Below are 246,781 nucleotides of genomic sequence, written 5' to 3' on the forward strand. Positions count from 1 at the left end.
AGCGAGAAATATCAGCAGAGCCCGAGTATCAGTTTCACAAGTTTCCATTGAGCTGGAGCACAACAACAAATCATCCACATACTGAATCAGAGTGCTGCCCTCAGGGGGTATAAAACCATCCAGATTTTGTGCTAAAGCTGCTGAAAAAATAGCGGCGGATTCCACGTATCCCATTGGAGCCACAGTCCAAGTAAATCGCTTTCCTAGAAACGTGAAAGCAAACCAGAACTGAGATTCTGGTGCCACTGGAATACTGAAAAATGTGTCAAATCAATCACAGAGAACCACTCTGCTGTGGGTGGTACCGCCCCCAACAGTGTAGTAACATTAGGAACCACCGGGCCACGGGCAAAAACTGCATCGTTCACAGGCCTTAAGTCCTGGACAAATCTCCAATCACCTGAAGGTTTTCTAACAGGCAAGATAGGGGTGTTACAGGGTGAAATTCAGTGTCAGGACGGCTCTAAGTCCTATCCAACTCAACTTCAAATGTGGTTTGCTCACCTCACCTCTTTTTTAATCTTTTTTTTTACTATGTTCGGGATGTGGTATCCACTCGGCTCGCTGCCTCTCCGATCTTACGTTGGTCCATCTGCTCCGTTCCCGAAGTGTGGTCTCCCTGAGATCCCGAGTTTGAGGGATCCCTTGTGCACGATTACCTAGGTCGTCAGGAGCGGTCACCGAGTGAAGATTCAATTCCAATCCTCGTCGCCAAATGTCGTGGAAATGTCCTTAATTACCAAATGATGAGAGAGCAAATCACACACCAGTCAGAGTTATGCTTAATGGGTGGGGGGGGTGCCAACCCAGAGTGGAAGATCACATCAGTGACTCAACCCACTCAAGTGACCCACTCCTCCTAGGGACGGTATAAAAGAGCCCTAGTAAGCCAGTGACTCAGCCCCTGTAATAGGGTTAGAGGCAAAGAATCCCAGTGGAAAGAGGGGAACCAGCCAGGCAGAGACAGCAAGGGCGGTTCGTTGCTCCAGAGCCTTTCCATTCACCTTCTCACTCCTGGGCCAGACTACACTCAATCGTATGACCCTCTGAAGAGATGAGTCTTTAGTAAAGACTTAAAGGTTGAGACCGAGTTTGCGTCTCTCACATGGGTAGGCAGACCATTCCATAAAAATGGAGCTCTATAGCAGAAAGCCCTGTCTCTGGCTATTTGCTTAGAAATTCTAGGGACAATTAGGAGGCCTGCGTCTTGTGACCGTAGCGTACGTGTAGGTATGTACGGCAGGACCAAATCAGAGAGATAGGTAGGATCAAGCCCATGTAATGCTTTGTAGGTTAGCAGTAAAACCTTGAAATCAGCCCTTGCCTTGACAGGAAGCCAGTGTAGGGAGGCTAGCACTGGAGTAATATGATCACATGTTTTGGTTCTAGTCAGGATTCTAGCAGCCGTATTTAGCACTAACTGAAGTTTATTTAGTGCTTTATCCGGGTAGCCGGAAAGTAGATTATTGCAGTAGTCTAACCTAGAAGTGACAAAAGCATGGATTCATTTTTCTGCATCATTTTTGGACAGAAAGTTTCTGATTTTTGCAATGTTACGTAGATGGAAAAAAGCTGTCCTTGAAACAGTCTTGATATGTTCTTCAAAAGAGAGATCAGGGTCCAGTGTAACGCCGAGGTCCTTCACAGTTTTATTTGAGACGACTGTACAACCATTAAGATTAATTGTCAGATTCAAGAGAAAATATATTTGTTTCTTGGGACCTAGGACAAGCATCTCTGTTTTGTCCGAGTTTAAAAGTAGAAAGTTTGCAGCCATCCACCTCCTTATGTCTGAAACACATGCCTCTACCGAGGGCAATTTTGGGGCTTCACCATGTTTCATTGAAATGTACAGCTGTGTGTCATCCGCATAGCAGTGAAAGTTAACATTATGTTTTCGAATGACATCCCCAAGAGGTAAAATATATAGTGAAAACAATAGTGGTCCTAAAACGGAACCAGGAGGAACACCGGAATGTACAGTTGATTTGTCAGGGGACAAACCATTCATAGAGACAAATATGATATCTGATATCTTTCCGACAGATAAGATCTAAACCAGGCCAGAACTTGTCTGTGTAGACCAATTTGGGTTTCCAATCTCTCCAAAAGAATGTGGTGATCGATGGTATCAAAACCAGCACTAAGGTCTAGGAGCACGAGGACAGACGCAGGGCCTCGGTCTGATGCCATTAAAAAGTCATTTACCACCTTCCACTGACCTTGAATAAAGCCTGTGTGTCTATGTATGATTACGACTCAACAGTATACACCTCGGCTGCAACAGTAAAATAAATAACTGAGACACTTAACATTGAGCTCCAGTCAGTTTTATAATGGGTAACTAGCAAAAGGCTGGTTCCAAATTTCAAATAAACTAAAAGGATCATTTTTGGGACAAAACACTCGCTCAACACTAAACGTTGTTTAGATCTATTACTGAATAATGTGGCTTTTGATCAAGTTGAGGAGACTTAACTTCTGGATGTAACTCTAATTACCAAGTTGTCATGGTCCAAACATATAGACTCAATAGTTTCTAAAAATGGGACGAGATCTGTCCATGCTAGGGCGTTGCTCTGCCTCTTTGACATCTCAGTCGACCAGACAGGTCCTAAAGGCCCTAGTTTTGTTGCACCTGGAATACTTACCAGCTGTGTGTTATTTTTTTTTTACATTCATATTTTAATCATTTAGCAGATGCTCCTATCCAGAGTGACTTACAGTAGTGAGTGCATACATTTTCATACTGAATTTGTCCCAGTACTTTTAATCCCCTAAAATGGGAGGACTATGTACAAAATGTGCTGTAATTTCTAAACATTCACCCGATGTGGATGAAAATACCCTCAACTTAAAGCTGACAGTCTACACTTTAACTTCATAGTCATTGTTTGATTTCAAAAGCAAACTTTTGGGGTAAAGAGCCAAAAGAAAAAAATATGCTTCACTGTCCCAATAATTACAGAGGACACTGTAATTCAAGCCTATATGTTCTTACTCAACCTAGCTGAACCTTTTGGTTGAACATTTTGGGGGTCATAAAATACTTGTGTTTCAGATTAAACCTTTAAAAACACCCCTCTGAGTAAATTCAGTGCAAGAATGTAATAATTCACAGCCCGAAAATCATATAAATTAATTTCCTGAATTTGCTGGTGTAAATTTAGTAGACCCAGACTCTGTATTATACTGTTTACTTACAGGAGCAGATTGTCTCTATGGCAACATAGAAGATATGACTGGGTATCGTCCCTGGCCGGTAATGAAGTACTGTTGGCTTTACATCTCCCTACAGCCTGTTTGGTGAGTGGTTCTCTGCTTTTTCTAAATCTTTCTTCAATTAAAATATCTGTGGTGTAAAATACTTAAGTAAAAAATACTTTAAAGTGCTACTTAATTGGGCTATCTGTACCAATTCACCCGACCTAGAATACCTCACAATCAAATGCCAACCGTATTACCTCCCAAGATAATTATTTTCGGTTATAGTCACAGCCGTGTATTTACCCCTCAAGCCGATACCACGACAGCCCTCAAAGAACTGCACTGGACTTTATGCGAACTGGAAACCACATATCCAGAGGCAACATTTATTGTAGCTGGGGATTTTAACAAAGCAAATTTTAAGAAAACGCTACCAAAATGATAACAACACATTGACTGTAGTACTCACTACTCTGGAAAAACTTTGAACCAGTACTACTCAACTTTTTCGAAATGCCTACAAATGCCCACCCTTCAGCAAATCTAATCACAACTCCATTTTGCTACTCCCTTCCTAAAGGCAGAAACTCAAAAAGGAAGTACACGTTATAAGGTCTACTCAACGCTGGTCTGACCAATCAGAATCCATGCTTCAAGATTATTTTGATCACTCGGACTGAGATATGTTCCAGGTAGCCTCTGAGAATAACATCGACGAAGACACGGATACAGTGACGGAGTTCATCAGGAAGTGTTTCGGAGATGTTATACCCACTGTGACTATTAAAATCTACCCAAACCAGAAACCAGAAGCATTCACACAAAACTGAAAGCGCGAACCACCACATTTTACCATGGCAAGGTGACAAGGAATATGGAGGAATACAAAGAGTGTAGTTATTCTGTACTTTATTCTGTGTCTGTAGTGACGCCTCAAGCACTGAGATGCAGTGCCTTAGACCACTGCGCCACTCGGGAGCCCCATGTGCCAGGGTCTACAGATAATCACGGACTACAAAGGGAAAACCAGTCACGTCACGGACACCGACATCTTGCTTCCGAACAAGCTAAACACCTTCTTCGCCCGCTTTGAGGATAATACAGTGAGGATAACACAGTGCCACCGACGCAGCCCGCTGCCAAGGACTGTGGGCTCTCCTTTTCCGTTGCCGACGTGAGTAAGACATTTAAACGTGTTAACCCTCGCAGGGCTGCTGGCCCAGATGGCATCCCTAGGCGCGTCCTCAGAGCATGCGCAGACCAGCTGGCTGGAGTATTTACAGACATATTCAATCTCTCCCTATCTCAGTCTGCTGTCACTACTTGCTTCAAGATGTCCACCATTGTTCTTGTACCCAAGAAAGCAAAGCTAACTGAACTGAATTACTATCACGCTGTAGCACTCACTTCTGTCATTATTAAGTGCTTTGAGAGGCTAGTTAAGGATCATATCACCTCTACCTTACCTGACACCCTAGACCCACTTCAATATGCTTACCACCCCAATAGATCCACAGACGATGCAATCACCATCGCACTGCACACTGCCCTATCCCATCTGGACAAGAGGAATACCTATGTTAGAATGCTGTTCATTGATTATAGCTCAGCATTCAACACCATAGTACCCTCCAAGCTCATCATCAAGCACATCATTAAGCTTGGGCCCTGGGTCTGACCCAGGTGGTGAAGGTAGGAAACATCTCCAATTCGCTGATCCTCAACACAGGGGTCCCACAAGGATGCGTGCTCAGCCCCCTCCTGTACTCCCTGTTCACCCATGACTGCGTAGCCATGCACACCTTCAACTCAATCCTCACGTTTGCAGACAACACAACAGTACTTGACCTGATGACCAATAATTACGCAACAGCCTACAGGGAGGAGGTGAGGGCCTTGGGAGAGTGGTGCCAGGAAAATAACCTCTCACTCAATGTCAACAAAACAAAGGAGCTGATCGTGGACTTCAGGAAACAGCAGAGGGAGCACGCCCCTATCCACATCGACAGGACCGCAGCGGAGAAGGTGGAAAGCTTCAAGTTCCTCTGCATACACATCACTGATGATCTGAAATGGTCCACCCACACAGACAGTGTGGTGAAGAAGGCTCAACAGTGCCTCTTCAAACATAGGAGGCTGAAGAAATGTTGCTTGTCCACCCAAATCCTCACAAACTTTTACAGATGCACAATTGAGAGCATCCTGTCGGGCTGTAACACTGCATTGTACGAAAACTGCACCGCCCGCAACCACAGGAATCTCCAGAGGATGGTGCGGTCTGCCCAATGCATCACCGGAGGCACACAACCTGCCCTCCACGACACCTACAGTAAGGCCAAAAAGATCATCAAGGATGTCAACCATCTGAACCAAGGTCTGTTCACTCCGCTATCATCCAGAAGGCGGGGTCAGTACATGTGCATCAAAGCTGGGGCCGAGAGACTGAAAAACTGCTTCTATCTCAAGACTGTTAAATAGCCATCACTAGCTGGCTTCCACCCGGTTACGCAACCCTGCACCTTAGAGGCTGCTGCCCTATATAGTACATAGACTTGGACTCACAGGTGACTTTGATAATGGAAGACTAGTTATTTTAATAATGTTTACATACTGCGTTACTCATCTCATATCTATATACTGTATTCTATTCTACTGTTTTAGTCAATGCTACTCTGACATTGCTCTATCTAATATTTATATATTTCTTAATTCCATTCTTTTACTTTTAGATTTATTTGCACTGTTGTGAATTGTCAGACACTACTGCACTGTTGGAGCAAGGAACATAAGCATCTCGCTACACCCACAATAACATCTGCTAAATATGTGTATGTGACCAATAACATTTGATTTGATTTGTACTTTACTATACTATTTATATTTTTGACTACTTTTACTTTTAATTCACTACATTCCTAAAGAAAATAATGTACTTTCTACTCCATACATTTTCAATGCTTAGTGGGACATTAAAATGGTCCAATTCACACACTTTTTAAGAGAATATCCCAAGTCATCCCTACTGCCTCTGATTTGGTGGACTCACTAAACACAAATGCTTCGCTTGCAAATGATGTGGAGCGTGCCCCTGGCTATCCATAAATAAATAAAAAACAAGAAAATGGGTCTGTCTGGTTTGCTTAATATAAGGAATTTGAAAGGATTTATACTTAAAATTTTATTTTGATACTTAAGTATATTTGATCAATTACATTTACTTTGATACTTAAGTATATTTAAAACCAAATACTTTTAGACTTTTACTCAAGTAGTATGTTACTGGGTGACTCACTTTTACTTGGGTCATTTACTATTAAGATATCTTTACTTATACTCAAGTACGACAATTAGGTACTTTTTCCAGCACAGGAAAATATACATAAAAAACATCAATTGTAATATTATTACGTTTTTAATATGAATGATATCTCATGCAACATGCCTGCAAAAAAGTCTGACTACTATTTATGATGACATGGTATATCTATAACCATAATATTTTGATATTAATATTGAATAATATTATCTCATGCATCATGCCTACAAAAACAATAAAAATCCTCAACAATTTATGATATAATGACATGCCTATGTTATTGTGTGTTTCTCTTCAGGGTGGGTACCTTGGTACAGTACAAGACCCTAAAGTTATAAAAATATGTGTACCCTGACTGGGTGTATGACTGGCGCCTCTGTGGATTATCTGGAAGGTTTATCGGTTCAAATTGACAGTCTGGCAGGTAAGACTACTGTTGTTGATTGTGCCAAAGGCCCATAAAACGCTTTCCATTTCTCTGCCCCATCCGCTTAGTACAAGCTTCAAAAGGATCCTGAAATTACAGGAGTTCATCGCTTTAAATAAGTTTAAAGCTATGTTAAACACTATGATGGAAAATGAAGTGGGGGCTGTAAATGTTTTGATCCCTAGTTACCATCTTGCTTTGATCCCCAAACCATCTTGCTGTTCAATATGTAAATTGTATTGATTTGTGTTTTGTTGTAGATGTGTCTGCAACTTTGTGTGATGCTATTTTGGCCTGGTCTCTCTTGTAAGAGAGTGTTAATGTCAATGAGACTAACCTGGTAAAATAAAGGTAAATGTATTTATTTTTATAATTCAATGACGAGATGACATTTTCAAGAGAATACAAAAGTGGCGAGGAGATGCCCATCTTCCTGGGCTCATGGCATACATTGCTTGGTAAATTACACTGTACAAAAATCTAAACTCAACATGGTCCCATGTTTCATTAAATGAAATAAAAGATCCCAGAAATGTTCCATATGCAGAGCAAGCTTATTTCTCTCAAATGTTTGTGCACAAATGTGTTTATATCCCTGTTTGTGAGCATTTCTCCTTTGCCAAGATTAACCATCCACCTTACAGGCATATCACGAAGCTGATTAAACAGCAATGTCATTAGACAGATGCACCTTGTGCTGGGGACAATAAAAGGCCCCTCTAAAATGTGCAGTTTTGTCACATAACACAATGCCACAGATGTCTCAAGTATTGAGAGAGCGTGCAATTGGCATGCTGACTGCAGGAATGTAAACCAGAGTTGTTGCCAGATACTTAAATGTTAATTTCTCTACAATAAGCCACCTCCAAAGTTGTTTTAGAGAATTTAGCCTAACAACCACATGTAACCAGACCACGTGTAACCACACCAACCCAGGACCTACACATCCATCACCTGCAGGATTGTCTGAGACCAGCCACCCAGACAGCTGATGAAGCTGAAGAATTTTGCCTTTAAACCAACAACTCCTTTAACCAGGAGCAGCACACTCCTGAACAGTGTCCTCAGAACCCAGATTCCACTCTTAATCCAACCGCAAATCAAGAGTACAAGGGAAGTGGCATAGTTGAGATAGAGATGCACACATGACATCTTGCTAATTTCAAAACATGATGCATAGTATTTTGATACGATATTTTCAGTGCCTAATGAAACAGTCCGTACATATGTAATATTTTAGGAATATATGCAAATATTAAAATGTATTCATGATTTATTTTCTTTCATCACATCTCATATTTTGTGTTGTGGTAGTTTATTTCTTACCTCAGAGATACTCCCTATAATGTATATAGGACCCACTTTAGGAGTGGATGGCAGACATTTTTGTGATGGGGCTTTTATAAAGGTTACTGGGAGTTTTCTGCTACTTCTATCTTTTCAGATAATTTTAAGATGTTAATTTACTACTATGTACTGTAGATGGAGACGCTATAATGAAGGGGTTTCAATAGACTTGGTGGAACACTAACTCTTTCCAAATCAAAATCAAAGTTTATTTGTTGAGTACAGTTTAGCAGATGTTGTTGCGGGTGCAGTTGTTATGTATCTAGCCCCTAAAATGTCAAACAAGTACACAAATAAAATAAACATATCTAAAAAAATATAAATGAAAAACACTACATCTTGAAATGTCGGAACGAATCCATTTAACAAACCAAATAGCACTGTAACAGTAATCCAAATGCAATATGTACATATTTAAACCGGGTGAATTTACACAACATATATTAAGAATGATATGTACAGCAGTAGATATATTAGAGTGAGCTATGCCAAGAATCCAGTATATAAATAAATATGATGTGTGTATAAACAGTGTAACTAAAATGCAATGTACAGTAGTAGAAATAATAGAATGAAATATGTCAAGAATACAGTATTTAAATACACAGTACAAAACCCCATGGAAAAATGGATAGAATTGCAGGAATATAGCATATAAATATATATGTATGTGAATGGTGTGTATAGACAATATGGACAGTATGTAAATAGAAAAGGTGGGTACAGCAGTAGTTATTTAGGGTGAGCCATTACTAGAATATAGTATACACAGTGCATTCAGAAAGTTTTCAGACCCCTTGACTCATTCCACATTTCGATAAGTTACAGCTTTATTAATTGTTAAGGCCAGGATATTTTCACGTCAGGATGAAAAGTGTGCCCAAAGTAAACTGCCTGCTTCTCAGGCCCACAAGCTAGGATGTGCATATCATTGATAGATTTGGATGGAAAACACTCTAAAGTTTCTAAAACTGTTAACATTATGTCTGTGAGTATAACATAACTTATTTGGCAGACAAACCATCCAGGAATTTAGTTTTTGAGGTCACTCTCTTTTCAATGTGTTTTCTACGTGGATCTAGAGTTCTAAGGCACTTGCTTGCATTTCCTATCGCTTCCACTAGATGTCAACAGTCTTTAGAAATTGGTTGATGTTTTTCCTTTGAGCAAGGGTCGTGTCTAGTGTACTGTTGTGGTTGGGGCGCACGACCTGAAAGCTCGCTCCACTTTGTTTTTGTCCTGTATTGAACACAGTTTAATCCGTCTTAAATGTTATCGATTATTTACGTTTAAAAATACCTAAAGTTGGATTAGGAAAGTTGTTTGAAATGTTTGGATAAAGCTTACAGGTATATTAGATACTTTGTAGTCATGTTGAGCGAGTTGGAACCGGTGTATTTTCTGAATCAAACGTGCCAAATAAATTGACATTTTGGAGATATAACGATGGAATTTATTGAACAAAAGGACCATTTGTGATGTTTAATGGACATACTGGAGTGCCAACAGAAGAAAATCTTCAAAGGTAAGGCATGAATGATATAGTTATTTCTGACTTTTGTGTCGCGCCTGGCGGGTTGAAATGTGATTTTCATGTGTTTGTTTGATGGGGTGCTGTCCTCAGATAATAGCATGGTTTGCTTTCGCCGTAAAGCCTTTTTGAAATCTGACACTGTGGCAGGATTAACAAGAAGTTCATCTTTAAACCGATGTATAACACTTGTATAATTCATTAACTATTATTATAAGTATTTCTGTTTTTTAATTTGGCTCGTTGCTATTTCAAATGAATCCCGTTAACGGGATTGGCGCGCGAAGGGATCACTAAGAAGTTTTTTTATTTTTTTATTTCCTCATCAATCTACACACAATAAATACCCTATAATGACAAAGCAAAAACTGTTTTTCAGAAATGTTTGCAAATGTATTAAAATAAAATTAAATGGGACTATCAAATGTACATAAGTGTTCAGACCCTTTACTCAGTACTTTGTTGAAGCCACTTTTGCAGCAATTACAGCTTTGAGTCTGACGCTATAAGCTTGGCACACCCATATTTGTAGAGTTTCTCCCATTGTTCTCTGCATATCCTCTCAAGCTCTGTCATGTTAGATGGGCGTCGCTGCACAGCTATTTTCAGGTCTCTCCAGAGACGTTAGATCGGGTTGAAGTCTGGGCTTTGGCTGGGCCGTAGGGATGGTGCCAGGTTTCTTCCAGATGTAACACTTGGCATTCAGGCTAAAGAGTTCAATCTTGGTTTCATCAGACCAGATAATCTTGTTTCTCATGTTCTGAGACTCTTTAGGTGCCTTTTGGCAAACTCCAAGTGGGCATTCATGTGCTTTTTACTGAGGAGTGGCTTCCGTCTGGCCACTCTATTAAAAAGGCCTGATTGGTGGAGTGCTGCAGAGATGGTTCTCCTCCTGTAAGATTCTCCTATCTCCACAGAGGAACTCTGGAGCTCTGTCATCAGGTTCTTGGTCACCTCCCTGACTAAGGCCCTTCTCCCCCGATTGCTCAGTTTGGCAGGGTGGCCAGCTTGAGGAATAATCTTGGTGGTTCCAACTTCTTCCAATTAAGAATGATAGAGGCCACTGTGTTCTTGGGGACATTCAATGCTGCAGACATTTTTTGGTACCCTTCCCCAGATCTGTGCATTGACACAATCTTGTCTCGTAGCTCTACGGACAACTCTTTCGACCTCATGGCTTGGTTTTTGCTCTGACGTGCACTGTCAACTGTGGGACCTTATATAGACAGGTGTGTGCCTTTCCAAATAATTTCCAATCAATTGAATTTACCACAGGTGGACTCCAATCAAGTTGTAGAAACATCTCAAGCATGATCAAGGGAAACAGATTCACCTGTGCTCAATTTTGAGTCTAATTGCAAAGGGTCTGAATACTTATGTAAATAAGGTATTTCTGTTTTTTTATTTATAATACATTTGTAAAATTGTCTAAAAACCTGTTTTCACTTCCTCATTTTGGGGTATTGTGTGTAAATTGAAGTGGATGTTTTATTTACTTAATCCATTAGAGAATAAGTCTGTAATGTAACAGAATGTGGAAAAATGGAAGGGGTCTGAATACTTTCCGAATGCACTGTACACTACCGGTCAAATGTTTTACAACACCTACTCATTCAAAGGTTTTTCTTTATTTGTACTATTTTCTACATTGTAGAATAATAGTGAAGACATCAAAACTATGAAATAACACATATGGAAACATGTAGGTAACAAAAAAGTGTAAACAAAATCCTTCAAATAGCCACCCTTTGCCTTGATGACAGCTTTGCACACTCTTGGCATTCTCTCAACAAGCTTCACCTGGAATGCTTTTCCAACAGTCTTGAAGGAGTTCCCACGTATGCTGAGCACTTGTGGGCTGCTTTTCTTTCACTCTGTGGTCGAACTCACCCCAAACCATCTCAATTGTGTAGAGGTTGGGTGATTGTGGAGGCCAGGTCATCTGATGAATCACTCCATTATTCTCCTTTTTGGTAAAATAACCCTTACACAGCCTGGAGGTTTGTTGGGTCATTGTCCTGTTGAAAAACAAATGATTGTCCCACTAAGCCCAAACCAGATGGGATGGTGTATCGCTGTGATAGCCATGCTGGTTAAGTGCGCCTTGAATTCTAAATAAATAACTGACAGTGTCACCAGCAAAACACCCCCACACCATCACACCTCCTCCTCCATGCTTTATGGTGGGAAATACACATGCAGACATCATCCGTTCACCCACACGGCATCTCACAAAGACACATCGCAAATTTGGACTCCAGACCAAATGACAGATTTCCACTGGTCTAATGTCCATTGCCGTGTTTCTTTGCCCAAACAAGTCTCTTCTTAATATTGGTGTCCTTTAGTAGTGGTTTATTTGCAGCAATTCCACCATGAAGGCCTGAAACACACAGTCTCCTCTGAACAGTTTATGTTGAGATGTGTTTGTTACTTGAACTCTGTGAAGCATTTATTTGGGCTGCAATTCCGGAGTCTGGTAACTAATCCTCTGCAGCAGAGGTAACTCTGGGTCTTCCATTCCTCTGGCGGTCCTCATGAGAGCCAGTTTCATCATAGCTTGATGGTTTTTGCAACTGCACTTGAAGAAACTTTGAAAGTTCTTGAAATGTTCCTCAATGACTGACCTTCACGTCTTAAAGTAATGATGGACTGTCGTTCCTCTTTGCTTATTTGAGCTATTCTTGCCATAATATGAACTTGGTATTTTACCAAATAGCGCTATCTTCAGTATACCTTGTCGCAACACAACTAATTTGCTCAAACGCATTAAGGAAAGAAATTCCTCAAATTAACTTTGAACCTTTTCACACGTACCAACAGATGGATGTGATCATTCTACAGTGGTCCCTGTAGCGTACGATCATACCGGTGTGATTAGAATGTTTATTTAGAACGGCCAGTTTCGAATAAAGCTACAACAAGCATTTTAGCTGGCCACACTGTTTTGTCAGAAACATTTTGCACAAACACAGTCCTTACAAAGTTATGTCCAGAATGTGAGCAGTTTATTTTTGGATGCAATGTTCAGACATTCACAGAAGTATCTACAGCATAACATAATCATCCAAACCAGAAAAATGTAGGCTACATTTGTCCTAGCGCTAACTGAGGAAAGATTGACTTAACGCAAGTGGTCATATTTTTATAACTCTCGGCTGGCATAAACTACAATATGAATTAGCTAATAGCAATTACTATTATAATTACTCACATCACGGGTGAGCTCAACAATGATCAAAATAATTGAGTAAAACACTCTCTAGAAATCGGAAGTAATCTGACGATGGGTAGTTTCTGTGCACTGTCATTATTTTTTCTCTTCACAGAAACCAAAGATAATAAGAGAAGACAGGATGAGTGTGGTCTGTTTATAGTATACATGTTGAAGGGGGTGTGTTGTCTACCATTGTTCACATCCCACAATTCACTTCCGGAAGTTCTCAAAAAATTAGTGAACCCTTACTCATCTCATTTTGTTGTAACATGTTTGGTCCGACAGACAATTACGTGAAACCCAGAATGCATTGTATGTCAACAAACATGGCTCCACATACAGATGGAATTAGCTTAGCTCATTATAATCAGTGCAACCTTCAAAAAAGTATTTTACATTCAAAAAAGTATTTTACACACATAATATGTGCCCATTACAATCTATGCAAGAATCGGAATGCATGATTTGTCATCAGAACTTGAAAACATATAAATAAAACAGTAAATATATCAATAATTACCACACAAAACATTTTCTGATCATGATTTATTGATACAAGTGGCGTGTGCTGGCAGTCAATCACGTAACCTCTCACTCATGTTAACATTAGAAGCCTCCTCCCAAAGTTTGTTTCATTCACTGCTTTAGCACACTCTGCCAACCCAGATGTTCTAGCCGTCTCTGAATCCTGCCTTAGGAAGACCACCAAAAATTCTGAAATCTCCATACCTAACTACAACATCTTCAGACAAGATAGAAAGGCCAAAGGGGGCGGTGTTGCAATCTACTGCAGAGATAGCCTGCAGAGTTCTGTCCTACTATCTAGGTCTGTACCCAAACAATTTGAACTTCTACTTTTAAAAATCCACCTCTCTAAAAACAAGTCTCTCACCGTTGCCGCCTGCGATAGACCACCATCTGCCCCCAGCTGTGCTCTAGACACCATATGTGAACTGATTGCCCCCCATCTATCTTCAGAGTTCATGCTGCTAGGCGACCTAAACTGGAACATGTATAACACCCCAGCCATCCTACAATCAAAGCTTGATGCCCTCAATCTCACACAAATTATCAATGAACCTACCAGGTACCACTCCAAAGCCGTAAACACGGGCACCCACATAGATGTCATCCTAACCAACCTCTAAATATACCTCTGCTGTTTTCAACCAAGATCTCAGCGATCACTGCCTCATTGCCTGCATCCGTAATGGGTCAGCGGTCAAACAACCTCCACTTATCACTGTCACACGCTCCCTGAAACACTTCAGTGAGCAGGCCTTTCTAATCGACCTGGCCGGGGTATCCTGGAAGGATATTGACCTCATCCCGTCAGTAGAGGATACCTGGTTATTTTTTTAAATGCATGCCCCATTCAAGAAATGTAGAACCAGTAACAGATATAGCCCTTGGTTCTCTCTAGACCTGACTGCCCTTAACCAACACAAAAACATCATATGGCGTTCTACATTAGCATCGAACAGCCCCCGTGATATTCAACTTTTTTTACGGCTGGCCATGCTTTCCACCTGGCTACCCCTACCCCGGTCAACAGCACTGCTCCCCCCACAGCAACTCGCCCAAGCCTTCCCCATTTCTCCTTCTCCCACATCCAGTCAGCTGATGTTCTGAAAGAGCTGCAAAATCTGGACCACTACAAATCAGCCGGGCTAGACAATCTGGACACTTTCTTTCTAAAATAATCTGCCGAAATTGTTGCAACCCCTATTACTAGCCTGTTCAACCTCTCTTTTGTGTCGTCTAAGATTCCCAAAGATTGGAAAGCAGCTGCGGTCATCCCCCTCTTCAAAGGGGGGGACACTCTTGACCCAAACTGCTACAGACCTATATCTATCCTACCCTGCCTTTCTAAGGTCTTCGAAAGCCAAGTCAATGAACAGATTATCGACCATTTTGAATCCCACCGCACCTTCTCCGCTATGCAATCTGGTTTCAGAACTGGTCATGGGTTCACCTCAGCCACGCTCAAGGTCCTAAATTATATCTTTACCGCCATCCCTAAGAAACAATACTGTGCAGCCGTATCAATTGACCTGGCCAAGGCTTTCCACTCTGTCAATCACCACATCCTCATCGTCAGACTCGATAGCCTTGGTTTTTCAAATGATTGCCTCCCTGGTTCACCAACTACTGCTCTGATAGAGTTCAGTGTGTCAAATCGGAGGGCCTGTTGTCCGGGCCTCTGGCAGTCTCTATGGGGGTGCCACAGGGTTCAATTCTTGGACTGACTCGCTTCTCTGTACACATCAATGATGTCGCTCTTGCTGCTGGTGAGTCTCTGATCCACCTCTACGCAGACGACACCATTCTGTATACTTCTGGCCCTTCTTTGTACACTGTGTTAACAATCCTCCAGACGAGCTTCAATTCCATACAACTCTCCTTCCGTGGCCTCCAATTGCTCTTAAATACGAATAAAACTAAATGCATGATCAACCGATCTCTGCCTGCACCTGCCTGCCCGTCCAACATCACTATTCTGAACGGTTCTGACGTAGAATATGTGGATAACTACAAATACCTAGGTGTCTGGTTAGACTGTAAACTCTCCTTCCAGCCTCACATCAAACATCTCCAATCCAAAGTTAAATCTAGAATTGGCTTCCTATTTCGCAACAAAGCATCCTTCACTCATGCTGCCAAACATACCCTTGTAAAACTGACCATCCTACCGATCCTCGACTTCGGCGATGTCATTTACAAAATAGCCTCCAATAGCCTACTTAATAAACTGGATGCAGTCTATCACAGTGCCATCTGTTTTGTCACCAAAACCCCATATTCTGCCCACCACTGCGACCTGTACGCTCTTGTTGGCTGGCCCTAGCGTCATACTCGTCCCCAAACCCACTGGCTCCAGGTCATCTACAAGACCCTGCTAGGTAAAGTCCCCCCTTAACTCAGCTCGCAGGTCACTGTAGCAGCACCCACCTGTAGCACGCGCTCCAGCAGGTATATCTCTCTGGTCACCCCCAAAACCAATTCTTCCTTTGGTTGCCTCTCCTTCCAGTTCTCTGCTGCCAATGACTGGAATGAACTACAAAAATCTCTGAAACTGGAAACACTTATCGCCCTCACTAGCTTTAAGCACCAGCTGTCCGAGCACCCACAGATTACTGCACCTATACATAGCCCATCCATAATTTATCCCAAAAAGCTACCTCTTCCCCTACTGTATTTATTTATTTTGCTCCTATGCACCCCATTATTTATATCTCTACTTCTCTACATTCTTCCACTGTAAATCTACCATTCCAGTGTTTTACTTGCTATATTGTATTTACTTCACCACCATGGCCTTTCATTTACCTTTACCTCCCTTATCTCACCTCATTTGCTCACATTGTATATAGACTTATTTTTGTACTGTATGTTTGTTTTACTCCATGTGTAATTCTGTGTTGTTGTATGTGTCGAACTGCTTTGCTTTATCTTGGCCAGGTCGCAATTGCAAATGAGAACTTGTTCTCAACTTGCCTACCTGGTTAAATAAAGGTGAAATAAAAATAAATAAAACTCCCACTCTGAGCCATTCAGTGTTGTTGTTTACAGTTGAAGTTGGAAGTTTACATACACCTTAGCCAAATACATTTAAACTCAGTTTGAAGTGAGCTCCACCGGGGCAGTCCTGTTAGTTCTCGTATATACTGCTTACAAATTATATTTGCAAGATTTATATTATTCATTAATCATAATAAATTCATCATTAACATTTGTTTCATGTAAGTTATTGATCAATACCGCACGAGGCTTCTTCTCTCCAAGCTAAGACCTTGAAACTGAGATATTGTCACGGATTCTCCCGGTACTGCTGCCGTTCCATGCATCAATGTTGGATGGGATTGAGGTCAGGGCTTTGTGACGGCCACTCCAATACCTTGACTTTGTTGTCCTTAAGCCATATTTCCAAACTTTGGAAGTATGCTTGGGGTCATTGTCCATTTGAAAGAACCATTTGCGACCAAGCTTTAACTTCCTGACTGATGTCTTGAGATGTTGCTTCAATATATCCACATCATTTTCCTCCCCATGATGCCATCTATTTTGTGAAGTGCACCAGTCCCTCCTGCAGCAAAGCAGCACCACAGCATGATGCTGCCACACCGGTGCTTCAAGGTTGGGATGGTGTTCTCCGGCATGCAAGCCTCCTCCTTTTTTCCTCCAAACATAATGATGGTCATTATGGCCAAACAGTTCTATTTTTGTTTCATCAGAGCAGAGGCCATTTTCTCGCAAAAGTACGATCTTTGTCCCTATGTGCAGTTGCAAAACATAGTCTGGCTTTTTTACGGCAGTTTTGGAGCAGTGGCTTCTTCCTTGCTGAGCGGCCTTTCAGGTTATGTCGATATAGGATTTGTTTTACTGTGAATATAGATACTTTTGTAATTGTTTCTTTCAGAATCTTCACAAGGTCCTTTGCTGTTGTTCTGGGATTGATATGCACTTTTCGCATCAAAGTACATTCATCTCTAGGAGACAGAACACGTCTCCTTCCTGACTGGCATGACGGCAGCGTGGTCCCATGGTGTTTATACTTGCATACTATTGTTTGTACAGATGAACGTGGTACCTTCAGGCGTTTGGAATTTGCTCCTAAGGATGAACCAGACTTGTGGAGGTCTACAATGTTTTTTCTGAGTTCTTGGCTGATTTCTTTTGGTTTTCCCGTGATATCAAGCAAAGAGGCACTGAGTTTGAAGGTAGGCCTTGAAATACATCCACAGTTACACCTCCAATTGACTCAAATTATGTAAATTAGTCTATCAATTAGCCTATCAAATGATGTCAATTGTCTGTACACAATTGTTGGAAAAATTACTTGTGTCATGCACAAAGTAGATGTCCTTACTGACTTGCCAAAACCATAGTTTGTTAACAAGAAATTTGTGGAGTGGTTGGAAATGAGTTTTAATGACTCCAATCTAAGTGTATGTAAACTTTCGACTTCAACTGGATGTATGTAGCTAGTGAGCTAAGTTGTAGCATTAGCAATGTCTTTCAAAAGGAAATAACTCACAAATGCGGAAATTCTGGAGATTTTTTTTAAAATTCTGACAATGAGTCTAAAAGTCAGGATTCATATTCTGACAGTGACAGTGAGGAACTGCCCCCAACCTTTCAGCCATTGAGAACCCTGAATCTGAGGACCACTTGTCCACTGACAAAGTCCCAGGTCCCTTTAAAGATGCTGGTGGTGATGGAGGCAGACCGATAGTGGATGAAGTACAGGAGTTCTATGGTAGCTGGAAGGCCGCCAGCCATTTCACCCCTCCTGGCCCTGCTGTTTGCTTTGATGAGTCCCAGTCTGGAGTGCAACGCCCCTTGCCATTTCCATCTGAGGCAGAGTGATTCAAGTTGTTTCTGACATAGGAGCTGGTGGGAGACATAGTAGAGGAGACCAATCGCTATACCTTGGAGCTACAGGAGAAGAGAGAGCCAGGAGTGAGGGGGAAACTCGCTAAATGGGTGACAACCACAATTAGTGAAATGTATACCTTCCTGGTGACAGTCCTTCTCATGGGGATAGTAAAGAAGAACTCCCTAAGAGAATAGTGGAGCACAGATCCTATGTTTGCAACTCCCTTCTTTGCCACCCTCTATTCCCAAGACTGCTTCCCAGTTCTGCTGTGATGCCTGCATTTCGTCAACAATGCTACTGCCATCCTAAATGGCCCATTATACAAAATAAGAAATGTTCCTACCAGCCTGACGTCAGCATTCGGTCATGCCATACAAGGACCTATGCATTGATGAGTCCCCAAAAGGCACAGGTTTGGGGTCATGTTCTTTATCATGTGCGACGTGAAGACAGGATTTGTCCAGGACATTATAGTTTACACAGGATCCACCACTGACATCCTACATTATGAGGGGCTTGGGGTGTCCAGTCTGTGGTGATGACCATGCTGGCTCCTCATCTCGGCAAGGGACACACTTTGTATGTGGACAATTGGTACAGCAGTCCCACACTCTTCCAGCATCTGCTCTCAAACATCACAGGGGCCTGTGGCAGAGTCAGGTCAAACAGGAAGGGGATGCCAGCTTTCGGATGCAGGAAGATGCAGAGAGGAGGTGGAGTTCAAGGAGAACGGTCAACAGCTGGCAGTAAACTGGCATGACAAACAATACGTACATGTCCTCTCCACTGTCCATATATAAGGAATATATATATATACATAAATATATTATGCTCCATACATACAGTGAGCTACAGTAGAAACAACATACAGAAACTATTATAACGTAATAAGGCACTTACTTTGATAGAAATGCAAGAAATGCACACATTTCCAAAGTTATTAGTAATGAAAACAACAATGACCGCGATGCGGGCAACAGACGGCAAATGTGAACACGTGTGTGCAGATCCTGCTCTAACGTGAGATACGCAAACATCTACAGACTTAAAGTGCACAAACAATTGGGAAGTGCTTGGGGAATTTTGCTGGTCAGAAATGTCAAAAAAATGAATCGTCCACAAAAGTAGAAAGGAATATTGTTATGTGAATGAATGAAGAGGCAGAACACACCTCAATTCAAACTGTTCTTAGAAAATAAAAACGTATTAGAAAATCATTTGGAATTGACAAGTTGAAACAACCGGGTGGCAGGTAGCCTAGTGAGCGTTGGGCCAGCAACCGAAAGGTTGCAAACAAGGTAAAAATCTGATGTTATGCCTCTCAACAGGGCAGTTAAGCCTTAGGCTGTCATTGTAAAGAAGAATTTGTTCTTAATAGCCTAGATAAATAAATAAAAATGTACTGTTGTGTAACAATCACATTCTGGAATGGAGAGGACATTCTAACATCACGTGCATGAAAAACTTATGCTGGGGCAACCATTAGAGATATTTGGAAGGTTAAAAAGGCCCACCTGTTAATTTAAATGAGGTGACTACCTCATGAAGCTGGTTGAGAGAATGAGGCAAAGGATGGCTGTTTGAAGAATCTCAAATATACTTAGATTTGTTGAACACTTTTTTGATTACTACATACATATGTGTTATTTCACAGTTTTGATGTCTTCACTATTATTCTACAATGTATAAAATAGTAAAAAAAAAAAAAAAAAAAACTGAATTAGAAGGTGTTTTAAAACTTTTGACGGGTAGTGTACATATAAAGTGGTCAGAACAGTATCTAACATTATTAAAGTGACCCGTGTTCAATGACTCTATGTGCATAGGTCTTCAATCTCTAAGATGCAGCGTAGTGGTAGCTGGCTAGTTCATTCTAAATTGTTTTCAAGGTACTTAGAGCAAGAGTAATTACTTGTCAGCTGACTCTTCTTATCTTCCTTCCTCAGCTCAAATTGATGAGCAATTTACATAAGCTAAGCAGGAAAGAAAATAGCAGGAATTCAGCAAATGAGCTGAAATTGATGAGCGAACGTATACTCGCAAGAAAAATAGACAAGCAGCAGGAATTGAGCAACCAATGCAGTAGACTGTTTCTGGGAATCTGAAGGAAACAGTGGCAGGGTTTTTCTCAGAGGTGTCAAGCCAGTAATTAACAGGACAGTCATTCTGGGGGTAATTCTTCAGGAATTCACCAAAAGCGCAAAAGCAGTATATCATCCCATAAAAGACAAGGTAAGAGTGATTACTTATCGGCTGACTCTTCTTATCTTCCTCAGCTCAAATTGATATGCAATTTATATAAGCTAAGCAGAAAGAAAATAGCAGGAATTGAGCAACCGAGCTGAAATTGGTGGGAGAACGTCGACACGCAAGAAAAACAAGCAGCCGGAATGGAGCAGACTGTTTCTGGACATCTGAAGGAAATATTGGCAGGATTGGCAGGTGTCAAGACCGTACTTAACAGGACAGTCATTCTGGAGCTAATTCTTCAGGAATTCACCAAAGGCGCAAAAGATGTTCCACTTCTTATGGAACTTCATGTATGGAACTCCACGTCTCTTATTGAACTCCAGAAGCACATCAAGTTCATTTCAATTCCCAGTAGGACACATAAATTATCCAACCATTAACACCTTGGATTCAACTGATAAAGATAATTATCCAAATAACGCCCTATTCATTCACTTACTGTATTAAATGACAGACTTGATATGATAAGTGGAAAGGTGTGAAATTATCTTGTTAAACTGTCATTTACAGTTATCTTGAAACTGATCTGTTCAAGCTCTTTAGTAATACTCTTTTGTAACGCTGCTATGATACATAACAACATGGTTTTTTTTAAACAGTTTTATAACACCAGCCTATGAATCAGTTCTTTCCATTCTAAATGTCGTTGATGATATTAAAATCACCAAAAGTTGTTCATCATTGGCCAATTTTAAAACGTTTACAATTGTATAGTTCAGTAATAATAGCCTTCTCCATGCTTTTTGGCTGCACTCATCCTGACAATGTGTCACAACTTATATGTCCACACGAGTCCACATTCCTTACAGAAAGCCTTTGTTGAACTGAACTGAACTGAACTGAAAGGGGAACTTAATGCAGGTAAAATAAAGTATATGTTATTTTCAAAGTCACGTAAAAATGTATCTGATAGTGCCTTCATTGATTGTGTCCCTACTCATAAATATCAAGGCATCTAGATTGATGAAAGCTTGACTTCAAAAAGCATGTTGATGAGTTAGTTAAGAAGTTAAGAATTAAAATGTGCTAATTTTATAGGAATAGGCAGAGGCCTCATGCCCATAGGGGTCCCAAGGGAACGTTTTTTAAATACCTTTAAATAAAATGTTCAGATGTTAAATTAATTACTCAACTTAATTTTTAAGCCTACGTATTTTATGAAGGGGGCACACTGACTGGACCAGGCAAATAGTGCCCCTCCTATTCTCCCTAGTAAGTGGTTCCTTCCAAGGTGCACCACATAGCAAAGATATGCTTGTCAGGATGTTAGAAACTTTAGTGTACATGCAGATCGTATCGTCAATAGAGGAGGAGAGAGAGTGTCAAGTGACGCACACAGCATTTGATTTGATTTTAACTGCCAGTGATGGGCAGGAGTCGCAGGAAGTATGTTTGTTCATGAATTTGATCAAGCTATGTGGCATATTGATTCCATCTTGACAGATAAATACAACTAACATGTTTTGTTGTTTCTCTGTAACCTAGCAATGTTATGAAGTTGGCTTTAGCTAGCCAGCTAGATATGTTCCCAATTTCCATTCAGGTGTTTCAAAATGCAAAATTCTCTATATTCCAGCCACCCCTACTCATCCTTGTGTTCTTTGTGCCCCCTTTAAAATAATGGGTGCATGACGCCCCCTGACTCTCAAACACATGTCTTCCTTAATTGTTTTTTAATTATTTAGTGTTTTTATTATTTTATTTTAAATTGAATGTACATTTGAAATGTATGTAGAATTAAAATGTATGTTTATTATGACATGAACAATTATGGTTCAAGTAGGATTAGGGTAAGAGTTAAGGTTAGGGAGAGGGTTCGGGTCAGTGGATAGTTAGTTGAAATGTTGTTGACAGTTAGTTGAACATCTACAAACCATCTATTTGGGACTATCCAAATAAAGTGCTAGCATTTAATCTATACAGTCTCTATGGTATAACCATATTGTAGTTCAAGGACGAATTAGACAAGGCAAGCCACTCTCTTCAATCACACTGGTAACATGACATGATGCCTTCAGCTATTGAGGAAGACAGACAAGATGCAAGAAAAACATTCTATGAATAAGGCCACCCAGGAACATTCAATGTCGTCTTGGTAAGCAACTCCAGTGTATATTTGGCCTTGTGTTTTAGGTTATTGTCTTGCTGAAAGGTGAATTTGTCTCCTAGTGTCTGTTGGAAAGCAGACTGAACAAGGATTTTTGTCTGTGCTTAGCTCTATTCCGTTTCTAATTATCAAAAAAATTCCCTAGTCCTTGCCGATGACAAGCATAGCCACCACCATGCTTGAAAATATGAAGAGTGGCACTCAGTAATGTGCTGTGTTGGATTTGCCCTAAACATAACGCTTGGTATTCAGGACATGAAGTTAATTTCTTAGCTAATTTTTTTCTTTTTTTTCTTTTTTACCTTACCTCTTTTCCCTGTACAGTCTTCCTTCTTTTCACTCTGTCATTTTGGTTAGTATTGTGGAGTAACTACAATATTGTTGATCCAACCTCAGTTTTCTCCTATCACAGTCATTAAACTCTGTAACTGTTTTAAAGTCACCTTTGGCCTCATGGTGAAATCCCTGAGCTGCTTCCTTCCTGTCCGGTAACTGAGTTAGGAAGGACGCCTGTATCTTTGTAGTAACTGGGTGTATTGACACATCATCCAAAGTGTAATTAATAACGTCACCATGCTCAAAAGAGATATTCAATGTCTGCAATAGGTGCTCCGGGTCTTTGTGGTCGAATCTGTGTTGGAAACCCACTGCTCGACTGAGGAACCTTACAGATTCGTATGTGTGGGGTACAGAGATGAGGTAGTCATTAAAAAATCATGCTAAACACTGTAATTACACACAAAGCGAGTCCATGGAACGTATTATGTGACTTAAGCAAATTTTTACTCCTGAACTTATTTAGGCTTGCCATAACAAAGGGATGGAATGCTTATTGACAGTTCAGCCTTTCATTTTTGTATTAATATGTAATAATACAAAGTTTATTCCACTTTGACATTATGGGGTATTGTTTGTAGGCCAGTGACACAAAATCTCGAAAAATCTATTCTAAATTCAGGTTGTAACACAACAAAATGTGGAAAAAGTCAAAGAGTGTGACTACTTTCTGAAGGCACTGTACGTATCATCTCCATCTTTTCATTCAGATTTCATGTCTCATAATAATAATAATCATTATCATCATCGTCACATTGAAGCTTACTCAACCGCTGAATCATTTTAAACAAATTCAAAACCTTCTGTAGTCTAGCCTGTCAAGTTCCTTTTGCCGCTGTTCACCTGTTCACCTGTTTGAAAGAACTCATGTAGGCCTACACTAAAATGAAAAGGAGACATCCCTCATAGCATGAAAGGACAAATACTTTTGACTGTGTGCTCATTCGCTCTCCTCAGCTGTCTTCAGGCTCATTATTTACTAATGGGACACTAGCTTAGGTGTGCCTAGTTTAAAGGTGATCGGTCAGTGATCAGGGCCCACACTTGACCCGTCAGCGCACTTACAGTACCATCACTAATACTATACACACCCAAAGCACATGAGACAGACACAGAACACGAGATAGACACGGAACACGAGACACACGATAAAAACCCTTTTTCATCTATTGTAAAAGAGTATCACTGTATTTCCAAGAATACTGTAATGTATGTAATACAGTAAATCCAAAGGCTCCTGGTTAACCTTAAGCCTCGTGCCCTAACCCCTATCCTCTCTGTCTGCACTTCTACGCCATATGCTGCCTGTCACTCACAGAGCTACGAAGTCAGCAGCCCTATATACATAAATACCAACCGTATTTCAGGTTGGCCTCCCCATTGCGCTGGTATCTGGGACCTCAAGATGTATGCCCTTGATGAACTCAAACCAAGAAGTATAATGATGGACTTAAGGCCCAACCATGGTCAAGGCTTCAGGAATGATGTGTTTTCAGTTTGATGTTCCATGTTTTTCCATAGTAGGACTGACATACAGAGGCAGACTTAGTTCTATGTTTCTCCAGTTTCTAATGTAATGGGCCCCCACCGACTGATTCTGAATGCAAATCTGATGATTAAACAGTTTTATAGGGTGTATACACTGTGTAATTGCCTAAAATGACACACTTATATGAAAAAGGTATTTTTTAATTGTGGGATAATAATAATCATAGCAGTTCATGTACAAGGGGAAAATACCATTTTGAGGGTCCTCACCTGTTGAAAGGTGTTAAATGGATCTGTGAGATCCATGTAAAGGTTGGGCCCCCCAGATAGAATATGAAGACTTCAGAGAAATATGAAGACTTCAAGAAATTAGCTTTAAAAAAGCAACATTTTCTCTCAGCCTCATGGCAAAATGTGTAGAATAGCATGAGATTAGCTTTAAAACTGCAAATTCTTCTCCTTTGCCCAATGGCAAAAATAAATCCCCCCCCCCACCACAAAAAAAAAGTACTTGTCATTCTGTGTAGCTCTGCTGAAACATCAATCTCTTCCATTCCTGCTAAAAGAATCACAGTCCTGCAGGCATTATTTTGGACCGTGTCAAATGACAAGTTAGTCACACTAAAGGTGCAGCTCTCATTCAACTATCTAGTCCACATGTCTTTGGGTCCCCCCTCGGGCAGAAGCAGCTGGCATCTTGACAGTGCTGTTATCCATAAAAGCTCCAGCAGCAGCAGACAATTGCACCAACCATTGACTCCACCAGCAGAACTTGCCTCCCGAACCCTTTCTCTCTCACTCGCAGGATGGCTGCTTCTCTCTCTGCAGGCAAGCATGAGACTCTCCCAGGGCCGGTGCAGGACACCCAACAAAGTGTGAAGGAGCGCGGCCAGTGGGATAGCAAAATGGAGTTTATTCTAACTGTGGCTGGCGCTATTATTGGACTTGGAAATATATGGAGATTTCCCTATCTTTGTTACAAGAACGGTGGGGGTGAGTCAACAAAGTCTTATTGGTTAACATACAAATCATTCAAACCCAGACAGAAAATATTTACACAAGAAGCAATCTAATATCACACAGTCACACAGTCAATAGTGGCTTGTTGGTTAAACATGTTTATACATTTCTACGTACTTTTAGTGGGGTCGGTGGGGGGTAAGGAGGTCAGTCCCTTGAAAAATGTTCTTTAGAACTTCCAAAATCTTCTTTAGAACTTCCAAAATACGTACCATATTTATGGGTCAGTTTAGTGAAAATAAGAAATAGGTGTGTGAGGTATGTTGCAGCTGATCTAGTCTTTCATAACAGCTATTCTTACATTGAACCAGTCTGCTAGCTCAAGAGTTGGTTATGGCTCATAAACATACTGTAAATATAGTCATCAGTTCTGTCCTTATTTTTTTATTTAACAGTTACAGTTGTATACTTTGTGACTCACAGGCAAGTCCTGTGTCACATCAGAGAACATGAAAATTAACCCAAAATATATTTGATCTTATTTTATATTTCTTCCTGTGGGGGTGTGGTATATGGTCAATATACCACAGCTAAGGGCTGTTCTTAGACACAACCCAAACCACAAACCACCAAGGTGCCTTATTGCTATTAGAAACTGGTTACCAACGTAATTAGAACAGTAAAAATAAATGTTTTTTTAAAACCCGTGGTATACGGTCTGATATACCACGGCTGTTAGCCAATCAGCATTCAGGGCTCAAAACACACAGTTTATAATAGAGTTTATAATACAGTGTATTCTACAGGCTTAACTTGTGTGTCATTATACAAAATATAATGTTGTATAACACATATACCATTCCTAATAACATTACATCCAAGTTTTTTATAAAAAGTGTGGTTGTGAGAGCATAATTATAATAATATGATGATGCAATTATCACATCCTATTCCACATTCTCTCATTCTTGTTTACAAATGTGTTGTTGATTTGTTCCCTGGTCAGATTTTATATCAGGCAAAAAGAGGAAAGAGGAGGATTGTTTTTTTGTTTAGCTGATATAAAGCTCATTGAAATGACACAAAAAAAAACATATCTGCATCCAAATACTTTAGTGAAACCCCCTGAGAACTGCGTGAACCCAGATGACCCCATGGTCATAGTGCTGGTTTCTCATTCCCATCACTATGTGACAACTGAGTACACATTCATTCACCTTGCATGGTCACAATTTAAAATAATATTGATGATTGTTGAACGATACAGAGGATTTATTTATTTATTTATAGTTGACACTAGACTTAGATATCAGTGGCGTGGCCTGTTCAGTATTGACGGAGGTTGAACCCGTCTGAGAGGACATCTGTCGCAGGCAACGGGAATGTGATTACTGAAACCGCGTATATTCCGAGAGCCACATTGAGGGTGTGATCCACGAGAGCCAGATCAAAATGGGATTGTTCAGATGTGTAATGGTGAAAGATACAGAGAACTATGTATGCTGTCAGTGTCAACTAATCTCAGCACCCAGAACCAAGTCAGCTATATTAAGGCTGTCACAAAAGATTTGTGTCAACTAAAGTTTAACGTTTGAAAGTAGATTAACATTAGGCATTGTATGGAGGCCTAATATATATGACTCCTTCCTGTACTATAGGGGCGTTCTTCATCCCGTACATCCTGTACCTGGTGACCTGTGGCATCCCTCTGTTCATCCTGGAAACGGCTCTGGGCCAGTACACTAGCCAGGGTGGCATCACCTGCTGGAGAAAGATCTGCCCGGTGTTTGAAGGTGAGTTTCTCGGTCCAGTTCTGTACACTTCAGTTAAAAGTTACTTTTTCAAATGCCTTTGCCGCAGCACAGGTAAGTTACATTGTTATCAGTGTGACAATCACTGGTAGGATGAGCCTTTATTATCTGCTTCACAGATAACATCATAATGTAGATGTGCGTAGCATGGTCTTGTTACATCACAGTGAAGTTAAAAGATGATGCTACATCTATGTAGAGTTGAAATGTTATTTAAGTTAAATAAGGCACACCGCAATGAAGAGTAGAGTGAGACTTACAGTAGAGTGAGTAGGCTCTCTGATAGGGTGTGCGTTCGTTATTTGCGGTGAGACACAAAGCAAAAAATTGGTTTGTGATCTTCATTCATGTCTGTGCAGTTATATAGGGCCTCTCCCATTCTGAGAATATGTTTAATACACTAACTCATATATTTAACTCATATTACAACAGTGTCCCTTTCTGAAGACCCAGTCTGCATTACATTTTCATTAAAAATGTTGAATTAAAAAAAATATATGCCATTTAGCAGACACTTGGAATTGAACCCATGACCCTGGCGTTGCTAGAGCCACACTATTACCAACTGAGTCTGAGTCACAGCTGAAGCAAGCACACTAACTTTCAAGGAATAAAAAAAGTTATTTCCAAAAATGCAAATCAAACAGCATTCAGAAACGGTACTTGTAACACAAATTGATTTGGATTTCAGACATTTTTTCAGAATGAATGGGGCCCTGTGGTAAATCTGACTCATGGGGAATCAAATACAACCAAGGTAAATGGGAAAATCATGTTAGGTTGTTGATTTTTATCAGCATGTTGATATGTTTCTCTTCTTTTCTTCATCAGGAATGGGCTATGCCGCCCAAGTGATTACTATATATGGATGTATGACCTACATTGTGATTCTGGCGTGGGCTTTCCTCTACCTATTCTCATCCTTCAGTGTTGACCTGCCATGGGCAAACTGCAACAATGCCTGGAACACAGGTATTTACAGTACCGGTGACTCTACTGAAACTTGGTGCAGAGGCGGACTGCTATGTTTCATAGGTTTCGATTGAAACGGGCCCCAGCTGCCCACTGACTGACTGATAAAATCATTTAAAAAACATTACATGGTCTACGTATCAAAAAATATATTGAAATTCAAAACATATATGAAATAAATATTTTCAGTTGTGGGATAATAATAATCGTTGCAGGTAATGTCTGTGAGAAAATGTCCCTTTTGGGGGAAATCAAACAGTGCATTCGATAATCATTGCAAAAGCAACTACCTTCGTAGCTTAGTTGTAAAACACAGAGTGCTGCAAACAAGTAACATCCATCACAAAAGTTCAACCAGTCCTAACCACCCACAATTCTAAACTGCTTGCAGGCACAATAGTTCAGTGGAGATCATGAACAGTCAGTGTGTTCAGGTGAACACCTTCTGACAGTTTAAGAGAAGACAGTGAAGACAGACAAAACAGTGAGAATAGTGGGGGAGGGGTGCTTTCTGCTGCAGGCTGTCTTCTACCTCTCACTACCACTCTCCCCTCCCACATCAACGTTTGTACCTTGTCATCGGACCTCTTTGCTCAGATTGAATGAAGTACATTCAAATGTACTCTGGGCGTTCCACCCATTCGGTGCTTTTTGAGAAGTGTAACTTGGTCAAAACAATGTTTGATTTCCCCAAATTTTGGCCTTCTGTCATAAAGAGCACATGTTTAACTTCATAAACCTCGCATCTCAAGAGGTTACATACAAAAACAAATGATTATAGTACGTTATTATTAAGTGCCAAATAAATGAACAGGGTTAATGATTTAATCTTAAATCAGTCATAAATCCCCTTGTGACAGGGAGAATGGAAGCTTGTGTGCAACAGGGAGTGGCATTTTATTGATGTTTTTTTTTTTTTTCATTTCTAGCCTGTCTATCTATGGGTAACCTAACATAGCAGCTGTAAAAGAAATGCCTGAAACTAAATCCCCTACATACTGGTCTTGACAAGAAGAAAAACAACTGTTGGGGGAGGTTCACTTCTGCACTGTTCAACTAAACCAGCAAATTTGATGGAGGAGTTAAGATGGAGTGTTGCCTTGTTATTCTCCAAAAGCTCTTGTTAATGTACACAGGCACTCTTTCAATTTCCCCTGAAAACCGGAACATCCAGTTGTTGTGGACTCAGCAGAGGCTAATCTATGGGCAACAGGGTTGACACGTTGTGCTCAGTTTTCCACCACTAAACACTAGAAAATTGCCAAAAAGAGTAGAACCAGCTCACCTGCTTTTACGCTATGATCTGACTATTAGATTTTGAATGTTACTTTTGAAAAAAATATTTTAAAAGGAGTAGTTTCATGGTATTAAATTGAGAAATCAGTTCACGTAATGGGGTTGACCTTAAAATGAGGGACAGATGCAAATGAATCACTAATCACATTAAATAAATAATAATCTTCATAAATTACGTTGTAAACACAACAAAGTAACTAGAGCATTGCAATGATGGTGAAAACTTGGAGAAATGTTGGGGTTAAAACTTCTTATGGCTGCAAGGGCAATATTGAGTAGCTTGGATGAAAGGTGCCCAGAGGTGCCCAGAGTAAACGGCCTGCTCCTCAGTCTCAGTTGCTAATATATGCATATTATTATTAGTATTGGATAGAAAACACTCTGAAGTTTCTAAAACTGTTTGAATGATGTCTGTGAGTATAACAGAACTCATATGGCAGGCAAAAACCTGAGAAGAAATCCAAACAGGAAGTGAGAAATCTGAGGTTGGTATATTTTCAACCCATGCCCAATTGAAATCACATTGGGATATGAATGAAGTTGCACTTCCTAGGGCTTCCACTACATGTCAACCGTCTTAGAAACTTGAATGAGGCTTCTGCTGTGTTGTGGGACTGAATAAGAGCTGAATGAGTCAGCTTACTGGCAAAGAGCCATTTCCTGGTCACGCGCATTCCACATGATATCGACTTGCGTTCCGTTGCTTCTGTAGACACAAAGGAATTCTCCGGTTGAAACTTTATTGAAGATTTTTAAGATAAAAACATCCTAACGATTGATTTTATACTTAGTTTGAAATGTTTCTTTGACCTGTAATATAACTTTTTGAAGTTTTTGTCCAAAGTTTTTGTCCAAACGCACAAGTGTTTGGATATGTGTACCTAATGCTAACAAAAGAAGCTACTTGGACATAAATAACGGACATTATCGAACAAATCAAGCATTTATTGTGGAACTGCGATTACTGGGAGTGCATTCTGATGAAGATCATCAAAGGTAAGGGAATATTTATCATGTAATTTCTGGTTTCTGTTGATTCCAACATGGCGGCTAATTTTATTAATTTTCTGAGCGCCGTCTCAGATTATTGCATGGTTTGCTTTTTCCGTAAAGTTATTTTGAAATCTGACACAGCGGTTGCATTAAGGAGAGGTATATCTATAATTCCATGTGTATAACTTGTATTATCATCTACATTTATCATGAGTATTTTTGTTGAATCGATGTGGCTATGCAAAATCACTGGATGTTTTTGGAACTAGTGAATGTAACGCTCCAATGTAAACTCAGATTAGATTTTTTGATATAAATATGAACTTTATCAAACAAAACATACATGTATTGTGTAACATGAAGTCCTATGAGTGTCATCTGATGAAGATCATCAAAGGTTAATGATGAATTTTATCTCTATTTGTGCTTTTTGTGACTCCTCTCTTTGGCTGGAAAAATGGCTGTGTTTTTCTGTGGCTTGGTGGTGACCTAACATAATCGTTTGTGGTGCTTTCACCGTAAAGCCTATTTGAAATCAGACACTGTGGTGGGATTAACTTCTTATGGCTGGGGGGCAGTATTGAGTAGCTTGGATGAATAACTTGCCCAAACTAAAAGGCTTGCTCCTCAGTCTCAGTTGCGAATATATGCATATTATTATTAGTATTGGATAGAAAACACTCTAAAGTTTCCAAAATTGTCAAAATATTGTCTGTGAGTATAACAGAACTGATATTGCAGGCAAAACCCAGAGGAAAATCAAACCAGGAAGTGGCTTCTATTTTGAAAACTCCATGTTCCATAGCCTGCCTTTGCTCCATTTAAAAGGATATCAACCAGATGCCCTTTCCTATCACTTCCTCAAGGTGTCAACAGTCTTTAGACATAGTTTCAAGCTATTATTTTGAAAAATTAGCGAGAAAGATAGCATCGTGTCATTGTATGGCCGGGTGCCAGCAGCGTTTTGTATGCGTAACAGAGTTTGGGCAGCCATTGCCTTTCCCTCTCCGACTGAAAAAGACAGTTGCGGTTTATATATTATTGATTATATATTTTAAAAACAACCTGAGGATTGATTATAAAAACGTTTGACATGTTTCTATGGACATTATGGATACTATTTGGAATTTGTCTGCGTTTTCATGACCGCTCTTCCTGTGGATTTCTGAACATTACGCGCCAAACAAACGGAGGTATTTTGGATATAAAAATAATCTTTATGGAACAAAAGGAACATTTATTGTGTAACTGGGAGTCTCGTGAGTGAAACATCCGAAGATCATCAAAGGTAAACAATTAATTTTATTGCTTTTCTGATTTTCGTGACCAAGCTACTTGATGCTAGGTGTACATAATGTGATAAACTTACACAAACGCTTGGATTGCTTTCGCTGTAAAGCATATTTTCAAAATCTGACACAACAGGTGGATTAGCAAAAGGCTAAACTGTGTTTTGCTATATTGCACTTGTGATTTCATGAATATAAATATTTTGAGTAATATTATTTTAATGTGGTGCTATGCAATTCAGCGGTTGTTGATGACAATTATCCCAATAATGGGATGGCAGCCATAAGAAGTTAACAAAAAGATTATCTTTAAAACGGTATAAGATACTTGTATGTTTGAGGAATTTTAATTATGAGATTTCTGTTGTTTTGAATTTGGCGCCCTGCACTTTCACTGGCTGTTGTCATATCATCCCGTTAACGGGATTGCAGCCCTAAGAAGTGGGTTAAAATCTTCCTAGAAGTCATAGAGGGTGAGATGTGACACTTTTAATTCTCCATGTGGTCTATATTAAAATGCAATATTGGTGCACTCTTCTCGTGGAAAGACCCACTCTCTTTTTTAAAAAGTAAACAGACTCTAAAACTGTCCTATTCAAACCAGGTTTGATACTTCTGCCCCATAGCGTTTAGCATACACAAGTCGCTTTTGAGTCAATCACGTTAAGAGGATCTGGATATTAGCTAGCATGTCCACTTAAAGCTGTCAAGTTTATAACATGTTACAACTAGACTTCAATGTATTTCAGATGCTTGTGTGACATTTGGCAACAAGAATGCCAGCAGCAATTGGACTGGTTCTCTCCTGAATTCGTCATCTTCCGTTGTGGAGTTTTGGCAGTAAGTCTATAATTAATGCTGTGTTTTTTCACCACTGCATCTTTCATGATTAGATGCTTGACTACTTACATGAGAAATGAATAAGGTACCATAGTTAAACAATTTTTAAAGAGAGTTGTATCATAATGTTTAAATTATTGTTATAAGAATACAATAAACTACAATAGGCTGCAACACATTTACATACAATACATTTTCTTTGGGGAACAAATGTATTGCAGTGTCAACCATTTCTCCTTGCAGGCGGCGAGTGCTGCGGATATCAGATGGGATTGAGTCCTTGGGAGGTATTAGATGGGAGCTGGCTCTTTGTCTTCTACTGTCATGGATTGTCTGTTACTTCTGTATCTGGAAAGGAGTGAAGTCTACTGGGAAGGTGAGAGTTATAAGATATTGTAGTCAGATAGTAGTTTCATAATTATGCATCATTCCAATCTCAATCAAATTTAAAATCAGAGGTAAAAAGTAACAAAGAAAAACAGAAAAAAAACAGTTATTTTCTGTAGCTGTAAAGTTACTTGGTGAGACAATGGGTCCGTCGTTAGTGTGGTAATACCGGTATGTGTGGCTATGTTGTGTTTTCTGTATTGTACTAACCCCGTACTACTAATTCATAGGCAGCGTACGTCACGGCTACCTTCCCCTATGTCATGCTAGTGGTGTTATTCGTCAGAGGAGTGACCCTTCCAGGAGCTAAAGATGGCATCTTCTACTACTTGTATCCCAATACAACACGGCTAGCTGATCCACAGGTATTATCTGTAGTATAATCTGTAGTATAAATCTATGGACAGATTAAATCCCAGACAGATTAAGCCTAGTCTTGGACTAAAAAGATCATAGGAACAGGAGCCTACTGTATCTCCTGTCACATGAGGCAGCTTGATGTACGAGTAGACCCCCTAAACAGGATGTTAGTCTTTCACAGGGCCTTAGCCCCAATCTATCTCCTCAAAGCTGAGTAGCAAGCAGAAAAACATCAAGTCCCATTTTTACACAGCCAGGGATGGAACTCCCAACCTTCCAATCTTAGGGAGGACTGTCTAACCACAAGGCCATTGAGTCTTATCGCAGGAGTATGCTTGATCAGTGTCCAAGAAACCAGCCCTCTAAGTCTTCCTCTATTCTCACCACATCTTACTGGTATACAATTCTGTGGTGACATGTTCAGTTTATAACTTTAGTTTAAGTCTTCTTTGTCTGTTTGTTCATCAATAAGGTTTGGATGGATGCAGGAACGCAGATATTCTATTCTTACGCCATAGGCCTGGGCTACCTGACTTCTCTTGGAAGCTACAACAAATACAACAACAACTGTTACAAGTGAGTTTTCAACTAGGCTGTGGGTTTAATAAAACATGTGGCGCGTTGAAGATCTCGCACAGTTGGCTTAGTGTGCCATGAGGATCCATAGCCACAAGATTTCTCCAGCCAGTCTGGAGACAGTAAAAAGGCACATCTGGGTAGGTGAGGTTCTGGCTGGAGGAGTAGAACACTTAGATAAGAAAAGCTGCACAATCTCATGGCTCTGATGCATTCATTCTAGTCACTGAATAATGTTTCGACAGCAAGCGGCGTACATCAGGGTTTCATCTGGTAAACACTGCAGGTCAAGATCTCTTCAGAGCATATAAGAAAAGTTGTCTCCATCAAATACAGTACGCCAGGAGGATTCATGGCACAACATGTCATGTCACAACACTACCTCAATTGCCATGAACGTTAATCACCTGTATTTACATCTTATTAGACCCTTGCCAATGACAACACTGCATGTTAAAGAGAGTGACTATATCATGTGTTGAAAACGGTTTCGTGCCTTGCAGAGACTCCTTCTACCTGTGCTTGTTGAACAGTGGGACCAGCTTTGTGTCTGGTTTTGCCATCTTCTCCATACTGGGTCATATGGCTCGAGAACAGGGTGTGGACATCTCTGTGGTTGCTGAGTCAGGTGAGGCTCTAAAGGACATTCATCTACAAGGGTGTGACTCCTTATTGTTCTCCTGATCAACCTAAATACTGTCTGACAACATAACTGCACACTTTCCTCATCTGAACTTAATTTTTGTCTACCTCTTCTGGTAAAAGCACTGGCTGTGTCCGAAGTACTGTACATCTTGCCTACTACTTACTAAAACAACATACTGTGTACTAATCATACTACATACTATTTAGAACATACTGTTTAGTAAAAACGAATGCAGTAAGCAACAAATATCAACATACTAGACTCATCCTACTGAGAATGTTGCCTTTAATGCTCAATTACGTTGATTCCTGACATTCCTTTCATTTTGGTACAGCGCGTCCACTCAGCTTATTGTCAGCTCTTGTCAAACACACGTAGGTCTCGAAAGACGATTCTCTTCCTCAATAGTGTGCAGCAAATTCTACAAGATGAAAAGCCAAAATGAGTATGACATCCTGGCATTTAAAGCATACTTTTTTGAAAAACGTCACATATATGAAAAGTGATATTTTTGCATTCCCAAAATGCCTACTATTTAGAATGAAAGTGCGGGTATTTGGACACAGCCCCTGTCTCACCTCATGGAATCTTAATATTTTTTTATTTTTTTATTTTTTACATACTACTACACATAACTGAATGTTTCATTCAATTAATTCAATCAAATTATGTTTGGGTACATATTTTCTATAACATTTTCCTTGTTGCCCTGCTGCAGGTCCTGGCCTGGTGTTCATAGTGTACCCCCAGGCAGTGTCCCTGCTCCCCTGCCCTCAGTTCTGGGCTGTCTGTTTCTTCACCATGATCATCCTATTGGGAGTGGACGGCCAGGTTAGAGCTCACTACGCCCTCCACCAACACCTCCACCTGGGTGTCTTGTCTCTGCTGTTCTTTCCTCTACTTTCCTTTCCCATGTACAGTACATTGCCCTCTCTCATGTTCCCCAGTTTGTCGGCCTTGAGAGCCTAATGACCTCAGTAACGGACGTCTACCCAAACCTCATCAGAAAAGGCTACCGGAGGGAGATGCTGCTGCTGCTCATCTGCTGCTGCTGCTACCTGGTCGGACTCATCATGGTCACAGAGGTGAGAGGTCACAGACGCAGGTCTCCAATGCACACCAGCTCGAAGACTGTTGTTGTTGTTGTTGTGTGACTACAGGGGTGGTTCTCTGATATCTGAACATACAATATCAGGAACATAAATTGAAGCACCTTAGTGAGGTAAGTTAAATACCTTCAAAATAATGGCAATAAAAGGGTGGATCTGGGTAGCACTTTTTGATCCGTCCTTTATGGTTGTGTATTACAATAACTATAGTGAACAAAAATATAAATGCAAAATGCAACAATTTCAAGGATTTTACTGAGTTACAGTTTATATAAGGAAATCAATACATTGAAATAAATTCATTAGGCCCTTTTTATTTTATTTTATTTTATTTATCCGTTATTTTACCAGGTAAGTTGACTGAGAACACGTTCTCATTTGCAGCAACGACCTGGGGAATAGTTACAGGGGAGAGGAGGGGGATGAATGAGCCAATTGTAAACTGGGGATTATTAGGTGACCGTGATGGTTTGAGGGCCAGATTGGGAATTTGGCCAGGACACCGGGGTTAACACCCCTACTCTTAAGATAAGTGCCATGGGATCTTTAATGACCTCAGAGAGTCAGGACACCCGTTTTAACGTCCCATCCGAGAGACGGCACCCTACACAGGGCAGTGTCCCCAATCACTGCCCTGGGGCATTGGGATATTTTTTAGACCAGTGGAAAGAGTGCCTCCTACTGGCCCTCCAACACCACTTCCAGCAGCATCTGGTCTCCCATCCAAGGACTGACCAGGACCAGGCCCTAAAGTATGGATTTCACAAGACTGGGCAGGGGTGCAGCCATGGGTTGGTCAGGGAGGGCATGGGCCCACCCAATGGGGAGCCAGGCCCAACCAATCACAATGAGTTTCTCCCCACAAAAGGGCTTTATTACAAACATAAATACTCCTCAGTTTCATCAGCTGTCCAGGTGGCTGGTCTCAGACGATAACGCAGGTGAAGAAGTCGTATGTGAACGTTACACGTGGTCTGCGGTTGTGACGCTGGTTGGACGTACTGTCAAATATTCTAAAACGACATTGGATGCGGCTGATGGTAGAGAAATGAACATTGCAACAGCTCTGGTGGACATTCCTGCAGACAGTATGCCAATTGCACGCTCCGTCAAAACTTGAGAGCTGTGGCATTGTGTTGTGTGACAAAACTTCACATTTTAGAGTGTCCTTTTATTGTCCCCAGCACAAGGTGCTGTTATATGTATAATGATCATACTGTTTAATTAGCTTCTTGATTTTCCACACCTGTCACGTGGATGGACTACCTTGGCAAAAGAGAAGTGCTCACTATCAGCGATGTAAGCAAATTTGTGCACAAAATTGGAGAGAAATAAGCTTTTTGCGCAAATGGAAAATGTCTGGGATCTTTTATTTCAGCTCATGAAACATGGGACCAACACTTTAAATGTTGCTTTTATATTTTTGTTCAGTGCATTCGGAACGTATTCAGACCCCTTGACTTTTTCCACATTTTCTTACTTTACAGCCTTTTTCTAAAATGTACTAAATTGTTTTTTGCCTCGTCAATCTACACACAATACCCCATAATGACAAACATTGTTCTTGGGTATGACACTACAAGCTTGTCACACCTGTATTTGGGGAGTTTCACCCATTCTTCTCTGCAGATCCTCTCAAGCTCTGTCACGTTGGATGGGGAGTGTTGCTCCACAGCTATTTTCAGGTCTCTCCAGAGATGTTCGATCGGGTTCAAGTCCGGGCTCTGGCTGGACCACTCAAGGACATTCAGAGACTGGTCCCGAAGCCACTCCTGTATTGTCTTGGCTATGTGCTTAGGGTCGTTGTCCTGTTAGGAGGTGAACCTTCGCCACAGCTTGAGGTCCTGAGCACTCTGGAGCAGGTTTTCATCTAGGAACTCTCTCAACTTTGCTCCGTTCATCATTGCCTTGATCCTGACTAGTTTCCCAGTCCCTGCCGCTGAAAAACATCCCCACTGCATGATGCTGCCACCACCATTCTTCGCCTTAGGGATGGTGCCAGGTTTACTCCAGACGTGACACTTGGCATTCAGGCCAAAGAGTTCAGTCTTGGTTTCATCAGACCACAGAATCTTGTTTCTCATGGTCCGAGAGTCCTTCAGGTGCCTTTTGGCAAACTCCAAGCGGGCTGTCATGTGCCTTTTACTGAGGAGTGCATTCCGTCTGGCCACTCTACCATAAAGGCCTGATTGGTGGAGTGCTGCAGAGATGGTTGTCCTTTTCGAAGGTTCTCCAATCTCCATAGAGGAACTAAGGGAGCTCTGTCAGAATGACAGACCTCTTCCATTTAAGAATGATGGAGGTCACTGTGTTCTTAGGGACCTTCAATGCTGCAGAAATGTTTTGGTACCCTTCCCCAGATGTGTGCCTCAACACAATCCTGTCTCGGAGCTCTATGGAAATTCCTTCAACCTTATGGCTGTCAACTGTGGGACCTTATATAGACAGGTGTGTGAATTTACCACAGGCGGACTCCAATCAAGTTATAGAAACATCTCAAGGATGATCAAATTAAACAGGATGCACCTGAGCTCAATTTAGATTAATTTCATACATTTTAGAATAAGGCTGTAACATAAAAAATGTCAATGGGTCTGAATACTTTCCGCACGCACTGTGATCTGTAAAAATTGATTGTACTGTATATTGAAGCTTCATTTTTTTTTGCAGGGTGGCCTCTACATCATCCAGCTGTTTGACCATTATGTGTGCAGTGGTGCCACTCTGCTGCTCCTCTCCATATGCCAGTCACTCAGTATTGGATGGATATATGGTAAGAATAGAGAAATGACACTATGTAATCATGGGAAAAACACATACATATGCAAATCTAGTTTCCTCGCCAGGTTTTCTCTCACTATAAAAAATAATAATAATTGAAAGTCCTGAAAGGGACATGAGTACGCACTGGGCACACACTGATTGAATCAACGTTGTTTCAACGTCATTTGTTAACATATTGTGACATGGAATCAACGTGGAAAATACATCAGATTTTTTTAAAGTCATCAACCAGTACTGTTTTCATCTCATTTCAACCAGTGTTGTAAACATTTAAAGTATGGTAAAACGTCAACTTAAATACATAGAAATAACCTAACTAACAGGTTCTTACATCAATCTAATTTCAACATAATCAACAGAACTATCTATATGTTGAAATTGCATAAAAAATTCCACAAAGAAAACAAAGTATTTTTCATCCTACATTCAATATACTGTATATTGGGTGCAATGTTCCCTCTAATTGAATATAGTGAGAATTCTGTGCAACTTCCGGCTTGTGTTGCCGTGGAAAACTGAGGCTGTACCCACTTTAAGTTACAGTTTTAGACTGTAACCAATAGGCTATTGTAGCTATTTGAGCATAATATAGGTCTATCAGAGTGGCAAATCCTATAGCATTTTCACATGGAAATAGCTTTTGATTTCTATGATATAGCCTACAGCAGCCTATGTGGTGCTCAAAACAGCCTACATTCCATCATGAGACCGTTAAAAACTGTTTTAGATTATGCAGGGCTTGACATCGATTCATGTTTTTTTTACTTGATCTGTAACACCATGGGCCAAATAGGTGACTGTAAATAGGTGACTGTAAATAGGTGACTGTAATTATGTGACTGTAATTGTATTGTCTTGCTTGATGCAAGAAACCATACAGAGAACAAGACAATGTAGGCTACCCTCTGCCTATTGGCTTATTTGCATAATCAAGCCTATCTCAAAATACAACATTTTCCCTTTAATACAAATAAACAAGCTTTTTTCTCCTGACTCGCTTTTAAAAGACAGTTTGAAATGTACATGTGTTGTGATCTTGTAGGAAGAAGTAATTCCTGGGCTAATAACTCGCTAACTAGCAAAGAACATCAACAAATGTGCACACGCGTGGCTCTGTGCCCTGATCTAAAAAGGGGCATCCACTGGCAGGTGATTGAAAGGCTGCTCGTGGGCTAGGGTCAATAGATGCACTCTGGCTCTGACTACAACAAAATCACAGGCTCAGTCTGACAAAGTTCAATTTGGTTTGGTTTGTTGCACAAGAAAATAAGCTGATATTATGTCGATTAGATCACATCAGAGAAAACATTGATCTATAGTGCAAACTAATGGGGCGAACTGTGAAGTTCAATCTCCTGCATCTTTGCAAGGACTGGCATTTCTTCTGCGCGGCAGTCCCGGAGGAGGTGTGTGGCCGCTTAGAGGGAACATTGACTGCGGCTGAAATACCACTGTTGTTGGTTACCCAAAGAATGTGGACACCTGCATGCTGAACATCTCATTCCAAAATCATGGGCATTCGTATGGAGTTGATCCACCCTCTGCTGCTATAACAGCCCCCACTCTTCTGGGAAGGCTTTCCACTAGATGTTGGAAAATTGCTGCGGGGACTTGCTTCCATTCAGCCACAAGAGTATTAGTGAGGTTTGGCACTGATGTTGGGCGATTAGGCCTGGCTCGACGTCGGTGTTCCAATTCATCGCAAAGGTGTTCGATGGGGTTGAGGTCAGGGCTCTGTGAAGGCCAGTCAAGTTCTTCCACACCAAACTCGCCAAACCATTTCTCTATGGATCTTGCTTTGTACATGGGGGCATTGTCATGCTGAAACAGGAAAGGACCTTCCCCAAACTGTTGCCACAAAGTTGGAAGCAAAGCATTGTCTAGAATGTCACTGTGTGCTGTAGTGTTAAGATTTCTCTTCACTGGAACTAAGGGGCCTATACCGAACCATGAAAAACAGCCCCAGATCATTATTTCTCAACAAACTTTGCAGTTGTCACTATGCATTTGGGCAGGTAGCGTTCTCCTGGCTTTGCCAAAACCAGATTTGTCATTTCGACTGCCAGATGGTGAAGTGTGATTCGTCACTCCAGAGAATCTGTTTCCACTGCACCAGAGTCCATTGACGGTGAGCTTTAAACCCCTCCAGGGGACACTTGGCATTGCACATGGTGTGCGCGGCTGCTCGGCCATGGAAACCCATTTCATGAAGCTCCCAGCCAACAGTTCTCGTACTGACGTTGCTTCCAGAGGCAGTTTGGAACTCAGTAGTGAATGTTGCAACCGAGGACAGACTGTTTTTTACGTGCTACACGCTTCAGCACTCAGCGTTCCCATTCTGTGAGCTTGTGTGTTCTACCACTTCGCGGCTGAGCCACTGTTGCTCCAAAACGTTTCCACTTCACAATAACATCACTTACAGTTGACCGTGGCAGCTCTAGCAGGGCAGAAATTTTATGAACTGACTTGTTGACCACCATTTTCGACATGCAGCACGACACGTCTCCTTCGCATAGAGTTGATCAGGCTGTTGATTGTGGCTTGTGGAATGTTGTCCCACTCCTCTTCAATGGCTGTGCGAAGTTGCTGGATATTGGAGAGAGTGTGCAGGCCATGGAAGAACTGGGAAATGTTCAGCTTCCAGGAATTGTGTACCAATCCTTGCATGATGGGGCCATGCATTGTCATGCTGAAAAATGAGATGAAGGCGACGGAGAAATGGAACAATAATGGGCCTCAGGATCTCGTCACGGTATCTCTGCTTTTTATAAAATTAAATTGTCTTTGTTGTCTGTAGCATATGCCTGCCCATACCATAACCCCACTGCTACCATGGGGAACGTCAGTACGAGAACTCGTTGACATCAGAAAATTGCTCGCCCACACAATGCAATACACGCTGTCTACCATCTGCCTGGTACAGTTGAAACTGGGATTCATACGTGAAGAGCACACTTCTCCAGTGTGCCAGGGGTCATCGAAGGTGAGTATTTGCCCACTGTAGTCGGTCACGACGCCAAACTGCAGTCAGGTCAAGGCCCTGGTGAGGACGACGAGCATGCAGACGAGCTTCCCTGAGACGGTTTCCGACAGTTTGTGCAGAAACTCTTTGGTTGTGCAAACCCACAATTTCATCAGCTGTCCGTGTGGCTGGTAACAGCTCTGGTGGAAATCTGGCAACAGCTCTGGTGGAAATTCCTGTACTCAGCATGCCAAATGCACACTCCCCCAAAACTTGAGACAGCTGTGGCATTGTGTTGTTTAACAAAACTGCACATTTTAGAGTGGCCTTTTATTGTCCCCAGCACCTGTGTAATGATCATGCTGTTTCTTGATATGCTACACATGTCAGGTGGATGGATTATCTTGGCAAAGGAGAAATTCTCACGAACAGGAATGTAAAAAAAAAAAAAGAATTCAGCTCATGAAACATGGGACCAACACTTTACATGTTGAATTTGAGATTTAACTAGACATATTTTATTTGACCTCATTTCAATGTTGATAGTAAAATGGTTTGTTTGAACCAACGTCATTGTTTCAACGCCATGCAACACGGGGCCACCCAGGAGTGTGTGCTTAGCCCCTCCTGTACTCCCCGTTCACCCACGACTGTGTGGCCATGCACAACTCCAACTCCATCATCACCAATGACGATGAGACAGCCTACAGGTAGGAGGTCAAAGACCTGGCAGTGTGGTGCCAGGACAACAACCTCTCCCTCAACGTCAGCAAGAACAAGGAGCTGTCGTGTATTACAGGAAACAGGGGCAGGTGCACACCCCCATCCATATCAACAGGGCCGCAGTGGAGAGGGTCAAGAGCTTCAAGTTCCTCAGTGTACACATCAATGTCCTCTAACTCCAGCACAGTTGTGAAGAAGGCACGGTAGTCCCTCTTTTCCCTCAGGAGGCTGAAACGATTTGGCATGGCCCCTCAGATCCTTAGGATCTTTATAGCTGCACCATTGAGAACACCCTGACTGGTTGTGTCACCGTCTGGTATGGCAACTGAACATTAAAACTGAAAGTGGATCTACCTAAACCAGTACGGACTATTGGAACTTTGAGAGTTAACATCCCTGTGAACAGGTTTGGTGTCTCATATAATACATTTTTTACAGAAACTGCAACGTGTACGCTAAGAATTGGGAAGCAACTACAGGGAGTGCACATTTAATAATAAATTGAACATAGTACAAAATAAGAAACGTGAAAAGTGTACAGACATGAAACAGAAACAGTCAATAACAGTCAATAACACCTGGGGAAAGAACCAAAGGGAGTGACAGATATAGGGGAGGTAATCAGGAAGGTGATGGAGTCCAGGTGAATCTCATGAAGCGCAGGTGTGCGCAACGATGGTGGCAGGTGTGCGTAATGATGAGTAAACTGGCGACAACGAGCGCCAGAGAGGAGGAGCTGGAGTAGACGTGACAGTACCCCTTCCCTGACGCTTGGCTTCAGCCTCGGGATGCAGACCAGAGGGACGGTCTCAAGGACCAGGAGTGGGCCGATTGCTTCTGCTGAGGGGCAGGAACCTGTAGAGCTGGGCTGAGGCGCGGGAACCTGTAGAGCTGGGCTGAGGCGCGGGAACCTGTAGAGCTGGGCTGAGGCGCGGGAACCTGTAGAGCTGGGCTGAGGCGCGGGAACCTGTAGAGCTGGGCTGAGGCGCGGGAACCTGTAGAGCTGGGCTGAGGCGCGGGAACCTGTAGAGCTGGGCTGAGGCCCGGGAACCTGTAGAGCTGGGCTGAGGCGCGGGAACCTGTAGAGCTGGGCTGAGGCGCGGGAACCTATAGAGCTGGGCTGAGGCACGGGAACCTGTAGAGCCGGCTGAGGCGCGGGAACCACGAATCAAGTCAAATCAAATTGTATTAGTCACATGCACCGAATACAACAACCTTACAGTGAAATGCTTACTTATGAGCCCCTAAACGACAGAGCAGTTAAAAAAAATATGGATAAGAATAAGAGATAAAAGTAACAAGTAATTAAAGAGGAGCAGTAAAAATAACAATATATACAGGGGGGTGCCGGTACAGGGTCAATGTGTGGGGGCACCGGTTAGTTGAGGTAGTATGTCCTGTACATGTAGGTTAATTAATTGAAGTGACTATGCATTGATGACAACAGAGTGGCAGTGGTGTGGAGAGGGAGGGGCAATGTGAATAGTCTGGGTAGCCATTTGACTAGATGTTCAGGAGTCTTATGGCTTGGGGGTAGAAGCTGTTTAGAAGCCTCATGGACCTAGACTTGGCGCTCCGGTACCGCTTGCCGTGTGATAGCAGAGACAACAGTCCATGACTAGGCTGGCTGGAGTCTTTGACAATTTTCAGGACCTTCCTCTGACAATGCCTGGTATAGAGGTCCTGGATGACAGGAAGCTTGGCCCCAGTGATGTACTGTGCCATTCACACTACCCTCTGTAGTGCCTTGCGGTTGGAGGTCGAGCAGTTGCCATACCAGGCAGCGATGGTGCAGCTGTAGAACATTTTGAGGATCTAAGGACCAAATCTTTTCAGTCTCCTGGGGCAGAATAGGCTTTGTCGTGCCCACTTCACGACTGTCGTGGTGTGCTCGGACCATGTTAGTTTGTTGGTGATGTGGACACCAAGGAACTTGAAGCTCTCAACCTGCTCCACTGCAGCCCCGTCGATGAGAATGGGGGCGTGCTCGGTCCTCTTTTTCGTAGTCCACAATCATCTCCTTTGTCTTGATCACGTTGAAGGAGAGGTTGTTGTCCTGGCACCACCCGGCCAGGTCTCTGACCTCCTCCCTATAGGCTGTCTCGTTGTTGTCAGTGATCAGGCCTACCACTGTTGTGTCATCTGCAAATTTAATGATGGTGTTGGAGTCGTGCCTGGCCGTGCAGTCATGAGTGAACAGGGAGTACAGGAGGGGGCTGAGCACGCACCCCTGAGGGGCCCCTGTGTTGAGGATCAGTGTGGCGGATGTGTTGTTTTCAACCCTTACCACTTGGGGGGCAGCCCGTCAGGAAGTCCAGGATCTAGTTGCAGAGGGAGGTGTTTAGTCCCAGGGTCCTTAGCTTATTGATGAGCTTTGAGGGCACTATGGTGTTGAACGCTGAGCTGTAGTCAATGAATAGCATTCTCACATAGGTGTTCCTTTTGTCCAGGTGGGAAAGGGCAGTGTGGAGTGCAATAGAGACTGCATCACCTGTGGATATGTTGGGGTGGTATGCAAATTGGAGTGGGTCTAGGGTTTCTGGGATGATGGTGTTGATGTGAGCCCAAACCAGCCTTTCAAAGCACTTCATGGCTACAGACGCGAGTGCTACGGGTTGGTAGTCATTTAGGCAGGTTACCTTAGTGTTCTTGGGCACAGGCACTATGGTGGTCTGCTTAAAACATGTTGGTATTACAGACTCGGACAAGGAGAGGTTGAAAATGTCAGTGAAGACACTTGCTAGTTGGTCAGCACATGCCCGCAGTACACGTCCTGGTAATCCATCTGGCCCAGCGGCCATGTGAATGTTTGACCTCTCTAAAGATCTTACTCACATCAGCTGTGGAGAGCGTGATCTCAGCGCACAGTCTTCCGGTACAGCGGGTGCTCTACACATATTTCATTGTTATTTGCCTCGAAGTGAGCATAGAAGTAGTTTAGCTCGTCCGATAGGCTTGTGTCACTGGCCAGCTCTCGGCTGTGCTTCCCTTTGTAGTCTGTGATGCTTTGCAGGCCCCGCCACATCAGACGAGCGTCATAGCCAGTTTAGTACGACTCGATCTTAGTCCTGTATTGATGCTTTGCCTGTTTGATGGTTCGTCGGAGGGCATAGCGGGATTCTTTTAAGCTTCCGGGTTAGAGTCCAGGTCCTTGAAAGCGGCAGCGCTAGCCTTTAGCTCAGTTCGGATGCTGCCTGTAATCCATGTTTTCTGGTTGGGGTATGTACGTACGGTCACTGTGGGGACGACGTCATCAATGCACTTATTGATGAAGCCAATGACAGCTGTGGTGTACTCCTCAATGCCATTGGCGGAATCCCGGAACATATTCCAGTCTGTGCTAGCAAAATAGTCCTGTAGCTTAGCATATGCTTCATCTGACCACTTTTGATCTAGTGATTGGTGCGTCCTGCTTTAATTTTTGCCTGTAAGCAGGAATCAGGAGGAAAGAATGATGGTCGGCTGAGGCGTGGGAGCCTGTAGAGCCTGCTGAGGTGCGGAAACTTGTAGAGACGGGTGAGGCACGGGAACCTGTCGAGCCGGCTGAGGCACGGGAGCCTGATGAGCCGGCTCAGGCATAGGATCCCGTCGAGCCGGCTGAGGCATGGAAGCCTGACGAGCCAAACGAGACTTGAAAACCTGTCGAGCCAGCTGAGGCATGAAAGCCTGATGAGCTAGCTGAGGCTTCCCTGGTAGCTTTGGCAATGGAAGCCTGACACGCCAACCAAGGCTTGTGAACCTGTCAAGCCAGCTGAGGCATGGAAGCCTGACGAGCCAGCTGGGGCATCCGCAGTTGATTTGGCAGCTGCCCTTGGACCTGTAAAAAACACCAGTAAAAAACAGCAAAAGAAAATCACTGTTACTCTGTAAAGCGTTATATTGTAATGTGTACGCTAAGAATCGGGAAGCAAGTACAGGGAGTGTATTTAATAAATAACGGTATATGGAACAAACAAAGAACCACGACTAGCATACAGACATGAAACATATAAACAGAAACAATAACGCCTGAAAAACCAAAGGGAGTGACAGATATAGGGAAGGTAATCAGGAAAGTGATGGAGTCTAATGAGGCGCAGGTGCACGTAACGATGGTGACAGGTGGGCGTAATAATTAGTAAACTGGCGGCAACGAACGCCAGAGAGGAGGAGCTGGAGTAGACGTGACACAGGATACCCACTGAACAGACACTGGTTGAATCAACGTTGTTTCAAAGTAATTGGTCAACGTATTATGATGTGGAATCAACGTGGAAAATACATCAGATTTTAGTCATCAGTTTAGTCACCAGTACTGTTTTCATCTCATTTCAACCAGCATTGTAAACATTTAAATAAGGGTAAAAATGTAACTTGAATACATTGACTTAACCTGACTAACAGGTTGTTACATCAATTTAATTTCAACATAATCATCAGAACTATATACAGTGCCTTGCGATTTAATCTTCATAGGGAAGTCGTTAAGAGCAAATTGTCTTTTGCCGTAACATCATGGTTTAATTAAATCATAATGACAAACAAACACACACACTGCACTGTGCTGTCAGTCACTATGGACAGACAAGTGTAGGGTGCGAGATGCGACTGAAATTTTGCGAGTAGGGAGAGAGGGTGGAGGAGGAGGCTTGGCTTGAAGTGCTGGGCATCTTGTTATGACATGATTTACTGGAATTAGGCTTCTATGAAGGAATTTTGAATGTCTTTGAACTTGAGAGATTTGGCTTAACGTTGGATCAGAGCTAACAATCTTGTGTGTGCAGAGCAGCACTAGAACATAAACACAACTTACCTTACCTTTCTTACCAACTTACAACTTACCTTTCTGTAAATCTGTAAATCCAATGTGGAACATGATAATTATAGTATCCTTAACTAGCATTGAAAATGTTAATCCATTCTTCTCTATTTAAAAATGTATCTTCCTAATTTTTGAATCACACTTGTAATGTCGTCAGTGGCTATAGTAAGCGATGCTTCGGAGAGGGAGGGCCAGGTAGTTTACACACACACACACTGGCAAAGATTTCCAGCTGGCAGGCAGACACTAGAAGACGTTTGAGTGACAGAGTGAGGGCTTGCATAGGCGTTTGTTGCAATTTTTGTGGGACTGGAAAAAAAGGCTTGTAACGTAAAAGAACGTTGTTAACCGGTTCCCATGCTTTTAAAATAACGGTTCTGTTCCAGAAATATATAGATCACTTTCGTTCCCGGTTCTAACTCTGTTCCTCAAATATTATTTTCTGTTTTTAAATTCTGTTCCCTGAACTGGTTCCAACACCTGATTACAAGGGATTGGAGCAAGTAGGTTGGCTGCTAGGCATTTGTATATTACAGCATATTAATACTAGGTGTTTTATATAACATGCGCTTCTAGAGGCCTAAACAAAGGCTTCCAAACTGTCCGTGATTACGGGGTAAAACAGATTAAATGGACGTGGTTGAATATTCAACCATTATAGGTTTAATAAATCCTCTTAAGGATCGAACCCTTTTTTAAAATTTTCCCCTAAAATGACATACCCAAATCTAACTGCCTGTAGCTCAGGACCTGAAGCAAGGATATGAATATTTTTGATATCATTTGAAAGGAAACACTTAGAAGTTTGTGGAAATGTTAAATTAATGTAGGAGAATATAACACATTAGATCTGGTAAATGATAATACAAAAAAATAATGTATTTTTTGTATATTTTTTATTACCATCATCTTTGAAATGCAAGAGAAAGACCAAAATGTATTATTCCAGCCAAGGCACCATTTAGATTTTTGGCCACTAGATGGCAGCAGTGTATGTGCAAAGTTTTAGACTGATCACATTATCCTACGTTAACTCAACCGTCCCGCGGGGGACCCACCGATCCTGTAGAGGTTTTAAGACCCACTGCCAGTCTGATCTGGCCCGTATATACATTTTTAATTGTTAGGGAACTACTAACACATATCACTTAAATTGATACAGGACGCTCACTAACCGGGTGGAACAAATATAGCCACTTTCAAGGCACGCCTTAAAATATGTTAATGAGCCAGCGATTCTTTCCCCTCCCACAATACTTTTCTACAATGCACCATCATTTATAGTATGCAGCATTAAATATACAGCAAAACAATAATACAGTACGTTCTTGTTGAATTGTATTGAAAAAGTATTAAGGAATTGCTAATAGTGTGTATGTAACTATATATTACAGCATACCAACTGATATTTGGTGTTTTATATCATTTGCAGGCCTTAACAAAGGCTTCTAAACTGACAGTGACTACAGGGACAAACAGATCAAAAGGACAAGGCCAGCCACTCAACCATTACAGGTTTGCGACTTGCTGCCACTCTGATCTGTCCCCTATATCAGGTATTCCCAAACTGGGGTACGGGGTACGCACAAGGCCATCGGGGTACGCCAAATAAAAATATGAATCACATTTTCAAACAGTACATTTATATTTTTCAGTGGAGCTATCCAGTATTTTTTTTTCTTGCCTGAGTAGCCTCTTTTCACCGACAGAAATAAAATTAAACCATCTAGTGTTCAGCGAAATAACAACACAATGTCAAATACAGGTAGCCTAGTCAAATAATTAACATCCAATCACATTAACTGTTACTCTCTCACAGGAAACCTTCACTCTTGCACAGACATTTAGAAACGAAACATGAGAATGTAAAAAACAAGCCACGGGAGTTTTTTGAGCGAGAATAAATATGACTTTCAAGTAGTAAGACATGTATAAAAGCAACAGATACCATTAATAAGAAGGGGCTAGAAGCGTCTTATATGAGTACCCCATACTATTGTGGAGGACTTAATTCTTCCTGCTGCTGCGGATATGGTTGGGACAATGCTGGGGGAAAAGGCCCAAAAAACTATACAGACAATGCCTTCATCAAACAACATTGTTTCAAGACGCATCAGTGATATGGCAGGAGATGTTTTGAAACAATTACTGCTTCACATACAAGCTAGTGAATTATATGCATTACAGCTGAGTCAAAAGACCATGGTGGGCCTGGCACAGCTCTTGGTATATGTCCTTTACGTTTATGGGGGATCAATTAAGGATGACATCCTCTTCTGCAAACCATTGGAAACCAGGAAAACGTGAGAGGATATGTTTAAAGTACTGGACAGCTTTGTGACATCAAATGGACTTTGGTGGTCAAGATGTGTTGGTATCTGTACTGATGGCCCAAAAGCCATGACAGGGAGACACAGTGGAATGGTAACGCGCGTGCAAGCATTTGCTCCCGACGCCACTTGGGTACACTGCAGCATCCACCGAGAGGCTCTTGCTGCCAAGGGAATGCCTGACAGCTTGAAAGACATTTTGGGCACTACAGTGAAAATGGTTAACTTTGTTAAAACAAGGTCCTTGAACTCCCTTGCATTTTCTGCATCATGCAATGATCAAATCCAAGTTTATTTGTCACGTGCGCCGAATACTACACGTGTAGACCTTACAGTGAAGTGCTTACTTACAGGCTCTAACCAATAGTGCAAAAAATATATTAGATGAACAATAGGTAAGTAAAGAAATAAAAATAACAGTAAAAAGACGGTGAAAAATAACAGTAGCGAGGCTATACACAGTCAGGTTTATTGTGGTAGTATGTACATGTAGATATTGTTAAAGGGACTATGCATATACGATGAACAGAGAGTAGTAGTAGCGTAAAAGAGGGGCTGGGGGGGGGGGGGGGGGGGTACACAATGCAAATAGTCCGGGTAGCCATCTGATTACCTGTTCAGGAGTCTTATGGCTTGGGGGTAGAAGCTGTTAAGAAGCCTTTTGGACCTAGACTTGGCGTTCCGGTACCGCTTCCCGTGTGGTAGCAGAGAGAACAGTCTATGACTAGGGTGGCTGGGGTCTTTGACAATTTTCGGGCATTCCTCTGACACTGCCTGGTATAGAGGTCCTTGATGGCGGGAAGCTTGGCCCCAGTGATGTACTGGGCATTACGCACAACCCTTCTGTAGTGCCTTGTGGACGGAGGCCGAGCAGTTGCCATACCAGGCAGTGATGGAACCACTCTCGATGGTGCAGCTGTAGAACATTTTGAGGATCTGAGGACCCATGCCAAATCTTTTCAGTCTCCTGAGGGGGAATAGGCTTTGTCGTGCCCTCTTCACGACTGTCTTAGTGTGTTTGGACCATGATAGTTTGTTGGTGATGTGGACACCAAGGAACTTGAAGTTCTCAACCTGCCTAGTCAAGCTATTAGAATCCCTGACCAGCTCACAGCTAACTTTTTACTTTATTCTGAATGCTAACCAGTCTGGTTTAGATTTGGACATAGCACTCTTTCAAGTCTATGCTTGTTTTACATGTTGTGTTAAATTGCCTAGATCATAAAATCATTGTGCTGCCTTATTTACAGACCTTTCCAAAGCCTTCAACACTGTTGGCCATTCCCTACTCATTAAAAGACTGTCTGAAATGGGACTGGATCAGGAGTCTAGCAAATTCTTTAAGACTTATAATACAGACAGGACACAATGTGTGCTTAACTGATGGTGTCAAGTCTAGTTTCCTCAATATTATCAAAGGTGTACCTGTCACGGTCGTCCTCCTCTTCATCTGAAGAGGAGAGGCGAGAAGGATCAGAGGACCAAAATGCGGCGTGGTATGTGTTCATGATGAGTATTTAATAAAAGAAAGCACTGAACACTGAATACAAAAACAATAAACAAATAACGACCGTGAAGCTACAACTTAGACCTGTGCAGACACAAGCCACTAACATAGACAATCACCCACAAACAAACAGTGCAACCCAGGCTACCTAAGTATGATTCTCAATCAGAGACAACTAATGACATCTGCCTCTGATTGAGAACCATACTAGGCCGAAACATACAACTCCCCAAATCATAGAAAAACAAACATAGACTGCCCACCCAACTCACGCCCTGACCATACTAAATAAATAAAAAACAAAGGAAATAAAGGTCAGAACGTGACAGTACCACAAGGATTGGTTTTGGGACTATCTATTGAATCCTGTAATATTGTATGCAGACGATGTGGTTATGTATGCCATTGCGCCAACTGTTGATCAAGCTATGTTACAGCTGCAATCTTATTTTGTTACATTACAGAAAGGCCTTGTTGATTTACAACGTGTACTTAATGCAGGCAAAATGAAATATACACTACCAGTCAAAAGTTTTAGATCACATAGGGTTTTTCTTTATTTGTACTATTTTATGCATTGTAGAATAGTAGTGAAGACATCAAAACTACGAAATAACACATGGAATCATGTAGTAAACTAAAAAGTGTTAAACAAATCAAAATGTATTTTTTATTTGAGATTCTTCAAATAGCCACTCTTTGCCTCGATGACAGCTTTGCACACTCTTGACATTCTCTCAACCTGTTTCACCTGGAATGCTTTTCCAGCAGTCTTGAAGGAGTTCCCATGTATGCTGAGCACTTGTTGGCTGCTTTTCCTTCACTCTGCTGTCCGAATCATCCCAAAACATTTCAATTTGGTTGAGGTCAGGGATTGTGGGGGCCAGGTCAACTAATGCAGCACTCCATCACTCTCCTTCTTGGTAAAATAGCACTTACACAGTCTGGAGGTTTGTTTGGTCATTGTCAAGTTGAAAAACAAATGATAGTCCCACTAAGCCCAAAACAGATGGTATGGCATATTGCTGCAGAATGCTGTGGTAGCCATGCTTGTTAAGTGTGCCTTGAATTCTAAATAAATCACAGACAGCGTTACCAGCAATGCACCTCCACACCTCCTCCATGCTTTACGGTGGCAAATACACGAATAAAATACAATCTATGTAATCCGTTCACCCACACCGCGTCTCACAAAGATACAGCGGTTGGAAGCAAAAATCTCCAATTTGGACTCATTAGACCAAAGTACAAATATCCACTGGTCTAATGTCCATCATTCAAATGTATTTATAAAGCCCTTCTTACATCAGCTGATGTCTCAAAGTGCTGTACAGAAACTCAGCCTAAAACCCCAAACAGCAAGCAATGCAGGTGTAGAAGCACGTGTTTCTTAGCCCAAGCAAGTCTCTTATTATTGGTGTCCTTTAGTAGTGTCTTCTTTGCAGCAATTCACACAGTCCCCTCTGAACAGTTGATGTTGATGTATCTGTTACCTGAACTCTGTGAAGCATTTATTTGGGCTGCAATTTCTGAGATTGGTAACTCTAATAAATGTATCCTTTGCAGCAGAGTTAACTCTGGGTCTTCCATTCCTGTGGCGGTCCTCATGAGAGCCAGTTTCATCATCATAGCGCTTGATGGTTTCAAAGTTCTTAAAATGGTTCCGTATTGACTGACCTTCATGTCTTAACCTTTTGTGACTAGGGGGCAGTATTTTCATTTTTGGAATATGCTAGAATATGCATATAATTGACAGCTTAGGATAGAAAACACTCTAAAGTTTCCAAAACTTAAAAAAATATTGTCTGTGAGTATAACAGAACTGATATTGCAGGCGAAAGCCTGAGAAAAATCCAATCCGGAAAATGCCTCATGTTTTGAAAGCGCTGCGTTCCAATGCGTCCCTATTGAGCAGTGAATGGGCTATCAACCAGATTACTTTTTCTCCGTATTCCCCAAGGTGTCTACAGCATTGTGACGCAGTTTTACGCATTTATGTTGAAGAATACCCGTAAGCGGCTACATTGCGCAAGTGGTCACCTGATGCTCTCAGAGTGATTCTCGCGTAAAATACAGAGGTAGCCATTATTCCAATCGGTCCTACTGAAAAACCAATTGTCCCGGTGGATATATTATCGAATGGATATTTGAAAAACACCTTGAGGATTGATTATAAACAACGTTTGCCATGTTTCTGTCGATATTATGGAGCTAATTTTGAATATTATTCAGAGTTTTCGTGACTGCAATTTCCGGGCGATTTCTCAGCCAAACGTGAAGAACAAACAAGCTATTTCGCCTACAAAAATAATATTTTTGGAAAAAAGGAACATTGGCTATCTAACTGGGAGTCTCGTGAGTGAAAACATCCGAAGCTCATCAAAGGTAAACGATTTAATTTGATTGCTTTTCTGATTTCCGTGACCAAGTTACCTGCTGCTAGCTGGACAAAATGCTATGCTAGGCTATCGATAAACTTACACAAATGCTTGTTTGATTTGACCTGCCACCATTGTTACGCGCACCTGCGCTTCATGAGACTCACCTGGACTCCATCACCTTCCTGATTACCTCCCCTATATCAGTCACTCCCTTTGGTTCATTACCTAGGCATTGCTGACTCGGTTTCATGTCTGTACACATTTTGTGTTTCTTGTTTTGTACTAGTTTCCATTTATTATAAAATTTGCACTCCCTGTAGTTGCTTCCCGATTCTTAGCATACACGTTACAGAATAATGCCTCACCAAAGGAAAGCCTCAGCAGGCTCTGCGGGTTCACGCACCTCGTGCCGGCTCTGCGGGTTCACGCGCCTCGTGCCGGCTCTGCGGTTCACGCACCTCGTGCCGGCTGAGGCGGCGCCGGCTCTGCGGGTTCTTGCGCATCATCCGGCGCTGCGGGTACACTCGTCTCATGCCTGCTCGTCGGGTTCCTCAGGGAGGAGGTACTGTCACGTCTACTCCCGCTCCTCTCTGGCGCTCATTGTCACCAGTTTACTCATAATTACACACACCTGTCACCATCGTTACGGAGCACCTGTGCCTCATGAGACTCATCTGGACTCCATCACCTTCCTGATTACCTTGTCTATATCTGTCACTCCCTTTGGTTCTTTCCTCAGGCGTTATTGTTTCTGTTTATATGTTTCATGTATGTACGCTACTCATGTTTCTTGTTTTGTTCCATGTAACCTTTATTAAATACACTCCCTGTACTTGCTTCCCAATTCTTAGCGTACACGTTACATCCTGTAACATGTCTGTCTCTTTCGAAGGTGCTGAACGCTTCTGTGACAACATTGAGGATATGATTGGCTATAGGCCCTCCTCCCTGGTCAAGTATTGTTGGCTCTACATTACCCCTACTATCTGCACAGTGAGTTTAAACCCAGTCCATTTTTATCATTATTCCATTCTTTGTTTTAATGGATACAACTGAAATTATGCTTACAAAACATTCTGCTGTCTATCAATGGCAAGGCATAATCAAAACAACAATGAAACAACATATTTCTGCCATCTTCCTTTCTCTCTTCAAGGGAACCTTTGTATTTTCCCTGCTGAAGTACAGCCCTTTGAAGTTCAACAACACATATTTGTACCCATGGTGGGCCTACTGGCTAGGCTGGTTCTTGGCTATGTCCTCCTTATCTCTCATCCCCATCACCATGGTCTACAAATTGTACTGGGGCAAAGGGACTTTCTGGCAGGTCAGTATGATGGGAAGTTTTCCCTGGAACATTTAAAAGTGTGAATGATTGCATCAAATTTATATTCTTGTTGTTGCTCTTTGTCACATTTACAAAGTTGACAATCTAGAAAATTTAAAATAGAAAAGCTAAATAAAATTAATCTAATCGGAAAGGCTGGGACCTTTCATCTGGTTCTTTCATCTCTAGCATAGAGTTTATGCACTATTCTGAGATTTGTAAGAATACTTTTGTAGCACATTGATTATACTTACTTTGAGACCACTTTGCTCCCAAGCGCCTCCAGACAATCTGTCGGCCAGCAGATGACCTTCCTATGATGATGAAGGAGGAGATGGTAGGTCTCTATGCTCTGGACCATGTTACTGACGATGAGAAGACATACAGCAATAATCTATAGACTGACTATTCTACTACTAGTTTTGGGGCTGGTTTCCCAGACACAGATTAAGCCTAGTGGGACTGAGACCATGATTTTTCGTCCAGGACAAGGCTTAATATGTGTCCGGGAAACCAGCCTTTTTTTGTTGTCTATTTTTGTAACTTAAAAAAAAAATATATATATATATAGATACACACACACAGTGTCAAGAAAACGTATGTGATCCCTTTGGAAATACCTGGATTTCTGCATAAATTGGTCATCAAATTTGATCTGATCTTCATCTAAGTTACAATAATAGACAAACATAGTGTGCTTAAACTAATAACACTCAAATTATTGTATTTTTTTGTCTATATTGAATGCATCATTTAAACATTCACAGTGTTGGTTGGAAAAAGCATGTGAACCCCTAGGCTAATGACTTCTCCAAAAGCTAATTGGAGTCAGGAGTCAGCTAACCTGGTGGCAGGGTAGCCTAGTAGTTTGAGTGTTTTATTAGTAACCGAAAGGTTGCAAGTTCAAATCCCTGAGCTGACAAGGTACAAATCTCTCGTTCTGCACCAGAACAAAGCAGTTAACCCACTGTTCCTAGGCCGTCATTGAAAATAAGAATTTGTTCTTAACTGTCTTGCCTAGTTAAATAAAGGTAAAATGAAAAAAACCTGGAGTCCAATCAAAGAGAGGAAATGAGATGTTGGTTAGAGCTGCCTTGCCCTATAAAAAAACACGTAATTTGAGTTTGCTATTCACAAGAATCATTGCCTGATGTGAACCATGCCTCGAACAAAAGAGATCTCAGTAGACCTAAGAATTGTTGACTTGCATAAAGCCTTGATGTGCAAGATAAATGGTATATAAATGGAGAAAGTTTGGCACTGTTGCTACTCTCCCTAGGAGTGGCTGTCCTACAAAAATGACTGCAAGAGCACAGTGTAGAATGCTCAATGAGGTTAAGAAGAATCCTAGTGTCAGCTAAAGACTTACAGAAATCTCTGGAACATGCTAACATCTCTGTTGATGAGTCTTTGATACGTAAAACACTAAACAAGAATGCTGTTCAGGGGAGGACACCACGGAAGAAGCCACTGCTGTCCAAAAAAAACATTGCTGTACATCTGAAGTTTGCAAAAGTGCACCTGGATGTTCCACAGTGCTACTTGCAAAATATTCTGTGGACAGATGAAACTACAGTTGCCTTGTTTGAAAGGAACACACAACACTATGTGTGGAGAAAAAAGCCACAGCACACCAACATTAAAACCTCATCCCAACTGTAAAGTATGGTGGAAGGAGCATCATGTTTTGGGGCTGCTTTGCTGCCTCAGGGCCTGGACAGCTTGCTATCATCGACCAAAAAATAAATTCCCAAGTTTATCAAGACTTTTTGCAGGAGAAAGTTAGGTTACCTGTCCGCCAATTTAAGCTCAACAGAAGTTGGGTGATGCAACAGGACAACAACCCAAAACACAGAAGTAAATCAACAACAGAATGGTTTCAACAGAAGAAAATATGCATTCTGGACTGGCCCAGTCTCAATTGGGTTGAGGTCAGGACTCAACCCGATTGAGATATTGTGGCATGACCTCAAGAGAGCAGTTCACACCAGACATCCCAAGAATATTGCTGAACTGAAACAGTTTTGTAAAGAGGAATGGTCCAAAATTCCTCCTGACTTTTGTGCAGATCTGATCCGCAACTACAGAAAACGTTTGGTTGAGGTTATTGCTGCCAAAGGAGGGTCAACCAGTTATTAAATCCAAGGGTTCACATACTTTTTCCACGCCACACTGTGAATGTTTACACGGTGTGTTCAATAAAGACATGAAAACGTATAATTGTTTGTGTGTTATTAGTTTAAGCAGACTGTGTTTGTCTATTGTTGTTACCTAGATGAAGATCAGATGACATTTTATGACCAATTTATGCAGAAATCCAGGTATTTCCAAATGGTTCACATACTTTGTCTCGCCACTGTATATATATTAAGAGTTTTTGGGGGCTTTGTGTTTTATATAGTTCATGTAGCTGCTCAGAGTTGTGCTTGAGTAATGTGGGGTATTAGGTTTCAACTGCAGTATGATGTATAGTGAGTGTAATATCATAGTTTTATTTAGCTTAATCAACTTAATATCTATAGCATAATGTGTGAAATCATAGAAACATATTTTTCTTAAGATTGAAATGATTAGTGGGTTGAAGACCAATCATAAAATAGCTACACCTAGATCACCTTAACATTTTGGGCCGGTTTCCCACACACAGAGAATCTCCATTGAACATGTTTTTTAGTCCAGGATTAGGCTTAATCTGTGCATACACTCAGTATACAGTAGTTCATCAATCCAAGTCGTTGACGTGTACCTTTTATTTTACCGGGTAAATTGACATAAATTGACAATCACCCCATTTGTAATGAACTATTCTTATTTGAACAAACAAAATGAACAACCTCAGGATCTAATTCTAAAGAATAATGTTATAAACCCCTGTGTGTAATTTGGTCACAAAAAAGATAATGCATTGTAGTCTACTGTTTAACTTCAAATCCATTTCTGATGTCTGTATCATGTTGTATCTTGCTGAAGTGTTGGTCGTGCAATACAAATCTACCACAGCAGGGGTTTTGATGTATTTGTTGAAAGTCAACAAGTACACCTGGAACATTGTATATACAGGTAACTGCCAAAAGAAAGGAAACACTTGAGGGATAAATGGGGGATACAAGGTCCATTGAAAGCAGTTGCTTTCACACAGGTGTGGATCCTGAATTAATTAAGCAATTAAAAACATCCCGTCATTCTACCCTGGCTAGAAGGAGAGATCTCTGACTTGAGGGGTCTCAAAGGAGCAAAGAGGGGTTTAAAGTGGGTTTGTGTGTCTCAGTCACCAGATCTCAACCCAATCGAACACTTATGGGAGACTCTGGACTGGTACCTGAGACAGCGTTTTCCACAACCATCAACAAAATATCAAATTATAGAATATCTTGTGGAAGAATGGTGTTGCATCCCTCTAATAGATTTCAAGACACTTGTAGAATCTATGCTGATGCGAATTGATGCTGTGATGGTGGCTCATGGTGGCCCAACGCCCTATTAAGACACTTTATGTTGGTGTCCTTTATTTTAGCAGTTACCTATACCTCTCATTATATCAACTTATGTAGAAATGTTCTATTTTATCTAATACTGTTTTACAAGATATTTTTGTTAACGTTTCTGTAATAAAATACTTTTAAACAGAACACTGATCCTTCTTACTCCTTATTTGTATTTATTTTACCTTTATTTAACTAGTCAAGTCAGTTAAGAACAAATTCTTATAAACAATGATGGCCTACGAAAAGGCGTCCTGCGGGGACTAGGATTAAAAATACAAATACGTTTCATTAAAATATAGGACAAAACACACATCACGACAAGAGAGACAACACAGCACTACATAAAAAGAGACCTAAGACAACAACATAGTATCCAGGACAAGGCTTGTTCTGTGTCCATGAAACCAGCCCTTTTTTTGTCTATTCTTGTTTATTTTTGTAACTTAAAGAGAAACCTAAGACAACAACATAGCATGGCACAACACATGACAACACAGCATGGTAGCAACACAATAGGACAACAACATGGTAGCGGCACAACATGGCAGCAGCACAAAACAGGGTACAAACATTATTGGGCACAGACAACAGCACAAAGGACAAGAAGGTAGAGGCAACACGTCACGCAAAGCAGCCCCAACTGTCAGTAAGAGTGTCTGGTGGGATGTAGGCCTATGTATCATTTAGCCTACAATATGTGATACAGACCAGGGTTGGGGTCAATTTGAATTTAAGTATTTCAATTGAGGAAGGGATTTGAATTGAAAATGCCGAAATTGAAAAGAGTTTGACATAAATACACTACATGACCAAAAGTCTGTGGACACCTGCTCGTCAAACATCTCATTCCAAAATCATGGGCATTAAATTGGAGTTGGTCTCCCCTTTGCTGCTATAACAGCCTCCTCCATTATTCTGGGAAGGCTTTCCACTAGATGTTGGAACATTGCTGTGGGGACTTGCTTCCATTCAGTCACAAGAGTATTAGTGAGGACGGCCACTGATGTTGGGCGATTAGGCCTGGCTGGCAGTCGGCATTCCAATTCAAACCCATTAACCCCAACAGTAGTTCATCAATCCAAGTCGTTGACGTGTACCTTTTATTTTACCGGGTAAATTGACATAAATTGACAATCACCCCATTTGTAATGAACTATTCTTATTTGAACAAACAAAATTAACAACCTCAGGATCTAATTCTAAAGAATAATGTTATAAACCCCTGTGTGTAATTTGGTCACAAAAAGATAATGCATTGTAGTCTACTGTTTAACTTCAAATCCATTTCTGATGTCTGTATCATGTTGTATCTTGCAGAAGTGTTGGTCGTGCAATACAAATCTACCACAGCAGGGGTTTTAATGTATTTGTTGAAAGTCAACAAGTACACCTGGAACATTGTACATACAGGTAACTGCCAAAAGAAAGGAAACACTTGAGGGATAAATGGGGGATACAAGGTCCATTGAAAGCAGTTGCTTTCACACAGGTGTGGATCCTGAATTAATTAAGCAATTAAAAACATCCCGTCATTCTACCCTGGCTAGAAGGAGAGATCTCTGACTTGAGGGGTCTCAAAGGAGCAAAGAGGGGTTTAAAGTGGGTTTGTGTGTCTCAGTCACCAGATCTCAACCCAATCGAACACTTATGGGAGACTCTGGACTGGTACCTGAGACAGCGTTTTCCACAACCATCAACAAAATATCAAATTATAGAATATCTTGTGGAAGAATGGTGTTGCATCCCTCTAATAGATTTCAAGACACTTGTAGAATCTATGCTGATGCGAATTGATGCTGTGATGGTGGCTCATGGTGGCCCAACGCCCTATTAAGACACTTTATGTTGGTGTCCTTTATTTTAGCAGTTACCTATACCTCTCATTATATCAACTTATGTAGAAATGTTCTATTTTATCTAATACTGTTTTACAAGATATTTTTGTTAACGTTTCTGTAATAAAATACTTTTAAACAGAACACTGATCCTTCTTACTCCTTATTTGTATTTATTTGACCTTTATTTAACTAGGCAAGTCAGTTAAGAACAAATTCTTATAAACAATGATGGCCTACGAAAAGGCCTCCTGCGGGGACTAGGATTAAAAATACAAATACGTTTCATTAAAATATAGGACAAAACAAACATCACGACAAGAGAGACAACACAGCACTACATAAAAAGAGACCTAAGACAACAACATAGTATCCAGGACAAGGCTTGTTCTGTGTCCATGAAACCAGCCCTTTTTTTTGTCTATTCTTGTTTATTTTTGTAACTTAAAGAGAAACCTAAGACAACAACATAGCATGGCACAACACATGACAACACAGCATGGTAGCAACACAATAGGACAACAACATGGTAGCGGCACAACATGGCAGCAGGACAAAACAGGGTACAAACATTATTGGGCACAGACAACAGCACAAAGGACAAGAAGGTAGAGGCAACACGTCACGCAAAGCAGCCCCAACTGTCAGTAAGAGTGTCTGGTGGGATGTAGGCCTATGTATCATTTAGCCTACAATATGTGATACAGACCAGGGTTGGGGTCAATTTGAATTTAAGTATTTCAATTGAGGAAGGGATTTGAATTGAAAATGCCGAAATTGAAAAGAGTTTGACATAAATACACTACATGACCAAAAGTCTGTGGACACCTGCTCGTCAAACATCTCATTCCAAAATCATGGGCATTAAATTGGAGTTGGTCTCCCCTTTGCTGCTATAACAGCCTCCTCCATTATTCTGGGAAGGCTTTCCACTAGATGTTGGAACATTGCTGTGGGGACTTGCTTCCATTCAGTCACAAGAGTATTAGTGAGGACGGCCACTGATGTTGGGCGATTAGGCCTGGCTCGCAGTCGGCATTCCAATTCAAACCCATTTACCCCAACTCTGATCCAGACCTCTGCTTGAAGAGGACAAAGGGGAACGTTTCATAACACATCTGTTTGGTCTGGTGGACTTAACAAAAATGTGTTCGCTCAACTGATTAGAAGAAGATAGCACTTTTCTGAGTTGAGTGAGTTTGGTGTAACAGTGATGCACCGCTTTATCTCCCAGAGAACAGCTAAGGTCAGCGAAAAAAGTGAGGGGCGGCCACAAATCAATTTAGTTAAAATATGGATTTTTTTTTTTTATGGAGACATTTGTGTTAATGGAGGATTTGTGTTTAATGTTGTAGGTGTGTACAGCCCCATGATACATTTCAGTCTTGCTTCATCTCCTGGCATGATTAAGTCATTTAAAGTTGACGGCAGGCTGTGAAAACCAACTTCTCCTCTCTACTTTGTCAAAAAACCTGTTAACAATTAATTCAGTTATATAAGATTTGCTTGCTCATGGAGAAACTCTACTTCAGATTCATTATGATGAGTTACAGATATGGCAGTGGTCTCCTACTAATGTTGGAATCTTGTCTTCGGTATTACTTCCTTATACCTTCCTGTAACAGATCCAAATTTGCTTACACATTGAATGCTAAAAATGATAATTGAAAATGTCATGATTGAAGAAATGTTATCTCTTAGGACATGTTCTGTCTTTGACCCAGTTGTGTACTCGAGACTCAGAACTTATAATATAGCCTACGGACAAAATCAGGATCCATAAAATCCTCCTAAATTGGCAGATTTCCAAGGTTGTATAAGGGACCTTTTAGATGTTACAAAACGTTTCAGTGAATTTGGTCCTTTGTCAAATTGGCACGCAAGTTTGGCATCTTATGCAATGAACCGTGGGAGCCAGTAAATGAGTAGTCAAACCCCTGCTAAGGGCAGGTGCCAGGTGAACTTGGATAACCCTTAAACCAGGGATCATCAACTAGATTTAGCCGCAGGACGATATTTTTCTTGAGCGTATGGTCGGGGGGGTGGAACATAATTACAAATAATTTGGAGACTGCAAATTGACCGCAAGAACCCCAAACAGATATAATATATAATGATATAATATTTGCTCAGAAAACTTGTGGGGCTAAAAAAAAATGTAAATGCCACTTGGGGAAACGTGCCTTAAGCTATAGGGAGATTACCAAACATTATAACCAAAACATCCTATCTGTGTCCACAAGATTTGGCTATTTCTTATGTCACATAACCATCCAATGAAATAGAAGGCCTACAGTATGCTTTGTTGTTTGTCTCCCTCCAGAGGTAGTCTGTTCAAGTTATAGGATGAGAGTATTCTGCAAGCATCAGTAAAAAACAGCAGGCATATTTAGGGGTTCTCAGCTAAGCTGACATGGTCAAATAACTCAAGCCTAGATAATAACCTAGATTGATAACTTTGTTTTCTAGATTTGCACACAAAAACTAGAGGCCATGAGAAAATTGTTCTAAAAGAATGCCACCGATTGGCCTATAGTTCGCACTGTTAAAAGCAGTCTCACATCCTCATATCCGCCGCCCCGTTCGACCTAGACTTAAAACTTTGTATGTAGGTGTCTTTCCTCATGTCAAACAAATTTGCCTCAATTTGATTGGTTAAGACATGGCTGAGAAACTGATAAATCAGGAAATACGATTTGACGTGTCCATTTAAATCCGTTGTAAATTAACTTCACAGTGGCCTATCAACTTGAAACATTTAAGTGTCATCAAAGACATTACCATGATTACCATGTTAAGTTTGACATTGAAATCGTTAAAAAAATTGTAAAATGAACTATTCCCCTTTTTAAAAACTGTAATGCTAATGCTTAAAACAATCATAAAAAAAAACATCTTCTTCTGATAGACTAAAAGTCAGATTCACTCCAAATTTGGTATTTGGACTCATCACAATCGTCCCTAAAGAGTTTGTGAAAATAACTTTGATGCATTCAAAGATGGCCACATAGATGCATATTAGCACATACGCAAAATATATAGAATTCTTCCTCATGAACTATAGGACCAAACGACACCAAATTTGGAATATAGGCTCATTAGTTTGAGAAAATATGGCTGAGTAACAGTGCCTTGCAAAAGTATTCATCCCCCTTGGCATTTTTCCTATTTTTTTGCATTACAACCTGTAATTAAAATAGATTTTTATTTGCATTGGACATCCAAATTTGACAAGTGAAATCAAAAAAATAACTTGTTACAAAAAAATTCCTAAAAAAATTACAATGGAAAAATGGTGCGTGCATATGTATTCACCTCCATTGCTATGAAGCCCCTAAATAAGATTTGGTGCAACCAATTACCTTCAGAAGTCACATAATTAGACATGATCTGTCACATGATCTCAGTATATATACACCTGTTCTGAAAGGCCCCAGAGTCTGCAACGTCACTAAGCAAGGGGCACCACCAAGCAAGCGGCACCACGAAGACCAAGGAGCTCTCCAAACAGGTCAGAGACAAAGTTGTGGAGAAGTACAGATCAGGGTTGGGTTATAAAAAATAAAAAAATATCAGAAACTTTGAACATCCCATGTAGCACCATTAAATCCATGATTAAAAAATGTAAAGAATATGGCACCACAACAAACCTGCCAAGAGAGGGCCGCCCACCAAAACTCACAGACAAGGCAAGGAGGGCATTAATCAGAGAGGCAACAAATCTCCACAGCAGAGATTGGAGTATCTGTCCATAGGACCACTTGAAGCCGTACACTCCACAGAGCTGGGCTTTACGGAAGAGTGACCAGGAAAAAGCCATTGCTTAAAGAAAAAAATAAGCAAACACGTTTGGTGTTCGCCAAAAGGCATGTGGGAGACTCCCCAAACATATGAAAGAAGGTAATCTGGTCAGACGAGACTAAAATTGAGCTTTTAAGCCATCAAGGAAAACGCTATGTCTGGCACAAACCCAACACCTCTCATCACCCCGAGAACATCCCCACAGTGAAGCACGGTGGTGGCAGCATCGTGCTGAGGTGATGTTTTTCCATCGGCAGGGACTGGGAAACAGGTTATTCAGGTTTTTATATCTCAAAAAATAAGGAAACGATTCATGCAAAATAATCTGCAATAACCTTCTCCTCATGAACCAAACTTCAGATTCACTACATTTTGTTTTTAGACTCATGATTGCACATAAACGAAGATAGTTCCTACATGATAGAGTTCTTACTTTGTTATCCAACTGATCTTGTGTCCTTTCAGTCATACTGTGAACCCCGTTCATTGCTGCTCACAATTTTATTTCAAGTTTGTCACTCCGACCATGTCACCCACAGTGGCGTGTATTCAAAATTGACCAATAAAACAATTCGGGAAAATAAAATAATGTATCTTTCGTCTCTGTGCTTCATAATTTTCTTTCAGTTTGCAAGAGGCTGAATGTACTATATCACCAGAGAAAGTATCCGAGGGAGCGAAACAGCACCCCTCTATATCTGTATGTGTAGGCCATCTATCTGATGCTGTCTGGTCAAAAGGAATATGACATTGTTGCCGCCCGTAGCATTGTACGCAAGGGAAGCCAGCGAGCATTTGGCCTCCCTTGATAAAAAAGTATAAAATAATAGCCAATCAACCGTTGAGCTAAACTGAGGGAACTCAGCTATGAATGGTCCAGGCGCATCACAAAAAAAGTGTCAAGGGAAGCCAGTTTGGATTTGGATTCACTAAAGTCACATCGAGAGCAAAACGCATGACAGAAAATAAAACCTGAATTGTAGCCTTGTGTTGTTGTCCTCTGGTTGCTAGTTCCCTAAATTAGACATGGATGGAAATAGGGATTTGGACTTGTGGTTTTACTTAATTCTCCCTACTGGCCAATAACGTCAAATCTGATCCAACCATTAATTCATACATTGTGCCCCTGGCTTGAGAGGATGGAAGTTCGATATGTAGCCAGATGTAGTAGGCTAATGTTAAATAGCTGGCCTGGCGCATTGTTGCCAATGAAAAAGTTAGGCTAGCGAGAAAGCATTTTAGCCAGGTAGCCTACGAAATAAAATAAAAGCGTGTACTGTACGAGTCAGACTGCTTCGTCAACATGAGAGGAAGATGGCATTGGCATTTCTCTATAAATAGGGTGTCAGCATGTTTTTTCTACTTGCACAAACACGTGCACGCACATACGCACAGAGAAGTCAGAATCATGGCCAGCTACATCATATTTAGTTTACTTTGATTGCCCTAAATTGTTTTTGGAATCATTTAGTTGTAGACTAAGCATAGGTGATTTGATGATGTTGAAGTGGTTGCTGGAATAGTGGAGGCAGCTCCTGTTTTCTTTGCGACTTGCAGTAACTCTGGTTCTAAATCAAATTGTTTAGTAGTCCGAAAATGTTGGAAGCATTCACTTGCTTGACCATGCTGTAAGTCATGTAACAGAGGTTGCTCTCCGGATTTATGATGAAACATAGGTGTGGATGAATTTATTCTGCCACTGCGTCTTATTGTCTCGGCCTTAGGCCAATACGTTTGCAAGGCATATGAACCAACAGCTTATAGAGCAAACAAATGCAATTATCACAACATATAGGTTGTAATATGGTAATACAAATTTTAAAAAGATGGGGGTGGGCCTTGCCCAGTGATTTTACCCACACACCCACAACAATTTAAGCGATTATGACAATGGTTACATTATTGATTTGAGAATACCAAAATTAATTCAAAGGCATTTATTACAAAAAAATCATGACAAAATGAATGTACAAATAAAAAATGCTGCCCTTGGTTGTATGAATGCATCTCAGTTGGGTACAGTCGTCCTGAGGATTTTTATGTCATCGGCAGGTCGGTCTTGTGTGTTTGTTTCCACCATGCCGACGCGGTTGACCACTGCCATACCTTGGCATACCCTCCCAAAGATACTGTGCTTCCCATCCAACCACTGAGTAGGCCCCAGGGTCAGGAAGAACTGGCTTCCGTTTGTATCTGGTCCTGCATTGGCCATCGCTAGGATCCCTGCACCTAGGGAGAGAGCACCATAAGAGAGCAGTAGAAAGCACCATAAAAATACTACATTTTGGTACTATGATATGTTTTTTTCCATTTCATTACTGTGAGACTATTGTTACCTGTGAATTTCAGGTCAGGGTGAAGTTCATCTTCAAACTCTTTGCCAAATATGGAGGCACCGCCACGACCTATAAGCAACACACATTACAGGGAGTAAGAATCTGATGTTGACATCAACAGACTTAGTCATCTGAGTTAGTGACTCTTCTTTTCTGTCTCCCTGGAACATTCTGAATGCATCTAAAAAGAAAGTGAACAGGTGATTCATGCTCAGGAAGACAAAAGCCTGGCAGTGGAACAAGTGGCATTCTGAAGAATTTCTCCAGGCCTCATCTATGTTAGTGTGTGTATATCTGTGTGTGTGTCTGTCTCACCTGTTCCTGTGGGGTCTCCTCCCTGCACCATGAAGTCCTTGATGATACGATGAAACTTTGTGTTGTTATAGTAACCTCTCCTGGCCAACTCAGAAAAGTTTTTGCAGGTTTTGGGAGCATGTCTCCAGTATAGTTCCACTGCAATTGTACCCATTCTGGAAAACAAGAGAGGGCATGACATGTTGCTAAGATGGAGCATTCATTTTCCATCGGATATTAAATTAACCAATGGACAGCATTTGGTATTCGAAAAACATGATTTGCGTAACTCCGAACGAGTTAGCTAACTAGCTAATGTTAGCTATTCATTCACTCAAAACATTTAGCTAAGGTTAGTTAGGCTAGCAAGCTATGAGAACTTACGTTGTCTCCAGGCTTACTGTGGGTGGCTGCCAGGTATCTGGTGGTATTCCCGACATGGTGACTTAACAAACCTAGAGTAATTGTATAAATAAATATACTAAAACGGCAAAGTAGCGAATGTTGTGCGCTGTATCAATGAAAAACTGTCTAACGGCTACTGTGGTAGAAACCGGAAGTAACCCCCGTATGTGCACTGTGCCGGAAATACATTTTTTTTATTGCTTGAATTCAGAATGGAACTTTACCGCCACCTAGTGCACAAAAAGCATTGTACAACGACTGAAGATATAAGCTTTTTTTTAGTGGTAGATATATATATATAAAAAATTGAGACTCCCATCTATGCTTCATGTGTGGCAGCATCAGTCTGTTCTAGTTGGTGTAATCATGCTTCATCAGCAATAATAAACTGGGTGGTTAGAGCCCTGAATGATGATTGGCTGACAGCCGTGGTATATCAGACCTTATACCACAAGGGTATAACAAAACATTTATTTTTACTGCTCTAATTACGTTAGTATCCAGTTTATAATAGCAACAAGGCACCTCAGTGGTTTGTGATATATGGCCAATATACCAAGGCTAAGGGCTATGTCCAGGCACTCTGCGTTGCGTTGTGCATAAGAACAGCCCTTAGCTGTGGTATATTGGCCATATACCACACCCCTTCTAGCATTATTGCTTAATAATATATGTGTGTGTGAGTTGCTCAGTGTGTGCGTGTGTGTATGTGTTTGTGGGTGGGTGGGTGTGAATTCGTGGGTGCTCGCTCATGCTGTTTATAATGATTCATATGATACTGAAAAGCACAAAAGAACGTTGATGACCTTTATTAATATAATCAACAAAATACTGTTAGCAAATATTTTACATACAAATACATAATTCCACCAAAAAAATGGACCTGCAATTAAACATCCTAAGCCAGTAATTGGAGAAATCATTGAGGGGCGAAAAAACATCACATGACTCGATACCAGTTCATTTGTACAAGATTGTCCAAGAGACTGACAGAGAAAGAGCGATGAGACACCTTGTAATGGACGGCATTACCAGACAGTATTAGACAGAGTAGCTAGATCTAAACTTGTCTGGTAAGACGACAATTACAAGGTTTAGGTAGGAGCATCAGAGGAAAGTAGCCAGGGTCTTTGGAGCTACAGCAGCTTGATGACAGACAAGCTGTGAAGACAGAAGACAGAAATGTTGGAGAATTGGAATAGTTTATAGAAATACATCATCAAAGTACCAGTGGTGAAAAATGTACAAATCTATCAGAGTTAATAGTTTATCAGTGGAGCAAAACATGTCAAAAGGCAAGATGACACAATCTTTCAATAATTTGAACTTTAAAAAAGGACATGCAAATGAATTATGTAATTGGCCTACAATTTCAGAGGACAGAATGAGTGCGCGAAGTGGTGATTCGATATTTGTGTGTTAAACCAGAACTCAGAAGTACAGCCCTTGACAAACATCACCTTTGAAACACCTCAATCACCTTCTGCTTTTATCTCTGTTGTCCATTGACTTGTACAGTCAACCTATTGTTTGAGAACACACAGTCTGATAAAATGATTCTAATTATAATATCATAAAATATGCCATTAAGCAGACTCTTTTATCCAAAGTGAATTACAGTCATCCGTGCATACATTTTCAAATCAAAGTTTATTGGCCCCATACACAGATTTGCAGAAATTATTGTAGATGCAGCAGAATGCAAAATAACAAAACAATATACACATTATCCAGAAAAAAAAAAGAAATTAAAAAATATCAGAAGTTTCTATGTCAAAGACTGGAATATAAATATATACAGTACCAGTCAAAAGTTTGGACACACCTACTCATTCAAAGGTTTTTCTTTATTTTTGTATATCTTCTACATTGTAGAATAATAGTGAAGACATCACAACTAGGAAATAACAGACATGGAATAATGTAGTAACCAAAAAAGTATTTTAGATTTTAGATTATTCAAAGTAGCCACCCTTTGCATTGATGACAGCTTTGCACACTCTTGGCATTCTCTCAGCCATTCTCTCAAGGCACACTGGTTAAGTGTGCCTTGAGTTCTAAATAAATCACTGACAGTGTCACCAGCAAAGACCCCCACACCTCCTGCTCCATGCTTCACGGCGGGAACCACACATGCAGAGATCATCTGTTCACCTACTCTGCGTCTCACAAAGACACTGTGGTTGGAAACAAAAATCTCATATTTGCACTCATCAGACCAAAGGACAGATTTACACCAGTCTAATGTCCATTGCTCATGTTCCTTGGCTCAAGCAAGTCTCTTCTTATTATTGGTGTCCATTAGTATTGGTGTCCATTAGTAGTGGTTTCTTTGCAGCAATTCCAGACCTGATTCATGCAGTCTCCTCTGAACAGGTGATGTTGAGATGTGTCTGTTACTTGAACTCTGTGAAGCATTTATTTGGGCTGCAATCTGAGGTTGGTAACTCTAATGAACTTATCCTCTGCATCAGAGGAAACTCTGGGTCTTCCTTTCCTGTGGCGGTCCTCATGAGAGCCAGTACCATCATAGCACTTGATGGTTTTTGCGACTGTGCCTGAAGAAACTTTCCAAGTTCTTGAAATGTTCTGCATGGACAGACCTTCATGTCTTAAAGTAACAATGGACTGTCGTTTTACTTTGCTTATTTGAGCTGTTCTTGCCATAATATGGACTTGGTCTTTCACCAAATAGGGCTAACTTCTGTATACCACCCCTACCTTGTCACAACACAACATTGTCTCAAACACATTAAGAAGTGAAGAAATTCCACAAATTAACTTTTAACAAGGAACACCTGTTAACTGAAATGCATTCCAGGTGACTACGTCATGAAGCTGGTTGAGAGTATGCCAAGAGTGTGCAAACCTGTCAGTGGCTACATTGAAGAATCTCAAATCTCAAATAACACTAACATTTTTTGGGTTACTAAATGATTCTGTATGTGTTATTTCATAGTTTGGATGTCTTCATTATTATTTTACAATGTAGAAAATAGTAAATATAAAGAAAAATCCTTGAATGAGTAGGTGTGTCTAAACTTTTGACTGGTACTGTATACAGTATGCATATAATGTAGTGTGTTAGACAGCATATGAATAGAAAAGATGCGTACAACAGTAGTTATATAGGATGATCCATGACTAAAATACAGTATATACATATAGAGTGGGTAAAACAGTATGTAAACATTAATGTTACCAGTTTTCAATGACTCTATGTACAGCTGTCTCTAAGGTGCAGGGTAGAGTACCAGGTGGGAGCCGCCTAGTTCCTCGTCTCCCTTCACTTTTCCTTGAAAAATAGTGTGTTGAATAGAAAAGCAGGCCAATTGGTTGAGAGTTATAAATAGGTAGAGAGTTATAAAAGAGAATAGAGAGAGAGAGAGAGAGAGAGAGAGAGAGAGAGTATGAGAGTAGGAGAGCAATAGAGATCGTTGTGTTTATTTTTCTCACACAGATCTCAGGTGTCAGCTACACAATATGCCACGCAGGTACAGTAGCGCTGGACCAATCACAAGCCAACTAAAGCACAGGCTCAGCTCCGACTGGGGGAGGGGTAGAGGAAGTGGCTCCCACTGCAACAGTAATTTCACTGGTATTCTTTAACTACTGGGTGGGGTGGAATATCTACACAAAAGGCAGGAGGTAGGAAGGAACTACCTATCACAAAAGGGGGGTTAGGCAGAAGGTGTTCACCACAGACAGCGTCAATCTCGTTTCCTATTGGACTATCTCTGTCAGCCTTCACTGTCTAGTGTGTGCCACCTGTTCTGGTTGCTTCCTCCAGCCAGTTGTTCCATCATCTTATTATTCACCTACGTAGTCCTTTAAAAATAACTACCCTACTACAGCATCCATATTTTCAATTGCTGTACTGTAAACTGGAGATCACCTGATTTGGAGTCTACAGCTGAACTATGACAATGCCATACAAGGGCCTCACTATTAAACATATAGCATTGACCAGAAAATGTACCAAAAACTATTTACAAACAGCAAATGCTTCCTGCTTCAGGTATGCTACAGTGTTGATGTGGTTGTTTGAAGGTCTTTCAGGGAACATCATTACCAGACAGTGTTAGAACATCTGTGTACAGCCGAGCACTGTCAGGTAAGATGTGTCCTGGAAGCCAGAGAAAGTGAATATCAAAAGCACATAACTATATCTATCTATATCCAACTCAGAGCATATCTAAGTCTACACAACCCTTAGAATAGTACTCAAAGCTACCAGCAACTCATAAGATATTACTACACACTGGCTCAAGGACTAAGAAAATGCAGTGCTAAACGGGATTGTGTTTGTGTGTTATGTGTTGACTCTATGATGCTTGCAGGGGGTCATCATCATCATTACCAGGCAGTATTAGAGAGAGTTATGACATCCAAAACTGCCTTGTAAGATGGAGATGGCCATCCAAATTTCAACATTTCATTTACAAGAGCAACACAGCTGCGGACAGTGTCAATAGGGGAGGCTCCTGGTCCAGAAAAGCACTTACTGACTGCTGTGTTTACCAACCCTGACGGATTTTTTTTGATGGTTTCATTCAATCATTGTGCAACAACATCAGTATACTAAGTCACTGTTAATAATTATCCAAACGCTACTAAACCGTTTCTTTTTATGATCCAAGAACCTAAACTATAATTTAAGAGGCTGCGGTTTTACAAAAGTTCCTTGACGTTATACGATCTGCGCTGTTAGTTTTAAAAAGTATGGCACTGGGCCATCGCAAAGTCAAGCTTCAGCTGCATCAAAAGTATGATGTCAATAATTTAGTATTCTAGAGTACCACAGTGACAGGAATATCAGAAAAACTGGACTGACTTCAGAAATCAGATTACTGTCATGTCTAGATTTATCAGAGTATGTCATAGTTAGGGTTGCAAAGCCACCGGTAATTTACTGAAGTTACTGGAATCTTAAGGAATTTTGGTAATGAACAGAAAATCTATGGCAATCTATCGTAACTTTGGTAATTTATGCTTGAATAACTTTCAAAAAAATGTATTCATATATAGTATTCATTTTTTTATATATCTGTGGCCACGCTGTCCATGAGTTTCTAGTAAATAGGCCATATGGTTCAAAAATCGCCCAATTAATAATAAGCATCTGATCAACAATGCATTATTTGTAATGCAATTCTTCTAAATATTGACTGTCTTCCATATACTAACAACTGCCACCAATTTCAAGCTCAAACATTGACAACAAATACATACTGACATAGTCAAATAAATAAAAGTGTGTCAAAAAAAATCTTAGGATATTTCATGCTGAAACCCTCATATTAAACACCAATGGCGTTCACTAAGTTGATGGTTTATATTTAGGATAATGTTTTACAGCTTTGTCATTGAATTATTTATTTTTTAAATCTCTTATTTCATTATTTCATATATTTTACATGTGATAAAGCCACACAGAGGGTCAAAGATTATTACAGACATCTGAAGTACCCAAATGGTCCACTACATGTCTTGCAATAGATTACATAACATCCTTGAAAGAACCCAAAATTCTGGCAGTTTACTGGTAAATGTGAAAGTTTCCAGTAATATACCCTCCCTTTGCAATCCTAGTCATACTAGATTATGACTGTTGAACCATAATACAGTTAACTATATTATTTCTTTATCATTGCCTCGTTGGCAAACTGCCACCAACGTTGTAGAATGCCCTCATTGACATTTCATGGCAAACATTATACATTACACAACAGCTACAGTGCCTTCAGAAAGTATTCAAACCCCTTTGCTTTTTACACATTTTGTTGTGTTGTTGTAGCCTGAATTTGATTAAATTGAGGTTTGGTGTCACTGATCTAAACACAATATTGTATCATGTCAAAGTGGAATTAAAAGCCGAAATGTCTTGAGTCAATAACTATTCAACCACTTTGTTATGGCAAGCCTAAATACCTATATTTACAAACTGTGTGCACTGTGCACAAATCACACTGTTCCTGCACTGGTAAATACACTATCATAGCATTTAAAAATTGGTACCGTGTTATTTTACCATATACATATTGTCCGATTACATTAGCCCTTTCATGTGAAGTAACATTACTTTCAGTAGTAGATGTTTGACAGACTACAAGTAAAATATTGTTTGATTTCTTTCGTTTGGGGCGGCAGGTAGCCTAGTGGATAGAGCGTTGAGCCAGTAACCAAAAGGTTGCTGGATCAAATCCCCTGAGCTGACAAGGTACAAATCTGCCCCTGAACAAGGCAGTTAACCCACTGTTCCCCGGCAGGCCGTCATTGTAAATAAGAATTTGTTCTTGACTGACTTGCCTAGTTAAATAAAGGTGAAAAAATATATATTTAAAAATGAATTAATGTTCAAAATATATAGCCTCCATTGCTGTCAGAACAAGCATAAAGAAAAGGTTTTGCTCTGAAACAAGCAAAGCAAACATTACTGGATGCAAATGTTGTGAGAGCAGGAAAGGTTGTATGGCAGTGGGAGCAGGTGAAAATGTCGGACAATACTCTGGGAGAGGGGGACTGAGAAGGAAATCAAACAGAAACACCTGTAATCTTACCGTTGTGAATAGAGAAGTATTTTTTTTTTTTTTAAGTCAGGAGTTGTAAAAGGAGAAAGTAGAGGGGGACATATCTCAAATTTCCCCTTGGAGCCCAAGAGAGAGCCACATCCAGTCTCTCTCGGGTCATTCAAGGCCCCATGAAAGGCAAACCCCACAGACATGCCCTGATCCCTCCCAGTCATCAGCCAGGCACCATTTCAGTAGACAGACCAGCACTAGAGGCCCTCAATGGGAGAAAAGGAGAGAGGGAAAGAAAATAGAGAACAAATATTTTAGGAGGCTGAAAGTACAATTAAATAAGGAAGCAATTTGAAACACAAACAATTTACATATTTGGACTCTATCAAATAATAATCTGATCCTTATCCCTAGTCTTGTCCCTAATCTATCCCCGGGGCTAAGGAGGATGTGATATTATATTCTCCTTGGATGAAACTTGTTTTCAATACTCCTGAGTAAAACCTTACTATAGGGTAAACATGACGTTTTAACAATAATAGTTTTGCTCTTGAATAATTTAATAAACCTCTCAATTGTTTGAACAGTATATTGATACATTTCAACTGATACAAATATAGATATGACTTTACGCAATATGCAAAAATCTATTTTGCTTCAAAGCCATACTGGTAAATCAGCATCTGCATGGTCACCACCTACCCTGAGTGTTTTGCATGCGCGAACAAACAGAAATGAAACAAAGGACCCAACCGGGTGCTTAGTCATTCTGACAAAATGGCTGCATGGTCTTAACCACACAAAACCAAGCTATGCACTACTTGACCTCTCACCTGTGAACAACATTATATCTTTATACATTTTTACCACACGTAGTGTATATGAGGCCATGCACATCGACACATGATGTATCTTATTCTTGCAGGAGGAAATCATAAAAAGCCATATGCAATGATATCTTGAGAAAATGACATTATCATTACCTGTAGATGACAGGTGTTGGTTGTGTATACAGTAGCATCAACTACTGCCTAAAACAGACTGTTTTAATGCATTTTCCTATCGTATCTTCCAGTTGAACGAGAAGGGGGAAAGCTTCTCTAATCATACCAGTAAAAAACAAGTAAGAACAAGCCTGACCAGAGCCTTTTGAAGTTATTCTGAGAGAAGACAAGCATGTCAGTTACATCTACTGTACTGAAAAGAACTCTCCGCCTTTTCTCTTTTAAATCTGGAGCCGAACAATTGTCTGAGTAGAATTTGTTTTTAAATCACTGAATAGAGAAACTGTCTTTTTTACAGCATATCAACCACAGCATCAAGTAAATTCATCCATAAGAGGCCATCATGATTTGCTTATCCTGTACATAGTGGTATTGAGAAACTGTTGACACAACTCATTCTGTTGAGAGTTTTTAGACATATGTGCCGTAACTGGTTTGTCTAGTCAAAGAATAGAGGTTTTCCATTCTCCTCTGTTTAGAGCATAAACTAGGGAGAGAGGCTTCCTCCGTGAAATGACAGGTGTCTCTAATCTGATGCCATCACAGTCAAACACCCTTCAACTTGACTTGTTTTCCCATGAGAAAAATCTTACTGCAGATAAGTCAAACAGGGAAATATACAAATACGGTCCTTAAAATAATATTATTCTGTGGTAGTGATATGATTATTTTCAAAAAGTCCCTTGCATAGAAGTTAAAAGTAAAAAATATGACAACAATTAAGAAAAAAAGTATAAAGATATGACTGTTGAAAAACTTTGGTTTTATAATTACGAGTTACTCTATCCTTCCTTGGAGCAGCCAGAGAGCCAGAAGACATAACAAGAGATACCATTGTGTTGCCGGGTCTTGTTGTGTTTTTTCTTCCTCTTCCCTCTTTCCTCCTCTTGCTGAACGATGAATGATTTCTTCCATGACTGGGTCAGATTCAAAAGGCAGAGGCCTCCGAGATTCAGGAGATCAGTTGATCAGTTGATGTAGAAGGAAGACATCAGAGGTAGAGGTTTCGGGTGATGTCCATCGACAAGGGGCCCCGAAGTGGTAATGATGTTACCTGGTTAAGCTCCTAATGCAAAGAGTCTGAGTTTGTAAAGGGCTTGGTTTACATGTACACCTACCAGCCCTACCTCAGTGTCTCTCCACGATGTAACCAATCACCTTGCACCAAGCACCAAGCAGGTGTGTCTCCTTCACTGTGATTGGTCGGGTCAACCTACTGAGAGTCCACTGGGGTATGTGTGTTCGTGCATGTATGACATCAGCTTTACAGTTGAGAACCATGCCTTATCCGGCATGGCTTCTCTTCCTCGTCTCAAACACGCCTTTTCCCTATGACCTGAGCTCACGTTGAAGATTCAAATGAATTAACAAAGTGCATGGGTATACAGAACAACCTCATAATTGAACTACCATTGGAGTGTAACACAGTAAAAGGTAGAAGGTATAAGTAATAGTAAAACCTTGAGGTAAAAGTACATTATTGGTCAGAATACATAATTACATCAATCTAATCATATTCTCTAAAGCAGTATCTAAACATATTCTCTAAGGCAGTACTAACATACAGTACCTCACTCAACTGATCAAGGGCTTGATGATTAGTTGATTTGTTAAACTCAGGTGTGCTGGACTAGTACTAAACTGAAATAAAATAAACCGGCGCACTGTTTGGGTCCCTGCAGGTAAAGCTGGTGAAAGGCCATGGAGTCATAGACATGGTGGTACTGAAATGAACTCAGAGAAAAGACCACCAGACCAGCTTTACAAACCTGTAACACTGACTGGAGGTCTATACAGCTGAGCTATTTAGGGCTGTGTCAATTTAGCTGATAGCCTAGCAACAGTTTTCTTTTTTTGACTGGTTTAACTATACCCTCCCCTACTTATTTATTTGGTTTAACTATACACTCCCCTACTTATTTATTTGGACAGTGAAGCTAAAACTTTTTATTTGCTCTATGCTCTGGAATTTTGGATTTGAGATCAAATGTTTCATATAAGTTGACAGGTCAGAACATAACCTTTTATTTGTTTCACCATTTAGAAATGAAAGCACTTTATGTGCTTGTCCCATATCCATAGCACACAATGATTACAGCTTGTGGCTATACAAACTTGCTGGGTACATTTGCTGTTTGTTTTGGTTGTGTTTCAGAGTATGTTGTGCCCAATAGAAATGAAGGGTACATCATGTATTGTGTCATTTTGGAGTCACTTATTGTTAATAAGAATATAATCTGTTTATGAACACTTCTACAACCCATTTAATCCCATCGGTCACAATGGAGAGATACATTTTTTTATTTTTTTTACTTCACAGGCTCTAGAGATTAAAGTTGTATTTATCAACAAAATCATGTATTATGCATTACTAAGTTGTGTAGTATGATTCAGAGTAGTTTCATAGGATTTCTCTAAATTGTCACAAGAACAAGCATACTGTAATGATATGGCTGAGAGTCGGGAAGCAAGTTCAGGGAGTGAGTGTTTTAATAAAATAAACATAATCCAAAACGAGAACCACTAACAGCCCACAGACATGAAACAAACTGAAACAATGACACCTGGGGAAGGAACCAAAGGGAGTGGCATATATAGGGAAGGTAATCGGGGAAGTGATGGAGTCCAGGTGAGTCTGACGACGCGCAGGTGCGCATAACAATGATGGCGGGTGTGCGCCATAACGAGCAGCCTGGTGACCTAGAGGCCGGAGAGGGAGCACACGAGACACATATATTTCCAAGGCCTACTTCTACGGACAAATTTGGCACCAGAAGTCTGTATTCAACAGCTTGAAAAAAAAATACCTCGATATTTTTTTTTGTAATATATAAAATATTTTGTAAATATAATTTTTAAAGTGTCTAGCTACTGTAGATAACATATGTGCCTTCATTTTCAATACATTGAATCCAGGATGCTCGTGGTATATGAAAATATCTCAGCAGTTACATTTATGACCAATGGGAAAATACAGTGTCTTATTATATATATTTAATCATATAAGATTTTTTTTTTTCTTCAGTAGATTGAAGGTGAGTTGGTTGTAGATATACTTGATCAAGATAATCTTACAGATTATTTTACCATTATCCATTAGCCTTTACATACAATATATATATATATATATATATACAAAAGTATGTGGACACCCCTTCAAATCAGCATATTCAGCTATTTCAGCCACACCCGTTGCTGACAGGTGTATAAAATCGAGCACACAGCCATGCAATCTCCATAGACAAACCTTGGCAGGAGAATGGCCTTACTGAAGAGCTCAGTGACTTTCAACGTGGCACTGCCATAGGAAGTCAACTTTCCAACAAGTCCGTTCGTAAAATGTCTGCCCTGCTAGAGCTGCCCCGGTCAACTGTAAGTGCTGTTGTTGTGAAGTGGAAACGTCTAGGAGCAACAACGGCTCATCCAAGAAGCGATAGATCACACAAGCTCACAGAACGGGACCTCCAAATGCTGAAACGCGTAGCAACACTCACTACTGCGTTCCAAACTGCCTCTAGAAGCAACTTCAGCACAAGAACAGTTTGTCGGGATTTTCATGAAATGGGTATCCATGGCCAAGCAGCCACACACACAAGCCTAAGATCAACATGCGCAATGCCAAGCGTCGGCTGGGGTGGTGTAAAGCTCGCCGCCATTGGACTTTGGAGCAGTGGAAACGTGTTCTCTGGAGTGATGAATCACGCTTCACCATCTGGCTGTCCGATGGACTAATCTGGGTTTGGTGAATGCAAGGAGAACGCTATCTGCCCAACTGCATAGTGCCAACTGTAAAGTTTGGTGGAGGAGGAATAATTGTCTAGGGCTGTTTTTCATGCTTTGAGCTAGGCCCCTTAGTTCCAGTGAAGGTAAATCTTAACGCTACATCATACAATGACATTCTAGACAATTCTGTGCTTCCAATTTTCTGGCAGCAGTTTGGGGAAGGTTGGTGTGTAAGAACTTGACTGTCCTGCACAGAGCCCTGACTTAAACCCCATTGAACACCTTTGGGATGAATTGGAAAACCAATGGCGAGCCAGGCCTAATCGCCCGACCTCAACTCTTGTGACTGAATGGAAGAAAATCCATGCTGCAATGTTCCAACATCTAGTGGAAAGCTTTCCCAGAAGAGTGGAGGCTGTTATAGCATTAAGGGGGGGACCAACTCCATATTAATGCCCATGATTTTGGACTGAGATGTTCGACAAGCCGGTGTCCACATACTTTTGGTCATGTATAGTATGTTTAAATCTCTGATTTTGACTGTAAAACTTCATATTTTGTTATTTCAGAGGGAATATGTTAGTGTCTCTTGCACAAGGGTAGACCTGGTTTATCAGAGGACATAGCCACAGGTGTAAACCTGGTTTGTATGTGTATTTGGGCTGAGACATGCAAATGTAGATCTTCTTTATATTAGTATTGGGACTCAGTCAAAGGTGTACAAGTACTGGAGCTGAGTTGCAGGGGTAGACCTAGTTTACAATTTGTGTCACACCCTGACCTTAGTGATCCTTTTTATGTCTCTATTTGGTTTGGTCAGGTGTGATTTGGGGTGAGTATTCTATCTTCTATTATTTGTATTGCTATGTTTTGGCTGGGTAGGGTTCTCAATCAGCTGTCTATTGTTGTCTCTGATTGAGAACCATACTTAGGTAGCCATTTCCCCACCTGTCTTTGTGGGAAGTTGACTTTGTTTATGGCACAGCCTTTAGCGCCACGGTTTGTTTTGTAGTGTTTATTGTTGTGTCCGGCGTCTTTTCTAAATAAAATAATATGTACGCTCACCACGCTGCACCTTGGTCCAGTTCTTTTAACGGCCGTGACATTATGACTATTCAGGCGTTGGCACATTTAGACCTGGCTCAGTTGACTAATTGGGTTCAAGCACAGGTGCAGACATTGTATATCTGTAAATTGGAGTTGAAGTACAGGTGTATAGCTGGTTTGTATGAATATTGGGACTGAAATGCATAAGCACACCTACTTTTATGACAAGTGGGGTTGACATAGCAGTAGACCTGTATTTTTTTAAATCAATATTGGGCTAGACATACAGGTGAACATCTGGCCTGTAAGAATATTGGGGCTGATATACTAGTGTAGGCCTGGTTTGTAGGAAAGTTGAGGCTTGGGCACTGGGGTAGAACTGTTTTATGAGTATGCCCATGAATTGACCTAGTTTATATGTGTAATGTGGTGTATGGATAGTCAAGGCTCATACAGGTAATGGGTCTGGATGGATGTGTATTTCCTAGTCAAATCCTTTCTTGCAACACGTTTGTGGTAAGAAAAAAGTGAATTGGGCTGCGACACACTCAGTACAGTGGTATAACACGTATCTATGAAATTAATAGCGTATACAGGTCAGAAATCACAGGAATAAGATATAAACAGGGTTGGTGTGCACAGCGAATAGCTGGATATAGGTTACTGTTGGTGACTTGGGCAATATAGGCCTAAGGAAAGTGGAAAACAGGGCCGAGATAGGCAAGCAACACGGATGAGGTGTATTGGCAAAGGAACTGGGGTCTGTGAGTAACAAATAGGTAATTTAAGGGTAGGATATGGGGGTTAGGGCATGGGGTAACAGGGCTGGGGTGTGTGGGTAATTGGGCTGAGGTATATAGATATTGGGGCTGAGGAATAGTGGTAAATTGTATTATAGGCAGAGCACTGTACGTTCACATCGGTTACAATTGTGACCAAGAATAAAACATACCTTTTTTACTTGTAAAAAAATAAATAAATATGGATTACATTTTAGTGTCACTAATGGCATACACATTTGGGAATAAGTGGGTTAATGTGGATGCTACCATGTTAACAGATCATCATATGTGGATTGTGAATAATGATGAGAAAGTTAGAGGCACAAAGATCATACCCCCAAGATATGCTAACCTCTCATCATGACCAATAAGAGGGGAGGGCAGCATTTTTGGGGGGGTTATGATCTTTGTGAATTTGTGCAAATACTTATGAAAAAAATAACACATTTCAAATGGGGAGACTAGATACATAAAGTGCTTTCATTTCTAAACAGTAAAACAGTATGTTAGAATATACCCTAATATAAAAGATGTCATTCTGTGCTATCGCCTCATATGAAACATCTTATCTCAAATCCAAAATGATAGGGCACAAAAAAATGTTTGCTTCACTTCCAAATAAATACAGAGGGGAGTATATCTCCTCAACAATTCCTTTTTCATTTGTGTTTTTAGATTTCATACATTTTTATGGTTTAATTTTGTTTATGTGTCATTGATCAGGTTGCATGACACACAACCAATCTTACCTCACATAAAACCACGAATAAGCAATACAGAACCAGCCACTAATAACTAGTATCTAATATTTTTGATAAATTATTCAAGCAATAAACTCTACATTTAAATATTTCATTAGCTCTAATATTTAACTCTAGTCCACTGTATAATAGCAGACAAAGGCTTTGAGATCTTCCATTTGGTGTGGCTGTGAGTTCATCTTTGGGCATGGGGTAATCATCAGAGAACACATGCACCCAAGCAACAAGGCTGTGCTCTGACTTGCACTCCCAGGTAATTGGGCCCAGCAGGATGTTTGCGCACCAGGTGGGGCAGTGCAGGGGATTCAAATGACTACCCCCAGAGCCCCATGGGACCAGGTGAATCTGGGAAGCAAAGCAGCAACCAAACAAGCCAATTAACTGGCTGATTCCACTTCCAACTTAAGACATCTGCCTTCCATTGATTATACAGTGGTTAAACCACAAACAAATTGTCAAACATTGTCAATCCCATGACTTCACTCAGACACTCCAGTACCTCCCTGCCTTTATACATAATACATAAAGAAGATCACCCAGAGACAGATGTCATGTCCCAGCTACAGATGGAATGGGGGTTGTGGGAATGATGTAGCCACTGGTACACAGACAGACAGAGACAGACCCTGTGGAGATGGTGAGTTCAGCTCAGGGAGTCCTGTTACAACAGTGTAACCATGGGTACCAAGCCACACAAACACACCGCCCTGAAGGTACTGTACCTTTATCCCTGATGTTGTTTCATCATTCTCATAAAGACGAAGAAAGAATATGTCAGTGCATTTGACATTTGACCAACAACACATTTTATCTTTGTTATTCTATATGATTTAACCAAATATTGTATACAAGTGGAAGTAGTAGAAAGCCATGTTGACTGCCAAGACCATATAAGACTTCCTGTGCTGTATAGCTCATAAAAGTCACCGATTACATACAGTATAGTGTACACAGTATGCTGTGCCTGCCAGCTGGGAGAAATTGGGGCACAGCCAGCGAGACTGCGTGAAAAAGCAAAAATGTATTCCCACGTATAGTATACTGTACCAGTCCATAGAGCAAGTTATAGTAGGCCTACATATCACCAAGGGTTACACATAGAGATCCTAGTATACTAATTCCTAATTCTATGGGGTTACATTGGGGAGGAAAAGCAAAGTGATCTCATTAAGCTTCTGGAGTTGGGTGGGGAATAATATTTCTTTGCGGCATTTTCATTCAAAATTGTATCTATTCTTTTCAACATAGTTTGCCTATAATTGTCATATTACTGTATAGGAATGTCTTGAGAATGGAGAGAAGAAGATAGAGGGTATGTGAGTAAAAGCACAAAGACTGACATAGTGACAACAACAAAAAAGAAAAGGGGAGAGGTGGGTTTCAGGAAGATGGACTGAGTAAGAGAGGCAGGGGTTGGGGGAAGATAGAGATGAATAGATGTTGTCCAGGTGGCCATCTTTGACTTTGACTTTGTGCTCAACTTTATGTAGGAAAAAGCTCAAAGTAAACTGGGGTATAGGCTAAATAGCAATCTATCCTGAAGACGACCGTTATGTCAGTCCAGATACAGTATTCATTTACTAGTCTATGATTTATGATTTACTCTCAGTGCATCAAAGGCACACTTAAAGGTACACTCATCCATGACATGCCATTTCCATTGCTATTCACACAGAAGTAACTGGAAACGAGGAACACCTATGTGAGAATGCGGTTCATTGACTACAGTTCAGCATTCAACACTATTGTTCCCTCCAAGCTCGACACCAAGCTCAGAGCCCTGGGTCTGAAAACCACCCTCTGCAACTGGATTCTGGACTTTCTGATAGGCAGTCCACAGGCTGTGAGGATTGGCAACAACACCTCCTCCACACTGACTCTTAAAAGGCTCTGCATAGTCAATCCGGGGTCTGAAGTGGCCGTACAGCATTTACTGCGATGCAGCCTCCGCAGACGTCAGGGCTTTCATACTTCTTGCGCTTAGCGGAGCAGAACAGAGCTGTTGTGAAGGAAGTTGTCAAGGAAGTGAGTTTGTATTTATACAGGACCTACCGCCCCCACCTACCATCAACCAATCATGTCAACGCGGAGCTATACGAAGCGCTCCGCATTGTCACAAAAATTGAGAGGCGCACGGTGATGCGGTACGGAGCTTGATTTGGCCTCTGCATGCCTCCAGAGGCTCAGCAATAACATCACACCCTCCATACAAAGCCTCCGACCACATTTCGGATAAAGCATAAATTGTCTTTAACACAGGTTGTAGGCCTGATAATCAACAACGACGAATCAGCCTATAGGGAGGAGGTAAGTGAACTGGCATTGTGGTGTCATGACAACAACCTCTCCCTCAACACCAGCAGAACAAAGGAGTTGATTGTTGATTTCAGGAAGCAGAGGATGGAACATGCCACAATCCACATCAACAGGACTGCAGTAGAGAGAGTCCTCGGCATCCACATCACAGAGGACTCTCCAAATACTATCGCTGAACCATCGAGAGCATCCTGACCGGTTGAATCACGGCCTGGTATGTGAAATGCTTTGTCCAAGACCACAAGGCCTTCCATCGGGTGGTGAAGATGGCCTAGTACATCACTGGGACCGTGCTCCCACCCATCCAAGACATCTACTCAAAAAAGTGCCTGAGGAAGGCATGCAGCATCGTCAAGGAACCCACACCCCAGCCACAAGTTGTTCGCTCCCTTACAGTCAGGCAGATAGTATCGGAGCATGAGATCTGATACCAACAGACTCAGAGACAGTTTCTATCCACAAGCCATTAGACTGCTGAACACTTGAATTGGATTGACCACCTGCTCTAATTCTCTGCACCATAGCACACAAGCACTCACTCATGCACACACACACAGACATTCATGCTACACACACATCACAACTGCTGCTACAAGACTCTTATTATACTGCTCAATTTATACACTTGACCCCCATCCCCAATACACATGTAACACAGGAGGTTGGTGCCACCTTAATCAGGGAGGAAGGGCTCGTAATAATGGGTGGAGCGGAATTAGTGGGAATGGTATCAATAGATTAAACACATGGATTCCATATGTTTGATACCATTCCATTAGCTCCGTTCCAGCCATTATTATGATCCGTCCTCCCCTCAACAGCATCCACTGACTTGTACAGTGCCTTGCGAAAGTATTCGGCCCCCTTGAACTTTGCGACCTTTTGCCACATTTCAGGCTTCGAACATAAAGATATAAAACTGTATTTTTTTGTGAAGAATCAACAACAAGTGGGACACAATCATGAAGTGGAACGACATTTATTGGATATTTAAAACTTTTTTAACAAATCAAAAACTGAAAAATTGGGCGTGCAAAATTATTCAGCCCCCTTAAATTAATACTTTGTAGCGCCACCTTTTGCTGCGATTACAGCTGTAAGTCGCTTGGGGTATGTCTCTATCAGTTTTGCACATCGAGAGACTGAAATGTTTTCCCATTCCTCCTTGCAAAACAGCTCGAGCTCAGTGAGGTTGGATGGAGAGCATTTGTGAACAGCAGTTTTCAGTTCTTTCCACAGATTCTCGATTGGATTCAGGTCTGGACTTTGACTTGGCCATTCTAACACCTGGATATGTTTATTTTTGAACCATTCCATTGTAGATTTTGCTTTATGTTTTGGATCATTGTCTTGTTGGAAGACCAATCTCCGTCCCAGTCTCAGGTCTTTTGCAGACTCCATCAGGTTTTCTTCCAGAATGGTCCTGTATTTGGCTCCATCCATCTTCCCATCAATTTTAACCATCTTCCCTGTCCCTGCTGAAGAAAAGCAGGCCCAAACCATGATGCTGCCACCACCATGTTTGACAGTGGGGATGTTGTGTTCAGCTGTGTTGTTTTTACGCCAAACATAACATTTTGCATTGTTGCCAAAAAGTTCAATTTTGGTTTCATCTGACCAGAGCACCTTCTTCCACATGTTTGGTGTGTCTCCCAGGTGGCTTGTGGCAAACTTTAAACAACACTTTTTATGGATATCTTTAAGAAATGTCTTTCTTCTTGCCACTCTTCCCTAAAGGCCAGATTTGTGCAATATACGACTGATTGTTGTCCTATGGACAGAGTCTCCCACCTCAGCTGTAGATCTCTGCAGTTCATCCAGAGTGATCATGGGCCTCTTGGCTGGATCTCTGATCAGTCTTCTCCTTGTATGAGCTGAAAGTTTAGAGGGACGGCCAGGTCTTGGTAGATTGGCAGTGGTCTGATACTCCTTCCATTTCAATATTATCGCTTGCACAGTGCTCCTTGGGATGTTTAAAGCTTGGGAAATATTTTTGTATCCAAATCCGGCTTTAAACTTCTTCACAACAGTATCTCGGACCTGCCTGGTGTGTTCCTTGTTCTTCATGATGCTCTCTGCGCTTTTAACGGACCTCTGAGACTATCACAGTGCAGGTGCATTTATACGGAGACTTGATTACACACAGGTGGATTGTATTTATCATCATTAGTCATTTAGGTCAACATTGGATCATTCAGAGATCCTCACTGAACTTCTGGAGAGAGTTTGCTGCACTGAAAGTAAAGGGGCTGAATAATTCTGCATGCCCAATTTTTCAGTTTTTGATTCGTTAAAAAAGTTTGAAATATCCAATAAATGTCGTTCCACTTCATGATTGTGTCCCACTTGTTGTTGATTCTTCACAAAAAAATACAGTTTTATATCTTTATGTTTGAAGCCTGAAATGTGGCAAAAGGTCGCAAAGTTCAAGGGGGCCGAATACTTTCGCAAGTCACTGTAAATATCGGACTATAAATATAAACATATATATAAACATTGTTAAAAATCTGTTGTTCTGCCCCTGAACAAGGCAGTTAACCCACTGTTCCTAGGCTGTCATTGAAAATAAGAATTTGTTCTTATTAACTGACATGCCTAGTTAAATAAAGGTCAAATAAAAATCATGTTTAAAAATGGATCCTTCCTTTATTATATGTATGCTAAAATGTTTACTCTATTCTAAGCCATTTACTTTATGTTCGTATCCTTATCTTTTCTTATTTCTTATTGTTGTTGCATTCTCGAGAAGGAACCTTCAAGTAAGCATTTCGTTGGACGATGTATGCCATGCTCATCCCATACACACGACTTCAATAAAACTTTACATTTGAAACTGTAGGCCCTACTCCTAAGCCATAGTGGCGGTGTGGAGCTTTCTTGTTGATGATTCCAGAGAAGAAGAGCAAAACAAGGAAAAGTTTACAGCCACAAAGTGACTATATCACTCAAATGTGCTATTTGGTCTTCATTTAAGGTTATGGTTAGTCATAAGGTTAGCAGTGCAGTTAAGGTTAGGGTTAAGGTTATCTTTAAAATCACATTTTACGAAGCGAAGTTGTAGAAATGGGCGGGGTTTATGACTTTGTGGCTGTGGTAACTAGTGACGATCCCAAAGAAAAGGAACAAGCGGAAATCTCTTTGCGACGCCTCTCAGAACTTCGCACTGAACTCGCCGGCATCTCGAGAAAGACTGCTCTTCCTGTCACCTTGACCTCTATTATAATTACAAAGGTAAGTGACTACCCACAGTCATATGTTTGGTGAGGAAACTTAGTGTATTCACAATATTCAAACCGTTTTGAAGACAGAGCTCTGAGTTGTTCCTATTGTTGGTATAAAATAAGGTTATTCGTTTCCGCTAGCCAGCCCATCCACTATCATGTTGATTCATCCTCTTTTTTTCAAACAGTGCAATCCGCTCTTTCGCACTATTACTTTTGAGTAACTTTAGTTAGATTCCTAGCTCATTTGGCTACGCAATATTTAGTCCAGTGACTGTGTTAAAAATGATGTAGCCATCTGTAGTACATTTTCCTGTAATGTGATGATACAATTCATCTTCATCGCTGTGATGTGGCCAGAGCTGTGTGTATCCTTTTCATTCATAACGTGCATTCTCAACCCACGTACGAGACTTTTTGCACACCAACTCCACGTTCAAGGGACGTCCCATTGGGAGGATTTATAGGGGATCTCATGTCAATCGGATAATTTGAGATCCTTGTAGGTATCATTCTAAGAAAAAACGTACACAATGTCATCCACAACGCCGAGAATAGATGGCTTGCAACGTTCAGAATGATAAATTATTGGTTTGACATTCAAGACGTGGTCTATTGACATCCAGTAGTCCTTCTAGCCTTGACCTAAAGATACCTTACCAATACTGCAGTCCAGTGTCATGTGATTTATCAGATGGACAGTAGCTAATCGAATTAGGTGGCCAACCTACTGCTAGCACGACTAAGCTTTAAAACCGCCAGGAAGGACACTTTTTTGTTTTTTTTGGAGGGGGGGAGACTTGAGTGAAAGATTAAAAAATTTTAACCACCACTGACTGACAAGTTGTACTGGACTTGATAAGTTATTTGTATTCAGCAGTCAAAAAATGACCTGTGATATGGAATGGCCATTTGGGGCAGTGTTCACATTCATTGCCTTGGCCTAAGGTCAGGTGGTTTCTGAAACTTCAGTACCAAAAAATGACTGATAAACTGAAAGAAACATGCTGATTCACATTTTCAGGCTCAGTAGATAGTTTGCACAATGGACATAGAGGTATCATGTTTTATAGGGCTAAGAACTCATATCATAGTGAGACTATCTGGTAGTCTTCAAAAAAATATGTTTTATTACTTTTCTCCTCCAAAGGTCGAGCACCATGTCCATCCTGAAGATTCATGCCCGGGAGATCTTTGATTCCCGTGGCAACCCCACTGTGGAGGTGGACCTCTACACTGACAAAGGTAAACGTTGCTATCGGCCTAACATATTGTTAAGTGGTCCTCTGTGCTCAGTTGGTAGAGCATGGCTCTTGCAATGCCAGAATAAAACATTCAGTGCGTGCATACATTTTAAGTCGCTTTGGATAAGTGTCTACTAAATGGCATATAAAATCTGAAAATAGCCTAAGCCTAGCTTACCTAGGTAAACACTGGCTTACAAAGAACTCGCAAGTAAAAGCATTTACTTCATGATATTAAATCCAGGTTAGGGACTTTTGTTACCTTTTTATTGGACAGGACAAACCCGTTTTCACAACTCCTGGTATATCATCAAAATAACTTCATCACAGCATGTTTTTGGACTCATTCAGTAGTACTATTCAGATTCCAAGAACACAGGATGAGATGTTACTATCCTTTGTGCAAGCACTTCCAAGAGTTAATGAACAGTGAGCCTGGTGAAATTTGGGGAGCGCATCGTCAGTAGTATACCTTTGGTTCCTAGGGTGTTTCGGCCTTTCACACTATACACCCTCCCCAAAGGCGGCCAGCGACAGGGTGATCAATCCTAGGCTTGCGTCCCATTCCCAATTAGTCATAGGAGTTTCCTTGTTGTTGATAGCCAACATCCATGGGACTATGCATGGCAGGGGCGTCCTCCTCCCTGAGTCAAGCATTGTTGACCGCATACCTCCAGGCCCTCTCACTTCGGGGCCCAGCTGGGGTCTTTCCTCTTCATCCAGAGCCACTGACTGAGAGTGGGAGCCTGAGACTGGGAGCTCCATGAAATGGGTTTCCATGGCTGAGCAGCCGCACAAAAGCCTAAGCTCACCATGCGCAATGCCAAGCGTCGACTGGAGTGGTGTAAAGCTCGCTGTCATTGGACTCTGGAGCAGTGGAAACACGTTCTCTGGAGTGATGAATCACGCTGAACCATCTACTTGTCCGACAGACATCTGATTTTGGCGATGCCAGGAGAACGCTACCTGCCCGACTACGTAGTGCCAGCTACGGTTTGGTGGAGGAGGAATAATCTTCTGGGGCTGTTTTTCATGATTTGGGCTAGGCCCCATAGTTCCAGTGAAGGGAAATCTTAACGCTACACCATGCAATGACATTCTAGACGATCCGTGCTTTCAACTTTGTGACAACAGTGCAGAATGTGAGGTCCATACAGAAATGGTTTGTCAATCGGTGTGGAAGAACTTGACTGGCCTGCACAGAGCCCTGACCTCAACCCCATCAAACACCTTTAGGATGAATTGGAACGCCGACTGCGAGCCAGGCCTAATTGCCCAACATCAGTGCCCGACCTCACTAATGCTATTGTGGCTGAATGGAAGCAAGTCCCCACAGCAATGTTCCAACCTCTAGTAGAACGTCTTCCCAGAAGAGTGGAGGCTGTTATAGCAGCAAATCCATATTAATGCCCATGATTTTGGAAGGAGATGTTTGACGAGCAGGTGTCCACATACTGTTGGTCATGTAGTGTATATTAAAAACATTAAAATGTACTACATATATGTGCCACAATAGTAATCATATTACTAGTATATAATAATAATAATAATATTATTATTATTATTATTATTATTATTATTATTATTATTATTATTATTAATAATGAGCACCTTAAACTGCATATGCACCCAAAACCCTTTTTTGACAAGTGGTAAATGAATCACTTGTATCGATTAGGGGGGACAACAGGTTGTATGCGCTGGTGAAACTAACCCTATTGAAAAACCGCAGGAATCTGGGAATAATATGTATATCACTGGTTAGAGGACTACTTGGAGAAGACAACCAGCTACATTTTGGATTGTCTTTTTTTAAATACATTTTTTACGTGGGTCGCCAACGCAGAAAGGTAAACACAACACTATTTTGTTAATCACTCGTTGATATCACATTGAAATTGTCGGGGGAAATGTTTTGGTTGTGTACACTGTTTAAACTAACATTATTCAAAGGCCACACTAATTCTGAGTATTTTTATATCGCTGGTTACAAGAGAATTTGCTTAAGACGGTGGTCACTTTTGGAATGTCGGGTGGAGATTCTGGGAGGCTGCCGAAACGGGGATGAAATGAATCAGTTGCTTTGTTATCTAACGGATCACGACCCGACATAGGATATCAACACTGACAAGGGTTGGCTGTTTAAGTGATAGTTTGACTTTCAAATCTGTGTCGTGAGGCCAGTGACTTTTTTTAGAAAGAGACCGTCCTGAAATCTCTCAATCCTATTTTGTCTTGCCCATTCATCCTCTGAATGGCACACGTTCACATGTCTCACAGGTTAAAGAAGGGTTTTTAAGCTGTCTCCTCCCCTTTGTCTCCACTGATTTTGAAATGGATTTAATAGTTGACATCAATAAGGGATCATAGCTTTCACCTGGATTCACCTTGTCAGTCTGTCATGGAACGAGCATGACACTCACAATATTTTGTACAGTCAGTATGTTTCTCACTAGATTATACATTTAGAGTTTTAAAAATGTTCTTATGCACAATTTAACCAGGCGCTCTAGAAATGGCTCCCATAGTAGTGACTGCAGCAGCCTGTTCATTCACCCTCCTTACCTTTTTATACAAATTTGACACTGAGTTCAATATTTCCTCCTATAGGCGATTGCCCTACTTTTCATGAGTCAGTATTTTTATCTCTGTCACTGTTCTCCATCTCCCAGGTCTGTTCAGAGCAGCTGTACCCAGTGGTGCCTCCACTGGTATTTATGAAGCCCTGGAGCTCAGAGACAACGACAAGTCACGCTACCTTGGGAAAGGTGTGTATCTGGGGTTAATATAGTGTAACTTCATTATACTGTATGATTATGATGGCAGTCTCTTCCAGGGAGGTCTCTATAACTTGCCATCTGCCATCTTCACACAGTCTTCCTTCCTTTTATACTCTTCCTCTCTGTCAGGTCTAAAATGGCCTGTTAAATTGGTGAGTTTGCTCCAAATATGTGTGTAAACCCTGGATTATCGATGCTATGTATTGGCCAATGAGTCTTTAAAGCCACAGGCTGCCATATTGGTTCTCCTCAGGAGAATGAGTAATTCTACAGTATTTCAATAAAATGTTTTAATTTATAATGAAAAAAATCACTTGTTTCGTTCACATAATATAATTTTTACGTATACGTTAATTAAGCCTGCAGTGGTATTCAATGTTTTTCAGCCGGGACCCCTTTTTTAATTTTTTAAAATGTATAATTCCATCAAAATTTCTGATGGGCCAATCCCAAATATGTCACAATCTTAAAATTGATACATTTAGATTTTTTTCAAAAAACAAGGAACCTTAAATTAATTACATTTTAATCTCTTTATCACAAAGAAAAGAAGCCTATACATGTAATTTAAAATGATATTTCTCATAAACATTTGTATATGGTCCCATAATTGTATATGGTCCCATAATTGTACAATCTGTACTCTTCATTTTTTTTGGCCCCCCTTTTTTTTTTTTTTTTTTTTTTAAAGGTTGGGGGCAGTCTAGAAAACGACTGATCACTGCCTTAAGGTGTCTATCATAGAATATCCTTGGCAAAAACAAATGTTGACATTTTTATTGCTTTTTTACAATTGAGAAAGACTACCAAAACAGCACCCTCTGTCAGTCATACAAGGTTTATACACATTGAACATTTGCTAGACAAATCAACATTCATATGTATCGACATACTGGAGAACTACGGAGTAGTAGTGCTCATTTATGCATTTCTTTTTACAAATTAGCTTCATTGTTTATCCAAGGCATCTTTCCTGTCTTGCTGTGTGATGTATGTGCTTGATGACTTTGGAAATGAAAGCAGACTGATTTGTTGTCTCTCTTAACTACTGTACTCATCCTTGTGCATAAAGTCAACACTGTCACAGTAATGGTTGTATGATTCACCAAGCTTGATAACAAGGAAGCTAAAACACGTATTGGATTATTAGTGCTCTGACAGTTTTGAGGACCATTTGTTTGCGTCTGAAAAAGCATACTGAATTGTTGATGTTGCTTGAATAGTTTGTTTCCAAATCCCCCATCTGTCTCCATGTTTCTTAGTCAGTAATGTTTCCTTGGTCTTTCAGGTGTTTCACAAGCAGTGGACCACATTAACTCTACACTTGCACCTGCACTCGTTGGGCAGGTAGGAACATAATACTTTTAAAAAGTTGATGTCATTGCCGGAATAACATGGAATATTGTCTTGATATTTCCCACCCTGGTAAAGATAAGCAGGTCTAGTGTTCACTCCACTTCCACATACTCCTAGTTAATGCAAGCCTAGTTCCTGTGTGCAATGTGCCAAACACTCATTTTATTTCTTCATCTCAGGAGGTGTCTGTGGTTGAGCAGGAGAAAATCGATCAGATCATGCTTGACATGGATGGCACCGAGAACAAGTGTAAGTTGTTTCAGATTAGAATGCATCAGAGGACTATTGTTTATATTGTCTTATGTTTGACCTAGTTTAGTTGAATGCACTGACTGTAAGCCACTCTGAATGAGGGCGTCTGCTGAATGACTAAATATTTCCCCCATATGAAAGTATATCTTATCTATTTCACTTATTAATTTTTCATGTTTTTGACACATCAGCCAAGTTTGGTGCCAATGCCATCCTGGGTATTTCCCTTGCGGTGTGTAAGGCTGGTGCAGCTGAGAAAGGCGTCCCCCTGTACCGTCACATCGCTGACCTCGCTGGGAACCCAGAGGTCATACTTCCCGTACCGGTGAGCACAGGGCATATTTTACTCTTATTTAATATCAAAGTGCGCGCTCACATGCCGCCTTGTCTTCAGTGGTGTAACGTACTTAAGTAAAAATACTTTAAAGTACTACTTAAGTAGTTTTGGGGGGAATCCGTGGGGCGGCAGGTAGCCTGGTGGTTAGTGTTGGGCCAGTAACCGAAAGGTTGCTGGATCAAATCCCAAGCTGACAAGGTAAAATAAACATGTTGCTCTGCCCCTGAACAAGGCAGTTAACCCACTGTTCCCCGGTAGGATGTCATTGTAAATAAGAATTTGGTCTGAACTCACTTGCCTAGTTAAATAAAGCTTCAAATTAAAACATATGTACTTTATGTTTTTGACAACTTTTACTCCAATTCCCAAAGAAAATAATGTACTTTTTACTCCTTACATTTTCCCTGACACCCAAAGTACTCGTTACATTTTGAATGCTTAGCAGGACAGGAAAATTGTCTAATTCATGCACTTATCAAGAGAACATCCCTGGTCATCCCTACTGCCTCTGATCTAGCAGACTCACTAAACACATGCTTCGTTTGTAAATTATGTTGAACTGTTGAACTGTGCCCCTGGCTAGCCGTTTAAAATAATAATAATTGAAATCAAGTCGTCTGGTTTGCTTAATATAAGAAATGTTTAATGATTTATAATTCTACTTTTGTTACTTAAGTACATTTCAAACCAAATACTTTTAGACTATTACTCAAGTAGTATTTACTGGGTGACTTACCTTAAAAGAAAATGACTCAAGTATCTTTACTTTTACTCAAGTATGAAAATTGGGTACTTTTTCCACCAATGCTTGTCTTACAGCTTGTTGTGTAGTTACATTTCTCCACCTACGTCTCTTTGTTAAAAGATCTTAAGGGACTGATAATAAAATTATTTTATTTAATGAAATGTCATTTTAATAAATTGTGGATTTCTGATTTCCCAGGCCTTCAACGTGATCAACGGTGGATCTCACGCGGGCAACAAGCTGGCCATGCAGGAATTCATGATCCTGCCGGTGGGTGCCAGCACCTTCAAGGAGGCCATGCGTATCGGGGCCGAGGTCTACCACAACCTGAAGAACGTCATCAAGAAGAAGTACGGCCAGGACGCCACCAATGTGGGAGACGAGGGGGGCTTCGCTCCCAACATCCTGGAGAACAAGGAAGGTACAAGAGCGACAGGATCAGAGGGTTTTATTTTCAGCCCCAAAAACTATATTGTGATACTTGATTGGATTCAGCTCTTTACATTAAGGGAAAAACGCACCTCATCCACCCCTGTGTAGTACCCACATGATCACAAGGTGCTGCCAATATCTAATTAACCATATTTTAACAAATGTATATCTCTGCTTAATTTTCCATAGCTCTGGAGCTGATCAAAGAGGCTATCAGCAAAGCAGGATACACAGAAGAGGTGGTGATCGGCATGGATGTGGCAGCCTCTGAGTTCTACAGGGATGGGAAATACGACTTAGACTTCAAGTCCCCTGATGACCCAGAGCGTTACATCACTCCTGATGAGCTGGCTGACCTCTACAAGAGCTTCTGCAAGGATTACCCAGGTGTGTGTTCTGTCCTCTCTTGTTGACCTATTAGTCATTCCTTGATAATTGTTTAAAACCTATGTAATGTTGTCTCTGGATGGATCAGCATTATATGTATTTTAATTCTCACAATTCAATCATTGTACACTAATGGAGATGGGCACTGTGTTTTAAATAGTATGGTTCAAATACCTATTGTAGGACTGCTCTGAGTTGGCAATTGAAATTAAAGTTACGCACATAAAATTATCAATTGTCCTTTTCTCTGGTTGTCTACTCTGTAAGGTACAGGACCATGACTTTCTTCTCTGTATGTGTTCACTTATGATCAATCTCCCCTCTTTGACAGTGGTATCCATTGAGGATCCCTTTGACCAGGATGACTGGGAGGCGTGGTCCAACTTCACCGGCAGCACAGAGATCCAAGTGGTGGGTGATGACCTCACAGTGACCAACCCCAAACGCATCACCAAGGCCGTGGAGGACAAGGCCTGCAACTGCCTGCTGCTGAAGGTCAATCAGATCGGCTCTGTGACCGAGTCTCTGGCCGCGTAAGTTTCAACCTCCCTTTACTCCATAATGACTTCTACAAGAGGAACTCCAGTTTCTTTTATTTTCTGCCCTTTTCTGAGATTTGAGTTGATGTAATGCATATTTATAGTGCAATTACAATCATGATCTATTCATGAAACTGTCAACAAACCGAGATGCGTCTCATATGAGTCAAGGCAAGTCAAATAGCCTGACAGTTGCAAGTCTAACGTGAGCCTTACATTTATAGATGTTTTCACACAGTTGGAAAATTATATCTAATGACTCCTCTCTTCCCACTGTCCAGGTGCAAGATGGCTCAGTCAAGTGGCTGGGGAGTGATGGTCAGCCATCGCTCTGGGGAGACAGAGGACACCTTCATTGCTGATCTGGTAGTGGGCCTATGCACTGGACAGGTAAGGGGCTTCCCAAAGGAAATACTGTTGGTATTCAACTGTATATGACAGTTGAAAAACCAATTTGTATTATATAGTCATGTTACTGTCTTCATTATTGCTGTTTAAGTAATGTTGCCTCTGTCTGTTCATCTCCAGATTAAGACCGGGGCTCCTTGCCGCTCTGAGCGTCTGGCCAAGTACAACCAGATTCTCAGGTGAGGGTTCATGTCCTTTACAGCCTAATCAATGTTGTGACGCTTGTAATTTTTGTTCTGCTACAAAGGCTTTCTTGTTGAGCATGCTTTTCAGATATGGCATCATAAAAATTGTATTATTGCTTTGTGGTGCTAAACTTTATCACCCTGTTCATTCTCAGAATTGAAGAGGAATTGGGAGACAAGGCTGTCTTTGCTGGGAAGAACTTCAGGAACCCCCTGGCTTAACTGAGTGCAATGGGAACATACTCAACGGTTTAGCAAGCATTCTAATGATTACTTACAAATGCTAAAGAAGCTTACTGATAACCCAAATCTGAAAGGGTTACATACACATAACGAGGTAGCTAGAAAGACTTGTTCAAAGTCCGTCCAATACCATAGGTTATTACATACATTCCCTAGTCTACCTACATTCCGCTGCCCTAGATTAACAATTTACCTGTGAGCTGCAATGAGTGTCTTCCACTGAATCTATTTCAATATAGAGCAAAATAATTATATCCATGAGTAATCAATATAATGGATTGTGAAATTGCAAAAGCTGCTGCCTACCTGTGGCTGCAGATGCTGTGAATAAACCCCTTTTTTGAAACTGAGCCATTTGCAATTCTTTGGTCATTTATTCTCAGCGGGATGTGTAAATAAATGTTTGATTGTCAAGCAAATTATAATAACAGTGTGATGGGTGAATGTTAATCTTGAATTTAGTTATAGCTAATTGTTTTTGGTAAGGACAGTTGTCATTTAACCTAATCAGTTTTCTCGCTTTCTACAATCTTCCTGGAATTCTGAATTATATTTTATACGTTTGATGGTCTTCTGTATTTTTTTTTTTGTTGCGTCGTTGCTCTAAAAGGGGCACGGCTCTGTGGACATCAAGTGGATGATCGTATTAGGGACCGCGGCACATGCTCAGTTATGTCTACAGAGAAAGGAACTTTGAAGGCTGCGTGTGGGAGCTGAGGTCATTGCACAGCTTAGTGGTAGGAATAAAATCGACTCATCGTAGCCTCCATTTTGAGTAGTAGCTATGAAATAGAGGAATTGCATAGTTTGTATCGACCACTACGCTGGCAGTGTCAACATAAAAACGACACAAGCCTCCGACATGGACGACTTGTTCAGTCCGAGAAGGTATTCGAGTTGCCTCGTTAAATGTATATGTTTTTGGACGCGAACATCTTGTATTGTAATGTTTACATTGCCATTTTTATGACATACTTGGGAATTGCAATTGTCGCGATGGAGTTGTTAGCCTAATCTATGTAAAGCTAACAAGCTAGCTACCGTACGGACAAAATATATTATTACGTTAGTGAATTTTGGACTTTAGTGTCATACCGGTATGTGTCAAATCAACTGTGACAGAGTTGCTGTGGTTTCTGTCGATTTTCTGCTCCCTGTAAAGATGGGTGGCTAGCTACACATTGGAAAAGAGTATGTAGCTAGGTTATATCAATACTCCATTTTGCGAGACTTGTCGTGCCACGTAAATAGACGCGTTGACGACATGAGGTTGATTTATTTAAAATCTCAAATATGCGTTATACGCTCGAAAGCAATAAATGCTTGTTGACAATTTGTAAAAAGATGTCAATGTGTGATTGATATGTTTGCAAGGGCCTCGAGACGAGTCTCGTTTATGTAATGCTTGGAGGCGGGAACGTAATACCCGCACTCAGATTGGCTCTTACTGATGGATGGGCGGGATTAAAGGAAAGCACTGCCCAATTGAAATGCAATTTTAAAACGGTAATATTCTGATATTTAGAATAGGGATTAAAATATTGCCACTACTCACTCATATAGCATATTTGCCCTGTGATTTGTGTTAAATATGCATAATCACTGTTGCATATAAACAACACATGCATTAGTATGTCATAAAAAGGGAGGTATCTAGCAGTAGACCTAGTTCTCTTTCCGTTTTAGAACAGAACATGAATTGAATAGCAATAAACATTAAAATCCAATACAACATTATTATCCATATGTTACACCAGACAACAGAAATTTGATTGCACACAGTTGAGAAGAGCACAGGATCAAGCTGCAGTGTAGCACCCCTGGATGAAGAGCATGTTGTGGGGTTAAGGGCCCAACCATAGGGGATTGTTGTTAAACTGAACCCAGCAGCTCTCCAGTTGCCAGATCAAATCCGCCCTTTATTTCCAGTGCCCGGCCCGGGCTTCAAACCAGCAACCAGCTAATGCGCCAACTCCTTAGCCGCTGGGCTACCTACTGGCCTTACAGTGTTTACTTGATTAATAATACAGTTGATGAAATTGTGTCAAGTTGACTTGATGCAACAACAAATAAGACTTGTGTTTCTTGCATTGCATTGTCCAAAAAATATTTATCTTGGTTCCTTTCTGTTCATATTATCAGTTGCAAATATTATACAATAAAGGCTAGTTAATGTAATGAAATCTACAATAACGTAATAATATAACAATGTAATGCTATATGTAACTTGTGTTATAACTGAATTATCCCTATTTCCAGGAGCCTGAACAGCACACAGGGGGAGATCAGAGTGGGATCAAGTCATCAGGTAATAGTCCAACAAACCCCTGTAGGCAGGATGTCACTCTGTCTAGTCTGTATTGCCCATACGAGACCTTAGCAGTACCGCTATGTCTTTGACCATCTCTGTTGCAAAATCTGTGAGCTACTTGATTCATACAGTGTGTCATCATAAACTATCTCACGGTCATAACCTGTCATATATTTGCCCGTATTTGTGAATTACATGGTGCAAAAGTCATATCATTGTAATAAACTGTCTGTGACGGTGAGAATAACATGGTACCTGTCTGTATTATTTGTGTGTATGCAGGCCAAGCTCCCTGAGCTGCAATCACGCCCTGTGCTTGGTGTGCAGACCCAGACAGAGAATGAAGAGTTGGTGTGGATGCCAGGGGTCAATGATTGTGACCTCCTCATGTACCTCAGAGCTGCCAGGTTAGTGTCAACTCAGCAGCACTCAATTTAGCCTGGTCCCAGATCTGTTTTTGCTATATATCCAACTCTTGTTGTTGTTGGCTATACAGCACAAATGGGTCTGGGACCAGGCTACACTCATACTGTATCTCTTGTGTGATGAATGGTGCATACGATTCCTGCCGGATTTAAAGACTGGTGGGATGCATTCAAAACCTTGGTGTCTGTCAGCGTTGCATAACACTGGTGGTGAGAGGGATGTGCATTACTATGGTCATGAAGTTGTGTGCAGAAAGAACATAATTGTTTCACATTGGTGAGCATATCAAGAAAGTGTGACTGCTGCTGGTTTTTAGTTGTCATTTAGTCCAAAGACTTGTCCTATCAGAGTTCTTCGAGCTAGCCTGTCAGGTCATTATTGTTAAAGATAATGTCATTTAAAAACACTTCTGTAGGGGTCTGTAGTGTACAATGCTTTTCATTCTTGTCATCCTGACTGACTGCACAGCCCTCCTAATTTATTTATATTTCCTACCTCTTCCTGATTGAAGGAGCATGGCAGCGTTTGCAGGAATGTGTGATGGAGGATCCACAGAGGATGGTTGTTTGGCGGCCTCTCGTGACGATACCACACTCAACGCTTTAAACATGGTCAGCAGGATAACTTTGCTGCATTTAAATGGGAATATGAAATGGAACAATAAGATCATTTAATTTTCACCTGTTTTACTTCATTTTTTCTCCTTTTTCTTTTTAAATGTAATTTGTGTTTTTTCCGAAAAATATGGTAAATAAAAAAAAAATGGAAAAAAAATATCCCGTGTACAATTGTGTGAACAATATATTGCTACGAATAAGATCTGTAACCCTTCTCAGGAGCTCTGTGTTCCTTTGTCTCCCTTTACAGTTACACGCCAGCCGCTATGACGCGGCTAAAGCTCTGCAGCGCCTAGTGAAGAAACCCGTGCCCAAACTCATTGAGAAATGTTGGTCAGAAGATGACGTGGTAAGGCAGCTTGCACCATGCTTACTTCTGGTGCAAAGACAATGTTTAACTTTAGACACTATGGACCCGATTTAGAGTTGAGATGAGCGTTGCAGCTCATGCTTTTGCATAAATAAGTCCTTGATGTCAGCGCAGATATTTGATTTAAGCGCTAAAATTTCAAGACAGTATATGGCCCAATGTGCTGTTAGGGCTGCTCTGTGGTTGCATCGGGTTACTCCAAGCAACAATGCTATGCATGTTCAATATGAATTATGGCCATTGTATAACATAGACAACAGTGCAACATTACGAAACACGTTTACACTGCATGGTATATTGCACAAGACAAATGTTTGGGAACTATGTTGACTTTGTTTTGCTTCCACGACAATCTTTTTACAATCAACAGAAGCGGTTTATCAAAGGTTTGAGACAGTACGGTAAACATTTCTTCAGGATTCGCAAAGAGCTGTTGCCCAACAAAAAGACGGTAAATGAAAACACCGGGTGTAATATGTTTTACTATCATACTGCCTCTCATGTCTGTCTAGACATAACGGATATAATTGGACATAACTATACACACAATCAACAGACCTAACTGTTTGAGATGCAGTCAGTCTCTTCATTGGAATCTGCAATCTGTGCCCCTCCTCAAAATCATGCGTGTTGTGTTGTTGGCAGGGTGAGTTGATCACATTCTACTACCACTGGAAAAAAACGCCCGAGGCTGCAGGCACCCGGCCCTACCGTCAGCACCGTAGACAGCCATCCTCACGCAAGGCCAAGACTCGCGCCGCCCTTGCCACTGTGAATACCCCCTCCCGCGCCCAATCATGTGAGTGCCGGGGAGGATCAATTCCCTTAAGATTTAGCTGATTTTATGGCAGGCCGTTAGTCTATCTTCTAGTCCAGTAACTGTAGACAACACAATAAGATCGAAATGAATAGGAGTGGGTATAGTCTTTAATCTGATCTCTTCTCTCTCCTGCAGTGGACGTGAGTTCGGCCAGTGAGGATGATCTGGACAGTGAAGACAGCGAGCAGGGCACCTGTGGACACTGTGCTACTACCAGTGAGTACAGCTGAACTCTCTCCATTTCTCTTCAGAGAACACAACAATGTTATTCCCCCATTGATTCTATTAGCTTGCATTGATGTCATGTATCGTACTTGCTCCACCAGCCACCAGTGCTCAGGTCAATGGGTTCTTATGCATTGTGTGTCTGTGTACTATGTAGCTGCCAAATCCAATTTCTCCTTTCGGGATCAATACCGTTGATTAAATTAAATTACATTTTTTAAAGGTCCAATGCAGCTGTTTTGATCTCAGTATGAAATCGTATCACCAGGCAGGCTAAAACTCCATCCCACCAAAACAGGCGAAAATGTATACGAAAAGGCATTATCATAATTTCCACAATTTCACAGTATTATTCCAACCTCATATTGTGGAAATATATATACACTGCTCAAAAAAAATAAAGGGAACACTAAAATAACACATCCTAGATCTGAATGAATGAAATATTCTTATTAAATACTTTTTCTTTCCATAGTTGAATGTGCTGACAACAAAATCACACAAAAATTATCAATGGAAATCAAATTTATCAACCCATGGAGGTCTGGATTTGGAGTCACACTCAAAATTAAAGTGGAAAACCACACTACAGGCTGATCCAACTTTGATGTAATTTCCTTAAAACAAGTCAAAATGAGGCTCAGTAGTGTGTGTGGCCTCCACGTGCCTGTATGACCTCCCTACAATGCCTGGGCATGCTCCTGATGAGGTGACGGATGGTCTCCTGAGGGATCTCCTCCCAGACCTGGACTAAAGCATCCGCCAACTCCTGGACAGTCTGTGGTGGATGGAGCGAGACATGATGTCCCAGATGTGCTCAATTGGATTCAGGTCTGGGGGCCAGTCCATAGCATCAATGCCTTCCTCTTGCAGGAACTGCTGACACACTCCAGCCACATGAGGTCAAGCATTGTCTTGCATTAGGAGGAACCCAGGGCCAACCGCACCAGCATATGGTCTCACAAGGGGTCTGAGGAGCTCTTCTCGGTACCTAATGGCAGTCAGGCTACCTCTGGCAAGCACATGGAGGGCTGTGCGGCCCCCCAAAGAAATGCCACCCCACACCATGACTGACTCACCGCCAAACCGGTCATGCTGGAGGATGTTGCAGGCAGCAGAAAGTTCTCCACGGCGTCTCCAGACTCTGTCACGTCTGTCACATGTGCTCAGTGTGAACCTGCTTTTATCTGTGAAAAGCACAGGGCGCCAGTGGCAAATTTGCCAATCTTGGTGTTCTCTGGCAAATGCCAAACGTCCTGCACGGTGTTGGGCTGTAAGCACAACCCCCACCTGTGGACGTCGGGCCCTCATACCACCCTCATGGAGTCTGTTTCTGACCGTTTGAGCAGACACATGCACATTTGTGGCCTGCTGGAGGTCATTTTGCAGGGCTCTGTCAGTGCTCCTCCTTGCACAAAGGCGGACAAAGGCGGAGATAGCGGTCCTGCTGCTGGGTTGTTGCCCTCCTACGGCCTCTTCCACGTCTCCTGATGTACTGGTCTGTCTCCTGGTAGCGCATCCATGCTCTGGACACTACGCTGACAGACACAGCAAACCTTCTTGCCACAGCTCGCATTGATGTGCCATCCTGGATGAGCTGCACTACCTGAGCCACTTGTGTGGGTTGTAGACTCCGTCTCATGCTACCACTAGAGTGAAAGCACCGCCAGCATTCAAAAGTGACCAAAACATCAGCCAGGAAGCATAGGAACTGAGAAGTGGTCTGTGGTCACGACCTGCAGAACCACTCCTTTGTCTTGCTAATTGCCTATAATTTCCACCTGTTGTCTATTCCATTTGCACAACAGCATGTGAAATGTATTGTCAATCAGTGTTGCTTCCTAAGTGGACAGTTTGATTTCACAGAAGTGTGAATGACTTGGAGTTACATTGTGTTGTTTAAGTGTTCCCTTTATTTTTTTGAGCAGTGTACATACATACATACATACATACAGACACACACACACACACACAGGAAATTCCCCTTTTTTGACTGCACTGGGCCTTAATTTCAGCCTCTAAGGACTGGCAGCACGGCGGCAGAGATAACATCCTCTTGTGTACCACCTGTCGGACCTTCTACAACAAACATGGCCGCCTGCCGCCCGGCCCCAAGCCTGCTGACCCTCCCTTCATGTTCAAACCTGTCAAAGAGGAAGAGGAGGGCAACGGGAAGCACGGCATGAGGACGCGACGCAGCAGAGCACCGGTAAGGCTGAGAGCCTCCCATCTTAGCCCCGTCTAGTGGATACCTCCCCTGCCACCCTCACTAATTTGTCTCAGTCAGTACCATTACAATCATTCTCTCTTTCAGTACTTACTCCGTTGTATCTCTTTCCAGTTGTCTTCACTAAGAAGTGGCCACAAGAGGCGGACAGGCTCCCCTACCAGTGAAGACCAGCAGTCCAGTAGCCATCCGTCTCCTGCACCCAGTGGAGCTAGCTCCACCTCCAACACATCCAGAAGCTCCGGCTCAGACAAGACTGACTCCACAAAGAAGCCTGGCAAGGTACATGTTATTTTTTTAATCTTTTCTTTTTTAAGTCAGGGATATACAGTGCCTTGCGAAAGTATTCGGCCCCCTTGAACTTTGCGACCTTTTGCCACATTTCAGGCTTCAAACATAAAGATATAAAACTGTATTTTTTTGTGAAGAATCAACAACAAGTGGGACACAATCATGAAGTGGAACGACATTTATTGGATATTTCAAACTTTTTTAACAATTCAAAAACTGAAAAATTGGGCGTGCAAAATTATTCAGCCCCCTTAAGTTAATACTTTGTAGCGCCACCTTTTGCTGCGATTACAGTTGTAAGTCGCTTGGGGTATGTCTCTATCAGTTTTGCACATCGAGAAACTGACATTTTTTCCCATTCCTCCTTGAAAAACAGCTCGAGCTCAGTGAGGTTGGATGGAGAGCATTTGTGAACAGCAGTTTTCAGTTCTTTCCACAGATTCTCGATTGGATTCAGGTCTGGACTTTGACTTGGCCATTCTAACACCTGGATATGTTTATTTTTGAACCATTCCATTGTAAATTTTGCTTTATGTTTTGGATCATTGTCTTGTTGGAAGACAAATCTCCGTCCCAGTCTCAGGTCTTTTGCAGACTCCATCAGGTTTTCTTCCAGAATGGTCCTGTATTTGGCTCCATCCATCTTCCCATCAATTTTAACCATCTTCCCTGTCCCTGCTGAAGAAAAGCAGGCCCAAACCATGATGCTGCCACCACCATGTTTGACAGTGGGGATGGTGTGTTCATTGTGATGAGCTGTGTTGCTTTTATGCCAAACATAACGTTTTGCATTGTTGCCAAAAAGTTCAGTTTTGGTTTCATCTGACCAGAGCACCTTCTTCCACATGTTTGGTGTGTCTCCCAGGTGGCTTGTGGCAAGCTTTAAACGACACTTTTTATGGATATCTTTAAGAAATGGCTTTCTTCTTGCCACTCTTCCATAAAGGCCAGATTTGTGCAATATACGACTGATTGTTGTACTATGGACAGAGTCTCCCACCTCAGCTGTAGATCTCTACAGTTCATCCAGAGTGATCATGGGCCTCTTGGCTGCATCTCTGATCAGTCTTCTCCTTGTATGAGCTGAAAGTTTAGAGGGACGGCCAGGTCTTGGTAGATTTGCAGTGGTCTGATACTCCTTCCATTTCAATATTATCGCTTGCACAGTGCTCCTTGGGATGTTTAAAGCTTGGGAAATCTTTTTGTATCCAAATCCGGCTTTAAACTTCTTCACAACAGTATCTCGGACCTGCCTGGTGTGTTCCTTGTTCTTCATGAGGAGGAGGAGAGCTGCTCTCTGCGCTTTTAACAGACCTCTGAGACTATCACAGTGCAGGTGCATTTATACGGAGACTTGATTACACACAGGTGGATTGTATTTATCATCATTAGTCATTTAGGTCAACATTGGATCATTCAGAGATCCTCACATACATCCAAAACATAAAGCAAAATTTACAATGGAATGGTTCAAAAATAAACATATCCAGGTGTTAGAATGGCCAAGTCAAAGTCCAGACCTGAATCCAGTTGAGAATCTGTGGAAAGAACTGAAAACTGCTGTTCACAAATGCTCTCCATCCAACCTCACTGAGCTCGAGCTGTTTTTCAAGGAGGAATGGGAAAAAATGTCAGTTTCTCGATGTGCAAAACTGATAGAGACATACCCCAAGCGACTTACAGCTGTAATCGCAGCAAAAGGTGGCGCTACAAAGTATTAACTTAAGGGGGCTGAATAATTTTGCACGCCCAATTTTTCAGTTTTTGAATTGTTAAAAAAGTTTGAAATATCCAATAAATGTCGTTCCACTTCATGATTGTGTCCCACTTGTTGTTGATTCTTCACAAAAAAATACAGTTTTATATCTTTATGTTTGAAGCCTGAAATGTGGCAAAAGGTCGCAAAGTTCAAGGGGGCCGAATACTTTCGCAAGGCACTGTATGTATTCACTGTAATGGCGCATTTGTGAATTGAAAGTACACTTCAAATGTCTAGTTGTATATCTGCTATTCAGACCAGAGCTTCCTCTTTGTCTGAAGACTTTTGACTGTGTTGTACGTACACCGTAGAACTGAATTGAATAACCAAATTCTATTCCTTCCATCCAACAGAAGATCAAGGAAGAGGTGCCCCTACCAAAGAGTACTAAACGTTCCAGGGAGAGTGCAGCCCAGGACCCAGAGGAGCCTGAGAGAACAGCAACTAAAAGGACGAAAACACAGCAGGTGAGACGGAGACTAAGACGGTAGCGAGGCGATTACCGCGAACGGGTTCAAGATCAGTGAGAAGCAAAAATGTACAAAACCAGCTCTCAGAAATGCTTTTGTTTCCTCATTATTCTTCAGTTAATGTCTTATCTTCCTGCGCTGAGCTACATTGTTGGGTGTGCCTGGAACTATCCACTGCCTCTTTTCATGTAACATTAACATTAACTCCCCTCATCGACAATTCTAACCGTGTGTCATTCCTCTCAGGGTGAACAGGTGGAGTGCCGGTCAGAGGGCGATGGAGAGGCTGAGCCAGAGGGGGGGGAGGGGGAGGAGGAGAGCTGCTCAGACAGCCGCAGTGCCCAAGACGACGGCAGCAGCGACACCAAAGACATCGACCAGGACAACCGCTCCTCCTCCCCCAGCATCCCCAGCCCTCACCAGGGCAACGAGGGCAATGAGAGTGACTCCGACTCCTCTGTCCAGCAGCCCCAGGGTGCCCACCAGGCGGCAGCAGAGACCACCCCTGCTGCTGCTGCCCTTGCTGTAACACAGACCGCACCGACTGTTCCTCCAGTGCAGGCTGCAGTCTCGACCACATTCCTGCCCCCCCGGGGCACCTCTCCCTCTGCAGAGCCTGGCCAGGTACAGGCCCAGGTACCCCACTCCCCAGAGCCCCCCCAGCCTGCTCAGGCTGGTCAGTCAGCTGGCTATGAGTCAGGCCCAACACACAGCCAACCCCCACCCCCCTCCTCACACCCCATCTCTGGCCCATCACCCCTCCCTCCACCACTGGGACAGGCCCTTCATCCTCCATCTCCTGTGTTCCAGGGTCCTCTTCCTCCACCTGGCTCTCTTCCTCCCACCCTGCCCCTCCATGGTGCTCCCACCCAGGGCCCCCGCTCCCAGCGACCCCCTCCTCACATACCCAGGGAACCTCCTTTCTCCCAGGCGATCCCCCTTACTTCTGGGCCCCAAATCAAACCACCCCCAACCACACCCATCCCACCATCGCACAAGCAGCAGCCACCGCACCTCTCCTCTGCTCCCCCTTTCCCCCAGATGCCGTCCAACCTGCCCCCACCGCCAGCACTGAAGCCCCTCAACTCTCTGCCCAACCAGCACCCTCCCGGTGCCCCTCCACCCCCCCTCCAGCTCATGCCCCAGTCCCTACCCATGCAGCAGGGACTCCCACCCCAACCTCCCGTGCTCACTCAGCTGCAGAACCTCCATGGCAGAGGCAGTCACTCCCACTCCACCCTACCCTCCTCTGGCCCCTCGGCCTTGCACCCTGTCCCCTCTGCTCCCTCTACCATGGGTCCAGTTCCTTGTCTCCAGCCCTCCTTCACCTCCATGCCCCTGCGACCCTCGCCCGGAAACCCCATTGGCATGGGAGGGTCACATGTCCAGATTAAAGAAGAGCCATTGGATGAGTGTGAGCCTGAGAGCCCGCCCCCTCCACCTAGAAGTCCCTCGCCAGAACCTTCGGTTGTCGACATCGCCAGCCACGCCAGCCAATCAGCACGGTACTTACTGCATGACATCGCTCATGATGGTCTTATAGAATAGGTCTCCTTTACAGATTTAATTGTGGCCATATTGTTGACCATCTTATGGTGTTGTGTTTCTCGATGTATAACAGATGTTGTTCATCTGAGTTTGCTACATTCTCAAACGTAATGTTGTGTGATTTCTAAATATGCTGTTTTGATACACGTCCATTGTTTTTCTTTTCAGGTTTATCAAACACCTGGACCGTGGCTACAACTCGTGTTCCAGAACAGACCTGTTCTTCACCCCTCTGGCCTCATCCAAGCTGGCCAAGAAGAGAGAGGAGGCTGTGGAGAGATCCAAGAGAGAGGCTGAACACAACGCCCGAGAGAGGGAGAGGGAGAAGGACAGGGAGAGAGAGCGGGAGAGGGAACGAGAGAGGCAGGAAGAGAAAAATGCTGTGAGTAATATGCTGTGGTCTTCCCTCTATTCCTTGTTTGTTTTCTTTCACATTAATAAATTGTGGCCCGTTCAAAAGGGAAACCCGAGTGTGGTGGCATCAGTGGATATTGCACCAGTTGGATTCTAACTCTTATTTACATGCGGCCTATTTAAGTCGACCAATTCTACGCATGCTTCCTCGATGTCAGGCGCATGCGCTGGTGTCTCTTGCTGCCGCGCTGCTGTTACTCGCTATGCTTGCTGTTTTCTGATCCTCCCCCCAGCCTCTGCCTGTCTGATTTCTGTGTTTCTTCTTCCAAGGGATTTGATAGAGCATATTGTGCTCACTGCTCTGGCACTGAGCTACATGAAGGAGCAGAGCCCATCTTTTCCTTTTTGAAACTGACATGTCTTACCATCTCCTATCTCAGCAATGATATTATTACATAGTAAAACAATGTAATCAGTTAATGATGTCTGTAGGGCCTTATACATTGTTTTCTCGCAAATTTTAACCACCTTAATGTTCCCTCTTCCAGAGAGCGTCCAGCTCGTCCCACGACAGCCGTATGAGTGATGTCCAGATGATCGGCCAGGTCCACATGCGTTCCTCCTTCGAGCAGCCCCCCACCAGCGTGGCGGCCGTCCCCCCTTACATCGGCCCCGACACCCCGGCCCTGCGCACCCTTAGTGAGTACGCCCGACCCCACGTCATGTCCCCCACCAACCGCAACCACCCCTTCTTCGTGTCCCTGTCCCCCGGGGACCCACTGCTGGCCTACCACATGCCCGGCCTGTACGCCGCCGACCCCAGCATGCGAGAGAGGGAGCTCCGTAACCTCCGAGAGAGGGAGCTCCGCGAGAGGATGAAGCCCGGTTTTGAGGTCAAACCCCCGGAAATGGAGACCATGCATCCATCAGCCAACCCCATGGAGCACTTTGCCCGACATGGAGCCCTGGCCCTGCCTCACATCGCTGGGCCGCCCCACCACCCCTTTGGCCATTTCCACCCGGCCATGCAGAACCACCTGGAGAGGGAGAGACAGGCGCTGGCCCTGGCCGGGCCCCAGATGCGTCCGGAGCTGAGCTACGCTGAGCGGCTGACTGCCGAGAGGCTCCACGCAGAGAGGATGGCGTCTGTGGCGAATGACCCGGCCGCCAGGCTGCAGATGCTGAACGTGACGCCGCATCACCACCAGCACTCCCACATCCACTCACACCTGCACCTGCACCAGCAGGACCCGCTCAACCAAGGTGAGGGTAAGGGCACTTGTATGTTTTTTTTGTTTTTGTTTCATCTTCAGGATATGTGTGTACATATGTGTTCTGCATATTCACAAATTGATTATTGTTTTTGTTCTGTCTTCTAAAACAATAAAATCCGATAAAAAAATAAAAAAATGTAAAACAGAATTAAGTGGTAATAGTTGTTCCACATCTATGGTGAGTGAAGCTTAAGGACCAATCTCTGCTACATGGTAGCTATCTTCATTGAAATAAAATAAATTATTTAATGTTGTTTGGTAGTCTTATTTATTGTTGAGAGAGGAGTTATCAGTGTAGTTATCAGTTGGTATGCGTGTATTGTTCACCCCCCTGCCCTATGTTAACTGATGTGTGTGATATGTGTTAATTGATATACTGTTTGTTCTCCTGCTTCATTAGATGATGTGTGTTACTGTCACCCAGGTAATGGCCCCCACCCTCTGGATCCCCTGGCTCCAGGGCCCCGCCTGGCCCGCTTCCCCTTCCCCGGAGGCCCCATCCCCAACCCTCTGCTCAACGACCTGCCCCATGACCATGACATGCTGCGACACCCACTGTTTGGTGAGGAACCTCAACCTTCACTGTTTTATATGGGAACGCACACATTCAGTTCACTGTATTTAGTCTATATTTCTGTGTTATTGTGAATTGGCTGAGACTCACTCTGAGGTTTTGTGTCCCTTGATCAACATCCAAACAGCCTATGCCGCTGTTGCAGGAGCAGGGTACCCCCGTGAGCTTCAGGGCCCCATCCCACAGATGTCTGCAGCCCACCAGCTCCAGGCCATGCACGCCCAGTCAGCAGAGCTGCAGAGGCTGGCCATGGAGCAGCAGTGGCTGCATGGACACCACCACCTACAACATGGGGGGCCTCTGCCCGGGCAGGAGGATTACTACAGGTGAGGTGATTACCACCTCGAAAAACAACCAACAACAACAGTTTAGCTGAACCACAGTGCTTTCATTTATGCATTTATTGAGAAGTCTTCAATCCCTCGTCGAAATTAGGATCTTGGTTTATTGATGAGCTATTGCACTGACATTAATATTGTGTTGTTGTTGTTTTCCTCCGCAGCCGCCTGAAGAAAGAAGGTGACAAGCCATCGTGAGACACCTGACGGTGTGAGTCACCATGGAAATACATAGAGATAGCAATGCTGTGTACTTTTGACATTATGCGACAACTAATCTTAGTGTATCCTTTTCTAAAAGTCTAAATGTAATTGAGAATGAACTATCTTTGGATCTGTATGCTTGTTTCTTGCTCAGCACTTAAAGGGATAGTTTACCCCCAAATCATCCAAGTTTTTGTGAGACTTTTTCATATTTCAATAATGGTCTGGTTATAGAAATTGAAGATTAGTGTAGTCTCTATTCCATACCATTTGTTGTCTACCACTCCATATGGATTTTGTTGTTTCTAGAGTTCTCCTAATGCAGTATATATAGCGAGTGCGGAATATGGCTCACCTTTTTTGGAGTTATGAAAACATCTGACAAACTTTGATTTGGGGGGGTGAACTATAATTTTAATTTCTAAACAATCTGAATGATCTCCTTGTACAGAATGACATTTAATATTAGATGTTTGGATGATTGACTGTAATAACCTTGCATGACTGTTTCCCTTTCGATTTTCATCAGAACTTAGAGTAGCGTTGTTCGTTTGTGTTTAGACAACTAAAAAGCATAGTAGATTAATTTTATTCTATATCTGCTAAATATTTGTCTAAACCCTAAAGTTTTATATATTTCAAGATAAGTTTTCACAATTTAACCTAAGCTCTGACACACACAGTACATTTTTGAGATTGTAAATAATATATGTTCAATATTCTATATTAATAACTATGATTATTATTAATATGAGGTGTGAATTCTTGACTTGCAAGCTGGCACAATAAAATTAAATTATTTAGATATACACACAGTATATATAGCGTTATAAAGTAAAGTGGGTTAGCACAGAAAATTATAAATTGGAGTATCACTATTGTCACCCCTGACAGAAAACAGTGTTTAGAACAGTGGATCAGGAAAGTAATATTGTGTTGGTTAGACGAAACAGAAAAAGCATTATAACCTTGGCATCCCTACCATGGACAAATCCTGTTTTAATATTTATGTGAAATAATAATAATATGGAAAAACAAAAATGTATGCATTGCATATTTATTTGAATAAATAATTCTGCAATAACATGATAACATTTGTTCAAAGTATATCTTCTGTATGTATTGGTTGCTTAGGATAGACCTTTTGGGGGGGAATTGTTCTGGTAACAGCATTTGGCCAATAGGGGGCAATCCTCACCCTTCCTCATTGAAGCTGTGCTGTTTCAGTAGGATCACTGTACACTGTGGCCATTTCAAATCCCAACACACTGAGTGTATGGTAATGTAGACCCTACATCCAGACTTGTGCAATTATATGGAAATGAAGTGGAGACTGAGAGGAAGAGATGCATAGTGGTACATTTAATTGCTAAACAATGACAAATAGCTTCTTGAAGTTATTCCATCAACTTACACACACACAGTACCCTATTATCATAGAGGTTCATTCAACTTTTCTAAGGTGAAAAGTGCTAGTGTTTGATATTCATTTCAAATATCTCAAATATTGCAGATACCATTTGGCCTTTCCACTGCCGAGAAAACAAATCGGAGCCTTGCATAGACCATGTTAATATTGGCATTTTATAAACATGCAGAATCATGCTGAAGTACATTCAGTTACTTTAATTGATGCACAATGTGATATAATATGTTGTGTACTCAACAGAGCCCTTGGTGGAAATGTAATTGATATCTGAGATGGTAATTTGCAACAACTGAATGATTTGTTTGGACTGACCATCATTGAGATCATTTATTACACAGCAACCAACCACGCGTTATCAAATTGTATCAATTCTTTCATTTAGACATACTTAAAACTCCCTCCAATTATTTTTCTTCCCTCAACGTAACGCTTTGGAAGGACATTCTGTCATGACATGTATAATACACTATACGTACGTTGACCATGTACAATAAACTATATGTACGTTGACCATGTACAATAAACTATACGTACGTTGACCATGTACATTAAACTATACGTACGTTGACCATGTACATTCACATGAAATGTTGCACATCTCCCTTTTTGCAAGCACAGAATATTTAGCACGTTTCTCCCGTTTGCATGCATGACAAAGCAAAGACATATTCTGTAGGCTGTAGCCTCTCTCCGAGCATTAACACAAACCTACCAGGCTGACTGACATCTTTGACTTACACGTAACTCTTGACAAATCCATTTTCTCCACATAGACTTTCTACATACAAATTGCATTTTGCTTTGCACATATGTCAAAAATAGGCACTAATGGTTAGCTTTCAAATTCTCTTGATAAAATGTAGGAACTGACCATGCTGACTGACTTAATCACAACAAATGCTTTTTACAAGACCCGAATACTCTGTTTTATTACATGAAGGCACCACATAGTCATGCTTACCATGTTATTGTAAAGTTACATTGACATACTGCACAGTCTCTATTAGTCTCTATGGTCCACATCAACCTCCGTTCACCCAGAACATTTTTATCCCTGCTATTTAGGTGTGTTTAATCCTGTCTGAGAAATATTTGCATACTGAACATCGCAATTTAGGTAATGTCTCACTGTCAAAATCGAATATCATTTACCAGCTCAAGCTTCCTGTTGAGTAAAACATTAGTGGCCTGTGTCCCAGACACAGATTAAACCCAGTACCAGACTAAAAAGCACTTTCGATGGAGATTCTCCATTTAGCCTGCTTTTTGTTGTTGTCCCGGAATAGATTTAATCTGTATCCGGAAAACTGCCTCTATCTGGATTAGAATGCTTATTAACTTTACTTCTACTGTCCTGCCAGTAAAAATGATGTAATGCTATGGCAATTACTACTGTGATTGAGATATACAGTTGAAGTCCGAAGTTAACATACACTTGGGTTGGAGTCATTAAAACTCATTTTTCAACCACTCTACACATTTCTTGTTAACAAACTATAGTTTTGACAAGTCGGTTAGGATATCTACTTTGTGCATGACGCAAGTTATTTTTCCAACAATTGTTTACACACAGATTATTTCACTTATAATTAATTCACTGTATCACAATTCCAGTTGGTCAGAAGTTTACATACAGTAAGTTGACTGTGCCTTTAAACAGGTTGGAAAATTCCAGAAAATTATGTCATGGCTTTAGAAGATTCTGATAGGCTAATTGACATCATTTGAGTCAATTGGAGGTGTACCTGTGGATGTATTTAAATGCCTACCTTCAAACTCAGTGCCTTTTTGCTTGACATCATGGGAAAATCAATAGAAATCAGCCAAGACCTCGGAAAACTAATTGTAGATCTCCACAAGTCTGGTTCATCCTTGGGAGCAATTCCCAAACGCCTAAAGGTACCACGTTCATCTGTACAATAGTACGCAAGGATAAACACCATGGGACCACGCAGCTGTCATAAGGCTCAGGAAGGAGATGCGTTCTGTCTCCCAGAGTTGAACGTACTGTGGTGCAAATCAATCCCAGAACAACAACAAAGGACCTTGTGAAGATACTGGAGGAAACAGGACAAAGTATCTATATCCACAGTAAAACTAGTCTTATATCGAAAGGCCGCTCAGCAAGGAAGAAGCCACTACTCCAAACCACCATAAAAAAGCCAGACTACGGTTTGCAATTGCACATGGGGACAAAGCTTGTACTTTTTGGAGAAATGTCCTCTGGTCTGATGAAACAAAAATAGAACTGTTTGGGCATAATGACCATTGTCATGTTTGGAGGGAAAAGGGGGAGGCTTGCAAGCCAAAGAATACCATCCCAACCGTGAAGCACAGGGGTGGCAGCATCATGTTGTGGTGTGCTTTGCTGCAGGAGGGACTGGTGCACTTCACAAAATAGATGGCATCATGAGGAAGGAATATTATATGGATATATTGAGGCAACATCTCAAGACATCAGTCAGGAAGTTAAAGCTTGGTCGCAAATGGTTCTTTCAAATGGACAATGACCCCAAGCATTCTTCCAAAGTTGTGGCAAAATGGCTTAAGGACAACCAAGTCAAGATATTGGAGTGGCCATCACAAAGCCCTGACCTCAATCCTATAGAAAATGTGTTGGCAGAACTGAAAAAGCGTGTGTGAGCAAGGAGGCCTACATACTTGACTCAGTTACACCAGCTCTGTAAGGTGGAATGGGCCAAAATTCACCCAACTTATTGTGGGAAGCGTGTGGAAGGCTACCTGAAAAGTTTGACCCAAGTTAAGCAATTTAAAGGCAATGCTATCAAATACTAATTGAGTGTATGTAAACTTCTGACCAACTGGGAATGTGATGAAAGAAATAAAAGCTGAATTAAATAATTCTCTACTATTATTCTGACATTTCACATTCTTATAATAAAGTGGTGATCCTAACTAACCTAAAACAGGTAATTTTTACTAGGATTAAATGTCAGAAATAGTGAAAAACTGAGTTTAAATGTATTTGGATAAGATGTATGTAAACTTCCGACTTCAACTGTAAATGGTTATTCGTGTTTCTACGTTGTATGAAACTCTTATGACACTCCTATGGATCCAAGTTAAAATGTCTGGAAAGGGTTCTCTAGAAGCAATAGCTATATATCATGCCTTATCTTCAGTTGAATCATTCAGATCTCCAGCTTCCCTTCTCTTCACCACGTAGCGCCGAAGGTACTGGATGGCAGATATGGCACTCACATTTGCCAGCAGAGCTGAACAATTGTTCAGAGAGATTTGTTTACATAATTTGAAACCTGTCTCGCAATTATACCAGTCCGGTCCAAGCTCTGTTTGTGCTACCTTGGTAACTCATTGTCCGGCCAATGTTTGGCATGGCAATTCCACAAAGAGTTGGCAAGTGCAGAAACAGACTGGCATCCTGGCTACAATTAGACATGAGTAATTGACTTATTTATATTCCGTTTTAATACCCATGAAATGTATAGAATAAATACAATAAAACATTGATATAAAAACCAATGATAATTGATGACAGTGCTTTTTGGCAATACTAAGCGGTTCTATGGATTTACCTGCTTTCCATGTATCTGCAGCCATTGGATCTGCTGACCTCAGTACCCAGGAGGCAAATGCAATACAGACCAGACACATGTCAGACTGCTTCAGTGAGAAAAGGATGCCATCTTTCTCTACAGGAGGGAAAACACATGTAACTGAGATGGGTCAATGAAAATACATGACCTTAATACATAAAATGTATTAAGTATTATGTATAATGTACATGTAACTGCCATAATAAAAGAAACATCAACATAGTGTCTTAATAGGACGTTGGGCCACCACGAACCAGAACAGCATAGATGGTATAGATCCTACAAGTGTCTGGGACTCTATTGGAGGGATGTGACACCATTTTTTCACGGGAAATGTGTTGTGTGGTTAATGGTGGTAGAAAACGAGGTCTCGGGCACCGCTCCAGAATCTCCCATAAGTGTTCAATTTGGTTGAAATCTGGTGACTGAGAAGGCCATGGCATGTGGTTTACATCGTTTCATGCTCATCAAACCATTCAGTGACCACTCGTGCCTAATAAATGGGGGCATTGTTAGCTATGGTAGGCAAAATAACGACCTATCCAGGATTTTTATACATGACCTAAGCATGATGGGATGTTACTTGCTTAATTAACTCATAACCGCACCTGTGTGGAAGCCCCTGCTTTCAATATATTTTGAATCCCTCAATTACTCAAGTGTTTCCATTATTTTGGCAGTTACCTGTATGTGTAAAAGTATAAGAGTATGTATGTACACAATGTGTGATTGTATAGGTAAAGGATCAACCATCTCACATCACTAGATAATACTTACTTGACACTGAGACGGTTGTCTGTAGGCTTTTGAATCGTCTCTGCTTCTCTGAAAGCTGTCTGAAGATCTGGTGTCCGAGTTGAATGACCTCAGGTGGAGGAGGGGAGATCCTGGTTGCCTCATTGACAATTGTATCAGCTTGGCTGCGTGGTGTAATGGGAGGGGGCAAAGCCCTCTGAGCCTGACCCACAGCTGGAGACATCCAGGCACCAGACCTCCAGCACCAGCTACTGCTAGTGCTGCCCATTCCTGGGAAGCGGATCCTCCTCAGGGAGAGCAGGCTCTTCCAGTTCCCTGTCCAGCCTCTCTGGCTGTAGAAGTGGGTGTTTTGTGGGTAACCATCTGGGGCGGCAGAAGCGGGCGAGGAGAAGGACACAGCCTCTTTGGCCTGGATGTCGGAGCGAGTCACCACTCTGATAGGGGAGCAGTCGTCCTCCTCGGATTCGAGATATGTGTCTTGTTGTGGGAAGAGAAAATCTTCCAGTTCGGGGGACCTGAGGTCTCGTGCAGCCGAGCGAGAGCAGGAGAAGATGGGGACTGGTTCTCCTTCACCATGCAGGGACTGCTGGACCAGGGGAGGGAATAACACTCCAGCTCCGTACTTAGAGAGAGAGTAGTCATAACAGCACTCAGCCACTGACGTAGACATAAGGGACTCGTAGACAGAGAGGACATCCTCTGTGAACAGGTACTCGTATAGTTCTGGAAAGGTGATTCTGTAGCGCTCGTCCAGTATGTCTGTATTGGGTAGAATTGGGGAGGGCATTCGGCTGATTCTATCAATCACTGCAAGAACAGGATTCTCCGCAAAGTCTAAGTCCTGACAGCTGTTGAGAAATAAGCTCTTTTCTGCTTCCTCGAGCATGTCCTTTAGCTCCATCTCGACCTCCAGAGCTTGGGCATTGCGCATGTCTTTTGGCCTCATCTCTATATCCAGACCTTGTACAATGGGCACGTCCTTTAGCTGCATCTCTGCCTCCAGAGCTTGTACATTGTGCACGTCTTTCAGCTGCATGTGGACCTCCAGAGCTGCTTGTACATTGCACATGTCTTTCAGTTGCTTCTTGACATCCAGAGCTTGGGCATTGTGCATGTCTTTCAGCTGCGTCTCTACTTGAGCTACCTCCAGATCTTGCACAATGTTGAGCATGCTTCTGCTCTTCCTGATCCTTTTCAGGCATGTAGCTTCTGGGAGGAGGCTGGTGTTGGAGATGCTGTCTTTGTTGGGGATGCTGTCTTCAGAAGAGGAGGATAGTGCTGCAAGCTCCTCACAGTCAACAGGAGTGGCCAGGCCAGTACTGGAGTCTGTTTCTTCCTGTGAGATGGCCCCTGAGCAGGGAGACTCTGATCTTCTCCGTTCGAAGTTCCCAAGCTCAGGGCTGGGGATTGAGCTAGTGCCGAAAAATGGCATGTACTCTTCGTCAAAATCGGAGAAGGTAGAGAACTCGCAACTCGAGCGGTCTGGCTTGGGGGAGTCATCGTTGTGTGTGAAATAGTCAGAGTCTGCGGTATCGGAAGTGTCCATTAGTGAGCTGTCTTGTGAATAGTATTCCTCAATATCAGTCAGGGAACTGTTCAGCATGTCTGCGTCTGTGACTGTGACATCAACACGTGCACTGTCAGATTCCTGAGGATGGAGGGTCTCCTTCGGGGGAGATGGGCTTCTGCATACCCTGAGGTGCAAGATGTCTTTAATCGTCAATTTTTCCATTTCATCCCAAAAAGCAGAGATGGCATACACTGGGCGAGTAGGGTCTGATGCATTATACGATGTTTCAGGGTTTTCTGTTGGTGTCACTGTTACTTCGGGATGAGGAAGAGGAGGTTGATCTTCTGAAGTGTTTGTCTGTGGTAAATGTTCCCAGACTGTAAGTGGCTCACCAGCTCTGTGTGCTGGTGTCTCATTAGTCATGTGGGAGTCAGGGCTGTGCTTTGAATCAGCCGGCACTGAGCTTTGCTCTGACATTATAGGGTTACTGTTACTGTGACCAGTGGAGGGACATGTTCTGACAGACTCGATGTAAGCCTGGTCAGCTGTGTTTTCATAACCTTCACGTTGTGACAACAAGGGGCAATTTAGACAGTCTTCCTGAATTAGTGGCTGTGAATTAGCAGTAGGGGTTTGTAGAGGAAGAGAGGCAGAGAGAGTGGAATCTATCTCACTGGAAGGTATGTTAGTATCCTCCATTTCTGTGGCTGAGACATACTCCTCTTCAGAATCATAGCTGGTGCTGGTGGTGTAAAATAATTCCCCTTCCTCATTCGAGTACACAGACTCAGAGCGGTGAAGTGCAAGTAATAGGTGTTGTAGTTTGGATAATGGATGGTCTACTGACCTTTTTAAGCCAACGGCTGAGCTGTAATTTTCCTGTTTGTTTTCTTCTACAGACGACTCTGGGTCGAGCGCCTCGGTGGAGTCATCCCTCTGAAGGGGCGACTCTGTAGAAATATTCACGTCTTCACTGAATGATGATGAAGAGCTTAACTCTGAAAAGAGAGGGGGTAACTCCGAATAGCTTACATTTATTTTGGGAAACTCTATATAGACTTCTCTATGATAATTATTTGGCAATGTGTGTGTGTCTGGCAGTGGTTTTGACTTATTGCATGACTGGGTACTAAACTCATTCATGGTCTCCTGCCTGTTAGATTCCTCCATTCCGTCTATATCTATCTCTGACTCACTCTCAGGGGGAGGGTCTGGCCCCTCTGAGGTGTGGTGGCCCCGTGGGACTGAATTCCTACAAGTTTTTTTTTTTCTTCTTTTTTTTTTCACCGCGGTGGCAGCATGTACTCTGTGAGGCGCTTGACTTTCGTTCACGGTCACAAACCAGCGCTCTTTTTCTTCCCTTGGCGCCACAATGGCATGTCTCTCGCATAATATAGCTGTTTCTGTGTGGGACAACAGCTGCTCCTGGCTGATATTTTGGCCTGGATACAGGTCTTGGTGTGGCAGTGGAACAGGCTGTAGGGAGAGGGGTGTTAAGATGTCATGTAATGTACCAGTGCCACCTTCGCTTGGCAGCTCTCCGTCGAATCCTTTGATATCTGAGACATCACAGGCTCCAGAGGGGTCACTGTTAGCTATGCACTTGTTGCTAGAAGATTCTGGAACTGAACCCAGATTTTTTGTTATGTCCTCGTTCCTAGAGGTCTCTTTTGTGTTCTGCTCAGCAGTCTCTCCTGGGGTGTCTTTTACCAACTCTGTGGTGAGGCTGTTTTCTTCAAAGTACCCAGATTCTCTGTTTTCTCCATAGTAGCCAGAATCTGATTCTTTCTGTGCATGGGGGGAGTTGTCAAAGACCCTGTCCAAGAGAGCACCACCCTCTTCCTCAGTTAAGCTCAATGGATAATTTAGTTGTGTTTCTTCAGAGCCACTCTCGCAAATCTTTACAGGCAGGTCTGTACAGATGAAATCCTCTCTGAGGGTAGCCTCTTCCTTAACACTGGGCTCAGATGGGATGGCAGTGTTTGGAGCTGCATTCTGCTGCCGGGGGTCATCTTGGACATTGCCTAAGGCCGGAAACACTGGACACACAGAATCCTCTGGTTCCTCATCACTGAGGCCCAAGTCGTCTGATCCTGCGAGCTCGGGCTGTGGCAGGGAGCATTCCTCACTCTCCTTATAGAAGCTGTCCCAGTCCCGCTCCGCTATGTGCACACTGTGGTCTAAGTCGTCCATGGCAACCTTCACAGGCTCCTGCATCTGTAAACAACACAACATTTAAGGGCGTCAGTTAAAATGTCAAAGTTGAAAGGTTATAGAATCCTTTACAAACAGTGCATTTCGAAAGTATTCAGACCCCACACTTTGTTGCGTTACAGTCTACACCCATAATGACAAAGTGGAAACAGGTTTTTAGAAATGTTTGCAAACTTATTGTCACGCCCTGACCTTAGAGAGACGTTTTATTTCTCTATTTGGTTAGGTCAGGGTGTGATTTGGGTGGGCATTCTATGTTTTCTATTTCTTTGTTTTTGGCCGAGTGTGGTTCCCAATCAGAGGCAGCTGTCTATCGTTGTCTCTGATTGGTAATCATACTTAGGCAGCCTTTTTCCCACCTAATGTTGTGGGTAATTGTTTATTTTCTGTGTGTGTTTGTGTGCGCCACGGTTGCGTCACGTTCGGTTTCTGTTTACCTGTTTTTTTTGTGAAAGTTTCACTTTATTAAAAGATGTGGAATTACATACACACTGCGCCTTGGCTCATGACAGGGAGTTTGAAGACAGTGAACGTCACACTTATTAAAAATAAAATAAAAATACCTTATTTACATAATTATTCAGACCCTTTGCTATGAGACTCGAAATTGAGCTCACGTGCATCCTGTTTCCATTGATCATCTTTGAGATATTTCTTCAACTTCATTGGAGTCCAACTGTGGTAAAGTTATTTGATTGAACATGATTTGGAAAGGCACACACCTGTCTATATAAGGTCCCACAGTTTACAGTGCATGTGATGTCAGAGCAAAAACCAAGCCATGGAATTGTCCGTAGAGTGTGTTGAGGCACAGATCTAGGGAAGGGTACCAAAAAATGTCTGCAGCATTGAAGGTCCCCAAGAACACAGTGGCCTCCATCATTCTTAAATGGAAGAAGTTTGGAACCACTAAGACTCTTCCTAGAGCTGGGCGCCTGGTCAACTGATACAGTGCCTTGCGAAAGTATTCGGCCCCCTTGAACTTTGCGACCTTTTGCCACATTTCAGGCTTCAAACATAAAGATATAAAACTGTATTTTTTTGTGAAGAATCAACAACAAGTGGGACACAATCATGAAGTGGAACGACATTTATTGGATATTTCAAACTTTTTTAACAAATCAAAAACTGAAAAATTGGGCGTGCAAAATTATTCAGCCCCCTTAAGTTAATACTTTGTAGCGCCACCTTTTGCTGCGATTACAGCTGTAAGTCGCTTGGGGTATGTCTCTATCAGTTTTGCACATCGAGAGACAGAATTTTTTCCCATTCCTCCTTGCAAAACAGCTCGAGCTCAGTGAGGTTGGATGGAGAGCATTTGTGAACAGCAGTTTTCAGTTCTTTCCACAGATTCTCGATTGGATTCAGGTCTGGACTTTGACTTGGCCATTCTAACGCCTGGATATGTTTATTTTTGAACCATTCCATTGTAGATTTTGCTTTATGTTTTGGATCATTGTCTTGTTGGAAGACAAATCTCCGTCCCAGTCTCAGGTCTTTTGCAGACTCCATCAGGTTTTCTTCCAGAATGGTCCTGTATTTGGCTCCATCCATCTTCCCATCAATTTTAACCATCTTCCCTGTCCCTGCTGAAGAAAATCAGGCCCAAACCATGATGCTGCCACCACCATGTTTGACAGTGGGGATGGTGTGTTCAGGGTGATGAGCTGTGTTGCTTTTACGCCAAACATAATGTTTTGCATTGTTGCCAAAAAGTTCAATTTTGGTTTCATCTGACCAGAGCACCTTCTTCCACATGTTTGGTGTGTCTCCCAGGTGGCTTGTGGCAAACTTTAAACTACACTTTTTATGGATATCTTTAAGAAATGGCTTTCTTCTTGCCACTCTTCCATAAAGGCCAGATTTGTGCAATATACGACTGATTGTTGTCCTATGGACAGAGTCTCCCACCTCAGCTGTAGATCTCTGCAGTTCATCCAGAGTGATCATGGGCCTCTTGGCTGCATCTCTGATCAGTCTTCTCCTTGTATGAGCTGAAAGTTTAGAGGGACGGCCAGGTCTTGGTAGATTTGCAGTGGTCTGATACTCCTCCCATTTCAATATTATCGCTTGCACAGTGCTCCTTGGGATGTTTAAAGCTTGGGAAATCTTTTTGTATCCAAATCCGGCTTTAAACTTCTTCACAACAGTATCTCGGACCTGCCTGGTGTGTTCCTTGTTCTTCACGATGCTCTCTGCGCTTTTAACGGACAACTGAGACTATCACAGTGCAGGTGCATTTATACGGAGACTTGATTACACACAGGTGGATTGTATTTATCATCATTAGTCATTTAGGTCAACATTGGATCATTCAGAGATCCTTACTGAACTTCTGGAGAGAGTTTGCTGCACTGAAAGTAAAGGGGCTGAATAATCTTGCACGCCCAATTTTTCAGTTTTTGATTTGTTAAAAAAGTTTGAAATATCCAATAAATGTCGTTCCACTTCATGATTGTGTCCCACTTGTTGTTGATTCTTCACAAAAAAATACAGTTTTATATCTTTATGTTTGAAGCCTGAAATGTGGCAAAAGGTCGCAAAGTTCAAGGGGGCCGAATACTTTCGCAAGGCACTGTAAATTGGGAGAGAAGGGCCTTGGTCAGGGAGGTGACCAAGTACCCGATGGTCACTCTGACAGAGCTCCAGTTCCTCTGTGGATATAGGAGAACCTTCCAGAAGGATAACCATCTCTGCAGCACTCCACTAATCAGACGGAAGCCACTCCTCAGTAAAAGGCACATGACGGCCTGCTTGGAATTTGCCAATAGGCACCTAAAGGAAACTCAGACCATGATGAACAAGATTCTCTGATCTGATGAAACAAATATTGAACACTTTGACCTGAATACCAAGCGTCTTGTCTGGAGGAAACCTGGCACCATCCCTACAGTGAAGTATGGTGATGGCAGCAACATGCTGCGGGGATGTTTTTCAGTGGCAGGGACTGGGAGACTAGTCAGGATCGAGGGAAAGATGAACGGAGCAAAGTACGGAGAGATACTTGATGAAACCTGCTCCAGAGCACTCAGGACCTCAGACTGGGGTGAAGGTTCACCTTCCAACAGGACAACAACCCTAAGCATACAGCTAAGACAAAGCAGGAGTGGCTTCGGGACAAGTCTCTGAATGTCTTTGAGTGGCCCAGCCAGAGTCCGGACATGAACCCGATCAAACATCTCTGGAGAGACCTGAAAATGTCTGTGCAGCGACGCTCCCCATCCAACCTGACAGAGCTTGAGTGGATCTGCTGAGAAGAATGGGAGAAACTCCCTAAGTACATGTGTGCCAAGCTTGTAGTGTCATACCCAAGAAGACTCGAGGCTGTAATTGCTGCCAAAGGTGCTTCAACAAAGTACTGAGTAAAGGGTCGGAATACTTACAGTGAGGGGAAAAAGTATTTGATCCCCTGCTGATTTTGTTCGTTTGCCCACTGACAAAGAAATGATCTGTCTATAATTTTAATGGTAGGTTTATTTGAACAGTGAGAGACAGAATAACAACAACAAAAATCCAGAAAAACATATGTCAAAAATGTTATAAATTGATTTGCATTTTAATGAGGGAAATAAGTATTGGACCCCTCTGCAAAACATGACTTAGTACTTGGTGGCAAAACCCTTGTTGGCAATCACAGAGGTCAGACGTTTCTCGTAGTTTGCCACCAGGTTTGCACACATCTCAGGAGGGATTTTGTCCAACTCCTCTTTGCAGATCTTCTTCTTTTTTTCCCTCACTGTATGTAAGCTGCTTTTGCTTTGTGATTATGGGGTATTTTGTGTAAATTGATGAGGGGGAAAAAAAAACGATTTAATCAATTTTAGAATAAGGCTGTAACGTAACAAAATGTGGAAAAAGTGAAGGGGTCTGAATAGTTTCCGAATGCACTGTATTCTCACTTGGGGGGGAGAAGTGGGCAAAACAATTTGAAAGTAACCTAAGGCACATGCTGTATGACACATATTGTTTATGCATCTTTTACTAATTATATTTACAGATATTAATCTGAAGATGTAATGAATACTTTTAAGGAAACGATAAAATATAACTTTTATAAATTGTTTTTTTTTCCCGCAGTGTCTGCAAGAAGTGTTTTCTACATGTTTTATGTTGTTCCGTAAATCAAGCACAATGCCGTACAGAATATTTTGAAAATGATGATTGTAAAAGGTGCCCTCGTGCCATTTCAGACTTAGAACTAATGTTTTGATTTGTCTTGGGGTGTTGTTGTGATGAACTCACTGCCCTCCCCTCTTGCTATATGAAAGCGGACTCTAGTTCAAGCAGTACCTTGTCGAAATCTACACTCGGTAGATCAGTTAATGTAAAAATGTTATGGGCTAGTATGCGTCACAGAAACATGGCAGTTGCAGTTCCATAACAGACCCCCAAAAATACATCATGGCCCTACTCCTGGAAAAATGGTCATGTGATCAGAGTTGGGCAACGACACTACTGTCACCTTCCACCTACAATATCACAACATACTATGCATACTGGAAACATCTCAAGGTTAAAATTCTATTAGCGTGTGCAATCTATGTCAGACATATTGTAACTCGCCTCTTCACTCTGCATAAACTTTGGCATACAGTACATACCCATAAAAATCCTAATGTGGTCCAAAATAAATACATTCGAGTTAGCGTATCTTTTGTTTTCACATACATAAAGATATAAGATTTATATGCATTAAAATCCACTTCATGGAAAGAGCTTTAACCCGTCCAACTCTTCAAAGTCAACAAGTTCAGATACCATTCAACATATGCTGTTGAGGCTTTGTTCTGGTTTGATAGACAGCTTTTTATAATGAAACTAAGTCAGAAATGTGCAAAAAAATTTGCAAAGGACACTGAGGCCTTGTAGGCTAGAGGTAACTTTTGTCATAAGCACAACACGGGTCCATAAGTGGCATTCTAGCATTCAGTAAGATGGGAACTGTATTGTAGGCTACAGTATGTGTGGTGTAGGTATTCCATGCTGATATGTTTAGTGTTCAGCAAGAATGGCCTCCTACCTGTGGGATGAGTATAAAGTCTCCAGGTTCAGCTTTTCCTGCAGCAGTGACATGCTGTGTGTTTGTCCTCCTGCGTCCGCCTGTCCTTGCCTGTGGTGTAGCAGAGTCAGAGTGGGGCCTAGCCATTCACCACATTATAAATAGACCTGTAGCGGTGTGTCTGTCTCCTGGTCACATGTAGGGATCTGCTCGGGTCCGGACGCCCTTCTCGCCCTTCTCACCCCTTCTCACCCCCCCCCCCCCCCCCCCCCCCCCCCCCCCACACACACACACACACACACACACACACACACACACACACACACACACACACACACACACACACACACACACACACACACACACACACACACACACACACACACACACACACACACACACACCAGAGGTGTAACATTTCAGTGCCTTAAATAGAAGCCCTCTGAAGTGGAAGAGGTAGGATAGGATAAATATAATTACCTATTACCTTACACAATAACAACGGTGAGCATATTATATCTAAACAGAGGCAGTGATAAAGAGGGGACCAGTGTGTGTGCAGACAAGTTGATATGGTACACCTGTATTGAGAGTTATGTCTTCATGAACAAACCATTATTACATAGATATCTGGTAGCATGAGGTGATACACTGAACAAACAGACCATTTGATAACATAGCGCTCTTAAGAAAGTTGCTTAAATAGATGAACATGTGTGTACAAACAGACACGACAAGTTGATTGCACAGACAAGAGAGCAGAAATAGAGGTGTACTGGTCTTTATATAAGGAGGTACAGTATAATGAAATAGCTGTGTGTCAGCTGATTGAAAGTAATAAAATGTGTAAGTGTGAATGTGAGACAAGAGTAACACGTGCATGCGGATTAGGGGTGCTCATGTGATGATCACCACTCAAGGCCATGAAAATACCAAGATGCCACTGTCTTTTCCAAAGAACCCACAAACCAAACACTAGGGGCTCTATTCATAACGCATCACGGAAGTTCAGCGTTACAGCGTGATTGAAATTTAAAGGCAATGTTCCCGCTTTAGCAGAGACTGCATTCATGGAAAACACTGCATATGTCGGATCAATTGGAAATTACATTTACATTTATATTGCGGAACCTTAACTTTTTCATTTTTTTATATAACAATTTATTTAGCGTTACAGATTTAATAGAGCCCTAGGTATCCTAAAAAAGACAGTATGATTTGCTAAAAACAAAATTGTTTAATTTGGTACATGATTTAATCAAAAAATATCTCACATATAAAACAAACTATCATATAAAACAATGTACCCTCAAAGAACCTATGAATTTTAAAATGTATCTGCACAGTATATTTGTTAGCTAGCTAGCCAGACAGTTTTAGAATAATGATTCCATAAATGTTTTAAATTAAATGACAATGTGCCAACATTTTTTCAGAAAATTTGTATAAAAACCATATACACTGTATTTATATATGACAATATTTTACGTTGACAAAAATTATATTTCACAATTTCTGATATTTCACATGCCTTACTTTTAATATCCTGCATAAGTAAAATCAGGATTATGCCTCTACTGGCATTCATTCCAATTAGGATTTCTCCCTGACCAATATGGCTGCCATTTTCACCCCATTCTGGGACTTTCAGGGTTGATGACATACAGTGAGCTCCAAAAGTAATGGGACAGTGACTCCTTTTTTGTTGTTGATGAAAACCTGCTCTAGAACGCTCAGGACCTCAGACCGGGGCAAAGTTTCAACTTCCAAAAGGACAACGACCCAAAGCACACAGCCAAGACAACGCAGGAGTGGCTTTGGGACAAGTGTCTGAATGTCATTAAGTGGCCCAGCCAGAGCCTGGACTTGAACCCGATCGAACATCTCTGGAGAGACCTAAAAATAGCTGTGCAGCAACGCTCCCCATCCCACCTGACAGAGCTTGAGAGCATCTGCAGAGAAGAACGAGAGAAACTCCCCAAATACAGGTGTGCCAAGCTTGTAGCGTCATACCCAAGAAGACTCGATGCTGTAATCACTGCCAAAGGTGCTTCAACAAGGTACTGATTAAAGGGTCTGAATACTCATGTAAATGTTATATTTCAGTTTTAAAATGTTTATTAACAAAAACCTTTTTTTGCTTTGTCGTTTGTTTTTATTTAATTGAACCTTTATTTAACTAGGCAAGTCAGATAAGAGCAAATTCTTATTTACAATGAAGGCCTACACAGCCAAACCCGGACGCCGCTGGGTCAATTGTGTGCTGCCCTATGGGACTCCCGATCACGGCCGGTTGTGATACAGCCTGGATGTCATTACGGGGTATTGTTTGTAGATTGATGAGCAAAAAAAACATTTCATACATTTTTAGAATATAGCTGTAACGTAACAAAATGTCAAGGGGTCTGAATACTTTCCGAAGGCACTGTATGTACAAAAAGTGCTGTGATTTCTAAACGGTTCACCCGATATGGATGAAAATATGCTCAAATTAAAGCTGACAGACTGTACTTTAACCTCTTTCTTTTTCATTGTGTCATTTCAAATCCAAAGTGCTGGAGTACAGAGCCAAAACAACAAAACATGTGTCACTGTCCCAATACTTTTGGAGCTCAATGTAGCCCATTTAGTAATTGGCTCATTTGAAGTCCTTTCACCAGGAGAGCTAGCTTGTCTTTCAGTCTCATCCTTCACAGTCCTGCTGTGCCAGTCAGAGTCACCTGCGATAATAAGGTGCCCCCAGGCACTTTGCTGCACATTGGGTCTCCCCTCCTTATCTCACCGTAGCAGCTGAGTGATGGTGGAAGCTGTAGAGGGAGTAGGGGTCTGCCCCAAAGTGGCTGGAGCCTTGCTTTTCAAACAACGAACCGATCCTGTACTAAAGACACACTGCAGCGGCCACATGATGACACACACCAGCATGACCAGCAGCACCACGAACAACACCAGCCGCTTCCAGTCTGAGAAGAAGCTACAGAGGTATCGTCTGCCCCAGACGCGTCTCCCTTGTTCAGCCTCAGTCTGTCTGGACACAGCATCCTCCTGGATCCTCCCAATGTCGATACAGATACAGGTGGAGGAGCCGACAGGGTGGAGGGGGTCAGGGCTGCCGAGGCTGGAGTAACATAGCTTCTTCCCCTCCATCCACACCCTCTCCTCCTGCTGCAGGTGGGTGGGGAGCCTGCCCAGAACCTCCAGGCTTGTGAGGAGGGCAGGGGGACCGCTGGCAGGGATGGAGGTGGGGTGCCTGCAGAGAGGGCAGGGGATCTGTCCCCCGTCCTGTTCCACAGACACGGCCATGACCCGGGTGACACACTCCAGGCAGAAGGTGTGGGTGCAGTCCAGCAGCTTGGGCGTCTTAAAGACATTGTCATAGGTGTTGAAACAGATGGAGCACTCTGGCTTGTCCCCACCGGAGGAAGAGTCCGACTCCTGCTCATCTTCCTCGGGCACTGGGTCCAGGGCCTGGATGTGCCAGACCTTGGTGACCTCCATGGTTTACTCTCCCTCTGATTTTCTGATACGCACCTACAGAAATAGATGCCCAAGATGACAGTGACTGTTTGAAAACGTTTAAGTTGGTGTCATGATTTGTTTGCACACCATGAAGATTAAGAAGGGATAGTCTTAGGTCTGATTAGCCTGTGTCAATTTGACTAAAGGTTTTGGCACATTTTCCTTGAGGGCAGTACAATACCAAAGAAAATGTCTCTCTTCAAATATTAGACAGTGCATTGAAATACACATCATAGATTAGACTGTTTGTTCACTTTCTTCATGTCTTGCTTCTCTTATCTTTTACTGAACATGTTTTCAATGGAGGCTTTTCATTGATGCAACTATGCCAACCAACCCTTAAACATTATTGTCTCTTTGGTTGTATTTTAAACATTTACAATATACTTCATTTCACATTTACATTGTCTTGTGTATTCTGTCTGTCCTATAGTCTGTCTCAACCTTTTTGGAAAGACATTATGTGTTACGTTGACAATGTAAAGGAAACATCAGGGGAAATGGGGAAAAAAAATGGAAAGAGTTACAGAAATCCCAAATCCCCATTTCCTTATTGATCTGGCTAGGTCCTTGAGTGTAGCCAACAGGTTAGTGAGGTCTTTGTTAACAGCCCAGAGGGGAGGTGACAGGCGTCATTTTATGTCCAGCAGATTAATCATTAACTTTACATTCTACTTCCTGACTCTCCCTTACTTCTATATATGGAGTAGCATGGGAAGCTCGAACATCCTTATAACATTTTTAAGATTATTTCCATCAGTTTTACCAGTGACTGTCAGGTACCAATTTACAGTATAGAGATGTTTTAGCTTGGTAGCAGCTTTAGTTTAAAATGTTAACATGCATTAACATATCATATTAGGAGAAAGCTTTCTTTGTGACTTGCTGCCACAACAACATACAGAGAGATAAGGAGGATCGAAATGTGTTATCATTACCATTCCTTTCAAAATAGTAGTATAGTCCTTACCTGTAGGGAATGGTATTAGTAGTAGTTTTGATTCAATGTCTGTTGTATTTCCATAGGAGGTGCTTTTTTTGTCCAGGGGGCAGTATTTGGCCAACTGATGGAGCGTCAACAGATAGGACCTTTCTCTTGTCTTTGTGATCCTTCAGGTAATAACTCAGTTACTCCCTCTCTCTGCTGTCTACGAACTAACAGTGGAGTCTCACCTACACCTGCAGTGCTCACAGGCTTGTCTGGAGAACAGGAAGGAGGTGGGAGGGAATGGAAAACACTTACTCACTCCTCTCTCTCTCTCACACACACACACACACACACACACACACACACACACACACACACACACACACACACACACACACACACACACACACACACACACACACACACACACACACACACACACACACACACACACACACACACACACACACACACACACACACACACACCCACCCACAAACATCTTGCCATGTAACAGTGACAAAAGATTTGATAAAGTTTGTTTGATAAACTTTTAGTGGGGAGTGAGTCTTACTGTAAAAATAAAGGCCTCTTCCTGGTATGACATACTATAGTATGGGTGTGAATGGAAACATAGGGCCTAGCTCATATTGTATTACCCATTCATGATAAAAACACATACATCGGCTTGAATTTGACCATTGGGCTGTATGTTTGAGGGACATACAGTACCAGTCAAAAGTTTGGACACACCTACTCATTGCAGGGTTTTTCTTTATTTTTTACTATTTTCTACATTGTAGAATAATAGTGAAGACATCAAAACTATCCAATAACACATATGTAATCATGTAGTAACTAAACAAGTGTTAAACAAATCAAAACAGATTTTATATTTGAGATTCTTCAAAGGAGCTACCCTTTGCCTTGATGACTCGGCAGGGGCGGCAGGGTAGCCTAGTGGTTAGAGCGTTGGACTAGTAACCGAAAGGTTGCAAGTTCATATCCCTGATAGATAGACAAAGAACAAATCTGTCGTTCTGCAGGCAGTTATCACGCAGTTATCCCACTATTCCTAGGCTGTCATTGAAAATAAGAATTTGTTCTTAACTGACTTGCCTAGTTAAATAAAGGAGAAAAAAAATGACAGCTTGGCATTCTCTGGAATGTTTTTCCAACAATCTTAAAGGAGTTTCCACATATGCTGAGCACTTGTTGGCTCTTTTTCCTTCAAACCATCTCAATTGGGTTGTGGTAGGGTGATTGTGGAGGCCAGGTCATCTGATGCAGTACTCCATCACTCTCCTTCTTGGTAAAATAGCCCTTACACAGCCTGCGTTGGGTCATTGTCCTGTTGAAAAACAAATGATAGTCCCACTAAACCAGATGGGATGGCAACTCGCTGCAGAAGGCTGTGGTAGCCATGCTGATGAAGTGTGCCTTGAATTCTAAATAAATCACTGACAGTGTCACCAGCAAAGCAACCCACACCATCACACCTCCTTCTCCATGCTTCACAGTGGGAACCACACATGCAGAGATTATCCATTCACCTACTCTGTCTCACAAAGACACGGCGATTGTAACAAAAATCTCAAATTTGGACTCATCAGACCAAAGATTTCCACCGGTCTAATGTCCATTGCTTGTGTTTCTTGGCCCAAGCAAGTCTCTTATTCTTATTGGTGTCCTTTAGTAGTGGTTTCTTTGCAGCAATTTAACCATTAAGGCCTGATTCACAATCTGAACAGTTGATGTTGAGATGTGTCTGTTACTTGAACTCTGTGAAGTAGTTATTTGGGATGCAATTTCAGGGGCTGGTAAATCAAATAAACTTATCCTCTGCAACAGAGGTAACTCTGGGCATTCCTTTCCTGTGGCAGTCCTAATGAGATAAAGTTTAATCAGTTCGCTTGATGTTTTTTTGTGACTGCACAAGTTCTTGAAATTATCCGCATTGACTGTCCTTCATGCATTAAAGCAATGATGGACTGTCATTTCTCTTTGCTTATTTGAGCTGTGCTTGCCATAATATGGACTTAAATCTTTTACTAAATCGGGCTATCTTCTGTATACGACCCCTACCTTGTCACAACACAACTGATTGGCTCAAACTCATTAAAGAAAGAAATTCCACAAATTAACAAGGCACATCAGTTAATTGAAATGTATTCCAGGTGACTACCTCATAAAGCTGGTTGAGATAATGCCAAGAGTGTGCAAAGCTGTCATCAAGGCAAAGGGTGGCTACTTTGAATCTAAAATAAAAATGTATTTTGATTTGTTCAACACTTTTTGGTTACTACATGATTCCATGTGTTATTTCTTCACTATTATGTGAATGAGTAGGCGTGTCCAAACTTTTGACTGATACTGTATTTTAATACATCAGTATACCCAGGGATGTGAACCAAAACATACAATGTCTTACTACGTCACCACTCAGAAGATCAAAACACTATTTATACAACCATGTGTTTAAACTGGTTTTTATTGCTCTTTATATCCAATGCCTATCCATAAACACTTTGAGATATGTCAATAAAATCTATATAAAAAAATCACTGCGTCATAAAAGGTGTTGTGACTTGGGTAGTGACACAGTTCAATACAACCAAGGCAGAGCTACATTCAGAAACTGACTTTTTGCCACAATAAAGCTGATCTGAACTTCCATGGTGATTATTTTCCAAACATCCAGAGAACTATATTCAAATACAATTTCCTCATCCTGAAAGTAGTACACTTCACACAGCTGCATCTCATTATTTATGTCCCAAAAAGATTAGTCTAACTTCACTCTGAATTAATTATTCAGGATTTACAGATAAGATATTGTTGAGTGATAATAATTAGAATTCATCCTCAGGGAAGGTGCTCCAATGATCATGTTAACATAGTTATACTGTAGTAATCCAGAACTCATAAACTGGCCACTACCGATCAATGTGACAGTGGATTTGGGGAGGTCATGCAGCACCCCCTACTGCAGCTTGCATTTGGATACTAGCAGCAGTCCTGCTTCCCTATTAAAAAACACTGCAGCTGCAAATATAAAACTCTTCTCTTTCCAAGGTACTCAGCCTTCACAGAGGTTATAGGGAAAAGAGTATGCTATGGCAATCTGTTGATTCCAATTTTACGACACATCCTATTGTAAAATCCTACTATTTACCAACAGTAATGTAAATATTAAATTAGAATAAATTAACTAATCACAAAGGATTACAAGAAAGGTGCTTTATTTTTGTAAATCATACATACTCTTCAGAATCAGAAAATACTTCATAAAATGTAAAACTAGAATCAATAAGTACAAAATACCACATTACAAAAACAATACATCATTTGTATAAAAACAATGTACATGTGTACAATTTTACAAATGGCTGTACAACAGCTAATGTAAGAAGGATAAATTCTATTTGGGATTAAAATGATTTTACAATCAGTTGTTCCTGTTGTTGGAAATACCATCACTTCAGACTCATGCCCACTGAACACACAAACTGGAATTACCAGTCACACTAGTTCTCAAAATGTCTTCATACAACAGTTCTTCCAGCATAAATAACTAAAATGTCACTTAAAACTTGTCCCTAAATTCACCATTTCATCACTCAATCACCCTTGAAGTTTAGCAAGTAAAACCCGTTGTACCGTTCCTCCAGCAAGACAAAAAAATAAATAAATACTTAACCTTGATTTAATACAAGGTGTTGCTAAAAAGCCACAGGAGGTCACTCAAATACCCAATAATAAACCAGAAGAGAACATATGCACCTGTCTTTAAAATGATCACCACCCGTTTCCTGGAGAAATCTTTGAGCACACGTTACATCAATGGCACACTAACGACTTCAGTTTAGTGCACATTATTTTGGTAAGACAAGCATCACAACATATTTGGCAACAGTGACAACAGTTGCTACTCTTAGCCAACAAATGTCACAATTTATGCTTGACATAAAGGAATTCAAGTAATAGCTTATGTGCAATGGTTCTGAAAAGATTAGGCAAAATGTCAGCATGAATTTCCCACATTATGGCCAGATAAAGCATACGTCATATTAGCTAGCACCTTTTTCAGGTCCTATTACCTGTGTTGGGGTGAATATTAAAGATTTTTACTGAGAAGCATTTTTCATCTAACTCTTAGATGACCATTTTCCTACTTGATAGAGAAATAACATTTGAGGATCCATCTTTTTGGGATGAATTAAATAAGACATATTAAGATATTTCACAGCCAGTGGATCACATGTTAGCGTTCTTGTTGTGTGTTGCTCTGGAAGATCCACACCTTTCATGGAATGTGAGGAGAGCTCTTAAAGAGCTTTAAGCGTTTTTACATTATGTTCTCATTTTGTAGTGTTTGTATTTGTGCATGTATTAAATAAATTAAAATACATTCAGTTTGGTTCAGTGCATAAACCACAGAGAAAAAAAATAATAAAAAAAAATAAGTATGCAATTTAAAACACAAGATTCACTAAATGAGAACAATAAGCATATTGAAATCAGCTTGGAAATTATAAACCTCAAATTTAGGGCTATCACGGTCCACCTCACCCCATTCTCTACAGAGTTCAAGTAAAACAAACAATTGGCCCAATTCTAGACAGCAATAGAATAAAATCTAAATAGAAAAAACATGGATTCAAAATAAATAATCTAAGGTCTATCTATTTACATTACAAAACAGAATTCCGGTAACAAGGCTATACTGCAGGTGTTGCGGAGTCAAAAAGCTGACACCACCTGCTTTTGAATGAAGTAAACGGTCTTCTTAGGCAACACTACAGAGGGACAGGCCTACACATACTCACCAATTTACTGTAAGTGCTCTGGCCTGAGCCTGTCCCTGTCATTTGGCACCTGCTAGCCAGCTGGCTCAGGCCTCCTCCTTCCCTACACGTTGTAGACTGTGGTAGTGGTGGGGATGGTGGCAGCGCTGGACGCAGAGTTTGCTGAGGGCCGCTCCCTCCTCACATATCTGGGTTTCCTAACTACAGATTACACAACACAATGGAGAGAGAGGAGGATGATAAACCCAATAGGATATGGTATGACCTCAATGTTGACTTTTCCCACACACAGCAGGTAGTTCAAACTCTGACTAAGATCGTGCCAGGATAAAGGAGTGAGATCATGTAAAACGTCTGAAAACAATGACATTACGCAATTGCCAGACATAGACACATTTTTCTCAGTGAAACAACGACCAAAAACCCTATCAAAGGTTGTGATGTGGTTTAGAATAAGTGTTCTTACCTGAAGAGGCCGCCGATGGTATCATGACAGCCTTGAAGAGAGATGAAAATTCACAAGTCATATTTCTTGATATTCATTTTTGGCACTGCATATAAAATCATTCTAATGTATTGTTTATTCGATGTGGTGATACATTTACATTTTGTAACAATGGAGTAAATGTTTCACAATAAAATCGGTTGAAATGTTTGAAAATGACTTACCGTCTCATTTGGTTGGAATATGTAGGCTGTGAAAGTACACCAGACGTATTAGTTACCTTTTCCATATTTCGAGCACACCATAGAACTATTGTCCCGTTTACAGTTATTCAAATTCAACCCATCATCGTAACGACTTACCCTTATTCCGCCGGTAGAAGATGCCTGGGAGACGGTTGGAGCGTTTAAGGTAGAAAAAGGAGGCAACAGAGAGAATCAGGAACAGGCTGATCAACAGAGTTCCGAACAGAAGAGAGGCTGCCACACCCGGACCACCTGTTCACACAGACAGACAATTGTTAAATAAACTTTATCACTCCTAGTGTTCTCACTAAACATACAGCTCATCTAGTCAAGACCCATGCTGTATTAGGGATCAACTTGCCTTTCACATACACATAGGGGAGGGGTCAGAATGACCAGTTCTGGAATTATTGGTATTCTGGTTGTTAACAATAAAAAAACTTTTCAGAACAGGCTCAACTTGACCGACTGGAGTCTGTCTTTCACTTAAACAATGGGGAGGAACAAGAAAGATCCATTTTAGGCTACAGGAATTCTTTGCAGTTAGGCTGTCTTCCTTTAAAAAAAAATAATAATCTGCCCTAAGGGGCGAACTCAGAGCAGGCTCAACGGCTCAGGTCACTTGCCCCAGGCATCAGGACAACCCTTAATGTCAATGCCTGCTATATGTGCTATACCCAAATTGTATGGCATGACAACAATATAAGAGTTGGATACAGCCCATACAGTTTGACAGTTCAACACACAGGTAACAGCCAAAATAAAGGAAAACCTTGAGTAAATGAGGGATACAACGTATATAGAAAGCAGGTGCTTCCGCACAGATGTTGTTCCTGAGTTAATTAAGCAATTAACATCCCATCATACTTAGGGTCATGAATTAAAATGCCCAGTTTCCCATTATTTTGGCTTCCATGACTAGAAGAGACCTCAGTGACTTTGAAAGAGGGGTCTCAAAGGAGCATAGGGGGTCTACAGGATGTGTGTCTCAGTCACCAGATCTCAACCCAAATGAACACTTTATGGGAGACTCTGGAGCGGCGCTTGAGACAGTGTTTTCTACCACCATCAACAAAACAACAAATGATGGAATTTCTTGTGGAAGAATGATGTCCCATCCCTCCAATAGACACACTTGTAGAATGCCCTATTAAGACACTGTGTTGGTGTTTCCTTTATTTTGGCAGTTACCTGTGAATTAACCAAAATGTATGTAAAGTATAACTGGCACCATTTCTTACCAATTGTGGGAAGGACTGTAGTTATAGTTGTATGATTGGTCCTTTCTGTGATGTATGCTGTTAAAGGCAAAGAGATAAAGGGGGAAAATGAACAGGGTCAGGACACCTGTGGAACTCCCCACCCCACCCAGCGTTCATGTCCAGTACTTGTCCACTTACTGTAGTTGCAAGCGGTGAAGTTCTCAAGATCTGCAATAGTCGAGTCACAGTGCATACACACAGCTGTGTTGTTCTCAAGGACACGCAGGTAGCATCCTGAGTAAATAGATTTGATGATTGCTCAAATGCTGGAAGAACAAAGGCCCATGTCTATTTTCTAATCCTAGTACATGCGTCTAATCCAAAAGTGGCTACTACTAATGCATGAGGAAATCACTGTTGCAATTCTAAAGTTAATGAATAACATTTAACAGAACTGCACTATAGGATGACATGGTGGTCAGTACCTGGCTCGCATTGAGTGCTATTTGAGCACGAGCTGTTCAGCCTCTGTCGCTCTCCACAGCAGTCAAAGTAATTCTGATGTAGGGCCTACAAAAAAACAAACACACTGTAAACCTTAACTACCCTAAGCACACAGCCAAGACAATCCAGGAGTGGCTTCAGGGCAAGTCTCTGAATGTACTTTTTTATTTATTTCACCAGGTAGGCAAGTTGAGAACAAGTTCTCATTTACAATTGCGACCTGGCCAAGATAAAGCAAAGCAGTTCGACACATACAACGACAGTTACACATGGAGTAAAACAAACATACAGTCAATAATACAGTATAAACAAGTCTATATACGATGTGAACAAATGAGGTGAGATAAGGGAGGTAAAGGCAAAAAAAGGCCATGGTGGCAAAGTAAATACAACATAGCAAGTAAAACACTGGAATGGTAGATTTACAGTGGAAGAATGTGCAAAGTAGAAGAACCCCCCGCACATTGACTTGGTACCGGTACCCCCTGTATATAGCCTTGTTATTGTTATGTAATTATTTCGTGTTACTTTTGATTCGATTTTTTTACATTTATTTAGTAAATATTTTCTTAACTCTATTTCTTGAACTGCATTGTTGGTTAAGGGCTTGTAAGTAAGCATTTCACAGTAAGGTGTATTTGGCGCATGTGACAAATAAAATACAATTTGATTTGTAGCATCATACCCAAGAAGACTTGAGGCTAAAATCTCTGCCAAAGGTGCTTCAACAAAGTACTGAGTAAAGGGTCTGAATACTTATGTAAATGTGATATTTCAGTTTTGTATTTTTTATACATATGCAAAAGTGTATAGAGAGAGGCCTGTTCTTGCTATGTCATTATGGGGTATTGTGTGTAAATTGATGAGGGAATGTTTTGATTTTTTAAAATATCCATTTTATTAAAGGCTGTAACGTAACAAAATGTGGAAAAAGTGAAGGGGGTCTGAACACTTTAGGAATTACCTGTAACGTTACTGTATGTTACTCTACCTTAGTTACTGGAGTTTCACGACTGATCAGGATCAAAGCTGCTGAAAGGACCATGAGGTATGACACAGCCATATTCAGAACAGTCCTAGAAAAAACAGAGAAAGGTAGACTGACTCCCAGACTATAATAACAAAATATAAAATCTGTAGCTATAACGTATCCTGAGAGATCTGAAAAATGACAGCTCAGATCATGACTGAGGTGGCTAACGACATTAGCTAGTAATCTGGCAACAATTGCAACGATTGATTGCTCTGGACGTAAACAGCATCTTACAAATGTTTTTTTTTTTTTATATACCGTATCTTACTACAGTAACTACAGCAGGTAGAGTCGGACTGGAACATCCAGTCTGGTGAGATATACTGACTGTGCAGGTGCTAACGTTTGCCTTTTGGTACGCCGTTATTGTAAATGAGAATGGTTTCTTAACTGACTTGCTTAGTTAAATAAAGGTTAAATAAAGAAATGTAAAAAAATAAAAAATAAATAACGTTAGCAATGCCCTACAGTCAGTCATTGGTCATGACACATGCTGTATAACTAGCTAACGTTAGCTAGCTAGCTAGCCAGCCATGCTAAGATTAACAGACTGAATCAGAGCCAATAAAGCCGTTTTGGAGCAGTTTTTCAAATCTAGCTGATGACGAACATTAACATCACAGCAAACTAGGCTGACTGTCAGCAATCACGTCGTTATGCGCACTTCTAGCTCGACTACAGAAGTCAGCTAGTTTTTACTCGATTTCCATTCAAATAAGAACAACACTACCGTAGCTAGCTTATCTATAATCAGCATTTTAGCTATCACATAGAAAAACAGTTATTTGTTATATTGAACGTCATCAATAAAGCAAAACCAACCTACCGTTGCAAATCACAACACAAGTTTTCGCTCGACAGATGACAGCTGTTGTACAAAGAGCAGCATTTAGCTACAAATAATATTAACTTCTGGCTTTTCCTCTTTCAAAATAAAAGTAGCTGATCATTGGCCACAAACTAACAAACGTAGCTATTTGTGCTATAGATGCAAAAATACATTATACATCACTTGTACGTCATAAATACGTTACAAATTAGACTTGCAAAAAACGTATTGTAAAATAGACTTTTAGGTAAATGAGTCTTGAAGAATGAACATTTTGACAGCTAATAAAATGAGAAAGTACGTTTCATTGCTTCACATTAGGAATTTCATATACATTCTTGAACAGAGAGTACCTAAATGATTCATAATAAAAAGCATACAAGGTATGATTATTAAATAAACACACTTTTGACTTATTAACCGATTATGTCACACTTGGCCTCGAAGAGCTATCTATTGAGGACTTTTATTTCAGTGTTTGAATTTCCTGTTTTGTGTTTTTTTTTATAGGGATAACTGTTGCTAAGCGAACTGAACCAAAGATTTTTTTTAACTGAACTGATTTTCAACTACAAACATCAGCTGGTCCAATCAGTTGCTAGGATACAATATGGATGGCCATGTCTTCGTTGTGTCTTCAACAAATATTTTTTGTATGCATAATCAATAACCCCTAAGATATCCAAATGCAGTCTTTTAGAAATATTCACAAATAAAAACATGACGATTATAATTGTTCACTTGTATTGAAATACCACAACACTTTATTTGAACCTTCTTCAATGGCTACATAACACTGATATAGAAATGAAAGTGCTTGTTATTAACTCCTTATGACAGATTGTTCAAGTGTACCTGAATCAGTAAACATTACCACAAAATAAAAACTGTCAGGCTGTCTAATGAGTCTCGACTTTATTATGAGGGCAGTCACTGATACACCCAAATAATTTAACCCAAATGTTCGAGCCACGTTCTCTTGCAAGTGGGGCCTCTTCAAACAGTCAGACAGTAAGGGGTGAAAAAAGGGGACTGGTTTCAACTTCCAGCAGTAAATGTTCTCATAACACAAAAACTGTCCAGTTGTGCTGATGATTATACAATGTTTGTATAAAACATTGGCTTGAACGTTCCCAGGACATTGCTCTCACATTTAGTTGTGGCAGTATATTCTATAAACTTTACTGATACATTGTGTTTGTTATTACCTTACCTGGAAACCTAATGAGAATGTTTTGGGAATTTTCTGAAAAAAATATATAAAAAAATTGTTGCACTGAATACATTTAATAAAATCCCAAAAAACACATCCACTGGGTTGCCTACCAATTTGATCAGGGCATTTCCACGGTAACAGAGTGATGCTGAGACTAAGATTTTTTATTTTAAAATGGAAATAGTTCAAAGTAGTCCTTGTCCATGGAGTTGTATGATTTTTTAAAACTTTGCAATCATTGAATTTAGCTTGACATACATTTTAAAGTAACAAATCTGAGTCAGAATTGTCTTTTTCATTTTCTTCAATTGGATTTGATTTTTTTGTTAATTTATCCAAAGCAATCCTTTGAAATACTGTGTACCTTCAATTTCAATTTGATCGGCACAACATTAAAATGTAGTCTATGGAGAACTCTTTCACAAGGGAGATCAATGAAAGATGGCAAACAAAACATGTACATATTTATCTCAGTTTCAGAACCTATGCGTGTTTCATTTCATAGGGCAGGTAGCCTAGCAGTTATAGTGTTGGTTCAAGGAAGCTGGTTGAAATACCTGACCAACAAGGTGAACAGTCTGTTGACGTGCCATTAAGGAAGGCACTTAACCCTCATTTTCTCCAGGGGTGCTGTATGACTATGTCTGACCCTGTAAAACAACACATTTCACTGCATGTGACAATACAAAATGTTTTTTTATTTTATTTTTTAAACATGGATATTTCGCAATATGTACAGTGTTTTTCTTCTTCTCATCAATCTACACACAATACCCCATAATGACAAAGCAAAAACAGTTTTTTAGAAATGTCTGCAAATTTATTAAAAAAAATACAAAACTGAAGTATTCAGACCGTTTACTCAGTACTGTGTTGAAGCACCTTTGGCAGCGATTACAGCCTTGAGTCTTCTTGGGTATGACGCTACGAGCTTGGCACAACTGTATTTGGGGAGTTTCTCCCATTCTTCTCTGCAGATCCTCTCAAGCTCTGTCAGGTTGGATGGGGAGCGTCACTGCACAGCTATTTTCAGGTCTCTCCAGAGATGTTCAATCTGAGCTCTGGCTGGGTCACTCAAGGACATTCAGAGACTTGTCCCAAAGCCACTCCTGCATTGTCTTGGCTGTGTGCTTATGGTTGTTGTCCTGTTGGAAGGTGAACCTTCGACCTAGTCTGAGCTCCAGAGTGCTCTGGAGTAGGTTTTCATCAAGTATCTCTCTGTACTTTGCGCCGTTCATCTTTCCCTCGATTCTGACTAGTCTCCCAGTCCCTTCCGCTGAACAACATCCCCACAGCATGATGCTGCCACCACCATTCTTCGCCTTAGGGATGGTGCCAGGTTTCCTCCAGACGTGACGCTTGGCATTCAGGCCTAAGAGTTCAATCTTGGTTTCATCAGACCAGAGAATCTTGTTTCTCATGGTCTGAATCATTTAGGTGCCTTTTGGCAAACTCCAAGCGGGCTGTCAATTGCCTTTTACAGAAGAGTGGCTTCCGTCTGGCCATTCTACCATAAAGCCCTGATTGGTGGAGTGCTGCAGAGATTGTTGTCCTGTCAGAGTGACCAGCGGGTTCTTGGTCACCTCCATGACCAAGGTCCTTCTCCCTCAATTGCTCAGTTTGGCCTTGTGGCCAGCTCTAGGAAGAGTCTTGGTGGTTCCAAACTTATTCCATTTAAGAATGATGGAGGCCACTGTATTCTTGGGTACCTTCAATGCTGCAGAATTGTTTTGGTACCATTCCACAGATCTGTGCCTCGACACAATCCTGTCTTGGAGCTCTGCGGACAATTCCTTTCAAAAACATGTCCAGTCAATTGAATTTACCACAGGTGGACTCCAATCAAGTTGTAGAACTAGGTATTTAACTAGGCGAGTCAGTTAATGGTTTGAATACTTAAATAAGGTATTCCTGTTTTACATTTTTTTTAAATTTGAAAACAATTCTAAAAACTGTTTTTGTTTTGTCAAAATAGGGTTTGCAGAGCCTTTAATTTGCACACCCACACACACACAAAAAAACAGTGGTTTGATTAATTCAGAGAATTGCCACATTCAGTTCTTCAACCCATGATAATGTTGGAAGATAAGTGTACATAGAATTATAATAGGGAGAATAGTATACCCTGGCCTATTGCCCGCACTGACCATGAAACTGTGTGATGACACAGCCAAGTATTGCACCATGCCTCAGGTTCAAACTGTTACGGCTTGGTCTGTGCTACATAATGATTTAATTATTCTACATATTCATTTAAAAAAATTTTTTTTTTACAATCAACTATTGCTACTGGTCGTCAGCAACAATCACACGGACATGACAGCGTTTACTGTAATGGTTTTCCTGAGTGGAAGGAGAGGCGGACCAAAACGCAGCGTGGTGGTTATTCATGGTACTTTAATAAAGACACTATACATGAATAAACTACCAAAACAAGAACTGTGAAAACCTAAAACTGGTGCAAACACAGAGACAGGAACAATCACCCACAAACACACAGTGAAACCCAGGCTTCCTAAGTATGATTCTCAATCAGAGACAACTAATGACACCTGCCTCTGATTGAGAACCATACTAGGCCGAAACATAGAAATACCCAAAACCTAGAAAAACAAACATAGACTGCCCACCCAACTCACGCCCTGACCATACTAAATAAATACAAAACAAAGGAAATAAAGGTCAGAACGTGACATTTACAGAGGAAGCACATTAAGGTAAACAAAACAATGATAAATTGGCAGTTAAATATGTGTTATTATTACTGACAGTCGATATTGATAATGGCTAATATTTAACATGACCGAAATAGTCATATATATATATATATATATATATATATATATATATATTTTTTTAACAACTAAAAAAAATAAACAGAGAAAGTCAGGGCATAATGTAAACATTTGAGAGTGAACAATGGTTAAATTTGGTGAGAGTGTCATTGCGCAATGCTTTGCATCATCATCACATGCTCCAGGCTGCAGTAGCCTATCCATTTGTCTTGAGTCTCATCACTGCAAGTTAAAAGGCCACACAATTAAAATTCATAAGGTCACAGCTTTTCATAAAGAGGTGGAAATGCCTGTCCTGTAGATAAAAAAAAAAGTTTTATTATTATTATTATTTTTGATATTTTGGGGGGGTTAAACTCCAATGCTTTTTAAAAGTACTTGTTTAATTGAACAATAACACAAAATGTAAAAACAGAAATATACAGACAAGAGTGCATAAACTTAATGTAGACAGGTGTCACGTTCTGACCTTAGTTCTTTTGTTATGTCTTTGTTTTAGTATGGTCAGGGCGTGAGTTGGGTGGGTTGTCTATGTTCCTTTTTCTATGATTTGGGATTTCTGTGTTTGGCCTGGTATGGTTCTCAATCAGAGGCAGCTGCCAATCGTTTTGCTGATTGAGAACCATACTTAGGTAGCCTGGTTTCACTTTTGAGTTGTGGGTGATTATTTTCCGTGTCAGTGTTTGTTTCCACACGGGACTGTTTCGGTTATTCATGTTGTTATTTTGTAGTTTAGTGTTCATGTAAATAAAGTATCGTTATGGACACATACCACGCTGCATATTGGTCCGATCTCTCCTACTCCTCCTCAGAGTAGGAAGAAGAAACCTGTTAGAACAGGGGTTTTTCAGTTTTTAGGTCAATTTAAATTTGTATGGTACATACTCCTTTTTTTGTTTCTACATTTACCGATAATTGAAAAATAATGTTTCAGTTCTATCTTAAATCATTTAGAGGGGTTTGTTCTCTGCCCAGTTATATTACCTTTTATTTAACTAGGCAAGTCAATTAAGATAAATCGTATTTAAAATGGGAAACTGTTGATTGTGAAATACCCAGCAGAGTTGCAGTTCTTGACACGAACCAGTGCGCCTGGCACCTACTACCACGCCCCCTTCAATGGCACTTCAATCTTTTGTCTTGCCTATTCACCCTCTGAATGGTACACATACACGATCCATGTCTCAATTGTTTCAAGGCTTAAAAATCCTTCTTTAACCTGTCTCCTCCCCTTCATCTACCTTTACTGAAGTGGATTTAACAAGTGACATCCATAAAGGATCATAGCTTTCACCTGGATTCACCAGGTCAGTCTATGACATGGAAATAGCAGGTGTTCTTAATGTTTTGTATACACAGTGTATATAAGAAATCTCTGTCAAGGTGTTACCATTCATTCTGCTAGATTCTACTGGAATGCATCACTTGTTGTCTAGCAAATATTGTATATCTAACATGGTGACAGAAGTATCATATAAACTCATTTGCAGTCTACCCCGTGAAGACCTTTATTGTATACAGAATCAAAATTGCTATAGATGACAAATGTGTGTTTTGTGGTTGTGACGCAGGGACTCTTGACTGCAAAAAATTGGACTGCTCTCATGTCAGAAGGTTTTTAATTGAGCTAGAATACTTTATTTTAATGGGAATTACTGTTAATGTTTATTTGGATGACTCTGTTTTATTTGGACCCCACTGATATAGACCCATGATTCAATTATAATTGTTCATTTTATTTTTCTTGGAAGATTCTTTATTCATCAGCCTAGTGGTTAGAGCATTGGATTAATAACCGGAAAGTTGCAAGATCGAAACCCCGAGCTGACAAGGTAAAAATCTGTCGTTCTGCCCCTGAACAAGGCAGTTAACCCTCTGTTCCTATGCCGTCATTGAAGATGAGAATTTGTTCTTAACTGACTTGCCTAGTTAAATAAAGGCTAAATAAAAATGTATAAATAAAAGTATCAAGAATGGTCCACCACCCAAAGTGTCATGTATTGTCATGTTGTGTCTTGTTTCTGTCCTTTCCCTTCACCCTGTCTCCCTCTGCTGGTCGTTATTAGGTTACCTTTTCTCCCCCAGCTGTTCCTTGTCTCCTCTTAACTACCTCGTCACCCCTTTTCCCACCTGTTCCCTTTTTTCCCTCTGATTAGCCCTCTATATCTCTCTCTGTTTTTGTTTCTGTCTTTGTCGGATTCTTGTTGTGTTTCATGCCTGAACCAGACTATCGTCATGTTTGCTGTAACCTTGTCCTGTCGGAATCTGCCGGTCTATCTGAGCCTACCTATGTTTGGTTATTAAAGAAGCTCTGTTTAAGTTAATTCGCTTTTGGGTCCTCATTCACTCACCGTAACACAAAGGACATCCAGCCAACTTGACACAACTGTGGGAAGCATTGGAGTCAACATGAGCTGGCATCCTTGTGGAACATGTCCAACACCAGTCACGACAAATTGAGGCTGTTCTGAGGGCAAAGGGGGGTGCAACTCAATATTAGGAAGGTGTTCCTAATGTTTTGTACACTCAGTGTATATACGTAATTAAAAGTCTCATTTAAGTTTAGCTACATTTTCTGACACATCCCTCCCATCAGGATTGGTCTGGACATGATGACAGATTGTAACCAATACGCATAGGCTATCACCTACCCTTTGATATGTACTGTAGGCTAATTATTTATGTACATTTACATACACCTATGTTTTTCTTAACAGGATAGCTGTTTGGTTTTCAAATCAATTTAATTGGCTATTTTGGTTAATAGCCTTGGTGCCCTGATAGATTTGGCACTTCTTGAAGGCCAAATGGCCTTTCCCCTAAAATCAAGAAATTCCAGTTCTGGATAATGATATAGTTGTCTATCGTTATTCAATAATTGTTTAACCCAGATAATGTGTTTTCAAACCAGTTCTGGAAAAACAAAGACTTAACCAGGAGTTAAATCTCATTCCAATTTTCTCTACAACAAGAGAGAAATTTTAATTGGGCTTTTCTTTCTGATCTTTGCCAATTGCAATACCAAGATATGTGATCCCTGGGGTATTACATTGAGTTCATAGATGAAGTGTCACGACTTCTGCTCGGCGGTCGACGTCACCGGTCTTCTAGCCATCATCGATCCATTTGTCATTTTCCATTGGTTTTGTCTTGTCTTCCCACACACCTGTTTCCAATCCCATCCATTACCTGTTGTGTATTTAACCCTCTGTTTCCTCTCATGTCTTTGTCAGAGATTGTTTATTGTCAGTGTAGTGTTATTTGTATAGGTGCGCGACGGGTCTTCGTACCCTAATTTGTTTATATAATTGTTTTTCTTATTAGTGTTGTGGAGCATGTTACTTGGAGATGTATTAAAATACTCAATTTTACACTCCGTTTGACTCTCCTGCGCCTGACTTCCCTGACGCGTTCCTCCATGAGCATAGTGTCCTCTCCTGCTGACTTCATGTATTTTGGTCAGAGATTCTGTCAGAGACGTGTGTGTATAGGTGGCAGGGAAGTAAATACACAACAGGTAATGGATGGGATTGAAAACAGGTGTGTGGGAAGACAAGACAAAACCAATGGAAAATGAAAAATTGATCGATGATGACTAGAAGACCGGTGACGCAGAGCACCGCCCGAACAAGGAGAGGCAATGACTTCTGACATGAAGACTTACACTAATACAGGAGTAATAAAGGCCTAGTTCATATTTTTTTTAAATGTAATATATATATTTTTTAAGTTGTATTTCGATTTATCAGGGTGTGCTGCAGCTCCAACAACATCTGTACTTCATGTGGCTATAAGGCTAATACATTTTTAAAGTTAAAAGACACATCTTTACTATTAGGCCCATAGAGATCCTATTAAATTTAAAGGGCACTGCAACTCAATAATAGGAAGGTGTTCCTAATGTTTGGTATACTCGGTGTATATGTAATTCTAAACTTAGCAATAAAAGAAACGTCCTCTCACTGTCAACTGTGTTTATTTTCAGCAAACTTAACATGTATAAATATTTGTATGAACATGATAAGATTCAACAACTGAGACATAAACAGAACAACTTCCACAGACATGTGACTAACAGAAATTGAATAATGTGTCCCTGAATAAAGGCAGGGTCAAAATCAAAAGTAACAGTCAGTATCTGGTGTGGCCACCAGCTGCATTAAGAAACATTCCTGAATAAAGCCCTGATCATCCACATACCTGTCAATAACTGACAACTGCAAGGAGACTGGTGCCAAGAGCAGTGGGGCAGTTTTTACCCCCTGGGACCTGGAGTTTTTACTTATATGTTAACCTAACTAGTTCCTTGTAGTTGCCCTTGTCAGCTGAACTTTCCATCTCGTCAAGTCTTCTGAAAGCTAATTCTTGCATGCCCTAAAACGCATTTCAAAAGTGCAGAACAAATAGTTATACTGACTACGTCCGTCCTAGCTCGCTCATTAACAAAACCACATTTGTTAGTCAGCCATATCAGATATGTTTTTTTTTTTAAGGCAGTAAATTAGTCTGAATGAACTCTTTCGCTGCCAGACAAGGCTCCCGCTGATAGCCAGGTGTAAAAGGATTCACTCCATGGTGCTGAAAAGAAAGCTCTGCTGTTGGGCCAGCTTTATGTAGGCCCTAACAGTTTGTGGGCACCGTTTGTCACCGTTACAGTGCAATTAAAATATTTAGTGTTGTGTTGTGTTGTGTTGTGTAGTGGCTTTGCTGGCATGCATCTAAAAACATATTTTGGAGTTTGCCCCACCAGCATTTCAATGCTAAAATCGCCACTGCCTCTGCCACCTCTAATACCTGGCTGGCACATGCGTTTCCCCTGAATCCTTCCAGAGAACACTCCTCTGACTTGTCAATTAAACACGAGTTTGTTTCAGCAGCATAGCAAACATATTTACGACAAAATTCGATTTGATCGGCTCGTAGCGTTCTTATTTTAAGTCACGGGCTCATAGCCAGCCACCTTTTCCCCAATGTCAATCATCTCTCGTTTAGGCCTAAAAGAGTCACACCGCGATATAAAATAAATACGCCTAGAAAAGGTTGAACTTTGGGCTACAGGTGCAGTTGGTATGTTATTCGTTTTTAATGATGAACGATGAATTATGAAAGTTGATTGTATGTGTGTGTGTGTGTGTGTGTGTGTGTGTGTGAGGGGGGGGGGGGGGGGGGGGGGGGGGGGGCTGCCTTTTTGTTTGTTGCACCTGCCCCTTCAAAGGTCTGTGAAAATACATTACCCACGAACCGGTCACGTCCAAAGACATTAAAACCAGGTCACGTTCCCTGACATCACTGAAGAGTCGACCTTACAGTTGAGGAGAGATCTTTGCTGAACCTTTATGAGGAACGACTGAGAGGGAACATTTGGGAAGGCGGGAGGTAATCGCCACGAGCATCTCCTTTTAACCCACCTGCACGTGATGAAACGTTTGTCCACTGTGGCCAAGCTCTGCTACAACACGGTTATTCATATCAAACAACTAGCTGTGTTCGTGTGTTGTTTATTACCGAAAAGGAGCTAGCTAGCTAGCTAACCAGAACACGTTTCCCATCAGCCATATTTTTGGGGGGAACTAGCATATAATTGAGTTGTTAGCCAACTACATAGTTGGCTACTACATGACTACAGTGGTGAGTAGCTAACGTTGTTGGAAAAAGCAGAACAAGCTAGGTAACATTAGCTAGTAGCCAGGTCATAAAGTCCATAAAGAGTAACGTGAGAAGGCTAACATATATAATATATGTTAGCTAGCTAACATTACCAGCCAACTAGCTGGCTAGCTAATACATTTGCCAGCTGTTTTGTGTTTAAAAAAAAAATCATTTGTAATTGGTTTATAACGTTAAAATAATTATTTTATCTGTACTCAAAACAGAAATGAATCCCAACGTGTGGAATATCAAAGAGATTTTAAGCATCCCAACTGGATCCATGTAAGCATAACTAATTTTAGCCAAGAATATAATCCCCCTATAGCCAAGAAGATAATCCACCCCATAGCCAAGAAGATAATCCACCCCATAGCCAAGAAGATAATCCACCCCACACAATTAAATAAATAACTGTTAGCTAAAGTGCACTGCAGCAGACAATTATTGCAGCTTTCAAAAATATATTATTGAAATTTAGCGAGTTAGCCTAAATGTTTGTGTAGCCCTTAAAATTAATTAAGTGTGTGTGTGTTTATAACTTGTAGTGTGCCCAAGATCACCAGCAGGAATGGGGCTACCAGTGACTACTCCAGTTTGACAGACTCACAGTTCTTGTTTGGATCCCAGTTTTGGCCTGAAAACTCTCAGGGCATGTCACAGGACATGGGCTTTTCAAACAGAATATCCGGTAGCTCACAGTCACAGGAGGTAGGTCTATTAGCCCATATTTTCTTTTACTTTGTAAACCATCTCATTGTCTCATCATGTCCACCTTTGTGCCACAGTCCTGAGCTCAGTGAATGCATTTTTTTTTGCTCACAATATGTAGTATCCCATTAATTTATAATACAACATTTAGCAATTCACTTTATCAGATGAACCCCAGAACAAACTCAAAACTTTTCTCAGAGCTTTTCTTTGTTTTATGATGAACCAGTCATTGTGTTTCAGGCAAGTGAGCCAAAGATTTTAAGCAATTACCATTCCAAACCATTCCTGTTCGGAGACGGAAAGGACAAAGTGAAGGTGCCAAGCTTTACAAGTGGCAAAGCAATTGGCATACTAGACAGGTTTGAAGAGGACAAGAAAAAAGCTAAAGAAAAGTGTGAGAGGTAGCTATGTCTCATGAGTTTTACCTGTTTCTGCAGGGATTTTATTATGAAAGATACAAACAACATGGTATTTTGTGGTTTAATTAGTGTCCTGTCTGTTTTATCAGTGACATTCTCACCTCTGGATTTCTACAATTTCGTGAAAAACTTGAAAATGTAAGTGAACAATCCAGAATAATACATTTTTGCAAAATTGTACTGCTGGTCTGGTGCTCATTTTCATAATAATGATAAACCCTTATGCTATGTGTGTTTCAGATTAAGCTCTCTGTAAATCACATTGATGAGAGCACTACAACAGGCAACAAAGATTTTGCAGATTTTGCAAAGACATGTGGGTTGCTTTGAACAATTTCTCTCAACTTTTATTAGAATCTATTGTGCATTGCTCATTATTAACATGTTTATAAAGGAAATAATATCTGAGACCAGTAGATGGTGCTTTAGTTTAGTAGTGAAATTATGATCACATGCATATATTTTATTATAGAAATATTTGATCTAATACCTCGATTTTGAAATTATGATGAATAAGCCGGTCTCTTTGGCTATAATGGGCAGTGTGTAGATTGTGGCTATCTTTTTACATTGGTCTTGATTGCTATGGAATGGATTGTGTATTCATTGGGGTTACCTTTTAACATCTTTTACAGTGCAGCAAAACATAGCCAGTCTGCAGGATGGCTTTGCACAGCAGTTTGAGGCCTTGCTGAATAAAATGAGCTCACAGAATCAGATGCTAAAAGAGATGGAGGACAGAGTAGCCAAGGTGAGGATAGGTGGCATTTATAACTCTGTATTGTCAAGCCTTCGTCCTGATGTTGAATTTATACTTAATGAGGGTGTGTGGGGTGAGAGTGTGATACCAACATATGACTAGTCTCTCATGACAAACAAAACATTAGTTGGCTGGCACACAAAATATTTGATTCTGGGTGCTGAGAATACTATTTGACATGATAATTTAATGTTACATATCTATATTTGATTTTCATGTCTTTGCTATTAGTCATATATTGTTGTCTTCTATTCTGTCCTAGACGGGTGTGGCGACTACAGAACTCAGCTCCCACATGCAGGGCCTGCAGCAGAATCTGGAGGTCCTGAGACATGAGCAGAGCCGAGATCAAAGCATGTTAGGAGAAGCCCTGTCCCTTCTAAGCACCTTGATTTCCCAGCACGGGTCCGAACCCCTCCCCACACCTGTCAGGGTGACAGAAAGCACGGTCCAGACATCCCCAGGACTGGTAGAGAGGTTCTGCCTGGTGAGTGAGGAGAAGAGGTACTTTGAAGGTGTTCGTCTCTGCGGTGCGACAGCGGTCACAGCGCCTTCTAAAGCAGTGGCATCATGTGGTGTAGGGGAGACGGGAGGAGAGGCGGCAGGGTGGCTGCACCCTGCAGATAGAGGAACCAGAGGAGGACCCTCAGAGACATGTGACCAGGGCCAGGCCGCAGTCCCCAGAGCTCTGTACCTTCCTGCAATGGTGGAGGAGGATCAGCTGGAGCGGTGTAGCCAGATGATGCTGGATGAGCCGGCTAAGACTTCCTGGCAGGGGGTGTACCCATACACCACACGCTCTACCGCTGTGACTCATGGACCAGGAAGAGGTGCCGAAGCCCTACACTATCCTATGCAGGGCCTACAAGACCCCAGCACATCGGGGGGCGCTCCAGCTCTACAGTACCCCATGCAAGGTTTTCAGGACCCCAGCAGGGCCTACGCGCTTCTACAAGATGTGACCATTAGGAGCACCCGCACCATCATGAACCCCCACTGCGACCCGGAGCAGAGCAGCCAGCCTGACCACAGTGAGCCTGCAGCAGTCCCCTCAGAGAGCCCCAGGGGCAGGAGCACCATGGCTGGACGTAGGTTCACCCAGAGAGGCCAGGGACAGAGGAAACAGCCATTCAGAAGCAGGAGGAGGGCACTAATGCCACCACAGACCAGGAGTAACGGTCGATTAGTGGGCAGGGGTGGGGATGAGAACCGACAGCCCCTCAAAAACCAAAGGAAGCAGGGAGCTGGATCGACTAGCAAGGAGCAGCATGATCCCAACAGGATGGAGATGGACACACTCATACCAGAAGCTCAGAAACGACAGCAGGACAAAGAGAAGAAGTCTAACAAAGCCACCGGAGGCTATCGCAACCCTTTCAGCTTGTGGTCCCAGGAAAGTAACAGCTCTGTGTGCGGTTCCACAGGGAACAATGCCAGGCCCCCCTGGGAAAAGACCCCATCGCCACCTGAGCCCCAGGCTGTCTCAGAGAGAAACAGAGGCTTATGGCAGCTGTTTGACATGAACTGTGATTCTGACTGATGTCTGAAGGGGAATCAGGATGTCAGTGTAGGGAGGTATTGAGGAGGGAGTTGTTTGACAAGCTGTTGTTGTGTTTGGTTGATCTCAATGTAATTGGTTTTGACAACAAAATTCACCATCAAAAATGTACTTTTTCATCGATTCCCTATGTTTGTGTTTTAGTGTTTTCAAAACCCTTTACACTGTTAATGTTACATCAGACTTTCCCATTAAGATTAAACTACAAATGAATGAGCTACTGTTTCTGAGTACATTTTGGGGCAAATTGTAGGATAACGTGTACAGAAATCATGCCCACAAAAGAATACGGGATAAAAAGAGGAAAGTAATTGTCAGACCATATTTATAAGTAAAAGTCTGATGGTGTTAAAGTCAACCACGAGGGTGCCAGGCATTATTACACTTTCTGCTATATTACCAATACAACTTTCTACATGACGGTATAACTGGGGGTTTTGGAGGTTTTTATAGCGTTTAGTTAAGGGCCATCTCTTCTGTTGGCATACAGGAGAAGGGCAACACATAACTACTGCCAGTGCCACGTGTAGAATCCTCTCTCATCACCTCTTTCTGCAATTCTAGTGCACTAGCTCCACAAACACATGTTTACGCCTGAGCAAAGACTCAATTTAATGTAAGCCTTATTTGCATGACAAAAATATAATCTTGAACAAATGTAAAGAGCAAAATGGAAAATTGATATAAAATAACTTGATTGTGAAGGACCTGTCTGGTTTTCTTTCCAGTATTCCAAAGATGAGGCAGAGGCATTTTACAGCAACATGAAAAATAAAATGGCAAAACAATTGTATTTACAAGCTATATTTCAGTGTCACAAAACCCACTAAAGGTATGATATTCAGATACAATGTTTACTTCTAAATGTGCAACTCGGTAGGTCATATACAGTTCAAGACAAGGGTAGAGTGTTATTTTGTGCAGTGCCCCACTCAGGTCAGGGCTTTTAAACACCAACTGCGCAATGTCTGTCAACAAGCACCACCAGGATCAGCCAGCACTACAGCATTTTGACTCCTGGCCCACAGCAGCAGAAAGAAAGGTCTTGTTGCTCAATATGATCATCTTTCAGAATACATAATTATAGCCCAAGGTACTCTTAGCTAAGAAGATTAGACCTTAGGGCAGGTGAATGTCACTGAGTTACTAGGTCTGCCGGGGGAGACATGAGCTCCCGTGGATTGAGGCTTGCCACCAAGCAGACGTCGTAGGCATCATGCATCAGAACGCGACGGGCCACAACGGTCCAGCGGTTCTCCCACGGGTCTAGTTCCAGGATGTCCTTGATTATGTCTTCATGACGATCTGAGGGAGACAGGGATTAGGATAGGCCAGCAATATAATTGTTGTCACTATTGGAATCACTTTACTGACTATAATCTTTTTTCAGAATAACTTGTGACAAGTTTGCTACCACATGGCGTAGAATGGTGGCATTTTAAAGAGTGGTGTGGCAATCAAATGAAACAGCATTCATCTACACAGTCAATTTGTTAACTCCTTAAAGAGACAGGTCATCTTTTACTCAAACCTGTGCCACGTGATGTCACAGTTTTGTGAACAGTGGAAAGGAAAGTAGGTTTAGTCAGAGAGGAAGAGGCAAGCGAGAGGCATAACTGGGCCCAAAATCTGTCTTCTCCAGCAGGTGCCGTTTTTTAATCCTTTTTCGCTCACCAAGCAAGTTTTTATTTGGAGGTCAGTGAGAGTGTCCAATTTCGATTGCAAAAAATGTATGGCTTATTTGCTACATGTGGCTTATTTGATCGAATAGAAGTTTCATAATGCTTAGGGTGTTACGAGTGTACTGACATAAGTAAGACGTGACATTCCAGCAGCTTTGATAAAAACAACTTTTATCTCGGGAGTTGTGCCTGTTGTTCACATGCGTCTGCCCTCTCATTGGCTAGAATGGTCCCACCTGATCTTGCCTCCTCCCAACTGCCTTCCATTTTTGAAAACATTTATTTTCATCATTTGAGCGGCCACTTGAGTATCTGGTCAATATAATGGATCATCTGTGGTTTAGTTACCCGCCCCCTTGTAGTATCCACAGACATAAAGCTTTCCCCCCACCACCCCGGCGTTGGAGGCATTGCTGCGTAGGGATAGCTGTGGTGAAGGCATAGTAGGCCCATCCCTCCAGAAGTTTCCATCAGGGTTGTAGATTTCCACAGCATCAAGGCAACGACGGGACTGCCCATGATCGACCCCCTCGCAGCCGATACCTCCTGTTAGAACACAACTGGGTTGGTACTGGAACATTCATTACTTTGTGTTGTAAAGTGCTACTTTAAAAAACTGGGTTTTGTCCAAACATACTGTTTATGTTGAAGGTTGGGGGTTTCACTAGGACAGTGTTACTTAATCCTGGTCCCGGGGACCCAAAAGCGTGCACATTTTGGTTTTGTCCCTAGCACTACACAGCTGCTCAACTCATTATCAAGCTTTAATTTAAATCGTGTGTACAGTCATGCTAAAGCAAAAACTAAATTGTGCAACCCTTTAGGTCCTCAGGACCAGGATTAGAAACACTGCTCTAGGAAAAAACATACTAAAGATCAAATTATGAGGAATAATCACCGGTTGCTGATACAAAGTGACCATCATCGTCATGACCATCAGGAAACTAATTAGAACAAATGGCCAATTGTGATATTTCTTTACTTAATCTCACCCATAACGTAGATCTCTCCATTGAGTGCCACAGCACCACAGCGGTACTTGGAGTACTTCATGGGACCAAGCTCTGTCCACTTGTTTGTCTCAGGGTCGTACTCCAGCAGACGGTTGCTCAAGCGGTCTGGCTCGTCGTCCATCCGCCAGGACTGCCAGGGGAAGTGACAGGACAGGTGCAGAGTTTAGAGAAGGAAGAGGGTATAGAGAGCGGGCTAAGAGTTGCACACTGACACAGATAGTGTGTCTCTCTGCTGTCAAAGCTTTGCAGCCTAAAGCACAGTGTGTACATGAGTGAGAGTGAGGGACTCCAAAAATACATAGGTGTTGTGAGATTGAATTAAACAAATGTGAAATCCCCCCTTGGCCTTCCTGCCCGCACATTGTGTGTGCAAACGCACGCACGCACGCACGTACATACGCACGCACGCATGCACACCCCCCCCCCCCCCCCCACACACACACACACACACACACACACACACACACACACACACACACACCCACACCCACACACACACACACACACACACACAGGCACACACACACCTAATATAGTCTAACATTCACAGGCTATTCATCTACAGTACCAGTCAAAAGCTTGGACACACCTACTCATTCCAGAGTTTTTCTTTATTTCTACTATTTTCTACATTGTAGAATAATAGTGAAGACAACAAAACTATTAAATAACACATATGGAATTATGTAGCAAGGAAAAAATGTGTATATTAAATATATTTTATATTCTAAGTAGCTCCCCCTTTGCCTTGATGACAGCTTTGCACACTTTTGGCATTATCTCAACCAGCTTCATGAGGTAGCCACCTGGAATGTATTTCAATTAACAGGTGTGCCTTGTTAAAAGCACATTTGTGGAATTTCTTTCCTTCTTAATGAGGTTGAGGCAATCAGTTGTGTTGTCACAAGGTAGGGGTGGTATACAGAATATATTTAGTAAAAGACAAAGTTTATATTATGGCAAGAAAGGCTCAAATATGCAAAGAGAAACGACAGTCCATCATTACTTTAAGACATGCAGGTCAGCCTACATTTCAAGAACTTTGAAAGTTTCTTCAAGTGCAGTCACAAAAATGATCAATCGCTATGATGAAACTGGCTCTCATGAGGACCGCTACAGGGAAGGAAGACCTAGAGTTAACTCTGCTGCAGAGGATAAATTCATTAGAGTTTCCCAGCCTCAGAAATCGGAAAGCAACTGCACCTCAGATTGCACCACACAGAGTTCAAGTAACAGACAAATCTCAACATCAACTGATCAGAAGAGACTACGTGAATCAGGCCTTCATGGTCGAATTGCTGCAAAGAAACCACTACTAAGAAGGACACCAATAATAAGAAGAGACTTGCTTGGGCCAAGAAACACGAGCAATGGACTTTAGACTGATGGAAATCTGTCCTTTGGTCTGATGAGTCCAAATTTGAAATTTCTGGTTCCAACCGCTGTGTCTTTGTGAGACGCAGAGTAGGTGAACGGACAATCTCTGCATGTGTGGTTTTGCTGGTGACACTGTAGGTAATTTATTTAGAATTCAAGGCACACTCAACCAGCATGGCTACCACAGTATTCTGCAGCGATACGCCATCCCATCTGGTTTGCGCTTAGTGGGAATATCATTTGTTTTTCTACAGGACAATGACCCAAAACACACCTCCAGGCTGTGTAAGGGCTATTTGACCAAGAAGGAGAGTGATGGAGTGCTGCATCAGATGACCTGGCCTCCATAATCAACCGACCTCAACTCAATTGAGATGGTTTGGGATGACTTGGACCACAGAGTGAAGGAAAAGCAGACAACAAGTGCTCAGCATATGTGGGAACTCCTACAAGACTTTTGGAAAAGCATTTCAGATGACTACCTCATGAATCTGTCATCAAGGCAAAGGGTGGCTACTTTGAAGTATCTAAAATCACAAATATATTTGGTTTTGTTTAACACGTTTTTGGTTACTACATGATTGCATATGTGTTATTTCATAGAAATAATGAAAAACCCTTGAATGAGAAGGTGTTTCCAAACTTTTGACTGGTACTGTACATCAAACCCCTTCTCTTCAGTCCATTACCTGTGGAGTTCGACCCCCGAGCACGTAGAGGCGGTTCTTCCGTCGGACCACGCTGTGATAGGCCAGCGGAATGGGTAGCGGGGCGGCGCTATGCCAGGGCCCACCCTGCAGGGACCAGCGCTCCACAGAGTTGGTGATGAGGTACTGGTTCTTCTGCTTCATCTGGCCTCCCAGCAGGTAAATAGTATCACCCAGCGCCCCCAGAGCGTACGAGTCTCGGTACTCTGCTGAGCTCAGGTGCTCCCAGGTTCCCTGGGCCTCCACCCTGTGCCTGAGGAGGACAAGAAAACCAAAGTCAGCGGCAGGGATACATCCTATTTTAGTGAGACTCCACCATGTTAAAATAAAGACAGGAGTGCTATTAAAGCCCATTAGGCAGGCCTCTGGTCTGGAGCTACTGACAATCATTCTCATACTGTCACTCCACCTGGACATGCACTCCACCTGGCCACGCACTCCACCTGGCCACGCATTCCACCTGGCCACGCACTCTACCTGGCTACGCACTCCTCCTGGCCACGCACTCCACCTGGTCACGCACTCCACCTGGCCACGCACTCCACCTGGCTACGCACTCCACCTGGCCACGCACTCCACCTGGCCACGCACTCCACCTGGCTATGCACTCCACCTGGCTACGCACTCCACCTGGCCACGCACTCCACCTGGCCACGCACTCCACCTGATCACGCACTCCATCTGACCACACACTCCACCTGGCCACGCACTCCACCTGGCCACGCATTCCACCTGGCCACGCACTCCACCTGGCCACGCACTCCACCTGGCCACGCACTCCACCTGGCCACGCACTCCACCTGGCCACAGCACATAAACAGTATGCCATTGACTGTCACTCGCATCAGTGACCATTGTTGATGATCTCATTCACACACAGAGCTCATGATACCATTCTTCCAGATTCCTACCTGAATATCTCCACATTCCTGTTCGTCTGCCTGGCCATTTTCCTCACCCCTGCCTCCCCGGCCACCACAATCTCGTTGCCTTCGGTGACGACCCCTGCACACACGAATCCCAGAACGTCTCCGTAGCGTGGGGACGTGATGTAGTGGGTGCGGCCCGTGGAGGGAGCGTAGCAGAAGCTACGTTCCGAATAATTTCCATACCGTGATCGGATCCCTCCACCCTCGTTGCCGATGCAGAGCAGCAGATCCGTGGTCTCCATCCCATAGCGGAGCTTCAGTTTACGGGGTGAGGAGGCCGGATGCATCCCTGTGGCCTCCAGTGCCTCCTCCATCATCTCCAGACACTCTGCATCCGCCAACAGAGACATATTCCTCTTCATAGCCTCCCTCAAGTAGTCAGGGGCCACCAAGGCGAGACGCACCTTCCTCAGGAGCTCAACCAGATGTCTACTCCGCCTGTCCTCCACCCCATCCCCCGGAGTGTCTTGCCTGACCCAGCGCAGCACCACGTCCAGGATGGTCTCCTCCCGCGACACGTTGAGGTCGTCGGAGCTCAGCAGCGCCCCCAGTTGGTGGGCCTCTAGTTCCAGAATCTCCTCGCTCATACACACCTGAACGAAGTGCGTCCGTAGGTATCTCTGGGCATGGTCGGCCAGCTCCTCGGCTCCCAGGTCGCGGGAAAAGTAGTACACCCCGAGGCAGTTGGAGGCGTCCATGTTCTCCCTCATGTGGCTCTGGCAGTGGTTGAACACCTCGTCCATCTGCAGGAGGAAGGCAGCGACCGAGACCCCCTGTACATTGGCGTTGTTGAGCGGGAGCTCAGAACAATACATGTAGTTTAACAATAGACCCAGGCTATCGGCTGGGGTGTCACGTAAAAACACTTCCCTAGTACTACACTCCCGCAGGCCGCAGGTGAACATAACCCGGAAGTAAGGGCTGAAAGCTGAGAGGACCACGCGGTGGCAGGGGAAGCTGATGCCCTCAGCCACTAACACCACATCTGTCAGCTTCTCTGTCTCCCTCATCTTCCTCAGCTGGTCCAGAAGACCCAGACTGTGTTTAGCTCTCAGATCCATTTGGATTGAATGTCTATTCAGGAGTATTAACAACACAGAAAAAAAGAATAAAAATAGAAATAGAATTGAAATGCATAAAATATAAATAAATATCACAAAGTGGCAGTGTAAACAAGGAGGTTCTTTATCTGAAAAGGAGAGAAAGAAAGAAACACAAGTTCAATGTTGATCTGATCGAGCCCAGTAGATTATTTACGTTCATGCCGAGTAGAGTTTTGTTGTAATCTCTGTAAAGATTTGAGAGTTAAAAGGCCAGTCACTATCTTCAACTTTGCAGTTCTGACATTGTTAACATACATCTGTAAGTATGAAGAGCCATTCTTACTGGAATTCCCATTACCCACATTGACACTTAGACGACAATATAACAGTACAGCAACAAAAGCATGCCATGCCCCGCCTGCCGCAGTGAAACCAGGGATCCATTAAACAGGGATATGACATCAATATCATCTCCCACCATGCATTGTGTTACTAAACTCTTTCGCCCCCATTACTGTTGTGCGCTTTGATCACACAGTAGCCAAGCCTATGTCATCCTGTCCTACCATTCAGTGGGAATCCTCCAATTCCAGTAGACCGTCATGTTCCTCAGACAGCCAGGCTGCAGGAGTTGTTGTTAATGTGGCTGAATGCATCTGGAATTAGGGTCAGAGATAGACAGGCGGCCTAGCTATCCCCTCTGAAACACAGTACTGTTTACCCTCCCCTTCCCTCGCTGCCTGCCTGAATGCCCTGGCCCTCTGAGTTGAGCACAAACCTTAAAATAGACTGTGATATGGCCAATGGAACGGCATGCATCTAAGGGCGAGGGGAACATTTTGGATTTACCAGGAATAATGTCAGGAGACTCACACATGATAATGTTGTGTAATGTTGAGCAATGCTCATGTCGAATTTCACAAGTATAATTGCTATTATTTTCTATTGCTATATTTTGGGGGGGTGTCGATCACGTGTATGCTTATGTATCTGTGGAATGGCACATGGAACCAGCTTGTGGCTTGGATTCGAATTTCATGACATCACTCTCTACAGACATTTTAAATTATAATAATCCCAATATTCATAATAATCTCAATAATAAACTATGATGCAGCTGATACTTTGTTCATACCAATCAAAAATATTGATGTTCAAATATTAACCCGAGGTGGTGTTAACCATAGAATTAGTAATGGAATAGGATCTCTATAGTGTAAACATCCCGAACAGAGCAATTAATGACCCTTATGACCACAACAGCTATTGCAAAACTAAAACAGTTTTAGTGAGGGCATTTCTCTGTGATATCCTGTTGAGCCTTTAAATCAGAAAATGCTATATGTACTGTATGTACAGTGCCTTCAGAAAGTATTCACACTCCTTGAGTTTTCACACATTTTGCTGTATCACAACTTGAATTAATTTTTAAATTTTGTTTGTCACTGGCCTACTACACACAATACCCCATAACGTCAAAGAGGAATTAAGGTTTTTGTCATTTTTACAAATTAATAAAAAATGAAAAGCTGAACTGTCTTGAGTGAATAAGTATTCAACCCCTTTGTTATGGCAAGCTTAAATAAGTTCAGGAGTAAAAACGTGCTTAACAAGTCACAAAGACCAGGGTGTTTTTCCAATGCCTCGTAAATATTGGTAGATGGTTAAACATTTAAAAAAAGCAGGAATTGAATATCCCTTTGAGCAAGTTATTAATTACACTTTGGATGGTGGATCAAAACACCCAGTCACTACAAAGACCAGTAGTGGTGCGTGGGTAAAATCACTGAGGAAGCCAAGCCAGTAAAAAATATATTTTACAACCTGTTGTGATAATTGTGTTGTTTGCTCTGTAACCCATTTGTTTATATGGAATCCTGCTATACAACAAGGCCGTGACAACAAAAAGACAACAGTCACATAGTGACGGAAAAAATTCCATTACACACCCCTTCACTTTTTCCACATTTTGTTTTACGTTAAAGCCTTATTCTGAAATGGACTAAATGGTTTTTTCCTCATCAATCTACACACATTACCCATAATGACAAGGCAAAACCAGAAATATCAGATTTACATAAATATTCGTAGCATCGCTGCGCAGCTACAGTGCCTTGCGAAAGTATTCGGCCCCCTTGAACTTTGCGACCTTTTGCCACATTTCAGGCTTCAAACATAAAGATATAAAACAGTATTTTTTTGTGAAGAATCAACAACAAGTGGGACACAATCATGAAGTGGAACGACATTTATTGGATATTTCAAACTTTTTTAACAAATCAAAAACTGAAAAATTGGGCGTGCAAAATTATTCAGCCCCCTTAAGTTAATACTTTGTAGCGCCACCTTTTGCTGCGATTACAGCTGTAAGTCGCTTGGGGTATGTCTCTATCAGTTTTGCACATCGAGAGACTGACATTTTTTCCCATTCCTCCTTGCAAAACAGCTCGAGCTCAGTGAGGTTGGATGGAGAGCATTTGTGAACAGCAGTTTTCAGTTCTTTCCACAGATTCTCGATTGGATTCAGGTCTGGACTTTGACTTGGCCATTCTAACACCTGGATATGTTTATTTTTGAACCATTCCATTGTAGATTTTGCTTTATGTTTTGGATCATTGTCTTGTTGGAAGACAAATCTCCGTCCCAGTCTCAGGTCTTTTGCAGACTCCATCAGGTTTTCTTCCAGAATGGTCCTGTATTTGGCTCCATCCATCTTCCCATCAATTTTAACCATCTTCCCTGTCCCTGCTGAAGAAAAGCAGGCCCAAACCATGATGCTGCCACCACCATGTTTGACAGTGGGGATAGGGTGTTCAGGGTGATGAGCTGTGTTGCTTTTACGCCAAACATAATGTTTTGCATGGTTGCCAAAAAGTTCAATTTTGGTTTCATCTGACCAGAGCACCTTCTTCCACATGTTTGGTGTGTCTCCCAGGTGGCTTGTGGCAAACTTTAAACAACACTTTTTATGGATATCTTTAAGAAATGGCTTTCTTCTTGCCACTCTTCCATATAGGCCAGATTTGTGCAATATACGACTGATTGTTGTCCTATGGACAGAGTCTCCCACCTCAGCTGTAGATCTCTGCAGTTCATCCAGAGTGATCATGGGCCTCTTGGCTGCATCTCTGATCAGTCTTCTCCTTGCATGAGCTGAAAGTTTAGAGGGACGGCCAGGTCTTGGTAGATTTGCAGTGGTCTGATACTCCTTCCATTTCAATATTATCGCTTGCAAAGTGCTCCTTGGGATGTTTAAAGCTTGGGAAATCTTTTTGTATCCAAATCTGGCTTTAAACTTCTTCACAACAGTATCTCGGACCTGCCTGGTGTGTTCCTTGTTCTTCATGATGCTCTCTGCGCTTTTAACGGACCTCTGAGACTATCACAGTGCAGGTGCATTTATACGGAGACTTGATTACACACAGGTGGATTGTATTTATCATCATCAGTCATTTAGGTCAACATTGGATCATTCAGAGATCCTCACTGAACTTCTGGAGAGAGTTTGCTGCACTGAAAGTAAAGGGGCTGAATAATTTTGCACGCCCAATTTTTCAGTTTTTGATTTGTTAAAAAAGTTTGAATTATCCAATAAATGTCGTTCCACTCTATGATTGTGTCCCACTTGTTGTTGATTCTTCACAAAGAAATACAGTTTTATACCTTTATGTTTGAAGCCTGAAATGTGGCAAAAGGTCGCAAAGTTCAAGGGGGCCGAATAATTTCGCAAGGCACTGTATATTCAACTCTCTCCAGAGATGTTTGATCAGGTTCAAGCCCAGGCTCTGGCTGGGCAACTCAGAGACTTGTCCCGAAGCCACTCCTGCATTGTGTTGGCTGTGTGCTTAGGGTCGTTGTCCTGTTGAAAGGTGAACCTTCGCACCAGTCGGAGGTCCTGAGCACTCTGGAGCAGGTTTTCATCAAGGATCCCTCTGTACTTTGCTTCGTTCATCATTCTCTCGATCGTGACTAGTCTCCCAGTCCCTGCCACTGAAATACATCCCCCACAGCATGATACTGCCACCAACATGCTTCACCGTAGAGATGGTGCCAGGTTTCCTCCAGATGTGACGCTTGGCATTCAGGCCAAAGAGTTCAATCTTTGTTTCATCAGACCAGAGAATCTGTTTCTCATGGTCTGAGAGTCCTTTAGGTGACTTTTGGCAAACTCCAAGCGGGCTGGCATGTGCCTTTTACTGAGGAGTGGCTTCCATCTGGCCACTCTACCATAAAGGCCGGATTGGTTGAGTGCTGCAGAGATGGCTTCTCCCATCTTCACAGAGGAACTCTGGAGCTCCGTCAGAGTGACCATTGGGTTCTTGGTCACCTCCCTGACGAAGGCCCTTTTCCCCGATTGCTCAGTTTGGCCGGGCGGACAGCTCTAGGAAGAGTCTTGGTGGTTCCAAACTTCTTCCATGTGAGAATGATGGAGGGCACCGTGTTCTTCGGGACCTTCAATGCTGCAGAAATATTTTGGTACACTTCCCCAGATCTTTGCCTCGACACAATCCTATCTCTGAGCCCTATGGACAATTTGTTCGACCTCATTGGTTGGTTTTTGCTCTGACATGCAGTGTCAACTATGGGAACTATATAGACAGGTATGTGCCTTTCCAAATCATGTCCAACAAATTAAATTTACCACAGGTGGACTCCAATCAAGTTGCAGAAACTTCTCAAGGATGATCAATGAAAACAGGATGCACCTGAGCTCAATTTCGAGTCTCATAGTAAAGGGTCTGAATACTTATGTATATAAGATATTTCTGTTTTTTATTTTTAATAAATTTGCTAACGTTTCTAAAAACCTGTTTTCACTTTGTCATTATGGGGTATTTTGTGTAGATTGATTTTATTTATTTTTTATCCATTTTAGAATATGGCTGTAACATAACAAAATGTGGAAAAAGTCAAGGGGTCTGAATACTTTCCGAATGCACTGTAGGTTTGTTCCATCACAAAACCGAAGAACAACATCTGTCCGGTGAAGTCCACAAAGCAAACATGGCATGTAACAAACAGTTATATGACCTGCAACATGGTCAAGCAAAGTAATGTTTTGGATAGTTGACTAAACATCTACTGATTTAGAACCACAGAGTTACCGCAAGTCAGCACAAAGGTTGCTGCCTCTGCTATTTCAGCACCATTTCAACTAAAACTTTTAAACATAATCAAATTAACAAGGCTATGCATGCTTAGTTTAATACACTGAAAACAAACTTAAAAGATACAAAAAACTATTTAGTCCATTCAATGTTGCTAAATCATGTGGCTGTCCATGGTACTGATTTCTGTGCGAGCGTGTGTGAACAAATAAAAAAACATTTGGACTCACCCTACTTGTAGACTAGTTGAAAGCCAATGCCATCCCCCTCTCTTTCATGTTGGCAAAATGGTCTATGGCTCATACAGTTTGCTTTTAGTTTGTATTGTCATAGGCTACCTTGCTAGCCTAACTTCCTTGCATGGGCAACAATGAACCAGCCAAATTAGCTAGCTAGTTATCTTGAGCCTAAAGGGGCTAGGCTACATCTAGGCTACATATTGAACTTCAATCATATTTGACCAGTGGCACAACTGCTTAGGTCAGAATCACCATCATAATTATTGGCCTGTAAAGAGAATTAAGTCAAAACCGCAAGTCCAAATCCCCATCTCCATCCATGGCATAGGAAAGGGCCGATTTAGCAAGCTAGCTACTGCAGGACATCAACACAAACAGACCAGAAACTGAAATGGCGTTTTGCTTAGGATGTGATTTGATTGGAGTGATGCCAAATCCAAACTGGCCTCCCTTGGGAGGCGTTTTGCTGCACCAGGACAGCCCACAGTTGAGCTCAGCTCAACGTTGATTGGCTAATTACATATATTTTTTATCAAGGGAGGCCAAATGCCTACTGGTATCAATCAATCAAATGCTACGGCCGCAAGATTTCATAATCCAGAAAGCATCAGATACATGGGCTACACTTACTGAGACAGAGGGGCGCTGTTCCCCTCGCTCTGATGATTTCTCTGGTGAGATTCAACCACTTGCTAATTGACGGAAAATTCTGAAAACATAGAGAGAGACTTTCCCATAAAGACTCACAGCTGTAATCGCTGCCAAAGGTGCTTCTATAAAGTATTGACTGAGGGGTGTGAATAGTTATGTAAATGAGATATTTCTGTATTTCAGATTCAATATATTTGCAAAAATGTCTAAAAATATGTTTTAACTTTGTCAGTATCGGATATTGTGTGTAGATGGGTGAGATTTAAAAAATATTTAATCCATTTTGAATTCAGGACGTAACACAACAAAATGTGGAATAAGTCAAACACAAGCAAAACAAACAACAAATGCATCCAACAAGTTTGTAGAGATGTAGTCTTTGCCCGTTAGGAATATGGGACCATATACAAAACTTTGGATGACTTTATTACACATGTAAGTGAATTTGTCCCAATACTTTTGGTCCCCTAAAATGTGATGACTATGTACAAAAAGTGCTGTAATTTCTAAATGGTTCACCTGATGTGGATGAAAATACCCTCAAATTAAAGCTGACAGTCTACACTGTAACCTTATAGTTAGTGTGTCATTTCAAAAGTGCTGGAGTACAGAACAACAAAACATTTGTCACTGTCCAAATACTTTTGGGGTGCCTTCAGAAAGTATTCACACGCCTTCACTTTTTCCACATTTTGTTGTGTTACAAAGTGGGATTCAAATAATAGTTTTTTTTTTGTAATTGTTTTGTCAACGATCTACACAAAATACTCTGTAATGTCAAAGTGAATTAAAAATTCTAACATTCTACCCCATAATTCAACACGTTAGAATCGTCTTTGGCAGCGGTTACAGCTGTGAGTCTTGCTGGGTAACTCGAAGAGCTTTGCACACCTGGATTGTAAAATATTTGCTCATTATTCTTTAAAAAATTCTTCATGCTCCGTCAAGTTGGTTATTGATCATTGCTTGATGACCATTTTCCAGTCTTAGCATAGATTTTCAAGCCGATTTAAGTAAATACTGTAACTAGGGCACTCAGGAACATTCAATGCCATCTTGGTGAGCAACTCAGTGTATATTTGGCGTTGTGTTTTAGGTAATTGTCCTGCTGAAAGGTGAATTTGTCTCCCAGTGTCTGGTGGAAAGCAGACTGAACCAAGTTTTGCTCTAGGATTTTGTAGTTGCATAGCTCTATAACATGATGCAGCCACCACCATGCTTGAAAATATGAAGAGTGGCACTCAGTGATGTGCTGTGTTGGATTTGTCCCAAACATAACACTTGGTATTCAGGACATAAAGTACATTTCTTTGTCACATTTTTTCATTTTTTTTTTTTTACTTTAGTGCCTTATTGCAAATAGGATGCATTTTTTTGAATATATTTTATTCTGTACAGGCTTCCTTCTTTTCACTCTGTCATTTTGGTTAGTATTGTGGAGTAACTACAATGTTGTTGATCCTATCTCAGTTATCTCCTATCACAGCCATTAAACTGTAACTGTTTTAAAATCACCATTGGCCTCATGGTGAAATCCCTGAGCGGTTTCCTTCCTCTCCGGCAACTGAGTTAGGAAGGTTGTGTCACGGATCCCCCGGTACTGCTGCTCATTCTGTTCACCAGTTCCGAAGGTCAACGTCACCGGCCATCTAGACTGACTGAACTGTGTTATTACGCACACCTGGTTCCAATTCTTCGCTTATTGTGTTTGTATAAATGTGCCCTTTGTTTCCCAATTGGGCTGTGGATTATTGTTCCCACGTCCGTTGGTCGTGTGCGTACCTATGTGTTGTCTCAGCCTGTGCTGCATGTTTTGTGTATTACGCGTCTTGTGTTGTTCTACGAGGTTTACCCTCGCTCTTTTGTTTGAGTACATCCCAGTGTTTTGTACACGTGTTTGTTTTTGGTGTATTAAAAACCCAGATGTATTCCTGCGCCTGTCTCCAAATCCTTTACACCAGCGTGACAGGATGCCTGTATCTTTGTAGTGACTGGGTGTATTGACACACCAACCAATGAATAACTGCAATGAATAACTGTGAAATGAATAACTGCAACATGCTCAAAGGGATATTCAACGTCTGCTTTTGAAATGTTTGCCCTTCTTTGCGAACCATTGGAAAACCTCCCTGGTCTTTGTGGTTGAATCTGTACTTGAAATTCACTGCTAGACTAAGGAAACTTACAGATAATTGTGTGTGTGGGGTACAGAGATGGGGTAGTCATTTAAAAATCATATTAAACACTATTATTGCACACAATAAGTCCACACAACTTATTTGACTTGTTAAGCACATTTTTACTCCTGAGCTTATTTAGTTTTGCCATAACAAAATGATTGAATACTTACTGACTTGAGACATTTTAGCTTTTCATTTTTTAAATTAATTTGTAAACGTTTCTAAAAAGACAATTCCCACTTGACATTATGGGGTATTGTGTGTATCTTAGTGACACAAAAGCTCAATTTAATCCATTTTAAATTCAGTCTGTAACAACAAAATGTGGAAAAAGTCCAGGGCGGTGAATTCTTTCTGAAGGCGCTGTATGTACAGTATGTTGTCTTCCACCTTAAGTCAATAATCATTTCCCTGATGTTGCTTTTTCCATATCCTGTGTTTGTCTATCTTTCCACTGTACCAGATCTGGCTGTAATAGATGACAGGACTAGTATGTCATCAGCTACAGGCTGCCTGGTGTTGTCATGGTTCATTAGCATCACTTTTGCAGTGTAAGGAATCTGGTGGAAACACCTCCTTCCTATGACTAGAGTGCAATCCGGACATCCTGAAATGGGGCTCTTGATGACCTTGAATGACCAAATATGAGGTGGTGAAATGTCTCTTAGTTAGCCATTATAGGCTATGCCCTACACACGATCAACCACTGACCCCCCCCCCCCCCCCACCCCATACAGACACACACATATAAAGGATGATTTATTGAATGTACCCTTATCTTTGATAGTGATAGAACCTCAGTCAATGGTAATGCCCAACGTGCTTTGGATGAAAAAGTTAACTTTTTAGTAAACCTGTTTTATTCGGTGTTTGGAAAAAACGTCTCTTTCACCTGTCATATTGTACAAAAGGGGGACTGACAGGCACTTCACGCGGCTTACACGGGGAGGATCGAAATAGCCCAACCTGGTTCTTATATACTGTTAAGGACATATTGGACGAGGTGGTATGGGTATGGGCCGGAAGGCTAGGGGGTACAGAGTGGAGAGGGATGTGCTGGATGAGCAGAGGCTGGAGGAGCTGGCTCAGAGAATGGACTACTCTGACACTCACCCTTCCCTGACCAAGCAGCTTAAAGAGTCCTTCAGGTAAGGCACAGATGGGGTGTGTGTGTGTGCACGCACTAGTCTAAGGTGTGTGTGAGTTTCTTATTTATTGCAAATAGACGGGGTACATATTTTATGGAAGGATTTAAGCAGTAGGCTTAGACCCACGTGAACCTAACTCTAGGTTCGGTTCAAAATCATATTATTTGTCACGTGCGCCGAACACAACAGGTGTAGACTTTATCGTGAAATGCTTACTTACGAGCCCTTTGCCAACAATGCAGTTAAAAAGAAAGAGACATTTGCAAAAAATAAAGGAAATAGTAACAGAATAAAATAACAATAACGAGACTATATACAAGTAGTACCTGTACAGAGTCAATGTATGAGGCAGATGAGGTAATATGTACATGTAGGTAGGGGTAAAAGTGACTAGGCAATCAGGATAGATAATAAACAGAGAAGCATCAGCGTGTGTGTATGTGTGAGTGTGTGTCAATATACATGTGTGTGAGCTTATGTAGCGTGTGTATGTGTGTGTTGGAGTGTCAGTGTAGTATGTGTGAGCGTGTGGGTAGTGAGTGTATGTGTGTGTTGGAGTGTCAGTGTAGTATGTGTGAGCGTGTGTATGTGTGTGTTGGAGTGTCAGTGTAATATGTGTGAGCGTGTGTATGTGTGTGTTGGAGTGACAGTGTAGTATGTGTGAGCGTGTGTATGTGTGTGTTGGAGTGACAGCGTAGTATGTGTGAGCGTGTGTATGTGTGTGTTGGAGTGTCAGTGTAGTATGTGGGAGCGTGTGGGTAGTGAGTGTATGTGTGTGTTGGAGTGACAGTGTAGTATGTGTGAGCGTGTGTATGTGTGTGTTGGAGTGACAGCGTAGTATGTGTGAGCGTGTGTATGTGTGTGTTGGAGTGTCAGTGTAGTATGTGTGAGTGTGTGGGTAGTGAGTGTAGAGCCGGTGCAAATTAAAACTGGATCAATGCAAATAGTCAGGCTGGTTCAGCAGTCTATTGGCTTCGGGGTAGAAGCTGTTCAGGAAGCTTTTGGTACCAGCCTTGGCGCTAATTGCCGTGCGGTAGCAGAGGGAACAGTCTATGACTTGGGTGGCTATATAACTTTTTGAGGATCTGAGGGCCCATGTCAAATCATTTCAGCCTCCCGAGGGGGAAGAGGCATTGGTGTTGGTGTGTTTGGACCATGATAGGTCCTTAGTGATATGGCCACCGAGGAACTTGAAGCTCTCAACCCGATCCACTATCCACCCCGGTTCAACCTTAACCCTAACCCCAACCCTAATTTAATGTCCACATCCCGGTTTAACCCTAGCCTCAACCCTGACCCTATCCCTCTTCTGTCTGTCACCCCCCTGCCCCCCTTTTCAAGATGTACTGTACCCAGGCTGAAACGTAGTGTGGTGGGCTGTCTGCCTGTACTCTACTGGCTGCCCCGCTACTCTATCTGGGACTATGGCATGCCGGACCTCATCTCTGGTATCAGTGTGGGCATCATGCACTTGCCACAAGGTACAGTAAGACCACAACCTCATGGGTTTATCACTAAAATGAAATTATCCTCAATAACAACATGCATTTGAATGATCGTAATGTGAACAACCTGCACTTCATATACAGACCCAGTGGAAAATAGTAGTTGAATGATTTATTGGCTAGCGGGGCTGTTTAACTAGATTTCTCGATACTCTCTGCAGGTATGGCATATGCATTGCTGGCCTCCTTGCCCCCAGTGTTTGGGCTATACACATCCCTCTACCCTGCATTGGTCTACTTCTTCTTTGGGACGTCTAGACATATTTCCATAGGTAAGTGGACAGAAATATGTAACATGTGATTGGTTGATAAGGAATAGGGTTAACACTAGGGCTGTTATGGTGACCGTATTGCCAGTGGTTGATAAGGAATAGGGTTAACACTAGGGCTGTTACGGTGACCGTATTACCAGTGGTTGATAAGGAATAGGGTTAACAACACTCCCAGTCAGTCCAATTCTTTTTGTGCATACAAATGTACATACACAGATGTCGTTATGTTGTGTTTGTGTGCAGGTACGTTTGCAGTGCTCAGTATCATGGTTGGAAGTGTGACAGAGAGGTTGGCTCCAGACAGGAACTTCCTGGTCATGCTGAATGGGACTAACCTGACTGAGGTGAACATCACTGCCAGGGACTCCTACAGGGTGCAGGTCGCTGCTGCTACCACCGTCCTAGGAGGACTCATCCAGGTCATCAAAAGAATAGAACAGTTAGCTGCTACTGGAAAAAACTATACAATACAACATAACACAAGACAACACAATGTACATGCTTTAATCCAATGCAATCCAATACAACATGACACAAGACAATACAATATGTTTCACTGCACTTCAATCCAGTCAATACAATTCAAGAGCTATGACACATAGCACAAATCAGGCATTCGTAGCTAATTTATCCTTACTATGACTGACAGTAGGAATATATTGTGTTTGAATGTTCATGCTTCCACTTGTAGGTGGTGCTGGGACTGGTGAAGTTTGGGTTTGTGGGTACCTACCTGTCGGAGCCACTGGTGCGAGCCTACACAACAGCAGCTGCTGCTCACGCTGTGGTCGCTGTGATCGCACAGCTCTTTGGGCTGTCCACCACACGCTTTAGTGGGCCCTTGTCACTGGTGTATGTGAGTACCATGTGTGTGTGTGTGTGTGTGTGTGTGTGTGTGTGTGTGTGTGTGTGTAGCTGACACTATAACTCAGCTGACACTTTAACTCAACTGACACTTTAACTTAACCCCAGCACAAAACCCTGAACTCATATACTATTGGTGTAACTCTTGTCCACAGACCCTGGTGGAGGTGTGCTCCAAGCTACCTCAGACCCATCTCCCCACACTGGCGGTCAGTGGTGTATCCATGGTGTTTCTCATCGCAGCCAAGGAAATCAACTCTGCCATCAGCGCCAGACTGCCTGTGCCCATCCCAGTGGAGCTCATCACGGTCAGTTACTATGATACTCTGTCCGCTGTCTCACCGTCCTGTCGCTCTGTCAGTCTCTTCCTTATGTTTCTCTACAAAAATGTATTCTTTCTTTTTCTACCTTGGTTGGTCAAAGATACATTTGAACTTCAAATATTTGACATTGGTTATATTCGTTTTGGGTAGGTCACAGATTTCTTTCTTCTGTCTAGTCGAGTTTGTGTTGACAAGTTTTGGCTCCTGCATAGAAAAACAGAAATGTAGAACAATGGCCCTAGTCTGAAACACAAGAGCTGAGTCAACTATATGTGACCATTCCAATGTACTGTATTAGTGTCATACACAGCAGAAATAAGGGATTCATAACTAATGATTAGGCACACTTCTGGCTTCTGATTCACCTAACCTACAGTATGTTCACTAAATGATTGACGTGATGTTTTCCTTGCAACATACCCATCATTTGTCCAGTTGTATTGAGAAGATTGTGACTAAGTTGAATTGGAAAGAATGTGTTTCTATTTCGATAAAGATTGTGGCAGCAACGGTGATATCGTCCTACACCCACCTAAACGGCAACTACACAATCTCAGTAGTGGGAGAAATTCCCAGCGGGTGAGTAGGGGGGGGGGGGGGGGGGGGGGGGGGTAGAGAGATAGAGAGACAGAGAAACATGTAATAATCATTAATACCTTGTTTGTCTGTCAAATTGTAATCCTCGTGACTTTATCTTGACCTCTTCTTGTTGACCGCTTCTCTTGCTGGTATGTTGTTAATTCTTATTACCGACCCCTGCTGGTTCATGGTTGACACCTTGACCTAAATATCCTCTGCTTTATTCAGCCTGGCTGCCCCCAGGTTACCTGATGCTAGCCTGTTTAAAGAGGTGATGGGGGATGCGTTTGCCTTGGCTATTGTGGGCTACGCCATCTCCATCTCTCTTGGGAAGACGTTTGCACTAAAACATGGCTACAAGGTGGACAGCAACCAGGTGAGACAGTCCCTCTTATCATACATTGTTCCAACACCATCAAAGCAACGGAATCCCTCACAATCTACTCAAGCTGTACCGTCTTCCCATGAATTCATTTGATCTTGTCGCGCCTCATAGGCCACTGTAACTGAACCGGCTCTGCAATGCAGTCCAAACAAACCTCTGTCTGTTACACACACTCACCTCGTCCATCCTCTCCTATCGCCTTTTCACCTGTCTTTCTCCTCTCCATCCCTTTCCCTGAGGTAGGAGCTGGTGGCGCTGGGTCTCAGTAATGCTGTGGGGGGATTCTTCCAGTGCTATGCTGTCTGCTCCTCCATGTCCCGTAGTCTCATACAGGAGAGTACCGGAGGCAAGACACAGGTGGGAGGAACACTGCAGGGACTCCTACTGTGCACCATTCTGAATAGTGTTGCTATATTAATGCCATAGTCGTGCATGTAAATGCATACACACAACGAATGTGCGAAGGTCATGTAAAAGCAGCATGAATCTATGTTTTGTGACCAATGAAAGATGCATTGATATCCAATGTCTTTACTCCAGATGGCTGGAATGGCCTCTGCTGTGATTGTGTTGGTGACTGTGCTGAAGCTCGGGCCTCTGTTCCAGGAGCTGCCAAAGGTACGGCTCTACTTCAGCTATAGACCGTATGTGTGTGTGGGAGATTGTGATAGGAGACAGAATGCTGTTTGTATGTATTCGCTCTACATCGTTTATATGAGTTAGTCTATTCAAGTGTTTTTAAAGGGTGAAGTACGAGGTTTTGAAAGTGCACGTGCGTTCTATACTGGTTGTAGCCACTCTTATGTTTGTGTGTGTTTCAGGCAGTGCTTGCAGCCATCGTCTTTGTGAACCTGAAGGGCATGTTCAAGCAGTACTATGACATCATCACTCTGTGGAGGAGCAGCAAAGTTGATCTGGTGAGAGGAGAAATGAACTTCCTGATACACATTACACACGTCTTCTCTGGTTGTGAATGGTCGATATAGTTGAATATAATAAAATTTGTTTGCAGGGTATCTACATAGGGGGCGTCATCACACGTTCATAACCCATACATAACCCATAAATAACCCATTCAGAAGTAGTACATAAGAATGGCCCTGTTCCCAGGTGGTGTGGCTGGTGACCTGGGTATCCACACTGCTGTTCAACCTGGACATGGGCCTTGGTGCCTCCATCACCTTCGCTGTGCTCACTGTTATCTTCAGGACCCAGCTGTAAGACTGCTCTTCCACTTCTTCAACACGGCATAGTTTTCATCTGGCTGTGTGTTTTTACAAACAAATCAAAAAGCTCAGCATCAACAGGTGCCAGGTGGCAATTCATTATTGGCACTTTTAAACAGGTCTTTCTGGCCAAAGTCAGTGATTGATTAAAAAAGTGAAAGCCAAAAACCAACATTTGATAAAGAATTCAGAACAACAAAAAAACTGCATCGATTTAATAGTTACACAGTAGCTCTGACTGAGAACTGAAGTGCTCTGGTGGTGAGCCAACCCTGCTGTCCTCTCTTTCAGCCCGAAGTACTCAGTTCTGGGACACGTTCCAGGGACAGAGCTCTACTTGGACATGGAGACCCACAGAGAGGTGAGACACCAGAGAATAGAATCATTCTATTTCTATGGGTGAGAGAGCAGACCTTGGGAGGCAGCAGGAAGGGAGGTAGGGGTGGCCCAGTCAGTGGGTAACCATAACCTTGTCGTTTGTTTGTTTGTGTGTGTGGCAGGTGAGAGAGGTCCCTGGCATCACTATCTTCCACTCCTCTGCCACCGTGTACTTCGCCAATGCTGACCTCTACCTGGAGGCTCTAAAAGGAAAGGTGCCCTTTTCCATACAACTCTGACAGTGACACTCATTTGCACTTCATGTGATACTCATTTTCACCTCATGCTCTACAGGGTGTTCGAAAGCGTTCCCCATTCAAAGGCACTTACATTTTTTTGTCTTGCCAATCCACCCTCTGAATGGCACACATACACGATCCATGTCTCCAGGGGCGCAACTTTGGTTTTAGAAGTGGGGGGGACATAATATATATATATTTTATCCAGTCGGATAAACACTCCAAACAGCCTACCCGACCGCTCAGAGGAGTCCACATGCTCCTAAAGCACACTGTTGCCAAGCACACTGTTACACATTCCAATGATAAAACTGGGAGGACAAAAATGCAATTTCAGAATATGGGGGGGACATGTCCCCAGTGAAAGTTGCTCCCCTGCATGTCTCAATTGTCTCAAGGCTTAAAAATCCTCCGTTAACCTGTCTGCTCCCCTTCATCTACACTGATTGAAGTGGATTTAACAAGTGCCATCAATAACGGGTCATAGCCTTCACCTGGATTCACCTGGTCAGTCTAAGTCATGGAAATAGCAGGTGTTCTTCATGTTTTGTATACTCAGTGTTTAGGGAATAGGGTGCCATTTGAGACGCAGGCCTTGTGTTTCGTGACTGCAGGCCTATATTTGGGGCATGTGTTGGACGTGACAATAACAGATGGAGTGTCTGTGTCTTAGAGCGGGCTTGATATCAGCAAGATGATCATCTACAAGAGAAGACAGGAGGCCAAGCAGAGACGCAGAGACAAGAGAGCTGAGAGGAGAGCTAGGAGGGAGGCCAAGAGACAAGTGAGACACTGTCGAGCCGCCATTCATATACATTTGAATAACAAATTCCAAACTACTCAGGAATCCTTCTGTACATGCATAAACTTGGACAGTATAAATCTACGTCATATCTCAACTAATCTATGCATTATTTAGATGACAGACAGCCATGGTGCTGCTCTTTCTCTATGTCTTCATAAGGCGGGTTTTACAAATGTGTTGTAAACTAAAGTGTTGTCTGTGTGTGGACTGTGCAGAAGCATGCTCTGAGAGCGGCAGAGCAGAAGACCGGGGTCTTCTCCGTAGAGGAGGCGGCGGGGCAATGGAAGGAACCGGGGGGCGGAGATGGAGACAGGGAGGAGTCACTGGGAGACGACCAACGAGGTTGGTGCGGCCGCGAGAACGGCACCGTGTTCGTCATGCCAACAACGCCCCGCACGCCCGATGACCAATGCAGCTGGGAGTACCTGAAGGGCAGTAAAGACCCAGACTGTGCCACCCTGGGGGCAGTGTCGGAACTGCAAGACGGGGACACCACCACTCTGGGGTCCAGTAGTGAGGATACCCTGAGCCGGGAACTGGATAAGGTCTCGCTAGGATCGCTGGGCAAGTGGACCTGGGACATCCACTCCATCATCCTAGACCTTTCCACTGCTAACTTCATCGACACCGTGGCCATCAAGACCATGAGAAACGTGAGTGGGTGATGATGACGGCATGGAAATGATGACATACGAGAGATGGCCTTGTATTGAGAGAAGAAAATCAGGAATGTAGGCGCCCTCAATGAAAGAAAAATATTAGGATGACAACGGTTTGGTAGGTGGAGATAAAGAGTTTAGGATGTTAAAAGCGGAAAAGTACAGAAGTGCTTATCCTCCTGTCCCGTTTTGACAGATATTCCACGACTTTGGTGAGATTGATGTTACTGTCTACATGGCTGGGTGTCAGAGTAAGTAACCCCACTATCTTTAGCTAATACATGAACAGCTCATTAGTTTGAATAGAATGCGTAAATAACTGTTACTTGTTCTATCCAGTGTCCGTGGTGGAGCAGTTAGAGCTGGGAGGGTTCTTCTCGGAGTCCATCACGAAAGGACGTCTGTTTGCTACTGTCCATGATGCTGTGCTGCACTGCCTTGGCCACCAGGGAACATCAATGCCCAGCTATGAATATTCTCTGGTGAGAGACGTGCACGTCTACAGTTCAATAGTAGATACAATATGGAAGACTGTATACTGCTTTGAACAAATGAACCATGTCTGTAAATATGTCATTGCAGGAGATGCAGTGCAGCACCAAACTCTGAGGACCCTTACTGAAGTCTGACGTCTCTGTATATTCTATTTTATGGGGTGGGCCCCTATCCTTTTGAAAAGTAACTTTCAATTGGGGATATAGTATATGGGTATATACTGTGTATATATATATATATGGTAACTATAATGCCTTCAAAAAATGAAAGGTACACTAAACCACAACATAGGGTTGCAAAACTACTGATAATTTAACAAAGTTTAATTTTAGTATTTAACAGTAATCTCTGGTCATTTATATTTACATAACTTTTATCAAATGTACACATATGACTTTAAAAATATATATATTTATATGTATTCATATTGTCTACAGGTTTCTAGTGGATAGACCATATGATTCAAGAGAAAACAGCCCAAGTAATGAAAAAAAGCATCTAATCAACAATGAAATCATTTCCTATTAACACCGCAACTCTTCCAACTTTTGACTTTTTTCACAACTGCCAAGTTTTGCCCCAAAACACATATTGACAGAGTAAAATAAGTACAAGTGGAAAAAGATGTAAGGATATTACATGCTGAAACCCTCATATTATACACCAACGGAATTCACTTAGTTTATGGGTTATATTAAGGATAATGTTTTACAGCTTTGTCATTTAATATATTTTGGATTTTTAAATAGTTGGAAAGTATTAATTTATATACTTTACATTTGATGAAATTTCAATAAAATCCTGAAAGTTTTTATGGGTGTGCCAGTGTTGTCACGAACAGCTTTGGCAATTGAAATAACTCTATAATTCAAAATCTAAAGTAAACTTTATTTGGAGCAGAGGAAAGTGATTCAGTGCATTTGGAAACAAACACCAAACAAGGTGAACAACACAACGTGGAAAGTGAAACATTTGGAATAAATAAGTAATAAATAATACTTCAAATAAATAGAAATTCAATACCTGTAGTAGGATGAGAAGTAATGGATGCAAGTGACACAAGCAGACATATATACAGTACCAGTCATATATTTTACATTTTAGATTTTTCAAAGTAGCCACCCTTTGCCTTGATGACAGCTTTGCACACTCTTGGTATTCTCTCAACCAGCTTCACCTGGAATGCTTTTCCAACAATCATAAAGGAGTTCCCACATATGCTGAGCACTTGTTGGCTGCTTATCCTTCACTCTGCGGTCCAACTCATCCCTAACCATCTCAATTGGGTTGAGGTCGGGTGATTGTGGAGGCCAGATCATCTGGTGCAGCACTCCATAACTCTCCTTCTTGGTCAAAAAGCCTTTACACAGCCTGGATGTGTGTTGGTTCATTGCCCTGTTGAAAAATAAATGATAGTCCCACTAAGCACAAACCAGATGGGATGGCGTATCTCTGCAGAATACTGTGGTAGACATGCTGGTTAAGTGTGCCTTGAATTCTAAATAAATCACTTGACAGTGTCACCAACAAAGCACCCCCACACCATCACACCTCCTCCTCTATGCTTCAAGTGGGAAACACATGCAGAGATCCGTTCACCTACCCAGCGTCTCACAAAGACACGGCGGTTGTAACCAAAAATCGCAAATTTGGACTAATCAGACCAAAGGACAGATTTTCACCAGTCTAAAGTCCATTGCTCGTGTTTCTTGGCCCAAGCAAGTCTCTTCTTCTTTTTCGTGTCCTTTAGTAGGGGTTTATTTGCAGCAATTCAACCATGGGGGCCTGATTTACAGTCTCCTCTGAACAGTTGATGTTGAGATGTGTCTGATACTTGAACTCTGTGAAGCATTTATTTGGGCTGCAATTTCTGAGGCTGGCAACTCTAATGAACTTATCATATACAGCAGAGGAAACTCTGGATCTTCCTTTCCTGTGGCGGTCCTCATGAGAGCCAGTTTCATCATAGTGTTGATGTTTTTTTGGACTGCACTTAAATAAACTTTCAAAGTTCCTGAAATGTTCTGTGTTGACTGACCTTGATGTCTTAAAATAATTATAGATGGTTGTTTCTCTTTGCTTTTTTGAGCTGTTCTTGCTATAATATGGATTTGGTATTTTACCAAATAGGGCTATATTCTGTATACCACCCTTACCTTGTTGCAACAACTAATTGAAATGCATTCCAGGTGACTACCTCATGAAGCTGGTTGAGAGAATGCCAAGAGAGTGCAAAGCTGTCATCAAGGCAAATGGTGGCTACTTTGAAAACATTTAAATATAAAACATATTTTGATTTGTTAAACACTTTTTTGGTTACTACATGATTCTATTTGTGTTATTTCATAGTTTTGATGTCTTCACTATTATTCTACAATGTCGAAAATAGTCAAAATAAAGAAAAACCCTGCAATGAGCAGGTGTGTCCAAACTTTTGACTGGTATTGTATATACATAAAGAATGTCGAATAAATAAACAAACTAACAAATAAAATAATGAAGTGAATTTGTGCAACACTTAAATAACAGTTAACATGCTTCATCACATGGATGGGGGGGGGGGGGGGGGGGGGTCTTTGGGTGATGACAGACATCGTCAAGCTAAAAGAAAACAAGGATTACAGCTGACAGTCTATAAAGTCGTCTATGGCTATCATGACACACTAATAACCTGTATAAAGTCTAACCTAACAGCTCATACAAAGGTACGTACATGCAAGTAGTAGCATAGTCGACCCCCGCCCCCCCCCTCCGCAATGTGGTCAGTCTCACTCACAAAAAAATATAACACTAATGTTTTGTGACACACAGAAGGTAAAATTGTGCATAAGTATATAACGTAAACAAAGTTTGGAAGTATGCATAAATTCAGCTGAGAAAACACAACTAATAGTGAACAAACAAGGACATCTGAACAACAACATTAGACCCCTTCTCAGTTGCATAAATCCAAAGTTACCACAGTCCCTGAATATCAACTATCTCTCTATGTACTGGCCGCAGAGGTGTCGTCATGGGAGGTTGTGCACAGCATGGCAGAGTCAAGTTAGGTTGGGGAGGTGGGTAGAGAGGTATCTTTGTGGTAGCTTTAGGCTGAAGAAGAGGGGTGGGGGAGGTCTAGGCCCACTAACTACAAAGTCTGGACCACCCATAACTCTTCTGAGATTGGAGCTAGTGTAATTAGTGGACCTAAGGGGAGGTCATTGTTTTTCGGTTTCTAGGCTACAGCAGTACAGCTACAGTTCCTGATGGGAGTCAGCAGTTTGCAGTTGTTCAGGGCGGGGCTGAGACTGCTCCCCCTCGTCCTCCCCCTCTTCCTCATCCTCTTCCCCCTGCTGTGACACCAGCTGCTGGTAGCGAGCCTGGCGCTGGTAGTCTGGGTCGATGTTGATCCAGTTATTGGCCACCCACTTAGTGCCGCGGGTGACCACACAGCCGCCATGCAGAGAGTACTCATCCTGCTCCCCCACCCAGCCTGTGTGTAACAGAGAGCAGTGAGTACAGTATTCAACAGAAGCTCTGATAACAGTAGATAACAGTAGAACTGATAGTAGAACTACCATGTGGACTAGCAGGCGGATTCTCTTTCAATGTATTTCTACAACAGTGGGCCTAACCTTCATCAAAACAACACGGACTACAGTTTTTAAATAAGGACCTGAACAGCAGTGAATGAATGAAATGGGGTCAATTGCTATGTGTGTACAATAAATTGAGTAGGCTGTCTGAGGGGCAGTAATTAAGCTGTATTAGTGTGTTTATATACTGAACTAAAATATGAATGCAACAATTTCAATGATTTTACATTGACAAGGAACAAGGAAATCAGTCAATTTAAATAAATTCATTAAGCCCTAATCTATGGATTTCACATGACTGGGCAGGGGCGCATCCAGAATTAGTTTTCCCCCACAAAATAGCTTTATTACAGACGGAAATACTCCTCAGTTTTATAAGCTATCCGGGTGCCTGGTGTCAGACAATCCCGCAGGTAAAGAAGCCAGATGTGGAGGTCCTGGCCTGGTTACACGTGGTCTGCCGGTTGGATGTACTGCCAAAATATCTAAAACGATGTTGGAGGTGGCTTTTGGTAGAGAAATTAACATTATATTATTTGGCAACAGCTCTGGTGGACATTCCTGCAGTCAGCATGCCAATTGCACGCTCCCTCAAAACTTGAGACATCTGTGGCATTGTGCTGTGATAAAACTGCACATTTTAGAGGCCTTTTATTGTCCACAGCACAAGGTGCACCTGTGTAATGATCATGCTGTTGAATCAGCTTCCTGATATGCCATACCTGTCAGGTGTATGGATTATCTTGGCAAATGAGAAATGTTCACTAAAAGAGATGTAAACAAATTTGTGAACAAAATCTGAGAGAAATAAGTTGTTTGTGCGTATGGAACATTTCTGGGATCTTTTATTTCAGCTCATGAAACATAGGACCAACACTTTACATGTTGCGTTTATATTTTTGTTTAGTATAGAAGGGCCGTTCTATGTGTGAGAGAGCACTGTGTACAGTCTGTACCTTGTCCGTCAGAAAGGTAGTTGTACCAGAACACGGCTGTCCCTTTAGTAGGCTTTACCCTCAGGTTGCTCCTATCACAGTTCTTCCTCGTGTCCATTAGATCCACATTGTTCTGGATCAGAGACTGAAAACACAAACACAATCACTCATTAATAACGTTGAGAAAAACATATCGGTACACCGACAAACATGCAAATGTTTAATATAGATACATAAACTAATGATGGGGGGGTCGATACAATTACATATCGATTTTGTTAACGCTATATCGTATCGTTTTGACAATACTGCAATATTATTTTTGCGCTAGTTGGCTATACCTGCACTAAAACTCCAGGTTTTTTCCTTCATAGCTTGTCCTCCATCTTCTTCTTTAAATAGGGAGGCAATTTATTTCCATGACTGATCAAAACGTGTTCTCTCATCCCTCTACAGCAGACATATGGTTAGCAAAATGTTCAGAACATCGAATCCCAATAAAATCACAGTATCGAATCGCAATCCAAATTGAATTGCAATACATATCACATCGGCACCCAAGTATCGTGATAATATCGTATTGTGAGGTTCCCGGCAATTCCCTAATATAAACACACAAGAACACACACACAGACAGACCATAACGCACCACTTCCTCATAGGTCCTGTTGTCTGCCACAGGGAACGCGGTCTCCCCGCCCCCCTCAACCGAGTTCAGGTAGAAGAGAACAGTGATGTACCTGGGTGTGCAACACACACATTTAATACAGACACATACTGGAACACACATCCGCACACAGACCAACCACACCATGGAAATGTGAGGCTTAGTCACAAACTACCTGATATATTGATATGTGCTAAGTTACACAAACACATCCACATAAAGTACACAGACGTTACACTACATTATCACTCAATTTAACCGTCTTAATCTGAAGGTTGTCTATCCAGACTCTCCCCTATACAGCATCGTCAAAACAAGGCCAAGGACGAGGCGCTGCCTGACTCAACACAACTCTCTCTCACCTGCAGGACGTCTCGAAGGGTGTGGAGGTGTTGGCAGCGAGGCGCGTGTGCGTGCAGGCGGTCTCAGGGTAGACAGGGCCGCTGTCATGGTGGGCGTGGTAGTGGCCTCCCTGCTCATAACGTACCACCTGGAGGGGCTCACTCAGGTCCACCAACGCAGAGGGCATCCGGGTCAGACGGGCCACCCTATGGAGGACAAATGGAGGGGGAGAAAGAGGGACAAAAATCCTTAACATCAGATTCTGATAACCTTGGCCATAGTGTTTGACTCCAACCGTTTATTAATGTGTTTGAACATTTTACAACCATCTAAAAACAAGTGACCCCAAAACATTCCATCACACAGCTCTACAATTTCAAGAGATGAAAAAAAGTGAAGAGTCCCCTCAGCCAGCTGGTTCTGAGGCTCAGTTCACCAACCCAAACCAACCCCATAGAGCCTCAAGACAGCACTCAGAAAATCTGGCCCAACGAAATCATCACAAAACAAAAAGAAAAATATATCACCTATTGGAAAGACACCACAAAAAAATCTAAGTAAACTTCAATGCTATTTGGCTCTAAACAGACAGTACATGGTGGCAGACTATCTGACCACTGTGACTGATAGAAAACTGAGGAAAACATTGACTAGGTACAGACCCAGTGAGCACAGTCTGGCTATAGAGACCGGTCATCACAGACAAACCTGGCTGCCCAGAGAGGACAGGCTGTGCTCACTCTGCTCCAGGGGAGAGGTAGAGACAGAGCGGCATTTCCTATTACACTGTGACAATTACTCAGACCTAAGAGAATATTTCTTTCCCAAAATTATAATTCAATACAAATAATTTGAAACTATAAAAGATGAAGAAAAAATCTAATATTTATTGGGTGAAAAGCCAAAATGTGCAGTTTTGGCAGCCAAATATGTGTTCTCCTGCCACAACCTGAGGGACGACCAGTGAAAAGTGCAAAGTAAAGTAATTGAAAGAGAATCCGCCTGCTAGTCCACATGGTAGTTCTACTATCAGTTCTACTGTTATCTACTGTTATCAGAGCTTCTGTTGAATACTGTACTCACTGCTCTCTGTTACACACAGGCTGGGTGGGGGAGCAGGATGAGTACTCTCTGCATGGCGGCTGTGTGGTCACCCGCGGCACTAACGATAATATTTCCCATCTTGTTTTGTTTTGTCTTTCATACCACTTCATGTCATATATCTCAGTCATGTTGACACTGGTCAAATACCATTGCTTTAATGTATTGTTGTTCTCATTAATATTGTTGTTGTAGTTGTTGTTAATGGTAATCCCATGTCCACTACTACTATTATTATTGCTGTTTGGTCGCACCATTTATTTATATATAAATATATATCTATTTTATATATGTACATTTGTTTTTCTTTTTTCGATATGTATACTTTGACAATGTAAGTAATACAGTTTTTCTCAGTCGCTTTGGTGCATTTCTTAGATCAAAAGTGCAATTCTTGATACAACTTGTACAAATTCCAAATCATCTAGTCACTTGTGCACATCATTAAAGCAATATCTTATTCCTTTGAACAAATTGCAATTGATAATGTACAAGTGTCAGCTTTTTTTCCACATGATCAATTGCTCATGTCATGTTGATCAAAATATAGTAGATGGTTCTCTGTTGAATAGTCTTACCCCTCAAAACATCTAGGCATTAGTTCCTTGCATAAGCCATTACATGCAAAATTGTTGAACTATTTGTCATAAACTGTCAAGCATAGTTTTACACATTTCTATTAGACATTTTGTACAAAAACGTGAATTGATGAATCGTGCAGGTGAAATTGACCCTCACTCATGAAGGAATGTAAAGTGTTAGTTCAACCAACAATCAACCAGTTGTCTAAATTGCTCAAAGGTGCATCTCATGAAGAATCAATTGGCAAGCATATATAGACAGACCACAACACAGAGTTGCAATTTTCCAATAATGGATGGACCAGGAAACGAACAGGGTCAACAGCCAAGAGGAGGAAGAAGAGGAGCAAGGATGCGTGGTGGAAGGCAAAACAGAGGAAGAGGCAGAAGAGGACATAGGCGCATATCTGATGACATAAGGGCCACTATTGTAGACCATGTTGTCAATCATGGCCTTACAATGGCTGAGGTGGGTCGAAGGGTGCAGCTTAATGTTGGGAGATCAACCGTGTCCTCAATAGTTAAAACGTTTCGAAGAGAGAACAGGTATGTCCACCAATGTACAGTGCCCTGTTACTGTATATAAGCAGTATACTGTATACTTCCTACAATGCTTCATATTACAGTAGTCCACTTGTATTTCACAGCATACAGAAATATACTCTATACAGATACATACTGCACCTTACATGCACCCACCTGTATGTTTTACAGTAAAATGTGTGTTCGCATAGTTTTTGTCTATGTGAAAGTGTGCGATGCATCACTGCATTTTCCCCCACATAGGACTGCAAGATTACCTCAAACCGGTGGCAGAGGACGCCTTTTCACACCTCAACAGGAGGAGGCTATTTGCACCATGGTCCGAGCAAATAATGCCATGAGACTCAGGGAAATACAAAGGACCATTATAGAAGACAACGATGTCTTGGAAAACATCCATATGGTTAGCATCTCAACCATCGACAGGGTGCTGCCAGATGAGTATGAAACAGCTGTACCGTGTACCATTCCAAAGGAATGAGGACAGAGTTAAGGAGCTACGGTACCAGTATGTACAGGTAAAACATATATCTATGTAACTACTTTACAGAAACATTTTATAGTGATACATAGTACAGTAAGCATAAACTGGACACATTTCCATTGCTGTGGAAGGAACATGCAATATGTACATTTTATGTCACTCTTCCTTACCAAAACAAATTCAATTGTGTGTTCTGGGATATAGCGTATAATGGAGTTGGAATCAAGTGAACCCTCTCACAACTTTGTATACGTGGATGAGGCTGGCTTCAACCTGACCAAATGCAGAAGGCGGGGTCGGAATATCATCGGTCACAGAGCTACTGTGGATTTGCCAGGCCAACGGGGAGGAAATATCACCATGTGTGCTGCTATTTCGGAGCATGGTGTCCTAACCCATATCCCCCTTATAGGGCCATGCAACACCCAGCATCTACTCAACTTTTTAGTGACTCTCTACAGGGCTCTCATCCCTGATGATCCCTGATGATGAGAGGGGTCTGTTTAGAGAGGATTTGCCAAAGTATGTGGACATTTGTGATAATGTGAGTTTCCATCAATCAAACATCATAAGGCAATGGTTTGTGACCCACCCGAGGATGCTCATAGAATTCCTCCCACCTTATTCACCATTCCTTAACCCAATTGAGGAGTTATTTTCAGCATTGGAGGTGGAAGGTGTACGATCGTCAGCCACACACACAGATGACCCTGCTGGCTGCAATGGATGCAGCATGTGAGAACATCACAGTAGACGCCTGCAGAGGATGGATAGGGCATTCCAAAAGATTCTTTCCACGTTGCATTGGAAGGGAAAATATCCGGTGTGATGTGGATGAGAATATGTGGGCTGACAGACAGGAAGGTCTGGATGTGTAGAGACAGCACAAGTGCTGCGGGCAAAGTTGTGCCTTAGGGGTGGTTTCCTGTGTTTCTTTCTAATTTAGTTTTTTTCCTTTGTGCCCCTTGGGTTGTCCAGTCTCTTTCAATCAATAACCCACATACAGTAATATGTAAATAGTACTGTTGAAATTGATATATGCCATAGAAGTGCAGCCTTGTGCATTTTCAATACAGTCACTGTCATCCAAACTGTAGCCTAAGTTTACATCAGGTAATACTGTCAAAGTACACAGTTACATTGACAACATGCCTAAACATTTTGATGACCTTGTTCGTGAACAATGACTCAATGACTTATCATTCTGATGACACTGACATGATCATTGGCATGAATATTTACTTTTGAGAGATGTACTAAGGATTTTTAGTGACTGACTAGCTTTAGAAACATATCTATTGTATATTGCAGTTTGTACAAATTGTTCTGAGAAATGCACTTATTATTTTGCACATGTTAGGAATGATGTGAAAAATGCACCAAAGCGACTGAGAAAAATTTAATGAACTGTGTAATGAACTTGCCATGTCAATAAAGTCAATTGAATTAAATTGAGAGAGAGAGAAAGAGAGAAAGAGGGGCCAGGAGAGAGAGAGAGAGTTAGAGGGGCCAGGAGAGAGAGAGAGGGGCCAGGAAAGAGAGAGAGAGGGGCCAGGAGAGAGCGAGAGAGGGGCCAGGAGAGAGAGAGAGGGGCCAGGAGAGAGAGAGAGAGGAGCCAGGAGAGAGAGAGAGAGGGGCCAGGAGAGAGAGAGAGGGGCCAGGAGAGAGAGAGAGGGGCCAGGAGAGAGAGAGAGAGGGACCAGAAGAGAGAGAGAGGGGCCAGGAGAGAGAGTGAGAGGGGCCAGGAGAGAGAGTGAGAGGGGCCAGGAGAGAGAGAGAGGGGCCAGGAGAGAGAGAGAGGGGCCATAAGAGAGAGAGAGGCCAGTGAAGAGGCTAGGGCAACAGTTGACAATGATGTTCTCCTCACCTCTTCTTGAGGTCTCGGAGAACCTGGTGTGCCCCCTGTCCCTGGTATAGCCAGGTGTGTCTGCTGTTCCTGACCAGCTGGCTGCTCTTCACCCCGCGCTGCTGCAAGAAACGCTGGAACGCATCACTGCCCAGGCGCCTGAACTCCTCCAGGCTCAGCAAGCCTAACACAGACACAAAGATGTCACCTACAGGCACAAAGTGGGTCGCATACAGACGCAGATATCCAATATGAGCAGCCTGAAAAGATTAGCTCTGTATGCATAGAGACAGAGGTGTCTACCTATCACAAAGAGGCCCGTGTCGAGAATGACCCTTACCGTTACCGTCAGGGTCAGCCTTCAGTCCAGCATAGATCTCTTTCAGATTCTCTGGTGTCAGCCAGATCCCGTCCCTCACTCGTGAATGTGTCAATATCTGTAGGAGGCCCAGGAACATGAATAAATCACACATAAAGAAGATAATACAATACATGTTTATTGATCCATTATAAAAAAGGAACAAAATACATTTCTACATTTGCTGCTCCAGTACCACCACACTATGATTAATGATGTGTGTTCACTCCACTCAGTGGCCTTGTGGAGTGTCCGCCCTGAGATTGGAAGGTTCAGGTGTTCGTTCCCTGGCTGAGTCACAACAAAGGCTGATTAAAAGAAATGGGACCCGATGAGTCTCTGCTTAGCACTCAGCATTAACATTAACTCAGCATGAGAACCGCTGGGCCTCGAGGGACCCCCCCCCTTCAAGCTAATGAGCAGTCATTCTGACTCCAACACTAACAGTATAATTAATAAATGTCACAAACGCTATGGCAAAAACACAATAGTATTTTCATTAGTTTATGTTACTGTAAGCTGTTACTTTTAATGTAAAAACCAAAACATTTGAGTGTTCAATTTTATTTGTGGGGTGCCTTTCTTACAACAATGAAAGAGAAAGCATGTGTGTTGGAACACAGTAACAGCTTCTTTCCATGAAGACAAAATAAAAATACCTCAACCACCGAGAGGCGCGGTCAAATGATGAAAACACCAGTAGCCTAAACATCATTATAAGTGCGCGTGATAAATAGTGAAAATCAGCACAACAGTAAAAATGGCATTATAATGAATAGAAGTGTGGATATGACAGCAGTAAAATAAAGAATAATAAATGATTGTCAGCTCTTGCTCACATGGTGTGTGTCTTCACGCAATGGCATCAGTTGGATTTAATTCATTGTTAGCGCTTTTCCTAACGGTCAACACAAATCTTCGCCACTTTCACTTGCTCGACACACTTAGCACAAACACGTCGCTTGCAGGCAACACAGGTGTCTTGGATTCTGGTCTTAGTGCATCTGGCCACCTGGTACTGTCTCCTCCCCTGGAGTTGTGCAGACAATTGTTAATCAACAGCGATGTCGTCTCCTGGTTTGTAACATGTAATGCGGTTCTGTACAAACTAGTTCTGAAACGTTGGCTACCATGGCGCACGTCTGTTTTCCAGGTGTCGCGTTCTTGTTTCTTTGCCTTAAAAAAAACAGAGGTAACGCTGAACCGATCCCGTGACATAGTGCCTATAAGAACATCCAATAGTCAAAGGTATATGAAATACAAATGGTATAGAGAGAAATAGTTGACGTGTCATAATTCCTATAATAACTACAACCTAAAACTTCTGGGAATATTGAACCACCAGCTTCTATATGTTCTCATGTTCTGAGCAAGCAACTTAAACAAAAAAAAATTTCAAACAGTTTTGGAATTATTTAAACCAAATTGAACATGTTTCATTATTTGTTTGAGACTAAATAGATTTTATTTATGTATTATATTAAGTTAATATAGGGTTCATTGTTCATTCAGTATTGTTGTAATTGTCATTATTACAAATATATATATAAAAAAATCGGTTGATTACTGATTAATCAGTTTGGTCCTCCAATAATCGGTACCGGCGTTGAAAGATCATAATCGGTCGACCTCTAATTGGAATATACCAATACAATAGAATGGCCTGCCCTGTTCTTCATTCACAATTGGTGATTACATAATTATGCATTGTTCGCTTCCCCTAACTCATCAACTCCCCCATCATACTTTTCTTAATTTATTTCATCTGTTGTTTGTGTGAAATTCATTTCGGTATAGTTTAGGTTCAGTTCCGAGGCGATTATCAATTGGGCACGGCACCTTCCACTGTCGGGAGATGGAGCGAGGCAGGATATACTGTCAGGAGGAGGCAACACAGGGAAATTATTTAAAAAATGACACTCCCTACTATAGTGGTTATAACTCCAGTTCCGTTTGTGATTTTAAGATTTTAACAACGGCAGTGTGTTATATAGACTTATTTAGGAAAAGTCAAGGACGAAGGGGGGAATGACTTTAAAAATGAAGGAGTAATATACAGTGGGGCAAAAAAGTATTTAGTCAGCCACCAATTGTGCAAGTTCTCCCACTTAAAAAGATGAGGCCTGTAATTTTCATCATAGGTACACCTCAACTATGACAGACAAAATGAGAAGAAGAAAAATCCAGAAAATCACATTGTAGGATTTTTTATGAATTTATTTGCAAATTATGGTGGAAAATAAGTATTTGGTCAATAACAAAAGTTTATCTCAATACTTTGTTATATACCCTTTGTTGGCAATGACAGAGGTCAAACGTTTTCACACACTGTTGCTGGTATTTTGGCCCATTCCTCCATGCAGATCTCCTCTAGAGCAGTGATGTTTTGGGGCTGTTGCTGGGCAACACAGACTTTCAACTCCCTCCAAAGATTTTCTATGGGGTTGAGATCTGGAGACTGGCTAGGCCACTCCAGGATCTTGAAATGCTTCTTACGAAGCCACTCCTTCGTTGACCGGGCGGTGTGTTTGGGATCATTGTCATGCTGAAAGACCCCGCCACGTTTCATCTTCAATGCCCTTGCTGATGGAAGGAGGTTTTCACTCAAAATCTCACGATACATGGGCCCATTCATTCTTTCCTTTACACGGATCAGTCGTCCTGGTCCCTTTGCAGAAAAACAGCCCCAAAGCATGATGTTTCCACCCCCATGCTTCACAGTAGGTATGGTGTTCTTTGGATGCAACTCAGCATTCTTTGTCCTCCAAACACGACGAGTTGAGTTTTTACCAAAAAGTTATATTTTGGTTTCATCTGACCATATGACATTCTCCCAATCTTCTTCTAGATCATCGAAATGCTCTCTAGCAAACTTCAGACGGGCCTGGACATGTACTGGCTTAAGCAGGGGGACACGTCTGGCACTGCAGGATTTGAGTCCCTGGCGGCGTAGTGTGTTACTGATGGTAGGCTTTGTTACTTTGGTCCCAGCTCTCTGCAGGTCATTCACTAGGTCCCCCCGTGTGGTTCTGGGATTTTTGCTCACCGTTCTTGTGATCATTTTGACCCCACGGGGTGAGATCTTGCATGGAGCCCCAGATCGAGGGAGATTATCAGTGGTCTTGTATGTCTTCCATTTCCTAATAATTGCTCCCACAGTTGATGTCTTCAAACCAAGCTGCTTACCTATTGCAGATTCAGTCTTCCCAGCCTGGTGCAGGTCTACAATTGTGTTTCTGGTGTCCTTTGACAGCTCTTTGGTCTTGGCCATAGAGGAGTTTGGAGTGTGACTGTTTGAGGTTGTGGACAGGTGTCTTTTATACTGATAACAAGTTCAAACAGGTGCTATTAATACAGGTAACGAGTGGAGGACAGAGGAGCCTCTTAAAGAAGAAGTTACAGGTCTGTGAGAGCCAGAAATCTTGCTTGTTTGTAGGTGACCAAATACTTATTTTCCACCATAATTTGCAAATAAATTCATAAAAAATCCTACAATGTGATTTTCTGGATTTTCTTTCTCATTTTGTCTGTCATAGTTGAAGTGTACCTATGATGAAAATTACAGGCCTCTCTCATCTTTTTAAGTGGTTAGAACTTGCACAATTGGTGGCTGACTAAATACTTGTTTGCCCCACTGTATATTTTTATTCATGAGCAGTCAAAATGACTGCTTTAATGGTTCTAGTGTTAAGGAGATATATTGGGCTTGAGGCCTTATGATAGACTAGCGTCCTGTCCAGGAGGTGTACTACATCAAATAACCTCACGCTACAGAAACAGGATATAGGCTCCTGCTCCTGTGAGCCGTTCCGGCTCGCACTTGTGCAAGACTACTACTGCTCACAGACACACATCCTCGCTTGCCCACCCACACACCTCCTGGAGTTGTAGCTGTCCGTCCTGGTTGAGGTCTAGCAGGTTGAAGATCTCCTCAGGGCTGAGGTTGAGCTGCTCCGTCAGCTCCTCCTGTCCCTCAGGCACCATCACCTGGCTCTCCATCAGGCCCTTCAGCTGGGCCAGCTGCACCACCACACGACACTCCTCTTCAGACAGGAACCCTGGGATCTCTGGAGAGAGAGGCACACCGTAAACACCCGTTTGAACGCATGCACGCACCCAAACACACGTATGAGTGCACGCACACACTTACACAAACACACGTATGAATGCACCCTCGTGCGCACACACACACACACACACACACACCCTTGGAGAGCAATGACAGCATCAGCCACTAACAAGGTGCAGAGGGGTGCAATGCAGAGCAGAAGTTTAGTAGAGAGAGCTCTCACCAAACAGCAGGGGCTTCAGACTCAGGGTCCGCATCTCATGCACATTGCCTGGCACCAGTGACAACTTCTGGACATGGCCCACCTGTGAAAAAATAACACTGACTATAACTTCATACCATCAAGATGGCACGGAACACACCATTCACATAGAAGAAAAGCACAACAGACACTAGCCCACCGCTGAACCGTATAGACTACTACTGTCTGTAAGGTTAAGCTCTGGGCTAAACAGAGACAGAACTACACAGGCATCCTTACGCCTTGATCACACCGGTAGCGTCATTTCTCTAAATATTACACACCGTCATCTGGATATGTGTGGCGGAAAAGTTCAGCATTCACCTTCTGCTACCATTTCTGTCAAGCTGTCTTCTTACACAGTTTGACGCATACATTCAATAAATCCAATGTAACGCATTGGAATGAACGCACTGCAACTGCCTCTGCAATGCAATTCTGTTGAAGTCTGAAGTTTTCATACACCTTAGCCAAAAACACAAGTTTAAAATGTATTTCACAATTCCTGACATTTACTCCTAGAAAAAATTCCCTGTCTTAGGTCAGTTAGGATCACCACTTTATTTTAAGAATGTAAAATGTCAGAATAATAGTAGAGAGAATTAGTTATTTCAGCGTTTATTTCTTTCATCTCATTCCCAGTGGGTCAGAGGTTTACATACACTCAATTAATATTTGGTAGCATTGCCTTTGAATTGTTTAACTTGGGTGAAACGTTGTGGGTAGCCTTACGCAAGCTTCCCACAATAAGTTGGGTGAATTTTGGCCCATTCCTCCGACAGAGCTGGTGTAACTCAGTCAGGTTTGTAGGCCTCTTTGTTCACACACACCTTTTCAGTTCTGCCCACAGCTTTTCTTTGGGATTGAGGTCAGGGCTTTGTGATGGCCACTCCAATACTTTGACTTTGTTGTCCTTAAGCCATTTCGCCACAACTTTGGAAGTATGCTTGGGGGTCATTGTCCATTTAGAAGACCCATTTGCGACCAAGCTAAAACTTCCTGACTGATGTCTTGAGATGTTGCTTCCATATATCCACATCATTTTCCTCCCTCATGATGCCATCTATTTTGTGAAGTGCACCAGTCCCTCCTACAGCAAAGCACCCCAACAACATGATGCTGCCACCCCCGTGCTTCACGGTTGGGATGGTGTTCTTCGGCTTACAAGCTTCCCCCTTTTTCCTCCAAACATAACAATGGTCATTAAGGCCAAACAGTTCTATTTTTGTTTCATCAGACCAGAGGACATTTCTCCAAAAAGTACGATCTTTGTCCCCATGTGCAGTTGCAAACTGTAGTCTTGCTTTTTTTATGGTGGTTTGGAGCAGTGGCTTCTTCCTTGCTGAGCGGCCTTTCAGGTTATGTCGATATAGGACTCGTTTTACTGTGGATATAGATACTTTTGTACCCGTTTCCTCTAGCATCTTCACAAGGACCTTTGCTGTTGTTCTGGGACTGAGTTGCACTTTTCGCACCAAAGTACGTTCATCTTTAGGAGACAGAACGTGGCTCCTTCCTGAGCGGTATGATGGTTGCGTGGTCCCATGGCGTTTATACTTGCATACTATTGTTTGTAAAGATGAACGTGGTACCTTCGGGTCTTTGGAAATTACTCCCAAGGATGAACCAGACTTGTGGAGTGTTTTTTTCTGAGGCCTTGGCTGATTTCTTTTGATTTTCCCATGATGTCAAGCAAAAAGGCACAGAGTTTGAAGATAGGCCTTGAAATACATCCACAGGTATACCTCCAATTGACTCAAATTATGTCAATTAGCCTATTAGAAGCTTCTAAAGCCATGACATCCTTTTATGGAATTTTCCAAGCTGTTTAAAGACAGTCAACTTAGTGTATGTAAACTTCTGACCCACTGGAATTGTGATACAGTGAATTATAAGTGAAATAATCTGTCTGTAAACAATTTTTGGAAAAATTACTTGTGTCATAGACAAAGTAGATGTCCTAACCAACTTGACAAAACTATAGTTTGTTAACAAGAAATGTGTAGAGTGGTTAAAAAACGAGTTTTAATGACTCCAATCTAAGTGTATGTAAACTTCCGACTTCAACTGTACATGAACACACTTCTGGTGTACCAAAATGCAAAACCTTGTTGGTGTGATCAAGGCCTTAACTCACCCGTATGCCCTCTAGGCGTGGAAGGTACATATGCTGCTGAAAGGAAGAATCTGACTGTTGCTGATTGAACTCGGGGGGCTTGTGATGATTGCTTCCACCGCTTGCCTTCGGGGTGGCCAGTACCTCTCCAGGGCTGTTGTTGTAGTGCACGTAGAGGAGTAGCGCAATGACATTGATGATGTATACATGGAAAAAGACCATTACCACCATGAAGTAAGAGCGGGAGCACACGTTGCTCCTCTGCAACGGGACCCGCTCTCGTGGCATAGGGGGTAGGGTTGGTAATGGAACGGCTTCATCATGTTCATCACTGTCGTCGCAGTCCTGTGGTTCAATCATATTTGACCTGATATGATGATGGACCATAAGCTTATCACTGGTTTGTTGTTCTGAGTACCTTTTGGACCCTGGTACCGAGAAAGACGTCAATTGACGTGTTAAATAATGCAGTCGGTTCTTTCTGGTAGGCTACGTTAAGTCATAAAAGTTACCGCATGAGTGCACAATCCATACTGCCCAGACTCAATCATCATCATTGCATAGTCATACAACCCACATTCTCCGCTAGTACCTGTCAACTAGCAAGTTAATGTTATTATTTTCTGTAAAATAAATCAATAAGCGACGAAACGTGAGGCTTGGCAGTACTTTGGTTGAATTCACAGTAACGTTAGCTAGCTACACACATCACACTTACAGGACTGCATCCAACGTCTCTGGTTCACGTTGCGGTTTCAGCAGTCCGTGCTGCGCACCTCCAAAAATATAGGGAAAAGAGCCATATCAAAAGGTGTGCGATTTATACATTCGAAGGTTTTTGGTGCAGTGATCATCTATTTACATTGAAAAACAAAAAAAATATGCGTCCGACCTCTCATTTCTGCCACAAATATCTTCGTGGCGTTTGTTTTGAAACGGACAACACGCCATTCCCCTGACAACTACTGTACACTACTATTTTGCTAGCAGCACTAACGATAATGTCACCTCTCTATGGTAATGCAAACCTTAAAAATAAAAGCCCGCATTTCCAAACATTGCAAGGTGGTTAACTCAACTCAACTCACTAATTCAAAATATACCGTATGTAACGGATAATTCATGAATGGAAAATAATTTAACGATGTGTTCCACAACGCGCTAGCGGAGTGGTACTGACCTTCCGCGGAGTTGCATTATTTTCCAGAGAATGCATCGAGCCCCGAGTTGAATATGCCTTTACTACCATGGCTATAATTTAACACATTTGACACTATAAACGTGTTCATTCAAACGTGTTCATATTTAAAATAATTTATACAAATAAACATACATATACAGTACCAGTGAAAGGTTTGGACACACCTACTCATCCAAGGGTTTTTCTTTATGTTTTACTATTTTCTACATTGTAAAATAATAGTGAATAAATCACAACTATGAAATAACACATATGGAATCATGTAGTAACCAAAAAAGTGTTAAACAAATCAAAATATATATTTTATTTTAGATTCTTAAACGTATCCACCCTTTGCAATGATGACAGCTTTGCACACTCTTGTCATTCTCTCAACCAGTTTCACCTGGAATGCTTTTCCAACAGTTGGCTGCTTTTCCTTCATTCTGCGATCCAACTCTTCCCTAACCATCTCAATTGGGTTGAAGTCAGGTGATTGTGGAGGCCAGGTCATCTGAAGCAGCACTCCATCACTCTCCTTTTTGGTCAAGTAGCCCTTTACACAGCCTGGAGGTGTGTTGGTTCATTGTCCTGTTGAAAAACAAATGATAGTCCCACTAAGCACAAACCAGATGGGATGGTGTACTCTATCGCTGCAGATTGCTGTGGTAGCCATGCTGGTTAAGTGTGCCTTGAATTCTAAATAATTCACTGACAGTGTCAACAGCAAAGCATCCCCTCACCATCACACCTCCTCCTCTACGCTTCATGGTTGGAACCACACATGCAGAGAGTAATAATGTACTGTTGTTTCTCTTTGCTTATTTGAGATGTTCTTGCCATAATATGGACATGGTCTTTTACAAAATAGGGCTATCTTCTGTATACCACCCCTACCTTGTCACAACACAACTGATTGGCTCAAATGCAATAAGATGGAAAGAAATGACACAAATGTACTTTTAACAAGACACACCTGTTAATTGAAATACAGTCCAGGTGAATACCTCATAAAGCTGGTTGGGAGAATGCCAAGAGTGTGCAAAGCTGTCGTCAAGTCAAAGGCTGGCTACTTTGAAGAATCTCAAATCTGGCTTTTTCAGTTCTGCCAACACATTTTCTATAGGATTGAGGTTAGGGCTTTGTGATGGCGACTCCAATAGCTTGACTTTGTTGTCCTTAAGCAATTTCTCCACAACTTTGGAAGTATGCTTGGGATCATTATCCATTTGAAAGACCCATTTGCGACCAAGCTTTAACTACCTGACTGATGTCTTGAGATGTTGCTTCCCCGTGCTTCACGGTTGGGATGGTGTTCCTCGGCTTGCAAGCGTCCCCCTTTTTCCTCCAAACATAACAATGGTCATTATGGCTCAACAGCTCTGTTTTTGTTTCATCAGACCAGATGACATTTCTCCAAAAAGTACGATCTTTGTCCCCATGTACAGTTGCAAATCGTAGTCTTGCTTTTTTATTGCGGTTTGGAGCAGTGGCTTCTTCCTTGCTGAGCAGCCTTTCAGGTTATGTTAACATAGGACTCGTCTTACTGTGGATATAGATACTTTTGTACCAGTTTCCTCCAGCATCTTCACAAGGTCCTTTGTTGTTGTTCTGGGACTGAGTTGCACTTTTTGCACCAAAGTACGTTCATCACTAAGAGACAGAACGCGTCTTCTTCCTGAGGGGTACGACGGCTGCGTGGTCCCATGGTGTTTATACTTGTGTACTATTGTTTGTACAGATGAACGTGGTACCTTCAGGCGTTTGGAATTTACTCCCTAGGATGAACCAGACTTGTGGAGGTCTACCATTTTTTTTCTGAGGTCTTGGCTAATTTCTTTTGATTTTCCCATGATGTCAAGCAAAGAGGCACTGAGTTTGAAGGTAGGCCCTGAAATACATCCACAGGTACAGTATACCTCCAATTGACTCAAATGATGTCAATTAGCCTATCAGAAGCTTCTAAAGCCATGACATCATTTTCTGGAATGTTCCAAGCTGTTTAAAGGCACAGTCAACTTAGTGTATGTAAACATCTGACCCACTGGAATTGTGATACAGTTAATTATAAGTGAAATACTCTTTGTGTAAACAATTGTTGGAAAAATTATTTGTGTCATGCACAAAGTAGATGTACTAACTGACATGCCAAAACTATAGTTTGTTAACAATACATTTGTGGAGTGGTTAAAAAGCAAGTTTTAATACTCCAACCTACGTGTATGTAAACTTTCGACTTCAACTGTATATAGCTGACAATAACAATGCTTAGTCATGGTTGGTTCAACCCCTCCCATGCAGACCAAGGAGCATAACAAGCCACTCTGGGTTCATCCTGTCGTTATCTGCACGGGGTTGTTATCTGAACTTAGTTTCCCAGTTGCAAGGATGATTTTGAGACAATGAGGGATTTTTCTACTCCTAAGCTATCTCTAGTAAAACGTATTCTTGTCTATGTAATGCAGTCTTTAATTAATTTGTCAGCTCAAGCCATCTCTAGTGACAATATGCCCAGATTAGCTGCAAGGAACTTCAGTGGCGACCATATAAACACAGACACTAGTAGGACAGAAATGTCTTACTATCAGTTAAATATTTATTGTTAACCATTAATATCAAATTGATCAGGTAAATACGTATTTTCATCTCCACAGAGGAAGTCTGGAGCTCTGTCAGTGACCATTGGGTTCTTGGCCACCTCCCTGACCAAGGCCCTTATCTTAGTTTGGCCAGGCGGCCAGCTCTAGGAAGAGTCTTGGTGGTTCCAAACTTCTTCCATTTAAGAAAGATGGAGGCCACTGTGTTTTTGGGAACCTTCAGTGCTGTAGACATTTTTTGGTACCCTTCCCCAGACCTTGACACAATCCTGTCTCGGAGCTCTATGGACAATTCCTTCGACCTCAATGCTTGGTTTTTACTCTGACATGCACTGTCAGCTGTGGGACCTTATATAGACAGGGTTGTGCCTTTCCAAATCATGTCCAATCAATTGAATTTACCACAGGTGGACTCCAATCAAGTTGTAGAAACATCTCAAGGATGATCAATGGAAAAAGGATGCACCTGAGCTCAATTTCGAGTCTCATAGCAAAGATTCTGAATATTATGTAAATAAGGTATTTCTGTTTTCTATTTTTAATACATTTGAAAAAATGTCTAAAAACAAAATGTGGAAAAAGTCAAGGGATCTGAATACTTTCCGAATGCACTGTATGACTTGTAACTGAGAATGAAACACACAGGAGGGATGATAACAAGCTATTTTTATTGACTGCTGCCTGCAGTGTTCACACCCAATGTGCCATTGTTCACACATAGGGTAGGCCTACTAGTTACAGTATGTAAACATTTCACAAGAAATTCATATTGTATGGTTGCTTGTGAATGTCTCGTTTCCTCCATTTCTCCAAAGCTGATCACTCCATTGTATCCTTGGACTAAAAGAAACATTTAGGGAACAATAATTAGAAATTAATCACATTAATCTAATTTCTAATCTCAGCCATATTTGTTGAATAGCAACAAAATGACCTATTATTAAAGGGTTGATCGTACCTTGCCGCCAATTTCACGGCTCTTGGCTCTCATCTTGCTGACCTGTGACTCAGCGATGTCGGCACGCTCTTGAGCTTCCTCCAGCTCATGCTGCACCTTCCTGTACCTGGACAGGTGAGTGTTTGACTGCTCCTCCTGTAAGACAAACCAACTGGTCAAATGTAACATATATACTGTAAGCCTTATTATAAGACATTCTAAAGTCTCAAACCTGCTTACAAGTTAAGTTATGGAGCGTTATATCTGCAGGCCATAGGTAAAGTGAAGTAAATGATACCAAAGTAAATCTAGAATTCATAGTTGAAACTATGCCGTTTTATGGTATTTCTACGATAATAAGAATTCAATTTACTTACAGCCTCCTCAGACTGTCTCTTGTAGGCTTTCACTTTCAGCTGCAGCTTGTCCACCAGATCCTGGAGCCTGTTCGCATTCTTCTTATCCTCCTCAGTCTGTATAAATTAAAGGACGATTATGGCTTAGGGGTCAAGATTACTCTTTACAGAGTACTTCTCATCAGATGTTGAAAGTACCTGATAGCTGAGCTCCTTGACTCTCCTCTCATATTTGCGAACACCTTTAATAGCATCAGCTGAACGTCTCTGTTCAGCATCAACTTCACTCTCCAATTCACGGACCTTGAATGAAATAATTTGATTATAACCAAGTTATTACAGTGTATTTCCTTTGTCATTGGTGGAGTCATTAGTAGTCAGTGTGAATGTTTTCATTAAGATGATGTAGTTAGAGTTTACCCTAGCCTCCAGTTTCTGGAGTTGCTTCTTTCCGCCCTTCATGGCCAGATTCTCAGCCTCATCCAGACGGTGCTGCAGGTCCTTCACTGTGACCTCCAGGTTTTTCTTCATCCTCTCCAGGTGAGAGCTGGTGTCCTGTTCCTTCTTCAGCTCCTCAGCCATCATGGCAGCCTGCCACCATGGCATTTCATGTAGAAATGGATAGGGATGTTACTTATCGGCAAGTACATTTTGCTGTAAGAGTTTAGATTTATATTTTATGCTATAAGGACTCACATCAGTAATAGCCTTCTTGGCCTTCTCGTCTGCATTTCTTGCTTCCTGGACAGTGTCTTCCATTTCACCTTGGATCTGAGTAAGGTCAACCTCCAGCTTCTTCTTGGTGTTTATAAGGCTGGTATTCTGAGAATGCAGCAGTCCAACACGCTCACTGGCATCAACCAGCTCCTGTTCGGCCACTTTGCGGCCTCTCTCTGTCTGTTCCAGGGCAGCCCTTAGTTCTTCAATCTCAGCCAGCATCAAGTTATTCCTACGCTCCACTATGGCTACTTGCTCCTTCATATCATCTGAGGCGCGGACAGCATCATCAAGGTGCAATTGGGCATCCTGAGGTCAAAGGAAGAAAAGTCAATGATATCATATTTGTTCCACAGCCTTCCTGACTCAAGTAGATGTTTAAAATCCATACCTTGAGTGCTCCCTGGATGTTCCTCAGCTGTTTTTGGCTTTCAGCAGCCTGGCGGTTGGCATGGCTCAACTGAATCTCCATCTCATTGAGGTCTCCCTCCATCTTCTTTTTGATTCTCAGGGCATCATTCCTGCTCCTGATCTCAGTGTCCAGAGTGCTCTGCATGGAGTCCATCATCCTCTGGCTGTTCCTCTTGATCTGCTCTGTCTCCTCATCCTTCTCTGCCAGCTTCCTGTCAACTTCACTTTTAACCTGGGTTAGCTCTAGCTGAACATGGAGAATCTTGGATTCCTCATGCTCCAGCGTAGCCTTAAAATGTATCAAAATCGCAATTAAGTTATAGATGAGTAATAGACAACAAAATATATTATACCTACTTCCCCTTCCCCTTTTTAAAATGGGCATTTTATCTGTATTTTCTTTTACCTCTGCTTCCTCCAGGGCCGTCTGAAATTCTGACTTCTCAAGCTCCACTGTCTTCTTTCCCTTCTCCAGCTCATGGATGGTCTTTCCAGACTCACCAATATGTTCAGTCAGGTCAGCGATTTCCTCTTTGAGAAACATGGAAATAGTGGTTATTACACAAGATGGTTAATTAGATTGCTTAAAGACTATTTACTCTAATTGGAATGTTTAAAGAAAATGTTAAACTGCATGTATTGTTTTATTGCATTTAGACATTAAAGTGTTTCCAGATTTCTATGAAAGTTGACCTATAATTAATTACAACATGAGTGAAATAGATTTCCTTTCAATTTGTTTTAATTAAGTATGTTAAATGACAGCTTATCTGTGTTAGAATGATGTGGGCGTACCCCAATAACAAAATGGTGTGGGCATATACCGGTCATTAAACATATTCATGTGAGTAGACCGCTGATTGGCCAGCTTATGGGATGTTCACTGGACAGTTACTTTAAGTTTGATTCAGAATGTTTGAAACATACGTTGCAGGTTCTTGTTCTCCCTCTTCAGTGTCTCCAGGTGGTCCAAACATTCTTCATAGGAGTTCTTCATCTTGAACAGCTCGGTGCTGAGAGAGCGGGCCTCTTTCAGAGACCCCTCTAGCTCTGCCTGGCCCTCCTCATACTTCTGCTTCCACTCTGCCAGAACCTGGAAGTGTCATTAACAGGTTCATGAATAAATTAGTGACTGAATAGGTGGATTTCATTCATTTTTCCTTGCCATCTTGTCTTTCATGGTACCTTGTCAAAGTTCCTCTGCTTCTTGTCAAGTTGGGCAGCTGAAGCATTAGCTCTCTCCACATCAATCATGAGATCCTCCACTTCACCCAGGAGTCTCTGCTTGGTCTTCTCCAGAGAAGCACACTTGGAGTTTGTTGCCTCAATTGTCTCTTGTGCGTCTTGCAGACGCTGTGCAAGCTTTTTCCTGAAAAGGTATAGAAACATGTTTTTTTTTTCTCTGATGTTTGCCATTGTAGGTATTTTGGTCATTATGAACATGTTCAATGTCTTTAATTACTTGGCATCCTCAAGCTCCTCAGTGCGCTGAATGGCATCAGTCTCATATTTGGTTCTCCACTGAGCCACCTCGCCGTTGGCTTTGGACAATCCACGCTGCAGCTCAGCCTTGGCCTCCTGCTCCTCTTCATACTGCTCCCTGAGCAGGTCACAGTCATGGCGGGCTGATTGAACAGAATGGGCCAAGGCATTCTTGGACTTTCAGTTGATTTGTAGAGAAAGAAACCTTTCTTTAGAATTTGTTCAAAACGATTTGTACACATTTGATGTATTTCTTTGCAAACCTATTAAGTGATTTATCCTACTTTCACTTCTTCCTCGATGTGCCTCTTGAGTTCCTCAACCTGCTGTGTGAAAGCTTGCTTGCCCCTGGTCAACTGGGAAACCAGAGCTTCTTTTTCCTCCAGCTGACGCCCGTATTCACCTGATTGAAGATACAATGTAGGAAATATGTTTCTAGCAGATATATTGATGATGTTTGTTTGGGTAAGTAGTGTTTCTTTGCACACTAACCATTCTCTGTCAGCAGTCTTGCCCTTAGCACACCTATGTCATTCAATTGGCGCACATGTTCATCGTTCTTGGATTTGAGCTCACTCATTTGATCCTCAAGAGAACGGCACATTTTCTCATAGATTCCCTGAAACAAGTACAGTTTTAGAGTTATTTGATCATGACTTGTTTTTTCACTTCAATATAAACCTGTTGTTTTTACCTTTGATTTGGAAACAGACTCCAGATTGCTGGAGAGGTCATCAATCTCCATTTTGAATTCACTCTTCTCCTTCTCCAGCTTCTGCTTGACACGCTGGAGGTTGTCTATTTGTTCTCCCAGTTCTGCCACAGTGTCGGCCTGCTTCCTACGGAGTGCAGCAGCCGTGGCCTCATGCTGCAGGGTGGACTCTTCAAGATCACGACGCAGCTTCTGGAACTCAGCCTCACGCTTCTTGCTCATCTCAATCTGGACAGATGTTGCACCTCCAGCTTCTTCAAGCCTCTCACTGATCTCCTCAAGTTCCCTGGAGAGATCAGACCTCTGCTTCTCAACCTTGGCCCGAGCAGCACGTTCAGCCTCAATCTCCTCCTCCAGCTCCTCAACCCGAGCCTGAAATACATGGTCGTATATATTCAGGCCTTGCAAAGCCAACTTGAAAATATTAATTCTTATAGATTTGAATCACTTTAGTTAAGTTCTACATCTTGAATCAACCTGGAGCTCCTTGATTTTCTTCTGGAGCTGAAGACCAAGTGTTTGTTCATCCTCAACCTTGTTAAGAAACTGGCTTAACTCAAAGTCCTTCCTATGTACAGTTGAACACAAGAACAGGGAATGGAGATGAAGTTGATGTACTTTCAGTAAAATATACGAGCTTTCTTTATTATTGGTCAGCAACTTACTTCTTAATCTTCTCCTCTGACTGCTGCCTGTCATTTTCCAGATCCATTACGGATTCCTGGGACAGTTTCAGGTCTCCTTCAAGCTTCCTTTTGGCTCTCTCAAGGTCCATGCGGACTTTCTTCTCTTGCTCCAGAGATCCTTCCAGCTGTTTTAACAGAGAGCAGGCATTATTGTACTGTGGATCCACCTACATGTGTATACGGATAATGTACTACTAGTTATAACCTCTTTTTACTCCCTCAATTCAGTTTGTTTTTTGCTCACATCATCCACTTGCTGTTCAAGCTTGGTCTTGGCTTTGGTCAGAGTGTTGACTTTGTCTTCCTCTGCCTGGAGATCATCAAGGACTTGCTGATGCGCCTCTTGGAGGGCTTTCTTCTCCTTGGTCAACTTGGCAATGGTTTCATCTTGGGAGGCCATCTCCTCCACTAGGTTTTTAACCTAAGTAGAATCATGTAATGCTTCATTAACATGGTTGCCTGTATCTATAGAGATGCACAAAGGTTGTATTGAAAAATAGATAACCTTATTTTCGGTGGCATGTTTCTCCTTTTCCACTTTGGCCAAGGTGAGCTCCAAGTCATCAATGTCTTTCTTCAGCTCAGAGCACTCGTCCTCCAGTTTCCTTTTCTTGGCAGTCACCTCAGCATTGAGCTCCTCCTCATCCTCCAGCCTTTCAGTTGTCTCTTTGAGTTTGGCTTCAAGCTGGATCTTACTCTTAATGAGTCCCTCACACCTTTCCTCGGCATCATTGAGGCTCTCACCTTCCTAGAGTTGTGATTATATGATATTTTATTATTTGTTCCACAATTATACTCTCAAATATAAACATGGGTTGATGCGCATTGTACTAATCCACTCCTTCAGCTACAGATGCTACTTACAGATGCTACTTGTAACGCCAAGGCATTTCTTTCATTCAGTATAGCAACCATCTTCTCTTCAAGCTCTTTCTTCTTGGACAATGCCTTTGTCAGATCCTCCTTTGTTTTTTCAAAGGTCTCCTTCATTTGGGCCATCTCCTTCTCAGTTTCAGCACTCTTTAGAAGAGGCTTGATCCTGAAGTACAGCTTCATCCATGGCCAGGTTTTGACGTTCATGAAGGAGCGGATGTTGTATTGGATGGCGAAAGTAGACTCTCTGTCAAAATCCAAACAAATAAAAAAATAGTTGGATCAAGTCAATTATAAACGCAACAACTGTGTAAACCAATGAGGATGGATAGACATTTCTTTCCAGCAAAGCCTTTACCTCCTCTCGATCATCTTCATATACTCCCTCCTCATGAGGAAACCTCTGCACAGGGCCTGAGTCATGGTCACCAGAGAAGCCAGTTTCTCATCTCGCATCTCTTCCAGAGTACCCAACAGACCAGCTTTGAAGAACACCTGCAATTTAGTGTTTATTAGAGGTTCAAAGAGCATTTTAACACCTTTTAAAGGAGTAATCTCGGAAACCCAGAACTAAAATATTATGTAACTGCGTCACATGCTTGATTAGGTTCTGGGGGAAGATGTATATGAGAAAAGATACTAATGAGAGAAACAGTCTCCACCTTCCTAAATGGAAACTCAGCCAAAGCCCACCCCCCCCCCCCCCCCCCCCCCCCCCTCTCTGCCCCCACTTTAAGCACCAACTTCACCCAATCCTGACACGTCCAAATAACCAGTGATGGAAAACTAAAGTACCGGAAGTACCATTGCTCGTTAGTAGTTGGAGGCCACAGTCTTTTGACAGACGTTAACATTACAATACCATTTATGTTATGTAGTCTGTCAACCAGAGATTAGTAAGAAGAATAATGTTTTACCTTGGTGTGCCCAAACTTGTACTGAGTGTGGTCCACATCAATGGACCCCAAGAGCTTCTCTGAAGCCTTCTTGTTGTCCATGAACTGTCCCTCAGGGATGACTTTGGCATTCAATACTTTGTATCTGAAAGAAGAGATAGTTCAACTTCATCGATCAATACCACGCAGTATTCACACAGCGGTGTTGGATGCCACAATATCTGCAACCACTGACGATGGCTGACTTTTCAAGCGTACTGTGTAATTACCTCTGCTTGAAGTCACCATATTGGATTCTGCTGGGGAAGCCCTTTCTGCAGATTCTGATGCCTTCCAGTACACCATTACACCTCAGCTGGTGGATGACCAGGAAGTTCTCCATCAGACCTTGTAGACAAATGTAATGTTTTACTCATTTATTTTCATAAAACTTACAACAAGGTTCTTCTTCACAGGGTTAAAAACTATTTCCAGATGTTTAGCACTTACCTGGTGTCTTTGATTCATTGGGAATCAAACAGCGCACAAAGTGCGGATGAGTACTCCTCAAGTTGGTCATCAGCTTGCCCAAGTTTTCCTGAAAGTTTAAACATATTTAAACCAACAATAAACATTTCCCTTGCAAACTCCAAACTCAATTGTTGAATCTCAAACATTTTGAACAAAAGCTATTTCAGATCCACGCACACCTTAAACATATTATGATATGAATACAATTATAATATTTCCCCTCTCCCATCATAAAGGAAAATCCTCTCAATATTTGATTAACACATACCCTGAACAGAGCAGACACTGTCTGGAAGGAGCCACCCTTCTTCTTGGCGCCACCCTTCTTGCTTGCAGCCTCTATTTGTATATTCAAAAGATGCATTCCAGCATTACAGGGATGCAAAATGTGTTAGTATTTACTGAATGTGCTAATGCCATGACTAGGCTTTATGTAAATATTTTCAAAAAATCTGTGTGAACAGTGAACACTACCATCGGCTGCTGGAGTTACATAGAGATAAGCCAGCAGTTTGACTGTAGACTTCTGGTAGAGTTGCACAACAGAGTCGTTCAGGGGGTCCTTGTTCTTGTCCAGCCAGCCTGTGATACTGTATTCTACAATACCAGCATAGTGCACAAGGGCAAAGTGGGCTTCCTTCCCTGCCTCCTTTCCTTTGGTAGGCTTTGGCTTTTGGAAGGCGGCAGTTTTGCCAAGATGCTGTTCATTCAGCTTGGTCTTGAAGGTAGTGTCAGAAGCTTTGGGGAACATGCACTCCTCTTCAAGGATGGAGAAGATGCCCATTGGCTGTTGAGAACAGAATAATTTTAATAGAGACCAGGCTTTTTTACAGAAAAATATTGATTTAAGAAATTGTTATTATGCGTACCTTCTCAATAAGCTCAATGCAGGCAGCCAAGTCCATACCAAAGTCAATGAACGCCCATTCAATTCCCTCTTTCTTGTACTCTTCTTGTTCCAGTACGAACATGTGGTGGTTGAAAAACTGTTGCAGTTTCTCATTGGTGAAGTTGATGCAAAGCTGCTCCAAGCTGTTGTACTGAAGAAAATAAAATATTTAGGGTAGTGCATTAAGTCAGGTAGTTAGTGTAAATTGGAAGGAAAAGCGATTTGATTACCACTCACATCAAAGATCTCAAATCCAGCGATGTCCAGCACACCAATGAAGAATTGTCTGGCCTGCTTTGTGTCTAACATCTCATTGATACGGACGACCATCCACAAGAACATTTTCTCATAGACTGATTTACAGAGGGCCATAACCGAGTTGCCAACCTGTGGTACAGTCTGCCCCTTGGTCACCATCTCATTCCCGACCTTCACTCTGGGGTAGCACAGAGCTTTGAGCAAGTCAGCGGAGTTCAGGCCCATGAGGTAGGAGATTTTATCAGCCACTAAGATGGAAGGTAAAATTGTACTCTTTTTTTTTTTACAAAGATCATACTTTTTTTTACAAAGATCAGATATTTCAATCACCAAGTTGAGTAAATATTGATTTGATTTCATGCATGTAATGTACACCAGTTTGACAACGCCAGAGATTCCTGATTTTACCTTCTGTGCCATCAGGCTCGGCCTGCTCCTCACGCTGCTTCTGCTTGAACTTCATTGCCCCATGATGCATCACAGAACCAGTCAGCTTGAAGATGCCAATCTTCTCATCAGCAGTGAAGCCCAAAATGTCAATGGCCTCCTGTGATTTAAAGTAGAGGTGGGCTATGTTTACACAAAATGGACTTCCTTGAAAAGCAAGTTGATTTCCCTCTTATCCTGGAAGAACACTACACATCACTTATTTCAAGTACACTTCCAGAAAGAAAAAAAATATGATTCATTATGCTAAGAACAAACAATTATGGCATGAAATAACATATGTCAATTTGACTTGCGTCAGTGGCAATGAACTCGTCCACATCACAGATACTCTTGACAGTGATTTCACCCTGACTGAGCATGGGATAGTCGTAGGGGTTGGTGGTGATCAGAAGAGCATCTGGAATATAAACACATGTTTAACAGTGACGTTATTAACCTGTTCAACGCTGACACTCTTTGGTGGCATTTTCTAAATGACACATGATATTGTATACTACCCTCATACAGTACATTTTGGTTACAAAACCACAAGTCTTAAGAACTGTGGGATTCTGATAAAGGTGTCAGAAACAATGTGACTATTACAGAGCCCAAGATATATTTTGTCCAATGTTGGGGAATAAAACATTTGAAAGTCTAGGTTTGACATAAAATATGTCACCAATTACTGTTCCAAAAGGATATATTTTATATTTAATATTTATTAAAAAGTCAGATCTTTTACCTAATGTTGTCACTTGAAACATGCTCAAATTTCCATAGGAACACAGACATTTAAAAAACGCAGGGCAAAGTAATCTTTCGTCTCACAGGAATCCTTTTTCGTCTTAGAGGAATGATATACTGTCACGTCCTGACCATATAAAACCTGTATTTTCTATGGTAGAGTAGGTCAGGGTGTGACATGGGGTTTTTGTTCTAGTTTATATTTTCTATGCGGGGTTCTAGGTTTGATATTCTATGTTGGTGATTTGTATGATTCCCAATTAGAGGTGGCTGGTTACCTTTGTCTCTAATTGGGGCTCATACTTAAGTAGCATTTTTCCCACCTGTGGGTTATGGGATATTGTTTATGTTTAGTTGCCTGTTAGCACTGAATTGTCGTCACGGTTAGTTGACTCTTTATTGTTTTGTATTTGTTTAAGTTTCACTTTATTCATTCAAATATGTGGAACTCTACGTATGCTGCGCCTTGGTCCACTCCTTATAACGATCGTGCCATATACATCATTTATGAGGAGAAAGCTGAAGTGTCTATCTATCCAGTGTGTAAATATGCCACCTGTCTGATTCCCAGTTCGTCCACTAGATGGGAGCAAGAAATCATATGACGTATCTTGGCCACTGTTTGGTTTGGGTAGTGAGTCACAGTGCCAAAATGGCTGAACAGATTTTCAAGCCTGACATCTTACAATGACCCAAGAAATCAGGCCTTTGAAGTGATACTTTTTTAAAAAACAAGACACAGACAGGTGAGGTAACTTCAAACGTATTTTCCCAATCACTTTTCCTATTATAAATGAGTGAACTAGATCAACGGTCAGTGGTGGAACAAGTACCCACTTGTCATACTTGAGTAAAATAATAGAAAATGACTCAAGTGAAAGTCACCCAGTAAAATACTAATTGAGTAAAAGTCTAAAAGTATTTGGCTTTAAATATACTTAAGTATCAAAAGTACAAATCATCTCAAATTCCTTATCTTAAGCAAATATTTTGACTTTATGGATAGCCAGGGGCACACTCCAACACTCACATTTTACAAGCAACGAATTTGTGTTTTGTGAGTCCGTTTGTCCGCCAGATCAGTGGCAATAGAGATTACCAGGGATGTTCTCTTTATTAGTGCGTGAATTGCACAATTTTCCTGTCCTGCTAAGCATAAAAAATGTAACGGGTACTTTTGGGTGTCATATAAAATGTATGGAGTAAAATGTGCATAATTGTCTTTGGGAATGTCGTGAAGTAAAAGTAAAAGTAGTCAAAAATATAAACAGTAAAGTAAAGTACAGATACCCCAAATAACTACTTAAGTAGTACTTTAAAGTATATTTTACTTAAGAACTTTACACCACTGTCAAGGGTGCATGTGGAGGATGCATACAAGGTAATGTGGATGGAGAAGGAAATGTATTGCTTTGCAATGACCATCAGGGTGTACCCTATTTGGGGGTAACCCCCAAACTCACCAGACCCAGTACAGGGACCAGAACAACTTCTCAGAGTTTAACAGGCTTTTATGTAGCCCTATTGGCCTTATGAATCCCATGTCATATTTCTGTATTTGTCTCTCACCCAGCAATTGTGGCTGGTGTCCAGTCATGAGCTGATAGAAGATGTGGTAGCTTCTCTCAGCAGACAGCTGGAATGTCACTCTAGACTTCTCCAGCAGATCTGTAGTTCAAGTATAGCATGGTTAAGAGTGTGTTGTATAACATACATTTTTTAGATGTAAATAAAAAGTATGAAAAAAATGAAGATACTTACAAGTTTCAATATCGGCTGAAGCCAGCTTTCCGGTAGTTCCAAAATGGATTCTGATGAATTTACCCTGAACAGTCGAGACATTGTAAGTAGTTCTTCAAGTTTTTAACAGGCAGCAAGTAATGTGAAGCGGCATTTTAACATTACTTACAAAACGGGAGGAGTTGTCATTCCTCACAGTCTTGGCATTACCATAAGCCTCCAGCAGAGGGTTAGCTGCAATGATTTGATCCTCCAGCGAGCCCTAGAGATGACATGATACAGCAAACTTTATAAATGAAGGATTTCATTCCAAAACGCTATACAATATATACATTTTCAGAAACATTGGGAAATTCGCTTTTATTGTTTAAAGAAATGATTAAAGAGATTGGTGTGTTTTTTTCACTATCTAATCATGGCATGGGGTTGTTCAATGATATGTATTTGTGTAAAATCCATCACTTGGGTGGCGCAGCGGTCATGTCTGTCATTGAAAAACCCCATGCCATGGCGTCACTACAGACTCGGGTTCGATCCCAGGCTGTGTCACAACCGGCCATGCCCGGGACCCCCATAGTGCAGCCCACAATTGGCCCAGCTTCGTCCGGGTTAGGGGAGGGTTTTGGCCAGAGGGGCTTTACTTGGCTCATCACGCTCTAGCGACTCCTTGTGGCGGGCCTGGCTCCTGCAGGATGACTTTGGTCGTCAGTTGAAGGTGTTTCCTCCGACACATTGGTACAGCTGGCTTCCGGGTTAAACAGGAGGGTGTTAAGAAGCGCGGTTTGGCGGATCATGTTTCGGAGGACGCATGACTCGACCTTCGCCTCGGCAATGAGACAAGATTGTAATTGGGTCGCAATTGGATATCACGAAATTGGGAAGAAAAAGGGGGGTAAAATACAATAAAATAATAAATAAAAATCTATCACTTGATGGTTTCATTTCATAGACACAAATACGTTTTTTTTGCTAAATGCTCTAAATCCACCTCACTCTTAGAGAAATAAGTAGTACTGCTAGGTTTTACATAGTCAAATGTAACAAATAACTAGACTTTATTTAAGGTGGCACCAACCTCCTGTGCCCTAGACCCTAGAACGCAATTGTGTAGATCTGAGATGCTATAAGCGACATGGTGAAACCTGGCCTGTGAGAGCGCAACATGACGCTATTACCATATGGATTGCTCCTGTCAAAATGCGTTGGGTTTCGTGATCCATTTTGGATTGGGCCATGGCCTTTGAAACTGATGGGCGTTGTGGAGAGCCGTATCAAGTGTACAAAGCTCCCCACTGGAGCCAGGGGTTTAATCCCTGCATCCACCCTTCCAACTACATCTCCCACCTGCCTGTATCCCTCTTTCCTTTCAGATACCAACACTAAATGAAGTGTCAAAATACCCTTAAAATATACATTTTTTAATGAATAAGGAAGCGCACTACTTTCAGTTTTATGCATTTGTACTGAAACAAATATAGGCCTAAACAATATTATTTATTTTCTGAATAATACATTTAAAGATAGCAAATTTGGTCATCAGTACCCACACAAAAAAATTACAATAGCATGATGCCTCTGCCTAAAATCAACCTACTTTAATCTTGACATACTGTATTTGCACAGTATATACAATAATGTGTCTCACCTTTATTTTCCCAGAAGCAGCAGCTGCTGCTTGTTCCTTCTTGCCTCCAGCCACTGCGATTGTCGCAAAGTACTGGATGACACGTTTAGTGTTCACAGTCTTTCCTGCACCGGATTCTCCGCTACGGGGAGGAAACACTCAAAATAAACACTTTACACAGTTGTTTTCTGTTCAAAATGACTGAAGACTAAAGACTCAATGAAGTTGATACGTTCATTAGGCTGCACAGACACGGGTGCTTACGTAATGAGGATTGACTGGTTTTCACGATCTGCAAGAGGGAAAAATATCAAAGATTAGCCTATGGTGACGAGACAATAAAGAGGCCTTCTCTTTTTCAGTTCATTTAAATTGCACCAATAAGTGAGCATACCAGTGAGCATGTGCTGATAGGCATTATCAGAGATAGAGAAGATGTGGGGTGGGGCCTCAATTCTCTTTTTGCCTCTGTAAGCATTCACAACCGACTGGTCGTACACTGGGAGCCACTTGTAGGGGTTCACAGTGACACAGAACAGCCCAGAGTAGGTCTGTAATAGAAGGGAATAATGTTTGTTAACATTTCAACTCTCCATTGATTCATGTCTTGACCGCTAGATTATCTTTCATTTAAGCTCACGTAGATCATCCATGCTGCGTAACGCTCTTTGAGGTTATACAACACCGTGGCTTCATTGAGGTGGGTCATCATGGCCATATCCTCAATTTTGTCGTACTTTGGAGGGTTCATGGGGTGGATATCATCCTCTTTTACAGTGATGGTCTGTGCCCAAAAAAATACACATAAAAGAGATGAATTATTAATCTAAAATGTTACTTACCTTATATGTACTAATCCATTTTTATTAGAGTGCTGAGATGGAGATACATTATATCACTTACTTGGCCACATAGCGTTTTGACAGTGGCTTTGCCACCCTCTCTACTCTGGAGAACCCCTTTGAGGTACATCTCTTTGGGCTCAACCACAAAGAAAGCTGATTTGGCATCAAAGGGAGCGGCCTGGGCCGTGATCCTCTCCCTTTCCGGCTTGCGGAGGTAAATGGCCGCTGCGCCAAAGCACTGCATCTCTGAGTCCCCCATGGTGGCTCTTTACTGTTAGAATGTAATGCATTGTTGTTAACAAAGACTCAGATACCTACAAAATATAAACAATGGAGAAATACGACTTTAGATTTTGACTTATGATAGGTTAAGTCAGTTGTACTAAGCTCATGCGGCATAAGTTATAGACTATTCACAGAGAATCACTGGGTTGGTGGCACCTACATTTGGGAGGATGGGCTTGTGGTAATGACTGGAGAGGAATTGTGGAATGGTATCAAATACATCTAAAAGCTGGTTTCCATGTGTTTGATGCCATTCTATTCGCTCCGTTCCGGTCATTATTATGAGCCGTCCTCCCTTCAGCAGCCTCCTGTGGTGGGTACATTAGTTGAAATGATCATTGAACAAGATGTTACAGATGATGCCTTTAAAGAGTTGGAATCTTTCTCATTATTAACGTCTTAAAAAGAGAATATAACCCCACTGTAAAGTATTGACTTCACTCTGACTAAAGGGAATCATTGAATGGTACTTGAGTGGTGGTTGGACACATTGACAGCATACAACACTATACACTAAGTTAACCTTAAGGTATGTTGTCACTTCATGACTACTATGGTAACTATTTCAAGGTCAAGGCCATCAGACTGTTAAATAGCCATAATCACTAGCATAGAGAGGCTGCTGCCTATATGCACGGACTTGAAATTATTTGCCACTTTAATAAATGGAACACTAGTCACTTTAATAATGTTTACATATCTTGCATTACTCATCTCATATGTATATACTGTATTCTAAACTATTCTACTGTATTTTAGTAGATGCCGCTCTGACATTGCTCGTCCAAATATTTATGTATTCTTAATTCCATTCCTTTTCTTAAATTTGTATATATTGGGTATATGTTGTGAGATTGTTAGATATTACTTGTTAGACATTGCTACACTGTCGGAACTAGAAGCACAAGCATTTCGCTACACCCGCAATAACATCTGCTAAACACGTGTATATGACCAATAAAATGTGATTTGGTTTGAACTGCAGATACACAAACTGAAGGTAACTGAAGGTACACAAAACAATTATTCAATTGTAATGACAGGACATTAGCCAAATTAGTAACTAATAATTAACATTCTTGGTACTGTATATGTGATAACACAAAAATGTAACATTTTATAACTACATGTAATGCTTGCAAAGTAAAATGTTTTTACCTTGTCAGACACCAACAGTGCAGGTAGGTCTCTGGCAGCCTTTAAACAGAATACCTGAAAAGACAAACCATTTGTTTAGTATTTTACAGCTTCCTCTACATTTTAAAATGTATAATATTAAATCAGATAATGCAATATAGAGGGACTCTAATAATTAAGATATTAAGATTATAATCAAACAAATAATCAGAACGTTTAATTTAAATGTGCTTGTTATCTATGAGCGAAGCAAGACTAAACTGAGGTAGCATCTGTGCTGGAGCATGACTTACCTTAGCTGGGTCCCTGTCTGTCCTGATAGGAGTGGTGTCGCTTCTTATATAGAGGGACGAGTGCTCTCAGGAGATTACTACTTGATCTCATTGGTCATGTATTTTGGCTTTGTTTGGCAGCAACCTCTAGACTGCTAGTTGACGTGTGACTGCTTCACGAAATATCCCATGATTCATCTCACATATAACCATGGGCGTCAGTGGCTGTCATTGTTTTGAATGATTTATTTAATTGGTGTTGACATTAAATATTGTAGCATATACAGTCTATATATACAAATCTTATTTTATATGTTTTACAAGATATGTAAATATGTGTTTTGTGGTGTGCAGTAAAAACATTGACTCAATCTATGATGACATCTCTACAAAATCTCAAATGAGGTGTGAAAGGGTTTTTGTCAAGCATTTTTAACACTCAAGCTTTGTTTCAAGTAGTGCACAGAACATACTCGACTCAAGGTTAGGTCAATTTATGGTTCTTACTCTTTTCTTTTTAAGCGTTCACTGGCACAACAGAATATCCTCATTTAGCCGTGACATCTTGAAATGTCATTGGTATACGGTTGCAGTAGCCTTGCAAGTCCTAAATTGTTATAAAGAAATAAAATGGGTAATGCCAATGAGCTTGAAGTAAAGTAAGGTGGAGGGTTCCAAGAGATTATTGTTCCACACAACAGGGCCAACAGCTGTGGTCATACCAGCTCATCACATGAAGGAGGATGAGACAACCTCCCAATACGAACCCATCTTAAGTCATTGAGTGTTTAATCTCGTTGCGTTTCTGCTCCCTCGAGATTTAAAGGTTTTCCCTTTGCGAGTAAAGTCACATTGCACGTTACGTGTTTGTTTTATTTTTGTAGGTGTTAAATCTTCAACCAAAGAGTGTTACTTTGAGACGGGGCCAGTTGTTTTTCCACTTGGCACACACTGGTTGAATCAACGTTGTTTCCACGTCATTTCAATGAAATTACGTTGAACCAACATGGAATAGATGCTGAATTGACGTCTGTACCCAGTGGGTTGTAGCAGACACTAATATTGTACTGTTGAAAATGTATCCTATGTCTTGACAATATATATTACAATAAATGTTTTTCACGTGCAGTAAACACCGTGGAGTACCATTATTATGCTAAGAACACACAGCTCAGAACATTAAGCTAAAATGAGATCTCAATCCGAAGATGGACTGTAGAGATTGACAGTTGTCTAAGAAAGCAACAGGGTGACCTTCCTCCTACAGTTTTGCCAAGAATGTGCCATGCCGTCGCCAAGGGATCTAATACGGCACGATTTAAAACCAAGAGAAGGCTGCCAGAGGATACTTTTTTTTTCCATTGGAAAGGTGATCTGATCTGAACAGTGGATAGGAGGGTTAAGAAATTCTCAAGTGGTTACCCACAGGATAGAATGGTCTCCTGTCTTCAAGTAAAAATGTGATACTTGATATCTCCTTTGAAACACTCATTTTTTTTTTAGGACATATTCCATATGGCTGTGTACTGCCAAATGTTTTACATGTTTAGAAGGCTTATTGTGTTTTCAGGGACCTTGACGTGCTACTGTCAAATTCAACCACTTGAGCTTCCTTGTTTGCCAAGCAGCAGCAACTGTGAACAGGGTAGCAGACCACAGTGTCAGGTAAGTAACAACAACAGCATTTTGTTAAATTAATGTGTTATTGCTTTGAATTCGCTTATTATACCTGCTTATTGTAATGCGCAATTTGAACGTTTGAAATACAGTTGAAGTCGAAAGTTTACATACACCTTAGCCAAATACATTTAAACTCAGTTTTTCACAATACCGACTGTTTAGCCCAGATTAAGCTCTGGGCTAAACAGAGACAGAACTACACAGGCATCCTTACGCCTTGATCACACCGGTAGCGTCATTTCTCTAAATATCACACACCATCATCTGGATATGTGTGGTGGAAAAGTTCAACATTCACCTTCTGCTAACATTTCTGTCAAGCTGTCTTCTTATACAGTTTGACGCATACGTTCAGTAAATCCAATGTATGCACCACAGAACGCACTGCAACTGCCTCTGCAACGCAATTCTGTTGAAGTCGGAGGTTTTCATACACCTTAGCCAAAAACACGAGTTTAAAATGTATTTCACAATTCCTGACATTTAATCCTAGTAAATTTTCCCTGTCTTAGATCAGTTAGGATCACCACTTTACTTTAAGAATGTGAAATGTCAGAATAATAGTGGAGGGAATGATTTATTTAATCTCATTCCCAGTGGGTCAGAAGTTTACATACACTCAATTAGTATTTGGTACCATTGCCTTTAAATTGTTTCACTTGGGTCAAACGTTTCGGGTAGCCTTCCACAAGCTTGCCACAATAAGTTGGGTGAATTTTGACAGAGCTGGTGTAACTGAGTCAGGTTTGTAGGCCTCTTTGCTCGCACACACCCTTTTTCAGTTCTTCCAACAAATTTTCTATAGGATTGAGGTCAGGGCTTTGTGATGGCCACTCCGATACCTTGACTTTGTTGTCCTTAAGCCATTTCGCCACAACTTTGGAAGTATGCTTGGGGTCATTGTCCATTTGGAAGACCCATTTGCGACCAAGCTTTAACTTCCTGACTGATGTCTTGAGATGTTGCTTCAATATATCCACATAATTTTCCTCCCTCATGATGTCACTTATTTTGTGCAGTTCACCAGTCCCTCCTGCAGCAAAGCACCCCCACAACATGATGCTGCCACCCCCCTGCTTCACGGTTGGGATGATGTTCTTCGGCTTGCAAGCCTCCCCCTTTTTCCTCCAAACATAACGTTGGTCATTATGGCCAAACAGTTCTATTTTTGTTTCATCAGACCAGAGGACATTTCTCCAAAAAATATGATCTTTGTCCCCATGTGCAGTTGAAAACCATAGTCTGGCTTTTTTATGGCGGTTTTGGAACAGTGGCTTCTTCCTTGCTGAGCGGCCTTTCAGGTTATGTCAATATAGGACTCGTTTTACTGTGGATATAGATACTTTTGTACCTGTTTCCTCCAGCATCTTCACAAGGTCCTTTGCTGTTGTTTTGGGATTGATTTGCACTTTTTGGACCAAAGTACGTTCATCTCTAGGAGACAGAACGCGTCTCCTTCCTGAGCGGTATGACGGCTTCGTGGTCCCATGGTGTTTATACCTGTGTACTATTGTTTGTACAGATGAACGTGGTACCTTCAGGCATTTGGAAATTACTCCCAAGGATGAACCAGACTTGTGGAGGTCTACATTTTTTTTCTGAGGTCTTGGCTGATTTCTTTTGATTTTCCCATGATGTCAAGCAAAGAGGCACTGAGTTTGAAGGTAGGCCTTGAAATGCATCCACAGGTACACCTCCAATTGACTCAAATTATGTCAATTAGCCTATCAGAAGCTTCTAAAGCCATGACATCATTTTCTGGAATGTTCCAAGCTGTTTAAAGGCACAGTTAACTTAGTGTATGTAAACTTCTGACCCACTGGAATTGTGATACAGTGAATTATAAGTGAAATAATCTGTGTTTAAACAATTGTTGGAAAAATTACTTGTGTCATGCACAAAGTAGATGTCCTAACCGACTTGCCAAAACTATAGTTTGTTAACAAGACATTTGTGGAGTGGTTGAAAAACAAGTTTTAATGACTCCAACCTAAGTGTATGTAAACTTCCGACTTCAACTGTACACATGACTGAGTCCAGGGATGACTTCATTTATAGATACTTACAAACAAATCAACCTGTGCAGGATGCTCCAACTCTTCCTACCTCCTTCAGGTCAAGATATCTGTCTCGTCTCCTCCACTGTGACAGTACTTTTATTGTGCAACTGCTTCCTTGCAACTATATGATGTTGATTAGGTCAGGCATATGAAGAGATGTTCCCCAAATCAAATGGCAAAAGGAGTCGATCCCATTCCTTGACTGTCTCTAGCGCACGGTGAGTCTTGCCCACAGACCAGTCCGCATAAACATTTCGAAGAGCTGGTGATATCCCCTTGATTTTGAATGGCTTCCCTGTTAGTGGATGGTTGAGGTTGTGGCCTTTTATGGCCAATTTACCGTACATAGTTGCTTGTTTTTTAATGTTGCACTTTGCTACATACATTTTTTTACTTTTAAATGAATTGATTCATTGATTCTTGAAGAATTCAACTTATTAATGCCTCAGGTCAACTGTCTAAAAATGTAATTGTAAACAAACACTGCATAGCGTCAAAACATGGTTAATCATTGGCAAATGGGTTGAACTGATTGGCCAAAAGTGTTGACCTGGTTGAAAAAAGATCAGAATTGGACTGCCTGTGTAAACACAGCCTTAACTGTTGACACAAAAAGGTGGTGGGGTGGCCGCTTTGTTATTGTTTGAACTGCAGATTGCCCCTTGAAAGGAGTTTGGCATTGGTTTGTATGACAGAGTCCACAGGAAACTTGTTTAAATAATTGGCAGCGTGTATTGTATTGTAAGTCCACAAATCAACCACTGCATGGTGCTCCAGATCTACCTGACTCCTTGAGCTTCAGTCTCTAGTCTGCTGCGCTGGAACCCTACAGCCATTCAGAAATGCCTAAAAATGGGAACTCGTTCAAGAAAAATATATTGATTTCCACACCAGCAGGTCATGTCTTTCATCAAGTAGTTCATTTGATTTCTTCAAGAACAAATTATATTTTTTTTGAACCCCAGACCAGACCTTCTGCTCCCTCCTTCTACTCCCCCGATGGACATTCTTTCTCCTGCTGCTCCCTCCTTCTTCTCCCCCCATGGACATTCTTTCTCCTGCTGCTCCCTCCTTCTACTCCCCCTATGGACATTCTTTCTCCTGCTGCTCCCTCCTTCTACTCCCCCTATGGACATTCTTTCTCCTGCTGCTCCCTCCTTCTACTCCCCCTATGGACATTCTTTCTCCTGCTGCTTCCTCCTTCTACTCCCCCTATGGACATTATTTCTCCTGCTGCTCCCCCTTCTGCTCCCTCCTTCTACTCCCCCTATGGACATTCTTCCTCCTGCTGCTCCCTCCTTCTACTCCCCCTATGGACATTCTTCCTCCTGCTGCTCCCTCCTTCTACTCCCCCTATGGACATTCTTTCTCCTGCTGCTCCCCCTTCTGCTCCCTCCTTCTACTCCCCCTATGGACATTCTTCCTCCTGCTGCTCCCTCCTTCTACTCCCCCTATGGACATTCTTCCTCCTGCTGCTCCCTCCTTCTACTCCCCCTATGGACATTCTTTCTCCTGCTGCTCCCTCCTTCTACTCCCCCTATGGACATTCTTTCTCCTGCTGCCCTCCCCCTTCTACTCCCTCTATGTGTATTCCACCCCCACACCACAATGACATTCATCACTGTAGAAGTTGTTAATATGTCTAGTATTACTTTCTTGTTTTTGTTTCACTCAATGATCATGCTGCTTCTCCCCTTATGTTCATCCCCCCCACCCCCCCAACAGTCTTTACATTGCCTCCACCCCAATCGGCATTTACTCATTCCTCACTGCCACAGTTGCTATTATGTATATAGTGCTATATTTATATTGTTTTTATTACCATTTTCATTGTTTTATTTTACTGCATGTTGGAGCTCGAAGCCTAAGATTTTCACTGTACCCTGCAATCACGCCTGCAACCCTGCAATCCTGTACATGTGACTATTAAACAATCTGAATATGAATCTCAAATGGTGCGATTGTTCCTGGTTCTGAAATGTTCTGGTCATTATGGTTGTTTCTCCGTGATTTTACACACAGTATCAGCTGGTTATCAGATAATCACCGGTTATAAAACAAAAAGTCCAGGTAGAACCTGCTGAAAATAAAGTCCTGTATAGATTGTATTTCCAGCCAGCGACTATCGTGGAATTACGACGATGATCACACATCCACACTTTTAGTGTTAGTTTAATCAGCTAATGTACAAAAAGGATATAAAACACAGGAAAAACGGACTTGATTTGTCTCCGTAGTTCCTTTGATGTGGCTCATTGTTTTAAACAATCTGTTTTTGGATTCCAACTTGTCTCCCCCTTTCCTCTTTTAGAATCCTCTGTCCCCCAGCATTGGATCCAAACAGGCTATTTACTGTATAGGCTACTCTGGAGACCACATGACAGATCTAAGGCTCTACTCCCACACATAGGGATTAAATGACACACAGGGTTTATACGGTAGATAGATAGGAGATCCTGACACTTGACATGCGACACAGATGGCACTCCTTGTCTTCACACGTAGCTAAGATAATAGATCGTTCTCTGTGGAATCCTCAAAGATGGATTAGATCAGCTGTTGTGAACATGATTATGTTGAGATAAACGTAAACATTTTTAAACACATGTTTAAGCATGTTAAAACACAAGTCAACTTGGGATTCTTTGCGACCAGTGATTACTCAGGCAAACAGCACGATATTCCTTTCAAAAACCGATCAAGATGTGTCACACCGCCTCGCCTTTAAATAGCTCATCTATTTGTATACATGAATAGTCTATAAGAAGTGTTACACTTTTATTGACTATGATCCAAACATATCACATGAAACCCTGTGATTCTAGTGGAGCGAGACTTGAATATGATAATACTTGCATGCTAAGACCAGTGAAAGATGATAGAGGTTTCCAAACTCACTATTGCCACACGTACTGTGAAGCTAGCTTGTCCTTTTCTGCAGTCAACAATGCACTCATCATTGTCCTGTAAAACAATACAACATATTGGTTAAAACAGACTGGCACCCAGGCTCCTGGAACAGAAGAGCGGACCGTATTAACAATAAGCAATATCTTGCTTTTTGAGATCTTTTGGCCTACTTCACTTTGTCAGACAGGTTCTGTTTAAGCGATTTCTTGATTCAACAGGTCTGGCAGTAATCGGGCCTGGGTGTGGCTAATGAAATTATACTCAGCTTTCCAAAAAATGTGATTAACCACAGTAAATTCATGATTTAACAAGGGGGGGCATTTACTTTGTCACATAGGGCCATGAAGGTTCGGAGAGCTTTTTTCCCTTAATAAATAAAATTATCACTTAAAAACTGCATTTTGTGTTCACTTGGGTTATCTTTGTGTAATATAATTTTTTTTTGATGATCTGAAACATTTAAGTGTGACAAATGTGCAAAAAAATAACAAATCAGGAAGGGGGCAAATACTTTTTCACAGCATAGTATATCATCTCTCTCCCCCTCTCTCGCTCCCCCCTCTCTCTCTTTCTCTCACCCCACCTGCTCTCTAGCTCTCGATCCTTTGGACCAACAAATATGTACTTCACATTGCAGGGAAGATCAGCTGTTTACGTTCACTGTCAAGTTGGAACAGAGCTATTAAAGTTTAAAAATAAATGGCTGACAATGGCTGTCATTCTATTACAAAAATATGACATTTTATTACAACTATATTTCAGTGAAAGAACTGTTGTTTTAGCATTGGTGTTTTACTTAGCATGTCAAACCGCTTAAAACAGCTCCTGGAAGATATAGTTACTGTTCAAAAAACAAAATTACCAGGAGAAACAACAATTCACATACTTCCCAACCCTAAATGTGCAGCCATCACTGAGTTTGAGCCTAGGGTGTTCTACAGCTGGATGGAGAAAGGTACCTCACACTTACGTTACAGTGAGGCTCAATGTATTAGGCAATCCCAATCGTGGGGGAGCATGAACGAGCAAGATGCTCGACTTCTCCTAATAAGAACATAAAGTGAAACTTTTATTATTGCGACTTTATGCTATGTGGGATGAGTGCACAATACTTTTTTCTACACATGATCCTATTTTGGAAAAAGCTAAAGTGCAACATTATTATACATCTTAGCTTAAATTCCCATCAATTGTTGTCTTTTACTTGGACTGGAGTTAAGCTGTATCTAAGTGTGTGGAAAAGTTCAGGCCTGGTTAAACATGGGGAAATAGATTGAGATAATATTGTATCAATATTCCAGGTGCATGAGCTTGAGAGTGGCATATCCCAGGAGGAGCAGGCCAACACTCTCCTGTCCAGGAACAAGAAGGTGCCACATGAGCTGCAGGAAGCTTGGGAGCATGCCGACATAGCTTTGTCTCAAGCCGAGGGTAAAGAGCCGTAATACTGGAAAGGAGAAGTGTTACGGTTCTGTATTTATTTTCTTAGTCAACCTTGTGTTCTGTTTCGTTGTGTTCTCGAACGTAGCCCTGTTTCTTTGTGTTCTTGAACGTAGCCCTGTTTTTCATTTTTGTTCATTGATTTCACCTGTGTTAGTTACTCACCTGGTCTCCTCAGCTCCTTATTTAGTTCAGTTCATTCTGTTTGTGCCTTTGTGAGGTATTGTTCGTTTTGACTCTACTAAGCCTTTTCCTAGCTCCTTTGTTGAGAACCAGTTATAGCCTTCAGTCCTAGTTTTGACTCACCTGCCTGTTTGCCTACCTGTGTATGACCATTGCCTGCCTGTGACCACGATTCCTGCCTTCTGTGAAGGCGAAATAAACACCTGCCGCGCTCTGCGTGTGAATCCACACATTTTTCTCCCTGAGTATTCATTACAAGAAGACACTTCTCTGGGGCGTCAAAACATATTGCTATAACTGATTCACTCAATAGAACTAGAATGTAATTTATATTCTTTGATACATTTGTATTCATATTTTTTTCTAACAGACTAATCCCATTGATATGAATACTGTATGTATACCTTTAATTGAAATCATTATAGACAAATCACATGTTAGAAGCAAGCCAAAATGTAGTAAATAGATGTGATATTTTATATTATTTTGCAGGGCAAGGAAGCAGCTGAATGGGAGATGTGCCACAGATGAGACACACTTCTAGGCAGTCATATAATATGATCTTCTTGTGAAATGTCAACATTGATCTCTTAAAGTCTGCTTTCAGAAAGTATTCAGACCCCTTGGCCTTTTCCACATTTTGTTACGTTACAGCCTTATTCTAAAATTGATTAAAATATTTTTCCTCCTCATCAGTCGACACACTACCCCATGATGACAAAGCAAAAATAGCTTTTCAGAATAAAAAAACATTTTATTACAAATAAACTGAAATATCACATGTACATAAGTATTCAGACCCATTACTCAGTACTTTGTTGAAGCACCTCTGGCAGTGATTACAGCCTCGAGTCTTCTTGGGTATGATGCTACAAGCTTGGCACACCTGTAGTTGGGGAGTTTCTCCCATTCTTCTCTGCAGATCCTCTCAAACTCTGTCAGGTTGGATGGGGAGCATCGCGGCACAGCTATTTTCAGGTCTCTCCAGTGCCATGATGTTGGCCTGGGAGGTAGGTTTATGACAGTCATAAATACCTCTTCCCCCCTTTTTCCTCTCTCTACCCTACTGAGGTTACATTTGCAATACCCTTGGTTAACATAGAGATTCTGGGAACATCAGAATGTGGGGGGAAATGAACTATATTCTGGTAATCCGAACAATTGAACATATGCGGTGGTACTTAATGAATATGATGTCAGTTCGGTTGTCATCTGAGACATTCTCATCAATGATAAGATGACATAAACTCTACAGTGGAAAGTCTACACATCAGAGTTATCGGATTCACATGGAATTGTTGTTCAATTTAAATGTTTGAATATGAAATTATTTGTGATGGGATGAAATGTGATTTTAGCTTCTAAAATGTGAGATGTGGGTTTTCATAAGATAGGGCTGCTCAATCAGTGGCCCGCTCTGTGAAGGGACATGGGCTATAAAGCTTTTCAAACACGCCCTCCTCTCCCTTCCTATATAAGCCCTTGACGACAATAGAACTATCTGTTCCGGGGATGTAGGAAGACGGTCCTATGTCAGAATGGTTCAGATAATAACTACAGAACGAAGCCAACATCAGCGTGAGCTTTGGTTGCGAATGGTATGAACTTTGAACTCTCATTCACTACAGAAGTGATACCTTCTAGCCGTTGAGTTAGCAACCGCAGCTGCAAACGCAGGTTAGGAAGGAACAGACAGAGTATCCCGTCTACCACATAACGACGTTACTACAACGTATCCATTTGACCACCAGAGACATTCTTCAAACGACTCGGTTGGGCAACACGGCCTTCCATCTACCACCAACCTACCGAAGCGCAGCTCAGAGTAAATATTTATTGCATTTTCCTTTTCCAAATGGGCGGTAATTTAGAATGCATAAGATACTGTATTTACGATAGCACAGCTTCTTCCCTTTGTTTCTCAGTCTTCCCGCTCTTTCACTCAAACCCAGCCCCTTTTCTTTTGTGTAACAAGCTGTCATATCTATTCCGCCCACCAGGGACATTTTCCTTTATGACGTAATTTGTAATCAAGTTATGATTAATTGTGTGTGTGTAATTCTGTGTGATTAGTTAGGTATTTAGTAAATAAATAATTAAACCCAATTTTGTATTGCTGATTCATCTTGTTAGCCAGGGTTCGTGCAGATAAAATAATTTACAACTTTCAGATGAGACTGAATTAAGGTGACGATTGATATTGACTGCTATTGATGTAAAATATTACTAGGTCTTTAAGAGTTTATTCGGAAGATAACAGCTCTATAAATATTATTTTGTGGTGCCCGACTCGTTAATTACATTTACATGATTAGCTCAATCAGGTGATATTAATTACAGATAAATTATTTTTATAGAATAGCATGTCATATCACGTAATCCGCCATAGCCAAAGACACGACACAGAGATGTTCGATCTGGGCTCTAGCTGGGCCACTCAAGGACATTCAGAGACTTGTCCCGAAGCCACTCATGCGTTGGCTGTGTGTCTTGGCTGTGCGCTTAAGGTCGTTGTCCTGTTGGAAGGTGAACCTCCACCCCAGTCTGAGGTCCTGAGCACTCTGGAGCAGGTTTTCATCAAGGATCTCTCTGTACTTTGCTCGGTTCATCTTTCCCACGATCCTGACTAGTCTCCCAGTCCCTGCTGCTGAAAAACATCCCCACAGCATGATGCTGTCACCACCATGCTTCACTGTAGGGATGGTGCCAGGTTTCCTCCAGACGTGGCGCTTGGGATTCAGGCCAAAGAGTTCAGTCTCGGTTTCATCAGACCAGAGAGTCTTGTTTCTCATGGTCTGAGAGTCTTTAGGTGCCTTTTTGCAAACTCCAAGTAGGCTGTCATGTGCCTTTTACTGAGGAGTGACTTCCGTCTGGTCACTCTACCATAAAGGCCTGATTGGTGGAGTGCTGCAGAGTTGATTGTCCTTCTAGAAGTTTCTCCCACAGATGAACTCTGTGGGAGAAACCATTGGGTAACCATTGGGTTCTTGGCCACCTCCCTGACCAAGGCCCTTTCCCCCGATTGCTCAGTTTGGCCAGGCAGCCAGCTCTAGGAAGAGCCTTGGTGGTTCCAAACTTCTTCCATTTAAGAATGATGGAGGCCACTGTGTTCTTGGGGACCTTCAATGCTGCAAAAATGTTTTGGTACTCCTCTCCACGTCTGTGTCTCGACACAATCCTGTCTCGGAGCTCTACGGACAATTCCTTCGACCTCATGGCTTTGTCTTTGCTCTGACATGCACTTTCAACTGTAGGACCTTATATAGACAGGTGTGTGCTTTCCATATCAAGTCCAATCAATTGAATTTACCACAGGTGGACTCCAATTAAATTGTAGAAACATCTCAAGGATGATAAATGGAAACAGTATGCACCTGAGCTCAATTTCGAGTCTCATGGCAAAGGGTCTGAATACTTATGTAAATAAGGTATTTCTGTTTATTAATTTGAATACATTTACTAAATTGTCAAAAACAACTGTTTTCACTTTGTCATTATAATGTATTATGTACAGATTGCTGAGGATTTGTATTTATTTATTTAATCCATTATAGAATAAGGCTGTAACGTACAAAATGTGGAACAAGTCAAGGGGTCTGAATACTTTTCGAAAGCACTGTACCACAAGGTGTAAGGTGACAGGTTCTAGGTCTGGGTTGAGCAGGCAGAGTGAAGCAGAGTCAGACAACGAAGGGAGTGTTTCTTACATTTATTTTAAGGCATCATTTTCCATTTCAAACACATTCCAGTTTCTAATTTCCATTCAATTGCTTTGTTTTACATATAGTAAATATCATTTATTTGACGTTTACTCTAAAACCATGCTAGTTAAAATCATCATACAAACCAAAACAAGGAAAACAAAGTGTCACAGGAACTGGTGCAGCCTGGAAGGTCCATTTTTGTTAAGACTTCAATTTAATCTTAAATAACCTCCCTCCATTAGCCATGTACTCACCAAACAAAGCCCTACAAGCCCTAGAAAAACCTGGGCTCCACCACGCATCCGGACTGCATTCACCTACTGTGGGCGGCCACCTAGAAAACAAAAACAATTCAAATCACATGACTCAATTCTTCTTCTAGATTGCATGCAAACACGTGACAGCTATGACATAAGCCTTTGTCGGCATATTGTTGCTATACTATATTGTTGACTTGAACAATATAACATTTTGAAAAGAGAGGTGTCTTGAATGACCAATGACCACTGACCAGCAACACCTTAACTATTATGTTTTGTACATCTCACTATAATGTGATGCATTGCATATGAAGTATTTTAAATTGCTAAATAAAAATAGCACTCCTTGGGGCTCGCAAGGATCTATGAAATCTTCTGCACATGAATAAGTCTTAATCATAATGCCACACCTAATATTACTCAGAAGACAAATTTAGCCCGCCATGAGTCCATGTGATTCCCTGTTGGCTACATATGAAATGATTACAAAGTAGCTAATGTGCAAAGAAATCATGGTTCACCACTTGCTCAAAATAGGTCTTTGACCTGCTAACAGTCCTTGATCTAAATCCACAGAAGTGTCTAAGGCTTATATTGCTGTAATGAACTATTCAAGTCGAATTTGTAAACCCCACTCTGAATTTACAACGCCCCATGTTCACTCCTGAGAATCGTTTTATTTTATCTGGCTTGATATCTACAATGTTGACCAATATGGTTATGTTTGATTCATTAACTCACCAGGCCTTAACGTCTTCAGCACCAAAAACCTTTCTCCCCACATGTTAGCATTTACCTGCAGAAAGAAGAGCAAATAGCATAAACTACCCAACCTTGGAGTCTGTACCGTGCTTTCTCTCTCACTGCCACACCTCCCCCACACGCGTGCACACACACACACACACACACACTGGCGACTGCAGCTGTGGGCTAAGGCTGCTTTGAGCTGACAGATTTCATAATGTAAGAAATATCAGCTGCTGGCTTTAGTTGCCACATGACCTCTGGCATGTTTGAATAGCTTTGTCATAAGGTCAATATAACAATGGACACACTGTAAACACAGTGTTAGCTAATACTTTTTCTTCTTATTCTGGTCAGGTATGTGTTTGTAGTAGAAAATGTGAATACTATATTATGTTTGACATGTTAATAATACATCATGTATTTGAATCATGTTAGGCCTGTATTGATAAGCTAATAAATAATGAATATGTTTTATTATTAAATAATTAAGACGTTACATTTTTATCATAAACATTGCTATGCATTAGCAGTATGTAAACTCTGCCCTTTAAAAACTCTGCCCCACATTTTCAAAAGGCATGTACTTACAGTGCAAATAACATTCAAATGAAATATATAATAGAAATGTGTTCTAAAATCACAAATACAGGTTCATCTGCACACCGCTATGAACATAAATAAATCAATCAAAAACAATAATTGAAATAAATGCCTCCTTCCAAGTGTCAAGGTAAATAAATGATTCATACACTGAGTGTACAAAACATTAAGAACACCTGTTCTTTCCATGACAGAGACTACTGACCAGCTGAATCCAGGTGAAAGCAATTATCCCTTATTGATGTCACCTGTTAAATCCACTTCATTCAGTGTAGATGAAGGGAAGGAGACAGGTTAAACACGGTTTTTTAAGCCTTGAAACAATTGAGACATGGATTGTGTATGTGTGGCATTCAGAGGGTGAATGGGCAAGACAAAAGATTGAAGTGCCTTTGAACGAAGTATGGTAGTAGGTGTTCCTAATGTTTGGTATACTCAGTGTATATTCACATTTTACAAAAGTGAATTGTTTGAATGACAATATCTATTAAAAAAAATATGTACATTTTTCTGAACCTGAAGTGGCTACAGAGCAATCTGAGCGTATCAAATCAAATCTCATTTTATTTGTTAAGTGCGCCGAATACAACAGGTATATTTACCTTACAGTGAAATGCTTACTTACAAGGCCTAACCAACAATGCAGTTTTTAAAAAATTATTAAAAAATACCTAAAAAAATATATGAATAAGAAATGAAAGTAAAAAATAATTGAAGAGTGTGAGCCTACATTAGGGTGCTCTAGAGTTAAATTGTCAACAATCTCAAAAGAGTCTGCATGAATGAGCTAGAGGCTATATTTATTTTAAGTCCTAATAAGAACCTAAGGGGAAGCCAAAGATATTGTGTATCACATTTCTATTGCAACTTTATCGCATGTGGGACCACTAAAGAATACTTAAGACACTGTCCCCATTTGGAAATAGCGTATCGTATGAGAGCATAATTGGCATCAGATGATCTCAGGAGACCTTTGGAACAATGTCTTCCGTAAAGGTCAGTGTGTGATGATCCTTTGGGCATTCCGTTTATACCCAGTGAAAACTACTACTTATTGGAGATGCGTATTTGATTCAAGGTACTGTATACACAATGAACTGGAAAAACAATCAAGCTTCTTATTTTGTTATCAGATATGCACAATCCCATTTTTTCAAATACCGTCAACTATTCAATTTAAGTGAACAAACCTCCGGCTGTTACGGCACTTAACTTGTGGCACCACTCTTACTGTCGGCGACAGACAAAACAACCACAGCTGAGATGACAGACCTTTTGGCATCTCTCCTTCTCCTATCCATTGTGATGTTTCGTAAACATTTTAACATGATTACAATTCAACACTGTCATGTCACTAAAGACGAGGGTGAGACAAATGACGTTGAATGAAGTTTTGACACGTGCAAGACCTTCAGATATCCTCCACAACACCCTCTTAGCAAATCCCATTCATCATTCCATGCATCATTAGAGAACAGGCTTACAACTGTAACCAAAATGATTTATGAATATAATTAGCTTATGTTGCACAGGTTCTAGACAACGCTGTTAACACTATTAGTTCCCATATAAACAGTGACACAACAAGTAAGGATGCTGAAGTGAGAAGGGGCAGACGTACATGACCAAATAAAGAAAAAGTACACGTCCCAAAAGGGTGGGCTGCTTCTGCTCAGTGAACACAAATCTCTCTATAAAAGAAGCCATCTATGACCACCCTTGGACTGACTGAAGGCCACCCAGCAAAGGTGAGTAAGTGCCACAGCTCTCACAAAGATTTACTAGTGGCCAGAGAGATGCTTATTTGCTCCTTTAGAGATACATTCTTGTCTGGTTCACTTATGGAAAAAACTCCTGCAATCACAGATTACTCATTTTGTACTAGCTTCAGTTGTGTATATTTACATTTTACACGTTTGTCATTTAGCAGACGCTCTTTTGCAGAGTGACTTACAGTTAGTGCATTCATCTAAAGATAGCTAGGTGAGACAACAACACATCACAATCATATCAGGTACATTTTCCGTCAACAAAGTACTCATCAGCAAAGTCAGTGCAAGTAGGGAAAGAAAGACAAGTGCTTTAAAATACATATATAATAACGTTATGGAAACTGACAAAACTCTTTCTTTTCAAGTATCGACATCTTACCAACTTGGTCCCAGCAACATCCTACGAACTTGGGCAAAAAAAAGAGGTACATTGTGTTAACTGTATCTGGCATGTACAATGTTAGTATGGGGAAACACTGACTGGCGAGCACTTCAATTGTTTAATACAAAATATAGCCTTTACCAAGATAAGTCAAAGGAAGATGCTTAACTAGATCTTATTGATACAATTGTATAAAGAGTTCATTACATATAGTAAAGGTTTTCAGATAAATGCAGTGTAAGTAAGAACATGGGACATTATCACCAAGATCTAAAAAATCTTTCAGATTCTTGTTTGTGGAAGATAATGATTAGCATTGGTATTTGTCATTGTAGATAAAGCAACTCTGTCTTTTCTTGGCAGAGGGTAATTATGAGCACGGACGCAGAGATGGCGGCATTTGGCCCGGCGGCCATCTACCTCCGAAAGCCGGAGAGAGAGAGGATTGCAGCCCAGGCCACTCCCTTTGATGCCAAAACAGCTTTCTTTGTGGTTGAGCCCAAAGAGATGTACCTCAAAGGAGTTCTCCAGAGTAGAGAGGGTGGAAAAGCCACTGTCAAAACACTGTGTAACAAAGTAAGTAGATGTCTACAACAGTGAGAATTCTGTAGGACGGAAAATAGGGCAGTGAAAAATATTTTTATCGACATATTCTAATGCGGTGATGGCTATGCTGTTTTCTAAGCTCTAAACTGTGATATGAGTTAATTAAAACCATCATCTAATTGTTTGAGTAACCAGTCATTTACAAAATGTTATTCCTGTCACAGGTTCTCACTGTGAAGGAGGATGATATCCACCCCATGAACCCTCCAAAGTACGATAAAATTGAGGACATGGCCATGATGACCCACCTCAATGAGGCCACGGTGTTGTATAACCTCAAAGAGCGTTACGCAGCATGGATGATCTACGTGAGCTTAAATGAAAGATAATCTAGCGGTCAAGACATGAATCAATGGAGAGTTGAAATGTTAACAAACATTATTCCCTTCTATTGCAGACCTACTCTGGGCTGTTCTGCGTCACTGTGAACCCCTACAAGTGGCTCCCAGTGTACGACTCTGTAGTTGTGAATGCTTACAGAGGCAAAAAGAGAATTGAGGCCCCACCCCACATCTTCTCTATCTCTGATAATGCCTATCAGTTCATGCTCACTGGTACACAAATACCCATGCTACTAAAATGACTTAATGTACAGAATTGCACAATATGTTTGTAACTTATTCACACATGTCTTTCCATTTTCAGACCATGAGAACCAGTCAATTCTGATCACGTAAGTCCAAATCAATGAGAAAATGAGGGTAAGATTATGGTTAAAAAAAACAATCAACTTGCTCACTGATGGATGTTCAGTAAGTAATATTGCGGTTTAGTAAAAAAAAAAGTAAGTGAGATTATTGAAAAGAAGAATGATAGGAGTTTAACTAATCTCTGTCTACCCACAGTGGAGAATCTGGTGCAGGAAAGACTGTGAACACCAAACGTGTCATCCAGTACTTTGCGACAATCGCAGTGGCTGGGGGAAAGAAGGAACAAACAGCGGCTGCTGCTTCTGGGAAAATAAAGGTCAGAAACATTACTGTAGCCTAACATATCTAGTATAAAGGGGTTGTATTCATCAAAGATCCAGTATGTAGGCATCATCAAAACATGACTAAATGTGATGACATCTCTAGGGGTCGTTGGAGGATCAAATCATTGCAGCCAACCCCCTACTGGAGGCTTATGGTAATGCCAAGACCGTGAGAAATGACAACTCCTCACGCTTTGTAAGTATCAAAAATGCATTTTTGTATTTGTGAGCTTTCTTGGTTTCGAAGGGTTGTATACTGATGGATATCTAATGAACCTTTTAGGGTAAGTTCATCAGAATCCATTTTGGAACAACTGGAAAGTTGGCCTCTGCTGATATTGAAACATGTAAGTGCTTCATGATCCGTGTATCTTTATAAAGTTGTGATTGACACATGTAAAAGACTCCTGCTCATACAACAACGTATGCTACAGATCTGCTGGAGAAGTCTAGAGTGACATTCCAGCTGTCTGCTGAGAGAAGCTACCACATCTTCTATCAGCTCATGACTGGACACCAGCCACAATTGCTGGGTGAGAGACAAATACAGAAATATGACATGGAATAAACAAGGTCAACAGTAAATACATTATACAGTCGTAATAGTAACTGTGCGAAATAGTTTTTTCTAATGATTGTGTTCATTATTGTATTCCAGAGGCACTTCTGATCACCACCAACCCCTATGACTATCCCATAATCAGTCACGGTGAAATCGCTGTCAAGAGTATTGATGATACAGAAGAGTTCATCGCCACCGATGTAAGTTTAAAAAAAACTACAAATGTAGGAAAAACATCATTGCATGATATAACAGAATATTAGAAGCCAACGTTTCTCTAAAAAACATGAACATGTTTAAAAAGTAGATAAAAAGCAACTTGTATAATGACTGTATGCCTTCGAAAACACATGTTAACTGATATCGTAGCTTATATTTTAATAAAGCATGACAGTCAGTAACATTGCATTCCATCAAGATTCCCTTCAACTTTTCCGGAGAACATTTGAACAATCTGTATCATTGTGTTACTGAAAACATTACTCAAACATTTCTTAAAATCTCCATAGACGGCCATTGACATTTTAGGCTTCACTGCTGAGGAGAAGATTGGCATCTACAAGCTGACTGGTTCTGTGATGCATCATGGGGCAATGAAGTTCAAGCAGAAGCAGCGTGAGGAGCAGGCTGAGCCTGATGGCACTGAGGGTAAATATCAGAATAAAATGAGAAAATTCCATGGACAACTAACCTACCTTATCTCTTGCCATATCAACTGTACTCAACAGTTGGAAGCCTTTGAAATGGTCACGGTTCATTTTCTAGGTTCTTCCAGCCTAATTTAAATAGCCTAAGTTACAGGTTTAAGCAATGTATCAAACAAAAAAATGTTTAAAGAGCATAACATTTTCTCTCCTAACCAGAGGCTGATAAAATCTCCTACCTCATGGGCCTGAACTCCGCTGACTTGCTCAAAGCTCTGTGCTACCCCAGAGTGAAGGTCGGGAATGAGATGGTGACCAAGGGGCAGACTGTACCACAGGTAGAATATTTTAGACTATTCTCAATTATTGTACACAAGGGAGATTTGCAAAAAATTAAATGAACGTGAATTTTATGCAGGATAAAAACAAACATATTTTTTTCTGTAGGTGAACAATTCAACTATGGCCCTCTGTAAATCAGTCTATGAGAAAATGTTCTTGTGGATGGTCGTCCGTATCAATGAGATGTTAGACACAAAGCAGGCCAGACAATTCTTCATTGGTGTGCTGGACATCGCTGGATTTGAAATCTTTGATGTGAGTATTTGTATACCGTAAATTCAGCATGTTGCTGTTCAGCTCATCCTGCTACTTCAAAAGAATTTAACCAACAGCAGACATTATGCCTGTACAATATCTACTGATCAAAATATGAACTAGCAGTCATGTTGGGTAACTCTTGACTTTCAACGTCTCTGTATTTAAACATTAGTACAACAGCTTGGAGCAACTTTGCATCAACTTCACCAATGAGAAACTACAACAGTTCTTCAACCACCACATGTTTGTACTGGAGCAAGAGGAGTACAAGAAAGAGGGAATTGAATGGGAGTTCATTGACTTTGGGATGGACTTGGCTGCCTGCATTGAGCTTATTGAGAAGGTAGGTGAAATCTTAAGAAAGCAGACAATACAATAAAAGGCATGTCTGCTTAACAGTTTAATATTTCACATCTTGTCACCCACAGCCAATGGGCATCTTCTCCATCCTTGAAGAGGAGTGCATGTTCCCCAAGGCTTCAGACACTACCTTCAAGAGCAAGCTGTATGACCAGCATATTGGTAAAACCAAAGCGTTTGAGAAGCCTAAACCTGGGAAAGGCAAGGCTGAGGCCCACTTTGCCCTGGTGCACTATGCCGGTACTGTGGACTACAATGTCACAGGCTGGCTGGACAAGAACAAGGACCCCCTGAATGACTCCGTTGTGCAACTGTACCAGAAGTCCTCAGTCAAACTGTTGGCTATGCTGTATGTAGGAGCAGCAGCTTCACAAGCAGACGGTACATCCCATAGTATCTAGAATTGCTCATACTACAAGATGAGACTATATCTACCCCTTCCCTTGTTATATAGTTTATGATTATAAAAGCATTGCGGTTGAAGTGGTCATTTGAGTTAAACTGATGGCATTGGTATTACTGGAAATCTCAGTACACTGGATTTATTTATGATTATATATACACACAATACACAATATATACAATACAGTATCATTTAATGACCCACTGTATATAATGTACATTTGTGAGTCAATATTAGTGTTCAGTCAGTGAAATCATGTAAAAGTCTAATTGGAATAAGAATATAACTGGCCTAACACATTTGTAAACAGATGCAGCAAGAGGAGGAGGAGGCAAGAAGAAGAAGGGTGGTTCCTTCCAGACTGTGTCTGCTCTGTTCAGGGTATCTAAATGTATATTATCCGCTATTATGATGATGCACTACGGTGCAATACTTTGTCAAATGAAAATTTTGGGGGCTAGTTGGTCATTATCATTTGTATTTCATTTTTTGGTTATGATAAGGTAAAAACAGGTGTACTGTATAACATCTCTTTAAGTTGTTCATAGTTGATATTCTTTAAAATCCATAGGTATATTTCATTAATTGAAATGACTGGACATCTTACAGAATGTGGCTTGAAATTTAAAAGTGTCAAACACAACTTTGTTTATTATAGAATTTCACAACTCACACATTTTCCAATCCCACAGGAGAATTTGGGCAAGCTGATGACCAACTTGAGGAGTACCCATCCTCACTTTGTGCGCTGTTTGATTCCCAATGAATCAAAGACACCAGGTCTGGGCTCAGTGTCAAGTATTTTAATACACGTTTATAAAGATTCTGAGAAAATAAGGCTCCTTTGTTGTACTGGCTAACTTGAGGAAAGTCGTAGAACATGCTACTTTCTTGTCGTTAGGTCTGATGGAGAACTTCCTGGTCATCCACCAGCTGAGGTGTAATGGTGTACTGGAAGGTATAAGAATCTGCAGAAAGGGCTTCCCCAGCAGAATCCAATATGGTGACTTTAAGCAGAGGTAATTCATGTTCAGTAAGGGAAAATGCCAACAAGATCTTCAAGTACTTCTTTCATAGGCATGATCACATCAAATACATATTTATGTATTTTTTATGTATTTTTTATATCTCCCTTAATCATAATTTCAGATACAAAGTATTGAATGCAAGTGTCATCCCTGATGGACAATTTATTGACAACAAGAAGGCTTCAGAGAAGCTCCTGGGATCAATAGATGTGGACAAGAGTCAGTACAAGTTTGGGCACACCAAGGTAGAGCAATAGACAGCACCATCACTTTTCCCACAAAAAAAAAAAAAAACGTTGAGCTCCATCAAAAAAACAACAACTAGTTCTTTATTTTCTATAAATATAATCAAGATACATATTCCTACAGGTGTTCTTCAAAGCTGGTCTGTTGGGTACTCTGGAGGAGATGCGAGATGAGAAACTGGTTACTCTGGTGACCATGACTCAGGCCCTGTGCAGAGGTTACGTCATGAGGAAAGAGTTTGTCAAGATGATGGCGAGACGGTAGCTACACTATTTTAAAGAGTACATGTTATTGAGCTAGTGAAGAGAATCCCCCCCCAAAACTATTTATTTTATGATTATTATTTACAGAGAAGCAATTTACTCCATCCAATACAACATCCGCTCATTTATGAACGTGAAACACTGGCCATGGATGAAGCTGTACTTCAAGATCAAGCCTCTTTTAAAATCAGCAGAAACTGAAAAAGAGATGGCTGCAATGAAGGAAAACTTTGAGAAAATGAAGGAGGATCTGGCCAAGGCGTTGGCCAAGATAAAAGGGCTTGAGGAGAAGATAGTTTCTCTGTTGCAGGAAAATAATGATCTGCAGCTACAGATAGCAGCGGTAAGTTAATAAATTGCCTGTTTAATACAATTCTTGTTCACGTCATTTTATTGGCCTTTGACTTCCAGTGTTGCCTCATTTATGTTGTGCCTGTTGTAGGAAGAGAATACTCTCTGTGATACTGAGGAAAGGTGTGAGGGACTCATCAAGAGTAAGATCCAGATGGAAGCCAAACTCAAAGAGACATTTGAGCGGCTGGAGGATGAGGAGGAGCTCAATGCTGAACTGACTGCCAAGAAAAGGAAACTGGAGGACGAGTGCTCTGAGCTAAAGAAAGACATTGATGACTTGGAGCTCACCTTGGCCAAAGTGGAAAAGGAGAAACATGCCACTGAAAATAAGGTTTACCATTTATTATAAGCCATTAATTTTTGCATTCATTTTAAATGTAATAGACAGAGCATTGATGATTTGAGATTAAATCATTCAATTTAGGTTAAAAACCTGACAGAGGAGATGTCTTCTCAAGATGAGAGCCTTATCAAGTTGACGAAGGAGAAGAAAGCCCTCCAAGAGGCGCACCAGCAAGTCCTTGATGATCTCCAGGCAGAGGAAGACAAAGTCAACAATCTGACCAAAGCCAAGACCAAGCTTGAACAGCAAGTTGATGATGTAAGAGATGTGACAACCTTAAAACAGCTTAATATTACCATCACAGGAAATACAATAAATTAACAGTTAACCAAATATTGTGAAACTGTTCTTGTGTGGTCTAGTTGGAGGGTTCCCTTGAGCAAGAAAAGAAGGTCCGCATGGACCTTGAGAGAGCCAAGAGGAAGCTTGAAGGAGATCTGAAACTGGCCCTGGAGTCCTTGATGGACCTGGAGAATGACAAGCAGCAGTCTGATGAGAAGATCAAGAAGTACATTTAAAATATAAACAGTTGTTGAACCATTCTCTCAGAACTGATCGCCTGATACATCTTTTAATATATATGTTTTATTTCAAACAGGAAGGACTTTGAGACAAGCCAACTTCTCAGCAAAATTGAAGATGAACAGGCATTGGGTGCTCAGCTTCAGAAGAAAATCAAAGAACTCCAGGTGAACTGTCGGTTCAACATACCACACTGAATAAGATTCATGGGATAGATTCACTATCTTCCGAATTGCATGTTTTAAGCAAATAAACATTTAAGTACATTATATATTTCAGGCCCGTATTGAAGAGCTGGAAGAGGAGATTGAGGCTGAACGTGCTGCACGGGCGAAGGTTGAGAAGCAGAGGTCTGATCTCTCCAGGGAACTTGAGGAGATCAGTGAAAGGCTTGAAGAAGCTGGAGGTGCAACATCTGTCCAGATTGAGATGAGCAAGAAGCGTGAGGCTGAGTTCCAGAAGCTGCGTCGTGATCTTGAAGAGTCCACCCTGCAGCATGAGGCCACGGCTGCTGCACTCCGTAGGAAGCAGGCCGACACTGTGGCAGAACTGGGAGAACAAATAGACAACCTCCAGCGTGTCAAGCAGAAGCTGGAGAAGGAGAAGAGTGAATTCAAAATGGAGAGTGATGACCTCTCCAGCAACATGGAAGCTATCGCCAAGGCAAAGGTGGGAGATGATGTGGTTGCCAGAATATATATAAAAAAATGATAAATACACTTATCAAAAAGCATGAAAAATTGCTCAATAACCTGTTGAACATCATTTATAGGGTAATCTAGAGAAAATGTGCCGAAGCCTTGAGGATCAACTGAGTGAATTGAAGACAAAGAATGATGAGCATGTCCGCCAACTTAATGACATAAATGTTCAGAGAGCAAGGCTTCTGACTGAGAATGGTGAGTTTAAAATGAAAAGTTTGTATTTCTGTTTGTTTTCCATAATACCAAAAAAGCTAACTTCCTACTTTCTCTGTCTCAATCAGGTGAACTTGGTCGTCAGATGGAGGAGAAAGAATCTCTTGTTTCCCAGTTGACCAGGGCCAAGCAGACTTTCACACAGCAGATTGAGGATCTCAAAAGGCAGATTGAAGAGGAAGTGAAGGTTCAATGCCATCTTCTACTATACTGCATCTTTGTGATTCATATAAATGTTATATTTGGCTTAAGTGCTCAATTTGACTTTTTCCCCCCCATACTGTTGACCATTAGGCCAAAAATGCCCTAGCCCATGGTCTGCAGTCAGCCCGCCATGACTGTGATCTGCTTCGGGAGCAGTATGAGGAAGAGCAGGAGGCCAAGGCTGAACTGCAGCGGGCATTGTCCAAGGCCAACAGTGAGGTGGCTCAGTGGAGATCCAGATATGAAACTGATGCCATTCAGCGCACTGAGGAGCTTGAGGATGCCAAGTAATTGAAAAACATTCTACCACTCTTCATACTCAACAAAGTACCTACAATAGCTAAAATCAGAGTTTTTTTCTTTTGACAGGAAAAAGCTTACCCAGCGCCTGCAAGATGCACAGGAGGCTGTTGAAGCAACAAACGCCAAGTGTGCTTCTCTGGAGAAGACCAAGCAGAGACTCCTGGGTGAAGTGGAGGATCTCATGATTGATGTGGAGCGAGCTAATGCTTCAGCTGCCCAGCTTGACAAGAAGCAGAGGAACTTTGACAAGGTAATGTTTTGAAAAAGATGTGAATGAAACACAGTAAAATCTATGCATCTAATCTTGTGTATTAATTTACTTAACTGTTTTCCCAGGTTCTGACCGAGTGGAAGCAGAAGTATGAGGAGGGCCAGGCAGAGCTAGAGGGGTCTCTGAAAGAGGCCCGCTCTCTCAGCACCGAGCTGTTCAAGATGAAGAACTCCTATGAAGAATGTTTGGACCACCTGGAGACACTGAAGAGGGAGAACAAGAACCTGCAACGTATGGGGAAATAAAAATAATAATAATAAACAAAACATGTCAGTGCACCGTTTATGCTGTGTGGATACAAATCTACAATGTTGTTAATATCACTACCCTTTTCATTTCAATAGATGAGATCTCTGACCTGACTGAACTGGTCAGTGAGTCTGGAAAGAGCATCCATGAGCTGGATAAGGCAAAGAAGACAGTAGAGAATGAGAAGGCAGAAATCCAGGCTGCGCTAGAGGAAGCAGAGGTAGACTCCACAAGAGTTTTTATGTCAACAAAGTCATCATGATGATATAAATGTCATACCTAGATCCCTACATTACTTTGGTCATTGTTCAATTCTATTATTTAGGGCACACTGGAACATGAGGAATCCAAGATTCTTCGTATACAGCTAGAGCTCAACCAGATCAAAGGTGAAGTTGACAGGAGGCTGGCAGAGAAGGATGAGGAGACAGAGCAAATCAAAAGGAACAGCCAGAGGATGATGGACTCCATGCAGAGCACTCTGGACTCTGAGATCAGGAGCAGGAATGATGCCATGAGAGTCAAGAAGAAGATGGAGGGAGACCTCAATGAGATGGAGATTCAGCTGAGCCATGCCAACCGCCAGGCTGCTGAAGCCCAGAAACAGCTGAGGAACGTCCAGGGAGCACTCAAGGTATATATACTTTATTTTTGTATGGAGTCCCAAATGAATTGTTCTTTCTCTTTAGATGATGTTAGAATACATTTTCCTCTAAACCTCAGGATGCCCAACTGCAACTTGATGACGCCATCCGCGTCGCAGATGACATGAAGGAGCAAGTAGCCATGGTGGAGCGCAGGAATAACCTGATGATGGCTGAAATTGAAGAACTGAGGGCTGCCCTGGAGCAGACAGAGAGAGGCCGCAAAGTGGCCGAACAGGAGCTGGTTGATGCCAGTGAGCGTGTTGGACTGCTGCACTCTCAGGTACATATAAAATATTAACTTTCTCTCAGTTACAAATCGGGAGAGGTACAATCAAGTTTTGGCATGTGATTAAATGCCCCCCATTCATTCAGAATACCAGCCTCATCAACACTAAGAAGAAGCTGGAGGTTGACCTTAATCAGGTCCAAGGTGAAATGGAAGACACTGTCCAGGAGGCAAGAAACGCAGAAGAGAAGGCCAAGAAGGCTATTACTGATGTAAGTTTCATTTTCTTCCTTCTGTATCTATTTTGTTCAGATCCATTAGAATTGTTTTGAGTAATAATTACAATATCTCAGAATGAAATCAAAAATAGTTTGGACATTTAATTTACATACACAATCAGCAAGTATTACATACTTTACCCTTTACAAGTACTGCAGAAGTGTTCATATAATCAATGTACACAACATGTTATTCCAGGCTGCCATGATGGCAGAGGAGCTGAAGAAGGAGCAGGACACCAGCTCTCACCTGGAGAGGATGAAGAAAAACCTGGAGGTCACAGTGAAGGACCTGCAGCACCGTCTGGATGAGGCTGAGAATCTGGCCATGAAGGGTGGAAAGAAGCAACTCCAGAAACTGGAGGCTAGGGTATGTACTATATACTACAGCATATACGGATCTAGAGCAAGCTACATTATATATGAAACCTTAACTGATAAAAAATGGAACTCCTATATGTAAGGTCCGTGACCTGGAGAGTGAAGTTGATGCTGAACAGAAACGTGGAGCTGAAGCTATTAAAGGTGTTCGTAAATATGAGAGGAGAGTCAAGGAGCTCACCTACCAGGTACAACCATGAATCTTGATAATAGTAAACAAGATATTGTATACTGCACTGGACCATTTGAAATCGAAATGTCAATCTCTTGTAAACTGTGCAGACCGAAGAGGACAATAAAAATGTGAGCAGGCTGCAAGATCTGGTGGACAGGCTTCAGTTAAAAATGAAGGCCTACAAGAGAGCGGCTGAGGATGCTGTGAGTATGATACTCAATGACAGATTTTTAAAGTAATGGTGACATAATAAAAAACAGAATTGTGTTACTTATTTAAAAATGTTCAAACAAATGAATAACTAACTATATGTTAGGTACTTATACATACTTGTTTCAAGGAATCCTTAATAAATCAAGTTTGGTATTAGGTAATAATAATGTAACAGAGGAAGTTGTTACTAATTAAAGCAGACTGTAGATAAAGTAAAGTAGTGATCCTGTGCGGCTCAGTCGGTAGACCATGTCGCTCGCAATGCGAAGGGTCGTGGGTTTGAATCTTATGGGGCCACATTTTACATATGGGTGGCCCCAGAAGATTCAAACCCATGACCCTTTGTGTTGCAAGCGCCATGGTCTATTACCTAATAACAAACTTAATTTATAGATTGACTGTTAATTGCTTTGGATTAAAGCATCTGCGCAAAGGCATATATTATAATATTATAAATAGGCCTAGTAAATAATGATGGAAAAAGAGATGGAGATGGAAAAGATCCAAAAGATGGAAATCTATTTTGTACATATAAAATCGTATTTAAGGTACAGCTTGCAGTAAAAAAAAGAAGCACAATATAAAATGGGATATGTAAAAGAATCAAGTTTACTGAGACCTTTTACCGTGTAGTTGGTTTCTGTTGTACTTTTGGTATGATCATTACTTCTTTATTTATAAGATTTTGATGATGATAAGGTATACAATTCATAAGAAGTTTGAACTTTGCATGTTTTGCCCAAAAAATGCAGCATCATTGTTGAAATGTGTATTTGCAATCCTACAGGAGGAGCAATCCAACATTCACCTGTCCAGGTACAGGAAGGTGCAGCATGAGCTGGAGGAAGCTCAAGAGCGTGCCGACATCTCTGAGTCCCAGGTCAACAAGTTGAGAGCCAAGAGCCGTGAAATTGGTAGCAAGGTACGAATACATTTAACGACCGTTATAAAAAATGGTGTTTTTGTTAACAAAAAATGTGTGGAGTGGTTGAAAAACTAGTTTTAATGACTCCAACCTAAGTGTATGTTACTTCCGACTTCAACTGTATACTGTAATACATTGCAATGCAGCAAATGGTTAATATATAAGCTGTAAAAATCCCATTATGGTAAAGTATAAGCAAGATGTTTTTAAAAATTATTTTCACATTCTTTTCCAGGGGAATGTGGCTGAAGAGTGAGGGACGAAGTCCAGATGAGACACATTATCAACAGGTCATACAATATGATTTTTGGTAAAAATGCTCATGAATCAAAAATAAATCTGCAAATCATATCCATACCGTGTCAATTGTTTTCATAATTTATCATTGAAATGAATTGTGTCACACAAACACCTTCTTCCTCGGATATCACTGATTGAACCACTAATGCATGCCTGATGATGTCGTATTCCTCCTGAACATCGTCACACAGTTACATTAGTCAGTGCATTATCACCGCTCCTGCTGCGGTATTGACATTTGATGAATAAAACTGTAGCTATTATTGTTTTGACTTCTTGTAATTTAGCTCTGCATGCATAAATTCAGCATTCGTCTTTTCATATACAGTACAACAGCCTGTGAACAACAGACCACCTGGTGTCCCTTTCAGCGTATAGCTGAGCTATGCCAATATGGGGTCCTTATCAGTGCTTTGACAAAATTGGTATTCCTTTGTTTTCCCACAAATATTCTGTCAAAGTATCATACATCTGTAGGTCTGGGGGGGGGGTCATTTCTCCTCTAAAACCTCAAGATAATTCGGATGTATTTTACTGCCCCCTTTTTTTAACGGCACAACATATCATTCAGGAAAATATTTTCACATGAGGTTCGTTGAAGTGGCTATTGCACCTATCTGATGGTGAAAACTACATGAAGGAAGAAAGACACTGAAGAAAGGCACTGAGAGATCCTCATCATACCACAACTTGCACTACAGTCTCATCTTCCACACCACATTCTTAGTGTTATACAGTATGCATGCCTGTATGAGGCCAAGTGCAGATGCTGCAACAAATACATGTTTCTGAAAGGAACTAACTTTGCCAACTTCGTCCCATTGTTCTACTAAGAGTGTCATGTCAATTCCTTGGCCATGTTAAAACAATGGTTTGATAAGGTGTTTTACCAATTCATCAGGCAAGCATTTTACCAAATGTTAGTCATACTGTTCTCAGCGATCAAGGACATGCACTGTTTTTCTAATTTGTCATTTAATTAATTAACTGGGAAGAAACGGTCCAACACATAAATCCATTTACTTACCACAAAGCAGCATTGCAAAAGAGTGTAGGCTACCTGCAAAACTTAAACGGATAGTTTTAATACATATCTACTTGACACAAAATATAAAAATGAAAGAAGTACAACATAAAAAGGAACGTGTTTGCTCAAATTTGGACTTACAGTACCCTTGCTAGGGAGGGGCTAAATCACCACTGAAGAGAGTGAGCGAGACAGTTTTATACAAAAGGTTGTGGCAAAATAAGGCTTAAAACACTTGACAAATATCTAGGCTGTGAGAGCATTGCTGAAGAGGCAGCTATGTTTGTACTCCATCCTAATCAGAACACAGGGGAGGGTAGATCAATTATCACATTTTGATTGAATATATTACCTATTTTATACTGTGCTAACTCCTCAGAAGTGTTCATCTTGACGCCATCTCTGAGTCTTTGCCTGTTTAATATCATATTTCCACAAGGAAAGAATGACACCAGATCATCTTATCCAATCCTTACTTCATATGGGGAACAAACACTAAAGGAAAGGTCAGCCGGCAAGGTTAGCCTTGTCTCCAGTTCATGTATCAGGTAAAAGTAGACAAAGGGGGGTCATTAACTACCTACAGTGCCTTCAGAAAGTATTCAGACCCCTTGACTTTGTCTACATTTCATTGTGTCACAGTCTGAATTGAAAATTGATTAAATTGAGATTGGTTGTCACTTGCCTACACACAATACCCCTTAATGTCAAAGTGGAATGATGTTTTTGAAATGTTTACAAAACAATGAAAAATATAAAGCTGAAATGTCAATTGAGTCAATAAGAGTCAATAAGTATTCAACCCCTTTATTAAGTTAATGAGTACAATGTGTTTAACAAGTCACATAATAAGTTGCATGGACTCTGTAGGCAATAATAGTGTTTAACATGATTGTTGAATGACTACCTCATCTTTATGCCACACACATGCAATTATATGTAAGGTCCCTCAGTCGAGCAGTGAATTTCAAATACAGATTCAACTACAAAGACCAAGGGGGTTTTCCAATGCCTCACAAAGAAGGGCACCTATTGGTAGATGGGTAAAAAAAAGAAGAAGCAGATATTGAATATCCCTTTAAGGATGGTGAAGTTAATAATTACACTTTGGATGGTGTATCAATACACCCAGTCACTACAAAGACACAAGTGTCCTTCCTAATGCAGTTTCCAGAGAGGAAGGAAACTGCTCAGGGATGTCAGCATGAGGCCAATGGGGGCTTTAAAACAGTTACAAAGTTTAATGGCTGTGATAGGTGAAAACTGAGGATAGATCAACAACATTTTAGTTACTCCACAATACTAACCTAATTGTGTGAAAAGAAGAAAGCCTGTACAGAACAAAACTATTCCAAAACATGTATCCTGTTTGCAACAATGTACTAAAGTAATACTGCAAAAATGTGATAAAGCAATAAATATTTGTGCTGAGTACAAAGTGTTATGTTTGGGGCAAATTCAATGCAATGCATTACTGAGTAACACTCAACATATTTTCAAGCATAGTGGTGCCTGCATCATGTTATGGATATGCTTGTAATTGTTAAGGACTGGGGAGTTTTTCAGGATAAAAAAGAAACCGAATGGAGCTGTGCACAGGTGAAATTATAGAGGAAAACCTGGTTCAGCAGGCCTGGTTCAGCAGACACTGGGAGATAAATTCACCTAACCTAAAACACAAGGCCAAATCTACACTGAGTTGCTTACCAAGAAGACAGTAATTGTTCCTGAGTGGCCAAGTTACAGTTTTGACTTAACCTTTTACTGCAGCTGGCTAAATCATTGTCACACAGAGTGTTTCTTGGTAGTCTTAAACAAATCTACTTTGAAACAAAAATATACACCTCACACACATCTGCTTGAAAATCTATGGCAAGACCTGAAAATGACAGAGCTTGAATAATTTCTAAAATAATAATGGGCAAATATTGCACAATTTAGGTTTGGAAATCTCTTAGAGACATACCCAGAAAGACTCACAGCTGTAATTGCTGCCAAAGGTGATTCTAACATGTACTTATCTAATCAACATATATTGGTGTTGTATTTTTCATAAATGTTTTACAAATGAACAAAAATCTTCCACTTTGATATTACAGAGTATTTTGTGTAGATTGTTGACAAAATAATACAATTAAATCCGTTTTAATCCCACTTTGTAACATGTGGAAAAAGTCAATGGTTTGTAAAAACATTCTGAAGGCACTGTAAATATGTACTTCTTTTAATGCTGGTTTACTACCAGGAAACATCTTGCCAAGTATTATACAGATGGAGAACACAAGGCCAAATCTGTGGAGTGATTGATTGACTTACAGATGCATAAATCAGCTGCATTGTTATGCATTATCAGAGTTTTTTTTTAAAAAACAGTTACCTCAGAAAGTGTCACTCAAACATACAGTGTGTAGTAGCCTACAGCCTTTCATTCAGTCTGGCACACTGCCTAGTCTTACTAAAAAGGTTTCCGAAAGGGTTGTCCAGCTGTCCCCATAGCATAACCCTTTTTTGTACCAGGCATAACCCTTTTGGGTTCCATGTAGAACCCTCTGTGGAAAGGGTTCTACATGGAACCAAAAAGTGTTCTACCTGGAACCAAAAGGGTTCTACCTAGTACCAAAAAGGGTTCTACAAAGGGTCCTCCTATGGGGACAGCCAAATAACCCTTTTAAGTTCTAAATAGCACCTTTTTCTCGTAGTGTATGAACACTGATCACCTTAATCCGTGTCACATTAACTGAAGTATGGGCCTTTCTCCGTCCTAGATGGTTTTAGGAAGTTAATTGAGGATCCTCAAGTTCAAGTTAATTTTTTTATTAGTGGTATGTACCAGATACCCCGATGTCCAACGAAATGCTTACTTGGAGGTCCCTTCTCGACAATGCAACAACAATGAGAAATTATAAGAAATGAATATGAACATTAAGTAAATGGCTCAGTAGAATAAAATAAACATGTTAGTATAATACAGGAAGGCACAATTTATATATAATTGTTTTTGGGATTTGGGGCAAGTGTTTAAATTGTGCAGTATTTAGCAATCATAATATTTATTGTTTTGGGGAATGGGGGATTGGGCGGCAGGTGTTTAAATTGTGCAGCATTTAGCAATCATAATAAGAGTCTGGTAGCACAAGTGGTGATGTGTGTGTACCATGAATATGTGTGTGTGTGTGTGTGTGTGTGTGTGTGTGTGTGTGTGTGTGTGTGTGTGTGTGTGTGTGTGTGTCCTAGCTGGTATTATCACTATTCAGAATGGTGCAAAAATAATAAGAGAATTGTAGCAGAAGTTGTGATCTGTGTGTATCAGTTGTGTGTATGTATGTGTGTGTGTGTGTGTGTGTGTGTGTGTGTGTGTGTGTGTGTGTGTGTGCATACAGTGGGGAGAACAAGTATTTGATACACTGCCGATTTTGCAGGTTTTCCTACTTACAAAGCATGTAGAGGTCTGTAATTTTTATCATAGGTACACTTCAACTGTGAGAGATGGAATCTAAAACAAAATCCAGAAAATCACATTGTATGATTTTTAAGTAATTCATTTGCATTTTATTGCACAGTTGAAGTGTACCTATGATAAAAATGACAGACCTCTACATGCTTTGTAAGTAGGAAAACCAGCAAAATCGGCAGTGTATCAAATACTTGTTCTCCCCACTGTATATACCTTTGTGGCTGTTTCCTAGCTGGTACTATCACTATTCAAAATGGTGTAAAAATGCAAGAATCTTTTACATTGACTGTGCAGTGTCATTCAATTTGCCTGCAGTAGCCTATAAATACATTAAAGGCAAAATAAATGTTTACATATGTTCAAGTTATTTTGTAGAAATATGAAAAGATATCTAAACAATTAAAACACTACAATGTACCAATTATGTGTATCACTTGTGTTGGCAACTTTTAAAAGGGATGAAAGCCCAGAAGATAATCACAATAACGCAAGTTGGGGCGACACGTAACCTAGTGGTTAGAGTGTTGGATTAGTAACTGAAAGGTTGCAAGATCAAATCCCTGAGCTGACAAGGTAAAAATCTGTCGTTCTGCCCCTGAACAAGGCAGTTAACCAACTATTCCAAGGCCGTCATTGAAATAAGAATTTGTTCTTAACTGACTTGCCTAGTTAAATAAAGGTAAAATAAATAAAAAATCCAACAACTCTTTCACAATGAAGATGAAAGCTTCCCAAGGAAAATACAAAGCTTCTATATTTATCATTAATCTAAATAAGAATACAACTTTCTAACACGGCTCAGGAGAAGACCCAGATGCAGACAGTTTGAAGTAACAAAAGTTTATTACAAAAACAGGGGGCAGGCAAACGACAGGTCAAGGGCAGGCAGAGGTCAGTAATCCAGAGCAGAGTCCGAAAGGTACAGAACGGCAGGCAGGCTCAGGGTCAGGGCGGGTCTGAGGTTAGTAATCCAGAGCAGAGTCCGAAAGGTACAAAATGGCAGGCAGGCTCAGGGTCAGGGGAGGCAGAAAGGTCAAAACTGTGAGAACTAGAAAACAGGGACTAGAGAAAAAACAGGAGTATGTGAAAAACGGTGGTAATGACACCTAGACTCCTATCTGAAAGTGTGGCCTTTCTCATGCAAATTCAAAGATGATTTAACAAAACAAAAAGAATATGCATGTTTTTCTTGTTTGTATTATCTTTTACCAGATCTAGTGTGTCATATTTTTCTACATTAATTTCAAATTTCCACTAACTTCTAAGTGTTTCCTTTCAAATGGTATTAGGAAAATGCATATCCTTGGCCTGAGCTACAGTCAGTTAGATTTGGGTAAGTCATTTTAGGTGAAATAAAAAAAAAAAAAAAAAGGTACAATCCTTAGGTTAGGTCAAAGCTACATCACTTCCTATTAGGTTATGTAATCTTGCACCCGAAAAAAACACCCATTGATAAGAGGCTATTTAGAAGCAAACTACAATTTTAGTTTTTGGTCAATTAAGTTTGGTTTCCCAACTAAATAATATTTCATTTCTTGGAATGAAAGACATTTTACAACGTAAAAGCTAGTTACAGAACATTAGATTTTAAACTAGAGTATGCTACACTATTTTTGTTAAATACATTTATTACAAAGAGTACTGCCTGCACAAACTATAACTTTAAACTATAGAGATTTCCCAGAAAATTAAAAATATATACTGTATATACACTGTATATATTATATATGTAAAAAAATTCTGCAGTCCTTTATATTTCCTTTTCAATGAGATGAGCCGTTTTCCACTGTCATGAGTTATCATCATTCTCAGAAGCCCAGCTTTGCTACTTTGTCACATCAAAGACTTGTCACATCAAAGGATTCAGGAACAGTATGCTAGTGACATTTGAGAGCTTCTCCACAGCTAAACTGCAGTGCCAAGGTGAATTAGGGGAGACTAGTGTCAACATAAGACCAAAACAATGTCTAAACTTCAGTAACTGATATCCTTCGCAGAAACCCATTTACACAACGTTAAGAAATGGTCAATCACAAGTGACCCAATTCTATAAGTACATAATGAAATTCAACCCACAATTTTGGGAGGCTTAATATCCAATGTGACCAGGTCACCATTCAATCTTCCAATACTGCATTCTGTTAGAGGACAGAGGTCTTCATCTAGAATGAAATATTATTGTCAGGAATAACTTCATAGTTTACATAGTTACATTTATTGATCATCCTTTTTATGTTCAACAATGCTCCCAATAGCTTTACTAAATTTACAAGTATTAAAACAATGTAACTGATCTCTGTGAAACCACAGAAATACCAGTGGCATGTTGAGTATCGATACGTGTTAATAATGACAGACAAAGGATACCAGATCAGTGGTAAAAATACATAACCAAACAGTCCAAATAGAACGAGCCATTACTGACTGGACACGTATCGCTCTATATAAGATGCCTTGCAGAACTCCTCCAAGGGCTGATAGGGAACCAGTCAAGGTGAGTTCTCATAACATGGGAGTCATACTCACATAGCCTTGGAAGAGCCGACAGCTCAATCAGTGATGTTAGGTATTTGTATAGGTACTTTGTAGTGGCATTTTAATGTGTCTCTTTCTGCTTTTTCAGTGTCTCACACTTATCATGCATGTTTGACCTGTTGCGTACTTAGAAATGTGCCTGTTGTAGACAGACAGGGTGTCTGAGGTTTGCTCTCACAAGGTTGGTTCATCAGGAGTGGAAATATTGTCTTAACGCCCAGACTGTGGTTGCCAGGTGTTCTCCTCCTCTGCAGCCGGTCTCTGGGTATCTTTCTGTAACCCGTAGCGATAGTAGAAATATGCTGAGGGGGGAAATACCTCGTCAGAGATTCTGACTAAACTCCACATTAAATCCTGTTTGTCTGTAATCTCCTCGCTGGAGTGAATAAACATACATTCACTTAAGCTTGACTTTGTGGTCCTTAGTGGTCATTTCCACAACAATCTGGCATCACGACCAAGGATGTGTGATTCTGTCTGAGGAAGGCATCGGTGAGGGTCTGCGAAGGAGACACCGGTGACACTCTTCGTGGGAAAGTGAAGGAAATTCCTGCCCGACCAAAGACGACTAGGACCCACCCTGACTAGACCACCACTGGAGACTACCTGGGGGGAAACACCACATTCACGAATCTGAACAGGACAACCCAATGAATTTCAGTAAGTCATTTAAATGAATTTGTAGCGAAAATAAAAGTAGTGACAAGAATCCTAAATCCCAGAGAGAGGATTTTGCTAGTGAGAGCCCTATTGGCAGTACTGTTTATATGCATAATATAAATGTCTATGTAGCCTGAGAGCTACAAGTAGTGAAAATAGCAACAGGATAAATGCCTGTGTTTAAAAATACAATTTTTATTTTTAACCTTTACTTAACTTGTTGGGGATAGGGGGCAGTATTTTCACTTTGGATGAATTGCGTGCCCATAGTGAACTGCATCCTACTCTGTCCTAGATTGCTAATATATGCATATTATTATTACTTTTGGATAGAAAACACTCTGAAGTTTCTAAAACTGTTTGAATTGTGAGTATAACAGAACTCATAGGGCAGGCAATCTTCCAAACAGGAAGTGAAATTCTGAATGTGGGTCAAATTTGATGTCATCGCCCCTTCCCTTCCAAATAAGATATGGATATGTTAGCGCTTTCTACTACTTCCACTAGATGTCCTCATTTAGTAGAACGTGGAATGGAACCTCTGGTGTGAACTTTGACCGAATGGGAGGGGAAATAGTCACTGTCTTAGCAGAATGCAATTTCCCTGTGGCGCATTTGTCTGTTGATGTCACCGTCGTTCCATTTGGCTGCAGATGAAAACGTATGATCCGGTTGGAACGTTATTGGATATATATGAAAATAACATCCTGAAGATTGATTCTCTACTTAGTTTGACCAGTTTATTCGACCTGGAATATATCTTTTTGAAGTTTTCGTCCGAGTTCTCCTGGACCAGCGTCAGCTTTTCAGAGACATTCCCCTGACATTTTCTACAAGGAATCTACCTCAAGAAAAAAGCTTCTCCCAGGTGGGTGTGACACCTACTCCCATTTCCAGCTGCACTGCTGCTTTGATTCCACCTGGCGATCTGTTCACCGTCTGCTCTGGCCTGTCTTTTCCTGTCTGGTACAGGTACCCCCACCACACTCCCACCTTTCTCCCGAACTTTCACTTGCCTCCAGCAAACAATCATTGTTGGTGTGTGACTCTGAACTTACAATGGCAAGCCCCAAGTCGTTATACTTTTTTCTTGTTCTTTATGCTATTTGCCT

At 41.5% G+C, this 246,781-nt stretch overlaps 13 protein-coding genes across 25 annotated transcripts; 6 read left to right on the plus strand and 7 right to left on the minus strand.

Moving 5' to 3' along the window:
- The first annotated feature begins 25,176 nt into the window (after nt 1–25,176).
- Nucleotides 25,177–55,298, plus strand: slc6a11a (solute carrier family 6 member 11a). Its single transcript, XM_021568883.2, has 14 exons — nt 25,177–25,599; nt 27,225–27,359; nt 28,209–28,349; nt 32,677–32,767; nt 33,011–33,143; nt 33,385–33,519; nt 33,987–34,090; nt 34,594–34,718; nt 35,455–35,567; nt 35,684–35,821; nt 38,516–38,618; nt 54,226–54,326; nt 54,490–54,660; nt 54,938–55,298. The coding sequence occupies exons 1-14, from the start codon at nt 25,413–25,415 to the stop codon at nt 55,058–55,060; spliced, it is 1,800 nt and encodes a 599-aa protein (XP_021424558.1). The 5' UTR covers nt 25,177–25,412; the 3' UTR covers nt 55,061–55,298.
- Nucleotides 55,299–65,703: 10,405 nt separating this feature from the next.
- On the minus strand, nt 65,704–67,004 carry ppil1 (peptidylprolyl isomerase (cyclophilin)-like 1). Its single transcript, XM_021568913.2, has 4 exons — nt 66,796–67,004; nt 66,433–66,587; nt 66,118–66,186; nt 65,704–66,010 (listed from the first exon to the last, which is right to left on the minus strand). The coding sequence occupies exons 1-4, from the start codon at nt 66,849–66,851 to the stop codon at nt 65,790–65,792; spliced, it is 501 nt and encodes a 166-aa protein (XP_021424588.1). The 5' UTR covers nt 66,852–67,004; the 3' UTR covers nt 65,704–65,789.
- Nucleotides 67,005–86,053: 19,049 nt separating this feature from the next.
- Nucleotides 86,054–95,449, plus strand: eno1b (enolase 1b, (alpha)). The gene is made up of 12 exons (XM_021568898.2): nt 86,054–86,201; nt 87,342–87,436; nt 90,108–90,203; nt 91,504–91,562; nt 91,751–91,820; nt 92,015–92,148; nt 93,104–93,326; nt 93,527–93,724; nt 94,056–94,257; nt 94,545–94,653; nt 94,792–94,850; nt 95,012–95,449. Exons 2-12 carry the CDS (start codon nt 87,352–87,354, stop codon nt 95,076–95,078), a joined length of 1,302 nt encoding a protein of 433 aa, XP_021424573.1. The 5' UTR covers nt 86,054–86,201; nt 87,342–87,351; the 3' UTR covers nt 95,079–95,449.
- A 301-nt stretch (nt 95,450–95,750) lies between these two features.
- rereb (arginine-glutamic acid dipeptide (RE) repeats b) lies at nt 95,751–109,996 on the plus strand. 5 transcript variants are annotated; one of them, XM_036950169.1, is made up of 17 exons: nt 95,751–95,987; nt 97,359–97,407; nt 97,693–97,817; nt 98,348–98,447; nt 98,704–98,802; nt 99,194–99,274; nt 99,469–99,622; nt 99,779–99,859; nt 101,884–102,077; nt 102,210–102,377; nt 104,499–104,612; nt 104,862–106,120; nt 106,332–106,545; nt 107,066–107,786; nt 108,192–108,353; nt 108,493–108,696; nt 108,868–109,996. In XM_036950169.1, exons 1-16 carry the CDS (start codon nt 95,962–95,964, stop codon nt 108,693–108,695), a joined length of 3,750 nt encoding a protein of 1,249 aa, XP_036806064.1. In that variant the 5' UTR covers nt 95,751–95,961; the 3' UTR covers nt 108,696; nt 108,868–109,996. The 5 variants fall into 5 exon arrangements, with proteins under 5 accessions (XP_036806064.1, XP_036806060.1, XP_036806062.1 ...); XM_036950165.1 differs by having other exon boundaries at nt 95,752–95,987; nt 108,493–108,691; XM_036950167.1 differs by having other exon boundaries at nt 95,752–95,987; nt 108,216–108,353; nt 108,493–108,691.
- si:ch211-157b11.14 (uncharacterized protein LOC799552 homolog) lies at nt 108,747–123,589 on the minus strand. Of its 2 annotated transcripts, none has more exons than XM_021568864.2 (4): nt 123,415–123,589; nt 114,692–118,397; nt 113,894–114,010; nt 108,747–108,871 (listed from the first exon to the last, which is right to left on the minus strand). In XM_021568864.2, the coding sequence occupies exons 1-4, from the start codon at nt 123,538–123,540 to the stop codon at nt 108,810–108,812; spliced, it is 4,011 nt and encodes a 1,336-aa protein (XP_021424539.2). In that variant the 5' UTR covers nt 123,541–123,589; the 3' UTR covers nt 108,747–108,809. The 2 variants fall into 2 exon arrangements, with proteins under 2 accessions (XP_021424539.2, XP_021424538.2); XM_021568863.2 differs by lacking the exon at nt 108,747–108,871 and adding an exon at nt 113,080–113,572.
- A 2,223-nt stretch (nt 123,590–125,812) lies between these two features.
- On the minus strand, nt 125,813–128,108 carry LOC110494135 (RING finger protein 223). The gene is made up of 2 exons (XM_021568905.2): nt 127,880–128,108; nt 125,813–126,921 (listed from the first exon to the last, which is right to left on the minus strand). Exon 2 carries the CDS (start codon nt 126,886–126,888, stop codon nt 126,172–126,174), a length of 717 nt encoding a protein of 238 aa, XP_021424580.1. The 5' UTR covers nt 126,889–126,921; nt 127,880–128,108; the 3' UTR covers nt 125,813–126,171.
- A 2,954-nt stretch (nt 128,109–131,062) lies between these two features.
- On the minus strand, nt 131,063–137,023 carry c17h1orf159 (chromosome 17 C1orf159 homolog). 2 transcript variants are annotated; one of them, XM_021568910.2, is made up of 9 exons: nt 136,901–137,023; nt 136,033–136,117; nt 135,023–135,107; nt 134,736–134,831; nt 134,577–134,633; nt 133,453–133,587; nt 133,315–133,340; nt 133,112–133,142; nt 131,063–132,846 (listed from the first exon to the last, which is right to left on the minus strand). In XM_021568910.2, exons 2-9 carry the CDS (start codon nt 136,102–136,104, stop codon nt 132,749–132,751), a joined length of 600 nt encoding a protein of 199 aa, XP_021424585.2. In that variant the 5' UTR covers nt 136,105–136,117; nt 136,901–137,023; the 3' UTR covers nt 131,063–132,748. The 2 variants fall into 2 exon arrangements, with proteins under 2 accessions (XP_021424585.2, XP_036806065.1); XM_036950170.1 differs by having other exon boundaries at nt 136,897–136,923.
- A 9,109-nt stretch (nt 137,024–146,132) lies between these two features.
- iho1 (interactor of HORMAD1 1) lies at nt 146,133–150,229 on the plus strand. 4 transcript variants are annotated; one of them, XM_021568879.2, is made up of 8 exons: nt 146,133–146,290; nt 146,788–146,845; nt 147,109–147,271; nt 147,515–147,675; nt 147,783–147,831; nt 147,934–148,009; nt 148,329–148,444; nt 148,716–150,229. In XM_021568879.2, the coding sequence occupies exons 2-8, from the start codon at nt 146,790–146,792 to the stop codon at nt 149,991–149,993; spliced, it is 1,899 nt and encodes a 632-aa protein (XP_021424554.2). In that variant the 5' UTR covers nt 146,133–146,290; nt 146,788–146,789; the 3' UTR covers nt 149,994–150,229. The 4 variants fall into 4 exon arrangements, with proteins under 4 accessions (XP_021424554.2, XP_021424555.2, XP_021424553.2 ...); XM_021568878.2 differs by lacking the exon at nt 146,133–146,290 and adding an exon at nt 146,322–146,542; XM_021568880.2 differs by lacking the exon at nt 146,788–146,845 and having other exon boundaries at nt 146,134–146,290.
- A 375-nt stretch (nt 150,230–150,604) lies between these two features.
- On the minus strand, nt 150,605–168,561 carry kbtbd12 (kelch repeat and BTB (POZ) domain containing 12). Of its 2 annotated transcripts, none has more exons than XM_036950175.1 (6): nt 168,201–168,561; nt 155,702–156,793; nt 154,773–155,043; nt 152,686–152,836; nt 152,042–152,239; nt 150,605–151,316 (listed from the first exon to the last, which is right to left on the minus strand). In XM_036950175.1, exons 1-6 carry the CDS (start codon nt 168,215–168,217, stop codon nt 151,147–151,149), a joined length of 1,899 nt encoding a protein of 632 aa, XP_036806070.1. In that variant the 5' UTR covers nt 168,218–168,561; the 3' UTR covers nt 150,605–151,146. The 2 variants fall into 2 exon arrangements, with proteins under 2 accessions (XP_036806070.1, XP_036806071.1); XM_036950176.1 differs by lacking the exon at nt 168,201–168,561 and adding an exon at nt 157,329–158,233 and having other exon boundaries at nt 155,702–156,908.
- On the plus strand, nt 165,685–174,985 carry slc26a6l (solute carrier family 26 member 6, like). Of its 2 annotated transcripts, none has more exons than XM_036950171.1 (19): nt 165,685–166,088; nt 167,430–167,569; nt 167,755–167,865; nt 168,109–168,284; nt 168,557–168,721; nt 168,885–169,037; nt 169,549–169,631; nt 169,860–170,007; nt 170,260–170,373; nt 170,557–170,634; nt 170,838–170,933; nt 171,127–171,233; nt 171,534–171,603; nt 171,743–171,835; nt 172,533–172,643; nt 172,880–173,317; nt 173,520–173,574; nt 173,663–173,805; nt 173,906–174,985. In XM_036950171.1, exons 1-19 carry the CDS (start codon nt 165,949–165,951, stop codon nt 173,930–173,932), a joined length of 2,448 nt encoding a protein of 815 aa, XP_036806066.1. In that variant the 5' UTR covers nt 165,685–165,948; the 3' UTR covers nt 173,933–174,985. The 2 variants fall into 2 exon arrangements, with proteins under 2 accessions (XP_036806066.1, XP_036806067.1); XM_036950172.1 differs by having other exon boundaries at nt 168,109–168,209.
- Nucleotides 174,986–176,146: 1,161 nt separating this feature from the next.
- On the minus strand, nt 176,147–191,893 carry LOC110494132 (transmembrane prolyl 4-hydroxylase). 2 transcript variants are annotated; one of them, XM_036950177.1, is made up of 10 exons: nt 191,398–191,893; nt 190,701–191,107; nt 188,546–188,627; nt 188,130–188,320; nt 184,236–184,332; nt 183,917–184,079; nt 179,361–179,546; nt 178,981–179,071; nt 178,353–178,476; nt 176,147–177,293 (listed from the first exon to the last, which is right to left on the minus strand). In XM_036950177.1, exons 1-10 carry the CDS (start codon nt 191,405–191,407, stop codon nt 177,055–177,057), a joined length of 1,590 nt encoding a protein of 529 aa, XP_036806072.1. In that variant the 5' UTR covers nt 191,408–191,893; the 3' UTR covers nt 176,147–177,054. The 2 variants fall into 2 exon arrangements, 1 of the variants encoding a protein (XP_036806072.1); XR_005037017.1 differs by having other exon boundaries at nt 177,160–177,293; nt 178,971–179,071.
- Nucleotides 191,894–195,105: 3,212 nt separating this feature from the next.
- On the minus strand, nt 195,106–210,067 carry LOC110494115 (myosin heavy chain, fast skeletal muscle). The gene is made up of 38 exons (XM_021568862.2): nt 210,012–210,067; nt 208,627–208,839; nt 208,364–208,507; nt 208,118–208,274; nt 207,988–208,015; nt 207,745–207,865; nt 206,269–206,361; nt 206,121–206,184; nt 205,929–206,027; nt 203,927–204,030; nt 203,592–203,730; nt 203,163–203,431; nt 202,906–203,076; nt 202,511–202,823; nt 202,305–202,375; nt 202,016–202,103; nt 201,796–201,913; nt 201,548–201,671; nt 200,989–201,125; nt 200,622–200,877; nt 200,263–200,505; nt 200,002–200,178; nt 199,737–199,882; nt 199,549–199,639; nt 199,054–199,443; nt 198,852–198,978; nt 198,644–198,762; nt 198,340–198,536; nt 198,063–198,246; nt 197,805–197,970; nt 197,284–197,408; nt 196,858–197,166; nt 196,446–196,775; nt 196,170–196,340; nt 195,948–196,052; nt 195,771–195,866; nt 195,415–195,549; nt 195,106–195,296 (listed from the first exon to the last, which is right to left on the minus strand). Exons 2-38 carry the CDS (start codon nt 208,825–208,827, stop codon nt 195,276–195,278), a joined length of 5,829 nt encoding a protein of 1,942 aa, XP_021424537.2. The 5' UTR covers nt 208,828–208,839; nt 210,012–210,067; the 3' UTR covers nt 195,106–195,275.
- Nucleotides 210,068–225,564: 15,497 nt separating this feature from the next.
- LOC110494114 (myosin heavy chain, fast skeletal muscle) lies at nt 225,565–238,048 on the plus strand. The gene is made up of 41 exons (XM_021568861.2): nt 225,565–225,594; nt 225,984–226,043; nt 226,364–226,576; nt 226,771–226,914; nt 227,004–227,160; nt 227,252–227,279; nt 227,452–227,572; nt 227,683–227,775; nt 227,863–227,926; nt 228,014–228,112; nt 228,238–228,341; nt 228,651–228,789; nt 229,005–229,123; nt 229,233–229,382; nt 229,558–229,728; nt 229,814–230,126; nt 230,459–230,529; nt 230,841–230,928; nt 231,050–231,167; nt 231,298–231,421; nt 231,546–231,682; nt 231,773–232,028; nt 232,128–232,370; nt 232,464–232,640; nt 232,745–232,890; nt 232,981–233,071; nt 233,184–233,573; nt 233,677–233,803; nt 233,890–234,008; nt 234,116–234,312; nt 234,395–234,578; nt 234,665–234,830; nt 234,944–235,068; nt 235,174–235,482; nt 235,572–235,775; nt 235,868–235,993; nt 236,199–236,369; nt 236,464–236,568; nt 236,663–236,758; nt 237,556–237,690; nt 237,929–238,048. Exons 3-41 carry the CDS (start codon nt 226,373–226,375, stop codon nt 237,947–237,949), a joined length of 5,832 nt encoding a protein of 1,943 aa, XP_021424536.2. The 5' UTR covers nt 225,565–225,594; nt 225,984–226,043; nt 226,364–226,372; the 3' UTR covers nt 237,950–238,048.
- Nucleotides 238,049–246,781: the final 8,733 nt, after the last annotated feature.

The sequence above is a fragment of the Oncorhynchus mykiss genome, chromosome 17 (assembly GCF_013265735.2).
Source record: "Oncorhynchus mykiss isolate Arlee chromosome 17, USDA_OmykA_1.1, whole genome shotgun sequence".
Classification (NCBI taxonomy): domain Eukaryota; kingdom Metazoa; phylum Chordata; class Actinopteri; order Salmoniformes; family Salmonidae; genus Oncorhynchus; species Oncorhynchus mykiss.

Coding starts and splice junctions, on each gene's coding strand:
- slc6a11a (XM_021568883.2), top strand. CDS start 25,413: ATGGCTGCTTCTCTCTCTGCAGGCAAGCATGAGACTCTCCCAGGGCCG. Junction 27,360..28,208: donor GATCTGCCCGGTGTTTGAAG/GTGAGTTTCTCG, acceptor TTTCTTCATCAG/GAATGGGCTATGCCGCCCAA. Junction 34,719..35,454: donor CTCTGTGGTTGCTGAGTCAG/GTGAGGCTCTAA, acceptor GCCCTGCTGCAG/GTCCTGGCCTGGTGTTCATA.
- ppil1 (XM_021568913.2), bottom strand. CDS start 66,851: ATGTCGGGAATACCACCAGATACCTGGCAGCCACCCACAGTAAGCCTG. Junction 66,588..66,795: donor ACAGTAAGCCTGGAGACAAC/GTAAGTTCTCAT, acceptor CTTGTTTTCCAG/AATGGGTACAATTGCAGTGG. Junction 66,187..66,432: donor AGGAGACCCCACAGGAACAG/GTGAGACAGACA, acceptor TGTTGCTTATAG/GTCGTGGCGGTGCCTCCATA.
- eno1b (XM_021568898.2), top strand. CDS start 87,352: ATGTCCATCCTGAAGATTCATGCCCGGGAGATCTTTGATTCCCGTGGC. Junction 93,327..93,526: donor CATCCTGGAGAACAAGGAAG/GTACAAGAGCGA, acceptor AATTTTCCATAG/CTCTGGAGCTGATCAAAGAG. Junction 94,851..95,011: donor AAGTACAACCAGATTCTCAG/GTGAGGGTTCAT, acceptor GTTCATTCTCAG/AATTGAAGAGGAATTGGGAG.
- rereb (XM_036950165.1), top strand. CDS start 95,962: ATGGACGACTTGTTCAGTCCGAGAAG. Junction 95,988..97,358: donor GACTTGTTCAGTCCGAGAAG/GTATTCGAGTTG, acceptor CCCTATTTCCAG/GAGCCTGAACAGCACACAGG. Junction 97,408..97,692: donor GAGTGGGATCAAGTCATCAG/GTAATAGTCCAA, acceptor GTGTGTATGCAG/GCCAAGCTCCCTGAGCTGCA.
- si:ch211-157b11.14 (XM_021568863.2), bottom strand. CDS start 123,540: ATGGCTAGGCCCCACTCTGACTCTGCTACACCACAGGCAAGGACAGGC. Junction 118,398..123,414: donor ACTTTATACTCATCCCACAG/GTAGGAGGCCAT, acceptor TGTTGTTTACAG/ATGCAGGAGCCTGTGAAGGT. Junction 113,573..113,893: donor TGCAGATACATGGAAAGCAG/GTAAATCCATAG, acceptor ACAATTGTTCAG/CTCTGCTGGCAAATGTGAGT.
- LOC110494135 (XM_021568905.2), bottom strand. CDS start 126,888: ATGGAGGTCACCAAGGTCTGGCACATCCAGGCCCTGGACCCAGTGCCC.
- c17h1orf159 (XM_021568910.2), bottom strand. CDS start 136,104: ATGGCTGTGTCATACCTCATGGTCCTTTCAGCAGCTTTGATCCTGATC. Junction 134,634..134,735: donor CTTCACCGCTTGCAACTACA/GTAAGTGGACAA, acceptor TGCCTTTAACAG/CATACATCACAGAAAGGACC. Junction 132,847..133,111: donor ACCATCGGCGGCCTCTTCAG/GTAAGAACACTT, acceptor TGTAATCTGTAG/TTAGGAAACCCAGATATGTG.
- iho1 (XM_021568879.2), top strand. CDS start 146,790: ATGAATCCCAACGTGTGGAATATCAAAGAGATTTTAAGCATCCCAACT. Junction 147,832..147,933: donor TTCGTGAAAAACTTGAAAAT/GTAAGTGAACAA, acceptor TGTGTGTTTCAG/ATTAAGCTCTCTGTAAATCA. Junction 148,010..148,328: donor TGCAGATTTTGCAAAGACAT/GTGGGTTGCTTT, acceptor CATCTTTTACAG/TGCAGCAAAACATAGCCAGT.
- slc26a6l (XM_036950171.1), top strand. CDS start 165,949: ATGGGTATGGGCCGGAAGGCTAGGGGGTACAGAGTGGAGAGGGATGTG. Junction 170,635..170,837: donor TGTTCCAGGAGCTGCCAAAG/GTACGGCTCTAC, acceptor TGTGTGTTTCAG/GCAGTGCTTGCAGCCATCGT. Junction 171,604..171,742: donor ACATGGAGACCCACAGAGAG/GTGAGACACCAG, acceptor TGTGTGTGGCAG/GTGAGAGAGGTCCCTGGCAT.
- kbtbd12 (XM_036950175.1), bottom strand. Junction 152,837..154,772: donor TCGGGGGTCGAACTCCACAG/GTAATGGACTGA, acceptor TTCCCCTGGCAG/TCCTGGCGGATGGACGACGA. Junction 152,240..152,685: donor TGGAGAGATCTACGTTATGG/GTGAGATTAAGT, acceptor GTGTTCTAACAG/GAGGTATCGGCTGCGAGGGG.
- LOC110494132 (XM_036950177.1), bottom strand. Junction 188,628..190,700: donor CACGCCTAGAGGGCATACGG/GTGAGTTAAGGC, acceptor ATTTTTTCACAG/GTGGGCCATGTCCAGAAGTT. Junction 179,547..183,916: donor CTCCGAGACCTCAAGAAGAG/GTGAGGAGAACA, acceptor TGTCCTCCATAG/GGTGGCCCGTCTGACCCGGA.
- LOC110494115 (XM_021568862.2), bottom strand. CDS start 208,827: ATGGGGGACTCAGAGATGCAGTGCTTTGGCGCAGCGGCCATTTACCTC. Junction 208,275..208,363: donor ACGCAGCATGGATGATCTAC/GTGAGCTTAAAT, acceptor CTTCTATTACAG/ACCTACTCTGGGCTGTTCTG. Junction 208,016..208,117: donor CTATCAGCACATGCTCACTG/GTATGCTCACTT, acceptor TCCCTCTTGCAG/ATCGTGAAAACCAGTCAATC.
- LOC110494114 (XM_021568861.2), top strand. CDS start 226,373: ATGAGCACGGACGCAGAGATGGCGGCATTTGGCCCGGCGGCCATCTAC. Junction 235,069..235,173: donor CTGCGCTAGAGGAAGCAGAG/GTAGACTCCACA, acceptor TCTATTATTTAG/GGCACACTGGAACATGAGGA. Junction 235,994..236,198: donor CCAAGAAGGCTATTACTGAT/GTAAGTTTCATT, acceptor ATGTTATTCCAG/GCTGCCATGATGGCAGAGGA.